Source organism: Accipiter gentilis, chromosome Z, assembly GCF_929443795.1.
Source record: "Accipiter gentilis chromosome Z, bAccGen1.1, whole genome shotgun sequence".
Lineage (NCBI taxonomy): Eukaryota > Metazoa > Chordata > Aves > Accipitriformes > Accipitridae > Astur > Astur gentilis.
In genome coordinates this window covers 59,154,260-59,442,617 of record NC_064919.1, presented here as the reverse complement: position 1 = coordinate 59,442,617, position 288,358 = coordinate 59,154,260, and the positions used below count along the sequence as shown (strand labels likewise).

At 40.9% G+C, this 288,358-nt stretch overlaps 4 protein-coding genes across 9 annotated transcripts; 2 read left to right on the top strand and 2 right to left on the bottom strand.

Moving 5' to 3' along the window:
* Positions 1 to 26,281: 26,281 nt before the first annotated feature.
* TMEM252 (transmembrane protein 252) lies at positions 26,282 to 28,108 on the top strand. Its single transcript, XM_049794529.1, has 2 exons — positions 26,282 to 26,667; positions 27,745 to 28,108. The coding sequence occupies exons 1-2, from the start codon at positions 26,312 to 26,314 to the stop codon at positions 28,106 to 28,108; spliced, it is 720 nt and encodes a 239-aa protein (XP_049650486.1). The 5' UTR covers positions 26,282 to 26,311.
* Positions 28,109 to 35,034: 6,926 nt separating this feature from the next.
* On the bottom strand, positions 35,035 to 112,045 carry PGM5 (phosphoglucomutase 5). Its single transcript, XM_049794523.1, has 11 exons — positions 111,741 to 112,045; positions 103,310 to 103,472; positions 101,363 to 101,509; positions 98,142 to 98,267; positions 95,407 to 95,597; positions 94,364 to 94,518; positions 65,276 to 65,391; positions 56,086 to 56,221; positions 54,917 to 55,100; positions 48,422 to 48,556; positions 35,035 to 36,603 (listed from the first exon to the last, which is right to left on the bottom strand). Exons 1-11 carry the CDS (start codon positions 111,999 to 112,001, stop codon positions 36,514 to 36,516), a joined length of 1,704 nt encoding a protein of 567 aa, XP_049650480.1. The 5' UTR covers positions 112,002 to 112,045; the 3' UTR covers positions 35,035 to 36,513.
* A 22,451-nt stretch (positions 112,046 to 134,496) lies between these two features.
* LOC126035897 (COBW domain-containing protein 1-like) lies at positions 134,497 to 171,222 on the bottom strand. Of its 5 annotated transcripts, XM_049794971.1 has the most exons (16): positions 171,114 to 171,222; positions 170,832 to 170,979; positions 169,583 to 169,669; positions 168,606 to 168,702; positions 167,314 to 167,405; positions 163,843 to 163,902; positions 162,865 to 162,902; positions 152,910 to 152,956; positions 152,096 to 152,182; positions 151,215 to 151,259; positions 147,259 to 147,315; positions 144,429 to 144,480; positions 137,818 to 137,886; positions 137,655 to 137,720; positions 135,703 to 135,832; positions 134,497 to 135,032 (listed from the first exon to the last, which is right to left on the bottom strand). In XM_049794971.1, the coding sequence occupies exons 2-16, from the start codon at positions 170,941 to 170,943 to the stop codon at positions 134,959 to 134,961; spliced, it is 1,113 nt and encodes a 370-aa protein (XP_049650928.1). In that variant the 5' UTR covers positions 170,944 to 170,979; positions 171,114 to 171,222; the 3' UTR covers positions 134,497 to 134,958. The 5 variants fall into 5 exon arrangements, with proteins under 5 accessions (XP_049650928.1, XP_049650930.1, XP_049650929.1 ...); XM_049794973.1 differs by lacking the exons at positions 152,096 to 152,182; positions 171,114 to 171,222 and having other exon boundaries at positions 170,832 to 171,059; XM_049794972.1 differs by lacking the exons at positions 152,910 to 152,956; positions 171,114 to 171,222 and having other exon boundaries at positions 152,096 to 152,178; positions 170,832 to 171,059.
* Positions 171,223 to 179,447: 8,225 nt separating this feature from the next.
* DOCK8 (dedicator of cytokinesis 8) lies at positions 179,448 to 277,491 on the top strand. 2 transcript variants are annotated; one of them, XM_049795313.1, is made up of 48 exons: positions 179,448 to 179,699; positions 198,980 to 199,082; positions 203,252 to 203,427; positions 206,405 to 206,476; positions 209,818 to 209,941; positions 210,161 to 210,373; positions 210,918 to 211,003; positions 211,569 to 211,635; positions 211,888 to 212,037; positions 212,671 to 212,751; positions 213,573 to 213,732; positions 214,341 to 214,480; positions 214,713 to 214,806; positions 216,018 to 216,180; positions 228,951 to 229,068; positions 230,542 to 230,612; positions 231,286 to 231,424; positions 232,886 to 232,987; positions 233,738 to 233,833; positions 234,931 to 235,165; positions 236,110 to 236,274; positions 238,007 to 238,182; positions 239,942 to 240,037; positions 241,341 to 241,436; positions 242,241 to 242,390; positions 244,861 to 244,974; positions 246,000 to 246,155; positions 248,939 to 249,078; positions 249,671 to 249,840; positions 251,476 to 251,621; positions 252,328 to 252,510; positions 253,143 to 253,278; positions 253,868 to 253,955; positions 256,584 to 256,680; positions 257,957 to 258,091; positions 260,502 to 260,654; positions 261,737 to 261,895; positions 262,692 to 262,792; positions 263,250 to 263,442; positions 268,161 to 268,304; positions 269,214 to 269,345; positions 270,132 to 270,266; positions 270,787 to 270,876; positions 271,306 to 271,542; positions 272,167 to 272,310; positions 273,342 to 273,448; positions 274,303 to 274,470; positions 275,125 to 277,491. In XM_049795313.1, exons 1-48 carry the CDS (start codon positions 179,647 to 179,649, stop codon positions 275,186 to 275,188), a joined length of 6,318 nt encoding a protein of 2,105 aa, XP_049651270.1. In that variant the 5' UTR covers positions 179,448 to 179,646; the 3' UTR covers positions 275,189 to 277,491. The 2 variants fall into 2 exon arrangements, with proteins under 2 accessions (XP_049651270.1, XP_049651271.1); XM_049795314.1 differs by lacking the exon at positions 239,942 to 240,037.
* Positions 277,492 to 288,358: the final 10,867 nt, after the last annotated feature.

Here is a 288,358-nt window from a genome sequence, read left to right as displayed (position 1 = left end):
CGCATCACCCTTTTGCTGAAAGTGTCTTGTGGCTATTCCTGGTGAGAAGGCCTTGTCCCTTGCACTGTGCCGAAAGTAAACCCAACCTTGCCTGAAATTCTTCAGAAAGTGAAATTCTTCAGAAAAAGAGCTCTCTAGTGTCATCTCCTGGTCAAGTGCAGGAAGAGCCGCTGAGCACTTCCAGGATTCATTGCACTTTAGTTGAATATACAAGTAGTAAACCGGTACATTTTCATCTGAGGTCACATGTTACCGTGGAGTTACCTAGGAATTCACATGCTGCATACCCCTATAGCGATACAGGTGTAAGGGTATGTTTCCCTTACTTCAGCTCTTCAGAAATACCAAAATACAGCCCACACACCATACGTTGGGCTGGATTTCCCAGTTTGACAGCCAGCTGCGTCACGGCACAGACAAGGCAATGGGCCCTGCCCAGGATGGTGCCGTGCACCAGGATGGAGGTGCCCGGCAGAGCCACTGCTTGGGACAGGACAGCACAGCCCCCCCCCGGGGCTCTGTGTCCCCCAGGAGGCTGTTTGGGCAGGGAGTCCCCTCCCACTTAACTACACCAGGTCCACTACACTGCTTCAGCCACCATTTTATCGCGGGTGACTACTTTTTTTGACCATGTCGTGCCCCGTGTAATTTCATGCTGCCCTGTGACTGCTTGCAGGACCAGCCACCCCACCAGTGTACCCAGAAGCTGGTTGGGAAGGGAAGCCCCCACGCTGCTCCAGGCAACATCATACCCTATGTGCTTTCCCAGCACACTGTCGTCCTACCCAAGGGGAAAAAGAGGTAGGGGATTTTTAAGCCAAATGACAGTGTCAGGTACCCCAAGACCTGTTTCCTCTTATTGCACGATGAACATAATTATGGTGTTAAGGATGTCAGAAAGGTTTTGGGGGCGAGAAATGTCTGTGAGCTTTGTCATACATTGTACAACCACAGCTAGGCTGTACATACTATTGCTGGCTCTGCTTGCCTCGTAACCATGCAGATGACAAGGCTAAGGTGTGACAGCTGCAGGGTCCTGTGCAGGTCTGGGGAAAACTTACAGATTTTACAGAATCTTTATGGTTTTCTGTGAAAAGTGCAAGGCCTGAATAGGAAAACATTACAGTCAAAAAGTCTGGAAGTGTGGACTGCACTGCGAACATATCTGTAACATAAACCAGCACCAATGTTCTGTGTCTGTGATCAAAACTCCAGAGGCAGGGCAGGGCTGTACTATCAATGACTTGGGACATCTGCAGGAAAGCAGGACACATCCCCCAAACTACGCTTTTGCCATGGAGGTAGGACCAGGTGCCCACTGGGATGCAGAAGAAGGGGCAAAGAGGGAAAAATCTGAACGGGAATGGCAGTTTTGAAGAGGAAACACATCTTTTAGATTTAATTCAGCTGTTCGTGGACATAAAGTTTCAGAGGTAGACTTTGGTAGCAGGTAATACCGAAGGCTGTGGTGGCTACTTCCTTGCTAGTCATCTTCTGAAGGAAAAAATGGATGTGCAGTTTATCCCCCAAGGTGGTGAACTCATGTGCCTAGAAGTGACCAGCCTAGTTTTACATTTTACTGACTCTAAATTTTTTAGCCCAGCGTTTCCCAAGCTTTGGGTATCAGGGTCTGCCCAATTTTTCAGCACTGCTCAAAATCAAAGTTATATGGGGCCTCTTTGACCACCAGAACATTATGGGGTGGATGTGCTTCAAGCATGATGCTTGAAGAGAAAAAGCTCTTCTCATCATGGCACACAGCTAGTCAGGAGAAGATTTCTGGCTTGCAAAAACAACTGAGTTATTATTGCCAGCACAATGTACAAAATTTGAGGGAGGCCTGCAGATTGTACAGGAATGAGATTATGGTGATGAGCCATCTCACACTCTGAGAAAGAGGGCAATGGTGGAGGTTTATCACCGTAGAGATCTCTTTCCGTATACCATGCTGCCCTCTGCTATCACATCCATTTACCAGTTTATGTGCCTCAAGCCCAACATTGCAGCAGTCCTCCCTCTAGGTGGCATTTTGTCTGCATTACAAAGCAACACCCAATTAAGAGATAAATTGCTGATTTTCTTAGCCTCTATCCCTTCATCAACAAACCAAACCCATACCCTCTTGTGCACCCCAAAGCTGTTTTTGAGAATTTTGACACCCTGATGGCCTGTTTTGGCATGGTCAGAGCAAAGAACTATTCACTTCATGGGCCCTTTTTCCCCTGCAAGTCAAAGGCAAGCTATCTTTTCCCTCATGCTACTCTTACACTGAAATCTGCTAGGCCCCCTGCACCCACTGATGAAGAAAGAGTTCATGAGGGCACCTGGTGTTCCCGGGAACTGAACAAGGCTCTACAGGAGGACTACAGGCAAGTTTTGGCAAGGTTTTGCATGGAAGGGTAGCAGCGTCTTCTGAAATTGCATAAAACTGCACTTCTGCAAGAAGCAGGAAGGATCAGGCTACCCAGCCTGGTGCACAGATAATAACAAAAAAGCTAAATATGTTGAAGATTACAGGCAGAAAGAATATGTGGGCTGAACATATTAAGAAAAACCCTGCCAAATGCTAAATTGCAAAACTGTTTCTACGTTCTCTGTGGGGGAAATTTGGAGAGATCCAACCTCCCCAACACCACCATCATAGGAAAACCAGATCAGTTGATGTTTACCTCTTTTCTCTGGCTTATGATGTGTGTTCCTGTCATTTTTTTGATGAGGGATTGATCCTTCACATAGCTGCTGATCCTATGAATGAGCTGCATGTAATCTCTCACACAGCATCCATTCTCAAAATTGGGCCACAGCAGTTTTGCTGATGTTTGCTCGTCACCATGTGGCCCACAAAATTTGTATTGTGATGTTGAAAGGGTTCTTAGCATAATTGTGGCTAAAAGTGTCATTATTTACACACTTAATAACAATGAAGTCCAGCACCTGTCCCAGAAACAAATTTTCCTGGTTGCTGACACAATTACTGGATGGTGTGGTGAGCACTTTTCTGCCTACCTGGTCCATACACCGCTGTCAATGGGCAAAGGGAACTCCTCCACAACCACCTGGCTTCTCCATCTGACACTTACCTTGAGATACAGTTTGTAATTCATGGGCCCATTGGCTGGTTCTTCTGGTTCATGTGGTCCTTTTCAAGAATACCTTAGGGTCTTTTCCTTCTTTGAAATAAATAGTTCACTATTGGGTCCACACCCAACCAGGATGGTTAAGTTGTATAACCCAACTCACAGCTCTCTCCAAAATCCCGTCTCATATTCAGTGTCTAAGAAGTGGGTGGGATATAAGCTGATGAGATTCAACTGCAGCATTGGCCAGCTCCAGTCCCAAGGCTCTGTGGGCACACAAGGCCAGCAAATTAATTTTTCATCATTTCTGTTACAAGGATGTAAGTGGAGACTAGAACCTATGTGGACCTTGAGGTTATAATATAGGGAAATTTTTCTAGAGGGCTATTATAAAGGGCCTGAGCCAAAGCCTGCTTAGTTAACAAGAATCTTTCCTTGCATTTCAGAGATTTAAAAAACAGCATCCTCATGCATATCATAATCGACCCTGATACTATGAATCGTACACTTTTAATGTATCACTAACATCTGCCTCATTTCATACTAAGAAACTTGGCCAACAGAGCACAAACAGGATCTTTACTAGCCAAAACATACAGGAAGTCATCCACAGTGTTAAAAAAAATATTGGAAAAAAAATCTACCATGTAGCCCAAAAGCTTGGACATGGACACATTTTGTAGTAGTCATCTGCTAAGATTTCTCAATCACCTATGTATAACTTACATACTGCAAACATCATCTGCCAAATTATTGTGAAGTAAAGGGAAAGCAAAATTCAGACCTTTTGTATCCTAGCTTTGTTCTTTTCCATTTTATGTAAATAGCAGATGGAATTTCACTCTTTGTTCTGTTTTGGGGGCTTCAATATTTCTTGCTTTATAAATCATTATTAAGGCCAACCTCCACCTGGCTTCATCTTCCTTCCTACTGACCTGCTTGCTCTGTGTGACTCAAGTGTCCGTTCTCCTTTGAAGGTAATGAACATGGATATATTTTTGGTGCCAAGTCTACATCATATTGCTACCAATAATCCAGTATCATGGATTCAATCTCAGATTAAAAAAACTCCTCTTGGGCAGTAGAATGTAACAGTGTCAGCTCTGCTTTCTGTGCATGGCATGTGCTTTTCTGCAGTCCCAAACAGTAACAGGGTGGAAGAGAACTCCAACTTAGATAATCTGTTTTTTAGGACTATTGGTTAGAAATACAACTCTCTGACTGTGATCATGTTAGTCTCAGTTATGTACTACATGCAGCTAAGGTCTTTTATCCTGTATTAAATCTGCCATCTCTTCTGCTCAAGGGTATTTTTTTCACCTCATGTTTGTGCAGTGCCTCACACCATTCACATGAGGCCGGAGTTATCAGGCGGAAAACTGCACAGGGTGAAAAGGTGCCAGCACTGTACAGAAATGTGGGTTCAGAAAGGTGTATTTCAGGTTAGTGGGGAAGATAAAGAGACTGAAAAGTTACCAGTAATTTTTACTTTTGTTAAGAATATTATCTTCTTTTCAGGTTGCTATTTAAGAGGTGACAACTAGGAAGGTGAGCTGAAACCCTTAAAATGGACGTACACTTCCATAAACATTATGAAACAATTTAATTCTCAATTTATTTCACTCACTTTAGAAGAGAAAACATTCCCATGATCATGTTTTTTCAAAGCCATGGCTCAAGGCACAGTAAAACAGTCTCCCTTTTTTTGCCTTGACCTGGAGCATTTAGTTTAATTTCCGTCTCATTAAGAACAAAATCTTAATTAAAATGAGATATCGGGGAGCAGGGAAGGGGGCTTGGTTTACAAGGATATACCCTGCATACAGATGAGTAATTAGGCTGCACTAGATATGGTGGTTTGCCTTTACCACTGCAAGATGACTTACTTTCATCAGATAAATATGCAAACAGAGCACAACAGAGTCTTAACATTAAAGTTGTCACTAGCAGTTCAAGATGTTTTGAGTTACATCAAAGGGAATAGCTCCCACAGTGAGATCACAAGTTGCACAGTCCAAAGCCTGGCTTTGTTATTGCACAGTTGGGGGCAGGGGGAATCATTAAAGTTGCATTACAAGAAAGTAACAACAGAAAATTTCATTATTTCTCTTCTAGTCTGACCTTCCCCCAGGAAGAAGAACTGAACAGCCATAAATGCTCTTTGAAAAAAGTATGTTTCATTCAGTGATAATGTGTGAATGACAGGATACAGCAAAATTAAAACTCAGGTGTGAAAATGAAGACTTGTTGGATAGGGGGGACCCATGCTGAGTGTATCCATACTGGTATGACCCTGTCCCTATCACTTGTGGTACATAACCAACTTGGAGGAGCATAGAAATACAACCTCCCTCCTTTTTTCACTGCAGGATTGAGACTTGGAGAAGTAGTAGGCTTGTCCGAGTTGCAAAAAGCTGGACAGTCCCCAGTTCTGGTCTGCGCTCAGAAACACACACTTCAGGTGCATTTGGGCTCTTTTATCATGAGACTCAGGCAGGTCTGGTGTGGCAGCTGCCCCTAAACCCATTGAATCAGTGGAGACAAGGAGGCAGAAACACAGCTGTCTCCATAAGGGATCATTGCTGTGTGAAGAGAGCAGATGAAACTCACAGAAAAGTGAGGGGAAAGAAAAACAAAGGAAGCAACACATGAGCGGGAAGGAGAGGGAGGGAGGTAAGAGACAAAATGCAGGGATAAGGGTCCTGAATCAGCAAAGCAGGTAAGGAGAAAGGCACCTCCTTCTAATGGTAGTAACCCTTGCACCTATCTCACAAAATACATAGTAAACAATCCCAACACATAGAAAGGAATAATTTTTTACAGAAGACATTCACAGCCTTCAACAAAGCATAAGCCAGCTGGCTTGCAATCTACAGCCTCCTCCTTTCAGTAGGATGTGGGATATCTAACCTGCCTGCAGAGCCGTTTGAACTAGAGGCGTAAGGGAGCATCTGGATGCATGTCGGTGTGGACTGCAGCTGTGGATTCCCACAGGTTAGCTCAGGACACCTGGTGCATTTATCTTGCCATCTCTGCACTTTTATTACTCACTAGAAATGCTGCCAAACCCAAGGCAACATGCTGGTAGCACGGTTTGTCTTATTCATATTTAATAATGGACTTACAGAAATGAGTTATTGTGATAAACATAAAAATTTTAAAAAGAGGATGCTATTGGCAGCATATGATACTGTATTCATGGTGAAATGGCAGTCCTCTTAATTTCTGTCTCTTCCCTTCCCACTGATATGGCCCACCTGCTCGCTTCTATGGCTTCTGGGATTTGTCGCAGTTTAACCCCAGCTGGCAACTGAGTACCACACAGCCACTCACTCACTCCCCTCCCGGTGGGATGGGGGAGAGAATTGGAAGGACAAAAGTGAGAAAACTCATGGGTTGAGATAAAGACGGTTTAACAGGTAAAGCAAAAGCCGCATACACAAGCAAAGCAAAACAAGGAATTCATCACCACTTCCCATCGGCAGGCAGGTGTTCGGCCATCTCCAGGAAAGCAGCGCTCCAGCACCTGCAACAGTTAACTGGGAAGACAAACACCATCGCTCCAAATGTCTCCCCTTCCTTCTCCTTCCCCCAGCTGTATACGCTGAGCCTGACGTCATATGGTCTGGGATATCCCTGTGGTCAGTTGGGGTCAGCTGTCCCGGCTGTGTCCCCTCCCAACTTCTTGTGCCCCCCCGGCCTGCTCGCTGGTGGGGTGGGGTGAGGAGCAGAAAAGGCCTTGGCTCCGTGTAAGCACTGCTCAGCAGTAACTGAAACATCCCTGAATTAGCAACACTTTTTCCAGCACAAATCCAAAACCTAGCCCCATACTAGCTACTACAAAGAAAATTGACTCTATCCCAGCCAAAACCAGCACAAATCACACCTGTTTTTTGGATACTTTGATTCAAGAAGTTGTCTTACAAAGACAAGCAACTAGAGAGACTTATCTTAGTGCAAACTTGTACAGCAATTCAAATCATGCTGAGTTCAAGGCTGGTTTTTAATGAATGATGAGTAACATCCATGGATATCTCTATAACAACCAGAGGTTAGTCTATTTTCCTTTTTGGCAAAACCAAATGAGCAAGTAACTTTTGTGAGATGACTTTGAGGATCCAAATCCAGCCCCCATTAGGCAGATATTCAAGAGTTCCTCACTCACTGGTAATCGCCCCATGCTCCTAGCATAACCCTCTCTGTAATTCTGCAGAGAGTAACATAGAAACCAACACACTTTCTCTGTGTTTAAAAAAAATCATTCAAAGTTCTGCTTTTCCAGCAAGTGGACTGTGATGATTTTGGAAGAACCATCTCTTAAACTAGTTTTTCACAGAGATTAGACTATTATTTTGAGAGATGTACCATAACTTCATCTTTTTCTGTTAGGCTACATAATTGCAAAATAGTATCTCCTTTCCTCCAAGAATTGCTAGGTCAGCTTCCTCCATTTTTTGGAGGCTGGACTTAACAGTTGTACCTGTGGGGCTTAAGAACCATGCCACAGACTCACAGAATAACTCGTGTTGGATTGGCCTCCTCAGATATCTTGTCCAATCCTCCTTCTCAGAGCAGCATCAGCTAGAGCAGGTTGTCCAGGACTGTCCAGCTGGCTTTCAAGTATCTCCACAGATGGAGGGTCCACAATGTCTCTGGGCAACTTGTGGCAGTGTTTGATCACCCTCATGGGATTACAGTGTCTTCCTGTATTCAGATGGAATTTCATGTTTCATTCTGTTCCCATTGCCTCTTGTCCTGTCACTGGGCACCACTGAGAAGAGCTGGGCTCTGTCTCTTTCTTTCTCTCCCATCAGTTATTTATACATATTGACAAGACGCCCCTGATCCCTCCCTTGTCTAGGATGAACACTCCCAGCTTTCTCAGCCTCCCCTCAGAAGACAGATGTTGCAATTCCTTGATGATCTTCATGGTCCCTTGTTGGACTGACTCCAGGCATCTGAGAGATTGCTTGTGCCCTGCTCTGTTGCACCCCCAGCACATACCTGGGTGGTTCAAGCCCCTCCAAGAGGACCAGGGCCTGTGATTGTGATGCTTCTTTCATCTGTTTGAAGAAGAATTCATCTACTTGTTCTTCTTGATCAGGAGGTCTGTAGCACACACCCACTGCAACGTCGCCCAGATAGGTCTGCCTGCTTGACCCATACACTCTTTATTGGCTATTGACCCACCCCAAGGCAGAGCTCCATGCGTCCCTGCTCCTCACTCACATAAGGGGCAGCTCCCCTTCCTTGTCTTACCAGCCCCTCTTTCCTCAAGAGCATCTATCTATCGTCAGCTGTCCTTTTTGTTCCCTATGCTGCATGCATTAGTGTAAAGGCATTTCAGAGAGGCACCCAAGTGTGCTGATTCCCCAGAAAGGGCATGAGAATGCTCCCCATAAGGCTGTTCCACAAACACTTCCTTCTTTACATGCCTACACTTGAGGTGATTCCAGTGTCCATTCAGTTTACTCTACAACTCTGTACATCAAGATAGTGTGTGTAGAATAAATTAGATGTAACACGTGTTCTGGGATTTTTGGACTACTTTCAGCTTGTATTCTTACTGTCTGAATATCTGTTTCTGTGGGGCTCATGATAATGTTCTCCACAGCCATCTACTCCTACTATATTTTACAAAAAGGCTTGACCATGATCTAAACAGCAGTCTCATACATGCTAAATCTTGTCTGGGTTCAGTTCATTTGTCTGAAGAGATCCGTCAAAACCTACAAACCACTCAGAACATGCCCCAGCATTAGGTTAGAGCAATGACTGGAGCAATGACTGACTCTCTGACTCTCTTCCCTGTGCTCCAGCCACCATTTCCATCTGCTCCATCAGTATCAGCATGAGCTAGAGCTGGAATGTTACTCAAGGAAAAAGTTTATTTGAGTGGGATCCATTCTCCAGCCTGCCCCAAGGAAGAGTTGCATGAGTGCTGGTGCTGGCACCACTGCAGGCAGCATGGATCAGTGGTGGTGGCAGCTTATACCTATGTTGCCACTGGAAAGCTGTTTGTGAAACCAGGCCATCACACTTGGCAGCAGAGTTCCTTCATTGCTTTCTTTTTCAGCTGGTTTAGTGCATTAATTAGTTCCTTTTTTGCATGAATAGGTGTGCTGGCATGCTGGAGAGGGTGATGGGGGGTGGAAGCAGAAGTTGGCAGTGAGAGACATGGGAAGCAGCAACTCCTCAAGGTTCCTCTGCAACCACAGACATACATTGCCAAAAAAATCTTCCCAAATCTTGTCTGAAGTGCAATTCAATTCCCAAATGCCTAAGCATTTTAAACTCCCAAATGATTATCCATATTTATCTTTTACATCATAGAGATCTGTGTGTTAAAATATTTTTTTGCATCTTTTATTCCTCATGCAAGGGGATTTTTCCTCTACTTGGAATGCAAATGCTATCTGTTACTCCTTCAAAGTTGAAGACTATTTTATCTCTTTTGCTCAGAAGTCTTAAATAGCTCAGAATAGAAAGCTTTCCTTTTTTTTGGCATTTTTTTTTACAAGACCTAGTGCAGTGGTATGGTGTCCAGTTTGCCAAAAATTGATTAGCATGTAATTCTCTAATTTCCTCACATCCTTTGTGTTTCCAGAACCAGGAGAAATAGAAAAGTAATTTTTTAAAACTCCTAAATTTGCCACTTGGTTGTGACTTCAAAATCTGGAGTACTAGGTGGAGCTTTAGTGCTGAGCCTGTATTGAGGGCTTTACCTCTTCACTCTGATTTTGTAATTCACACAATAAATTGAACAGTTGTTTTATGTAATTGACTGTGATGATGGTAAGCTTCTCTGGTGGGAGTAGGTATTTTAAAAATGCTAAATAACTTACTTGTTTTACTGCATTTATGTTAGAGTCAGTTTGATGTGTATTTTTGTATTTAAGTGTCATGGTTTGATCTCCTTCCACTGTGGATGGAGGGCTTGCAAACATGTGTCCATACCCTTGCTCTCAAATTTGGCCTTACATCAAAACAGGATTTTAGAGAACACTGGCTCATGAAACCTAAGCAATTCCTGGATGACAGCAATCTTCTGCAGGTATGCTTTGGATAGTAAAGGTAGATACTGATCCGGTTTTCTGCAGTGAACAAAAGTATTGACCAATGGCATGATTTAGGGGAATGAAATATTATTCCTGAAATTTTTGTACAATCTTATGCCCTTCCCTACCCCCAAATCTAAGATCTATACAGGAGTCCTTCAGTTTATGTTCAGACATTCTGCATTTAAGGATAACAAGTAATTTCAAAGATCTCTCATTTTCCTCTTAAAACACTGGTGCCTGTTTTCAGCAAAACATAATCGTTTGCTGAGCATCATGAGTCTGAAGAATAATAACAGTGTGAAAATGCTGCTCATCAGAAGAGAATTCTTCACATTTTGAGGTGTTTTGTACCTGAGAATTCAAAGAAAAGAGCAAAGTTTTTCCAACAGCCAAATTCTGTAAAGGTCATAGGTGTACTTCCTTGAGAGAACATGTTCTCTGTCATGCTTTTCATTACATTGATAATTTGTAGATCGTCTTCGCTGGCCTCAGCATTTCCAGAGGAAATGATCGAGAAGAAAGTCAGAAAATGAGATTAAATTAAGCTGAAGGCAAAGCAAATTGCAAAGGAAGGAGGTACTGAAGGGTGAGTCAAGAACAGGAGATACCAGCTTTTGGCAATATGCAGAGTCAAGGGATAGGGATAAAGGGAAGCAGCATTCCCTTTTTCAGTAAGCATGAACAGGACCTGTAGAGTCCAGGAAAGTGGATTGCAAGCAGACAGGATAGAGTCAACTAGAAAGGCGGAAAATAGTGGAAAATGTTGAAAAAATACAAGTACTGGATACTCTCTCCTCTAAAATTTAGCCATCTTCATTAAGCAAATAACACACTATAAAGGAGAGATAGCATGCAATGTTTCAAAAGTGAGGTGTCTTATAATAAACTAACTGATCAACTAGCTTAAAAATACTAAACCTACTTACACATACTGCTTGATACTAATGGAAAGGTTACACAACATACAGTAACATGTCTAAGATTTGTTTAAATGATTCAGCTAATGAAGGTGGACACCAGTCTCTTACATTATGTGATTTCAAACAAATAAAAGGTGGCATTCTGTGAGCATCATAAAGTTGGAAAAATATTGCCAGCTACTTTTCTGCACCAATAAGCATCAGTACTCATGACAAAATTCTTATGCTAAACAACAGTGTGCTGTTAGAGAGGAGCTTGCTGCTAGAAAGGAGAATAATATAAGTTAAATATCTTGTTGTATCTCATGGTTGTCTTGATAAATAATGGCAATTGTGTTCAAAGTACTAGGTACTAGATTGCTGCCTTCTAGGTGATGCAAAGAAAGGAAGGACTTAGATCAGAAATCACCTGTGGAAGTCACCTAATCCAGCCTTCTGCTCCAGGCACGGCTAACTGCAAAGCTCGGTCAAGTTGCCAATTTTTGAAAATCTGAAAGGGTGGAGATTGCACAGTCTCTGTCCCAGAGTTACACCATTCCCATGCTTCCTTATTGCAACTTTTACCTATTCACTCCTTTTACTTCTGCTGTTCCACTTCTGAGAAAATTTTGGTGCTCTCTTCTTAATAAGCTCTCTCCAGGTGGTTGAAGCTGCTTTCGTTTCCCCACCTTATCCTGCTCTCCTTGGGCTGAACAAGAACTCCTTCCCTAGCTTTTTCTGATACAACACATGTTCCAGCTACAGCTATTTGATTCATCCTTACCGAGACTCGTTCAACTTTATTGATATCTGTTTTATAATGGGGGCCTAAAATTGGACACTTTATTGCTGTGGAACTTGAAACTTTGCTGGTTTCGAATAACAATGCAGCAGCAATAAAGAAAGAAGTTGGCTTTGCAAAGAGGATTGGGTAAGAGGCAGGAAAAGCTGGAAGAAGATGGTGACAAAGAATGGGGCGGGGCGGGGGGGCGGAGAAGAAAGTGACTGAGAATAAGAGATAGAGAGCAGCACTTCTGTCTGAGAAATAAAAAACCCTACCCAGAATGCAGGTATGAACTATTTCTCCTGCAGGGGTATAATCAACAAGTACGCAGATGCCAAAAGGTAAAGTTCTGCCCTTTTTCCTGCCCCAGCTGACCACCTCTAGCTGCCCCTTCACTTGGGTTTAGGAGCTGAGCAGCTACAAGGTGAACTAGACCAGCAGAAAAAGGAGAAAAAGAAAATAGCTCCTTTATCTGATTCACACTGTGGCCATTTGAACAGGAGTGCTGGATCAAATGGGAAGGGAGGCAAAAGGGGGCTAAGAAGGACACATGGCAGTAACTGTGAGCTGGGAGGTAGGCACACAATCCCTTGGGTAGTGATTTTCACTGACTGAAGAGCTGTAGCGTTATTCCAGAAGCCAGATCATTTCTGCACAATGTTTAATAGGAGCTGAGGAATAAATACACAGGACTTCAATTCTGCTTCTCCTTCAAGGTCAGATTATTGAAGGCTTTGAAAGATACACATCCCTGAAAAATCCAGAGGGTGAGCCTGGACTGGCTACTTGCAGTAAGGAAAATACAAAGACAGTGCTCAACAGCTGCATTTTTAGTGGAGAAACCTCTGAAGTTGTACTTTTAATAGCTTTTGGTGTGCTTCAGACAAATTAATGGATTCAAAGGTTACGTTGTGATAGTAAAGGCAACAGATATCAGGAGCATGGGACATCCTACTTATGACACCTAGCATGCATCAGGCAGCTAGAAAGAGTGATCAGTGACAGACATGGGGGCTAGCTGAGATTGTTATCTGGGAAGAGGGAGCTGGGGACGCAGCTCCTAGCAAGTTAGCTGGGAAAATAAAACATTAGCTGTCAAGCTAGCATGAGGTGTCCTGCAGGTGTATGGTTACAGGCTCACATTTTCTCTTTCTCCAGAGAACAAATGATCAACAACAGAAGTGAATTAAATTGCTGACACAATGAGTTGGAGACCAAGTCACCATAAACTTTGCAGGTAAAATACCTCTGAAAAGCTTTTTTTGCCTTCCTGCTTTGGAGGCAACATCCTGGGAAGGAAAGAGGAAGGTGAATGGTATTTCCCTCAAACATGACATCCTTGTTTTAGTTAAGAGTATGTGATATGTGTTCTCAAGAGAGTAAATTGTGTTTCGGTTCATCTGTTAATATCAGTAAGTGAACTTCATAATACTATATCCTCCTCTTACGGAAGCCTGTTTATACAAAGTGTCTCGGGAATACAGGACAGGGAAGCTAGTCACTACAGATATGCATTCACTGGCATTCAGGCCCTTTCTATTAAGCTATTTTAATAGCTGTTACAGGTTTTTTTTCCCTCCTGATTGTGAAATGAATCAAGAATTTCTCTCTTCTAAGCCTATTCATTTCCAGGCTAAGGTTTTTGCTGCCTATTTTGAATACTTTTTTTTTCCTGTGCTTCCATCACTAATAACTTTAATAGTTCTTTCTTTATCCCCTTGGTGTTCACTTGTTGATGTGTTTGTAGACAATAACCATATTGCCTCTCTGTTTTCATTTTGCCAAGTACAACATGTCCAGCACTTTCTGTTGCTTCCTGTACGACAGGCTGTTGATTCACCTGTTTACTTAACAGTGCTTCTGTGCATCTGGTACAGGTTCAAAGGATCCTCAACCAAGATAATATAAATTGTGCACAGCATCATTGCCTTTGGATATGGATATTAATGCTTCTCTGTCCCTGCAGAAGAGATCTTTCCTGATGCCTCCTACAGTCATATCTGTCTGTATCATGGTTGTGTAATCACACCGAGCCATGATTGTCATCAGCAGTACTGCAGATTTATTCCCTCCTTTCTTGTGAAGCCACAAATGTTCTCTGTGAAGTGTTTATCTTTCTCTGTGTAGTCCTGTCCATTCCTAGGAACTTGAGTCAGACCACTACAACATACATTCCCTGCCTCTTCTGCTCCTTACTAAGAACATATTTGATACTGTTTGCATTTACTCTTCAGATCCCCTTACGTCATAATTTCAAGGTAGAATTGCTGTTTGACTCATCCAGACTTTGTTTTTGGTTGAGCTGTTTTCTGGTTCCTTTTCCTTTTTGCCCCCTTTTTTTCCAATTTTCTGTTACCTTGCTACTTTTTTCCTTTGCCTTCCCTTCCACCTGTTTTCAATCAAAAGTAGTGGCTTTCTTAGCTTCTTTTTGAGTGTCATCATATCATCCACTAGATCAGCATCAAATAGCATAACCATCTGTCCAAAACAAAAGTCTGTGTTACACCCTGTGATCTCAGTAGCACTGGCTCTGCCTCCAGCGTCACCACCAGCTCTGGTTCTACTCAGGGTTTCTAGTACCAGCCCCATCAGCTGTACCATTTAAAATGCCCCTAAACTTTATACCCCAAAGAATAAAGGTGGCCTTTGCTACCTTTTTGCACTGTGGCTATAGATCCCCACAAAGGGTAAGCAGTGGGGTGCTGTATCACGAGCCGTTTCTACCTCCTCTATGAAGCTATCAAGGCCAAACTGATAGCAACTGGAGTTGTTAATACATTTGGACCTCCATGCTGCAGACCAGGTTGTATCTTAGGTATGTATAGATCAATCTGTACCATCTCCTTGACCAGATACAGTGCTCATTCTGGTTCTCCGCACCCGAGGGAAGGGCTAAGCCAATGACTTCAAAAGAGTCCCGCTTCTTTCCTGCAGACTAATGGTGACCATCCTAACAGATCTGAGGTGGGAAGTGCCCATTCGTCTTCTCTAAGTGTAAGGCTGGTGATCTACAAAGGAGGCAGAGTCTGCATGTGCATTCTGTGGAGGTGGAGATGTTCCTCTGTCACATACGGGAGGGGATCATCAAATCATGACAAGCAATGCCAGTACAGTGTTCTGTATCAGCCTGCAAGGAGAACAGAGATCCTTCCCGGAGGCGTGAAGTCAGTCAGCTTTTGCAGTTGGACTATCAACCACTGCATGCACCTTCTGGTGGTGCATTTCAGATCCTGCAGTCCTAACAGATGTTTATCCTTGGATCATCAGGGAGATAGCAGACTTCTGCATTCCATTTTCCCATACAGCAGCCATCTCAGTGTAGGCCTCCTTGCTTTGTGCATTAACGAGCAGCGTTGTGTAGGTACTGCCTGCCAATATCAGCAGTTCTGGATTCTGAACTGAAAATTGAAGAGCACTAGGACTCTGCTGATGCTTTGCTGATGTTCCTAGGACCACTCACCAAAATGCAGACCCTCGTCTCTAACTTCCGCCTGCTCAGACTCGCCATATTACTCTGGCCTCTCTTTATTTTTTGCTGAGTATGGCTGACAAATTCTCCCTTGGGCATGCCTATTCATTTGCACAAAAGTGTGAAAACTTCACACAGTGCAAGCTTTATACACGCAACTGGCTATAACTTTTTTCCACGTGTTTCCCCAGCATAACTGTGCTAACTGCTGCTTAGGCCACTGCACTTATCTCTTTTGTATGTTTGTTTATTTATATTTTCTTTTTTGATTTTGTATTTTCTTGCGACTTCCACCTTCCTCAGTTTCTTTGGCAAATCAGGTATGCTGTAAGTGCTGAAAACCTGCTTCTTTATAAACCTGACTGCATAAATGATGGGCTGTTGAGGCTTCCTTGAGTTCCGAATAACTCCTTTGTATCAAATCAGAGATGGGTATACCATTGCAAACAAAAGCACGTACCAAAGTATGCACTACAGTTACAGAAACAAATACAGATAGTTGTCATTTCTGATACCAGATGCACTCTTGAAAATAATTGCTAAAAATTAATTGAAAGCTTTGCTACCTAGGATCATTTGTTGGTTTTGTGTAAAACTCTTGTCACAGGATATTTCCTCTAAACTATAGCAGGGCTTTTTCATCTTTCCCACTTAAAATTCTGAAAAGTTGCACCCATAACAACTAAACTCTAACTACCTGTTAGTATGTGATATTTGATTGTAAATCTCAGCCAACCTACTGCAGTGATGTCAAATAAGAAGAGTTTCAGGAGGTTCAATCTAATTATGTTATAATAATTAACTGTATTTGAAAGCAAATAGCGACTCTTGTTTTAATATTAAACCTTCCAGCACAGCCAAACAGCTAGTTGTAAGCTTTTTGTGCTTTGTTAGAACAAGACCTATCAGCAGTTCCTTCAAAGTTCGCTTTTAATCTGCTTTTTATAAAACTGACGAAGTCTTACAGCCAAGCCTGAAGACCTGACTTTGCTCCTGCTGCCAACGGCAAATAGGCATCCATGCCAACAGGACTGTGCTTCAGTGCCTTCCTCACCATAAAATTAAAGACAGATTAAACAAGTGCCCAGGGCAGTCCTCACCTTTCCTAGCGGAGGGCAGCATGGTTCATATGGGCAATGTCATATGTTTGCATGCTTATCTGAGCCCTGCTTGGAAGTATCTATAGAAGGTATATGTCTTGCTTTGACTACTTGCACAAAAACAAATTTTAACATTAAATCTCAATTTAAAAAAAAAAAACAAAACAAAGAAAGAAGCTTAATCCTAGGCCAACTGTCTTCTATATTGATTAAGTATGCAGGGGGAGTGAAAGGAAAAAAGAAAAGATTTTTTAAAAAGTAACATATAAGCTTTAAATGAAAAATATTGCTTTCACACTTTCTCCCTAAGCAATTTTTTTCCCAAGAGGTTTTACGCTGTCATTAAACAATATAGTCAGCTAATTGCATACAATAGCATTGCTTTATACCTAACTGGTGATTATATACTAATTTATGATTAGAAGTCTGCCAAAATCCTTATGTGTGTAATGGTGGATTACAAAACTTTCTGTAAGATGAATGCTTTGGTTGGCACACTATCTACTCTTTCAGTGCATGAACAAAAGGGAACTTGTCTCCTGTACAGAAGATCCTTATTCAGCAGGGTCAAAGTTATCCATGTTTGCTAAGCAGTGCTGTACAATTGTTTCCTACTCAGAACGAGATGCAGATACAACTGTTCTTGAGGCACCACTGTGTAGCAAATGGTTGCTAAAGAGCAAAATGGAAATGACAGCCCCAGGTACCCTGTAATTCACACTGCACAGTTGGTCACCCTGTTTTACCTGTGGGTCTAATTCTTATGCCTAGGTAAACAGATAGCAAAGCCTTCTATTTGGTGATTTTTTTTTTTATTTTTTTTTTTTTTGCATTTTAAAAGCTTTCTATTTCCCTGTACACATGACGATTTTTAACCCTTAATTCTACAGAAAGAACCATAATGTCTGGTTGCATAGGAATGCATATGCTGTTCATAGATTTCCCATGCTCTTGGATACCATGTAAGATGTGATATTTTTAAAGGTGTGACTATGAAACAAGTACAGCATGCCTGTATTTTCACTAGTAGAACCTTCCTTTATAACTTCTTGCAGACAGAAGAAGAAGAACAATGTCTACTAATACCTTTTTTGACACAGGGAGTTAGCATTCTGATTTTGACAGAAAGAAATCAAAAGGGAAGCCATCGCATCTGCTGAGAATCCTTCATGTTAATTTCATTTTTTTAAAAAAATATACAAGTTCTGATAGATTTATTGACAGCCTGATCGGCCAAAGATAATTCCACATTCATGACGAAGTTTTCCATTTTGTGCATGATTTTTTCTGAGTAGCTAGTTCACAACATCACTCTAAATTATTGAACTGTTATCGCAATTACTGTATTTAATTCTTTTAATAAATAAATAAAACAATAAAATTTGGGAAAAATACCTGAAAAACATGAATGTGTGAGTTACCAAAAAGCAAATTTAAATATTTGCTAAAATAACTCATAATTTTCTCAGTGATTTTAAAACTTATTATCTAACTTCTCCTTACTTTAAGTATTAGTATTTATTGCTCATTTGTTCAACCCACTTCTGAGGTAGACTATACTCAATGATTTGGGGAAAATTTTCAATAAAAATCATGTAGCTGATGATTTTCAATCAAATTATTTCATCCTTGCTCCTTTCAAGTATTTGTAGAATAAATTGAACTCAGTTTCCTCTATGGAGTTCAATCATTTATTCACAAATAACAGCTAGACCTCATAACACCACCACGTCTTCAAAGACAAAGAGTAGCCCTGGCTGTGTTCACACATTTAGGTTTGCACAGGCAGCATCAAATCACAGGAACTGATCTGTGGAATATGATTTTGATGTTCATATTGCTCCTGCTGTCATTCACTCTTAAAGTCTCCCATGTTTTCAAAACCATTGTAATTAATTCAGGCATGATGTGGAGAAGAGACTACATCTGCAGAGGTTAAAATCATTTCCCGTGCCCTCTAGTGCACATTCTTGATGAATACTAGAATTGCTAAAGAGACGGCCATTGGTAAACCTGCACTGAATTATTGACAACAATGTACAATACCCTTTGAGACATTTATTACCAATAAATCATGTAAGCTAAGGGTGCTGGAAGATAAGAGAAGAGAAAAACAAAACTGGTTTAAATTCTGAGTTTTCATTTCATTAAAAATAATATACTTCAGGCTAAAGAAAAACATGTAATATTGACATTTCTGGTAAAATAACACTTTTTAGTAGAAGCAGCACACATGACCTGTAATATGATATTATCTTGTATCATGTACTACCATATAATATTCAGCTACTACTGCTACATCCCACTTATTTCTGTTAAAATGTCTATTTTTTTATTTTCTGATTTTAAAGTTTTCCACTTTATTAGTTGTTGGGGTTTTTTTTAGTTGTGTTTCACAACTTCCGTAAAAATGTGTATGGTATCACAAATTTCTTTTTGAGTAGCATAATTCTAGCAAGTGGTTTGTGAGAAAATTGCCTTACAGGTTGCAACAGGATACAGGATAAGCAATGACCTTTTCAAGTGAAAGGCAAATTGCAAAACAATTGCAGTGGTCAAATCATCCAGTGGAACATCCACTAAGTTCATCTTCAATCGGGCTTCCTAAGAAGTGGGTTTTGTGCGTCTGGACTGCTACCTTTTGACCTTGGTCTGCAGCCAGTTCTACTCAGCAACCTTTACACCACGTTAGTTATTCCCTTTTCCCACCTGATCCTCATTAGAAGCAACTTTCTTCCTGTTTTGTAAGAGAAATAGGAAGTCTGCTCATCCAGCCTGATGCAGTCCAAGACACCCACTGCCAATAAAACAGTCTAGCTGCAAAACGTTAGGGAAGTTGAAAAAGGCCAAGAACAACATTACAGAAAATTGTAAAATAAGAAAAATAATGGAACCCTGAAAATTGAACTGCATTACAGGGCTATTTCATCTTCTCATCTTTTCTTGTTTTTTTTCTTTGTATACCTACTATGTGACATGCAGTAATTTGAAATCAAGTGCTATTTTCAAGGAAAAGATGCCCTTAGCCAGTTGTCACAGATTTAACTGACCTCTTGCAGAAAGCACCGGACTTCTGCAGCTTGCAAAAATAGGAAGATCTGCAAATGTGAAACAACCAACAGATATATAGCTTCCCCATAAAAAGAGTTCCTTTATTTCTTCTTTTCCCACAGCACCACAAGGGACTAACCCATCATTCCCTGGTGAGCCTTCCATCCACAGCTTTCACGCAATGTTGAGCAGTCCTCTGTTGGCTGCACATTGCAGCCTCCCAGGGGCTGCGGGTTCTGCCTTTGCCATGCTGTGGAGCCAGCAGCTGCCACTGGCAGATCTCACTTGCTTCACTTGAATTTTTTAGAGATGCTAGGGAACTGGCTGTGATGATAGAAAATGAATGTATTTTTCCAAGGCTGAAGTTTATTATGCAAATCAGTTCCCCCCACCATGAGGTGTAACCTGGTCACTGGCTTTTGATTCTTCTGACAGTAATTAAGATGATTTAATCTTTGTAACCTCTTCATTAAAGATTTTTCAGAATACCTTTTTTTATCTCTTTACCTAGTATAGAAAGGGAATGTATCTGAATTCTTAAATTTTTTCACATAGCCAGGATATAGTTTCCTGTCCAGCTCTTCCTGTAACAATTAACTTAGCCTGCGTCACCACAGATACGATGCTGTCATGTTCCAGCTATAAAATTAAAACACACAGATCAATGAATGCAGATCAATAAATAGAAAACACTAAGTAAAAAGTGTTTTCATCGACATAATTATTTCAGTAAATATTGTGTGGTCTCAGAACAACTAGTACTACAGGAGATGTGAATTACAGTAATTACCTGAACTTTAGATAGCAGTCATGAATAACTCAGTGGTTTTGTTTATGTGTGTGGGTAGTCTGAAAGATCTGAAACATCAAAAAAACAGAAGTAAAAAAAAATGACTTCGTAAAGTATGTTTAACAGATAGGGAGAAAGTGCAAATTATACAGGAAAAATTTTACTATAAATTCAGCTGATCTGTTAGCCTATGGGGAAAACCAATTGCAGGAAAAGCATTCATGAATATGTGAAACAACGAAACATGAAGCAAAGGTGCTCTGGGAGACAGTCCTGCACTAGCAGGGAGATGAACTGGTGGATTTCGTACTAGACAAGACAGACGTAACTTACGCACCTATTTAAACAGTTTAATTCAATATGTTTCTGTCACGTGCTTACACTTTTGCCGTTGCTTTTCTGGAGGAGCAGTGGTTGCTGGTGAGCAGGCACCCAGTGGCAGTGACTCTGCTGGGGCTCTGAGGGGTCCTGCTGTGCCTCACCGGCCTCTCGTGCCCCCCGCCTCCACTCTCATCTTCCCTGCACAAACTTACAGCCCCAACATATGGCTTTACCCCTCCTGGACACTGCTTTCCACCATCACAACTGGGTCTCCTTTAAAGACCTGAATTTTGTGAAACCGGTGGCTAAATTAACAGTTTTCTGTGATGCCCTGGTCCCTGACAAACCTGCACCTGCACACATGTGAAGTGGCAGCTCATGGTGGTGGGAATTTGCTCCACTTTATGCCTTCTCCAGTGGAGCAGCTCTTTTAAGGGAAAGGATCTGTTTGTTGTGCTCACCAGCTACTTCTGCAGCTGAATTTTTGCCGTATAGAGAGGTGTGAGCTGCATGTTGTAATACCCATCAGCCCCATGGTAAGCAGCCAGGGAGCAACCTATGAGTGGTATTCAGAGCCCAGCATAGTTTTGGGGTAGCTTCGTGGCTAGGAAACCGGCTTGCTAAGACATGTTTGGCCTCCTGCTACCTCTTCTGGGAGCTCCCAAATACCCCGCAGGGCCACCCTGGGTCCCAGTCTGAGGTGCTTGACTCCTTTAGAGGCTGCACAGGGCATGAAGGTGCCTGATGTCAGCTTCCTAGGTTTGCTGCCCCAGGGTTATGGATGGAAATACCTCATGCTTAGACATGTAGATCCTTCATTGAACCTAGCCTGATATGTGTCAGACACTGATACTCTTCAGTGCTGCCTTATCTTGACAAGACAGAGGGAAAAAGTGGGATATCTCCCCTCAGAGAGCAGCAGTTATTATCTTTGTATGCCCATTTCCCTTCCATGTCAATGTCTGTATGTATGCATATTTAGAGATACGGATCTATCATACATACCTCTGTGTGTCCATCCTGGCTTATCCTCAAGGGCTGCTGGAACACGTCTTCCAGAAAACGTTCCAAGCTCACACTGTGGAGGCGGGTTCATGACTGGTAGGCATCCCTGTGAAAGCAGCCCACAGCCTGCCTGCAGTGCAGGCACATGAACTGAGGGCACAGGGAAAAAGAACTTGTCACACTTACAGCCAGTTTCAGAGCAGTACAGACATCACATGAAGTCGTGCCTTTACTGTGGGATGACAAGAGCAGAATTCGTCTTCTCTATAGGGAGACTTCATTACAAAAGACCTAAACCCCATTAAAAGTACCAATACAGAGCATTCACTCCCATTTGTCTAAGAAGGAAAGACAGTACAGGAGAGCTCACTGTGAACAAGATTGACTGTAAACTTCCGTACCACAAAGATAAAAATTTTGTAGCTCATTACAAAATATACATGTGCAAGATTCAGAAGAACGTACAGAGGAGATTTTTCTTGTAAGGATCAGAAAATTAACTTGGCATTCAGTTAAGGTGCATTGTTAGATCAAATTTCAAGGTAATCGTTTTTTATTATTCCATAAGAAATAGCATAGAGCACACCAGCACACAGTGCCGAACTCCTTAGACAAATAAACAGGTTCAGCTCCTCTGTGCATCTGTACTCTGCTAAAATGCTGAATGATGCAGTGGTCTTACTTGCAGCATTAACGCAAGACGACGTTTCATAGGTTTGTTCCCCCTCAACCTCCTCTGTGAAGGATGCAGTAAAAGCAGTCACAACAAGAAGTAACTCCCCACTGCCTGCACCCACGCCAGACTCGCATGCAGCAGTTCGGCTGCTGGGGAAGCACTGCATGCTGTCAGTGCTGCAGTGGTCTGAGCGTCTCTGAAAACTTCTTCACAGTGAGGTGGAGGACAATCAGTTTTCCCTCTCCCAGGCAAAAATGGTGGTAGCCCAGGAACAAGTTAAACTTTCCTGGCTCCAGCCTGGGGAGAGTACTGCAGCCTTTTTTCTGTGTGGTGACAGGGGCCAGGTCCAGCCTGGAAGTGCGTATTGAGTGTAGGCATCAATCAAACTGTTATTTCGGCAACAGGAGAAGAGGCAGGGCTCAAGACCCAGTGACAGGGGGGTTTTTAGCAGTAGTTCTGTGTGATGGGCTCTCAGCATGTGCTTTGCATGGCTGATGCAGATTTTTAGGGGCAAATGAAACCCCTATTGAGCAGGCCAGCAGTTTTGCACCAGGAGCAGAGGTCCTGACCAGGGCTGTTACACAGTCCTGGATCTGTGACGGCTGGATGAGAAAAAGCGCATTCCTGGAGAGGCAATGGGAGCTTGTTTTGACCTTTCAGGGACATGCAGGTGAGGAGCATGCATCACTGAGAATCAGGTTGCCACCGGTATTCAAAATTTGCTAGCCACATCTGCAGCTGAAATGCACAACTGGAAACCTGTAGCAGTGGTACTGAACAAGACACAAGCTCCCAAGGGGAAGCCTTGCTGAGGGATTTTCATTTCTATTTATCCATAAGCAGGAAAGACAATATATTTCCAAAACTATTAGCAGGTTTTTTGTGAGGAGGTAGCCCAACCATAGAGACAAACACATAATTATTACCTGCTTCCCCAGCTACATCATATGAAAATATGAGGAGAGATTTGCCATTGTACGGGCTGTGATTGAGGGTTAAAGACACCTAAGTGGAACGTGTACAACAGCAGTGTGCACATGGAGATTCGGTGTATTTAAATATGTCTGTGAATTGCTGTTGTGTATAATGGTCCTGAGATACCAGTCTGTGATGTCCTCATGCCAGAGAGTCACAAGAATACTGACAGCATAATGAGTTACTGGTAAGATGATTTCCTTCTTATCATAATTGAGCAGGGTAAATATAGTACAGGAAAGTACACGTGAATGTCAGTTTCAGATAGCCAGATCAGAATAAATAAATAGGTGACTTTGGTAAAGGAACAGGTGGCTTACAGGAATATGACCGAAGGAATTGTGAGAAGGCATTGCAGAGTGGGAAGCACTCGACTGACTTACACCACCTGGTTTATCATATCAGCCACAGATTAGCTGGCACCCACTTGTGCTCTTACCTGCACATGAAGTGGTGCCACACTTCTTCGGTGCTGTGTAGGTGACTGTAGCCGGGGGCTGAGAGAACAGGACTATTTCAACTTTGGCAAGGTTTTGCTCTGAAATGAAGACTATCCCACATCATTCCTTACCTGAATGCCTTCCTTAGGAAGGGCAGCAGCTGGTCTTGCTGTGTTTTCACTTTTGCTATGGCATAAGAGTGACCCACCTTAGAAAAATCCTGTCTAAGGATAATACTGTTTTATGAGATTTGTTCTTCATGTTGGTATTCTGATAGATCCTGAAACCAAAAGTGAGAATGGCTTTGCAGATCCTTTGAGAATAAAGAAGCAGTAATGGTGCTGGGAGCTTGAAATAATTGTACGTGATCAGAATGTGTGGCAGCTTTGTACCAGCTGCTGTTTTCTTATAAATACTCTGATTTGTTGTAAATTAATATCTGCCACATTTGGATAAACACAGGGCAGAAAAATACAGTGCTGGTTGAGCAGACATGAAACACCACATGAGATACCGTAAAGCTTCTGTGAAATATAATGTGACATTGTGTGTCGTGGTGCAGCTCACACACGTACAGCCCAGGACACGGTGAGACAGGAGACCCAGTACTTTCAGGACTCCTGGACAGTAAGAAATCAAAACTCTGTCCTCTAAGTGGAAGATACGAGGCTTGAGCACCCTGTTGAAAGTGTCTGTGAAGAATTTCCCCCTCCAGAGGTGCAGCGAGGGTCTAGAGTAGGAACAGCTGGAGCCTTCCTTATCCCATCAAATGTTACCCTGTCTTTGTCATGGTTTAACCCCAGCCAGTGACTAAGCACCACGCAGCTGCTCACTCACTCCCCTGCACAGTGAGGTGGGGGAGAGAATTGGGAAAAAACAAGTAAAACTCGTGGGTTGAGATAAGAACAGTTTAGCAGAACAGAAAGGAAGAAACTAATAATGATAATAATAACAATAATAAAATGGCAATAATAATAAAAAGGATTGGAATATACAAAACAAGTGATGCATGATGCAATTGCTCACCACTCGCCGGCTGATGCCCAGTTAGTTCCCAAGCAGCGATCCCCCTCATGCCAACTCCCCCCAGTTTATATACTGGGCAGGGGGTCACACGGTATGGAATACCCCTCTGGCCAGTTTGGTCAGCTGTCCTGGCTGTGTCCCCTCCCAACTTCTTGTGCCCCTCCAGCCTTCTTGCTGGCTGGGCATCAGAAGCTGAAAAATCCTTGACTCCAACTAAACATTACTTAGCAACAACTGAAAATATCGACACATTATCAGCATCCTTCTCATACTGAACCCAAAACATAGCACTATACCAGCTACTAGAAAGAAAATTAACCACATCCCAGCTGAAACCAGGACACTCTTTCAGGATTGCATAAATGACTTATAGCATCTAGGCCCAAGCAGTATATTAGAAAGTTTTATTGTGTTGACTACTGAAGTCCTACAGCTCCCCCAGATTGCAGTAGCTAAATAAAGAATCCACCGTAGGTAGGAAGAAACCCTGTTATAGGCCATGGCAGAAAATTCTCATAATCACTTGTTGTTACCCATACATAACCCACCTCACTGAATATCACCCAACAATACCTGCAATAAACTCATTATTGAAATAAAGATTTGAGCCTGAGCCTATTTTTTTAATGGTTCCCTGTTCTGATTTGCACACTGTCCAGTGGAGATTTTACAGCAAACCTAGGCAAGGTCTGGTTAATTACTCCGTTGTTGAAAATATTCAGAAACTTGATTAGTAATGTTCTAAATAAGGTAGCTTGAATAGACAAGTCAAGTTATGATTATGGAGTTTGCTATGCCCTCTCAAAAACTAGTGGGTATACTCTCCAAGAGAAAATCCATAGGCTGTTCTAAAGATTATTTTTTGCAGTGGATGTAGCAATATTTAGGCCTAAATCTGTTGGTAGCAAGCATCTCTGAATTTCAGATGTCTAAGTATATCTGGAGAACTGAGTATAGGTGTCCCTGCATAGCTCTGAGCGCTGACCCTTTTGAAAATCAGTCAATAAAAATTGCCAGAAGAGAGAAGAGAATAACGTTAAAGGAATGAGAGTACAACTGAACCTGCAGACAAAGAAGGAGATTCCTTGTATGCTTATGTCCATTTTTGACATTATGAAATCTTTATTTCTTTCATTTTATATACTAAGTTCATTGATTATATCACATTGCAAGCTAGAAATTTATCCTTTCTCAAAGGACTGTTAAAAATATCAAGGCAGTTGAATAATGTGTTAAAGACAGAAGGAGACAAAAATCCAATGAAAGATGAAAATGCATGATTAAAAAAGAAGTATATTTCCCCTTCAAACTTTTAACAGGAAGTTATGAGCAGTGTTTTTATGGTTTGTTGTTTGTTTTTTAAAACAAAGAAATACAAGTCTCATTCATAAACTAACGAAGTGTGTAAACCATTGCAAAATGCAACAAATGCAGCAGTTCAATACGCACTCCAGAGATTACAGTGGCAAAGGAATGGTGAATGACGTTTCTGTTTCCTTCCTGAAAGTAGGTTGAAGATTACAAATTAATCTCAAAAGATTTGATTATCTCGAAGAGTTAATGAGTATCTTAAAACTGCCTGTTTCTCTTAATTGTCCAAAGGCCAGTTGATTCTGCAGTGTATAAAATACCAATGCATGAAGATGAGAAGCACAGCTGAGACAACCAGCAAACAAACAGCAGGCAGGAACCAAGTGCTGTGTCTGCTGGGAAAGATGCCAAAAGGTGTTTCCACTTTTATTCGACTTTTTGTGCTCTTGCTTAGTTTCTCCACTATTTGTCTGGGAGTTCTTTGCGTTTCCACAAGTTCCTCCACATGCAGATGTGGAAATAATGAGCTGGTGTTTTATTGCCTATTGGCTTTGGGGTTCTTTCTTCTTGTGACTGGCATTTTCTGGAGCACTTTCCATGAAGTCTTGAAATACAGGGGCCTCAGCAGCATCTTCATTCAAAATCCCAGCCGTAGAGACCTATGTGTCAGCACCATAGACAGGTATGTGTTGCAGACTGCTGATGATGAATTGGGAGGGAGGGATGCTGTTTTGTAAACATACTGAGAAAGAAAATACAAGGTTTTTACAAAATAAAAAATATGTAGCCATTTTATTCTATTTCTGTAGAGAAAACTGTAGTCTGAAATCTGATTTGCTAGAGCAAGCAGCAATGTGCAAACAGCAATTTGTGCAAAAAATATGTAAAGTAAGGTATACTCCAGGAAACATGGGAGGTTGCACAGCATGGTCCAAAGGCATGGATGGAGGAAGCAGGTGCAGGTACACTGACTTCATGGAGCTCCTGCAGGAGCATCATTAGTTCTATCTCAACAGACAATTCTAGATGTGCTGCTGTACTCATATTACCTGTTACCAATGAGATCTGCAGGGAGCCTCAGCTCCCAATGTGGTCCCTGCTAAAGTTTTCTTGTGTAATTGTCCCCACTACTTCTGAGCAAAGTCTCATGCTTTGAGAGAATTTCTTAAACTGATTGGCACTAGGCCTGACAAAAGTCTTTAACAGGGTCACTGGATACAAATTACTTCTCCCGGACTGTTGTGGAAACTGCACCAGAAACACTGACAATGGGTCTTCTAAAATCACTATAAAAACAACATTCAGCAAATTCTGTTTAGATAAGCAGAAACATGCAAAATGTATTTTAAAACTGTGGAAAACAATTATTATTGTAATAATAAATAACTCGCTAATTTAACCTACTTCAGACAGTGATTTCTTTCTTCTTCCAAACCAAACTTTTCTCAGGCACTTGTTGAAATACTCAGAAGCATGAGTGTTTGTATGCCATGAGTGGGAACTCTGATGGGGAAGGCTCGTCTTTTTAGAATGCTGTGTTTTAATAAAACATTTTGCAGAAATACACCGGTAATAGTCCCAGCTATGCCAGCTGTTTTATATGAACATATTCCATTGATGTAAGCCTACTTAGGTTTCCATTTACAGTTTAAGCTTCATCCACACTTTGGAAACATAATAGACAATGCGTTTAACCACACTCTTTGAGATAAATCACATTTCACTATGATGTGTTTCTTTTTGGTTTGCCTTTTTTTAGGCCTGACTTCTATCCCCCCTCCTACGAAGACAGCACAGATCCTGAAAAACAGACCTTCCCACTCCCAGTTGCCTCCACACTAAAACAGCAAGAAGTCATCAATATCCCTCCGCCTCCGTATAGCGAAAGCAGCACAGAGTTCATCAGTGAAACTAACGAGGAGGAACAGCCACCACCATATGAATTATCTGTGCAGCAGCTATGGCAGCAGCAAACAGCTGACCAAAACTCAAACCCCAGAGCAGAGTCGAATTCTCATCCATCCACACAAGAAAACAGTTACCAACAGGATACAGACTGCCGGGGGACCTCAGAAAGAGCAGAACGTCTGAGACAGGCAGGGGGAAAAATCCTGTATCTGTGAAGCAGGGAAAATTGGCAGAAGACACCTGTCAGTGATCCCCAATAGTGCACCACTTATGGCGGAACTTCCCAGGAGAAGCATTGGCCATTGTGTGTTTGAATGGCGTTAGAGGGGATATTATAAAGGTGCTCAGTATTTCAAAGCAGAGTGAATCTCATAGAGATAGAAACGATTGGGCTGTATCTTATAAAAGCCAACATCACGGGCAATTAGTGTTTCTTATGCTGCAAGATAAATGAAGCATCATGCTGTTATCAATCTTAATGTCTTGCACCTCATAAGGAGTTCTGGCTGAAAGTCCTCATTGGTGATTTTGTAACATTAGCCGACTTGGGAAACCTATTAACTCAGCCCTTGTTTGAAATCTGTAAATTATTTGTTGTAACTGATTATTTTTGTATCATATGCCTATCAAGTTACCTGTTTTATTCTGGTGCACTAATAGCTGGTATTTTACTACTGAATTAATGAATAAATTTTGTATTTAAAGCAAATACCTTGTATTTGCTTATATGATACAAGGTGTCCATGATTCAGGATAAGCACACAATACAATGCACTTAATACACTTCTTAGCTGCTAAACAGACATCTCTGGTTTTGCCCACAACTCCTCAGAGGGAACAAGCAATTGCATGAGGAAAAACCTCCTCTGACTCCTCTGAGCTGTCTCTAAAACCAGTTGCTTACCCTCCAGCTTACTTGTGACTGTGTAAACTAAAAAAGGGGTCCTGTATCCTGTTTCTGACACAAGTGGCCTTGTGGCTAGGGAATAAGTACCAGAAAGAGGACAGGCTTGGACTCATCCTTCCTCTGTTATATGTTTCCTTCCATCCACAAAATCACTGAGGCAAATTTGCATCCAGGTCCCTGTCATCTGTAGTTCCAGGTGACAAGAAAAATTTCATGGAGGTTCACTCAGATTTGAACCAGCAACACTGAATACAGGTGGAGTTTTGCTTTTTTATAGAATCATAGAATGGTTTGGATTGAAAGGCACATTTAAAGGTCGTCTAGTCCAACCCCCCCCTGTGAAGTGCAGGAACATCTTCAACTAGATCAGGTTGCTCAGAGTCCTGTCCCCAGCCTGACCTTGAAAGTTTCCAGGGATGGGGCATCTACCACCTCTCTGGGCAATCTGTTCCTGTTTTTTTGTTGCAGAACCAGTGAGACAGAAAAGTTGTCACACTTTTCAGATGCCCACATACCCCAGGACAACGGCTTGAGCATTATGGCTGCATATACATTAGAAATGCAAGCCATGATGGTGATGGTAACAATGGCTAAGGCCAGGGAAGTGACAATCACATCAGATTTTTCTTCCAAAGAATTTCACCCTTTATAGGAAGGACCTATAAACGTTCAGTTGGTGTAAGGAGAAAGGAAAGCAGGATAAAATGGGGTGCAGAAACTACAAAGGAAAATCAATTCAAGACAAGTTGAGGAAGAGAAATGTATTGTAAAAATCACAGGCTGAAAAAAAGTCCCTGAAAAAGATAGAGGCTGATAGAAGATGCCATGAGCATATAAAGATTTTTCAAAGTGACTGAGAAGTGACAAAGCACAGAGGAGAACAGTAAAAGTCAGAGGAACACTGCACATTATTGCCAAACCAACTGAAGTGAGGATCTCCTATCCCAAGTGACCTTGTCAATGGTCTTGCCTTTGAGCACTACCATACCTGCACCCTGAAATCCCTTGCTTCTTTACTTCACAGCCACAGAACCTGAAGGCTGTGAGCACTGCACAAGTAATAGTGCAGGGATAAATCACAGAGGATGAGGCTGATTAACTAGGAGATCTCCCATGGAAAAATGCTTGTCCTGTGCACATTCAGATTTTATTATTTTTTTTTACTTTTCCCCTGTAGAAATCTAAATTTTCCACTAGATAACTTTTAAAGCAAGACCACATGAGTGGGAAATGACCGAGGCTACAGGTAGCTCTGAGAGCAAGTACTGCAGGAGTACTGTTGAAGGTTGCTCTTGGACCAGTTTACTATAGGAAATGACATTCAGATTCTTTCCACATAGTTTATGGACAATCAGGAAGAGCTAATCTTCTCTTCCCTTCCCCCAGTCCCCAATGCAGTGCCCCCTTTTAGCTCCAGCCTTCTGCAGATGTTGTGAGGTCTCTCTCAATGGATCCAGAAATGTGAAACCAAAGATGATTGCATCTTCACCCCACAATATGGAAGAAAGTATCTGAGACGTGAAGGTTATTGAGATAAGGAGAAAATTAAGGTTAATACTTAGTATTTTATTTGATTTGATACAATCTGATTTTCCGTTTGTCTTTTCAGCTAATGAACTATTTGGCTATGAGCTTGATGGAAAATGGTGTGGGCAATTAGGTCAAAAACGTCAACAATTTTAAAGCAGCAATAGCTTTTAAATGGTTTGCTTTTGATCAAACCTACTAGCATGAAGTAACCTTTGCCAAGTATAGCAGCTGGAAACTTTAGACTAAAAGGAATTATCTTTGGACTGGAGGATATGAACAGGTCGAACAAAGGGTTCAGAACAGAACAGATTTTTTCAGTGCATTGACAACAACTTCCTGACACTGGTGACTGAGGAGCCAACAGCGTGTGGCTGTCCTGATACTTACAATACCAGAAGGAATGAGTGGGCATGTGAAGGCCTTTGCTGCAGTGATCATGAGATGGTAGAGTTCAGGATCTTGAGAGGAGGGAGAAGGGCAAAAAGTGGGACCAAACTTAGCAGAGCAGACTTCAATCTCATCAAAATTCTGCTTGGAAGAATCTGACGGGTTATGGCCCTGGAGAAAACATGAGTCCAGGACAGCTGTTTGATTTTCAAGGATGACCTCCTTCAAGCTCAGGAATGGTTCATCCTGATACACAGAAATCAAACAAAGGCAGCAGGAGGCCTGCATGCATGACCAGGGAGCTCCTGACTAAACTCAGGTATGATCAGTAAGTGTATGGTAAGTGGAAGCAGGGACAGATGACCCAGGAGGAATATAGAGACATTGTCCAATTATGCAAGGGTGAGATTATGAAAGTCAAAGTCCACCTGAAGTTGAATCTGGTGAGGAATGTGAAGAGCAACATGTAAAGTTTCAGTAGGTACATTGGTGAAAGAGAACATGGAAAGGGCTGAGGTGCTCAATGCTTTCTTTGCCTCCAGCTTTACTGGTAAAACCAGCCTTCAAGAACCCCAGGCCCTCGAGACCAGAGGAAAAGTCTGGAGCAAGGGGGACTTACCCTGAGTGGAGCAGGATCAGGTTAGGGAGCACTTAAACAAACTGGACATACCCAAGTCCATCAAATGACTTGGGATGCATGCACAGTGCTGAAGAAGCTGGGCCATGCCACTGCAACGCCAGCCTCCATGATCTTTGAAAGATTCTGGTGACTGGGAGGGGTTCCTGAGAACTGAAAAAGGGCAAATGCCACTCCTGTCTTTAAGAGAAGAAGGAGGATCTGGGGTGTTACAGGCTGGTCAGCCTCATCTCAGTCCCTGGGGAGGAGATGGAGCAACTAATCCCAGAAACCCTTGCCAAACCCATGAAGGACAAGAAGATGGCTGGGAGTAGTCAGAGGAAATGATGCCTAACCAACTTCATGATGTTCTACTATGAGATGACTGGCTCAGTGGTTGAGGGGAGAGCAGTGGATGTCATTTGCCACAACTTTATTAAGGCTTTTGACACCACCTACCATAACATCCTCATAGACAAGCTGACAAAATACGGTTTAAGTAAGTGGACAGTGAGGTGGACTGAAAAGTGGCTGAACAGGCAGGCCCAGGGGGTTGTGGTCAGTGCCACAAAGTCCAGCCACCACCAGTGTGCCCCAGGGGTCAATAATCAAGCCAATATTGCTTAACATCTTCTTTAACGATTTGGATGATGGGCCAGGTAAGTGCACCCTCAGCAGTTTTGCAGATGATCCAACACTGGAAAGAGCAGCTGATACACCAGAGGGTTTTGCTGACATTCAGAGGGACCTGCATGGGCTGGAGAGATGGGCCGACAGGAACCTCGTGAAGTTTAGCAAAGGGAAATGCAAAGTCCTGCCCTTGGGGAGAACTAAACCCAGGCACCAATACCTGCTGGAGCCAGTGGGCTGGAAAGCAGCTCCACAGAGGACATGGGGGTCACATGCTGGACAAGTTGACCACTCACCAGCAACTCACCTGCACGGCAAAGACGGACAGTGGCATCCTGGGCTGCCTTAGGAAAAGCATCACCAGCAGGTGGAGGGAAGTGATCTTTTCCCTCTGCTCAGCACTTCTGAGATGCACTTGGAGTGCTGGGTCCAGGCCTGTGTTTCCCAGTACAAAAGAGACATGGACATACTGGAGTACCTCCAGCAAAGGGCCACAAAGATCAAGGGACTGGAGCATTTGTCACATGACAAGAGGTTGAGATAGCTGGGAGTGTTTAGCCTGGAGAAGAGAAAGCTCAGGAGGGATCTTACTGATTTCTATAAATACCTGATGGGAGTGAAAGAAGAGGATGGAGCTGGGCTCTTCTCAGTCGTGCCCAGTGACAGGACAAGATGGAATGGGCACAAATGGAAACACATGAAATTCCAGCTGAACCCTCAAAAAAGTTGGGTTTTTTTTTTTTACTATGGGAGTGGTCAAACACTTGAACAATTTGCCCAGCAAGCTTTTGGAGTCTCCACCCTTGGAGATAATCAAAACCCAACTGGACATGGCCCTGGGTGACCTCTTCAACCTGACCCCGCTCTGAACTGGGGGATGGACTGGGCGATTCTAGTCCCAGTGGATTAGATGGTCCCTTCCAACCTCAAGGATTCTGTGATCCTGTAGTTCAGATGAGTACTGCTGCCTTCCAAACTGTCTCTGAACACAATGTGCTTTTCCTCCTGCCACTAACTCTCTTACAGAAGGGCACTTCTCCCTAGTAACCACTTAGCTGTGCTGCCAGGTGGATTTGCTGGTATTTTATGAATTAGCTGAAATCACTTGACGCTGAAGAGCAGACGCTTGAAGCCTGTGTGGTAAAAAGCCACAATCATGCTCCCCCATGAGACTATATTTTATTGCTTCTAGTCACATTGGCACCACACTCTTCTACTGTTTTCAGTAATTCAGTCTCACCTACTGTGTTTTTGTAAACTGTTCAAGCAAGTTACATCAGAGTCACCAATTCATACTGCTCCAAATTTGCCCTTATTTCCCCCTAGTGTAGACTATTATTTATCTTAGGTCATGAAAGCAGTTATTACAAAACACGGTCATTAAACAGATGAGATTACAGTCAGTTTTCATTAATACTGAACACTATTCAATTATTCTTAGACTATGTTCCCTTCCCACCTTTAATTCCTTTTTCTCTCTTTCCCTCTCGAATCCATTGTTGTGTTATTAGTATTCTTTTATCACATCTCTCTCTTTCCATCTGAATCCAGCAATTTGTCTTCTCCTTATCCTCTCTGCCACCTGCTGCCTCTTTCTCTGTTCCTGGGGCCCACCAAGCCCTGTCTTGGTCAGCCCTCTGCTAATGTACCTTGAAATTGTTCTCTGTCTCAGTGGTCTCTCTGAATTTCTCTTTCTCCTTTTCCTCCAGTGTGCTGGGATTATATCTTTGCATTGCTGGATACAGTAAAACCTGAGGTTTTGGGAAATAGAATTACTATCCAAGTAAATATTAGTGCACAGCTGAACAACATGGGAATCTTGCAATTTCCAGACTTGATAAAACTGCTAATCCAACAATAGCCACAGAAGGGTCTGGGTCTCTGTCATAGTGCCTACACACTGTGATAAGACAAACAGTATTAATAATAGTTTTCCCTCTGCTAGATATATGGTCCATTTTTAGAAGCCTTGCATCTTTGTGTAAGTTCATATATGTTGCTCTTTTCCAAGCATTCATCTCTGATGTTAATAAGGAAAAGGCCTCAGAAAAAGGAGTACCCTTTATGAGACTACAGCTACAGTCCTTCCCCAAACACATCAGATATAAAGATATACACTGTACGTCAGCCTGCCAAAGTTTCATTCATCTTCTTGCAGAGAAAAGCAATTAACTGGTGGAAAATACCAGTTGTTACATTGTATCAATCTCACCAGTCATCAAAAATAAGGGATGATGAGTGGATTTGGGGTTAGGCTAGTTCTGGAAGTCTGCTGTTTGACAGCTGTTCAAAACCACACAAAACCAGCCCTTTTCTCCATTTCAGTACACAGGCACAACTATTGTTTCTGAAGCCCAGGACAAAGTCTCAGTACTGAGATTTTAAAATACATCCTTTGTTCACGAAGACTGCCTTCATGAAAGCAGACTGCCATCTACTGCAGCCAGTGCTCTAGTGACCTTCTGATAAAAGCACAGTTATGCTTCTTCACAGTCCTGATTTGCTCATGAGTCTTCCCACCACATCCTGAAAGACACCTGGATTCTGTACCTCTTACTTTTCAAAGTGCAAGTCCTAGAAGTTGGGCAAATGGGATACTTGGTACTATAACTAACTAGTTCACCATGTGATCAAAAATTCTTTCGTTGTTAGAGAACATATAAGAGATTTTAGAAGTTCTTGGACTGCCTTTCAGAATGTTCTTTCATGCAGTCCAGTAATTTGAATTAAGTATCATAATCCAGAGTATGTCTATGCTTGACCATGTGTGATGCATTAGTTGGGAGCTTAATATCCTGCACCTAGAGGAGTTTCATCTATAACAAAAATGATTAGATAAACAAGTTTTCTGTAAAGATGAATATTCTTACATCCAAAAGTATATGTCCAAACTGTGTGAGAATGCCATGGCTGTCTCCAAAAAAAATCTTTATAAAAAGAACTAACGCCTTAAAATCTCTCTTTCAGTTTATGGGAATACTTAATGATAAGGTAGAATACTACATGAAAACATTAGTACCTCATTTGTTTAGAGTCAATTAAGTAGATAATGTAGTTGTATTAAAGGCAGTTTTATTAGGATGCTTGAAAGTGCAGTGTGTCTTGTCCACAATTATGTATTAAGACAGAAATACAGCATTACTCTTTATTGTGTACTAAGTGCCATAGCAAAGTTTTGACAGAAGTGTTGAAAAAAATGAAAACAAATTTCTTTGCTGCAATTTTATATCAATTGCACTAAAATCTGACAACCACAAAGAACTGAAACACACTGCAAAGAGGCAAAGTTGCACAAAGCCACCTTGACAAATTGTACAAGTGAACACACTGTTCCCAAGGAAGCAAAGCTTTCAAACAAGTCACATGCATAAAGTGTTTGTGTTCTTCTTCAGAGCACTGTATTGTAGCTAGAACTGCAGTATCATTTCACAAGCAGAAAAAAGTTGATGTCCATATCCCCAATATCCTTCTCGGATCTATGCCGGTATGTCTGTTCTCCCTTTGCACTCCCCAACTTCTTATTCCATGATCCACTGTTACAAAGAATCTAACAGAAACTGCATCCAGCTGGTGAATCAGACATATATTTCTATTTAATTCATTAGCAGTTGTTTCCATTTCCTCTTCACTACATGCTTCACCTACCACCTTGTGGTAAGTGGAGCATGAGTATTCCAAAGACTTAAAAAACTTCCATAATAATTCCTTCAGGAAAAACTGCTGAACTTGCAGTGATTATCTTTCAAACACAGTAAGCACCAATACCATCTCCTGACATGAGGAATATTGCAAAAGACAGCCAGATTCCACATCCGACATTGCTGGAAGGACACAATCAGCTTCTATAGCACAAATGCCTCCCTTTGGAGGAAAAAAACCAGAAAGAGCCAAAAATCAGGAAAATATAAAGGCACAAGTCACATTAATATGATTTAAAAGCAGGGGTAAAAAAAAAATATGGCATAACCCCTTCTTTGGGAGCATGTGCAGGTGTGTATACAACAGTGCTGCCAGCGTGCATCTGTGAGCAACGGGAGAGACAGGAGAGGAGGGGTGGTGTCAGGTGAGGAAACACACCCTTTGCAAAGCTTAGTATACAGCTCTTATGCCTCAGACATGCTCTGTATACCTCTTCATAAACCAGCAAGAAGGTGACAAGGATCTCATGTCTTTGCTTTGCAACTCCTCCTCCTCCTCTCTCCCTAACTGAAATTTCCCCAACCTTTATCACAGCATTCAAAAACAAGCAGTTTTCCTTTTCTGTCACATTGCTGACAACATTTAAAGGTTAAGGCCTCTTTCTTTGGTTATATTGTTATCTGAAATTAAGATATTGCAGGTAAAACAAAGAAGTCAATACACTATTGTATTTGGAGATCAATGCAAATTAATATGCTTAATATTATATTGAATTTTTCTTCCCACCCTACCTCTATCCCCAAGAAAACTTTTAAAATCATACAAGGCACAAATGGCTAACATGTTCAGCAAGGTCCTGTCTCTTCCTTGCTGTTCCTCTTTTGGCCCTGGTTTAACAATCTTCCGTAGCTTCAGGTGATGACAGTGGGTCCCTTTCGCCCTGTCCTCTCATGAATCTGAGATATTTTCAGTGCGATTGCTATAAGAGGACTCAGGACAGCCTAAAGAGGAATAAATACATTGAATTACATAAAGCACAAATATCAATAGGCATCTTATATTTATAAATCCCCCTTTTAACTGTAGTATTATATAATAATAGTAAATAATTTAATAATAATAAACACTGACACAGTTACAATGTCTATATTGTTATACTTGATATAAAGAAGTATCATGCTGAGCATATGTTTTGTGAACTGTTGCACTGAGTACACCTAAGCTACGCAGAAAAGAGAAACCAGTAAATATACTATACTGATAATGTCTATGTGTGTGGAGCTCTTGTGAAATCTGCTGTACAAAACAACCTAGAAATCACAAAAGTAGAATTATTTCTATTCTGATGAGTGGAAGCCATGCAGATGAGACTTGCTTCCTATATACACTTAAACTGTGAAGCTTAGGGTCAGAAGGTACTGTAACGATTAACTTAACAGAAAACACAGAAGTGTGTTTTGAGTAATAGCACCTGTAATTGTATTAAATAGGATAAATTCCAACAAAAGCAGCATGAACTCTCAAGTTTCAGGCTACAGACCTTATTAAATGGCCATATGTACAAAACTGCCCAAATGAGTGAGTGCATGTAACAACTATGATAGTACCATATGAAAACCAAGTAAGATACAATTTTTCAAATGGCAAGTGAATCTTCTCTCAGTTAATTAAATGTTATGCAAAGACAAACTGGCAGAACTAAGTTTTGTGTGAGAACAATCTTTTCAGAGAATCACATATTTGATTACCAAACTAGTAAGGTAATTTTCTGACCCTCAAAGATTTTCCCCTGCTGCCTCAAATAAACGACATTCTGGTTTTAAACCTGTCAGGTTTAAAAATCAAATCAAACAAAACAGTAATTCTCAGAGCTTAAATTTACAGATATCTTTTTAATAAGCTTAACATAATCAATATTTTGAATCTGTTTCAGTCACCTAACGCTTTCTGACAGTATGGGGTGTTTGCTTTATTTATGCAAATGGTCAGGCTGTTAAATCAAAAGAGTAAGGAGACAAACTAACTGTGCAAGCAGAGTCATGGAATAACACCATGAATGCCAATGGTGTCAAGCAAGTTTATGATCAAACTTAGTTATGCACAAGTGTGAGCAGTCTGCCATGCTATCTTACAAAAGGCTCTGTATTTGTAGATACCTATCTACTGAATAATCATTGAAGCAGAATATAAGTCCATTAAAGTCAAACATGCTTAGAGAAGATTAATATGTGGAACACGAATTTGCATCTGTGGGCAAATGCTGCAAAAGTAAATATTAAAATGTGCCAATTTATAAGGTCTGGACCGTATCACTCCTTCCCTCCAGCAACATGGACTAAGGAGAACTGAAAGAAGATGAAAGCATCTGAAGTCCCTCTGGCACTCCCCTTAACCTCTTCCTTATTTAATCTATAAAGCACAGGAAAATTTAAAAAGCAACCCTACTGACCAGCTTTACTTGACCCTGCTTTTTTAAGCAACAAATGCACTCTGAATTAAAAAAAAAAAACACAAACCACAAAAAACACCCGCTACACAATGCTTTGAACAAAACACAGAATCAAATGAGTTAATGTGACACCCATTTACACAAACAATTTAGCTGCTGCTCTTTTGCCAAGTTGTTCCAATTACTACTAAATATTCTGCTTGTTACAATCATGGTTCTCAACAGAGCAACTCCTATTTTAGTTCTGTCCTCTCTCATTTCAATTTAACTACACATTCTTCATCCTGCAGCCGTAAAAAAACCAAAAGTGCGTTCTCTTTGGAATGGCAAAACCAGGGCATAATAACAAGGAACTAGAGCTGTATATGCCTTTTAAAAAATGCTTTATCTCTGCAATAAATAGTTTACATTTCAGTTGCAAAAGACAAATCGCAGCCAGCAATCATCTATAGTTAATATGGCTCTAGAAGGACTTCTGTATCTTAAAGAGATCTTGATTATAAAATGTTTTTCAAATGATTCTTTCTACTTAAGAAATTGTAAAACTTTACTATTGACATGTCAACTCAGAATGGCAATTGCAATCACTCTGTACATTAATAACATATTTATCTCTTGGAAACTGCTTGAGAGATATGGCATGTTATCCTTTAGATAAAATTTAAGAACTGAAAATTAACAGAACTGACTTAAATCAATCAGAGTTTTGATTTAGTAATAACAGATAGAATTTATACCTCTAAAAAAATAACTGGTAGGAATTATTATTCATACCAGGAAATACATCAAACAAGCAGATATCTAATATAAGGCAAATAAAGATGAAAAGCCCTTTGCTTAGGAATAATCTGTACCAGAGCTGTCAGAGGTATCATGCCTGCTTGGCTCATGTAGCATTTTTCTCTCTGTGATCTTGCAAGGAAATTCCATAAAACTCCCTTTCTTCTAGTCAAGTTCTCAGACAAGATTTGCCCCATGATGCATCCAGTTCACCAAAGGCTCAGGCAGGGCTGAAATGTACCTGCTTGCAGGTTAAAAGCTCAGCATGTGTCTAGAGTTTGGCTTTAGAAAATATTTTTCTCAGAATAGGTGGACAAATGCCATGTATATGTCAAGAAACACCTTGTGAAAAACTACTATGTGTAGCACTCATGCTAAAACTTGCCAACTTTCATCAAAAATTCATGCAGTTCTGATGTAAAACCATCTGCCTAGACTTTGGCTGGAAAGCCTGTGAATCTTTTCTCTTCAGTCTCTCCCCAAGCCTGCGCTGAATTTCAGTCTTGTTAGGAAAACCAAATGTAGGTGAGTTTTACACAGTCTAAGTATGGACATTTTCCATAGGTCTCAAAATCACTTTTCAAAGTCCAATGTAAGTCTCAAAAACAAGTTGCCCCATCAGTCTCATCAGTGAAAAGAATTCTGCAGAATTTATCTGCGGAAAATAAAACAAAAAAACCTCAGAGAATGGTAACGCCCTCGAACAGCATCCAAACATTTTAGTGAACACCAGGTAACTACAATTCTCTTTTACAGTTCTCAAGCTTCTGGTCTGTCTTCTCTTACTGTACTGATCTGTCTGTCTTCTCCTACTGTACTGATCTGCATTTTGCATTCAGCATCATGTCTACCAGTGTTATTCTGGGCTCTCTCAGGTTTACATACACCCAAGTGAATGTACAGGGTGGAACCCTAGGAACACAGGGTCAATTATTTGTACATATGTCAGTATTTGTAAAACATTAAACACTAAACCATTTGCTCCCTGTATTCTGCGATCGCAGGGAGAGGTAATGGAAGGCCACCTCAGTTAGCCAGTCTTAAAAGAATGTCCTACTGGGGACAAAGATCCACCATCAATCGGCTAAATCTTGTGTGACTGTTACATAGGCATTTAGGCACCTGAACTACTAAAAATCAAAATGACACTTCAGACAGTAATTACTTCAGAACAAATGTTCAGACTTTGCAACAGACTTCTAAGCAGAGCTGCCATAATACTACCTGTTCCAGAAGAATTCACTTCCCTGGAACAATTGTTAATGCCTCAAAATTAAAGAGACATAAACAAGTGGGTTAGTACAGCACGAAGTTGTCAAAGAAGGGCTATAGTGTTTTGGAGCTCTGTAAAGACAGATGATGTACCAAGTGTTTTCTACTTCTGCATCTTCCCTCTCTAAAAACTGCTGTCAAACCCCAAATTCTACTCTTCAGCTGCCTTTCTATCAGATTTAGTATCAATTAAAGTAGTTTTCCAGTTCATAAAGGTAGCCTTGAGAAAAACATGCTTGCAGAATGCTTTAAAGTCACCAAAAGCTGTTAAGTGCTAGGTGGTGTTATTGTTATTGTATAAATTAAGATAAGCCTTGACATTTCAGGCATTGGCTAGAAATCCTTTTCTCTCATAACACTTAAATTCATTCTCAGTCCTTCTCTTTTTATCATTTAAACATTACACAGAAGGTTGCTTAGAGAGGTCAGGGTAACTTAGACAGCTCTAAGTCCTTGAAAAAGGACACAGAGGAATTGAGAAGTAACTCCTTCCTTTCTTAACTCTTCCTTCTCCAATGTCATTTTCCCTTGCTTCATGTGACTGCTTAGAGCTGCTGTTAGCCCTTTGTAACCTGGGCAACAGAATCACTGCCACATGAACAAAGGGAAAGAAAAAGAAAGGCAGAAGAGAGGGGCAAATCCCCCAAAACATGTTTTGAAGGCCTTACCTATTAGTAGGAGCTTTTCCTTTGGCTATAATGTACTTTAAAGTCAAACCAATACACTTACAAAGCAACACTAAAGCGATGGAAGAGACACAAAGAATAGAGTCCAACAACTACAAAGCAAGCTCAGCACTAAGATCACACAGTCTGGCATCACAGCTGTACCTCCTGCAGGGCTTCTGCCATAAAAGGCCTCAACACACAGCTCAGCTCAGCATGCCTGCTTGGGTCTTGCATTCCAAAAAACAGAAGTCTTGGTAAAGGTTTATCCTACAACCACCCATCCTAGAATATCTATGCAATGTGTATAGCCTGGTTCATTGTGGAACAAACTGGTCTGGCTCTGTAACATCCACAGCACTGGTAGCATTCACTTTATTACCATGAAGCAGCACACACGGAATGAGAAAAAGGAAAATGACATCTCTACCCTTGTGCATGGTCTGTCTTCAACTCAAACAAAACTACGCTAAAGGTCAGGAGGCCAGCTGTTCTGCCCCAAGCAATAGAGGAGGGCAGGCGTAAGAGGTGAAAAGACAGGAGGAAAATGTAAACTGAGTGGGACATGGAAACATCTACATTTGCAACAGATTAATTCTTTTCTAGTATATCCAAAGAGCTTTGAGTGAAGATTAGGTTTAATGAACTCATTTCCTTGATTCATGAAATATTTTATAATTACTGTCACATGAGTATTTTTCCTATGTTCCTTCCCAGTTTCAGCTTATTTAAAATTTGTTCACTGTATGACTTTGGGCAGAATCAGAAGCTAAATTACTTGAATAGCACAAACATGCTGTGTTACCTAAGAATGTGATCAAACAGATGGAAATCTCCATATCCCATGTCCCTTCAAAGAAAATCTTATGAATTTTAATAGTAAAGGCAAAACCTTATATGATTTCTCTGGACCATACTGTATGTTTTAATAGCCAATCAGAGCCACGCTAAAAGGCACAATCTTTCAGAAGTAAACAAAGAATCAATAATTCTCTAGCAAACTGCACTTGTGCTTAGGGTTCTAAGAATGTCTTGACAGAACCATAGAGAAACCTTTAATTTTATCCCTATTAAGTGATATTGGACACAAGGACTTCTTGGTTATTGATTTCAGTTCCCTGCTCTTGTACAAACTCACATTATAAACAATCACTTTATATAATATATATATCTCATATATAATCATAATCCTTTCATATACCAACCAAAGCATATGAAAATCAGTTTGGTTTTTTCTCTGCTATTTGCTATTCAAAAATTGTTTCAGAAATTCAGTCTTTGATGACCAAGACACTTTTTATCACAATGATTTCTCTTTTAATTGGCATGCCTTTTTTGGACAAAAACACAAAGAAACAACTCCTGCCCCAAAATCTTTGCTTGGCTACTGCTAATCTAATGATTCTGTAGCTAACTAGCGCATAGTTCACTAGTCTTTGGCGCACTTAACTGCAGCATTTGTGATTCACTGCATCCTGTTTAAAGAGTACCTGACACAGACTGCATAGGTCTATGACAACACCTATTTATTGCTGTTGCAATTCACATAATGAACAATAACATACTGTAAACAGAGCTAGTTAGTACATATTCAGAACAATCCAGATGACTCAGTACACTGTTCCCAGGGCACTTATTCTGCAACAGCAGCACAACCATGCTGTTGAAGGACACACTGGATTTACAAATAAAACAAATCAAAACAACTCTGCATAATGAGTCATTTCTTTCTTGGTCTTTGTGTATGAAACTTCCTGTTTGAATCTTATCCAAGTTCAATAATATATCCAGGTGGCTAGTCAAAGGACAAGAAGATATTAACCATGTGTCAGCATGTGCACACAACAATGATTTGATCTATAAAATGAGGTTGTAATTGAGCCTAAAGGTCAATAAACTCTTACTTTAGTACTTCATGCCCATTAACGTATCTCTAGATTTTCCATCTGTGTTAAATTTAGCACAGCTAATAACTCTATTAACTTTAGAAAAAGATACATGCCAATGCATAAAGATTCAAGACTTGGATAAATCTAAGTCTGTAATTTGTTATAATAAACTGAACTTCCTGAAATTGCTAGGTGGATGCCTATTTGAGTGGTTAAAACCAAAGAAATTGTCTTTCTAAGGAAATCTTCCAAGTTAGCTGGAAAGCAATTTTCTCAGTAATGCACAGTGATGAGGGGCATCACCAGTGAAAAGGAGCATCAACACAGTGGTCTTCCATTTGAAGGGGAACATTCCAGTTTTAGAAAAGCATCGGGCATTGTTTTTAAGACTTTGTTTTGGAACTAGATTACATCACCACTATAAATTAAGTAATTTTAAAAAGCTTACATTGAATTGTTTTTAATATACTTTGCACAGAGCATGATGGTCATTTTTCTTTATTGCTCCTGATTTTCATTCCTGTTGATACTGACTTATAAGAAGAACTGAACTACTCACAGAAACAAAGTAGCCACTCCTATCTCCCCAGTGACCATGAAGCTGCTTCTGCCAATTTCCTTCAATGGATCGTTCAACAGCCAGAAGCCACTGCTATTCACATTTGCCTATGACCCTGGACTTCTAATCATTGGCATATTTTACTGCTTTCCCTTGGACTCTTATGTTGTTGATCAGGTTGTTGACTATGCTTAATTTATTCTAGGTGGAAAGTATTACCAATTAATTGTATGAAAGAGGCTACTAAAATAAGATTTGTGTGACCCTTACATTCATTAATAGCTACTGTTTGGCCTACATACAAATTGGAACAGAAGATCCTTACAAGCCTCGGTTCTGTCTGGTTACAAGAATGCTCTTATGAAAGCTCTAATGTTTCTGAAGGCAAATATACACTTAAAGGCAATAAGGCCTCAAAATCAGCTCTTCCCATAAGACTTATGCAGAGTTACAGAGTACTGAATCACAACGAAGTATGAGGAGAGCTTCACCTGAGCACTACTCACTTGAATGGCTCCCTGGGGCCAAAACTAAAAGGCACAGCTTTGAGCAGCCCCAATGGTGCTTCAAAGGATGCCAGCTTTCTGTTAGGTATCAAACCAAAGTAGGACCTACAGCTAGCACTCTCACAGTAGTTGAACCTGGATGATATCGAGCCTTGTTACAGATTGCTGTCCAAATTTTATGCTGGACAAGAGTTCATCACAGAACAGCCCAAGTTGGAAGGGACCTCCAAAAATCATCTGGTCCAACCTTTTGTGGGAAGGGAGTTATGGCCATCCACAGAAGTACAGCACCTCTAATGTGAATGATTAATTCTGTCCAACTCAAGTGAACTGTTGTTTTTAAAAGAAATGTATATATTGTCTTTACAATATGTCTCAGTTAACACTTAATTCAGAAAGTGCCATAATGTCATACTGGTGTTTCAGGACAATATGTATATGTCAGCATGCATATTGGAAGGTTTGGTTTAGACTTCTGTTTATATGCGGAAGATTCAGCAGCAGCAGTTACACTGTCATAGAGAACAGAAGCAAACTAGAAAAACTTGAAAACTGCTGAAAATTTGGCTGATTAATTTTGGAAAAGGCTTTGTCTGAAGGAAAGGGGGAAAAAAAGGATGCTCATATGAGCCAAACTCAAGCTAGTTATCGCAATGATTCCACAAAATGGCACTGTACTTTCCAACACAAATGAGCTGTCTATCAAGACAGGGAGGTTTATTTCTTGTGAAAAAGAGCCAAAAACCTATCTCAAGGTATTTCTGCCTTCCGCTTCAGGTATTGACTGGAACTGTCAACAGGCAAAAACATGGAGCAATGCAAAGCATTCATCTTCCACTTGTCTATGTAAACAATGAAAAGAAGGTACTGGAGGGAGGTGGTGCCATAAGCAGAAGCAACCAAGTACTTACTTAAGCAGCCAACCATCAAATAAATTTATGTCTTGCTTTATGATATAAAAAGTATGGAAGAGAGTTTTTCCTGATCAGCTGATCCAGGCAGAGTGTAATGATACAGAAGCTACATGAAGTCATCTATCCAATTACAAATATCAACTACAGTTAAAGAAAAATAAGCATTTATTCCAAATGCAACAACTCCCTTAAATACTACGTATAAGGTATATACTTTACATACTTCTTTATGTCAGTGCTCTTGGAATAACTGGTCGCTTATGAATATGTTGACTATGCCCCTATTACTGAAACAAAGCACTTAAAACTTCAAATCTGTCACAGCTCGTCTAGGTGTACATGTGTCAGTATGAATCTCAAAGCAAACTAAACAATAAAGGAATTATAGTATCAGGAAATCTATGCTGCCCTTCTACAGCAATGCTGTTTTCTGAAAAAGGCGTTTGCTATTTACTCTCTTCTATATATTCCACTAAAGATTATCAAATGTTCTCCTGAGAAATCTTTAATTATTTTTGTACTAACATGAGGGTCTCCTGAAATCAAATTTATGTACTCCCTTGAAATCCACCATCTGCCTGCAAGATACAATCTATGACCTTGCAGGTCCTAATGCACTCATGTTATTGGCAATGTATCCAGCCAGGGTAAGGAAAGAGGAGCAGTGGGAATTGTGCAATACTATACAATGGGAAACGGGAGAAAGAATTTATTGCATTAATCAAGATGAAACTGCTATTTGTCCCAGATTTTGTGCACATGGCAAGAGAGGAGGAGGGTGTTTACAGCACTATGTATTTCCTGAGGCAGTCTGGATGTTAAAATGTCTGTCTGCACTGCATGAATGCAGGAAAGTCCCTGCAACAAGTTTCAAGGCAATGACATTTCTACCTCTGGGATTATCTGTTCACTAGTGAATATCCTGGATAAACAGCCAAAAGTGTAACAATCTGACAGGCTCTGGGACATGTGTAAAAAAAAACCTTCCAGCCTTTTTTCTGTCCCCAGGAATAACAGACCCTTTTCACGTCTAGAATAAAAGACCAGACTCTGAAAGCCCTGAGCGCAGTGATAAACCCTATTGGCCCTGCCCAGTCTCCCCTGAGGACTCCCCCCTGCACCCTGCCCACAGGCTCACACAGCCCATTTCAGCCTGCCCCAAGGGTGTTAGTCCCTGCCTGGACTAACAGGAGTGCTTGTCTCCAGACTCATCTCTGGCGCTGCCGCCTGGGTGGACTTCAGACTTGTGCTATGGGTAGCTTCCCTCCCTGAAGGACCCCTTGGATGTACATTGTAGCTTGTCTCCAGTTCTGACTCTGACCCTGTATCCTGGATGGACCCACACTGTTGCCTTGTCTCCAGCCCTGTCTCTGGTCCCATCTCCTGCTGCTCCTGAACCTGACCCATTACTTGCCTTGTCTGGGATGGTCGATGGAGCCTGTTAGCTTGTTACCAGAGCCTTGGTCTGCCTGCTCCACTTGGCTGTTGTGGGACCGCTCCCTGGACAACGAGGGCACTGCCTGTGCTGTAGCTGGTCAGGGTGCCTGGTTCCTATCACCTTGTGCAGCAGCCCGAATCGTGCTGCTCCCTGGACATAGTCTGTGTTGCTGGTGAGGCCACTAGACCTTGCAGTGAACTTTATGCACCTCTCTGAAGCAAATCCATGCAGAACAGAGATGAAATGTAACAGTAGGGCAGGACATTCCTCATTTTCTGAGGATAATCTCTGCTCCCTCAGTCTAGTCTCTTCACAACTGGAAAATTCTCTGAGAACATTTGCTATTTTCCACTCATTTGAAAAAACAAGTGTTAAATACTGGGCATTGATTGTAGGTTACTTTAGGAGACACACAAGCCTAAACTCTGCTAGCATGTCACTTCTCTCATACCTTGAAACAAGTAAAGTAGAACAATCTGTGGATGCAAAAAAGGTTCCATTTTAAAAGGGACATAGTCACTTGTAATTAAATGGTCAAAAGTTTAGCTAGATGAATGCTGCAAGTATATGCTTTATTGTTTTCTAGTATGTTTTGTTGGGATTCATTATACAGGAAGCATGTTCAGATCACACTTTTTGTGTCATGTATCCCAAGGTTACCGTAAGCGCACTGCAAACCTCTAAAATGAACTCTTAGCCTGTTACTTATCATAACTTATTTTCATTTCATCTATGCCTTGCCTACATAGCACAAAGAACCATACTTAAAATGGTCAGCTGAATTGAAACTGATAAACAGTTTGTGCTGTAACAAAATTTGACATAGCTGGGGTGCATTAACTTTGGCTGACTGCCAGGTGCCCATCAAGCCGCTCTATCACTCTCCCTTCATTCTCCACTGACCTTGGTGTCTGCAGAATTGTTTCTCCCACATACTCTCAATCCTCCCTCCCTGCTGCTGTTGCACAGTGGTTTTTACTCTTCTTAATTATGTTATCACAGAGGCGCTACCAACATTGCTGTGTGGCTCAGCATTGGCTACGGGTAGCTCCACCTAGGAGGCAGCTGGAACTGGCTCTGTTTGACATGGGGGTAGTTTCTGATGTCTTCTCACAGAAGCCACCCCTGCAGTCCCCCCGCTACCAAAACCTTGCCATGTAAACCCAAAAGAGTATCAAGTGCAAATGGGGTTGTAACAGTGTTCTTCCTTGGTCAAAATCTATTTATGACCCTGCTAGCTGTCTAAACTTCAATGCACAGAAAAACAGTAAAATTGCTTAAAAATGGTCCTTTAGTCTGTTGAAGGCTTAACATTCTAAGTATCCTGGGGATGCAAACTGTTACTTTAAGAAAATGCAAATAAAATTAATAGATCATATCTGCAGGAATGGAGGCTGCAACATTTCTAGAAAAATTGAAGCACTTTTCATGACTGACAGACAATTGTTTAAGAGCATAAGAAAAAACTCGCTGTTTATGGTGGGAATCTGGTGAAAAAATAATGTCAAACATTTACTTAGGGTTCGAATGCATTTGACAGCTTTTATGTTTTGGGAAATTTGTATTTTCATTCCAGTCATGAATACACAACTACACGGGACTTCAAACTACAAGGTGTTGATTTACTACAAGCCAAATGCTTATCCTCTCTTCCATGAAACATCCTTAGCCCTTTCTTGTTGTATATCACAGCATGAAGGTGTTTTACTGGGAAAAATCTGAGAATTTGAAATGTCATTTGTATTATGAATTGTTTTAGGTGACTGCTGGACTGTACTGCAACTTGCTCTCAACCTTCACTCTTCTTAGGAAAGAGTCTGGTTATGATACGAGATAATTCTCAGACAGCTGCAAGCCTTTCCCTTACAAGGAATCCCTACGTTGTTTAGACTCTGTCATCCATATATCCTAACTGTACTCTCATTGTGAGTAACCCCTAGGTTGCCATAACTAAGTGATCCCCATATAACCTGCTTGAAAAATAATTATCTTTTTTAAAATATTGTTCTATAACTCAGATTACAACAGTTGCAAAAAAAAAAACGAGTGAAAAATTAAAACTAGCATGGTTTCTCTTAACAGACTAAAGTCATTGCCCAGCATTTATCACCAGGCATCTCAGCCCTTGACATGCCTGTTGTGTTAGATATTACACAAACATATATTAAAACTGATGGTCCTGCCTCAAAACATGTATAGTCACATGATTAGGAAAATCATCCACAAACACAGTAAACAGGGGTAAAAGTGCTGAGTCTTCCTTTTGATTAAAGATGAAAACCTGTAGTCACTGCTATTACAGAGGAAGCGCATTACTTATTCACTCACTACAATGCTATTGTATTACCTGTGGTTCCTTATTGTGTTGGCTAGGATCCTTTTCGTAACTCTCTGCATAGATCCGGAGAGTAGCTCTCACATGGCTAGAAGCACTCATTCTGAAGATAAGCCTGGAAGCATCTGAAAAAATAATTCGCAGCCCCTAGGGGAGAAGAAGCAGCAGCATATATGTAAGGTGGCAGTACATTTACAAATCACAGTTCACTGCTTTAAATTAAAAAGTGGAGGGAAGAGCCATTTGGATGCATCTCCTCTTTCCCTGTAACTTTGGACAACTCATTTATTACTCTTTTCCCCCCCTCTAAAGACTAGAAATGATCTTGTGTATTCCCTCCCACTCCTCATAACAAGGACTCTCTTACTGCTGTTTTCATTTTTTATTTAGTTGATTTGTTCTTGTTCTGTGTGGCAGAGCACAAAATCAATGGCCTGAGAAGTAGTTATAAGATCAGCAAGGATTAGTGGCCTAAAAAATAGCTCCAGGATCCCAAGATCAAAACCCAGTTGTCAGTAGTGAATACAAAGGACAGGATCAGTTGCTACCCCTCATAGACCATACATCAACATTTGATTAGAAGAATTTCAACAAGAGCCTCCAGTACAACTTGGGAAACTTAACTTAGGGTGTTAATTAATATCCAGTACACTAATTAATGCATTTAACTGTGTGTAGAATAAAAAGGATTTATTATTAATTAACTGTGAACTTGCTCTTTGTTGCTATCTTCACCTCTTTTTTCCTCCTCCCTCACCTCTTTCATACTGTATATATGAACACATTCTCCTACAGACCACAGACCATATACTTGGATCCACAGTTGACAGACTTTCTGTACCGGAAGGCCGTTAAAGCCAAAGGACTAAATTGCACAGTTAAATAGTTGTAGTGTTTCAATACCAATTCTGCACTAACATGCAGTCTAGTTCCCTTTCTGTAAATGCTACCCTTACTCTAAATGTCACCTCTGCTGTGCCACTGAACTTTATTTCCCCTTGTAGTCCTGCTGTTGGCAAATGCCTAGTACATAAACTGAGATCTTTGCTACTTTTGTTTAAGGGGCAGTAAACCATTAAAAAAATGAGAGAGGAGAATTAATAGAGGAGCATTTTATTCTTCCAGTTTTATCAGCAGGTTCAGAAGACACTGATGTTAGCAACACAGTGCTCCAATATTCTGAAGTATAAGTAGAAACATTTGTTCCCTCAGGTATATGCCAAAACATCTTCAGCACTACGTAAAGCATTGTTTGGTTGATAATCACAGAATCATAGAATAGTTTGGGTTGGAAGGGACCTTGAAAGGTGTAGTCCAACCCCCCTGCAATGAGCAGGGACATCTTCAAGTAGGTCAGATTGCTGAGAGCCTCATCCAACCTGACCTTGATTCTGAGCAACCTGTTCCAGTGTCTCACCATGCTCATTGTAAAAAATTTCCTCCTTGTACCTAGTCTGAATCTGCCCTCTTTTAGTTTAAAACCATTACCCCTTGTCCTATCACCATGGGCCCTGCTAAAAAAATTGTCCCCATCTTTCTTACAAGCCCCCTTTAAGTACTGAAAGGCTGCAATAAGGTCTTCCTGGAGCCTTCTCTTCTCCAGGCTGAACAACCTCAACTCTCTCAGCCTGCCCTCATAGGAGAGGTGTTCCATCCCTCTGATCATTTTGGTGGCCCTCCTCTGGACCCACTCCAACAGGTTCATATCTTTCCTGTGTAATGCCCATTAACACTAGAAAATAAACAACAGGAAAATATCCTACATGGAAAAAGGGTTGGATTAGATGGCCTAAGGGATATTTTCCATCTCTAACTTTGGTGATACCATAAAACTTATTTTAGCTGCTAGTATGGTATTATATATTAATTTTAACATGTATCAGCAATCTAAATTTATGTAGTATTCTCAATATGTACAGCAAAAGTGACAAACAGAAATAGTTTACATTCAAAAGATTGAGCTTTAGAGCCTGTTTTTCTAGTATTTGCTGTTAAGCCAACTTTGTAATGAGATGGTTCAATTGATGTTGATGTGAGTTTTGCCATTAATTTCAGTGGAATCAAGATTCCATCTTGGATGCCTAGAATTACACAGGCTGTTTGCTATGATTTGATCCTGTGAGCAAGGGGTTGTCTCTTACTGATTGCTCATTACACTTAATTTTATGACAGTGGAAAGAAACAAGATAAATTGAAGAGTTTCACAGTTCTGGGTACAGTTTGTTTCAAACTGTTGTCAAACTCAGAACCAGCAGCTCAAAGTACAGAACATTAATGTCAATCAGCTTTAAGAGAGAAGGAAGTAAGTCTAACATACCTGCACAAAATGAAAGCATGAATACCACAGCATGTGTCTTCCTCTTCAAAGACTAAAAGGGCATTTTATATGCTCCTGCCAGGCCTAACAACTCCCACAATGACATGACTAGCAAGGCTACTTGAATACTCTTCCACATACTCCATGTTTATCTCGCAATAACAACAATAGCACATTGTTACTTGGTTTAGCACATCTGAAGTCTCACCACTCATTAAATTATGGTCTTCAGAATAAAAAGGATTTATAAACACTCCCAGTAACTCTTCCCATAACTTTATGATGCAAAAACGTTCCACTGAACTATGGCATCTGTAGCCAGTTTGATGTTACAGTTAACGGCACTTGGGATGCTTATATAACATATAGACAGGCAACCAGCATTCAGACAGTTCACTGTACTATTTCTGAGCTTATTATTTTACTCATTTTGCATTTCTCAGGGACACACGACTGACACTATTCATTTTTATACATGCATGATGACAATTAATATTTGTCTGTAAGACTAGGATTCCTGCCATACAGCTGAAAATACTCTGTAAAAGGGAATTACAGAGACACAGTGACTGTAATCCTTAAAAACAATAAACATAAGTGCCAGTGATAAATCATATTCTAGGGAAACAATGGCCTTTAGAGCTGGACTGTCCAAGTCAACTTTTAAAGTTAAGATATTTGCACCTGGAGATTCAGTTTAACTCATTTTTCAGAGAGCCCAGCAGCAAGAAATTTGACTTTTGACTCTCCCTTTGAAACAGTGAGTTAAGCACTAGCAAAGCTTTTCACTCAGGAAAGCCACAGAAATTAATGAGAGCGCTTAAATTTTTATATCCTTCACTGTTTTCTGGAAATTATACCTAAAAGCCATGAGTTACAAACGTTTGTTAAAGCCAAAAAAAGCCAGCCAAAAACACTGTTACCAAATAAATATGGAAAAGCATTGCTTGGAGAATAACCTGTGACTCTCCATGTTGTGTAAAGACAAAACCAAACAGATTTTCCACACTCGTTACAGAATATCCAGTCTAACACATAAAAGTTTTCCTTCCTGACATTTTTGAGCTTTTGTGGTCAGCAAGGTCAAAGCAAGCTTGTGAAATTGCAAGCAGCCTACTTATTGTTTGTCATGATGGTATTTTTTCACCTGACATAAGCTCCATTAATTTAAAGCCACATATTTGCAATTTATTATATAGAAGATGTTGGCTCCATGAAACATAGAATTTTATATGCAGAACTTATAAACCAATGCAAGAGGAAAAGAAAGAAGAATAACACACTGGAAAGCCCATAGGACAAAGTAACTTCCAGTTTTAACAAAATAGGACAGACTATTTGTCGCTAACAAGAATATTGCTTTCTTACGGGAACAGACAATTTTTCTTCTGGGAGGAAGCAGATTAAAAGGTTTATTAAGGCTCCCACACTGAACATCTACAGACACTTGTTTTAGGCAAATTAGGCCTGCTAATGGATATTAATGAGCTGTGTGGAAACTCTGTAACAAAATTATGTTCCCCAGTTAATCCACTGACTTTGAAGCTGATGTGATGGAGATGGACCTTCACTGGGATTTCTCTCTTTTATATTAAAATACAGTTAAACAGCCTACTGATGTATCAGTACCTATGAAGCACTCAGAAAACTAAACCGACTACATATTCTACTATGTAGTTTGGTTTCCAGTGGTTTGGGGTTTTTTTCTGTTACCAGGTTCATAATTAAATAAATAATAATAAAGTAGCATAATAAGTTAGCATGAACAAGACAAAGCAGCAAACTTAAAGCAAAATAGCTTAGGATTTCAAAAAACATTACTAAAGTATAACATCAGGGAGTAACACCAGTAGAAAATCTATCCTACCAGCAATATATTAGACACAGAGACATATACATAAATTAGGAGCATGTAAAATGGCTATACTTTTGCTTCAAGATACTGTGAGTATCACAAATTTTAATTGCTCCTCTATGGAACCCTGAGTGTCCCATAGGCATAGCAGGTCACACTTGCTACTCTGACAGGAAATACCTTATTGCTGATACATGACTGAAATATCATTCTGAACAGAGAAGAATTTTTGCTGTATCTCTGGGGAGTTACCTGAAATAACTTTTTTCCAACTTTTCCAATACCTGTTTCCTGACTCTTGCTCAAACTGTAATACAAAAAAACCAAGACTACATGCAGAGCCCTCTGCATCCCAAATCTAACAAAGGAGCGAGAAAACATTAACAAACTTCTAATAACAAAGGTCCAGAGTTTTACTCTGTGAATCTCAGAATATAAGAACACTTCATTAAAAAGCTCAAAGTTAATCATTATAATGGGCAACTTGTACTTCTCATCCTTCTAATTCAAATTTCACGCAGAAATGCAACTGGTCCCATTTCTGGCTTGCAGGATCCTCAGGAGCAGCACTGTTACGTGCTCATGTGTGCAAAGGCTAGCACAAGAGGACTTTAAAAATGAAAACAGTCTTCAAGAACAGCAGAACATTCAATTTGATTTTATGACTTATTATTGCACTGTGATAAACAATATTCATGGGTTTCAATAGTCAGAGTGAATTAGAAGCTACAGTGTGGGCGTATTGTTTGCTGCCTATTTTGTTGTTGCTGTGTTTGTTTTCTGAACCTGCTGTTTATTAACACTGATTAATTATCATGCAGCCAGCTTCTCATTCATGAGACATAGTACAGTTACACTGAATATAAATGTCTGTCCCCTCCCTCCTTGGGACAAAACTTTTAACAGGTTCCTGAAAACATAGCTGGAAAATCTGCATGAAGCTCATGACAGTCAGAAAAAGGTATCTGCATTTACACGAAGACCAAGCTACCTGAGAAAAACGGCAGCAGTGAACTATTGCTTCATTTGCATGGATCAATGTCCTCTCTTATTTTATTGTGCTTGGAGAATCCCACTGAGGCTGCACACATGGAGCTAGGAATGTGCCCTTGTCAAAAGACAAACTGGTTGAACTGTACTCTCAATAAATACGTGCTTCTCCCTGTGAAAAGACATGCTTTCTGATTTTATGGGCTCACTTTCAGAGTCCATCTGAAAACAGGCCAAGTCATGTTTCTCTGTGTTACATGGTGATATGATTAGCAATTATATTCCAATTTAGGACAAGGGCTTTGGATGAAAATGAAGGGAAAGAAAAGTGCACTGAAAATTCACAAGCTGTTCCTTAAAAGTACAAGGTCCACAAGTCTCATGTGCCTGTAATTTTCCAGTGGACTTGGATATGACAATATCCTCGTATCTTTTTTCAGCAGTAATATGCACAAAGAGAGTAGCTCAGTGGCAGGTGGGCTACTTATATTTTCTGGATGCAATGATGAATGGAAACTATAAAGACTCTGAGCAGAATGGCATGACAATAGTTTTAATGGCTTGTAATATCATCTGCTAGGGTCTGGTCAGGTCAAGTAATTTACAAACCAGAGAAACTAGGACAATAAAAATAAACAGCATAAAATCAGAAGACATTTTAGTATGAGTCATAGCTCATATTCAAGATATTTGAATATATATTTACATGTGGCAAAAGTACATGGGTAGTTTTGAGCACATCATGAATTTCAAAACACTGAAGGCTCAGTTTGAACTGCAGTTCTTGATAGCTAAGGAATCTCGTTATGGACACAGCCCAGAAGGAACACAGAACCGGTCATTTAGGCTAGAGAAGTCAAAACTGCCCTCATATGGTACAATCCACTAACGTCTTGTGCATACTATTGGCTACAACAGATATTGTGTCTTAAGTATGCAAATCCTGTGGGTCACCAAGAGCAAGAAAATTTTAACTTTTTCTGTAACATATAGCAAGTGAAGATTTCAGATAGAAAATAAAGAAGAAAAAACTGTCTTTCTACTTTGCTTTGTTCAGGAAAGGGAACCCTCCCTACATGCATTGCTGTCACCAGGGACTCCATCCCCTCCTACATTCTCTGTGACACTACTGGCTCCAGCTATGCACAGCAAGTGCAAGCTAAACCAGAGGTGGATTATCTTATCCAGACTGAGCTAATCTTAGGTAGGAAATGTGGTATCTACCAGAGCAAAGAAAACACCATCCTATAAATAAATGGAGAGGTTTGGCAGCTGAACGTTAGAAACACTGTTAGAGACAATATGACAGTCGCAAAACTTTGGTACTCCATCACTACAGCCATACCTGTCTTTTGGTCACAGTGCCATCCACAGGATCTATGTATTCAAAGCTGTCTGTTCTCTCCACGCTGTAGATATTGTTACCCACAGCAAACTGCTGATGGCTGAATGATTTGTCAGTGATCAAAGCTTCCAGGTCTCTCATTATGAAATACGCTGTTCTGGGTTCCAGTGCTTCATAATCAAACCTTGCACATATATGTAAAAAGTAGAACCAAGAAGTAAGTCCTCTACAGCTGAGAAAACAGTTCTGCTTACACAGAACTCAGTATACTCACAATTAGCAATTTAGTGCTTCCTTCAAAAATCAGAGGTGGACACTGAAGTACTGATGGCAAATTAAACCAGCACACACATGTAAGTTCTGTGCAATCTGACCATTATCTGTGTGAACCAGAGTTCCACTCTGGCCACCTGACTCTGAGTCAACAGAAATCATTTAGAAAATGCACTGTTTCTGAAGTAGCATAGAAAACGTCACCTATGCACAGCTAGCTTTCCAAGATTAAGGACACAATCAGTGCAGTGCACAACAGCCAAGTGAAATGGAGAAAACTTTGCTACAAGTTTTGAGGAACAGCTGTGTGCAAAAGACCTTACAGATATGTGAACTCCTCTGGATTAAATCTATTCTGAGTGAAAGAGAGAGGCAGAAGCTAAGATATAAATGACAGTTAGAATACACGCTTTTGAGACCTTAGTAAAAATGAGTAAGTGTTCAGATCTTTGGAGGAGTTCTCCTGAATTAAAAGTAGACATAGTCCCAGTTCTCACTAAAACACTGTCACATGGAAACAGATACAGAAACAAATGCAGGAGTAAATCTTGCTGGGATTTTGATTTTTTGTTCAACACCATGTAATGATCTATGCCTACAGATTCTACAAGTAATTCAAATATTTCTGCCATTCAGTATCAGAAAATTCAATTACTCATATACTAAAAGTGACATATAGATGCTGCCCCTTCAGTAAGTAAATAACTTCTGCTGCCAATTACTCATCAGAAAAAACCTGCCTACAGAACTGTGGCAATCTGTGGCAGGTTTTCATTCTGTGGACACAGCAAATGCACACCTAAATGCAGCTGAGCACAGCTGAAGAAGCCATGGTTGTAGCAGAATTGTCCTACTAACTGCGTTAAGTTCCTGTGCCTTTTCCTCATTTTTCTCACCTGCAGTAGTAGTGACGGCCAAATTTTGTCCAGTGATCCCTGACAATCTCCTCCACACTCTGCTTTCGAGCTGCTAGGATTGAAAGCCAAACTAGCACAGCCCAGAGTCCATCTTTCTCTCGAAGGTGATCAGACCCTAAAGAGACATACATAAAGCACATTATTTGGTATCACTGCAAGTCAGAAAAGAAGGTAAAGAGGCTGGGCAAATGTCTCATTTAACTTTGTATGTCACATAACAGTAAACAACAGTACTAACCTCAGCAACTCTGATATCTTCCAGACAGACAGCCAGAACTAATGTTTAAAAAGTGATTTATTTATATATGACAAAGCCTGTACTCCTAAGGTTAAATAAAAAGATGTACAAGCATTTGAATAGAAATGATAGTAGAAGGAGAACATTTTTAGTCATGATTCCTGCTCACTGACATACAGGGTGTTTTCACACCTCTGGTACTGTTTCCCAGAACTGGGCTAAGTATGCACACCCCTGGCGATGAACCAGAATGTTCTGAGTTATGTAAGTCAAGTTCAATAGCATCTCCTTATCTCTGCAGATGTTATTCTGTCAAGCTGCAGAGAAAAAAATTTCCCATTCCATGAAAAATGAAGATTTCCAGAATGTTCATGACCTCCCATGAGGATTAAAAAAAAAAAAGCCCCAAAAAATGTTTTGGGAAAAAACCCCCACCAAACCAACAAAAACCAAACAAACCAGAGAATAGCACTTTTTCCCCTTTCCCTATTTCTCCATTTCTCTCAGTGGTAAAGATGTTTGGATGCTCAGAACTAAATCCCTTCCTAGATTTATATTTATGAAGGGAGACATTGATCCAATAATGGAGACTAAGAACAATTTTGGAATACTCCACAGGATTTAGCACATACTCTCAGATATGGGAGGCACAACTTCAAGTCTATTATCTGAATTCAAAAGAGCACAGACTTGATCTTGCACTTCCCACATACAAAGCCAAAATGCCAACTTGGAGTAATAGGCTGGTCTGCAACAGATGTGTAACATACCTTAACCAGAAATATTTCTATGATGCTAAGCTCTGTGTGTTAAAATCGGAATGTATCAATCAGCAAAAACTTTCAATAAAATCAGTATTTCCTAACAAAAGACTGTTTCACAGGAAGGTTCTTAGTCATCTCAGCAAGTGCCCTCTCCTTTTGGATAACTCAGAAAAAGCTTTTGTGGCCATATGTATCTAACCCAGATTACCAAAAAATCACAAGGAAGCATGCATGAGAATTAACACAAAGTAAGATCTGAGACATCTGACACTCAGTAGATACTGATGACAATTACATAAGCTAATAGACTCAAGAAACTTGAAAAGACATCAAATATGTGGCCATTGGTCTGGCATAATAATACTAGATTTCGTTAAAGTTTGTTAGCTGCGATGTTTTTTTCTGTCTAGTCGCACATTATTGAAACCCTGAGTACAAAGCAAGTGCAGTAATTCACAAGTTTTGTTTCCTCCATGAATTACCTACTGATCAGGGAGGCAACCACTTGGACTATCTGTGCCCTTACAAGATACTTAGCAAAATCGTCCAGAGAGAAATCTTGACAGTCTTAAGTTGAAAACCTGTTTTATGAAATATCCTCCTTCCTCAAACACAAAAATCGTTTGGCAGCAAGAGTGCTTTGTAGTGCTGTGGTTTTACATAACAGCCTGCAAGGTCTACACAGTCATCTGTCAAAATGGCTGTGTTTTGCTACTGGCGGAGGACATGGTTCCCATAATATAAATTGATGCACTGAAGCTGTTAATCCTGTGAAAAACTGTCAACAGAAAATTAAAGACATATAAGGAAAACAGCAAGACGTGCAGAAAGCCACTGCGATTCCTAGGGTTCAGTCCTGATGTCCATCTTCCAGTCACTGCTGCTGCCTTGGACTTGCAATCCATCTTCTTAGGGAAGACCAACAGCCACAGCAGCAGCTGCTACTCATACAGATTTGCTAAGAGCCCATTGTTCTGGGCCTGCCAGCTCTGCCTCCCACTTAGTCTTCTTGTGTTATGTTCAACCCTGGGGGTGTAGACCTCCAACACCCTGAACCTAGCATTAAGCAAGTTAACTACCACAGAGTTAACTAAACGTAAATCACTATTTCAGCACAATATCAGAGTTGTATAGGAATGATTACTGAAGACTTGTGAAGAGGAAAAATACTTACATGAAGAATATGTTTGTGTCTATGAGCTAGGAAATGCATAAAACAAGGACACTGAATACTGTAGATGGATTTAAGAGCTGAGACAGATGGTAACGTTCCTTTGCATTTGCAAAGTAGCCGTCATGATAGTAAGAATACTTCCTTTCTGCCACTTTTTATCTGCCTTGATCTGTAATCCGTGAGCTCTCTGCCACAAGGGCAGTCTCCTACTACAATGGCCAGAGCTACAGGCTGGTCCTCGAGGAGCCACTATAGGAAGGAAGACCAACAGCCCACTCTGTTTCCTGCTCCAGAGTCCTGGGTGCCATGAAAGCATGGAGCGCCAACTAATCAGAAGAAAAAGGGCAGGGTTATTTATGAGCTCTCACACCTTTGCAAATAGCTTCAGATAAGAAAGGAAAACGAATGTCCCTCCACAGGAAGTCAGCCCTTTGGGCGATCGGGTCCTCACCTTGTCTGCTCCCTTGTTGCGATAACGTGCTAGACCAGCTGAAGGATGCCTTCCTTCCACAGAAACACCAGCAACATGGCCTACAGATAATAAAGTCAGCTTACTCGTAGGCAAAGCAGACGGCGTGGTCACGATCATTGTTACTGTAGCCAAGGGTCTGTTCCCAGATAATGGTGCAGGTTTCTGCCACCGCCACCGAAAGAGAGGCCTAAAATAGAGCTGTCACTTCCCACCAGCGTCCATCGTTCCTCTGGTAGCAGCAGGAGAAGGCATCAGGTCACCACAGGGGCTGGGGGCTCCCCAGGGACTGGGAGCACCGGGGGCTCCCCCAGGGTGGCAGGGCAGGGCCTGGCAGCCAGGGCCCCCCCCCCCCCAACCGCCCCAGCCAGGAGCCACCAGGGCAACCCCAGCCCCGGGGAATCGGGCACCTCTGTGGGGACAGGGATGGGCTGAGGCCAGGCCAGGATGTGGGGCCGTGGGTAGGCCTAGCTCAGGGGGCCCATGGCGGGGCAGGGCAGGCCTGTGGGGAGCTGGAGACAGGCCCTGCTGCAGCGTCGCTGGGGCAGGGGCTGACGGCCCCCAGGGCTGACATGGGCAGGGTGGGGGAGCCCCAGGGGGCTGGGTGAGGCCCTGGCAACAGCAAGCTCACCCCAGCATGGCTGTTCTTGTCCTTCTTAACCTGCTTGCCTCTTCTTTCAGCCATGCATCCTTAGCACTGAAAAATCCAATTTCATCTAAGAAGTCATCTCTTCTGCTGATATTATCAGCAACCTAAATGGCTTAAGAGTCTCAACAGACACCAGCAAGAAGTGGAGACATGGTACTGAGCTAAACGCCTCAGCAATTTGTTCAAATGTAAACGATCATTTATTCTCCTGCTGTGTAACACTCTGCAGATTGCAGGCCAACAAATCCTACAGTGAAAGGCACAGCATTCATTCAGCAAAATGATCTATACATCATGACATCTGTGCAACAGTCTGAACACCAAAGAAGAGAGGAGTTTTGATTTAACAAACACTTCGAGTATGTTTCATTGAACCAAAATGGTGCAGTGAAACACGGACAGAAGAATTTCTGGAAAGCTCTCTGTTGTGCTCTAAGCCTTGCTCTGGCATGCCTTAAGCTCATAAATCTATATGAAGAGGGATGAGTGTATACACTTATTCTTCTGATCCATTCAGCAGCTTTGGCATGTGCTGTGTCTTTGTGTGTCCTTCAGGAGGGCATACAGTTTTTTGCTTCCCTGGAAAGAGAAAGCATTGGAAGAAAGTAATCCAGAGGCAAAAGCCTGGATGGAAAAGTTGGAAACAACCCAACTGTTCCAGAATCAAAAGTCACTGATTAAAAACGCTAGCCTGATGGGAGTGCAAGTACAATAACCCTGTGTGCCCAAGAAGTGTCTCACTATGACACTCTTAATAGGTAGAAAACTGACAACTGGGATTTCTCAGAACTTGTTTATTCCACCTATTTCACCAGCATATCCGTCCACTGGGTTACAATATGCACATATGTTGTTCCATTTACTGCCCTTCTTTCTTTTAGCAAACTAAAATTTATTACTGCAACTCTGTTAGTCAACTCTGGTTTTCACCTGCTGTCTCTCTCTCACTTATTCCTACTGCCCAGCTGACATGGTAGAAACTCTAGGGAGGGAGCGCATTCTGCTGCCTCAGTTCAGCTCACACCATTCTTCTTCACTTTATAGATCCAGTATCTGCTGTTGTGGATCCGCAGAGGCAGAGCTGCCCTGTGCAAAGTAAAAGGTGCCTTGCAACTACATATTCCTGAGATTGCAATACTAATAGTCCTCCTGGCTTGCTGAGGGCTCTCAGCAATCTCAGAATAATTCTCAGTGATACTTTTAATTGAAACATCCAAGGCATTAATGAATTCCAGACTAAGGAGCTGAAGCAGAAAGAGTCAACAGAACAGAGGAGTCAACAAATATTTTGCTGATTATCCCATTATATTTAATTTGCCATTAGTAAGGGAAATTATAATAACTGCATCTACTTCGACAATTTATTTTTAAGTTAATTTGTAAGGTATTTCTGCATATAACAGTAGCAAAAGTATTTTTTATTACTGTAACAGTCAATTGCTATGGCCGGACTCAGAGTAAACAATCTGGGAAAAACTCAGAGCATGTTCCCATTCATAAAGAAATACTCCACTTAAACAGGCATAAACTGAAGTAAAGTCTTGAGAGGCAATAGTCTGAGAAAAGTAAGATCATGCAAAAATGTTTATACTATACTTTTTCTGGTATTGGAAATCTGTTGGACATGCATGCTGTCTTTTACATGTCTAACGTATTCTGTATCTGAGATTTCCAATTCTGATAGAGACAGTGAGGCCTGAGAGTCATATGCATGAAGAAAATGTCATTGCTTTTCCTTAAATTAGTCATCTCTGCCTAGGATATTGCATTCTGTAAATGTGATTGTAAAACAAAAATCTGACTAAAGCGAGTATACATTTTGTTTGCACATGCTTTGAATCTTATGAATTTATCATCCAGCAATCTGATACTTGACGATATTTTAGCCAAATGGAGATTTAGGGGCATTCTGATCTGTTCCTTCATTCAAGTTATTGAGATTATTTTAGATTTGTGTTACTGTAACAGATACCACCAAACAGCTCTTTTAAGGCTTTCATTCATTTCAGCAGCAGCACATTTTTACATTCTCCACTAGTTCTTCTTCTACATAGTCTTGCAGGAGAAGGCGGCTGATGTTAATAGCATCTGGAAATTCAGAGATGAAGCATGCAAATTTATGAAAGATGTAGCAATTACTGAAGTGGCTTAAACTGCAGAAAGATAAATCAGCCACACAGCCCTCCTAATCCTGATTAATAGTTCACTGATGAAATTTAGAAACTAATTGCTGCTGCTGACGCCCTTCTCTGAACTGTGTCCTGGGCATTAGTCATAGAACCAGAAAGCTACTAACCTCATCTGACAAGCTCCCCACACTGCTACAAAAATGGAATAAGTTTTTAAAGCACTGGTTGAGCTCCAAGATCAGCTGCCAGAAAACAAGTCTGGGAAACACAGTCCTATGGGATGTTTTCAAAATCTTTTGTCCTTTTATAGCAGAAAATTTGCTTTTATTTACTTGCCAGAGCAAAATGCCTTATGTTATAAAGCCAGGGCTCAGTATTATTCGGAAATTCCAGCTGGGGTGGACTACCTGAGTACATGTGCAACTGGTCTCCAGCGCTGTTTGGCTAGTTTGACAATAGAATGTGGATCTGTGAAACCGCATTCTCTTGCACAGAACAGCAAGTTTCCAACTCTGATCAGCTCTATGGTACATTTCCTTAAATATTCCATGCTGAAAGCTAAAGAGGTGCCAAGTTTCAGTTCCCTAAATAGATATGATTGAGGGGAAAAATTGATTCAAATGCCCAATACTGGCAGAAACTTGTGAGGGTCATGCAGCTTCGGACATTACTAAAAGATTCGCAATAAGGTAAATATTTATTCCTAAAAACAGCTCGCATCGCTGAAGTATTGGTCATCTACAGACAAGACTGCATTTTACAAATAAACCTGCTGGCATATGAGATATTTTCAGACAGCTGCACTGAATTGAAAGATGATAAGTAAACTGAGGCAGGGAGAAAAACAAACTTTAGGCATCGCAGTCATTGCATAATTGCCCCGTAGGAACCGTCATGATTCATTTACACAACAACTACACATGCACTGAGGAATTTAAACCCAGTGCTCAAGTTGTTTGGATGCCCATGGGATTGAATCTTGAGGGTTCAGTTTAGCCTTTAGATGGCATTGACTTAAATGGGAGGTCAGGAGGCTTTCTGCACTGAAGTGTTGCAGGTACAACAAAGCTCTTCTGACCAGAACGTGCTGTGATGCACAGGTTAAATATGGCTGTAGAGCAGCTCCCCATGCTAGACAGGAGTATGTTGTTCAAGCACCTTTAGAATTCACAAGAGACAGAATTTATCAGGAATCTCAAGAAATAATGACAGGATAGGAGACCCAGATTAAGACAGGAACACAGAGAGTGCTAGGAATGCAGACACTCGTCTGAGGTCGGGAGACAGGAGCTGCAAAATTGGCAGAGAGGCTATAGTACAAAATGCAATTGTTTTGGGCCCTACAGAAGGAAACAAGCAAAGGAAAAAAGTAAAGTGTAAGAACAGAGAGAAGTTAGAGGAATTACCTTGCCTACCCAGAAGAACAAACTCCAGAGGCCCTTCCTTGACATCTATGAGACACCTGTTTCTTCTTCCCAAATTCAACAATCATCTGACTCTCAAGGTAATAAAGTTAGGCCAATACAGATCACAGTGCCCTATGTTTCAGTAGATCAAGCCCTGAAACCACCTCTCTTGATTCCTATATAACTGATCTGCAGGGCTAAAGTCCACCAATGCTTGGGACTGCCTTCTCAGCAAGACCTGAACATGCCTTTTCAATGGGCCAGGGAAATTTGATGTTTGGCTTTTTTTATAACTGCACCATAAAATTTTAATGACAACTCTCCTCAAAGGAGACAAGGCTTCTACTAAGCAACCAAAGGTTCTTCCCTTCTCCCTGAGACAGAAAGCATCTGCAAGAGTTGTACTCAGCATCACCAGATGAGGAAGGTCTAGGAGCCTTACTTCCCAAGCAGAAACAGGCCTGAGGAAGCGGTTTCTCATGGCATATGGCACATAGAGGCCACCCCTGTTGGCTTTACATACCTCTACTGATAAAACTGCATGAACCAGGAGATGCTGCACTCTGCAGGCTAAGGTACCCAGATGTACTTCAATCTACAGGAATTTGCCATCAAACTCCTACAAGCTCCTTCCAGTCAAAACCCACACTTCCCTTTCTTCAGCGTGAAGATGAAGGCAGGAGTTTTTTCCAAATTATTTGGGTGCTAATGAGGTCATGCTGATGTCTCAAGACCCAACCAAGTTTCATGGAAATATCTGGGTTTCGATGAGCAGGAGGAATTTCAATATTTAGAGGGAAGGGGTACAGAACTGGCCTGGTGAAAAAGCATCAAAAAGCAGTGAGAGTTGAAAACTCGCCAGTCTAGACCTCTCATGGGCAAATGGAGACACAGTCTAACAACACACCACAACAAATGGCAGTACATTCTGAAAGATACAAGATCTTCCTGCCCCACTGTCCAAGTTAAAACTCACTCAATGACCTTGCAGACCACCCTTCGAAAATATCTATTCAAAAGATACACTGAAGGCAATACAAATCTGTGCCAGTCACAGCAATTAAGCCAAGGCATCCAGGTTGCTAATCATGGGACATTGGTTCCCATTCACAACAGAAAGAAAATAAACATCCATTTAAATTCTCTTAATTCTTACAGATAGACACCCAAAGAAATCTAACACATTTTTGTTTCTTCCATCATAGTCCATTCAGGTACTTAGAGAGTTAATGACAGGCTAACACATAAAGTGGTATGTCTATGGCTTAAAGGTATCCTCATTTTTTAAAAAGCAGCATTTTGCTCTAATTGACTTTAACCAACAGACTTAATACTCTACTTAACTCAATCAAAGCAAAATGAAATTTGTAACCAAGTTATACTGCATGATAAATTATTTTCTATGAAAAGCTGTAGCCAATTAATTATACACCAAAATAAAGAACTCCATGGAACTCACATCAAAATATAGAATAAATTATTAGCCAGGCAAATGGTTAAGTTATTCTGATATGTGCTCATTCAAAAACAGTTTTAACATAAATCTACTAATAAATAAAAAGAAGAAAGAATTTCTGTGCCACAGTGCAGGAAAGAAAAAAAGAATCACTGTGAAATTTATTCAATTTCTCTCATAAACCAAAACCACATTTGTGCAGATTTACAGACTACATATTTTAATTGTTTGCTCTAATGCTTCCTGTTAGTACTGAATTCATGAGGGCTCAAATTTACCTTTCATTCTGCATTCTATTGTGTGACTCGTTCTTGGGACAGATAAGGGAGAAATACTTAGGGAAAACACAGATGCCAACATGTAACTGAGTTTCTTCTAATGATTATTCTATCTGAGTTTTGGTGATTGTCATGTTCCAAAAAAGGACACCTGCAACAGGTTTGATTAGATATACCATTACAGATACCAATCCTCACACTTTGTACACCGAATCACATTAGGAAAAACCATGTGGTTTTTCCACACAGGCAAAATCCCTCCAAATGCTGTTGCAGTTTGTGAAACGAGTATTACAGTAGAACCAGTGAGATCTTTCTGCATTATGTTCAAGTCGGAAGAGAGTGCCAGGCACTTCCAAAAGGTGTCTGGGCAGTGATAAGATTGCCTATGGATTGTGAATGTCCATCTTCCACATTTTTCGTACCTCAGGGTACTGGACACCAGAGTTGCAAGAAGACCCTCGAAGTGTGAATAACTGACAGTTCTCTGTTCCAGCACAAGGCAACATTAATTTGCTGATTCTTTTGGCTTTGACTTGAGGCACCCAAGAAAATTAAAAGTTGTCATTAAAAGTATGTGGAAACTTTTGATTACATATTACTTACCAGTGCCAAAGCTTTCCTCCCCACAAAGTGAGCAACGTCCAGAGTCCATGAGATTGGAAAAATATCTCCATCCTGTTGGTGTCTCATACACAGGAATCTTCATTACTTTTGCCACTCTGGAAAAGACACAATAAAACATCACACAATTAATACATTGCTTTTTTTTACATATGACCTGGGCTGTAAGTAAAACAAAAACAACAGAACAGATCAACAATACCATTCAAAACCAATCCTCTGATTGTCTCTGAACCTGACTTCACAGGTATGTTTATACACCAACGGTATTATTTTGGAAAATGTAGGCCCTCAGCTCAATAGCCTTTACCAGTATCTTTCTGAACAAGAAACAGCTATATCCAGAGATACACTCTTTTGTTATACTAATATTTTAATGAAAGTTAAATCATTATGTTGAAGTATCTTCCTTTACAAAACACAGGTGGCCAACACCAATATGCTTGAAAGACACTTTACTTCTGCTCATGTGTTCAAAGCCAACACAATACAGAAATGTTTCCATGATGCAGCACCTCCTCTAAAAAAGCTTTCCTAGTCTCAGCCTGAGTCTGAACTTACTTTCCTGTCTCTTCTGATGCACCTACAGGAAATAGTCCCACTAGCTGGCTGACCTGCCAGTACTTTCAAAAATGAAAATAAACCACCATATAAGCTAGATGTTCTTTCCCCTTCCCAGGTTGTTAACTGGTAATTATTCCTGTTATGAACTACAATGAAAAAATCCTTTCTTGGACTAAAAAACAAGAAGGAAAAAAAAAAAAATCCTCTAAGGAACCCACTACCAAGCTGGGACTTATGCAGAATGAATATTACCATTCTTCTTGTTTTTAATTATATTTGCTTGTTTTCATTGTGTGCCTAGGATTTTCAGAGCCAACTGTTTTTTAATATGAAAAATAAGTCTTGAGATATAGTTAAGCAATCTGACTGACTACGAAGGACCTTACAATCTCCCCGGGACTGCTACAGCAATAACACCTAACAAATATTTTGTAAATTCCACCCCCACAGAAGAATACTTGACATGAGACAATTTACGTAATTTGAACTGCAGTCAAGCCCACACAAAGCAGATCAATCAAGGCAGGATTCAATGCGCTTAACACAATCCACCTAGAAGTTAGGTGTCAAAGCAAAAGGAGTCATCTCTCTGACCAACAGAGAGACATCTGTTTTCAAACGCTCCATCACTGTGTCTTAAAGGAGACATGTAAGGTAGATGGGATGAACTGTCCAAATGTGCAAATACTGACCCTTTCAAAACGTGGTACATAAATGTACCTAAATAACAGTTCAGCCCTTAAGTATTCTTGCTGAAATCTAAATTGCTAATCAGCACTAGTATTAAGTCTTCAAATCCATTTTTTTGTTTTTCCAATGTAATAAATATCCATTGCTATCTAAGTCTCCTCCTAGTCAGCCTAGGTGTTCATTTTCGTACTTTTACCTGGAGTGGGTTTTTTAATTGAGACAGAGTAAGAATTGCTGATACTTATTTGAAAAGAGCTAAAGAGGTACCTGGGAAAAAAGTATGATCAAAATATTTAATCCTAAACTCAGTTTTCATGTCTCTAGTTTACAGGCAGAGGCAAGCGTATACTTCCTTGTATTTATACAGCACTAGCTATATTATTGGCCCTTAGAAATGCTGCTGTGTAATGGAGGTTATACAGTGCACAGCTGAACAGGTTTCTGGCTGGCTCTGCAAAAAATCGAGAACATAATAGGATTTAACCTCTGTGTGACAATAACTGCAGACTGGGAACAGGACCGTACTGCCAAAAACCAGAAAACAATCAACCAGAAAACAATGGCTAACATGCTAGAAGAGCAAAACCACTTCTCTTGAGGTTGCCTAACAATACAGCAGGAATATTTCTGCTTGCAGAAATGTCCCCATATCCTGGTATGGGGTTTTGGAGAAGGAAATCCGTTCCCTTTCACTTTTCTGTATTCCTCTACTCTGGGGACAAGCAGCCTTGGTTGGACCCATCTTGACCATCACCAAAGGCTTCCAGGGGTTGTAATGGTTTTCAAAGATTTCTATGTACTAGGCTAGTACTGGAAATACAGATGCTGATTCTGTTGGCAATAGGCTTACTTTAAACTAAGCCTTTCAAACAAACAAACAAAACACAATATACATATAAACATATACATACAAAGTTTATAGTGAAATATGACAGATGATTCCTTGCCCTTGTATTTTCTTGTTCTTGATTCTTAAGACTATTTAACAGAACAAATAAGTAGAAGCATACTGAAAATTAAGCATACTCTTTCTCTATTGCCATTTTACTGAACTAAAGAATCGTCACTGGAAATCTCAATAAATGCAGAATGTGCCTTTATACAACCTATAGACATTCAAGGTGAATGCTTGCCCCAGGAAACATGAGAGGGGTTCCCACAGTTAGATGCAAAAAATTCTCGAAGTTTCAGACTCAGAGAAGTAACGTGCTGCATCAGATCAAACAAATAACACCACAACTACAGGAAAATACCTTCAGAGGAAGGAAACTAATATTCTGTAACTGGGAAATTACTAGATCTTCAAAGCCAGGGAAAACAGAGATTAAACATGGGAAGGGATTTTTAATGCTCCTACATTTACATCTTTCTAAACAAGAAATATTACTAGTATGACTTCAGTGCAGAGAAAAAAAAAAAAAAAAAAAAAAAAAAAAGGCACCTTAATTTACCAAAACTTTTTTTTCACTTTATATTCACCAGACTGCTTTCTTGCAGACAAAATGACAAAATCAGAGGTTTTAGTCACTGCTACACCAAGTAGGCAGATTTTTTATAAATTTTTTTTAAAGTACCAGCTCAGACAAAAGGGTAGCATCCCTTTTAGACCAGAATTCAGAAATTAGTTTCTATGTACTGCTAAGGATTCCGAGCATTACGTAGTGCAGCATATGACTTCATGACAAGCTTGAAAGATACTAAGAAAATATTTTATTCTGCTAAGCAAATAAATGCTTAGGATGAGGGTTTCTGGAACTTGTAATTCTGCACGAACAACTGCTGGTGAGTCATGGTAAAGGTTTTTATCTGTAACAAATCACAGATCCATTAATTACAATCTATGATGTTTTTAGCAATGTACCTTTACAGAACAGTTCAAACAAATCTATATATATACACAGCTTTTTAAGTTTCTATTCCTTCTGTACATTTACACCAAAGTCCCTAAATTTGGGGAGTTAGCAATGGAAAGTCAAGTGGTTACCATAAAGATTTTGTTGTCTATATGAGATCTCTTGGTCAGACAGGATACTACTTCTCTCAGAAAGTGAATTTTGGAACCGGTGTTGCAAAATGCTTCTATCTTGCAGAGGTCTCACTCATCAGAGGAAATTTTGTATGTCCTTAAATATATGTATAATGCATCATCATCAGGACACTGATGCAGTAGTGCTCCTGTAAGCGCAATATCTGTCTCTGAGTGAAGGTGTTAGATGTCAAAAGGCCTGACTTGACAGATGGAATATACTACCAAAGCAATTTGAAATAAAAGCTGGAAAAAAATATGCCATATGAATAGGTTTGTTTTCCTAGTCTATTTCAAGTAAAGGCATTCTATTTATGTCTAACCACACAGTTGATATATACCTGTGTTTATACATTCCATGAATATGAACTAGGTAGAAGGAATACAACAAACTGTGGATATTCTGGTCCTTGTCACCTCAGACATTTAATGGGACTGACTTCAAACAGTATTCTTGCTTGCCTTCTTTCAGTGTAACTGCTCACTAAATCAATGAGATTACACAATAAAGTTTCTTCTGTCTGTGTGTAGCACTAATTAGCTCTTGCTAGACTGGGAAATGGGGTATTTACACTAGGACCTAAACTGAAGGGCAGTCACCTTAGTTATTCTGCCCGTATCAGAGCTAAGGGTATTTATGTTCCCAGTATGCTGAAAAACTAATTAAGGAGGGGAAAAAAAATCAGAGTGGACTGCACTTTTTTCAATTACAAACATTATTTAGAATGATATTTTTTTAATTTAAAAAAAGCAGGAGCAGCTGTTTTTAAATGGTGAGATAATAGTTAAAATAAGACTATAAATTATTGCAAGGTTATATATTTAAATTCACCCTCCTACTGTACAACTTCACTCTCATTTTTATGAAGAAGAGCTAGTCCCACACTACCTATACTGACCGCCCACTTTTTACTAAAAGATAAGGAGAACAAATACAACACAACCATGAGAAGCACTCTGAGTTACTTCATCACTAGAAAACTCTAAAATAAGTCTCACCAAAGCAAGAGCTGGCCAGTTCATAATAAAGGTAATAATGAACATAGTAATAATCTTCATAATGAAGAACAGGTTTTATGAAAATTTCCTGTCAGGAAAAAAAAAATTAACAGCTAATTCTAAAATTTCTCCTGAAAGCCTCAACAGACTAATGTAGAAAACTTACCTGTTCTGCACCAGGCAACTGGGCTACTTATTGTACAGCTGCACATCTGAATATCACACATCTTCTTCCTTATGTCACTTAACTAGGAAAACAGAGGGTACAGGAATCTTGACAGCCCAAATTATTTTCCCCGGAATTACAGTGAAAATATTATCCTGCCTAAACTGTGTAAAAAGACAACTTTCCATTGAAGAAAAAGATGTTCTTTTCTTTAAAAGGATTAAAAGAATATCCTTGTCATACCTTTCTTTCAGTTTTCAGTGGAGACAACAGACTATTTTCCACAGATGGGCTAATAAAGCAAAGTGGTCCTTGAGGGTATCTCACAGTCACTGTGGTTTTGCACTAGCAAAACACCACTGACTTCAGCAGAATTACCCTGACTTACATTAATGAAAGTCAGAGGGAAGTTTGCTCCAACCTATTCTCTACAATGCCACAAAATGTCCTGATGAATACATATCATTGGGACACAACAAATGGCCTGCGGCAAGCTGACTTTCTTGTGCCCAGTGAAATTTATAGATCAGTCAATCAAACAAAATTATCCTGCCAAAGTCATGACGCCTGTTCACCACAAAGATAAAGGTCACAACACCGGGGGAAGGGCTTTCTTTGACAGGTCTTGTGAGCTGTTGTAAATGACTGGCTAGAGTTTTGCATTGTAGGTGAAGTGCTGGCTAGGGTAAACTGCAGCATTGCATTCATTCTGGAGCCTTACCTTGGAGGAAGAAAGAGGTACAAATGAAAGAATCACTAAAGAAGCAGCTATTACATGTCCTTGTCACTCTTGTCTTCCACCACCTGTAGGTATCAGCTGCACATGAGAAAGATGCTTACAGACACCTGGGTGAGCAGGCTTCAAAACACAGACTGGTGTTCTATGGACACATTTTTTTTCAATCCTACTCCTCTCTCTGGAGGCAGTGCTGAGGTAGACACAGTGCTGTAATTCAGAGAGCAGCAAGCCTGATTCTGCAGAAGGGTAAGCACTCTTGGACCCTAACAAACAGGAACTGAAGGAATTTGTGGGACAGGCATGTGGGCCACTAAAGGATAGTGTGTGGTAGCAGCATTTCACAAGAGATCAAATCTCTGCAACGGTTTCTTTTGGACTTACGGCTGTAGAAGAAAAAGGTTTCACACTGGATCTTCTAAATCTCTACTTAGCCACTAAAGTAGACTGTGTTATCTAATCTCCAGCTGATAAAAGCCTCATTTGATTTAAGGCCTGAAGCATATTCCGTTTTAAAGACAAGACTATGGTTTGACAGCAACTAAGAAAATCAGTTTTTCCTCCCACTTTTGTAGTCTTCCTTGACACGAAGAATGAAAGATACCTCAAGTAAGGCTCTGCATCTGATTTATCAAGAAAATATTTCTCTAGCTGAAAAGAAGATCTTCACACAGTCTAACCTTGGTATACTAATGTGTTTTATTTGATATTTTACTGCCTGAGATGCTTCAAAATTTTTGTAAGACTCTGGATACTTCTGAGATCAAAACATCTGACTTATGTTTCCCTACATCAATTTTTGCATCCCTTTATTAGACATCCTGCTTTTACTATTCTCTAACCATATAGTACAGTCTTTGCCTTGATGGACTTACTTGCAACAAGACCTAAAATTTCACGGGTTCATTCCTTTGGAGTAGTAAGGTGACATCCAGGATTGAACTCTTATCATGCTGCCACAGTTTCTTTTCCATCCAATCATTTACATTAGTTATCTCATTCCCTCTCCAACATTCACATTTCTTTGGCAAAGAAAACTTTTTTAAAACTTAATTGAAAGTTTAGACACAATATTCATTGCCTTTTTAGTCACCAACTCAGTATCCCATTCTCACTGCATGATACTTCCAATTTTTCCTTTTGTGGTCTCTTCTTGTTGATGTTGAAGAGCTCTTTGCTACTTCATTTCTCAACTTTGTAAGTCTAATTCAGCTCACCTTTGGTCATTTCCCTCTTCATTCTTGTTATTTCTCAAGATGCAGGAGCCACAAACTAAGTGGGTTTAATTTTTTTCTTCAGTCTCATCTGTTAAGTCTCTCCTCTTTTTAACTATGCAACTCCAATAACCTGTGAGAAATTCACAGCAGTAGCAATGACAGCACCATCACTGGCACCAACTATAATGTGAAATGGATATTCTGCTTCTGGATGTTTTCACTCTGTCTGCACTGCCTTCCCTTAAAAGGCTTCAACTTCATATTGTGCAAGGAGCAGAACTAAAACAACGGTCACCTCCCTTATACGGTCAAGTATTACAGTGTTACTCCTTCCCAGTCTTTAATTTATTAAACAAAAAAGCAGTGGAATGCTAAGCCCTTACACAACACAGATAACCAGGACCTATCACTAAGATAAGATGTAAACTGCCATGGCTGCCAGAGAGGCTATCAGGAGCACAAGGCAGAAAAAAAAATAGTAGACAACAAGTTCCTTTTCTTTCTGCCTTCTAGTATGCTACACCTCACAGAGAAAGATCATAGTAACAGAAATCAATTTAAAAAAAGCATGTGAGGACACTTCAGCTACAAAGGATCTAAAAACTTCTGGCTCTTTTGGTTTTGCTTCCTCCACACCCCTGCAAAGTTATAACTCTAAAATGCTTCTGCAGGTGGTCTAAAGGTACACTGAATCAAGGTCTGGTGTTCAGGGGTAGGTTCTGTCTTGAAAACTGATAACTTCAGGTGGATTATTTTGGCGGACATTAGTTTTGAGAATGGTTATGGATTGCTAATAATTGCAGAACTCATCTCCTTGTTAAATTCCATTCAGGACAATTTGAATTCCCTTTCTATCAGTGGAGCCTCCTGGCACTCATGCAACTTAACTGTGGTGCCAACTAACTGTTCCAATATTCTCTCCTGCCTCTCAGTCTCACATTGGCCTTTCCCCATGTTTGAAATCTTTCAACAGCAAAAACTAAAAATTATGCCAGCAGAAAGGCAAAGTCCTACAAACACAACCTACCTTGCTCATGCCTTGTAACACACAGCAACCACACTTACTAAAAACTTATTTGAGCTACATGGAAGACATTCACATACAGCACAATCATCACTATACTCCAAGGACATGAACTACTGTGTGGAAGGTCAGACCCTGGCTTTAAATTCCTAAACCAAACAAATTTAAAACTTAGTATCTCCCTTCGGACTCTTCAAGTTCATTGGACTTCTTCTGTCTCCTGTAGGAGCAGACTTGAAAAGGCTTGCAGCATCACAAGGATAATTAAAACACTCATCAGGGAACTCAGGCTCCCAAACATAAACACAGTGGGGCCCTGCAGTTCCTTACACTTCTTGTTGCCACCTATGGGCCATGGTGTGAACACACAGCTCAATGTTTCATACCATCAAGTTTTCCTGCACACAGACTCTGCAATACCTCAGTCAGATGTTACAAGCACCTTGTGCAACATAGCAAAAAGACATCACTTTTTAAAGTACTTGAGGCACTTTAGAAAATAATGGTAAACTAATTTGTGTCCCAATCCCAACAGGCAACTTTCTGATTCAATCCCAGGGGCAAAAGTAAATTCATGTGCCTAATTTCACAGCCAGCTACAGAGCTAGGGGAGCACTGCAAAACTGAAATGCATTTGTAAGTAAGCCAACAGCTGCAGTACAGCTCTGCTTCAAATCTCTGAGAAAGGGCTGCAGAATGCCTCTGCCTCTTCCCTACTCTTCAGGGAGTAAGTTGTGAAAGCAAAAATAGTCAGCACGGCTTCTTGCTGAGTCTGCCGTTCCTTTCAAAACTAATGTGTTAATCCTATCCACTGTGGGCAGGAGGTGCAAATATACCTTTTATGGACACTGTACTGCCTAGTCTCCCTAATCTGCTGTGGAGCAAACTGCCACCGATGCAGGATTCACTGGTGAACAGGGACAGTAAATGCACCTTTAAGAAATACACGAAGCAGATGGCATGCAACGCTGGAATTTTTCACCCTGTATTTGCAGTGCTGCAAGTAGGTTATTGTCATAGCAATCAAGATATGAAATTACTGTTAAAACTATCAATAGCATGCAAGTTAGACACATTACCACAATGAGACTGTTACTATCCCCAATTTGTGGGCCCTATGAGGCATTAAAGAACCTCTTTCTGAGAAGTTAAATTACTTTTAAGAAGTTGCACTGGAGGAGACCTCATATACAGGCTTAGGTTTTAAGGCCTTAAGTACAGCTTTGGCTTATAAATTCCTCTCTGAAGTCTGGATGATAACAGAATCCTAGCAATAAGATTCCATGGGATAAAAAACTTCTCTGAAGAGCTAAGTGCTTAATTCAATTTAATTGAAGTTTGTGCATACAGAAACTAAGAACTTTCCTTCTTTTCAAGGAAATACAGCATCAAAGAAATCCCACCATGAAAAACTGGACTTTATCAGAAGTCTCTCCTTCAGACAGGAAACTGGCCAATGAGCCTATGACATCTGTTTCTGCTCAGCCAGACTATCAGGGTATGGACAGTGCTGTCAGCATGAAAACACTGTAGCTCAGACTACAAAACACATAATTCTTTGCAGTCTTCAGAAAAAAAAAAAAGGAAAAAAAATACCTTCTGTCATGTTTTAAAAAAATCTCAGCACTTTGACAGATTTTAGCATGGAGCAGATGTTCAGAAAATAATCAGAAAGGGACACGACTGCTAGATGCTAGACTTCCGCACACTCAAAATTAAATTGAATAAATACTGAGTCAGTGGTGTTTGCTATAAGTAGAGCTATTAAGAACACTTTCTTGAAATTGCTGTTAACATTGGAATTCACCTGTAATAAAAACATTAGTAGGACAAGAGAAAAAAAATTGTTCCTTACTTTTTTTAAAAGAAGAATTAATTTAATCATAATGAGAAATGTTTAATTCCAGAAGTATTTGTGCTCTTATTACAGACAGTGGAACCAGGTCTTACATGAATTCACATTAAACTGCTAGAAACAATTCTCAATTACTTTTTACTAGGAATTAGTTGAGCGTAAAATTCTGTTTCCAAACTATTAACAATTTTACCCTTTTGAACTCCTCACATGGTCAACACTTTTCTTTCTCTCCCATTGAGTGACAGAAGTCAGAATGAATCCACTGTGTTTAAAACTAACCCAGATCATCCACCTGAATGCCTGTATCTAGTTTGTTAAGAGGAAGAGTTTAAGTACAGTATTTATACTAGTGTCCTTTTCTGCTGTATGTGAGGGAAAACACAGATATGACGGGATGAGAAGAAACAAGAAAGAAGACCAGGAAAAAGTCTGCAGCATTTCTCAGGTGCAGCTCCACAAAACTCATAGCCCAAATTTTTGTGGGATGAGAGGACTAGAGTGATTTAAGTCCAGCTGGAGACTCACCAACCTTAGGCAGCAGTAAAGGTGCAAATGACAGTAAAACATATGCCATATTTTGGAACTGAGCATGGTTCAGGTATCTATAACGTCACAGCAAAGAAGCTATCTGTTAAGCAGGAAGCAGTCTGGTCCCATCAGTGTGGCACTGTGCCCCCGTTGGTTGGTCTCCACAGGCTGGGTTCGGTACTTCGCTGGCACAAACACGCAGGCAGTGGGAGTCTAGATAGTATCTCTGCACTGCTCTGCATTGTACCATGTAGACATACGGGCTTATTCAGGCTTCCATGAAAACCACTGCACTGTGTGAAGTAGGCATGATTCAGGCTTTCCTGAATTACTGAACTGTATTTTCCCTAGCTGGAGCAGCGTTCAGAATGTTCACAAGCTTTATATGATTTCAAACCACAGTACTGTCTGTGGACATGCAACCTGGTCTTCTGAGTTTTGTTCCTCCTACTTCTTCCACTTCCATGTCTTCCATGTTTTTCAGCCCTGCTCCAGCTGCCACCCACACTGAGATTTACAAAGAGAAGCAACCTAGGAGGTTCTTGCTAGGGGATGCTGACTCAGTCACAGCACTTCAATTGCTCCTTTACAGGACAACAAGTGTTTTATACAAGGGCTCAGTGCCAAAAAGTAATGAGGGTAGTACATAATAAAATGGGGGAAAAGATAAAACATTGAAGTCATGGAAAAACTAGTACTTTTGTGCAAAATTCCTTTTTTCTATACTCTACATTCATTTTTTAACAAAAACTTTTACAAAAGGCTTTCATATTTCCATTCAAATTCCTAGGGGGCTCTCATGAGTCCAAAAGTTAAGCGTGCTTAAGTATTTTGCTGAACTGGTGCCAAGAGGCACAAGTCAACTATTTTGCTTTATTGAGTATTAAACACCCATTATAAAGCAAGACAACTTATGTGTACTCTTAAGACCTATTTCCAAGAAATCTGCTAACAAATCCAGTACCTTGCAGACAGAAATACTGCTCCTTATGAAGAGAAAAAAAAAATTGATGCCAAGGTGGATAGGTCTGTGTAAATAAAGATAAGTTGGAAGGTTTATTGTTTTAAAGGGAGGGGGAAAGTAATTTCGACATGCAAAAATGGATGTGTTCATCCTCTTGCTTCTGATTTCTCTTCATTGTGTACATCTATATAGAAAAACAGGATGCTGCAGACACACCCTATAAAGAAACCCAACAGTTCTTTAGTGCAACTAAAGCTAGCTGAGATGTTTGTATGTGCTAAGACTATAAATTGCATATGTTCCTTCTGCTGAGATGTTTGTATGTGCTAAGACTATAAATTGCATATGTTCCTTCTGCCTAGCCCCTGCAGATCCCTCCTTTATCTTTAACCAGAAGTACCAATAGGAAAATTCTGTCCTTTATGTGACTTTATTTAACCTTGTACTCAAGGCCCATCAAACAGATTAGCTTCACCAGGTATCAGTCATCACTAGCAAACAAACTGTAGCCGAGACAGACTCCAAAGCTCACAGGAGGAAGGCCAGTTTGTCGGATCCACATGGGGGAAGAAAAACTTTCCAGAATAAACAGTTACTGAATGTTCAGAAGTTATTTTTCTTCTCCAAGTCTCTGCTCATATGTATTAAACTCACTTATGGTGACTTTCCAGCAGTCTCCCAAGTCACAGGGTGATGTTTAAAAGATCCTAAAGATAGCTGGTTAAATAAGGAGCATGTAAAACAGCTCTCCTTAAATTGGGGCATGAGCTACAGGCACAGGAGGAACTCGGTAGACTTCTTGACAATTTTATCTCAGGTATGGGAATACTCTTAGGCATGCTAAAGCGTTGCCAAGACTCTTACCCATTCATTACTAACAAACTTTTAATGTGCTGAATGATCCATCTGAAGTACTTCCAAAAAGATATTGCCAGGCTTTCCACAACTCTTTCCAGTGAAACAAAGAATTGACTTATCTGGTACAAATAACGAAGTGCTCTGAAAACGTATGACATATGGAGCTTGATTCATCCTGCATTTGATGGTGTCTGTAAGGATAGAAAAGGAGGGTCTGATGGGTTAGTTTAAGCTGCAGTTAGTTATTACAGTAAACTCAGCAGGACATTCTACCAATACTTCATTCCACTGAGTTACAAGAACCTAAATTCACTCTCTGATTATGCTGGCTGAGTGAGATCCACCACAAAGACAATTTTGCAAAGGAGCAAAGTCAGATTTAAACTGGATGAGGAGCATGCGGCTCACAGACTGGTAACAATGTCAGTAAGATCCTAGAACTGGCAAAAGCAAGCATGAATCAGGCCTTTTAAGCATTTCTAAATGATGGGAGAAAGAGCAAAACAAACCATGTTTGTACTGAGTTTTGACAAAAAGAAGCTAAGAGAGCTTTGGGTGTACCTGATGAGGAGCTGATTCATTTGAATAAGAGGAAGTAATCTTACAGATCTATCAGCTCACATTAAGCCTCCTGAGAACATACAGACCCATCCAATTTTAGACCACAATTTCTTTTGTTTCTGGAGAACAATCTAAGCAAGATTCAGGTAACTAGGAGGGATGTAGAATGAGCTCTTGATTCTGGAAGACTTAAGAACCCAGGGCTGGTTGTGGACCAGTGCACAAGGGCTGACAATCAATGCTCTGTCCCACAAAGGAGCTATCCTTACGATCACATCATGCCCTGTCTTCTCTAAGAAATCAGTCTTCACGTGGGAAGAAAGATACTGAGAAAAATATCACACTGAATTATTGCAGAGGTAAAACAATCCAGCAAACTACCCCAGCAGTGAGTGATCAGCCAGTCAGGAGCAGCTGCTGAAGAACTTAATTCTCCAATTTACAAACAGATCTATGACTAAGCTAATTTCCTAAAACAACCCAGCAATAAGTGTATGGAGACATTTGCTATATCTATATTATTCCTCTCTGGAATCACAGAAAGAGTCTGCAGGCAAGTCAAACCACCTATAATGCCTGCACATTGACATTAAGTAAGGAGACTCTCTAGTACACCACAGGACACTTGGCATGCTGTGAGTCGTCCCAGCAGAGGAACACTACGTGTTACTGTGAAAAAAGAGATAGGGAGTGGCATCTTTAGCACACCACCTGGGAGTCTATCCATAGACAGAGTTCTGTCAATCTTGGGCAGGGGGGAAGTAAATTTTGCCACAATATTGTGGTGTTTGGTGGTAGAAAATACCCAAAGTGTGGCTTGCTCTCTCACTCTTCCTAGATGGAAAGTACACAGTAAAAGTTAAAAAGAAATGTGAAAAACTTGAATAAAATGGAAACCAGGAGCAAACCACAGTCAGGGAACTGAAAATCTCTTAAACAATATGAATTACAGTGATTATGGATGTCTCAACCTAGACTACCCATAATGATTAGTAATGTTTATGACATTTCAATAAAAGGACATACTGAAGTACCAGGAAGATATTGCTGAACTTCAGTAGTTAAGAGAAGGAAATAAATACTTTCTAGAGCACACACAGACAGAGCATAGGTGCTGTAGTGCTACGCATACCACACCTGAGATCCATACTACCAAACAAAATAAACAAAAAATAGCAATCCTTTAAGGAAATTTACAGGCTGTGGCTTAGTCCACACTGTAACATTTTGGCAACCTCATGATGTTGTTTCAGCGGTAATAAATGCTACTTGAACAGCAAAACCCTAATGAGTTTCATCAACAACAAAGCCCGTATTTCTTCTCAGAAATTCAAATGAGTGATATAACTGATATAAGCGAAGAAAACATGAAAATTCTCACTGGTCTCCCAGCCAAATCAGCTAGGGTAAAAAAGTATTTATGCATTACAGATGCAAGCTATATATATGGGAATTTACACTTCTTCTCTTTAATAACACACACACACCCCGCGCGTAATACACAAGTTCATGAAAATGCCATCACTGCCTTTGCATTGTACATTTCCAGGAACCCAAACTTAAAATTTGAGAACTCCTAACAAAATGTATTACAGTGACCAATGTTGTTTTCAACTGTTTCTCTTGGTTACAAATGTATTGGAAAGCTTTGCACAAGATGCAGTCTGTGTAACTCTCTCTTACCCGGGGGTTGTTTTCTTCAGTGTGTGGGATGCAAACAGGTGTACTCATCATGATGTTCCACATCAAATGCTGTTCTCATGTTGCTTTAGTCACCAGTTTGAGATTCAAATCCAAAATGCATAACTTCGCACCCTCTTTTCTAAATGTTTCAAGAGTCAACTCTCAAAGGAAGCATAACCTTCAGGACACAGTGCCTGTGACTCCCTGCCTTGTGAAAACTTCATTGTCCCCTTCACACAAGCTCTAACAGAATGACTAGAAACAGCTGCTGATATATACAGTATCTAGATATGGCTGTGCTAAAAGTAAGGACAAAGCAAGAGACAAAAGCTGCTTTGCTAAAGACAACTAGCACAAGCGTTTCTATGAGTATACAGTGAGGGAGAGATGTGTTTTGGCAGCAACATACCCCAACAGAATTTTGTCTTTCACATAATAAAATCAGCTGGCACAGAGCTCAGAGTCCCTGTGAGGTGAAACCAGAATCACAGAATCACAGAATATCTCAAGTTGGAAGGGACCCATAAGGATCATCGAGTCCAACTCCCTGCTCCTCATAGGACTACCTAAAACTAAACCATATGACTAAAAGCATCATCCAGACACTCCTTGAACTCTGACAAGCTTGGTGCTGTGACCACTTCCATGGAGAGCCTGTTCCAGTGACAAATTGCACACATATGTACAGTAGATCCACACAGAATCTGAGATTTGACTGCAGAGTTCATAGTACTAATGAAGAAAAGTCCAACCATCTGGCAAGCATGTGGCCATGATCTCCAGATGTACTGCAGTAATCCCTAAGGTTATTCATGCCCTTCCTGGCTGAGACACAAGAATCACTCTTCATTACTATTTCAGCACTCATATGCCTACAAAGTTAACTCCTCCTTGTCAGTAAATTAAAGGACAAAGGGAATGGATGGTGATCAGGTACAATGACTTCTAGCATTTTCAGTGAACTTTTACATAACAAATTAATTCCTTTAAAGATTCCAAGCTTATTTTAGCCTCCAAATTCTGCCATGGCTCAGCAGCATAAAGATTATGCCTTCTTCTAGGAATGATACTGTCCACTTTTTTTATGACTGCAGCTGACTGTATTAGACAGTCTGTGTGTGTCCGATTCCCAACAGCATGGCCTGTGACTAGTTAAGCTCTGAGAGCAAAGGAAGGTTTTTTTAGTATACATCCAGAAAAACAGCTGTCACTGCTACACTGTAGTATGCTGTATTAAACAGCTTGCCTTGTTATAGGCTTCCTGAATGGAGTAGGTAGGAGGACAATCTTCTTAATGCAAGGAAAGAACAGAAACAAACAAAAAGACTCAGGTTATTTAAAGCAAGCCTGTCCTTGGAAAAGGAAATTCACCCACCAATATAAGACAGACCTCAGCATAAAATGACACAAATGAATTTCAGTAGTGGACTTTGTCCCATTAAGGATTTGACAAAAACTTCATATTCAGTGCAACAAAGAAATGTCAGAAGGGTCTCTAATGCATGCATACTATGGGGAAAAAACCCCAAAGCTTGAAAAAGGAACAACCAACACTCAAAGGTTCCACACCTCCCCACCCTCAAATAGGGACATTTTCTGTTCTAGCCTTGAGTCCTGCCTGGTCTCTGCTGCATACAAAACCTGTGAGTTTTCCAGCAATAAAAATGGTCTGTGAAGGGAAGAGGGAAATGTTTTCTAAGTTCTCTTACTCTGTAGAAACTGTCAGGGAGATTTGAGGAGAGGAGAGGAGAGGAGAGGAGAGGAGAGGAGAGGAGAGGAGAGATGTAATAAATGGGGAAAATCTACAGGTATTCTTACATCCTTCTGCAGATACTTGCTGAGGTAAGTCTGAGTAATGTCATCACTAATGACCAGCAAGACCTGTCGTCTTTTACAGGAAATGTAATAATCCTATGAACTAAGCACAAGGAAAAGACCCTCTATTAACTCAGAAGTACACATGGCCCATAATCATTAGCCTTTTTTAGGCTTATTACAGGGAGGTCAGCTGGTTCAAAAGGCACTGTGCCTATGCTCATTGACAAAGATGCAAAAGAGATGTGAATATAACCACAACATGTGGTACAACACTCTGTATTGACAGAGATTCAAATTGGGGTTTCAGTACTCTGAATTGTCTGAATAATAGAGAAACAATAGTTTTAGGTACATATCATAAGTTACTGTTTGCTTCTACAGCCTCTTATTCACCTCTCAAGCACTGTAATACTACATCCATCCTCTCATGCAGAGTCAGCAGGATAGCTCAGAAAATGACCAGGAAAAAGCCAGTGCAGTTTCTCCAGCTGGATAATTCCTTGGTTTAGAAGAAAATTAAAAAGTAATTAATTTAAGGCAAGATCAAGGTTTTCTATATATCATCTTGCTGTTAATCACGGTAAATACAAGATTGCAAGAGTGCAGGCAGGCTCATCAGTCTTGGTAGCATGTGGACTTTCCAGCAAAGGTTTCTTTGTAGGGCCACAGGATTATAAAATAATTCAGATTGGAAGTGACCATGGGAGGTCTCTAGTCCAACCTCCTGAGAAAAGCAGGGTCAGCTATGGGATGAGGTTGCTCATAGCTTCATCCAGTTGGACGCTGAATAACTTGTTTCAGTTATTACCATTGCCTCTTGTCCTTCCACCATGCACAGCTGTGAAGTGCCCGACTCCACCTTCTTGACAGCTCTCTGTAGGTACAGGCAGCTGCTGTTAGTTCCCACCAAAGCCATCCTTCTCCAGGCTGAACAAACCCAGTTCCCCAGCCTCTCCTCATAGGGCCTGTGCTCCAGCCCCTATCTGTCTTAGTGATCCTACGCTGAACTCACTCCAGTTTACTGATGTCTTTCCTGTAGTGGGGATCTCCAAACCAGACACAGTATCTGGAAGTGGTTTCACAAGTGCTGAGCAGAGAATAATCACTTCCCTCACTCTCTGGGTCACGCTCTTCTTCATGCAGTCCAAAGTGCTGCTGGCCTTCTGATTCCAGGGCACACAACTGGCCCTTGCCCAGCTCACTGCCCACCAGGGCCCCAGGCTGTCTCTGCAAAGCTGCTCCTCAGCCCTTCTGTCCCCAGCCTGCATCACTGTAGGGGTCTGCCTTTTTAGGGGCAGGATTCACAGCTTGTCCTTGCTGAATTTCATCAGGTCCTTGTCCATCCGTTCATCCCAGCTGTCCAGGTTCCCCTGACCAGCAGCTCTGTCCTCCAGCATACGAACAGGTACCCTCCCAGTTTTGTGTCATCTGCAAACTTGCTTAGAGTGCCCTTCATCCCCTCCTCCAGACCACTGATAAAGATGTTAAACAGGACAGGTCACAGAACAGACCTGTGCAGTACCCCACTTTTTACCAGTTCATTAACCAATGGCCCTTGAGCCTGACCACCAAACAAGACTTTTACCTATCTAGTTGTCCACCCATCCAGAACATAAAGTCCTGAGTTGGATACAAGAATAATACGGGACACAGTGTCAAAAGCCTTGCTGAAATGGAAGTAAATGACATCTGCTGTCCTAACCTCATGAACAGATTCAACCGTTCTATCACCTAGGCAATCAGGTTGGTTAGACATGATTTATTCTAGTGGCTCCCTAACAACGCCATTTAGATTCAGATTTCCTTCCTTACGCTATTTCTGCTTTTTCTCTCTTGCAAACTGTTCCATGGATTTTAGAGAGTGAGAATTAGTAAGTGTTCTGTGTGCTTGTGATACTTGGCTGGGAAGGGAAAGGAAGAAAGCAGTTTCACGACTATATGGTAGTGTTCATAGAAACAGAGAAACTTAAAAAGGAAGAAGAAATTACAATATGCCATAGAAATAGACTGTTACTACAGAATCACAGAATGGTTGAAGTTGGAAAGATCTTAGGCCTCTTTCATTTCCCCACAAAAGGGAACAGAAGACAATGTTTCTTCTCCACCAAAATTAATCTGACAATTCAAGTGACTACAACTTAAAGTAAGATCTGTTCTAACAGGACTCTCAGACTTCTTCAAATAATGTTAAGTACCCTGGCTCTGTCACAGTCTTACGGAGATCTTCTTCAAAACACCCAGAATGTAAAGAACAATTTCCTGTCTTCTTAATTTGTAAACAATCTAAGTAACTTAGCAGAAGATTATACTTTAATACACATAAGAAGTAGAATTTTAAACCCACTGTTTTGAAATTCTGCGCCAGAAAAGTTTTCTTTGAAATCAGCAGGAAGCCTTCTCCATAAGGGTCACCCATTTACAAAAAATCCTTTGATGGGAGAGGTTACTCTTGGGCTGATACCAGCTGTGCTGTCCAGCACAGGCAAAACATGTTCCGACACGCTAATCCATGTGGCAGCCTTTCTATGTTGAAGCATAAAATAAGACTGCGTAAGCCCCTGAAAGAAAAGGGGCCTTTATTTTAAACTTTCTTTTAGTAGTCACAGTCTTATGTAACTGACTCACTCCTCAGATTGTTTCAATTAAAACACTTTTGGACTTTTTTATCAGGACATTTGTAGGAATTCCTGTTGTTTATTCATAGCTGTATACTTTTTGAGATATAAGACAGATGCAGCACTAAGAAAACTGTGGACTTTCTGTTACCCAACATCTGTCTATTGGACAGTGCAAGGCCTGCTCAGAATGTTTTGCAAAAGTTTATTTTTCTCAGGTAGTTTTTCACATGTGGTATATTAAGCCCAGACAAAAGTCTGTTTGTTTGTGAGAATTGCAAATAAACCTATTTCTTAACAAAAGTCGAGTCACCAAGCGCCAGATCTTGTTTTCTCTAACTTTGGTGGACAACTGACCTCATTTGCAACCAAATTTTAAGTCAGAAACAGAGCACTGTGTAGTTTTCAACTCATCTTTTCCTTTAAATGAAGAGAGCTTTCCTTTTTCCTTTTAAATGAAGAGAGGTTTCAATACACCTTTCTGTACTCAGTCCCTGAAAGCTGCACATTGCACAACCAATGAACCTGCTCATTTAAGGCTAAGCAGCTACAGCTGTCCAGTCCAGGCACAGGCCAAAATGCAACTACCGATGAGTGAGAGCAAGAGCTGTATGTTGGGTAAGGCTGCTCTGCAGCCTGCCATTCTTAATAGGGATCAGTTGCCTTCAGGCTCAGAACTGGCCAGTGAATGCCTCTCAGACCCAAAAACTAACTTGTGTGCCAAGTAAAAGGAGGTAAGCCACAGGACTGCCTAGCCTCTCTTGCTATCCATCCATAAAGGACAATACAAGAGTTTTCTACTGATATTTCACAGGACACCGACATGTTTTCTGTCTTTTTCTTCAGAAGCAATGAAATGCAGCCACGGAAGAACACAAGCTGCAGTATCAATCAGTTCTCTGCTGCAAAGTTCAAAAGTATGCAATACACTGAGAGAGGTTCATTCTCATCTTTGGCTGAGAAAGTATCTGAAAGTCTGACTGCTGCTGACCTATGGCCTGCCATGACCACAGTGGGCAGCACGCTTTCATTAGTGCAGGCTAGGATAATGAAACACGGGATAGCCAAGAATATGGTGGACTTGCAACAGCCAAATATACCATACTATACTAAAGCATACCAAATCAAGTATCAAAGAAAATACAAAGAAGACTAAGACAGATCCTTAAAGATATCCTTGAAAATATTTGCAATGATACATCACCTCCACTGCTTAAAAAACATTCAGGGATGAAAGGATAACAGCTAGATTAGAAGCACATTGTAGAAATAAAACTGAAAGGCACAGCTAGCGAAAGGACATCAATGCCTTGTAATGACAGTTGTTGCTTTTTCTCCACAAATCTTTTCAAACATGTCCTATCTGTGTAAGTAAAACATTTAGCAGCATAACACATTTGAAAGCTGATACAGAAAAACTACCATTCTTTACCTGATATACAAGTATACAGAGGACAGATATGGCTATTTTTAATATTGGCAATTTTATTTAAAAAGTTACAAGTCCTGAACAAATTTCCCATCACAGTGCTCAACAAGTTTGTATTATGCTTCAAGGTTTTATGCAGTTGTCCTTCTGCAGCATTCTAGAACAGAACTTGTCCTTCTGCTCCATCTAATTTAAAAACTGCTTGTATGTGACATGGACTCAGTTTGACAGGGGTGTCTTAAAAAATTCACAGCAAGCCTATTCCAGATAAGGGAGAGTGAGACTGACTTATCCTACTGAAGGAAGATAAAAGGAGTGAGGTCACAACTGGCATAACTTGAACAAATCACAGTCACAGAGTGAATGCAGTATCAACCATGCAGAAAGGTGTATTTATAACTTGGAGAAGTCTTTATGTTGGAAGAATCCCTTACAACTCAACAGTAAAGGACGTGCATGTAGAGAAAGAAATGCACAGCGTGTATCCTGCTTCTGGCACAAACTTCTTCACTAAAACAGATGATCAACAATACAGAAGAAAAGCAGATGGTTCTAAAGAAACAATAAGCTACAGATTCACAAGACAAAACAGACAAAAAAATCCATGCAGGATTTGTAAATGAGGAAATAAACACAAAGGCACAAGTGGAATGTGGTGTGCTGTTCTCCATGGCCAGAGGTTTCTTTAACTGCTACTGATTGCTAAACAGCAATAACAGGCCCCGTCCATTAATTGGTCCAAAAACTTTTTCAGTGTTTACAGAGGACAGACTAAGCTTTACAGGAAGACGCAGCAGAAGCACTTACACTGGACAATACACCCCTCAACAAACACATATAGGAAGGATCCAGTGCTTCAAGAGGAAAGAAGGTCTCCTTGGGTCTGCACTCCCTGGTTGAGACCTGGGTTTATACCACTGACTCCCAACAGTGCTGTCCTTGCTGGTACCAGGCCCTAGGAACCACGTGCAGAGGAACGGTCAGCCCTTCTTTCTTCACCTTCCCATCAAAGTATCAATTTTTGTGCACAGTTTGACTTTGACATAACACAGTATGCACTAGCCCATTATTCAAGCTTCATTATGCTCTTGTGGTTTCCTTCTATTGTAACTGTGTTTTAAATGAGTAGAGAGATGGCAAAGAGAAATGTTCATTATTTGTTAGTGGAGATAATTCGCTTCTCTAGTGCTTCCAGGTGGGAGTAAGAGACAAAAGCAAACTGACCAAAGCTGAGAATGAAGAGAGCAGCTCTTCTTGGGCAATTCCTACCAAACAGCCAACTCTTGCTCTGTTTCCTAATTCTCACAATGAGGTAGAAACTCCTGGAGCAGTCCTGCTCCTCTCAAAGCAGTAAGAGAGGCAACCTACCTGATAATAATGAGTAAGCAGAAATCCAGCCTTTGCCTTAACTAGGCAAACTTTGGCAGGTAGCTGGGCAAAGTAATTGTAAGAAAATGGTTATATGAATTAATGCTTTTCATCCTGTCTGTGTTATTCATCGCTGCTTATAATGTTTGAGGCTCCTGAACTAGAGAAACAAGCATACAGAGCCATTTAAGCAAAGCTTCTTGCTGTACTTCAGACAAAATGGACCCCACTCTAAACCAGCAGCACTGTGAATTTAAGAGTTTCTTGTTGCCAGGGTCAGCCTCCTTCCTGCACCCAACACAGCTTGTTTAGAGCTCATCACATCTCTGCCCTTCACTGCACGAAGATGCCTCTTTAAACAAGTCAGAATAGTCACTGTCACTGCAGGCCCCCTTAAAACCTGCCTCTAGCTGACCAGATAGTAAATGGACCATCAGCAAACAGAACACTGATGTGTCAAAGTTGCATTAAAAGATGGGCTACCAGACGTAAAGTGGCAGGGTGCTGTGTGGTACTTCGCTTTGCTAAGGGTAGCACAATCAGAGCACCTACATGCCCTTGAAATGGCCTGGCTGTAGAAACAAGGTATCAGATAATGCTAGCCACAGTAGTATTCTCTCAACAACCCTCTTTCTCCGTACCAACTTGACTGCTATTTTCCACACCCACCCAGCTTCGTAATTCCCACAGAAACAATTTTGACTCACCCTTGTGATTCTCATTTTGTACACCATTAGCTAACATCTCAGTATTTCATTTCCTTTCCTGTTATGCAGACATCAGATAAATCAAAATACAAGGATATGAAAAAAGAATAGTTTGTGGAACAGGTTACACAGCTTTGCATTCCCCACAAGAAAAGGAACACCAACATAAGGGTACATATTGCCAGAGAATTGAAGTCTGAAGACGTACTGCCACAATGCTGTTGATGTTGGAGCATATCAAAGCAGATGTTTCCTGTCAAGTGTTACACTTCCCCTGCAGTACATACTAGTATATTCCAGCAGTCACTTCAGGCAAACACATGTAAATGTTAAACACATTGAGTGAATTCCCTTGTAATCCACTGCTCCATTTCTTAATGCTGTACTCCTAAGCAACATTTAGAGTCCTCTGGATTATTGCTCCTTTCTGTTTAATAATGCACTGTGAAAAACCATTAAACTAAAAAGCATCAGATTTTCTAAATTCTTTCTTTCAAGTACTATGTATGATTATTTTTTTTATACCTAAGGAAAAGCTCTAGTACAATGATTTAGGATAAACTGTGGCCATACAACATGGACGCACTATAAGAAGAGGTGGTTTTCATTTGCTCTCTAGCACAAACTTCAGGAGAGAGGCCCATGACCTCAGAAGACAGCAGCAAAATGGACAGGAGTTGATCCAATTCCCTCACGAGAGCTACTCTTATTACTAAGGTCCAGAAGCAGGCCAGAAGAGACAGTTGGGTACACTACAAGATTCACTTTGTAGACACAAATAGAACTACACCTTTCAGATAATAGCAGGGCTCTGATGACTGAAGAAGTGTTATCCCAGAGACACTGTGTGGACACCATCAAATACAATGAAGTATTACTAGCAGAATTCATCTTTCTCTCATGAAAAAAAATTAAGGGATATTCACATACAGGATTCTTCTGACGATCATTACGTGTTTCCCTGCTCTCCTAACACCCATTGGGAAAAAGATTTCCATGTTTTAATTTTTTACGATAGTAGTGACTGTATTATTAAATCCTAGTTAGATGTGCTTTAAGTTAGCATTTTCTAACTTCTTCAGGAAGACTAACAAGTAGAATATAAGTTTCTTTTCTTTTCCTAGGCCCTATTTCTGTTACCCTACTGCACCTACTACTACCAATGTTGCCATGTCCTTTCCAATCACCTTTATTTTAGCACAATTTCTCTATTTCTAGTGTTGGAACAACAGAAAATAAGGAATATCAGCACTCAACAGCATAGTAGAAATCTTTTTTTAAGCACTTTGTTTATTAAGTGTGTTTTCCATCCCTTGTTAATCAAGTGTTGTTCTTATTCTTGTCCATACTATTACATGATGTTGATAACAGTTGGCCTGAACGTCCTTTTCCTTTATTTATTTCTTCTAACTTGCTAATAAGAAATACTTTTCAAAGTATTTTTAAATAACCATTTCCATTGAACTGAATGGTATTGCACATGCATTAAAGGCCAAATTATAACTAACTCAAGGTGCCATACTTCAAGATTAAATCTAGCAAGGTAGGTGGGACATGTCTAAGAAACCCATGGATGTGGACTGGTTATGAGTAAGAACAAAAAACTTACCACTTAATCTTTGTATATAAGGTCTGCTATGCATCTACTACCTCAAATGGAATAAATCCTAATTTGAATTAATGACAGTCTAGATATGAGAGAATTATTTAAGGGATTTGTTTTAGATGTGGTACTGGGTGAACGAGGCAGGGTTTGCCAGTGGGGGACTGCAGGGTTGCCTCTGTGAGCAGAGGCCAGGGCTGCCCCATGCCAGACACAGCCAGTTCCAGTCAGCTACAACAGGTCCACCACAGGGCACAGCTGAGCCCAGCAGCCACGCTGGTGGCCCGTCTGGAAAAACATACTCAAAAAGAGCAAAAAGCTGCCCAGCAGTGAGGACTGAGGAAGAAACAGCCCATGAACACCAAGGTCAGAGAAGAGGGAGGAGGAAAAAGAGCTGCTCCAGGTGCTGGAGCAGAGATTACCAGGCAGCCCATGGAGAGAACCACAGTGGAAAAGATGGATATTTCCGGGCAGGAAATGCAGCTGGTGGAGAGCCCACACTGGACCAAATTTTTTCCTGAAGTACTGCAGCCCATGAGGAGAGCCCACGCTGGAGCAGGGGAACAGCGTGAGGAAGAGGGAGCAGCAGAGGGGAGCTATTATGAGCTGACCACAACCCCATTCCCCATCTCCCTGCACCGCTTAGGGTGGAGGAGGTAGAATAATGATGGAGTGAAATTAAGTGTTAGGAAAAAGGACTGGGGAAAAGGTGTTGGTTTAATTTGTGCAGGTTTTGTTTCTCATTATCCAAATCTATTTTAATTGGCAATAAATTAAATTAATTTTTCTCAAGTCAAGTCTTTTCCCCATGATAGTAATTGGTAAGTGATCTCCCTGTCCTTACCTCAACCAATGAGCGCTCTCATCCCACTTCCTCCACCTGTCCTGTTGAGGATGGGGAATGAAAGAGTAGCTGGGTGGGCATCTGGCAGCCAGCCAGCCAAGGTCAACCCACCATAAATATTTGGATGCATGTTTTGATGTCCATTTTAGAAGCTTCTAACAAAATCTTTAGCATTGGTATAACTACAGATAGTTAATAGCTGCAAAGAAAGCAAAAGCCAAGCAGTTCTGGAAAGTTAGGCAAACAGGATAGATTATAGCTAACATCAGACAACAATCTGTCACTCAAAACTTTTTACTTATTTCATTAAAATCACTATTTCGAAGTTCATTAGGACTTCATTTAAGTAAATTTTGACCAATACCCACAAGCTTTCACTGTCAGATGTTTCACTCACCTTAACAATTCATATTTTCTGCTATAACTAGTACTATGTAACACAAGGGTCTTCTTCTAAAGATAAGAATGAGGTGAGGTATGAGTGGAAGTCTTAGGCAAGGAAGACCTACCCTCAGTAGAGGGGGAACACATTAGGGAACACTTAAACAAACTAGACATACACAAGTCCATGAGGTCTCAGGTGCTGAGAGTCACTTCGAGGCCACTCTCTCTTATCTTCAAAAGGTTGTGACAATTGAGGGAGCCTTCTGAGGACAGAAAGCAAGTAAATATCACTCCAATCTTAAAGGGTGGCAAGAAAGACTATCTAGAGAACTACAAACCAGTCAGTCTCACGTTAATCCCTGGGACGGTGATGGAGTGATTAATCTGGAAATCATTTCCAAACTCATGGAGCGCAAGAAGGTCCTCCAAGAGTAGTCAGCATGGATTTATGAAGAGGAAATCATGACTGACCAACCTGATAGCCTTCTACAATGAGGTGACTGGCTCAGAGAATAAGAAGAGAGCAGTGGATATTGTCTGTCTTGACTTTAGCAAGGCTTTCAACTCTCTCTCCCATTACATCCTCTCAGACAAAATGACAAAACATAGATAGGTCAACAGTGAGGTAGACTGAAAAGTGGCTGAATTCCAAGGCTCAAATGGTTGTGATCAGCAGCACAAAATCCAGCTGGAGGCCTGTCACCAGGGGTGCCCCCCATAGATCAATACTGTAGCCAATACTGTTTAACATCTTCATTAATGACCTGGACGATAGGGTAGAGTGAACCCTTAGCAAGTTTACAGATGACACAACACTGTAGGAGTAATATACCAAAAGATTGTGCTGCCGTTCAGATGGACCTCAATAGGCTGGAGAAACTGGCACACAGGAACCTCATGAAAGTCAGTACAGGGCAATGCCACCAAGCCCTGCACATAGGGAGGAATAATCCCTGGCACCAGTACATACTGGGGACCAAACAGTGGGATAGCAGCTGTTCAGAAAAGGACCTGAGGTCCTGGTGGACTGCGAGTTTACTATAAGCCAGCAATAAGCCCTTATGGCAAAGCTGGCCAACATCCTGGGTAGCATTAGAAGAGCATTGCCAGCAGGTGGAGGGAATTGACCTTTCCTCACTACTCAGCACTGGCAAGACAAAATCTGGGGTCCTGAGTCCAGTTTTGGACCTACTGGAGAACTTCTGGAAAAGGGCCACAAAGTTCACTAAGGGATTGGAGCATCTGTCATACTAGGAGAGGCTGAGAGAGATGGGATTGCTAAGCCTCAAAGAGAGAAGGTTAAGGGGGGAAATCTTGTCAATGTGCATAAATACCCAACAGGGCGTGGGGGGAGTAATGAAGACAGAGCCAGGCTCTTCTAACGGTGCCCAGTAATAGGACAAGATGCAATAGGCACAAACTGAAATTGAGGAAATTTTGCTTCTAGTTATGAAAAAACTTTTCTACTCTGAGAGTGGTGAAATACCATCACAGGTTGCCCAGAAAGACTGTGGAGTCTCCATCCTTGGAGATACTCAAAACCCAAGTGGACATGGCTCTCAGCAACCCACTCTAGCTGACAGTGCTTTGAACCCAGGTGTTGGACTACATGATGCTCACTATTCCAGCCTCTGCTATTCTGTGATTATTTCCTTCTTTTCTGCCAGTATTAATAGTCACAGTACAGTTTTTAAATTAATTTTTCACGTTTTCTTTCCAGTGCATGAGCTTGAAGCATAAGCTTTACAGGTAGATATACAAAAGGGTTCTGTGACAGTAGCCCCTGGAGCACATAAAACCATCTATCAAAAAGGAATAAAAGGGATCAAGAAACAAAAAAAGAAATAGATGTAAAGCATACACTAGTAAGCAGTAACCTGAAACCCACCACAGGACTTAAGCAAGAAGTGTCATCCATTCCTTTCTGATTGTTCTACTCAGAGCACAAAATATTTTCCTTACTGATTTTATTATATTGGAGGTGAGACATGGAGCAGCAAACACAGAGAGGATGCTGTCCCTTGCACTAAACAGCATGCTGTCTGGTATCAGACATCACATTTTGGAAGACAAAGGATTTCCTTTCCTATTGCAGAAGTACAGATTGAGGTTTTAAAATTTTAACACTAAACATTATACTAGTGTACTAATTTTACACAGAATTGCTCAATCTTTCTTTTTTCTTTTTGCCTCATTGTATTGGGAATATTCGTGTCCTTCCCAAAGACTTTTTTTCTTTTTTGCAAGTTGGCCAGTTAGTCCATGGGAATGGAAATCATGAATGCCTTACACACATTCTTTTACACCCACTGTCCCACTGGGTGAGGATTTCACTGACACTGGTGGAACTGTACCTTACATTTATAGATACATGAAATTGGAATTCAGTTCAACATGAAACCTATACCAAGAATCAACCTCTCTATTAGCCACTCCTTGAAGCAATATATTGGATTTCAGACAATGATGTTCTATGATTTTACTCAAAAATAACTCTTACAGACAACCATCTTTCCTGGTATTCCAGCAGTTCCTTATGGTGGGCTTCACTGGGAATCCTGGAAGACACGATGGCTCAATAATTCATGCAGTGAACCTCTAAGAAAGGTGTTTATGATACTCCTTACTGTGTCCCAATCCATGTAGCCAGCTTTATATAGGAAAAGTGACTTGCTTAAGATGAACTACTGACTGTGATTTCACGTTTAAGCTTGGCTCTTCAATGAGTGAGTTCAGCACTGGCACTCATAAATTAAGCAGTTTATAAAACTTTGGCCACCAAAGCATGAGAATCTCTGGACAACATTATGGCATTTTTACAGGAAACTAAAATTCAGGTATGTTGGACTGTCATGTGTACTAATGAGTCACAAAAAAAAAGTGACCAACTTTAAAAACATTTAACTTTTAAATCTTCAGGAAAACAAAGACAACCACAAAATGAAAGAAAAAAAAAAATTCAAGTGTTCTGGATACAGACTGCAAACTTCTTAATAATAAATATTTGTAAGAATGGGTGGGAAAATATTTATGTCTTTCCATCATTATCAATTGTTTTATTTAATAATCAGACTTTGCTCCGCAGAACTAAATAAGGCAGTAATCACCATGAGACAATCTGTGCTCCAGAAGGTCAAGTAAACATTGTGAAGAACATAATTCAAATAGTCACAGTGTTACTGAAGGGGACTTCAGTACATTCATACTTTCTGACATATTTACCAAACTTTAAAAAGACAGACAAACATATTTAAATGTCACTGTTTCTTCAAGTCTTACAGATGTGCAGATATCCTTGGGTTTATATCCAAAATGAACTTCTATTTATGTTACATAGTATTTCAATATAATGGTAACTTTCACTTAAACAATGAGATTTTTTGATTTCTAAACAGAATAAATAAAATACAGCAAACCCTGACCTAACTATTTCCTTAAACTAGACCATCTACCTACAAGTAAGGAATATTTCCCTGAAGACTCTGTCAAGCATTAGAGGAAGCTGCTAGCTCTGAATTTAGCAACTTCCAGAAATTTCCTGAATAGGGAAGCACCCTAATATCCTTGATTTGCATAGAGCAATCAACCTTTTCATACAAGCTACATTTCACTTCAAAATTACTGTTTCCTGATTAGACACATTTAATGGGGGCAGCAGATCATTCTTGTGTTAGTAAAGCTATGCAACCAGATCAACACTGAGGCACAATTGACTCAGTGAGTGCACTTCCCACATGGAATATATAATGCAATAATATTTATCTTAATCATCTTACACTACTACTTACAGAAAATTTAGGCCTGGATAAGACTTGTTCAAAATTCAGCTGCTGCCACAGCACGCACATCCAGCAAATCTTTTAAGACTTGTCAGAAATAGCTTTAGGTATACTTTTAACCTGCCTTGAAACTGGGCATAGATTTCATGACTGCCTGCATTCCTTCTGGGACATTTTGTATCATAATAGATGATATATTTCAACGGCTTAAAATAAGAGGGTGGTTTTGTTTGTGGTTTTTTAAATGCTTGTTTAGTACTGAATTAGTACTTCATCTGTTTTAAACTTCCATGACTTTCATAAGAAAGGCTGCTAGATTAGGCTGCAAACCATTATTTACTAAGAAAAAGAGCAAAGTTATTTGGAAAAGGGATTACCAGCCAGCTGTTTGTAGTCTCAAAAAGATTTAACCTATTTATTTCTTTTCCAGGCTGAATTAAACTATTTTCATCCACGTAAAGGTGGGTAAAATTTGTCTAGGTAAGATCAAAATATCATCAGAACTAGTTAAAAAAATAAAGCACATAAAGATTGTGAAAATCAGAAGCTCTTATTAGAAGACTTCACAATCTTGGAATTGCTATGTGTACAAAACAGAGAGATAACTAATGTAATGACCAAGGTGATACAAATAAATGTTTCATCTTACTTGTCCAGGGCTGTGCTGGTAGGCATGCTTCTGCCAAATCCTCGGACACCCATCTGACAAAAGTATGGAATGCAAGACAGATTGGCAGCAATTATAGCCAATGAATCTGACGCATTAACAAAGAAACCATTTTGGCCAAGGATCATGTAGCGGTCCTGGAGAAGAAAAGAAATTCAAAAAAGCACCTTGAATTCCATGTTTTGGGGAGTGGCAATTTCTTTTATTAGATCCACTGTAGGTAGGGAAAAAAAGAACACGCTTTGGCTTACTCGCATCCCTCTTTGGGCAGAATAATTTATTGGCATCACCCTGGCAGGTTTATATTCTCGTTATCACAACATTGCTCCCTCCAGCCTTGCAAATCAAAGCTCCAGATAAGTCCCTAGCTTCAGCCTCCTACATGACACTTCAGTAAGTCTGTTCCTGCCAGGGAATGCTTGGGTGGGAGAATCTTTCTGGCAATGGCACACACTATACGGGGAGTAGGAGGGTGTTTTGTGTTTACTGACAACAGAAAACAGCTTCTGTTCTTCAGAACCTTTTCATCTTTCTCCCACCCTGTCAGGACAGAAAGTGTTCTGTAATACTTTGCTGTTTATAATGCTGATAATATGACATAAAAAAATTAAAACAGAGATTGTGATTCAGTGCTTTATTTAGCCAAAATTCCCTCAATTTATGATGTTAACCAAAACAGACTTAACTTAGTTACTACTTATGGTGACAAGTCTGTATTATCTATATATGCTGTCTCCTCCTAACCAGGGAATAAAATTGTTGTGCCAGTACAAGATAAAACCAGCCTAATAAAGAGTCCTCATTCTGCATTCAAATCCTGCTTGATTTCCAGTCACCTGCAGAGACAAATTACAACATATGTGTCTGATTTATGGGTTGCAAATGCTATCATCTGTACCTGAAAGTAATATCACTTTCAGCTTCAAGGGCTTACTGAAAAGCAAATAAATTATACTTACATGTCCCATATCTGACCCCAGACAAAACAACTATGGTGAAACCTCCAGACAGGTCAAAATACTTACTCCGTCAGCATCAAAAGCAGCTCCAAATCCATATTCACCACCTCTCATAGCCTCCAGCAAGGCAGTTGCATACGTTAAATTGGGATCAGGAGGCTGTCCACCAAAATCCTCCAGAGGAATACAGTTTATGGCAGAATTTGCAGGAGCTCCCAATTCATCACACAGGATTCTTCTCACATAAGGTCCCATAACTGCAAAAACAGAAATCTGCCATGCAATCACAAAAGCATATGCTTGATATTCAAATTTTTCACAGCACCATGGAGACTTGATATAAAACATACTTTCAGCAATTCTATACATCTGTCCTAGCAAAAAAACCAAACTATTATTTCACAAAGGAGTATGTGATTTTCCCCACAATCAATTGGCAATTCAGCATTAAAAAAATGATTCCCTATTAGTGGAAGTGAAAAAGTAATCACTGAATGGTGAAAGATGCAAGTTTTATTTACCCATTATTAAGTAAAGAAATTATCATACACATGGGGGGGGGTCACTAGAATAAAAATAAGATGCTATTCTATGTATCTTGGAATGCAAACAACAGTTTAACACATAATAGCAAGGAAAGTAAACAGGAGGGGAATACAAATGGGAAATAACCTCAACATTCCAATTCACGTTAAAATTACAACAGGTTTGTCCACCAAAGAATTTTACCACATTTTAGTTACTACCATGTAGATAATAAATAAAAACCTTCTCAAAACTATTTCCAAAATAACTTCTCTATTTTCTTAAAGATATGGCCAACTAAGACCCCAGCTTATGCTATTATATATAATAATTATTGTTTGCATTCACTGGCTGAACAGACACTAACAACTGACTGAGCTTTCTGCATCCCTGAGGCAGGTGTGAACAGGTCACTTACAGACAAAAAAATTCATGAGTGATTGCTCACTCTCTCATGCTCTCTTTCTCCTACCTTACTCCCAAATCTTGCTAACTGGAGCAATTGTAATCCGAGGTAAAACTATGTGAGAAACTTGTGTTCATGAAAATTTAGATGCTAATTCTGTAAAATATACAGCAAACAATGATTCAGGCTCTTATCAATAGTAGACTCCTGATAAATTACTCTTTTCTATGCTGATGTTGAACTATCAATGTCTACAGACATAAAAGCATATGTCAGAGGTGCAGAGAGAAAACAAACTTTGGAAGACAGTTTGTCCTCATACACATGTGGTCCTCTCTAAAGTTCAGTATATTGTGGCTGATGACTCACTTTTGGCTAATGCATCTCATTCAGAAAGTCTTTTGATCTGATGCCTCCCAGAGAAGGACAAATCCCAACTATCTTTGGTAGATTGCTCCAGTGGTTATTCACTGTTACCCATAAGCATGTGAGTTACATGTCAGTTTGAATTTGTCTGGCCTCAAGTTCTTACTATTGATTCTTCTCGGTATTTTGGGGAATAGAAGACTGAGAAATAATTCTTCGGTAGAAAAAAAAAAACAACCACAGAACAACTTTCTCTTGTACAAACAAATATATACACTTGTATACACTTGCTGTACATGTACCATGTATTATAGTATCGCTATTTCTCCACCAAGATACAAAGTCATAAAGCCAATTCTCTATCACCTTGTAAATAAAGTAAACAAACTCAGTCCTATAAAATTTTTGTGATGCATCCGTTTTTCTAATCCTGAGCCAGACTATGCATCTTTTTGACCACATGTAAGATTTTTCAATACTGGGTTATAGATCTGGACATCAGAGCCCTACAAACTATTTGAGTAACATTCTCTCCAGTATTGTACATAACAGGAGGCAGTGCCATCCTCATTGCTCTCTCTGCATTGTTCAAGGACATCATCTGCCCTTTTGCCATACCTTGGCAAAACTGGGTGTTTACACTGACTGTAAGCCCACTATGATCTTTTGAACAGTGACTATCATGCTGTACTAGAGAAAATGCTTCACAAATGTTTTGTAAGTGTATCCAGCTCCCTTTATCAGTCTGGTTTTGTAATCCTGTTAAAGAATGAAACCTGGTTTGTTTGATAGAATTTGACTTCCATATGATAATGTTGAACAGTATCACTTACATTCCTACCCTTGAAGTCCTTATCTGTAGATATCTTTATTTATTTTTTCATGATGTAGCCTAAGATAAATCTCATAAATATCTATGTTTCCTCAAGTGACACAGGTCATAATTTTTTCATATTGGCACAAAATTGGTCCCCTTGCTGTCTTCTGTGACACTTTCTTCATATTGCCCCCAGTACACTGAAATTTTTTAATAGTCAACGTTAGTGAGACAGAGGTCTCAGCAAACTCTTTAAGGATTCTTGCGTGCAATTTATTGAGACTTAACTAATTTTACACCGTTTAGAATTAACTCTTAGTAGATACTGCCTTGTAACCTGCTTGGTTACTGCACCCTGCAACATACTTCATCACCCTTTCATGGCAGGATTAGCTCATCCCACTTGCTTCCAAATGCAGAAAGAGAACGTTTATTGGACACATGTGCCTTCATTTCTTTAACAAGAAAGATAAACCTCTTTACCTAATAAGGGACCTACCCATTGTTAAGACTGCCTTTGTTACTAGTATAATGTTCAAATCCTTTCTTATTACCCTTAACTTTACTAAAAAGTCTGACTTTTATACGCTGTACCTTTATTGGGAAAGTATTGCAGTGTACCATCTTTACTGGGAAACTATTGCAGTGTACCTACAATTTTGTCCTGATAGCAACTTAAGTTTGTACCTCCATTCATGGCATCAATCCTTATTTTAATCTGGTTGGGTCCGGTCAGCAAATTTCTGATCGCATTGAAGTCAAAGATACTTCGAAGGAGATTGAGGTAGATATCCACAGAATCCACAATTTCCACTAGAAAAAAATAGGTAGAAAAAAACCACTACAGTTCACATATGGGAGAATATTTCTTTCAGTTCACTTCCACCAGCCATGCACCTCAACTAAAATCAGAGCTTGCAACCTCTGTGTAATATGGATTTGCTCTGAAGCCCATAGGGACAAAGTCAAACGCTTCCACTGATTTCACTGTGGCTACCATCAAGCTTTAAGCCTTGCAAAAGTAACAGTTTTGCCTGCTAAATAACTGCAGAGATAAGGTAAGTTGACAGTTCCTATTTCACTGAAAAAATTCATGAGAGTACATTATATCAAAGTAAACTATTTATCATTCACTAAATCACTGAACAACTTTTCAAGCTAAACAGGTTTATTCTCAGAGGATGGAAGTTGTCCATACCAAGTCTCTATTCTTCTATCTTACAGCAGTATCTATCTGCATCATCCCATCAGGAGAGACATGCAGCTTATTCTTCTAGGTTTTGGAACCTAGAATATCTGTCTCCAGTTCGTTGTCAATCTACTGCTATACTTTTTCATTCTGTATCTCACTGATTTAGGAAAGTTAAGCTCAGATACAACTTTTTTTTTTTTTGCTAAGGTCTCACTGATTTGAATTCTAAATTGATAGAAACAGAGTGCTACAATTTTCCTAGTTCTTTTGGATGTAAAACATTGAACTAAAATGAATTAATGAAAGTAAGTCTGTCAAAATGAAAGCAGTTACCAAACAACTGTCAAAACCGATGCTTCTCAGTCATATTGGAACGTATTACTTTTCCTGATTAAATTAAAAAGCATATGTTATACAAATGTCTTTTTATCTGGTTAAATAAGTATCTTGAAATATTTTAGCTACAAGTTAAATTATTACTTGGAATATCAGGTAGTTTTCCTCAGAAACACTGATCTCACCCTAATGCTCTTCTTTAGGATAACATGAAAATGACACAGATATTTTTTGAGCCTGAGAAAAACACTTAGAATAGATTGCAACAATACACTTGAATGGAGAAACAAAAAAAAGGTTCTCAAGGCTGAAAAACAACCTGTAAAAGCTATTTGAAAATGAGTTAATTCTATGGTATATGTTGAAAGTCTCGAGGATTCACTGGAATTACATTACTGCATATCTTCTATGCCCTACTCCTAGCGATGTTTAAGTAGGCTCTAAGCTTTACACATATGAACAAATGCCTCAATTTCACTGGAGCTGCTCACACATGTTAAGATAAAGTGCATGTAGGATTAAAGTCTAAAAGTTATTTTAGCTCCTGCCAAACCCAACTGGTTTACTCTCAGTTGCTTCAACACCTCTGTAGCCTTGATTCACAGGAGTTAGTTCATACAACTGAAAGAGTGGAAGTTTTAAATACATCAGATAGTATCCTAGAATACTTCTAAAATTATGTTCATTCTTTCTGCGCTTTCATTCTGCATTTAGACCTGTGTAAACTATACTTTTTCATGCACTTGTAAGCTAATTACATTGCTTCTTCAGTAGAGATCCCTGGCAGCTCTAGTGTCCCAGGATGAGGGATTCTGGGAAGAGATGATTAGGAAACAATTTTTCCTTAGAAAAACATTCAGACAAATTGCAATTATTTTAAATCTATTTTTATACTACCTGTAGCAGGGAAGGGGGGAGAGGTGTCTCATTTTAATTTAGAAAAACATAATTTGGAGAGAGTAAAAAGTTGAAAAAACAAAATTTAAAACTGTGGCAATCATACGATTCCAGAGTGGTGCTGGAGCTGAATTTTATTTGCTTTTTGTTTGCCTAAAAAGCCAAACATGTTCTTTGCAATCAAACAATTCGTAATTTAAGATTTTTTTTTCATCAAAAACTTTATCAAGCTGGTTTTTGTCTCAAAATATAATGTTTCAGTGGCTTTAAACAGGCTTTTATTCTAGGACATCAGGAATGAGGAAGAGTTCTTGAGGCCACCCAGAGTTTTACAGTATTTGAAATATTGTCTGGACCCTTTCCTTTGCTTTTGACTCCTTCAGGACAAAATGGCTGTGTTAGCTCATTTTAAATGAAGTGTAGGCATAAAAGCATTCACATGCTTAAAATTAAAACATATGCTTAAGCACTCCCTTTACATTTGGAGTGACTGGATGGCCAGTGCCTTATACATCCCACAACTTTTCATAAAGTGTGAGCAAAGAATGAATAAACCAAGAGTCTCACAAACTCTTTTGTCAGTTAGACTTCCATAAGCAAACCATTCCTAGTCCTAAAATCTTTGTGTTTGGTGTTTAACTACTAGCAAGCCTAAGCACATATATTTGGTTAAGTATTTGGCTAAATGATAGGCCGCATGCACTTGAAGTCCGTAACTCAGCTTCCTTATGTGCAAAACAAACACAACACTTACCTATACTGCTGTCCTGGTTTCAGCCGGGATAGAGTTAACTGTCTTCCTAGTAGCTGGTACAGTGCTATGTTTTGAGTCAGTATGTGAAGAATGTTGATAACACTTGATGTTTTCAGTTGTTGCTAAGTAGTGTTTAGACTAAAGTCAAGGATTTTCCAGCTTCTCATGCCCAGCCAGCGAGAAAGCTGGAGGGGCACCCGAAGTTGGCACAGGACACAGCCAGGGCAGCTGACCCAAACTGGCCAACGGTGTTTTCCACACCACGGGATGTCCCATCTAGTATAGGAACTGGGAAGGGGGGGCAGGGAATCGCTGCTCAGGGACTAACTGGGCGTCGATCGGCGGGTGGTGAGCAATTGCGCTGCACATCATTTGTACATGCCAATCCTTTCATTATTGCTGTTGTCATTTTATTAGTGTTATCATTATCATTATTAGTTTCTTCTTTTCTGTTCTATTAAACCGTTCTTATCTCAACCCATGAGTTTTACTTCTTTTCCCGATTTTCTCCCCCATCCCACTGGATGGGGGGGGAGTGAGTGAGCGGCTGCGTGGTGCTTAGTTGCTGGCTGGGGTTAAACCACAACAACTGCCTAATATTTTGAGAACTCGTAGTAAGACATTTTAAAAAATTAAAGTTTTGTTTAAACAATTACCCTTCATCATTTTGCAGCAATTCTAATATTTAGAACCAATGGAAGTAGCATGCATAAAACCACATATTAATACCTCGGAAAGGTTTGAATTTGTTCTCCAGATCAAATTCTTGTCTTCCTAGGCGTGATAAATCAACTCTGAGATCGGGACAAATGGCATACTCTTCCAAGGTTTTGCTGATTTGATAGATTTTATCTGAAACTATATCTGGAGCAGGTCCTATAAGAAAAAAGAATGTGGGTCATTTTTTTTTAATGAAGGTTTTCTACTTAAAAAGTGAGTGCTATAGCAAACATTTTCTGAATATCTTGTGAATTATCAAGGAATAAACCCAAACAAAAAAATATAGTTAATAAGGTCTTTTCTTTCAGTGTAACACAGGTTTAAAACATTTTTGAAATTTTGAAATTTATTCTCAGTGCTAACTTCCCACTCCTCTAGCAATGCTGCTATACTCAGTGCAGCTTTGCCACATAAACTGGTGTGTTTCATCTCAGATGCAGTGTACCAGATGGTCCAAGGCAATACAGTAAGTAACAGTCACTTAACTCTTCATTTGGCTTAGAAAATGACTTCTTACTTATCTAATCCAAACCCATCCAAGGGGTGAGGACAGGTTTCATTAGCTCCAGATCATCCTTGATAAATGGATGTATTGTCTACTGGTATTTCCAGCTAAGGAGATTCCACAGTGTCTCTGCATTCTCTCCTACAGCTACAGAAACAAACTGATTCTGCCTGACCCGGATCTGCAAAATAGACTGAGCCATAATGCAGAGCAACAATAGCTCTCCCCAGAAGCTTGTCGTGGTGCCTAACCATCCTCTTCGTTCAAAAGCCTTGCCTAATACTTAACCCACATTTTCTCAGCTGCAACTTAAACCAACTACTTTTCATTATGTCCCTGCTGATTATCATAAATAATTGAACCTCGTGGCCTGTGCTTGAGAAGTGCTTCATATTTAAAGCTTAACAGCCTGTTTGAATTTTCTTTAAAAAGGCAAAGCACACTAAAAAGAATGCCCCACCAACTGTTACCCATCTACCAAAGAGATTTTAGGTGTATGTGGTGTTTTAAAGTTTACAGAGTGCTAATGTATGTAATGGTTTGGCTCTGCTATGTTTGTGCCGTGACCCTGGCTTTCTCACTGTCTGACCTTACACAGTCCCTTTAATCTCTCCAGGATTCAAGTCTATTCTGTTTATAAAATCACACCGGTTTAACCATGCACATTTTTCAAGTAAACAAGGGACAAGGGCTCAAGGTCTCCCACCTTCAAAATGGGGAAGCAAACATTATTTTAAAAGCAATTCAGTTTTTTCAGATGGAAAGCACTCTACATGTGTGAGGTACACAAGGTGTCAGCAATTGTCACCATGATGTTTTATAGGTGTACACAAATCTATAACATAAAACATACACCATGTATAACATACCTACATGTGTTAGCTTGCCGATTTTGAAAAACAAGACATCAGCTATATACACAACCTCTAGTATTCAACAGTGGAATTGCAGTAGTTAAAATGGTACAACCCTCTCCCTGGGTAAAGGCAGTTATTTCCTGGGTAAACATGAGAAGTGCTTTCTTCCATACAAGACAATAAGTTATACTGCTTACAGCACTTCTGAAATTACACGCTTTAAATAAATGCCAAGACAAGCAACACAGAAATATGAGCAAAACAGAGGTCCCTCACAGGGTTCTTTATAAAAGGATCAGAACTGTTACAATGATCTGGCAGACTACATACAATGCTATAAAAATGAGATAGTAAACCTTTTGTTTATAGAAATCTTACAGCTACCACAAGGACTTCAGTGAACATTTAATGCTTACTGTATGAACCCATGTAAACAAATACACTGCTATTACTGAAAAAAAAAAAAGATATGCATATACTCCTCATAGTTTTAACAGAATAAATGAAAAACACATAGTTAAAGTAAGCTGTTATCCTTGCCAGCATATTTTCATCATATTGAGATGCAATGTTGTGTTATTAAAAAAAACCTACCTCCATTGGCAACCTCAAACTTGACTCCAAACTCTCCTCCAGGTCCCCCAGGACTGTGGCTAGCTGTTAGAATAATTCCACCAGCTGCTTTGATCTTTCGGATGATACATGAAACAGCAGGTGTGGATAAAATACCATTCTGTCCAATAACCAATCTGCCGATCTAGGTGGAAAAGGAAGTCAAGGTACTCTGAATGGTACTAAACTTCTGAAAATTAATAAATAAACCCACACACATACAGGCATACATGTATAGGATAGAAATTATTAAGTCCTAGTATGGAACCTATTCCTTTGTAGAGAAATACATGTACACGAGTTGGTTGCATGCTGATCTGGAACGCTGACAAAAAATATTGTATCCTGGTACATTTAACACCAGTGGCCTGTGTATTGATAGTAGAGCAAAAGCACAGCTATGGCAGTGATTTGCAAAGCTCCCCAGCATAGCACTCGGCTGTGATCCTGCTATCAAACCTTTCCACGTATCCCCACGAACCCCAGCAAATCCCCTCAAATTATCAATACAGTTTACAGCTGACTGTGTGGATGTAGTTTGCAGGGTTGGGGCTTTAACCAGCAAAAAAAGAGAACAGCAAGCGAATTGCCTTTCATGGAGCAGCCTTTCAGTGCAATCACCAGTATCACTACACAGTAGGACTTGCGGACTCTACAGGTCTCATCTCTTCCTAAGACACCCTTGGATGTCCTGCCCTATAGAAAGTACTGCTCCTCCTCCAGCCATCTGTGACTCCTTGGCTATTCCAGACGAAGAGGGTGTTGTTTCCCAGGGCACAGCTGAGCAGGGGAAGTTCCCACCATTCTTAAAGTAAAAAAAGCTTTCAGGTGGTGTTACAAAACACTGGTTCAATGTGTTTAGTGTTATGTGCAGTCCCACTGCAAGGTTCCAATTTCAAAACCTTGCCTTCATCCCTACACAGATACTACAGCTTCAGCTCAACATAAATAATCTAGGACCCAACCAGAAATGGATTTACAAAGAAATATGAAAGAGTTCCAGTTCCTGGGATACAAAAAAAGGAGGGGAGAAGGGGAGGCTTGTGTCACAGATGAGAACTGAGGCAGCTGCATATGGAGCTTAAAGGGATATTGCCCAAGTTTGGGGTTTTTTAATATCCTTACTTAAAATAAAACAAACAAACAAACATAAAATCCCACCACTATTGAGTAGTGGTTTGAGAAGTAGAGGGGTGGGGATGGAGGGAGGGAGGGAAGGGCAGAACACTGAATCCTTCCCACTCCCTATCTAAAAGCAGACTGGGAGTTCAACCTCAGGTTTCCTCTCTAGTTTTGAGGGAGATTTGACAGCTCTACTGTCTGTGCGGCAAAGCAACAGCACAGGAGGTGTCACGACATGCCACCCTTCTATAAAGGACTGTTCCTTCATATCCAGATTACCTTCTTCTGGGTCCAGCACTTGTGTGAGGCCCCTAATGGCTATTTAGAAGTGGGGTTCCAAATAATTTCAGAAAAGCAAAGGATTAATAAATCATTTATTTAGCCTGTTTTTTGAACTAATTTAACTAAAAAAAACCCTCTACATTGAAATGATCAAGTTCTTAAGCAAGTACAAGTTATTTTTTTGCTAACCTACACAAAGCACAAACTACAGTTAACCATTTCTCTTTCACTGAAAATTACAACATCTGCTTTCAAATTTAAAAAAACCCTGCAGAACAACACATTCTGTTAATTGGTATTTCTACCTCAAGATCTGATGATAGGATGATTGTTTGTCTACCTAGTTCTCTTTTCACAGTTTCTGCAGGCAATTTTGAAGCCTATGGATTGTTGCTAGTAAACAGGAAAGCTATCAAAATTCTAAGTACAGTTCACAGAAAAACTTCAAAGGTTCATTTTACTTGCTCTTGCTACTGTTGGGAGAATTTGTTTCACCGTCTTTTTTTTTCCAAGGTTGGAACAATTCTGAAGGAAATGAAAAAAAAGTTAAGATACAAAAAATTTTGGTTTCTGATTTTTCTACTATAATGAAAATGTTTCCCAGGGAAAACAAGTATCCTTTCCAGGAGGAAATGCAAATCAGCAGAATCAACATTTTCTGTTTCAACAGATTATTTTAAAGCAGTGCTTCCACTGAAATGGTCAGTTTGGTGAGGGTGGAGTGTATACACAGTTAACACATATACTACACAGCTGAACCTCATTTCTGCTCACTTCAGTGGTACTGAGCAATTTTATTTCCTATTTAAGCCTAACAATACAGTTTCATTAACCTATGACTGAATGATTAAGAGCAATACCATCTTCCTTATTATAGAACCTAATGCAGACTACAACATAAATACCTTTGATTATTTGTAGAACAAAACATACCAGTGAATACAGTTTTCCTTGAAGAATGTACTAAATGTTATGCTTGTGCACTGTGACAGCATTTACTTGCAAGACTCTGTATCACCTTCTGACTTTACACCCCTCCTGCCTTTCCACTCTTGCTTCTCCTTGAAAGTACACCACATGTATTTGTAAAGCTCTCAGTTTATCATAATTTACAGACCTTAGGAGCAACAATGAAGGTATATTTCCTCCAATCCTAGCTCCAAGCCAAGCGAAGCAGCTGATTAAATGTTATTTCACCGATTACAGAACAAAACTGGTATCTCTCTTACTGGTCAGACTTCTTCACATTTATGTAATGTTCTTCCCATCTTTTAAAACTCTTTTAAATCTCCAAATGCTACATTTACATTTTATTTATTCAACTGTTTTGAATACTAAGCTACTTCCAAACTAATTTCTATACAACCCTTCTTGTTACCACAGAAATGCAATTCCTACATTGGGGAACAAGGAACACTCTTTTTTTCTTTTCTTTTTTTTTTTTTAAAGCAGAAGCATTTCCAGTTGTTGTGGCTGACAACTGACAGACACACTTTTACCCCAGAAAATGCGTATGGTAAAACTCCATCCACCAGGAGAGGCACTTAAGTCACTAGGAGCTCTAGCACATGCTTTGACACACTTTTAGAATCAAGCTCAATAAAGAAAACTTTCCATTAGCCACATATTTTACTGTTTTATTTAAACCAATGCCATGTAAATAATTTGAAAGAGAAATAGAGATTTATTTTTTTTAAATTGTTCTGAATTTGAGTGTGTCCTTTTATGGCTTCTTTTCAGTCCATGGAGCAGCTTTTGGACAACATGCCATGTCTTGCAAGACTGTTGTATTTATGCTGTCGTTTAATCACTATTGCCAATTGTAGTGAAGCATTAGAAAAACAGAAAACATTGGGAAATAGACTCTTAACAAACTTTTTCCAGTCTATACAACAATCTACCCATGTACCTTTATTATGGAAAGAAAAGCATGGTGAAAATAAATACTGAAAATATTTGTTTTGAATATTGTCTCTCCCTTTTTTAAACTATGAAGCATGTAGAAAGCTAGAGCAATGACTCAATCTTCCAAATACAGCTGTCAGAAATGGGTGCCAGCTCTTAAAACAATGTTGTGTATGGGTAAGCAAAAGGAAGATGACAGGAATTACATTTTGCAAAATGCTTGAAAACAACACCACTGAATCTATCTTGAGGTACGCTCAAGTATAAATGCATTTATACTTCTATACAGGCTTATCATGAGCACATGCTCTTTGTACTTCTAAATCTAAACTTCTGAGGTTTAGATTTTTGCCTTCATGCAAACGAAAACTGTTTTTTTAAAGTAAGTAGAATACTTAGTTTATTCAGAATGCACAAATTACCTGGCGCTCTCTATTCACCATACTTTCATTTTTTTCCTGTTCAACTGATGTTGCACAAACCAGTTTTCCCATTTTTCTGGATGTCCAATATTAATATGAACAGGAGTAATTTGCTTTGCCTTCAGCATTTGTCACAAGGCTATTATTTCTATACTACTTAGAAATACTATTTATTATACTAATTTCTATACTATAGAAATACTGCAGTATTTAGTATTCTCAATTAAGGATGTTGAAAGTGAAATTACATGAATGATACACAGATATTTTATTTGCAGTGCCTACTGCAAAGAGCTTCACCTTATGTGAAGGTCTTCAGTGCTTTTACAAAACTGCCTGAGGACAGTGCAGACCTTAGAAGTGTACGCACGCTACCCATCTTCCTCTGCTCTCTTCATTTCAGTGGCAAGAGTGCACAACCTTGTCCCTCTCTTGGCCCAGAAGCTGTTCATTTTGTCGCTGAACCAAATACTAAACTGACTTTTAATTAATTTTAAGTAATGAACACTCAGATTCACAGACTTCTCGCAAGCTGGGCTAAAACAGTAACCAAATAATTTCCATGCACTGGCTCACAATTAAAGTTCCAGTAATATACCTCTGAAAATCTTGGACAGTTTCATAGCATGGGAAGATTATCTTTGGAATTCAAAAACTTGCATGGCTACGAGATCACAGGCATGTAATGTCTCTTCTAATACTGTGCCCGTACGCCACGTTCTATTTTGTCAATCTGCTTTTAGTAGCAACAGCAGAAACAAAGACCATGATCCTCAGCAAACTCTTACAGCTGAAAGAACAGTCATCCTAACAAGTACTTTACAAGAACATTTTTATGCAATATTACCACTTGCAGCTGTGCATTTTCAGATGATTCAGTTGATTATCATGGAGTCACTTAATGCTTTTTTTAATTATTTTTCCCAGTAATCTCTCACATGCCTCAGTCAATTAAACTTGAAAGAACATGAAGCAAGCAGATTATATCCTGGACAGCACAGGGCTGTGCCTTCCTATCTTGTACTACAGTACCATAAAGATGACTGAGCGCCACACTCAACATTCAAGCAAATATATATCAATCATACAGGTCCAGGAAGGGATGGCAAGATTTGCATGGAAGACCATGGAAAATAAAAACACCATGGTATTATAAAGAAGATAATTGGAAAACTCTCTGCCATCTCCAGCTTCTACAGCACTACTAGCAATACTCTTGTGATCTCTCTAGGATGTTGCTATGACTTTCCATATGGAGAGTATGATCACCAGCTTCTGATCTGCCACTGATTCTCACACATGCCAGCTTCTCATTTAAACCTATCCTAAATTTTGCATCAGAAATGAGACAGTGCATCCACCCGATGGGTCTAATGGAATACTTGCATTTAATCTCTAGTGGAACTGTATTACAAACGGTGGAGCCTTTTATCTCAGTTCTTCCACACATCAAGGTACAAGGACACTGCTACTGACAGGACGCAGGTGAAAAGGGAAATACATCCTCAGACACTCTCCTAACACCCCACTTCGCAAAACTCCTTGTTGCAACCCGGAATGGTACGGGTGTCCTCGCACAGCCCCACCTTCTCACAGCATGCAGTCCCTTACCCAAACGCGTCTGCTACAGCCCCAGCTGTGTGACCCGTCGAAGGGTGACCCTGGTTAGCCACCTTCGGCTCTGAACAGAAAGATCTGGTGGAGCGTGTGCTGAGTACAGTTGCACAGCATGCAGCAGCCCGTGGCTGTTGCCACCGGTGGAAGCCTGCGCAGGCTACAGCTGCAGAGTGTGTACCTGCAACCCCAAGCTGGAGGGCATGAGCCAGAGGGACTGAGGATGAGAAGGCGGCAGGGCAAGCACTGGCAGCTGACCGGGCAGGGGGCCTCATCTCATTCCTTCTGCTGGGGCCTATGCCAACTGTGCTAGGCTGTTAACGCAGGGGGAATGCGGGGTGAGTCACCAAATTAGAACAAGGGGAACCTAGCAACTCTAAAGGGCAATGCATTTACAGTTGATAATAGAAAATCCCTTTTATTTTTGTACTCAGCAGGCACAATTAACCATAACACTCGCTACGTGTCTTCCAGGAAGGAGATTCAAGTTCAGTTTATCAGCACTATGTGGCTATCCCTCTCCTGGCACTCTGGGGTGGCTCAGGGTTTTGAATGCAGCTTCAAGGCTTCCACACATTTCATCCGATCCTGCCTACACCAGCTCACTTCTTTCCTTGTGATACTGGCTACATGCCTTCTAATGACATTCACCTTATCCAAAGGGAAAGATCTTTGGCTCAGGAATATTCCCTTCCTCTCCCCCTACTCACACAGCGCAGCACTAAACAATGCCTCCAGGAAGGTTTAGGTATTTTCCCAGAAGATATATTTTAACAGCCAAAAAATAAAACATACAAACAAGTACTCACTAAGTAAATGTGAGGCTTATGCACTTACAGCATGCTTGAGAGAAACGGGGGTGAGAGCAAGCAGGGCGAGGATGGTGATGAGGGGATGGAGCATAGCACATGGAAATGGGAAGCCTTTTCAGTATCAGTAGCACCCCAACAGCTGGCCTGTGGAACTTGTGAGGATTGTGTCATGAGTAAGAGCATCATCCTTGAATTCAGATATTTGTGGGAACTGTGAGCAGAAAAGCTCAGATTTTGGCTTCAGAAAACACTAGGGAGAAACTGTGTTTCCAAGAAACTTGCAGCAACTTAAGAAAGGGGAAGCAATACTACAGCAAGGTGCCAGAAACACATCAAACTGGAAATATCCTGAGGTCAAAAAGACCTGATCTTCAGGGGAAATCGAGCAAAATGGGTAATGTGACAGAAGCAGAGGGAAGGAGGCAAGCTGACAGGAAAAATTAGTCAGGAAGGAGTCCTGAATACAGCATAACCTGGCTGACAAGCCCCTGGTCTTCTAAACTCCAAAGTTCTTGTCTTCCGCAGCACCTCGGTCCTTGTGGTCACCCTATGGCTGTAAATCTGTAGCTCCTACCAGTGTGCAAGGGCAGGCAAGGACCTCAGCCTCGGCAGGGCAGCTCTTGCTGCAGGGCTCTTGCTAAAGCTGTCGCTGTGCTTTGTCCCACCTGGTCAACAGGTACAATTCCAGCGGTGAGGCTTTCTCCACTGAGCTACGTGGGGGAAGAGGGTAGGGAGCAGCACTCCTCCAGGTCCCGTCCTACCTTCCTCGCAACACCCCACACACCAGTCCGCTCCCGCTGCTCTGTGCTCGCTCCCGGCACACTCCCTCCCCGCCACTGCAGACAAAACACCACCGTGCTGCCCTCAACAGCGGCCCCCCTGACAGCCCTCCACGCACCCCCAGCCACATAAGCCCTGGCCCCTACCAAGCCCCTGCGTGAACAGTGAGTTTGCAAAAGCTAGCCAGTGTGTAACACAGCCAGTGTCTCTGAAATCTCAGGTATCACTCAGTGTCTTCTTGATGTTATCAGTGTGGTGACCACATGCCTTAGAAATAAATTTAAAATACTCATTATTTATACCAGGCTGGCTAATCCATATAGCTTGTATAGGACAACAAAACAGCAGGGAAAATTCAGACATGTACAGAGATTTGTTTTAAAGTTGAAAGATCTCCTGGTTATAAAACAGGACTGCATTTAAAGAATGGAGCTTTTGAAAAGAGTTAAGAAAAAGTAAATTCACCACAAAAAAAAAAAAAAAAAACCCAACCTATAAAATTATGTCACTTCTGCCAGATCCAGAGAATCAATTTAGCCATCATAACGAGAGACAGCAGCTTCACCTCTGCATCGAAGCAGAAACTTCAAGCCCACATTAGCTGGTACTTCCAGCTTTCTGTTCATACACACCAACACATGAACGTGCACATATCTCTCAGAAGACGTCGGTTTCCTATTTTCAAGACTGCACAAGACAAGCTGAAACCCATCTGATCTCAGAGGTATTTGCCACTGTTGTCTTCTTGCATTTTGTAATTTGTTTGCAAGTGAGCAATGGAGAACAACAATTATTTTCTTAGGATGCAGCGAAATTGCTGAATTCCTCTTGCTTCAGTAACACCATTTTCCTTGAATATTTTCAAAAGATCCTGAGCAGCAGACAGGTGTCTGACACTCCCCCGTTTCCCACCCACTTATTTTTAATTCTGCTACATTTTCTCCTGCAGAATCAACTTTGCCCCTCAGCTCCCATTCCTGCCCCAGTCTAAAATAAGGTGCGAAACAGCACGGCATGGCCAGCAGCAGTCTCCCGAGGTTATTATCACGACCGCCTCCGTTATACATAGATAAAGCCAGCCACGCCGAAGCCTAGCGGTACGGCCTAAAGGACGTCCCAGCCGGCACTGGGCTGACCCGGGCATCGGAGGCGCAGACCACCGACACACGGCCGGAGGCGAAGCTCGTCTTATTTCGACCGGCACATCCAGCGCTACCCGGCTCACGGCACTCAGACCTTCTCCGCGCTTCCTCCCCGCAGGGGGGGACCCCGCTGCGAGGAGGAGAAGGGGGACGCCCGCCTCAGGCGGGCCGGGGACGGCTGAGGGGGGGCCCGGCTAGCGGCGCTGAGCGGCTGAGGGGGGGGGGGCCCGGCTAGCGGCGCTGAGCGGCTGAGTGGGGGGGCCCGGCTGAGCGGGAAGGCCACCCCGAGGGCACGGCGTGAGGGCGCGGCGGCGAGGGCGAGGGGGCCGCTTACCCCGTTGGCCGCGGCCATCTGGACGACGATCTCGATGGCCGTCTTGCTGAAGTACCTGCCGTCGCTGCCCACCACCATGGTGCAGCCCTGGCGGTCGCGGAGGTCGACGGAGGAGAGGAGGCTCTGCACGAAGTTGGGCAGGTAGTTGCGCTGGCTCTCGAAGAGCCCCGTGGGCCGCCGCAGCCCCCCGCCGCCCGTCGGCCGCTGGTCCTCGTAGGGCGCCGTCTGCACCGTCAGCACCGGGATGGGGGTCCTCTCCATGGCGGCGCCCCGCTGCCGCCTGTGGCTCCGCTGGGGAGCGGCGGCCCCTCGCGCAGGCTGCCGGCGGAGCGGAGAGGCGTTCCGCGGCCGCGGGGCCGGGCTCCCTCACGGCCGGCCCCCCGCGGGGCCGGGGGCGGGCTCGCCCAGCCCTCGGCGGCCCGCCGGCGGGAGCCCGGCGCCGCGGGGGAGCCGGGGCGGGCGCGGGGTGCGCGCCGCCCCTTCCCCCCGCCCGGCGGCGGCACCACCCCCCCACCCCCCCACCCCCGCCGGCGCCTGGGCGCCCGCAGGGACGCCGGGGGCTCGCCGGTCCGCTGCCATCAGCATGCGGCGGCCCCGGCCAAAAATAACCCTGGAAAGCGAAGCCGAGGATCGCGGCCTGCTGCCAGGGATGTAACCGGAGGCAGGGGGGAGAGGGCGAGCCGTCACGGCACACTTGCTCGGGGGGATCACGCTCTGTCAGCGCCGGGGCCGTCGCCGCCGACCCTCCGGCCCGGCCGGCGGGCAGGCAGCCGCCGGCCTCGGGGGCCGCGCACCGCCGCCGGGCGGCGCGGGGAGCAGCCGGGCGGCCGTCCCCCCTCCGGCAGCAGAGGACCAGTCCGCAGGCTGGGGTAGTGATAGCGGGGGGTGGTACCGGTCCCGTTCCGCAGGCGAGAAAACGGAAGAACGAGCGCTTAAAGAATGAACAAGTTCTTTCACTACCGATCCTCCAGCGAGGGCAATCGGCCTGTTTTCCTTTTTCTTTTTCTATTATAGCGCTCTGAAGAAAGTTCTCTGTGTAGTGAGCAAGCCTACAGAGCGGGGGTTGCTTCGTTTTTTCCACGGCAGGAGCCGAGTACTACAGGAGGGGTCTGGTCTGACTGTACGATAACAGATCATGCCGGTTCCTGCCCAGGCTTACCCCCTGTAAGGCCGAGCAACCCTCTGAAAGTGTCTTAGCCTTTGAAAAACTGCAGAGTATTTCATACAGATGTGGGGAGGTCGAGTTCATTGACATACTTGTGCATTCTGCTTAAATTAAATGCAGAGGTGGCGGCACTGGCAATCATGAAGATGCCTGACATTTCCCAGCGCAAAGGCTGTGTTTACAGATGCCTATGACTGTCAAACATCAGCTGAAATTTTCCATCCAAATGCTTGCTTCACACGGGCCCACACTACAGTGTCTTGCCAGGACAGTTCTGTTGGCTGGAGAGTTGGAAAAAATAGTCGTGTAACCTAGATGTCATTCTTGTGCTTAAGAAACCCCTGGTGTAGACCTGCGCCTGAGCAGACAGAAATCATTTTGTAAGGCATTCTTCAGGTCTCTGCGAAGGAGTCTGCTGCTCATAAACTGCTCAGAAGCAAGGTGGAGTGTCACGGCTCAACGAGACAACACGTTAGCTGCATGACAGGAGGTGGCCGGGCAAACACGGGGTAAAATACTTTTGTCTGTTACGTAGACTAGGAGACAGTGAGTGCCACCTGATGAATGGTAACCAGAGGAACTCAGCTGTGGCTTTGAGCCCTGTCTCTGCAGTCTCTTTAGTGGTTCATAGCAGATAGAGTATGAGAGTTTAAGACATGATTGTCTGCTACTCATCCATCCCTTTGGCAGTGACCACTGCCTTCACAGTAGAACACTATACATGCTACGGTGGGCAAGGCCCAGCAGTTTAATTTAAATAAACTAATCCACTAAAACAGACACAGGAATTCTAGCTCTGGTGAAGGAACACCTATATACTGAACCATATACTCTGGCAGAGGGCCAGAGCAGATACAGGGAAGCAGTAGTCTCTTCTTTCTCTTTTGTTAGACCTCCGAGTCCGTAGTCACATTTATGGCTTCCTGTACTGATTCAGAATGCATTTCAAATAGCAGAAGGAAAAATTCTGCAGTATGGCAATGCCTAATGTCAACAAGGCACAGCTATAGATGAGGCTGTTACGCCTTAAGTAATGCTGGGCGCTGCCATTAACGAAACCACGACACATGGTCTGCATCAGTGAAAGCTGAAATGGAATCAGATAACTGGTATCTACCACAGCAAGTATCCAACAAAGAAACAGCAACAGAGGTCAAAAGCAAAGCATTAGGAAGACTGGATGATAAGTTCCAAATGCCAAATAACGGAAAACACATGACCAAAGTAAGAAGCAAAGTAATGGTCTTTGAAATAGAGAATCGACTGTATTTTTCATATGGGTAGGAGAAATGCGTTCAGCATTTGGAAGAAAATATACCAGTTTGAATCGGTTTTAAAAACTCTGTTCCAGAATGTACATTTAAGAGGGACAATCAGTGACAATGTTCCGGAAGCGTTTGTCTTCGCCCATATCATTTACATAAACAGTGCTGAAGAACAAAGAAAAAGTGTGTTTTGCAGTCTTTTCAAGCATCACCTTGAGAATGGCTCTACCAGGAGTGTAATGGGTTGTAAAGAGCACTGTCAATTTTTTAGTTCAAACTCAGGCTCTGCTTGAGATAAGTCCAAGCAAAAGTTTATATGACTCTTCTTTTACTGTGATTCCTGTAATACTTTGCAAAACTCAGGTTCCTAAAATCATGCTGTTTCATGAGAAGCTCAGGTTTTGGTTAAAAAAAAAAAAAAAATTACCAGCTTTCACTGTGGCAGTGCAAAGCATGAAAAAGTTAATGTAGAGAGCCTGAAGATTCTAGTAAAAAAGCTGAAGAAAAGGAACAATTTTTTACTTTTTTTAAGAAGTGCTTCAATTTTCCAGTACCTGGATTACATTATATTGATAGATTTATACATGGAGAAGCACTTCAAATTCTCTTTTAGAGTAACAAAAGTCTGTGGTGGGTTGACCCTGGCCGGACACCAGGTGCCCACAAAGCCGCTCTGTCACTCCCCTCCTCAGCTGGACAGGGGAGAGAAAATATAACAAAGGGCTTGTGGGTCGAGATAAGGACAGGGAGGGGATCATTCAGCAATTACTGTCACAGGCAAAACAGACTCGATTTAGGGAAGAAATTAATTTATTGCCAATCAAACCAGAGTAGGGTAATGAGAAATAAAACCAAATCTTAAAAACCCCTTCTCCACACCCCTCCCTTCTTCCTGGGCTCAACTTTACTCCCGATTTTCTCTACCTCCTCCCCGCCAGTGGCACAGGGGGACAGGGAATGGGGGTTGCGGTCAGTTCATCACACGTTGCCTCTGCCGCTCCTTCCTCCTCATGCTCATCCCCTGCTCCAGCGTGGGGTCCCTCCCAAGGGAGACAGTTCTCCACAAACTTCTCCAGCGTGAGTCCTTCCCACAGGCTGCAGTCCTTCAGGCACAGACTGCTCCAGCGTGGGCTCTCCACGGGGTCACACAGCCTGCTTTGGGTATACACCTGCTCCAGCATGGGGTCCTCCAGGGGCTGCAGGTGGATATCTGCTCCACCGTGGACCTCCCTGGACTGCAGGGGTACAGCCTGCCTCACCATGGTCTTCCCCACGGGCTGCAGGGGAATCTCAGCTCCGGCGCCTGGAGCACCTCCTCCCCCTCCTTCTTCAGGGACCTGGGGGTCTGCAGGGCTGTTTCTCTCACATATTCTCAGTCCTCTCTCCCAGCTGCTGCTGTGCAGCAGTTTTTTCCCCTTCTTAAATATGTGATCCCAGAGGTGCCACAACTGTTACTGATGGGCTCAGCCTTGGGCAGCAGCGGGTCCGTCTTGGAGCCAGCTGGTATGGGCTCTGTCAGACACAGGGGAAGCTTCCAGCAGTTTCTCACAGAAGCCACCCCTGTAGCCCCCCTGTTATCAAAATCTTGCCATGCAAACCAAATACAAAGTTCCACAAGCAGTTCTACTCTCAGCAGATTTCATTGAAAAGTGGAGGTCTCTCTAAATGGCCAATATTGCAGTGCATTAAGTGTTTACTGCTATGTATCTCTAACAAAGGAATAATTATCAATATGGGATGATGTTAAAATCCTGGAACACCTTCTTGGAAAACAACAGCTAAATATATTCTTAGTATTGCCACATTGTGAGTTAGTTTTTGAAAGGTTGTTAAAATAAAAAAAAACCCAATGTAACAGAATGATAGGATACATGTTAAATTTGTTCCATTTCCAAGCAAAACAATTAGCTTTCTGACTGTCAATTTTGCAAGCTTCATTTGACAATATGCTATCTAGTTCAGGAATATTTTCAACCCTTACTTCTATTCTTAAAGCTTTTTAATTCCTGAGCCTTAAGATGTTTACCATAACTCATTTGTCTTGTGCAGCTGACTGAGGCAATGTTAATTACTTTAAGAGCCATAATTTCTGTGTTTCCTCAGCTATTTTTACCAGCATTGTACTGGTGCCTTTCTTTGTCCCTTTAGGTCCAATTATTTCATGCGCTGAGCTGGGCATTGGGTTGTTTTCTGTGTTGACTCAGAGGAAAGAAATCTGTCCCACAGCAACAGAAGCCCTCTATAGCCACACAATTACTTCTAATTCAGTTGACCTGGTGACCAGAAGCGTCCCCTCTGCAAGATGGCAGAAACTACTCATGTATCTTCTTAAAGGTACATTATGGAAGCCCAGTCCAGCTCTGATTTGATGCTAATATACAAGAAATTGCTATGGACCTGAAGCTTACTCTCTGTTAAGGTAAAATCTTTTGTTATCAGCTTGCAAATGTTGTGGCAGAACAGTACCAGCACCATTAACTAAGCAAGTTTCGGTCTTTCAGTTGCACTACTAAGTTCACAATTCAGCGTGAGTGTAATACCTGAGGTTTAGGTGGATACATTATTTTTACAGTTGTTTCATACAATATGTGTTTGCAATAGAAATGTGGATACTTAAAATTAATTCAGCCATTCCCCATGGTGCCGTGTTTTGCAGTTCAAATTCTCATTCTGCCACTGAGTGCAGTTATAATTTGAGGAACGTCATACAGTAATGTTATTGTAAGATGAAGATTGTTAACCTGAGCTATTGGAAAAATCATTTTACAAAAAAGTTCTAAAAATAAAAAGTTGGCTTATGAAAAACACTCAAAGAGAATGGCTAATTTCAATTAATATATTGTTTTACTAATAAAAGCAAACATAGTTTTAAAACCCAGTGCTTCGAATTGAGTCATTTTCTATTTGTGAATACTTTGTTTTCTTTGACTTGCAATGACTTTGGTTCAAAATGTAAATTTACTTAGGAGTTAAAAAAATTAAAAGAGAAAATAGAATTGAAACTTTTTTAGATATTTTGACTGACCTGATCTGTCTTGTCTTTCAGTTCACAGATAAAAGCTTTTCTGTGTAAGCCTTGCTATAATGTTTAGAAAAGGCAGAGAAAGTGTATATTATACTCCTACAGGAAAATTAGTTCCCTTGTAGCAGAGCTTTACTGAGAAGTAGTATTTATGATCTGGTGGATACCACAACTCAGTGATGTTGTTTTCTGGAAATAACACTTAATCACCAAAAAAGGCTATATTTCACTACAGCTGTAAGTCTCTAATTACTGTGAAACAGGATGATTGTTCTAAGGAACATTTTCACACAAACTTATATGCAAATTGATTTACAAAGCTCAAACAGGAAAAAAATCCCTGAAAACATAATTTGCATGATAGACGGCTGATTTACTGCTATGTCAGCAACTCGTGATGTTGTACAAGTCAGGTCTGACTTACAAAATTGCTTGTTACTACCCATCAAACCAGAAGAAACAAGGAAGGAAGGAAGGAAGGAAGGAAGGAAGGAAGGAAGGGACTGAGGAAGGGAGGAAGGAAGATCAGCAATCATTAACGTAACAGAGAAAGCAACTATTGTAAAAAGTGCATCCCCCAAAATGCCCAGAGACTCTGTTGCAGAAAGTTTATTAGTTTTGTGCATAACAGAGAACATCAAGATAAATCTCCATTTCAAAACTCTAACAATATGCCTACTTAAACTAGTGCTTTGGATATCTTTGCTATCTATCTAGCAATTTTTCATTTTCCACTTACTGACAGATCAGTCCCATCATTCTTCTTTTCAACAATTCCATAGAAATATTCAGGCAAGTGCATTGAATGCTAGGCCATGAGGTGTTATGCAAGGGTATGAACAACAGGTACATCGTGCAATGGTTCTTGACAATGTGGGGAAGAAGCAGAATCTGAACATGCACCCAAGCCACTGTCTTTGTTCCTGCTCTAGTGCTGCCACAGTTAGTTCAGCAGCTCCATTGCGGGTCTAGCCTCCGCTGCCAGGACTGGAATGAGCAGGGGAAGCAGCTGACACTTTAATTCTCCTATCGCCTTAACAGCAGCTTGGAATGTGACTCACCAGCATGGGAGAGGAAACAAAATGTAATTCCTGGGAGTCAAAGTAAGCCCTCTCTCCGGTCCTGCAAGGGGCTATGCAATGCTTCTCCTCTGAGTATGTTGCCTCACTAGCAAGAGCACCATTCTACTTATTTACACAGCTTTCTTAGGTCCATCACCTGTTATGCACTCCTTGTAGATTACTTAGGTCCATCACCTGTTATGCACTCCTTGTAGATTAAGGGAAATAATAACAGATCTGTTTAAGTCCTACTCCACATCCTGGGTTTGCTAAGTGGCTGTGTAGACCAAAACAGGCACTGCTGTGCAACAGCTTTTGCTGGAAGTCTGGAATCCAGGTTACAGTGGATATGCTTCTGCACAAATCACAGCTTCTCATTAGGCAGCCTGTCTGGATTGGTGCAAGCGGGGAACAAGGGGTGGAATAAATGCTACTTTGATAAAAAGGCTGTAAGTAACATATGATTCAAGTTTTTCCTGGTACTGTTCAGTAACCCTTGTTTAACAGCTGCTAGATTCAATCATTCAATTAAGCTGTAAAATTTGTACAATTCTTTGGGCACATGCTAGCATCCAATATTAGGAGTTAGGACATCTGCAGAGGGAATCTTCTGGGAAGAAAGTCTGTATTTTTCAGTTGAGTTCATGTTGGGATTTATATATAGATGTGGATTTTTTTTCTGTCTGGCAATTAAAAATAAATTAATACCACAAAGTTCAGGATAGAATGATGAACTGTCAGCACGTGCTATGCTTGTTGCTGTCCTTTAATTAAATACAGATTGGGAAGTAACATGATTCAAGGGCAGAAAGAGCTATGGTGGGGATGAAAAAGGGAAAGGCTAGGAACAGGAAAGAGCTACACAGTCAAGTGGTCTCCTCTCTCATGGGAGGAGAAGGCAGTTTGAGAGGACACTGCATTACAATTCTCTCCTGCTAACCCATAAATATGCTTACATATCGTTAATGCCCAGAAAGAATGTAGCAGAGATGCAATCCCCCAAAAACCACAGATGTCTGACATGGATCCCATGTGAATTCTTCACAAAATCTGGAAATATACTTAAGCCACCTAAAATACTAACATTCTCAAATATTAACATTTTGTAATTAACTAATTAAATTCCTGCTCCGGAAGTGACAGATTCTCTGAGTCCAACACAAGCTGTGTGGAAGTGCTGAATATGGAAGGATGCTTCACGGTCTTAGTTTTGCCCACTGTCAAGAGATTCATTCTCTTTTTCTAACTGCAGATAAGTAAGTTAACTAATCTTTCTATATGTAAAATTAAGTGTGCAGTCACCACAGTCTTGCTAGTCTGTGTGATGGAGATAGATATATTCTGTTTAAAAAGCTGGCTGTACTGCCAAGTAAGGCACCATGTCATCAAGGCCCGATTTAGCAGGAGCTTACTCCATATGCTCTGCGGAAGCCTTACACTTCGATTTATGGCTATTTACCAGTTATGTCACAAGTTAAGAGTGGAAACTTTATCCTTATGATTGGCATTCTAGCACACGATATGCCAAGAATAAAACACAAGCTACAAACAGGTCCTGCTGCCACAGACTTGCAGATTTTCAGGTCTGATTTTCAGAAGTGAAGTACTCTGAAGTACTACCACTGCATCCAATGAGAGTAACACAAGACTAGGCCCTCCAGGCTGTAATGCTCAGATGACATCATGTTCTGTAACTATGAAAAAATATGCCTTACAGATACTGCCAACTGTATGGCAAGAGAATGGCCTCTTCCACGTGATCATCCACTTGTGCACTGCAGAATCCTGGCAGCAAATTTCTTCATGGTCTAAAGTCCACTCCTTACAAGCTAGCATGTTCTCTGTGTGTTCGTTCTTTTCAGTGGTGGAGTTACTGGGTAAAATGAAAATCTCAGCTGAGGCACAATGGTCTGATCCTGGCAGCTGGGCAGTGATAATACAGAAGTGAAACACGCATTCTCAAATATGTCCTGGCTATCTAACTACCAGCCCTGGGGATGCTAGGTAGTAAAGGTAACAGAGAAATATGCTGGTTTTCTTGCTGTACTAACAGATTGGTACATGAAGCAGAGACTGAATTTATAGTACAGATGTACTCTCCATCCGTTTAAAAAGTCAGGGATTTTTAACATTAAGTCAAAGCATATACAAAGTTTAAAAATGCAGAGCAGGAAATGTTCCCCTGATATCTTTTCTGATAATAAACAAATCTGAAGGAAGATACACACTCGACATAATGATTGTTTGGTACAGGGATTCCTTGTCTTATATATACTGGCTTCTACAACAATATATCAAGGTAGGAAAAGCAAACTGTTATAATCCCTGCTCTAAGTCACAGTGTCTCTGACAAGGACTCAAGCTAAAACTGTTAAGGAATACAATAAAAATGGAAGAAGAAATCAGCACGGAAAAACAGCTCCTTGGAATGCAGGGGTGGGGTGGGGTGAGGATTTTAATACCAGTTTTCTTTCTAAGTTTTTTGAGGAAGTCACAATATATTTAAGTCCCTCAGTTCACCAACCAGGTTCGCTGGTTTTTTAGAAAGTGCTTTGAGACCTAGGGATTAAAAACGCGTATTTTAAGAAAGGGTTCGGACAGAATTCCAGTGATTCCTTAGCAGGTGTCAATAACATGGTTTTGATCACTTTGCATAGTTGCTTAAAGGTTTCCTTTGGTTTTGCACCCACTGAAAAAGACATTGTTAACTTCACTCTTCACTGCCTGCTCTTTCGGGCCCTGCCTTTGAGGGAGTGCTGTTGGATAAAGAACTCGGGATTTTTCTCTTTTTAAGAGTTTCTCTCTCTCTCATGTCAAAGGTCAAGTAGTTTTTCAGCATACATACTCTAAATTTTAGCTGACAAACTGATTTTGCAAGGAAACTTATTTTATCTTCTGACCATAGCTGACGAAAAGAAGAAAAATTCCTTATAGCAACACACTGTGTCTGGTAAACAATCTCTCCACATTTGAGTGGCCACCAACAAGGCTAGGCAGACATAAAAGCAGTATTTTAAATTGACAAAAATAATCCAGAAAGAAGATCCAGACTTTAAGATCCAGAAAAAAAAAAAAAAAAAATCAAAGTGAGTCAAAGGAATAATTGCATCGGAGTCCTGATTTGCAGCCGAGACCCCCAAACCGACTGCAGGTGACACCCGCGATGTGGAAAGTGGTCGAGCAGCGCCTCCTCCTGTGGGTATGTCTGGTCTAGCTTAAGTCTGCTCTTGGAGGGCCTGCCCACAGGAAAAGTCCGATTTGTGTTTCCCTTCCATAACCTACCATATCATCTGGCTCCTCCCTGTGGAGTTTGCTCTCAGTTCTCACGACCTGCAAGCCAGGAAGGGTGCCTAATTAGGGATAACCATTTGGATGTATGTCTTTGGGCACTTGTAGTCAGACAAACCAGTCTTTTGGTTTTGGTGTGTCTTCTGCTCCTGGTTTTGACTGACTTTTCATCTGGCCTCAGATAAATCCAGGGCAACTTCAGCTTTTCTTATTTAGATTCTGTGAAAATGTAAATGGACCAAAATTTGACGTACTCTGGAAAATGAGTGTAGCTGTACTTGGCAGTTGCAATAGAATGTTAGCTAAAATAAAATAAAGCATCAATTGCAGGTGTTAAATAGGACATTTCCTTAAGATTGCCAGAGACACTGAGTTAATGTATTTATTTATACCTGCAGTGCACATCTGGGTTGAGGTCTTTGCAGCCTACCGCTGCGGAAATGAACCTGCCATAGAACTAGCTTGAACAAGTCTGTCTTATTTAGACCAAAATGCTTTTAGAGAAGTAACAGGCTGCTTTATTTCTTTACTCTAGAATTACAAGGGGTTTTTCCCCCAGGAGGCTCACCTTGCACAGAAGTGGAAGGCTGTTTCTACCTACCACTTTTACCGAGGGTGCTGCCTTGACTTCTCTTGTAGGTCTTTGCTTGTCTGGTGTTACTTTGAATCAGATTATGTCAACCATGCCACTTCCCTTCCAGCCTGTCCCATGGCCACATGATTAACCAGCAAACACCCTACCAGAGTGGTGGTTTCTTGGGTTTCTGGACCTTTACTTTCTCCAGTAAGTAAGTACTGGAGAAAGTAAGTACTTTCTCCAGCTTTTCTCCAGTGTTGAATCTATCCCTGCCTTAACACAAAATACTTCTGCAGTCATCTTGGTCCAAAGTTTACAAGGTGGTCTTTCAACCTTCGTAAGATCACATTCAAGTGGAAAGGGCCAGAAGCATATGTGAAAACATGCAACAATTTAACTTTCTCCTTTATAATACACATTGTTATAACACAAATAGATAGTTAAGAAGGGGTTCACATAAACTTGGAACTGGGTCTTTGTGGACCCCACATCACTTTTTCAAGTGTTATCTCTTAATAAAGGGTGTATTATGGCATAGCCTTTTTTCTCATCCATCCTACCCTTTCCCAGCAGTGCAGTATGCATCCTTTCCTTGGGCAGAATGCAGCATCCCAGGTTTAACATTCATGGTTTTCTGCTGCATCATTGGACAGTCCTGTCCAGAGCACGTGCCATCTAACAGCTGTCAGTGTAACTGCCTCTAAATAATGCAAAGCAGGAGTGTCTTATTTGACAGTTCTTCAAAGAGTATAAATTCATGCAGCTTTATTGATATCTACAGAGTTAACCAAGCAATAGAAGGTAACTCAGCACACCATGCATGGCATATTATAGATGTGAATGATACCTCAAGAGTCCATGCATCACTGTCCATCCTGTAGCAAGAATATCGGGGGGGGGGGGGGGGTGAACTCTAAAGGTAACGTTGTCTCCATTGTGTCTCCCCCGCAAGAATATCGGGGGGGGTGGGGGGATGAAGTCTAAAGGTAATGTTGTCTCCACTGTGTTTGAAGAAGATGATTAAAGTTATCCCTCTTCCTATGGTGGGAAGCTAAAGCTTATCTTCTCAGGCACCTTTGACATCATCATTCAATCTTGTAATGATGTCAGCAAAGTTCTTTAGCACAAAAAATGGTCAGAATTCTCTTAGTTTTAGGAGAAAGAGGAAAGCATTTGGCAGGAAAAAAATCTCACTATGGTTTTTAGACTGAACCATCAGTAAAAGTATACAAGCTTTTTATTCTCCATAAATCCTCTCCTTTACTGCCTGGAAAAGAGCATAAAACCAAAATCAGGTGCGGAATTTCCTAGGAAAAACTAAAACTACATTGTTGCAGAGCCGAGGACAAACCGTTGCTAAAATAAATATTACCACTAGATGACAGCAAATACTCGGTTTTCTGTGACTTTTTCTGTCCTGCGAGCAGCTCAATTATTAGAAGGCAAAAATAGGCAAAGAAATACTGTGTTAAGGGAGGAGCTGGGATAAATTCCCATTTGGAAACAAATTCTGTTCCCCCTGGAGGCAACAGCAGAGTTTTTCATTGAGTAAAATTCACTTACTGGGCTGTAAATTCTTTGTTTCAGCCCAAGCAGGGTGCTGCTTTGTAGTCCTAACTTTGAGGAGTTGTCCTCTGAGATATTAGGCTTTCTGGTGTTCTTGTTTGCAAACCAAAACTCCAGAAACTTTCAGTTTTGATTTTTACTCACCTTCCTTCAATTCCTCTAAGGCAGATGCTGATCCCACAGGGATGTTTTCAGGAATAAGCAGCAGAATTTTTACAAAGAAGCAGTTTATTATCCAGTAAAACTGGGTGTTAGTAACACTGAACATTACTGTAACAGGTGCTGCCCCCCCTGGACTGCTGGAGAAATAATTTTTTGTGGTATTTAATGATGATGTAAGTCAAAGAGAATAAATGCAAAAACCATGGTTTTACAACTTGATTTTTAATTCTCTGCTGCTTCTCTTGCCCTTGAGGTTCCTAAACTGGTTTACACGATGAGTAATCCAACGACGACAAGAAGCAATTCCTAACTGATGGGCGGTTCACTTAGACTCAGGACTTGAAATGTCTCCTTGGGAAACACTCAGCCTCACAGCACACAGCAGCACAATCTCTTCCTCTGCCGAAGGACCTGAGATGCCAGGAACGGCTCTTGCAACAACAAACTCCCTGTTCCCAAGCCACACAGCTGCATTCTGGCCTTCACCGAAAAATATCTGACTGCCACTACTGCACAGCAATTGGCACATCACCTGAATGATAAGCACTAATTTGTAATGGACAAAGATTTATCTGACCCGTCAGCTGATGGTGGGTGTAATACAGGGACAGTGTCCTTCCTCTTCTGGCGAAGGAACAAGTTGCTTTACTGGAAAATGTAGTGCAACTACAAGACTTAAGGACGTAATGACACTGTCACACACTTATGTTCAGAAAGTCTGAGAGTCCATTTTAAGTAAGTACAGAAAAAGTGCAAGTGCTTTCTTTTCCCTGCCATGTGCCATCCCTTGTGTACCCACAAGTCTTACAGCTTAGTTAAAGGTTTGCATATGGAAAAGGCTTAGATCCTGGGAGACAGCATAAGGTACAGACAGAAATTTGTTAGGTATCTGTCTTATCCAGACCTGGGATCTTGGAGCAAGTGTGCGGTATGTGTGGGGCATCCATCTCACATATGAAACAGGAGATGGGAGAGGGAGATGTGCCTGTGGGAGAGTGCTGTGTGCTCTGGAAGGAGAGAAAGAAGCAGATATGGAAGGTAAGACAGCATGTAAAATGCAGTGCACCCAGGTGTAGAAGAGAGCAGGTGCTTACAACCAGCATTGCATCCTGGTGTCACAGCCGATGCCTGGCCATGGGGGGATGGATCACTGTTACCATCTACTCCAACAGGGCCCAGGTACACGGCTGAGGGGAAGGCTCCGCACTTGCAGATGGACCCCTTGCTCACATCTGCCACCACAGACATCCCGGGATGGGCAGACCCCAAGTGCTAACCCGTGGCAATGCCGTGTGCCCCAGACCCGGAGTAAGAGCAGTGTTCTGCTTGCTTCACTGTTACATGAAATGGCAGGCTCTGAGGTAAAGTTTGGGACTGTGCTGCTGCAGTGCCCCCCACACTCTGCTCTGGTTAACTTGCCCTGTGGGCAAAAAAAACCTCCAGGCAAAAAGCCTGACCAACACAGCCAGGTTAGGTGGAAATACTGGGATACCAGGTTAGCAAGGAGGTAATGCATGGTCTGCCAGCTGAATGCTGAGAGAGCCCCAGGAGAAACCAGGGAATTGGAGAGGAGGAGAGGAGGACCCACCATCTCCCTCCACATCCCACAATTAGGGGGTATCAGCCCTGGCAGCTGAACACCCCAGAGGTTGAAGCACAGGGGGGAGCCAGCACCACCCGCAGCCAGAGCAGGGTACGGGCCAAATTAATGTGCTGCAGTGGGTGGACCTTACACCCCTTGTTATTGGACAAAATTAGTATTCGCAGAATGGGTACTCTGAAAGGACAATCTTGGGTAGCTAGCTGGGGTAAATAGGAAATCGGTAGTCTTCCCGTTACAGTAAAGACAATTTGCCACATGATTAAGCCTACAAATATACTACAGATAGCCCCACCCCTGTCTAATAGTTAATATTATCCATTATTATTCATCAGTATAAGCTACTTGCTCCTGCTGTAAAACGTGTGAGAGAATTAATCAAACAAACCCAGCAACAGGGTATTATAGAAAAAAAAAGAAATATTCACCATATAACAGCCTAGGATGGCCTGTTAAAAAGCCTTCTTATTATCAGGGTTGATATACCTATCTACAGGGCCCGTCCTTTCTACCCGCTCCTTTACACTACGGGAGATCAACAGAGCTGATGGCAACAAGAAGGGCAAGGTAAAAAGGTTTGCCATACTACTGCTGGCTGTAAATCCTGGCCAGGCTCCCTCTGGGAAAGTACTGCTGGTGGTGTGGGCAGGGCTGCTGCGCTGGGCCGCTCACTGGAGGAAGGAGAATCAAGGTCTGTGCACCCACTGCTGAAAATTTTAACTGGTTTCCCCTGGGGCAGCACAGAAAACTACTGTGCATCTGTATGGGGGAAACACTGGGAAAGGATTTGTGCTATAGTGCAATCTGGGAACATATCCATAGGACATGTACATACCCACAGGTGGAAAAAAAAACCCTAAAACCAACTAAAAACCCACCTTGGCAGAAAGTGATATCAGATGATCAATGGTTTGGCTAAAACAAATGGTGGGGCAGCATGGCTAGGAAGGGGCTGTCTGGTTGCCAGTCTGCTGCTTCTCCCCCACTCCAAGAAACACCCTCTGTCAACAGGGCACAGTTTAAGAATAAAGAAGTGCAACCCTGGTGTGGCTGGGACAGAGTGCATGGATTTTCCACCTGTGGTGTAAAGGGGACAGCAGTGGGAGGGACTCTAGTCCCACCTCCCAGTGTGGATGGCACCATGGGGAGTCGTATGCCAGCTAAACCTGTGGCAAACCCCTGTGAGAAGTCCCATACAAAGGGTTCATGTCCAAAGCCGTAGAAAATCCTGTTAAAGCTGAGGTAAACCCCCCCTGAAGCTCTAGAGCTGAAGTTGCGGTTAAACATTCAACTTGGAGTCGGTCCACCAGGTGACCCTTGTTTCACAACAGGAATGTGCGAGGTGCTGCTGATGTTACACCCTGAGACCTCCAAGTCTTATGTCCAAGCTTTATTGTCTTGCAGGAAAATGTGGAGATACCTGACCCCTGTGGGAACATTGGCGGTTGGGGTATAGCCCTGCAACCAGGCTCCTGTGGGTTCACCTTGCCCTTGGAGCAGCTTGGGTGTTGAAAATTAACCGCTACCCAACTTCACAGCCACAGTTAGACTCTGATCTGCTACCAGTGTCTGGCAACATGTCTGTGGTAATGAGACGTGAGTATATGACAATGGTTTGGTGGCAGAGTATCCACTTGCAATACTATTTGCTTCAAAGGCAATATAAATTTTGGACCTGCCAGCATTTGCCATTGGAACGTGCTGTGGTTTTGACCAAACTACCAAAAGAGTTGTTAGTTAACCTCTCACATGACTGAGCAGGAGGTGTCTTATTTTGCACCATTTAAAACCTCAGTAGTGATTGGAGTAATCTTCAACATCATACAATCACAGAATCATAGAATAGTTTGGGTTGGAAGGGACCTTCAAAGGTCATCTAGTCCAAACCCTCAATATGCTATGTGTATATATATATATATATACACACCATATATGCTATATAACTCTCTCAAACTAAGTAACAAGGTTACTCAACATCTGTCTGAAATTAGAGAATGCTTAGGGGATGAGAAATAAAAATGGTATATGGTAGTATTACACTGATTCAGTTAGCGAGGTGGAAACCACCCTTATTCAGCATCATCTGTACGATGGCTGGTCACCAAAAGCTACCAATGTACTGCAATGGATGTTATACATACGTTAATAATCATTGTATTGTTATCTGTAGTAAGTTTATTATTGATTTGTTATGTTAAAACTCAAATAGTACATATGAATGAAAAATTAATTCAAGTAAAATCACACACTAAACTATTGTAAATTGCCACGTTTTCCACTATACACATGCTTACTCTCACAGTGCACAGTCAAGAGGGCTGGTCATTCACACGATGAATTAACGAATGAAGCTCACAGTGCAAACATGGTTAACAATGGTTAAATGTTGATCTGAGTCAAGGGACCGATCGAGGGATCAGTGAGCTCCTGCAAAGGCAGAAGGGCCAGGTAAGGGGCACTCAGGGGCTGGACAGGGGCTCCATGTTCATGAAGCCTGGGGAAGAGCAGGCAAGTGACCAGCCATGGCTGTTGCAAAGGAAGCTGAACTTAGCTCTACGTAACAGACCTGTAGCATCATCTTGGGTCTTGATCAACAGCTGGTCAGAGACTACTGGACTTACACTCATAGTTTGCTTTATTTTTAAGTCTACCTCTTCTAAAAAGTATGTTGTCAAAGTACGTGGAAAGTCTCACCCGCCGAGGAGGTATGTTTCATGCGCAAGCATGCATCAGCACGGGACCTCCCTTAACCTGCCAGGCAACTAGTTGAAAGTCAGCTTCCAAGGCAGTACGAAGCACTAATTATCCAGGGACTGCCATGAGTGTTGTTTGGTGTCTACCCCGGTAACCTGAACCAGTCCTTTCACTTTGACAAACTCCATACCACAGATACTCTTAAACCATGCAACCAGATTTAAAAGATTTTGAATTTTGCAATGCTTATCCTGAATTGGATACTGTGAATATAATGGGGGGGGGTTGTATGATAAAATCAGTCATGGAACTTGTATCTAAAAAAATTGTCTTGCTGCAACAGAATGGATGACCATAGGCACAGTGCAGAACAATACTGTGAATACATGCTCCATGAACATGACAAAATTTCTCTTTCAGATTTATTTTACCTTATTTATAGTAAAAAATATAGAATCAGTACTATGAATTCATTTTAAAAATTACTGAATTGATAGGCAAAAAACTTGACAGGGAAAAGAAAGAAAAATCAGTTTCTCAGGTCAAAAAACCACAGATATATGATACCTGATCTGACTTTCCTGCACCTCTCATATGTTATCCAGTAGCTTCAGGAATATGATACCAAGGGATATGAACCACAAAGTATATTCGACAAGGATATCTTACTTTGATTTAAATTAAGGATCTCAGGTAACTGGGACTCCAGGTTGCTTCAAACAGTTAAATACCTGAAAAAAATCTTCAGCTTTCCTCTGCTCTGAATGTATCTAGATCCAGCTGTAGTCTTCAGTTCTGGTCATGACTTCTCCTACTGGACTAGGAACACTTTAATCTGTGAAAAGGCTTTCACAGTGGTGATTAAAATAACTGACAAATGATGCGGGGCGGTTGCGGGGCGGGGGGAAGCATAGCATTAGAAGGGAAAAGCAAACTAAACATAGAAAGCACGAGCCTTCAGGTGATTCTGATAGTTAAAGGTTATTTCTAGAGCTGTGAATTCATCTTAGTTCCTAGCAGAAAAAATAGAGACCAGCAATCTCCACTTCTCAAGGGGTGAAAAATTCTCATTTCTTCAGCAAATTGAAGTTTTCCAAGCATATTTTAGCACAGAGAGGAAGAATTTTAATCTACTTTCACATGTTCCTTTTGAGAAGTTTAATTTTTTTTGCTCTCTTCTTACAAACAGGGGTTCCAGAAGACAAGATAGTTTTAAAAAATGGCACCTGCTAACAATGCCACTACAAGAATGATGCAGTTGCAGTGAATTAAGCTATTGTAATGTAGACCACCCCTTTCAGCTAGCATGGTTGAAAATATTATCTTTTCCAGCCATGTGTTACAGTTCATCAGCTGAGGTTAATGCTCTTATCAGTCAATGCAAACATGATCTTCAGTGCAGTGTCAGACCAGTCTGATGTTCAGGTCAAGCTGACCTAACTGGTTTGACCAGGACTGACAGGGTTTAGGCAGCGCTGCCTGGAGCCCTTCTGCAGAGAAGGTGGGCATCTCCGGGAGAGGAGCAGTGACTGCTCACACTTTTGACAGTTCGGGGGTTTTTTCCCCTAAGTGACTACATCAGTGCATCCTAAGAAAATGTGCTGAAAGAAAGGGGGAAGAAGGGTCAGCTGGGATAAAAGGGGGAGGAAGGACCAGCTGGGAGACCCAATGGTGCAGGAGGCCAGCCCTTCCACCCGCAGGCTGCTCTGCTCTGCCTTGCCGCTACTCACAGGGTTTAGCTGTACAACAACCAGGCCCCTTCACCCTGTTACAATGGTGTTATGTTGTTATACATTGTTAGCAGCTAGTTGTAGTGTTGGGTTTTTTGAAAAAACTTTCTCCATAAGGAAAGATTGGATGCTGTGATTCTGAGCAACCTGTTATGAATTAAAACAAACTTCTGCACTGGACAAAGCATAGAGAACTGTAGTCTTTCCTGTTGCATTTAACTAAAAATGAAATTATAAAAATACCAATATCTTAGTAAATTTAAGAGTATAAAAATCATTATTAGCTGCTCATTCCTATTGAAAAGAAGTTTCAAACAAGAACAGTACAGAGAAAGTAATAAAGAAACCAATTAACAAACTCACTGTGCTTGTAGATGAACAGATTGAAATGATTAAATTGAAACAGATGCAATGGATAGATATCCTGTTAAGACAGCAATGTGTGACCGGTAGATATTTCAGACTACATGAGTGAGGACAGTAAGATCACTCGGAATTGCCATTATGCTCGAAGACTGGAAACGGTGCAATAAAACTACACTTCAGACCAATAATTATAAGTAAACAGAAGTGTCAAGCGTTTTACTCCACTCTTAAAATGCAATACTTGTCCTAGACTGCTTGATGCTTGATCTGTTACAGCTCAGTTCTTTTCCCAGAATTTCCATGGATGTCTGTGGATGCAGGACTGAGACGAAGCTGCACTGGAGCCCTGACAGCTGCCTCCGTGAGGCTGCTGGCCCTAACCAGACTTGGAATTCCTCTTTGCTCTGTTTGCCCACATGTCCATGCCCGGACGAACAGAAGGACCGTATGCAGGGCACTGGGATGGGAACATAATCATGTCATCTTCCAGTATGGCACTGCCACTGCCAGTAACAGGCCATAAGCTTCGTATTGAGTGTGCAGGGCCTCAGGGCTGAGGTTTGTCACACCTGGTCTGGCTGGTCTTTTCTTGACCTACCCACAGCTTCGTGTTATTTGGTTTACGTACGACAGCAGTTTCTCTAACTGACCAGGTGTCTATTGCTAATTTGGTTTCCTTTTTTGTCCTTGCATATTACAACCGTAGGTTTTTACAGCTAGCAGTAACAAGCCGCCATTCTGTGTAGAATGAGATACCCCTGGCTGTAAAATAATAACACAGCACAGAGAAACACATGCCTGATACTACAATGTCAGCGGCCTTGGTAAGTGGAGACAAGGATGTGGTGTAGAGGAGAACAGGCATGGGGTGGTAAAACACGGGGCACAGGCTTAGCACTGGGACCCCACTGCTATAATCAATTCGCCCATGCTCAGTTAAAACAATGCAGACTCAGACCTGGATAAAACTGCATTTCAGTGTAAAAAAAGAGAACAAATGCATGGTGCCCAGGGTTTCTAAATGTATATAGTAAATTGGGATGCAATGCGGAGCTGCAGAACTGTGAAGGAAGAGAAAAGCGTGGTAGCAAACATAAAAAAATGATGCTCAAGCGGGTCCGAAAGGGAGGAAGAAGAATGAACGGACACTGCTCGGGCTGGCACTCGCGGTAGCAGGGGAAGTGGCCCGGGTGGAGGTGCAGATACCGCCGCCGTGGTCTCTGCATGGTGGCCTGGCTGATGAGGACAGTGGAGGAGCAGGGTGGCTCATGGGGACAGCGGGCCGCTGGGACCCCAGCCCGACCCGACCTGTCCCCTCCAGCCACATCTTGCCCATGGGGGACGGGACAGGGATGACAGACTGCCCTGGTGCGGTGCGAGGGTGAGGATGGAGGTCGTTATACTTGAGGATTAGAAAGTAAGAATCTAGTGAAAATCTAGCAAATTCAGAACTGCTTACATTTTAAAGGGCATAATAAAACAGAAAAATCAAACCTCATTCACCTCCCTAGGTAATCCCTGAAGATCAAACATGAGTGATGATACAAACAAATGGTATGATGGGTTAGTGCAAGGAGATCATTTCTGTTATTTCCAAGTTTAACAGAGCCTATAAAAACATGTGGAAAGTGGAATACAGTGGAAAAAATGCTGTTTTGGGAAGGTGATTTCTGTAGACGCTTGATGGTCACGAGGGCGCAGAGGTGATCAAATCATTGCAATATGCCTCTAGGAAAGAAACTCCTCTGCCTCTGCTAGGGAAGAAAATGCTTGGGTTTTGTTGACGAGATTGATCCCGAGTGTGTGCCTACGGCTTAGTGTGTCTTGGAGGTGGGGAGTGAAGCATTGTTATCCTGGGAGTTATTTTGGCTTTGAAGCAGGCCCAGACGCGGACGGCTGCCCCACAGCCATGACAGCCACCACTTCCTCACAAGAAGGTGCGGCTCGCTCCCCACTGTGCCCCTCTTGGGACCTATATGGGGAGAAACGCTAATGGTTTTCCTGGCCAGACCACTCCTCGCCCCACCCTGAGCATCCCTCAGCCACCCCACCACCCACCCCAGGACAGGGCTGAGTGGTGTCCACCTGCTCCCTACAGCCTCCAGCCCCACCTCACTTTAGCCCAGTTCCAGTTCTTTGGAGAAAGCCATCCTTGATGTAACTGCCAGTAACAAGAATACTGAAAGCAGCCAGCAATCAGTTCGCTAAGAGCAGGTTTTACTGCAGCTCTGTCATGTACCTTTCCTCCTCTTTGCATTTTGGCATGATATCCCCAGGCTGGGTGTATAACAGACCAGGAAGAGACAAATAAATATCCAAGGAAAAAACCCAGCAATCTTCTTGGGAGAAGAGGATGAAGAGCTGGCCCTTGGCTGGCTGCGTTACCAGTGTCATTATGCATGAAGAGAACAGAGAAAGACAACGGAGTCGGCACCCTGACAGCCAGCAAGGATGGAGACGTGCACGTTCTCACCCTGCCCAGGAGCTGCTTCGTCTCCAACCCAGGGGCTCCCTGGAAATACACAGCCAGTTTACAGGAGACAAGGAGAGACAAAGCTGTGCACACTGACTAAAGCTCCTCTGACACTACCACTGCAAGCAGTGCAGGGAAAGTCCTACAAAGCAAGAATGAGTAACAGCAAGATGAGCTATACAGAAGATTCCCAGCTGCAGAGAAGCCCCATTACAGCAACAAAAAACACCCCAGTATATTGACAGTCATCGTGGGGAATTTCGGAGCATGTGGTTGGTCAGCAAATATAAACACCTAAAATATGACATTGTTAAGCCATCCATGGCTTGTTCCCTTGTGACTCATGGTTGAAGGTCTTATTAAATGCCTGAACTTTTTTTTGAAATGGAAAATGAATGATCAGTTGGGCACTTCATGCTTCTAAAGATAACAGAGTTCTTCAATTACCTGAGGCATTTATAAGCCAGAAGGTATTTGATCACTTTCTCTATGATGAATGGAAGTAATAAGCAGCAACAAATATAAATAATCCACAATTTTGCATTTACATGATGTTTGTAACTCAATCCATAAAACACTGATGGCAATCACTTTCATGCAGGACTAAGTGTCATTTATGCAATCCAAAACATGTATCAGTGAGAGAATAGGTATTAGTCTTCAAAATGAAGAGATGCAATTGCTAAGGGAAACTGCCACAGTGTTGCTCAACAATATACCCACCTCACTCAAATGCCACCAATGCTCGGCTAAACAGAAAGCAACATTTTTAAGTAGATTGCTCCTTCTTTTTACCTTGCTTTAGTTTACAGAAACAGTTAATTTCTGGAAACTTCTTCAAGCTATCTAAAACGACTTATGATGTGAGGAATGAAGTCATGTCTGCTAATGTATCCACTGGGAGACTGAAGAGCTCTATCTTATTGGACGAGTGACTTCACATATTAATCAAATAAGACACCAGCTCCTGGCAGTGAAAGATGAACAATGCCTCCTTCCTCAGCTCTTTGGAAACAAACTCCAAAGTCATTTATTTTAGTAGAAGCAAAGAGAAATTTTTTAAGACAACTGATAAGGGAATGGACTTATTTCTTTGTTTGGTTTGGGTTTTTTTTTTAAGTTTGATGCACCTTTTATCCTAAAGCAAATGTTAGCTATGTGACAAGTAACACACCACTGACACTGAAAACAAATGTCTACTTATCCAGACACATCAGCAAGCATCCACGTAGCACTGTAGCCAAAATTCCATTCTTCAGAATATCTGCTGCATGTCCTAGAATTATGTTTTGAAACATTTTTAATTCCACCTTATCTTCTTGCATTCACTCATTTCGCATTCACCCAGTCGTAGTCAACACATCCCTCTAAAGCTAAGAGTGAACCGGAGAAGGTACAGGGCAAGAAGTTCAACTCTAAAGTGTAAAAGTAATGAGCACAGAGATAAAAGCTTCAAACTAAGTTTTCAAAACAGCACCCAAAAGCAGTGTCAGAGAAGCCCATAACAAACCACACACGGCAGTCTAGACAACACAGTGAAAATGTGCTGCCCTTGGTTCGCCAAATCCTGAACTGGCAGGGTCAAGGCCTAGCAGATCTGTGAGGCCAGCTACATCTTCCAACACTTTGGCTACGTGACTCAACGTTGCATTCATAGCTATTATGCAGATAGTATATATTCCATGCAGTCTCGAGCCTCTGCCATCTATGTATTTTTAGTTTCATTTATACAACACGTTTAGCAGTACCTGGGATGGATGTATATATTAAAAAAATCACAAAACAAGTGGAAAGAGATGGAAGACATTTTAATAGTAAACACTAAATACTTTTTACCGTGATTACATCTCTGGCAATAATCAGTGTTGCTTCATTTCCAGCAGTAAAAGAGAGTTAACCAGAGAAAGCACTAGGCTTCAAACCCGTTTACCACATGCCTACTGTAATACTTCACGTACAGCATGAACAACAGCTTTTTGCCTATCTGCGCTTCTACACAGGTAAATGGTGTCACTGAGATAACTTAAGCTAAATCCAAAAGGGCAGAATTGTTTGTGTTTGATTCTAGACATAAAAGCTAATCTTTAAGCAGTACATCAGCTGGGATTCTTAGGAGGATTTCAGGGATTAACTGTTGTGTAAACTGCAAGAGGAAAAAGAAACTACTATACTGCATGTCATTCAGTCTTTCTGTCATAAAAAGTTTGCAGGGTTAAGCACAGACATTTAATCTTTTTTGTAGTTTGATGTCAACTGATTCCTTGTTTCTCTCTCACAGTAGCTATGAATACTTCTTTGATGGTCTCCTTATCCAAGTTCCTGCCTGTAAAGAGAACATATTTTACAGCATATCACAAAAAATGCATGCAAGTAGCAACCTGCCAATCTTCTCAGCAAAGAAAATATTTACTATACCAATGAGTGAAATCAGCAATATTAAACTGCAGGTAACAAGATAACTTTAGATTTTACAGGCAACAACAGACTTCAAGCTGTACAAGTAGGGGAAAGGAGGAAAAATTATGGGGTTTTGTCTCAAAAACACTTTGCAAAGCAGAGAGTAACAAGTAGGAAATAGAAATGCACAACCTGAGCATTACAAGCTTTTCAGAAACAAATTTTATACATTTTAATAGCTATAATCACCCTCCTTACAGTTACTGAATATTTGATCAAACATTTAAATCATTCCCATCACCATATTTATTATGGATTTTAAAAATAACATTAAATATGCCAACATAATTTATTAATACTTAGTATTTTATTTTAATGTCACAAAAAGGGATAGTATAGATTCCCCTGCACTGGAATATAAAACCACAGGAGGTCTTGATGGATAAACCTTTGACTGAAGGTTATGCTGAACACAGTCACTGCTATTACTCTGGCCAGTTTAGGCTGGTTGCTTCTCACTGGGCAAGTCACAGGACTGCCTGCTGAAAGAACAGCTTCTTAGAAGTCAAACAGGGAGATACATGATTTCCTCTTACCAATTAGGACCAATCTATTTGTTCTCTTTTCGTTTTCTTTCCAGGCTACTGCAGTCTCTTCCAGATCATAGAGCTCATGGACACCTTGCACTATCACCTGATGAGATTTGCCTTGAATAGATACCAGTCCCTTATCAGAAAAATAATTGTTAGGATATATAACAAACCAACAAACCTTTAGAAAGAAAATATGCAAGAGAGGGAAAAAGCTTTGAAACTAGGCCAAGCAGGGGAAAATATTTCTGGCAAGTCTGCACCAGTTAGTCAAGATAACCATATGGTATGTCAGTTCTACTTGTAACACCATTCTCACATGGCCTTATTTTGTTAAACAATAATAATTACACTTCACCATACCCTGACTTCTGTTCCTCATTTGTTCAGTATCTAGTGTGTTCAAGCAACAATAAAATGTCATCAGGAACTACGCCACTTTGAATATATATATGGTGTATCATGCCTGAGTCCATGAAAGACTGACTGCCAGCAAAGATAGTGTAAAATGAGCGAAAACGTTTGATTTCAGATTATTCTGATTAAGTTCTCATGCTCAGCTTATTCACTATTCTGAAACAGAATCTTTGAATATTGGAGAAAGAACAAACATTTGTGAAGTGAAATGACTAGCAATGGAATTAGAAGGTATTAATGTCAGAGTGAGCCCATTAACCCACTACCAAAAGTTGTATTAAAAAAGTTTTATTAAAAAAGTTTTCATCACTTCATGTAAAACTTTATAAAATATTTTAGTGAAACACATTCTGTAAAACATGTCTTATACTTCCCGAAAGAAAAAAAAAAAAAAGAGTTAAAATTATTTCTTGCGTTTGACATACTAGTAGGCATTCTATGACTATTACTGCCAATAGGATTATGAGAGCCAGTAAGATACAAGTACAGAAGTGACAGACTTTAGAACCCATTATATTATTACTTGGGGTTCATTTGCTTTGGTGCATTTGTCTGTGACTGAGCGCCGGCACACAGCTTATCACAGGCCTCAGATCACCTAAAGAATTACTTTGATTCCAATGCTCCATACAAAAATGTACTTGTGCACAGCAGTACTGTTTTCAGACAGCTTAAGATGCATCAGTGGCTATTTTCTTCTGTTTGTCAGGAAGGGGAAGACAAGGATATTCTCATTTTGTAGCTGGAAGAGCAAGAATACTGCCTTTCTTCCAATGAAATGAAAATAATTATGTCGCTATCCACGATGCACAAGTGTTCTCAGAAAACAAACCAGAGCATATTTTCTTGTATTTCTTACAGCCTACCAAATTACAGACTTGATTCTCATTTTTTAATTATTTACTTGGCTGCTCTGTATAAGAAAAATGAAAATATATCCTAAGTTGTCATATATACTCCTCTCAAACCCATGCAACTGAAAAACATATGAAGTGCCCATGAAGATGAGCATTTATGGGCTGCATCTTTAAAACTACCATCTGGTAATACCATAAAAAGTTTTAAGTGTAGACCACAATACGTATTGCACTGTTATGCTATGCCAAATTCAACTTCTGCATATTATGCCAACGATTATAATTATGGATAGCAATCTATGTATCCAATCCATAGTATCCACTCTATAGTATCCAATCCCTAGGTAAGGAGACTTTCATGTGAGATGGATGGAACTTTTCAAAGCAATGGAGGTGAAAAATGAAAAAAGTGATTTAACTATGTCCTGATTATTAACTCTTCCACTGATGTTTAGGACTGTTTGCTTCTTTGTCAGCTATGTCCTTTTGAGTTGTTCCACCAGCCAGCAGATAACAAACTGTCTCTATGCAGAACAATAACAAATTGCTATTCTCCATTTTGTCTGCTCTGCTACAGTGATCCAGTAGCACCTTTGATAGGTCTGTAACTGACAGCACATGGCAATTTTTTAGGTGTAAAAGAGGAAAAGCACGAAACAAATAAGTTGGTCATTTCTGACTAACCTTCAGTCTTATGACATCCATGGTGTGCCCAGTCTTATCTTTCACATTCTTCTCCCACAGAAGATTCTATAAAAAGGAAAAGTTTTCATAAACAGAATGGCATGTGATGGTTTTCTATAAAAAGCCACAATGACTCTTCAGTTGACAGTGGTGTATTACATACCTGAATAAAGAGATTTAAGTTTTCTTCTTTTATATTTCCTGGAACTTCAAATGTTACTGTAATTATGCCCTGCAAATAGAAAGACTCACATATTATTACCAAACGGAGTAAACATTTCATTACATTAATTTCAAAAAGTGTTATTTGTAACTTGACCTCATAAAAAAGCAATTATATACCCATGACACATTAAAAAAAAAAAAAATTCTCCATTTCTGTTCTGCTCTAATTTGCTGTATTATGCTATACTTTTTGGTTCTGTTTGGATGTGCACGTAAGGGGCATACACGATACTTTGGATAGTTTAATGCCATCAGCTTCTACCATGTAATTCTTTGCTGTAGCTGATGCTTGTGCTCAAAGAAAGCCTAAGAATTTCAATTCTTATAGGCTAGTAAACTCAATCTTTCAAATACGTTTAAGAATGCTATTTTCTTGGCATACTGATCTTTGCCACAATTTCTGATCTTCATCACAACTCTATCAGACAAAAATTAATCAACACATTTTTCACCTATCCATACTCATCTGTTACGAAAAGCTTTTTATAGACAGACTATGTAGGAATAGATTCAAAAAAACAAAGATGCCCAAAGTAATGTTTTATTCCAAAGCAACCACTGGCTTACTGCGGAACCAATTATTATCAAGGCAGAAGGTGAAAATAAATGTGCAGTTTAATATTAACAATTTATTAAAAAATAAAGGAAATTATGTCTTAAGTTTATTTTTGTCACCATAACCTCTCAATGGCATAGAAGAACAGAGAATGACTTTTTGTACAACCTATAATTCTTTCAAATGATTACTGCTTTCAGATGACTAGTCTAACTTAAGGGAAAAAAAAAAAAAAGCAACAAGCAGCAAATCTAAATGCTTATCTAATGACCAAGTAAACTCACCAGAACAACCAAGAGAGACCACTTTGAGCAGCTTCCAAACAAAACAGACAAAAGTTCACTGTGCTCCACGCATAGCACAGTATTGCTTCTGTTTATCTTCCACACGAAGGTAATAAGTACACTTTATCATCCAACAAGGACTTGCAGCCTACTGCGAGAGGTGTTCTGCTCTCATTTATGCCTCATCTGTGTCAACAACCATCTTAATGTGGGTGTTGAATTAAACAAGGATAGTAACAATGAAATCTCACTGTTTCCTGCTGGTCGAACAGCTACAAAAGGAACAATACTTTCCTTAATACAAGCATGCTGTAACTCTCGTAACATTCAGGAAGGCTTCTACTTAACTTTTTTCCTATTTTAGGGATCTGTTCAGACTTTTATTACTATACGTGAACATATTTAAGATGAACACAAATTTTAATTAAAAAAAACCCTACAAACTTTCTGATCACGATTACAGTTAAGCATGAAACTGATTTTCTACTTAATCTTTAGTTCCAGAAGACATTAATTGCCTTCTGCTGTTTTCAGGACTAGCAACTTCACAGTCAAAATTTGCAGTTCAAAAAGAAAAATACAGGCATTGTATGCATCACATTTTAACCTGAAAATTAAATTTCATCACAGCAACTTTCTAAAGGAAAACACACTATTCTAAGCTACTATATAACACCACAGGTTCTTCTTTTTTTGCAGTCCAAGTGGACTGTTGCCCATGGGTGAACTGCCCCAGAGAGGACTGCGACCCACAATTCATCCACAGAGCAGGGTACTTGTATATGGACTGCGGCTCATGGGTGACCTATGGAGCAGGAACACCAAGGAACACAGCAGTGACAAAACCACTAAGAAGCAAAAAGGAGCAGAAAGCTACTAGACAAAACTACGGGCCCCGGTAAAAAGTCTCTCTTATACGCCCCTTTTAAGTTCTCAAAGGCTGCAATAAAGTGTCCTCAGTCTTCACTTCTCCAGACTCCAGAACAACACCAACTCTCTCAGCCTGTCCTCATAGGTGAGGTGTTCTGTCCCTCTTTATCATTTGGTGGCCCTCCTCTGGACCCACTCCAACAGGTCCCTGTCTTTCTTGTGCTGGAGGCCCCAGAGATGGATACCATACTTTCATGAGGACTGATAAGAGGAGAGTACATTACTGCAATGACTTGAGGAATCCAGATGGAGCCTTGGTTCTTGTACCAGGAATCTGTGATTGTATATTCTGGTGTCAGTGGTGTACCCACTACTTGTTTGGGGATGTGTGCAGACAATGTATAAACTGTTGGAAAAGGTAGGGACCTGTGAAAGCCCTAGTGGGACAGGAAGATGACTGCAAAGACACAGGATGGTGCCAGCTTCAAGCCCATGTGCCTGTGGTATGGAGCCTTAACAGTCGCCTAGGACAGCATACAAGGAAATTAGCCCAGAGTTGCAAAAGGGATACAACTACCACCTGTAAAACAGCAGGAGGTGTGCTGCTTTGCTGTAGGGGTATGCCAGTTTATCACATGCTTCAACTGAAACCTCAGAAAGATAAGGACTGCTTAAAATTCATCACCATCAGACTGACAGCCACTGTTAGACTAATGGTCTGCTAAAAGATGTACTAGCAAGTGTTCAGCAAGAATGACAAAACCTGGATCAAAACTTCGCAGCTGGTAACACTGAACTGGCCAAACGGAAAGCTATGTGACAAGCTGTATTGGCTTTGTGTGGCAAGGTTTTGGTAGTGGCAGGGGGTTACAGGGGTGGCTCCTGTGAGAAACTGCTGGAAGCTTCTCCTGTGCCCAACAAAGCCAATACAAGCCACCTCTAAGACTGACCCACTGCTGGCCAAGGCCAAGCTAATCAGCGATAGTGGTAGCACCTCTGTGATAACGTGTTTAAGAAGGAAAAAAAAATTGCTGGGGCAGACAGAAATGGCAGCCGGAGAGAGGAATGAGAACACGCAAGAGAAACAGCCCTGCAGACACCCAGGTCATTGCAAAAGGAGGGGGAGGAGATGCTCTAGGCGCTGGAGCAGAGATTCCCCTGCAGCCCGTGGTGAAGACCATGGTGAGGCAGGCTGTACCCCCACAGTCCATGGAGGTCGACAGTGAAGCAGATCTCCACCTGCAGCCTGTGGAGGACCACACACCAGAGCAGGTGGGTTCCCAAAGGAGGCTGTGACCCGTGGGAAGCCCGTGCTGGAGCAGGTTCCTGGCAGGACCTGCAGATCTGTGGAGAGAAGAGCCCACGGAGCAGGTTTTCTGGCAGGACTTGTAACCCCTTGGGGGACCCACGCTGGAACAGTGTGCTCCTGGAATGACTGCATGTGGTGGAAGGGATCCATACTGGAGCAGTCTGTGAAGAATTGCAGCCCGTGGGAAGGACCCACACTGGAGAAGTTCATGTAGGACTGTCTCCTGTGGGAGGCACCCCACGGTGGAGCAGGGGAAGAGTGTGATGAGTCCTGCCCCTGAAGAGGATGAAGTGGCAGAAATAATGTGTGATGAACTGACTGTAAACCCCATTCCCCATCCCCCTGCACCGCTGGGGTGGGGGTAGCTAGAGAATCTGGGAGTGAAGTTGTGCCCAGGAAGAAGGGAGGGGTGGAGGGAAGGTGTTCTGAGATTTGGTTTTATTTTTATTTCTCATTGCACTACTCTGGTTGATTGGTAATAAATTGAGTTAATTTTCCCCAAGTTGAGTCTGTTTTGCCCACGACAGTAATTCGTGAGTGATCTCTCCTGTCCTTCTCTCAAGCCACGAGCCCTTTGTTATATTTTCTCTCCCTTGCCTGCTGAGGAAGGGGGAGTGATAGAATGGCTTTGGTGGGCACCTGGCGTTCAGCCAGGGTCAACCCACCACATAAGCCACCCAATCTACTATGGAAACTGTAAGCCAGTTTAAAACTTGAGAGGCCTGTCAGGCAGCCCATGTTACAGTACTCGAGAAATGCAAAACAGCTCCCCACAGTGCAACCACTCTGCAACCTTTTACTTGAAGTAATTAAACCAGTGCAGGAAACCTACAGCTGCTGTCCCCAAAAGCTGCTTCTGCAGTGGCTGTGGTGGTACTGGGAAGCTAGAGGAGGGCACTTGCAAAAGTAGGAAACTCTGGGATTCACTGATGGCATGGTATGCTGAGATCAATCCTTCCAATCCCACAAACAAGACCCCTGTGGAGGGACTGGGAAGAAGGGGCAATCAACTGCAGTCACTTCAACTCCTGCTGTTTTTACAGGCAAAGAGTAAGGGACCCCAAAAAGGCTGAGGCCACAGACCAAAAGCTCTGACAGCTAGGCACTATCACTGTTGCCCCTCTGGTATCACCTGATAACCTGGTGGGACAGCCTATTATCGAGGAGTTACCTAAAGTATCATGCTGGAGGGAACATGCCAGAGGCAGGTGTGACATCAGCCTCATGGCAATGCATGACAAAATTGTAGCTGTGAAAGTGTCAGGAGGGTATAAAAAAATCTCAGTGCTCCCACCCTATAAACTGGGACTTGGAAAGGGGAAAAGAAGTGCTTTGAAGATCTACACCTGGGATATAAGGAGTAACAAGCTCAGGAGAAATGTCAGAGCTCAGTAATATGGTCACAGGATGTGTAGCAAGCTCTCAGAAATCTAAGTCGGCTGATGGATCATCTTACATCCCAACTGGGGAAGTGCCCATGTTATATCAGATCAACACTGGTCACCACACATCTCAGTTCTGAATGAAACTACAGCTGCTGGACTCAGAAACCAAGTGGATATTCAAAAGTGATGTTACACTGTGGTTGTACTGTTTATTTGCTTGTATGCTAAGACATGATGAGTAAATTAAACAGCCAAGTGTCTTGGTTTGGTGTATTGCAGGAACAAGACCTGAACTTTGCAGTATGCAATGCTAACCTTGCTAGTCTACACCAAAGGGTGGAGTCTACAATGGAAATATGTAAATTCAAACCCTTACAATACTAACCTCCATCATCTGCTTGGCAGGAGATGGAGGTTAAATACAACAACTTTTAACATGTATATTCTGACTGCTACAACATTAACCCCTACAGTTTAACTCTCAGTGGCAAGGAGTAGAATATGTACTAGGTATACATTCAGTTTCTGATGATACAAAGGGTGGACTCTATAACAGATATACATTCATACAGCTCTAAGTATATGTAAGCTTACAAGGCTTATGTAGCAGGGGGCTGCAGTGCCGAGGGGTGTGGGAAAAGACCATCAGCTGCCTCGTGTGTCTCACAGCCTGTTCCAGTCAGCTCTGAAACCATACAACAGTAAAAAAAACCAAACATGCCACACATCTTCAGGAATAGAGAAACACATGGCACCCTGTTAGACAGACAAGACACCTCCAGTGACTTGGGACTGAAGACTCTTCAGAGGAGGTGTGCCATGCTAAAAGGGGTACACAGACTCCTGAGAGATTGCAGCTTGTTGTTTACCCAAGAGCAGGGGCACTCCGCAGGTACTAAGGGTCCTGCATGAACCACAGGCCAGGAACCCTAAGGAACAGAGCAGTGATGAGGAAGGAAAATTATTACACAAACACCCCAACTTCCTATGCCACATGTGGCCTTGCTGGGAGAACTTTGATGGACTAAGTGTAATGCATTGAAAAAAATAGAGGAAGTTGGGGGAGAGAGAAGAACTGTTCGTGTAAGCGTTTGTATAATTGTTTTGCATTTCTTTTTTTCAGAACTCAAATCAGTAATCAGAAGTTTTCATTGCCTGGCAATAAATTCAGTAATTCCCTGACTTAGGACTATTCTGCTTTTGAGAAGGGTCTAAGCAGAAAAAGATAGTGTGATCATAATATTTGGAAAGCAAACAAAGAAAAAAAAAAGAAAAAGAAAATGAAAAGGAAGCTTTTCCAGTAAATCCCATACATCATGGATAAGACAGGTGCGTAAAAGTAGCAATTAGCATAGAACTGTTTATATTCTGTAGGGATGACGGACAAGACCTTTTTTCCTTAAATTCATCTTTGAAATTAGACATGCTGATCACAAAAAATACTGTATTTGCTCAAATAAATGCCACAAAGGCAGAAATGCTATTTGCAGTAACACACAGGGAGAGAAAAGATTCTGCCCCAATATAAACACATATTGGGTTGCATATTGGGGTGGGGGGGGAAATATGTTCTAGAGTTTAATTTGACATACTAAAAATAACATTCATACTTCACTGTTACAAGTTAAATTGTTACTATTTCTTGTGAAAACAATGGGAAGCACTCACAGAACAGAAATATACACAAACTCAGTGAAGTTTTATTACAGCTTTAAAGAATGCAAAGTCACGAATAACATCTCCCCAATATCTACATACACAGACAACATTTGGACAGAAAACCTACAGGGTAAAGACCGGCTACATATTTAGGACTTGATGCTGCAAATATTAAAAAGTGTAGTATTCTTTGTCTGTTTCAGTAACACTCTCCATGTGAATCAATGAATGATGTGACTGTCTGGAGCACTGGAAGCCTATAAGCTATTTTTGAAAGTAAAACTTACTGTACCCATTTAGAATCTGTCTATCTACAACGATGCACATTCCTATATGTATTCTATGTAATCTTCCAAAGATCTTAAAACTTATTACTCCCTAATCGAAACCTTCTGAAAAGGTAACATGATTAGTATGCAACGACTGGAATTACCCTGAACAACCTTGTTGTTACAAAAAGACTGAAGGAATATTTTTGGTAATTACCTTATCTAGATGTGCATGTGTTGTCTTTACATGCTCAAGCTTTTTCTGCAAACTAAAAATAAGTAAAGTTAAATGTCAATTTGAGTAGGGTGGAAAAAATGTCATTATTTCAAAATTTAAACAAACTCTTCAGTATTGCAGAGCAAAACTAAAATATCAAAGATAGACTATACACTTAGAATAAGCTTTAACTGTTAGTTCAATTTTAATCTCAAAATAGAGTAGTTTAATTATATTGGTTTGATCTAGTTAATGCTTTGTGTTAGAATGTCAGGGTTTTTTAATATAAACACAATTAGACTATAGTAATGATTTGGAATTATTTTTGGAATTTTAAATATTTATACTTCAATAAGTACAATGCCCTTGATACTCCTTTATGTAGGAACAAGAGGCAAACTATATCATTAAAGCAAGAAGGGAAAAATAATCACTAGAATTTGTCAATTTATTAGAGGTTGATTTTTTAAAAAAATTTAGAAGAATTATTTGAAAAGCAAGAAGAAAAAAAAAATGTACAAAGCTGTTGCTTGTGAGAATGAAATCTATAATGCCAAGTGAAATACTATATACCAGCTTCCATTTCAACTATGCTGTACAGCTCACTCCTACTGTGCAGTGTGCCTGCTAATTTAGAACTGGTCCTCTCTACTTCATAGAGGAAACTGGGGACTTGTTTCGTAAACTAAGATTCAGGGTCTTGCTGTATCATTTTGTATGACAACATAAAATTTTACTGCAACTTTAGATTACACACCCACATCTGTCTTTAATCAAGACAGTGCAAGATTTCTTCAAATACTGTTTCTGTACCAGAGAACATTCTGTCTTATGTCCAACATGCAGAAAAAAGAATACCATGGCAAAAGTCACTATGATGACAGCTCTCTGCTACTTCAGACAAGATTGCCCATAAAAATCTCTCCTCCTAGTTTGACAACTAAGTTTTAAGAAGCCTTCAATGGTGGGAAAAAAGGTAGTGACTGCTACTGAAGTAATATTTCACACTCCTCACATCTTTGCTTTGTTGTCTTCTCAGACTGCATACCACAAGAATCCAGAACTCTCAATGTGTTTCCTGTCACTTCAGGGCATATATAGACTACAAGGTTCTACCAGTGCAGTTATTCCGATCAGATATTTTATCTGTCTGCTATTCTGGCAGAAATCCTTAATGTAGTATGCAGTTAAAAGAACAATTTTCTTAGTGTGCTGGCGTGTATTTGTGCTCAAATGGTGCTGGATGCAAAGACTTTTTCTGCTACAGATGATAGGGCAGAAGCCACCACTAATATTCTATGCAGGGATTTCTGTATCTATGAACTGATAGCAGGGTAAGCAATTCTGCTGTACAGAGCTCCAATAAAAACAAAAGAAATGGAACTTCACTTAAGCAGTCTACAACCTTCTTGGTGCTTTTAGAATTTGTTTTCAAATGCTGCAATTTTAGAGTATTTCACCTGTTCTAATAACAAATACTGAGAACTTCTAAAGGAACTATGAGTGAGATAAGCAAGAAGACTAGACTGAGTAAAGCAAGAAAGATTTTTTTTCATCAGCTCCTTAAGAACTTTCTCAGATTTGTAGAGCACAGCCCGTCCTAATAAACCTAGCATAATGCCATCTAATATTACAGCTAATCAGATCTAACTGTGAACTGCCACTATCAATAATGACCCTTTTCTGGTTCACATATCCCGCTTTCCCTCTATCCTGTGCCTCCAGGATGAGTCAGTTTAGCTAGCTGATCCATCATAAGAATGCAGGACATGGGTTTATGATGTGGTTTACAATGTAATAGTTACCTATTGCCCATAAAGGATATATTGGCCTTCCTCCTCCCTTAACTTTCTTTTGAATGCCTATTCTGATACCTCCCCGACACTGCCATTGGTACAGATCTGACTGGTACATTCAAGGACCACAAAAGAAACAAACACTACTTTTCGCAGATCAGACAAAAGCCAGTGCCAGCAAAAACGAAGGGCAGCAGAGAGTCAGGAAAAGCAGGCTATCCTTTGGATAGTACTGCACCAGTTCACTGGGAAATCTTATGAGCACATCTCATCTACTAGAGATTAGTAGCTTGCATCTTCCGCAATTTCTCCCTTCTATGAATAAGTAAGTGGCTATGTTCCTTTACCTGAATTGAACAGCACGTGTCTAGGAAGAAAAATGAAGCTGATACCGCCCCTAGTTGAATATTCCCTCCCTTCCTTTATGATTGTTCCAGTACTCCTTGCTCTCTCTTTGTTGAACTTCAGCACACAAAGCGAACAGAAGTCCTTCTCCCCTCATCTCCAATTTTACTGTTCCACCCACCTAGCATGCTGAAGCACATATATGGCGTTAAAAAAACAAGAATGTGGGACACAGTAATCAGAATTTGTAGTTGCTTTGTTTGTTGTGGAACCTCAGTCCCTCATTGTTTTCTGTGAAAACTAAGGAAGCCTCCAGTTCATCATGATGTGAAGTGAGAAAAATTTTGAAACCCTTTAAGAGAACCAGAAAAGAGTGTACAAATCTACTATACCACTAGTATTAGAGCAAAACTTGTATTTTGGGGAAAAGCACCAACCAACCATGCACACTCTGGCTCATTTAACTTTACAAGGTCAAAAAGCTTTTGTTGCATGTATTTCAAGTGGAAAAAATCATCAGTCTCAGACTACCACTTATGAAGTGAGAACTTTAAAGACGTGACTGAACTAGGATTTCTAACAGAAACTCAGATGCAAATTTGAGGCAGGATTTCAGTGTGCCTATTTCAGGCATGTATTTATACAATGAACATTATTTCTAATAAAAGACAGTGAAATTATCACCATACCTTATTCCAGATAAGCTGTCAAAAGCATGCAGGTCCAAGACATTGGAGAGATCAACTCTAAACAGAGGGAAGAAAGCAAGCTTTGTATTTTTGCTATATTTAAATATTGTGTATACTTAAATAATTATTTTTAAAATGGTTCACTGAAGCTTATATTTGTTTTTCTGTCTATCATACTAATGCCATCAATCCTTAGCTTTATTGAATATTAGTGGTTGGTATTGTCTCCTACAAGGAGATGCAGTGTTTATTTACAGAGTAATATGCAAGCACAGAAACATAGTTTTAAAAATATAGTAGAATACATGGTATTTCCAAGTAAGATGACAAAATCCCTCATACTGCGTGCCCAAATAAACCTGATTTTCCCTAAATGGGAAAAGGAACCCTGAAGTTCTTCCCAGCAATCATTCTGCACCCTTAATATAGACACACACCCCCAACGCACACCCAAACCGCTGGAATATACATAGCTTACACTGACACACTGTTAGCAAACAAAACTGAAATATACTATGAGGCAAGTGCTACTATGAAAAATCTCAGCTCTAACATCGGAACAAGACAAATGAAAAATGTAATATGGAACAGAGAGCACTGATCATATTTACTTGTAAGAACAGCTACCTATAAACTTGTATAAGAAACTTTTTTTATAAAAGCAATATAGACTATAGGCTTCACTGCTAATAGCAATTGATAGCTTTCTAAATGCAATTAATGATATGTGGCTAAAACCAAGGAACATATAAGACATTGGAAAAAAAAAAGATCTCTGGAGTGTAGCCAGTATTATTAAACTTCTGCACCCAACAGTAGCTTTGCAAAGCAGTTTCTAAGATGAAAGGTTTATAATGTAAAATATGTAAATAATCCCTCTCTGAAGTCATGGCCAGCTCACTGCCAGTTGTTTGTTCTCAGCAGCGTTCTGAAAAATCATACAGAAACACTCAAGAAAGTGCTATATTGGTCCCTTTTAAATGTGGGCTTTTGAGGGACAAAAGCCCCTAATTAAAGAAGATGTATTCTCAAATAACATACTAATAAATTAGTTTTGTGCTTATTTCACTTTTGGAATGTTTAAGCATGGGAAAACAGTATGTGTCATTCACTAAAGAATATTTATTAGTAACACAATAGCTGCCATTGAGGACTGAATCTGAGGTCCACTTAATCTAATATCCAAAATTTAATGCATCACATACGAGAGAATGATGCAGATGTGGATACTACACTTCACATACTGGATCTCTTCCTAATGGACATGGAAAGATACTGATTTAAGACACAAAGCATGAAGTTTAATATCCTCTTCAAAATTGTTAGCCATGTTGGATACCATTATAACATTTACAGAAACTTTTTTTTTTCCTTCCTCATATTAGAAAAATCTTGGCCTCAGACTTGCACTAATCTCCTAGGGCAGTCAGACCCATGCATATGCAATTTATGAGTGATTTAATTTTACCCATAAAGAGTTTGGTTCTTTTCCCCCTCGAAAGCATTTCATTGACCATTTCTGTACTATGCCTTGCAACTAAAGAACAAGGAACTCATCTGCATTCTCAAAACCACTGTTTTTTCTCAGTAAAATCATCCTGCTGCCACTTCTTTGATTTCAGCTGGAGCAATCAGCTGCAAATCTGTTCCGTTTAAGTATCTTCCTAAGCCCTGATCATCCTTCATGATTTTCTCCCCCATTCTGTGGCAAAGTAAAATTTCCCATTCTTCATAATATAAATTCCAGAACTTAAAAACTAATATCATGTTTCCAAAAGTTTACTAAATAGGAGGAAAGGGAAATGCTACAATTGTATCTCTGCAACTCCATTCCTTTGCAGTATTTGTTCTTTTGTCTTTCATTCAACCATTCATGCTGCAGTACATACATTAGATGAAAAAATACCACACTGCATAGATGTCAGGAAAATCGTAAGTAATACAGAGGTCTCAAAAATAAAAGACAGCCAGATTTGATAATGTAAAGTTAGCTATGAGTAAATATCCAAGGTTTACCATCAGAATAAAATCCTGATTAAATTTAACCTGGAATCATCAGAGCATTCTCACCTCCATTTACAGACAGAGAAAAATACCAGTAACATTATTCTAATTCAACTTTACAAAATACTAACTTAATAATACTGAATTTACAGAATAAGACAAATTCACAAAAGTCTAAATTTTGCAGGAGAATCTAGAGTGACTATTTACACATTAAAACTTAACATATCAAAAAGCTGGTGAACATTAAAAGCTTGATGATAAGAATTGCTCACAAGTTTATATACACTTGCTGTTTTGAACTTAAGTCCCTAAATGACAACAAATCCATTGAAGAAAATAACTTTTTATGTAATAGACACACATGCTGACATAAGAGAAATGATTTACTGATGATCACTAGAAGAGCAATAAATGAATGCGTGTGAAACACCGCCCAGTAACTGAATCTATGATCCCTTCTATAATACTGCTTATTCTTGTTCTAAGCATTCTTCAACAGAATTTGCAAGTTAACAAGAATGGAGTGTGAAGTTGTCAAAACTACTTAAACATTTCACCTTGCTCCTTGAACAAAGTAATTAAAACAGTATGAGAATAATCCTTATAAACTAAAAGGATAGTCACTAAAGAGAATGTTTTTCATAGTGCAACTGCTCAACAATAGAGCATAAAACTTCCAGTGATCAGACTGCAGACAGAATTTCAAGTAAGTTAAAGCCAACAGAAATGTTAACAAGATTAACGTTTTTGGAAATGTAAACTGAGCTGATCTTCAGATTGAAGTCAGACAAGCACCTGTCTTCAAAACCCTGCGTAACCAAACAAAATACATACTCTACAGTCACTTGCTGGTCCTACCTGATCAGCCAACAAGAGCAAATATTCTTCACTACACTTTCCAACTCCATTTGACAATAACTTTAAAAAAAACAAGTATACTTACTAAGATTTTCTACTATTTTCCCTTTAAAAATTGCTCAAAACAGGAACCTGTATTATAGGAACATTTATCACAATATAGCAAATAATTGATGTCCTAGCAGTCTGAAAGATACACTGCTCTCCTAATGACCCAAAGAACACCATATCCATTTAATTCCTTATTAAAGAAGAAATCCGAGTCAGAATTTCAAGGAAAAAATAGCAAAACCAATGTAATTACTTTTCCTTTTTATAAGCTTCCTTGCACTGCTTTCAAAGTAATTTTGTAGTAACAACTTATTTTCAGCAGCCATCATAAGTGAGAAAAATGTTTAAGCTGACACAACAGAAAGAAAACATTATAGTGCATACGATCAGTGATTAGCTCAGAGACAACTTGGCCTTGCAAGTTGCTCTTTAGTTACAAGATCTGGTTACCAAGTTATAAGAAATTTTGAATTTTTGCCTAACACTCCCTTAAAAATCTGCTACATTTTTGGAATATGCTGAAGCCAATTAAATTACATCCGTATTAGCATTTTTCAGGAACTTTCCAAATGCTATTACTCCATAAATGGCAACATGAGTAAAAGGCAATTTTAGTAATTAAAAGCCATATTCGTATTAAACTTATAACAAAATACAGGTTTTGAGGGGAAAAAAAATGCCCTAGCTTTTGTAAAATCCCCTTCTCATGTAAATAAAAAATATTTATGGTTATATCGCAAAGTCCAGTAAAACCCACTAGTGACAACCTCTCCAAACTAAGACACATCTTAATAGTGATATTTTTTTTAAATAGTTATACAGTAGAGTGTAAGAAGTGAACAGTAACAAAGAAAAAAGAAAAATACATTTTTACTTCATTAAAAAAAATCCTTTATCTAGATGCTTATTCATAAAATAAATATTGAGTTAAATATTTCTAATTCAATAGTTCTTCTTTACGCAAGCTGATCTAATAGCATACTTAAATTTGTCACAAAAGAAGCAGGATCTGGTACCTAGTAATAGTGGCCATTTAATACCTTGATCTTTGTGTCTCTAGAATTTTAACAAGTCCATTTATTGACCTAAAATAAAACATAAAAGTCAGAAGTTATATGAAAACACTGGAACAAGTTAACCATGGAAAGCAGCAATAGAAATAGCACCACAACAATAACCCCAACTCTGTTATCAACTTGTTGAATAAAGCAACAGACAACCCAACAGACTTTGTTTTTGTGACTTTTTCATCTCCTAAGTAAGGGTTGGGGAACTTTGGAAGTTCTGACAACAAAATACTACCAGTGAGAATAGTGTTTTCCTATCGAAGGCTCTTCATGATACACCCTGCTGAGTCTAAGCATTTTTACTTTTAGAATTCAAACCACTAATGAAGTTTTAAAGTATTTAGAATTTTGATGTTTCATTTTGGTTATCATGGTATTGACAGAAAAAGATGGGGCACGTCTTTGATTGCTAATTTGATTCAGACTATAGGTTCTTCTGCACCCATGACAATTATTTGGGACTTCCTCCACATATCTTTCTTTGTGTTTCCTAGTGAACTCATATCTACTAGTAGATTCCCCCCGCCCCCCCCCCGATGCTGATTCTGAAAAATGAGAACAGCTGCCCAGAAATGTAAGAGCATTGACACTTAAGACAAAGGCCTGTCCTCCGTAAGTCACATCAGATCTTACCTAGATAGGCAAGCTGCTAAGCCCCTGTGTGTGTAAGCACCTAAAAGTACTGAAACACCTTTAGAAAGGGGCAGTCTCTTTTCCCTTCTGAGCTAATGATTTGTGTCAACATAATCGTGAGATCTAATTTCTGTATTAACAGCATGAAGGAAGGAACTGTGTTTAATTAAAAATAACGTTTGAGCCAGTACAGTGTTACAGTTATGCCAAAAGTTTCATACCTGACAGATGTTCTGACTTTATTCAGTTCTTCCCCTGAAACCAAATCTGTTTTATTGATGATTATAAGATCAGCTAATGCAACCTGCCTATGCATTAAGGGTGGGGGTAGGGGGGAACAAAAAAAAAACAAAAAAAACAAAATAAGCAAACAAATACTTTTTCTGTAAGGCAGAAACACCATCTCTCCCATAGTACCAAAAAAACAGTATGAGCATTGTTAATACAGAAAGCCAAGCACTTATCAAACATCATGGAGTATGACTAAAGTACTACTGGCTTCTCCTTGTGGTGCTCTTCTATGCCGTAAGAGAATTCTAGCAACCTACAAAGGCTTGCTAGTTTTTCGTTTGTTTTTTTTTGAACGTCATCTAATCCAAAGTGCTTGGTGATTTATGAACTTCACAAGCCCCTATTTCTCTTGCATGTAGTCTTCATAAAGTCATACTTGGAAGTCTCGTTACTTTATGAAGACTTTTATTGTCTTATAATCCTCTATCTCCAGTTCTACTTCGAGCATCTGACAGATCGTAGCATGCAATTCTTCCTTCCTCTCAACACAGGTGGTTCCCCTTCACTGACGTAAAATCCAGTCCCTTTTAAAGTATGTATTAGAAGATTCAGATCTTGGTAAAGAGACCAAAATGGAGCATGAAGTCACTTTTCTATTTTCTACCTCATTACACCAATCTTTCTTGGTTTAAAAGCAAAGGAGGAGCAAAAAGCCTTACAAAAGAAAAAGAAGCCATTTCTAACTAACTTCTATACAGTGCAGTTCCTAACTGTGATATATAAAATTAATTTACACATCCATACCGAGATGCTTCATTGACAAGGCCTTCTGGCTTTTCCTCTGTCAAGTGCTAGACAAAAGTTAAAACAATTGGATTAAGCATATTCAAATGACATCTAAATTCATTTGCCCTTAAAGGAAGTCAAAACCAATTCAGCTGAGGTATGTTTTTCAACAAGGTATTGAGGAAAATGGCATCTAGAATTTTTCTGTAAAATGATGGTGAAAAAGTGTATTTATAAGTTTGCCATTACAAAAGCTTATAATTTCTTTTACGAAAACTCTTCTCTTTTAATGACTTTTATGATTAGAACTCTAAAGAATTGGAAAACTGTATTATATTTATTTTAATTACTTTTCAGATTTACGATGAAGTAAAAAGAGTCACCGTGACATACAGTAATCATGGAAAAACATATCTGAAAAAATGAAAGTACAGTAACTTGACTAATGAGTGTGATGTCAACTAACTGTTAAAGAAAGGTTAGGCTTACAGTACAGAACTTCATATACAAAATTGCATATTCCTTTTTTCTGAAAGATTTGACAAGTTGTACTTCTACAGTAAAAATCCCCAACTCTGCTTCTGGGTTTGTACAAATAAACCACTACGCCTTGGCAAGTCTGCCCAACATTAGTGCTTGTGGCCTATTCAAGCTGTAACTGGGCAGAAGAGTCAGTCAGCACTGAAAAAAGCAGAAGCTTCTTGTCATGCTGCTGGAGTTTAATTTCAACTGCATCTTTGTGCTCCACCTGTCTGCCCAAGCTAACATCCTCACAGAAGAATTAGTGAAACGGAGAAAAATGCCTGCATCTCCAGCAGCAGCGTGAAATTTAACAACATAAAGCCTTACTTATTTTAGACTGAGCAACGGACTACACTGAAGCAGCAAAGGTTCAGCTACAAGTTATTTACTGCCCACTCTACTACGCAGGCAGCAATCTCCAGGAGAGAAGCATCACAGACACCTGGAAGCAGTAAAACTTTAAACTGATGCTGTAATACTAGTAAGACCTCACCACTTAAACCGTACATCTCTGGGAAGACTAGAGTCCTGTGCATTCCTTCATCAGCTCTAAATGTACCAGGAATATTATTTTAAAATTTGGTTTGAAAGACACAGAAATACCAAATGAAAGTGGAATTGTCATGGGAAATACATAAATTAAAAACTCTAGAAAACTATTTTTCCTTCAAGTGGAATTATCAGGCATCTAACATTATTTGACTAGAAAAAATAGATCATGAAATACTGTCAGTCTGTCACCTTAAAAAAAAAAAAGAAAAAACAAACCAAAACTATTTCCTGATTGTGCACAACCTAAGCAGAGCATAACAACAGGATGACTGGGAGAGAACCTCTCTTCTGACCTTTTCTTTGTAATCCTCTGTGTATTGATTCTATTGAATTAAATGTTGTCAGATTTGTTGCCCTGAAAAGAACAATGTCAGTAGTCCAGATGTCAAGTCCTGAAAGTAGAGAACTGTCACTTCAAGTTGTCCAACTGTTTGCCCTCGATTAAAAAAATGAGTATTTTAGATTGCTGGGTGACAAATCCATTAGTGATAACCCATGATATCAATTACCACTGCAGTTTCAATTTGGCTGACTGGTCACAGGGTACTACTGTTTGTCAGCTCTTCTTGTGATGGGTTGGTTCTTTGAAGCATGACACCCTTAAATTGCTGCCTATTATCTCAATGTCATTACCTGTACGGCTTTCAAAATTCTTTGAATCACAAGCAGCTGTTGAGGTCAAGCTTTGCAACCAGAGGAATCATACAACTCAGCAAGTCCTTTATACAAAACAAAGGTTGTTTACTTGGTATATAACTGAGAAAGTCTGAAGTTTCTATTATTCTGAGTGGATGTCAGTGATGTACAGGCTTACTGATTAAATAATGAAAGAGTTTCCAGTGAACTGTCAAAGATAATAATGGATAGAAAAGCTGAATGTTTCAAAACATTTCTGTGTTGTTTCTGACATATTACTTGTAAGTTTAAATACTAAAAATTTTATTTTTTAAACAATAATAATTTAGTGTTGCTGTGAGCAACACAGTTATAGTTGATTCAAGCCAATATATCAGCATTGCATGAAGAGAAAGCTAAACAGAACATTTTTGCAAGTAATAAAACATATCTGAATTAGTATGAGGGCACTCAGCTGAAAAGGAGTCTGACTTAAGACATGTTGTGGTTTTTTTGTGATAGCTGAGCTGACTTAAAAGTCAGTTCCTGCTTAAAAGGGCAAACCACCTCTCAGTCCCTTCCCCTCATTCTTCTACCAACTCCTCTGCAAAAGTCCTTGCAAAACGCGATGGCTTAACTCACCAAACTGGCTTGCTATGGGGTTAGATTAGTTCTGCCCTGGTGCAAAACAAATTGACAGGAGAACAGGACTGCCCCCTTCCTGTAAATCTGCTATTAGATCAGCTCAACTGAAATGAGAAACCCACACGGTCCAAAGAAAATAAAATCTTACAAAGGAGGGATCACTTCCTTATTTTTTAACCATCATTCTTCAGTTCTCTCAGCTTCTTGCAGCCATTGTAAAATAAAGAGATATTAAAAACACTTCCACAGCATGACAGGATTTTTATACCATGGAAGCATCCCTTCTTATGGTCGCTTTTGTTTTGAATCCTGCAAAATCAGTACCTAATCAAAGTAGTCACTTCCTAAGTTATCAAGTTGCAAATAATTATACTTATGTCTAGCTATTACAAAAAAAGTTGAACTACTTGATCTAATCACAATTTCTTCTGTTATCCAAACTCACTGTTCTATAGGTCTGTTCTTACATTACACTTTCTATAGATTACTCTAATACCTGCTCTTTTTGTCTGCTTCCATATAATGAAGTAATCTTTTAATCTGAAATGGTACCTAGACACCTGGCTCTCTCATCTCCCCTCACCACAATTGCCATTACATTAGCACCTTGTCCTGGGTTCAGCTGGGATAGAGTTAATTTTTACAGGAACCTGGGAGGTGGGGGCATAGCCGGGGCAGCTGACCTGAACTAGCCAAGGAGCTATTCCATACCATGTGACATCCTGCCCAGTATATAAATGGGGAGCGGGCCAGGGGGTGGCCTCTGTTTTTCGGTGGGGGAAGTGGCGGAGCGTCGGGTCCCGGGTGGTGAGCAGTTGCACTGTGCATCACTCTTTTTTGTATACTTTTTTTTTTCATTAGTGCCGTTGTTGTTGTTGTAATCTCTTTTGTGTTTGTCCCAGTAAACTGCCTTTATCTCAGCCCTCGAGGTTCCAGTTTCTTTTCCTTTTCTCTCCTCCGTCTCCTCCCCATCCCACCGGAGGGGGGCGGAGGAGTGAGCGAGCGGCTGCGTGGTCCTTTGTTACCGGCCGGGCTGAAACCACGACAGTCCTTTTGTGGCGCCCAACGTGGGGCACGAAGGGTTGAGATAACGACAGATCTGGCCAGAGCGTGTTGAAACAAATTTGCCAAACGCATTTCTTAGATATATAGATGTTAGCCACAATGTTGTTTCATTTGTTTACATGGTGGCGTTTTGTAAGCTCTTATATGCTCTATGTATTGCCTGTAGTTGTGTATCTCATTTCTGGGAGAGTGATTGGGATTATCATTTTGCTGTACTGGGCAATGTCGACTTATGAAATGATTACATCACTGGTCATGAGGTTAAGCTGGTATCTGTATGAGGCAGTGATATCATTTCCATACTTTGGGCGCCTTCTGTCGGATTTTATTGGTAATTACACCCAATCCATGGGGAAATTAGGGGGGGATACCTCCCCCCGTCCGTTCACCTCCCTATTCTCCTTCCGACTAATTACAACAGCTTTTGAGAATTTTGAATATCCTTGGGATGCGCAAGCCAGTGTGCTGTTAGTGCTATGCCTCCTGAATATGTTTCAGGTCTTCTTTAGGGCTACAAAAACGCTCTTTAAGAGTACCACTCAGAGATCTCCCCCAAAGCTGGATACTCATGGGTGGCACGGCATGTGGGAGCATATGGGCAAGTATCTAGAGAACTTCTCACCGCCAGTGACTTGGAAGTTCACTCCCGAACAACTACAGAACCCTTATAAAGTGACAGAATATTTGAAAGAAAAATGCTGTGGCTATTCCAAAGACATACAACTCGCTGCACTGTGCTGGGCTCTGGCCAATATCTACCAAACACTGCTTGATATTATGCAGCACCCTCGGGGGGAAAAGGGGGAAAAGATGGAAAACAGGACAACATGTACCGTGGCTACCCAAACCCTGACAACAGACACCGTGGCTGCCCCTACCCCAACAACAAGCACCGTGGCTGCCCCTACCACGACAACAGGTACCATGACTAGCCCTACCCCGGTGACAGACACTGCAGCTGAACCAGAGAACCAGCCTGTGCCAGTATCAGTCGCCCCTGTACAGAAAAAGAAACACACAAAGAAATCAGTTCGCTTAGCGAGAGATGAAGATGAACCAGGGTCATCGCGAGAACAGGAGGTAGAGGCAGAACCTGAAATAATTACCCGATCTCTATCCATGAGTGAGTTGCGTGACATGCGAAAAGATTTTAGCCGCCACCCAGGTGAGCACATTGTTACCTGGCTGCTCCGATGCTGGGATAGCGGGGCTAGTAGTGTGGAATTAGAGGGTAAGGAAGCCAAGCAGCTGGGATCTCTGTCTAGGGAAGGGGGCATCGACAAGGCGATTGGGAGAAAAACACAAGTCCTCAGCCTCTGGAGGCGACTTTTGTTAGGTGTAAAGGAAAGATACCCCTTCAGGGATGAAGTTACATGTCACCAAGGCAAGTGGACCACCATGGAGAGAGGTATTCAGTACCTGAGAGAATTAGCCGTGCTGGAGGTGATTTACAATGATCCAGAAAATGCGCAGTCACCCACAGATCCAGATGAAGTCCAATGCACACAACCCATGTGGCGGAAGTTTCTACGAAGTACACCACCAACCTATGCCAACTCATTGGCAGTAATGTCCTGGAGAGAAGGCTATGGACAAACGGTGGATGAATTGGCTGTCCAACTCCGGCAATACGAAGGGAGTCTCTCTTCCTCCCTACGGGCCTGTGTCTCAGCTGTGGAGGAGTTGTCCCGAGAGTTCCAGCAATTCAAAGTGGATCTGTCCTCCTCCTCACCTGTACAGGCCCGCATCGCAGTTATTGGGAGTAAGCGTTCCTCTGCCCAAGAGAGAGGAGAGAGAAAGTACACTCGACGGGCTAACCTGTGGTTTTACCTGCGTGACCATGGAGAAGACATGAGGAAGTGGGATGGAAAACCCACTTCAGTCTTGGATGCATGGGTACAGGAGTTGCGAGAAAAAGCAACCAGAAAAGAGAATTCTTGGAAAACTGCTGCTCCAGTTTCCCGTGAGCAGTCCCCCAGACGCAGTAGATGGGCTGATCTCATTTCTGATCCCCTTGAAGGGACTTCCGATTTACGTGTGCAGAAAGTGAGTAACGGATGTTCTAACCAGGATTAGAGGGGCCCTGCCTCCAGCCAGGTGGAGGAGAGGGACAACCGAGTCTACTGGACAGTGTGGATTCAATGGCCTGGCACATCAGACCCACAGGAATATAAGGCTCTAGTGGACACTGGTGCACAATGTACCCTAATGCCATCTAGTTATAAAGGGGCAGAACCCATCTGTATCTCTGGTGTGACAGGGGGATCCCAAGAGCTAACCGTATTGGAAGCTGAAATGAGTCTAACCGGGAATGAGTGGCATAAACACCCCATTGCGACTGGCCCAGAGGCCCCGTGCATCCTTGGTATAGATTATCTCAGGAGGGGGTATTTCAAGGACCCAAAAGGGTACCGTTGGGCCTTTGGTATAGCTGCATTGGAGACGGAGGAGATTGAACAGCTGTCTACCCTGCCGGGTCTCTCCCAAGACCCTTCGGTTGTGGGGTTGCTGAAGGTTGAAGAACAACAGGTGCCAATTGCTACCACGACGGTGCACCGGCGACAATATCGCACCAACCGAGACTCCCTGATCCCAATCCATAAGCTGATTTGCCAACTGGAGAGCCAAGGAGTGATCAGCAAGACTCACTCACCCTTTAATAGTCCCATATGGCCCGTGCAGAAATCCAATGGGGAATGGCGACTAACAGTAGATTATCGTGGGCTGAATGAAGTCACGCCACCGCTAAGCGCTGCTGTGCCAGATATGTTAGAGCTTCAATATGAACTGGAATCAAAGGCAGCTAAGTAGTATGCCACAATTGACATTGCTAATGCATTTTTCTCCATTCCCTTGGCAGCGGAGTGCAGGCCTCAGTTTGCTTTCACTTGGAGGGGCGTCCAGTACACCTAGAATCGACTGCCCCAGGGGTGGAAACACAGCCCCACCATTTGTCATGGACTGATCCAGGCTGCACTAGAAAAAGGTGAAGCTCCAGAGCACCTGCAATATATTGATGACATCATCGTATGGGGCAACACGGCAGAAGAAGTTTTTGAGAAAGGGAAGAAAATAATCCAAATCCTTTTGAAGGCTGGTTTTGCCATAAAAGAAAGTAAGGTCAAGGGACCTGCGCAGGAGATCCAGTTCTTAGGAGTAAAATGGCAAGATGGGTGTCGTCAGATCCCTGTGGACGTCATCAACAAAATAGCAGCTATGTCCTCACCGACTAATAAAAAGGAAACACAGGCTTTCTTAGGTGTTGTGGGTTTTTGGAGAATGCATATTCCAAATTACAGTCAAATTGTAAGCCCTCTCTACCAAGTTACTTGGAAGAAGAACGATTTTAAATGGGGGCCTGAGCAACGACAAGCCTTTGAACAGATTAAGCAGGAGATTGTTCACGCAGTAGCTCTTGGGCCAGTCCGGACAGGACAAGATATTAAAAATATGCTCTACACTGCAGCTGGGGAGAATGGCCCTACCTGGAGCCTTTGGCAGAAAGCACCTGGGGAGACCCGTGGCCGACCTCTGGGGTTTTGGAGTCGGGGATATCGAGGATCCGAGGCTCGCTATACTCCAACTGAAAAAGAGATCTTGGCAGCATATGAAGGAGTTCGAGCCGCCTCAGAAGTGGTTGGTACTGAAACACAGCTCTTCTTAGCACCTCGACTGCCAGTGCTGGGCTGGATATTCAAAGGGAAAGTTTCCTCTACGCATCACGCGACTGACGCCACGTGGAGTAAGTGGATCGCACTGATCACACAGCGAGCTCGCATAGGAAACCCCAGTCGCCCAGGAATGTTAGAAGTGATCACGGACTGGCCAGAAGGCAAAGATTTTGGAATGTCGCCAGAGAAAGAGGTGACACGGGCCGAAGAAGCCCCGCTGTATAATAAACTGCCAGAAAATGAGAGGCAATATGCCCTGTTCACTGATGGGTCCTGTCGCATTGTGAGAAAACATCGAAGGTGGAAGGCTGCTGTATGGAGTCCTACACGACTAGTCGCAGAAACTGCTGAAGGAGAGGGTGAATCGAGTCAGTTTGCAGAGGTGAAAGCCATCCAGCTAGCGTTAGACATTGCTGAAAGAGAAAAGTGGCCAGTGCTCTATCTCTATACTGACTCGTGGATGGTGGCAAATGCCCTATGGGGGTGGCTACAGCAATGGAAGAAAGGCAATTGGCAGCGCAGAGGTAAACCCATCTGGGCTGCCGCACTGTGGCAAGATATCACTGTTCGGATAGAGAAGCTAGTGGTAAAAGTACGTCACGTAGATGCTCATGTACCCAAGAGTCGAGCCACTGAAGAACATCAAAACAACCACCAGGCAGATCAGGCCGCCAAGATTGAAGTGTCTCAGGTGGACCTGGACTGGCAACGTAGAGGTGAGCTATTTATGGCTCAGTGGGCCCACGATACCTCAGGCCATCAGGGAAGAGATGCAACATATAGATGGGCTCGAGATCGAGGGGTGGACTTGACCATGGACACTATCTCACAGGTCATCCATGAATGTGAAACATGTGCTGCAATTAAGCAAGCCAAGCGGCAAAAACCCCTGTCGCATGGAGGACGATGGCTGAAATATAAACAGTGGGAGGCCTGGCAGATTGACTATATCACACTCCCACGAACACGCCAAGGCAAGTGCCATGTGCTTACAATGGTGGAAGCAACCACTGGGTGGCTGGAAACATACCCTGTGTCCCATGCCACTGCCCAGAACACTATCCTGGGCCTTGAAGAGAAAATTTTATGGCAACACGGCACCCCAGAAAGAATCGAGTCGGACAACGGGACTCACTTCCGAAACAACCTCGTAGACACCTGGGCCAAAGAACATGGCATTGAGTGGGTGTATCACATCCCTTATCACGCACCGGCCTCCGGAAAAATTGAACGGTACAATGGACTGCTGAAAACTACATTGAGAGCGATGGGGGGTGGAACTTTCAAGCATTGGGATACACATTTAACAAAAGCCACCTGGTTAGTTAATACTAGAGGATCCGCCAATCGGGCTGACCCCGCCCAACCAAGAGATCCACATACTGTAGAAGGGGATAAAGTCCCTGTAGTGCGCATGAGGAGTATGTTAGGAAAGACAGTCTGGGTTAGTCCTCCCTCAAGCAGAAGCAAACCCATTCAAGGGGTTGTTTTTGCTCAAGGACCTGGGTACACCTGGTGGGTGATGCAGAAGGATGGGGAAGTTCGATGTGTACCTCAGGGAGATTTGATTTTGGGAGAGAATAGCCAGTGAATTAGGCTGTATGATATTTAACTGCTAAATAACCTGCCAATGCATGTCATTGTATCTATAGTGTCTATATGCCATATCAAGGGTATTATTGTGAGAATTATCCAAATGACTACAGGATGGACTTTTGAAACTGAGCCAAGTACAACAGCGATAGAACTTGAACTGGCACCCACCAATTTCCTCAAGATCAACATCTTTGACCTGCAGACCAGGGGCATGAGTTGCACCAAATGTACTAGCCACAAGTTCCAGAGGCAGCGTACAACAACCCAACATCTCACACCATCTCTCTCTTATCCTGAAGAACTGTTACAACAGATAGAGCCCCAAAATTGATGGACACATTAGAGAGATAGCCCATAGGCTAAAGGAACACCGTATGTGTGTGTGCGAGGTCAGGGGGTGGAGTCCATATACTTATATATAAGACAAGGAAAGTTGTAGTGGTTGATTGGAAAAAAATAAAAAAAAGTAAGATCTGGGCATGATGTAGATGGTATAGAATAAGGGGTGGATAATGTCCTGGGTTCAGCTGGGATAGAGTTAATTTTTACAGGAACCTGGGAGGTGGGGGCATAGCCGGGGCAGCTGACCTGAACTAGCCAAGGAGCTATTCCATACCATGTGACATCCTGCCCAGTATATAAATGGGGAGCGGGCCAGGGGGTGGCCTCTGTTTTTCGGTGGGGGAAGTGGCGGAGCGTCGGGTCCCGGGTGGTGAGCAGTTGCACTGTGCATCACTCTTTTTTGTATACTTTTTTTTTTCATTAGTACCGTTGTTGTTGTTGTAATCTCTTTTGTGTTTGTCCCAGTAAACTGCCTTTATCTCAACCCTCGAGGTTCCAGTTTCTTTTCCTTTTCTCTCCTCCGTCTCCTCCCCATCCCACCGGAGGGGGGCGGAGGAGTGAGCGAGCGGCTGCGTGGTCCTTTGTTACCGGCTGGGCTGAAACCACGACACACCTTTTGCAATTTGAGCCCTAACTTGCTTGTTACCACACTGGTACCAGAGGTCTGTCCTTACTCCTCTCCTTTCAAGTAACACGGACCAATGACACTCTGTAACACAAACTTCTCCACTGTTTTTACAGTAATCCAAATGCCTATTTGGCATAAGACCAAGATTCCCAAATGAAGTCATAGAACTAGGAGGGATCAAGTATCTAGCAACCTGACAACTCTTAGTAGACGTGCTGCTGTGCTGGTAAGAATCTGAATTCCTATGAATATCAGTACTTTGTTGTTCCCATCCAAAACATAGTACTAATCCATTGTAAGAATTAAAGCTATCATAAAAACAAATCCAGTAACTTACCTGCAATCCATGCTTTGCATCGACAACAGATACAATACCTAAAAAAGAACGTTAAAAAAAGCACAGAAATGTGCTGAAAGCAGCTGACAATTTAACAACTTGTAAACTTCCTGTACAACTACCAAAGTAACTATCATACCATTCAGACCTGGTTATAATACTTCTAATGCCTCCAGCGTATCTGAACATTAGACTTGTCACCTCATTATTTTCTCAGTTGTTACTTGTATCTGTGGTAAAAAAAAAAAGTCTACCAAACCAGGTGAGAGAAATTCTCGGAAGGTGGATGTCTCTCCTCCTTCTTCCACAACAGCAAATTGGCAGAGGTATGCTTTTACAAGTTACTGAAACAAATTAAGGGGATGGACTGACTGAGGTATACAGTTATTCTGATTGTAAGTGACCAGGAATCTGCAATTCTCTGGCAGAAACTTAGGAAGCTATTTCCTATTTAATCGAACGTTTCCTTGGCTAGACGGGTATTTCACAGACCAACCAAACTGTTAGCAGGATTATTTTTTTTTAAGCCAACAAGTAAAGTTTTTTTCCTACATTAAAAAAAAATAAATCAACACTCAACATACTCTTTTAACTACATATAGTGATGATTTGTATTAAACTCAGATTTTTATTGGAACACAGCAAATACTAGAGATAACAAGAGTACAATAGGCAAAGAAGGCAGAAAACAAAAGGCAGGAGAATCCTGATGTTGACAAATTAAGAGTTCAGAAAAAGATCCCTTCGCAAAGTATTACACAACTTTTGTTGGATTTAGCAAATTGAAACAGCTCACCAAGTAGATAAAAAAGCATCAGAATAAGCAAGTGGATCTCCGTAGTCAAATTTGGGGATGTGAGAACCAAGATCATGCGTTTCAAACATTCTCTGAAACCTTGCCTTAAATGATAAGAGTACATTACACTAAATCCAGGTATGGAATGCCAATACATTGGAAAACAAGCTTGCACTTCTTACCATCAAGATAGATGTCACTTCCCAGCTCAGAATCAACCCAGAACATGGAGGCCACAGCTCCTAAGAAGTACAGTACATTCAGTTGCAAAACTGATGTTTTCCAGTAAACTATCAATATTCAGACATTTCAAAGAAAAACTCAATTTTTAGTGCTGTACTTGAATCTCCTCTCCTCCAAACTCGGAAAGCATCATAGATGTTGAATACTCAACCACACATTTGACCTAACAACAGCTACCAAAGCACTATACCTGTGTGCACATCAACAGCTATGACTACAAAAAGTTTTAAAAATCTCACAGTTCCAGGTGCGTGTAAGTTGTCTAAATTACCTTTACTCAGTAAGACCAACTATCTGTCATTATCACACTCCAAGGCTGCTTCATTTCTAAAAAATTCTGTACTCCCCCTCTTCACCTTTCAGCCACTGTTTCTAGGTCATGGCATGCACACACACACACAAAAAAGAGATAAAAAGGAGATAAAACAGTTAAAGAAAAATGGATTTGGGACATTTGAGACAAATCAGCTCTCTCCTAGGGACCTCCTCTTCTTCACTGGTTTCTATACTCTCATCTGCAGTCTCTTACATCACAAATCAACTGGATGAATAAAGTCAAGAATAACTGGATATAGAAAATAATGTGTTCCTTATCTCAGGTCTGCACAGGGAAGCTTCTGGCTTTAGACAATTTTAAGATAGATTGAGTTAAGAAATATCTAAGGCAGGTTCAATTTGCAAACAGATATTGTACTGGAAGGGAGGTTTACAAGGGTAAATCATGCCTGATCAATCTAGAAAAGACATACCTGGCCTTCTGTGGAAAAAATGATTGTATTTGTGGACAAGGGGAGAGCACTGCATGGAGTTTACATCACCTCTAGCAAATTTTGTCTTAGAAGATATTCTAGTAACCAAGCTGGGACATTACCAGCCTGAATGGAAAGACAATTAAGTAAAACTGGTTGGATAGTTAAGCTCTAAAGGTTGCAGTTAACAGGGCATACCCTACCTGGAAGCCAGTACTAAGCAGGATACTTCAGGGGTCTATCCTTGGACCTGTCCTGTTCAACACCTCCACCAGGAAGCCAGGAGGGGATGGAAGACATGCCTGTCACATTTGCAGAGAATACCAAATTCGGAAACGAACAGTTGATACCTAACGGAAGAGCCATCTTTCAGAGGGACCTGGCCAGGCAGGAAGGAATGGCCAAAAAGAACCTGATAAAATTCAGCAAGGAAAACTGCTAAGAACAAAGAACTGGACTTAAGAACAAAGAGTCCCTGGCAATGATACAGGCTAGGGACAGACTGGCTGGGGAGCAGGTCTACAGAGATGGCCCTGGGGGTCCTGGTGGGCAGCAAGCTGAGCAAGCAGTGTGCCCCAGGATCAGAGAAGGCCAAAAGCACCCCAGACTGTTGCAACAGAAGCATGGCTGAGGGAGGTTATTTTCCTCTACTTGGCACTTTCAAGCCCACACGTGGCTAGTGCTTCCAGTGTGGGTATCCCTCATACAGGAAAGACATCAGCATAGGATCACCAAGACAGCTGAGTCCAGAGCACAGGCCCTACAAGGAGAGGTGAGGGAACTGCATTTGTTCAGCCCAGAGAAGGGACAGCTTCTGTAGAACCTAACAGCAGCCTTCCTGGTACCTACAGGTGAGTCACTGAGAAGGTTGAGCCAGGCTGCAGCAGAAGGATGGGAGACAACTGTAGTTAGTTGAAGCAAGCAAGGTTCGAACCACATATATCAGAAAAATGTTTTTTCACCATGAAAAGGCAGGCACAGAACAGGTTGCCTGGAGAGGTTGTGTCACATTTATCCTCAGAGGACAGAGATATATGACTGGATATCCCAAAGAACCTGGTCTTATAGCTGACCCTGCTTTGGGCAGGAGGTTGGGCTGAAGACCTCCTAACAACCCTTCCAAACTGAACTATTCTCTGATTATATGATTCTAGTATTTTTCACATGCTTGGCCTCCTTATCCACCAAATTTCCACTCAGATGAGATACTTCTGGAATAATGAAACACATAATACTCTCTCTTCTTTGTATAATCATTTTTATCTCTTCAGGATGTAAAATGGGACATAGTAAACTGACAAGTCTGGAGCAAAAAGAATCAGCAAGTATTTGGACAACTGGGACCACGTTCTATCAAGGACTTGGAATCTATAACCTGATACCTGTGTACTACATGTGGCCTAGGAGTATGCTACTCCTGTTTTCTGATAAAAAGGCCCTGTAAAACGTATTCTAGCAACTGTAGGATGTGCTGTGTATTTTTTAAAAAATATCATAATTTGTTATGAAATAAACCAATTTAACATATATCAGTGCCACAATATGAAGGACAGGAGGAGCTGACAGCAACAACAATACTTGCTTTTTCAATTATCAGATACTTAGTTACTGGCAGCCTGTCTAAGACTATTGGGCATATCAGAAGAAAAAAAAATAAATCAGTAACTAAACTTATTCTAACACCTCAAACTGTCCACCTGAAGTGACAAGATGCAGTTCTCCAAACATCACTCTGTATCAGCACCAAATACCTGTCAGTTGTTCACAGTGTTGTTCACAGTGCTTACTCATGCAAGATACAGCAAGGGCCACAACATCTAATGGTTTTCTGGTAACTATTGATTTTTTTTCCAAAACGCTTAATAGTTTTCCAATTTGACTCAAATAGAATTTGTGTGTAACAGAGGCCAAATCAATGTCCTTTGTTTTGAAGAAGATTACTTTACCATGACAACTATTTAGCTTTGAGCTGGGAAGTGTTAATCTCCTAAATTGGAAACAACTGAATTTCTGAAAAGAATTTCCTTCACTCTCAATCAACAGCACATTTTTAATTGAGATGGTTCAGAAAAAATTGTTTTAAATAGCTATTACTAACAGGACATCAAGTTTAAACACGTTTTTATATAAAATATCACTAAAGAGCACACAGGGAATTTTTAAGATCTATTAGTGTTCTGTACCTACCAGAAGAATGTATTAGTTTGTTCTGCAGCGTATCTTATGACTTCACAAAACATAAGAACTATCACAACCAACGTAACAATACATCAGATGATAATAATTTATACTTTAGAAGAAGCAATGTAGAACAGCAAAAGCCTACTGAAAACTACTAGTTTCAGCGTGTGCTTCTCTTGTCTAAGCTCAGTGTGTCTTCTTGGTAGAAATATATTTTAACTGGATTTCTGTTAAGCTTTAGAGTGAATTTACAGCAAGTTCAAAAAAAGCAAAAACCAAACACCCAACCAAACAACCCCACCCACAAGCCTGCTTTTGCACTTTATCCAGTCAGTTTTAGTCTATATAGCAATCAAAACATATGCCTGAGAACTCACCACTTTATATTACATTTTGCACAGTGAACTGACAGGTGAGCAAATAAGCATTTCATAAAAACAGTATAATTATCATGGTTATGAAAACCATAAAGTGAACTACCTGGATCTGCCAAACCAGTTGTTTCTAACAATATATAGTCAAATTTTCCTCTCCTTTGCATCAGGTTCTCAATAGCCTTCACACCATTGTCCCTGTAAGAAGAAACAATTAAACCGAAAAACAGACAAAACAAGCTAAAACATGTATAAACGTGTATCTTCTGATGCAGAACACAGTGTCAGTACCATCAAAGCAAAGGCCTGAGTCAGGACTTAGTCTACAGTGAAAATCCAGTCATCAAGCTGCTGCTCTAATATTAGGCAAATCGTAGTTTTCTGTTACATTTTAGTCTGAAAATAGTATTTGCCTACTCCCAACAGGTATATAAAGGTAATTTAAATGAAGATTTGTTTTCAAACACTGAAAACCCTGTAAAGGACAGTAGGACTGTGTAAACTATTTGGTTTGGCATCTGAGACTACGAAAAGAAAGGGGTGCATGGAGGGAGGTGGGAGAACGGAACCATGTTCTCCTGCCTTTCCACCTCACCTACAAGAAAATTAAGATGTGTCATTTACTCAAATCTCAACTGATGAAGGCAGCCTGAAGGAGAAATGTATGGCATTTTACATAAGAAACCAATGCATATAAAGCACAGCAGCAATGGCAGCATTCCTTACATCCCAGAACACAACGCAGAAGAGCCTTCTGTTTTCCACTTACTATCCCAATTTAAGGCATAGGACCAGTTCTTCCAAATTTTCAGGACAAACAGGCCATCACCTTTATTACGAACTCAGCAAAAACAATCCAGCATTCAAACAAACAGGGTAAAAACATGTCCAGGAAACAAATACACTCTGGCTTTTTCATGTGACCACCAGCTTATAATTTGGAATATTGTGTTTCATTAGGTCACCAAAAGGTTTCCCTCCACCCTTTCTGTGTTACACAATATTCAAGTATTAACCAACATACAGAGAAAGAAACAGAGTAAGTATTCAATGTGGAAATTAGGAAACTTGAGTCCTAGTTCCAGCCTCCCTGAGTCTTTAGCTCTCTACATAAAAGCATGAAATACTAACAGAAGAGGGAGAGCTCCCTACCCTGTGATACCCCAATGGCATATAAGTTGGTGTTTAGATCATTTTTCTGAAAGACATTAAGTCCAAATCCAGTAAGGCAACAAAAGGAAATAAGATTTCTGTCTCCCAAATTCCAATTCTTGTTTTACTTGACAAAAGAAGTCTCAATCAATACTACCATCAGTTTTAGGAATCAAATCCTGGATGTCGTCTTTCCTCAATTCCCCCAAAACCCACTGTAAGAACTTGTACAAAGTCCTTCCTTACTTTACTGAACAGCACAGGCAGCCATTTCTGAGCTCCAGCCATTCTTCATAGAGTTCTCCCCCTTGACTGATTGCCAGGGATTTCTCCAAGGCACTTCCTGGAAATACAAGTAGTACTATAATTTTAATCTACAAATTTGCATGACAATGCCTATAAAAGAGGTATGAAAGATTCAAGCTGGTATACATTTTTTAATTGTATTTTTCTCTTCTGAGACCATGTTTCTGACATGTTCTTCAGAAATTAGTATTTTCCATTTTATGGGAAATTTAAGAGCCAAAGTTAAGTTGGTTCTACAAAGACAAAAATCCAGAGGATGAAAGTACAGCATAAGTGCCACCAACTTTGCTAAAAGAAAGGGAAGTCAGGCTCTACCTCCATATCAAATAAAGGCTCTGTCTACACATTTTATTTTAGGCTCCACGACCAGAAAAGTGACATGCATCTTTGTTGATGAAAGCAAACAAACAAACCATCACCAACACAGTGCAAACTGTAAGCAACACTGCCTATGGTATGGATATTAAGTTATAGCCCTAACAATTAAAAATACTGAGAAGGAAAGCAAAGAGTTTAAAGAATCATAGACACCAAGCATGCACCTCCCCATTTTCTTGGTCTAGGATAATCTGTGATCTGCAAGTGGCTGAGGGGAAAGGAAAGAAAATATTAACTACCAACATGTTATTTTAATTTCCATTTGCTTGAAACCGAGTAGAACAAATGGAGGTATAGCACTTTCAACAGGGTGATATATTAATTTACTGAGGGACTGAATTTATGTACAAAACAGATTAATGCATAGCATTATTTTACGAACACCAGTCAAAGTCAAAAGACTTTTTGCCCTTCTGAAGGCTATGAGGTATGTCAATAATCTCAGTAACGGATTTAAAACCACAATGTTCTTGACTTCCAGAAATTGTATATATTTGTCATTTTATGGCTAAAAACCCTGTTTCTGCAGGTTTACATACCTTCACCAAACTCATTCAGAATAACTGCTATTCTTTTGTTATGCTGTTCCGTCAGTATGTAATTTAGAAGAGTTGTTTTCCCAGCTCCTAGAACACAGACCACATTTCTATTAAAATGTTAAGAAAAACTTAGATTTTCAAATAAGAAGCAAATACTGTTGTGCACACGCACACTTCAGACAAATCTGGTCTCTTCTGAAACATAACTTTTCATTCTTGTATCCTGCATTCTATTATAACACTGTAAAAATTAATTTGTAGAAATATTTGACCCCATCAAACTATCTGCACATTAAATCTCCGCTTTAGAAGACCCACAGTTTTCCATTCACTAAGTGTCAGTGCTTGATAAACTTGTAAGTCCTCACCAGCTAGGCAGCTTTTTCCTAGAAAACTCATTTTTATGTTTCTCTCAACAAAAGGCGCACTTATTCTTCTCCCTCCCGCTGACTTTTCTGACTAGCTCTTTTAGCATCAGTAATCGCTGATGTGCTACTGCCATTACATGAGGCCTTGTTAAGCGAGGTGTTCACAACTGCTGTAACACCACATTACTAACAGTTCCATCCCATGCACAAGGTCATAACTAGGGGAATTTGGTAAAACAATCTTCCTTCTCTGCCCTTACATTTTTGCGAGAGCATGATGCAAAACAAAGCTGAACAGGGCCGACGATCCTAAATTTAACCTGATCTTTACTACACGTTACTACATTTGAAGCTCCCGACAACTGTGCTGGTTTAAGAGCGGGGGGCTGAACCTCACCGTCGTTAAGACTGCAATTCAGTCTGCGTTTAACTGAGGCAAATACGTTACACTGTTCTGATGTTAAGGGGCAAAAAGCGATTCGTCAAGCATGACCAGAGCAAACCGGACCCCGAAAACAGGCTGGTAAAAGCAGCAACAGGAGCTTGCACACCTGCTGAACACTGCTCTGCAAATCTAACTGGACCCGCGCTCCCCAGGAGCGGCGTGAGGACACGCCGCAGAACACGCGGGACGAGCGGCGCTAAGGGCTCCTTCCCGCCACGCCCTCAGGGTCTCGCTTACCCACCCAACTCGCGGGCACGGCAGCTGCCGTCAGACCCGCCGGGGCACCTTCTCCGCCCGCCGGCCGGCGTGCGGGCCGCCCCGCAGCCCAGCGCCCCAGCCTCTCCCTTAGGGGCTTCCCGACGCCAACAAAGCGGAGCCCGCAGGCCTGCCGTACAGCTCTTCCCGGCGCCGGCAAGCGCGGCAGGCCGCTCCTCACCCAAGTACCCCGTGATGATCGTCACGGGGATCTTGCTGCTGGGGCTGGACTGGGTCTCCTCCGCGCCGCCGGCGTCTATCGGGACCAGGTCGGGGCAGTCTTCGTCCTCCATGAGAGCTCGGGCCCCCGCAGCCCGGCGCAGCCCCAGCTAGGGAAGAGGGAGAGGCAGAAGCCGGCGATGCGGCGGGGCCAGCCGGGGCAAGGCGCCGCTCTCCCCTCAGCCGCATGCCCGCCCGCCCGCCCGCCCTCTCCCCCGCAGCCCCGGCGCCAGCCGCCACTCACCCGCGCCCGCCCGACGTCACGCGGCCCACGCCACAGGCCCGGCCCGGGCGACAACAGCGCGGTCACGCGCCTCCCCTCAGCGCCTGCGCCTTGGCTCTCAGGGCGGCCTCCCGCCGAGTTCTGCGGCGCAGGCGCAGCAGGAGGGACGGCGGGGCGGGGCGGGGGACTGGCCGTTAGCTGTCCGTTAACGGCCGGCGGCTGGGCGGCCTGAAGGGGGGGGGGTATTGCGGTGGCCTGCCTCCCGTCAGGCGGCCCCTCCGCCCGCTACTCCTCCTCCTCCGCCCGGTCTCGGGAAGAGGAGTGTCGGTTCTGACCCAGGGGGAACGCTGAAGACGTCCCGCTGTGGTTAGCGGACCTTGTGCGGCGTGGATGTGCTGTCTTTCGTTTACAGCCAAGTCAGGCTACAAATCGCATGCCAGCGCTCTCTGTTTTCCATTAGATACGGTGGGGAGGCATGGACCCTTACAGGACCTGTCTACGGTTAGCAACAGTGTTGTAAACTCCATAGTTTTTTGTGGACCATAGGTTTAGCGAATCGGTAATATACCTTCCATTTCTAAACACCAAAAGGTGTAAATGTAATAGTATTGGGGGAGGCACGGAGCAGCGGTTTGCCTGATGCATACTTACGTGTGCATACTGCTCAAAACCCAGGTGTGGTCCTCTGCTCTCGATATAAGTTCCAGTAGCAGCGGTTTGACAACAGGCTGATAAAGTATGTTGGGCTTCATCTTGTTTGTATGTTTGTTGGCTTGTATGGCAGTACATATACTTAGTATTTGTCCTTGAATCTTCTTGTGTAGGTTAAAACATTCCTTTTAACACCAGTGATACCTGATAATCCACTCTAAATAGTTCGCATTTACTTCAGTCATTCTAGGAAGCATGTAAAAGTCTGGTCTAAAAAAATGATCAAATACTTACATAATCCATTAATTCAGCTTGTCCTTGGGAGATAAAACTGTGTTTATTCCAACAGAAATACCTATCATTACGTGATTGTCCAGATAGTAAGTTCAAAAGAAAATTATTAAAATCTTGATTTGTGAGAAAAATGTGGGGTTTTGCTTAGGTTGTAGTTAAAATAACTCATGTTGTCCTACCCTATAAATCTTCCACCAGCTCTGTGGAATGTCAGCAGCAGCACAAGTGTGAAACTTTTGAGTTTAGCAAGGTGGCAGGCTTAGGGATCTCTAGTAAATAAGAGTGGGTGACAATCAGTTGTGGAGTTCCTGTTTCCTTAACTGTGGAAAGCAGTAAATCTCATCCATTCATGAGAGGGTATAAGTTTATAGTCTGTTGATTTGTATAACTGCAGGACTAATACATGGTAAAATGCATTTTTTTGCATTCTTCTTTCAGCCACACAGGTCATTGCTTTGTATGACGCTTCCTGTTTTAAAGGAGAAACCTGATCAGGTTCACAAAGCTGTATCTGTTAGAACCCTAACCTATGGTATATGTTTTTGCTGTCCTGAGACTGCTCAACTTTACATAGTTCTGTTATTAAGGGATTGATTAAGAAAAATATTTAAGATTTTCACTGCAAGAAAGCTGTGGGGTGAATGAAGAAAAAAGCAGAAAGGTGTTGGGAACTAGCAGGCTAGAGTCACAGAGCATATAAAAGGCTGTAAGCTGTCTTTCAAAAATGACACTATTTGTAATGCTGAAATTTCACTTACATGTCAGTGAGACACCTGGTATTGGGGAAGAAAAAGGTGATGAAACCAGTGTCCTGGTGTTCTGCTTTTCATCAGTTCACATGACACTGCTCTTTTTTTTTTTCTATTTTTTTTTAAACAAAATTATCTAAAATAAATACTGTGGTTTCTGGGTTTCCTTTTGCTTTCTTTATATATTCAAACATTAGAATTTTGCTGTTAAGTATTAACTGTCTTTGTGTTTCTACTGAACTGTGTAATAAAGCCTACTTTGTAAAGATAAATGCAGAAACTGCATATTTTATTATGGTGGCAGCTAAAATGAGCGCAGCAAACCTAAATCTGGGTGGCACAGTTGGAGTGTTTTATTCTAGGGTATCTGTAGACCAGACATAAAACATCAGAAAGCAGTAAAGTGTTGGTGGGTACCAGGAGGTCATATTTAATAATTACTTCAGGTGTCTGCAAGTGAAATAAGCTAGTCCCTTCCCAAATACTGAAGAACTCAGTGCAAGCAAAGCCATTTGCTTCAGACTGATTTCGATGATGGACAAAAGTGTTTAAGGCTCTTTGAGGAGAATTGGGGAAGAAGACTGTAAGAGCCATGTAAATAAGGAAGAGGATGCACTGAAGAGCATTGCAACTTACTGATTCCTGATGCAGTAGCAAGGGGAGCATGGTCTGACTGAAACAACAGGAAAAGAAAACCGTTGGCATTTCAGTATAATGTGGAATATAACAGTCTTAAAGCATCATGGCTGCTGGAGAAGGAGGTTCTGTTACAGTACTAGTCTGTATAGTACAACGTAGTTCAGCATCACAGAGAAAGGAGTTGCTGCAATTTCATATGATGCCAGATTTTTTGAATGATAGTTAACCTGCAAAACAATGCGGAAACAGGGATTATATTCAGTTTTGTGATTGGCTCAGTAGCTGCTAAGCAGGCCCAGGTATATCTCAAAATATAAGCTGGTAAGCAGAGGCATAACTTTAGTATGATTTGCGTACTCCCCTGGGTACATTTACTTCTTTCTTGCCTAACTATTCCTATATTAAACTATCTCTATTTTCTTACCTGTACTTGGATTGACAGCTTCTCCTGACATCTGGACTTTATTTTTCTTTGAAGAATGCAGATTATTCACATGTCATGTAAGAGAAGGAAGATCCTACTTCAGTCAGCGCACCTGCTTTTTTAACACTGACGCTTTTTATGACCTATGTGCTCAATATGCTCTTACAATGTGAAACTTAGTGAAACTGAGAACATTTGAATAAAGTTATGGCTTATAGTCAGGATTTAAATATCAGCATACATCATCTAGCGAGTTGCCTAAATATATGTAGGAAGACAGTGACAGTAAGAGAAAATTTTGTCAGTGTTGTCTCCGCTTAAGCTCTGTTTACTGCAGAGGTGAGCAAAAGAAACATTTCTCTTTGAGACACTCTCTGTTGAGGATCTGGCCAGTAACATTTTTAACTCTCCAGAAGAATTCGCACAGACAAATGGAAAAAGAATATATGCTTTCACATATAGTTTGGGGGTTTTTTTTTAGAGTCATGTGTTTTACAAAAAAAACAGAAGGCTGCAAAGTGATCTAAGTTCCCTTTCTCCTGTCACTAACGCAGAAATGAAACTTAAACCTAGGAATGACTTTTTTAACTTTTTTTTTTTTTTTTAAGGAAGGTTCAGTCTTTCATTGCCAGTCTATTTAATACAGTAGGAGTAATGGAAAATTACACTTCTTCTTCTGAGATTTAGCCTACTAAATTTCATATTACAATTTTGTTTAAAACAATCCCGAGTAACTCAGATTTTTAGGTACAGTCGAGACGGATGCCAGCGAAAGCACTGAACTTGACAGCATGTCAGCTTCCTTTAAGGAGAGAGTGTCTGGTTGCACCGGCTGCATTATACTCCCCAAGTCAGTGATGTTGTACAAAGGTGGAATATGAGCATACATCAACAGGCATTGTGTGTTACTGGCAGGTACTGAGATCATCACAGTTTTCCTGTTGGTGTGAACCTCCAGGCATTCTTACAAGGTAATCAGATAACTGTTATTCATTACTGAAGTTATGTACTGCTGGTGTATTTTTGCCAAGGATGCAAACTTACCATTATAAAAGATATTGAGAAAACTCCCCAACTCAGTTGCTGGTTGAGCATCAAAGGTACATCTTCTACAAATAAGCAGGTGACACTTCAAGCTTCAGCAGGGCTTTGTCATCCATCACTATCCTGGGATACAAAGTTGTGTTTAGTGATAAGCGTGATGCTGCAATACTCTATCATGCAACAGCATTCTTTGCAGGGATACCACTGCCAGTGAAGAAGTAACTGCTTAGTTACTCTTTCAAGAAAAAACATGTTTGGAAGTGTGTGGCTTAACAGAAAAAATAATCCCCTGGTAGGTGGCGTTATAGACACACCAATTATTGTCTCTTCCTGCGTTTCCCTCACTCCAGCTTGCAGACTCCCTCAAAACAATACGCAGCAGTAGCCATTTGGCCCAGATGCTCATACCCAGCCTGTGCTGTCTGTACCACCACCCAGTTGCTCTTTGTGGCTGGGCCTGCAGCTCCTCAGCCTGCCCAGGTACAGCAACCAACCGGCCGTGGACCCACCACCTCCAGGTCAGGTTGCAGGAGGAAGACCAAAGCATGGTGAGAGCATTTCAAGCCCAAGAACGAGAAGGAAGCGTGGCTTTATGACTGATTGTAGGGATGCAGGGATGCAGCAATGATTAGGACCCCCATTTGGGATGCATGCATGTGCAACAGGAGGATGGGGATGAGGAAATGGTGAATCTAAGCATGCTTTCTACCGTATCGTATACAAGACCCACCAACACCTGCTGCCATCCAAGCAAGCTAGGTTTGGAAAACCACAGTCTGTTCTGAGTTGCATTGTTTTCTTCACTTTTGATTTTTGTGCTGCCTCCACTGGCACCTGGTTTGATATCATTTTTTTAATCTCCTGACTGGAAAGATCTTGTTCTTTAAGACTTATTGTCCTAAAGGCATGATTAGACTTCATGACCTTGTGTATAGTAGGTTGGTTTGTTGCAGGAATTCAAACAGTAGTGTTTAACAATAAGCTGGAGCAGTACTATTGACAATACTTAATTGGATAAGATAGCTTAAAAAAATCAGTTTACTAATATCTCATCTGGTAGTACTCCAATGAGTTAAAACCATGTAAGCTTTCTTGATAAAATTCCTTTTTTTTCTTTTCTTCATTTTTTCCCCCAAAACAGGCAATGGAATTGCTGACATAATAGATGAAAGGGAACATTTGATGAGTATTGCTGCTCATACGCTGAATTAGGCTGCCGATGTGCATGTGACAAAATATTTTTGAGTAATCCTTTTGTCCATGCTTACCAAGAATGTATGAAGCTGCAAAATAAATAGTTGTATCATTCATAAATGGGTATTTTTGTGCAAGTTGGGATGTTATCTGCATTGCTGCTAGCTCGATTTGTGTGGACAGATTCAGGAATCAAGGAAGGTCCTAATTCATGCCATATGAGCTGTTATGATGAAGCCTGGACTCTCTTTTATAGCTTCAGTAAAAAATAAGGTCGTGGTTTCTTCTTGAGTAGTTAGCAGTTCTGGAGATACAGCTAGAAGAAGAAACATCTTCCTCTCTTAAACAAGCAAACAAAAAACAAGACCCCAAACCCAGTTAACCACAGACTTCAGCAAAGCAAGAACGTCCAGTTCCTTTCATGTGACCTGCCGTGAACAGAAAGATGGGTGTGAAATCTATACAATACTAAAACTGTTGTCTTACTGTCTCTACAACCAGACAATGCACACAATGGTTAATGGAGGTACCTGCTTTTTTTTCATTGCTTACATTTCTCCTCCTTAGCTTGTAAGTTGCTAGGATCAGAGGCATAGCACTTCATGGAAGCTTTTGAAATTAAACAATGAAAAGGATGGTTGTGGTTTTCAAAAGCAGTACTTTGAGAAACAGGAAAGACCTGGCTTCCTACTGTGGATGAGCAGCTCTTCTAGTGACAGGTTATCTATAATGCACGGTTAAGCTACCAGAAAGCAATTTCATGTGATAGCAAGGACCTACTGTACTAGTGGAGAACTGCATAACATTTTTCTCTGATTTCCCTTCTTTTATACAGGAGATAGAATGCAGTGGAACTGAGAGAGCCCACCTCAACGTGTGTAAAGAGTACATAAGAATTGTTTCTTGCCCATCCTGCAGTGGTCTAGACAGCATAGAAAATTGGCAAACTGGTGTTTATTTCATGGCTATTTCATGGCATCTTAAGGAGAGCATGGTTTACATTAATCTCTAAGCTAAAATTCTGAGAAGCAAATAGGAGAGAAGCTTCTCTGTCCACCAATTTTCTGTAGAAGCAAAGAGATTAAGTATACTAGAAAGGCCAAGATGTTAAATATTTCAGATGGATTTTGGATGCGTAGCGTTCAGCAGTGCTGAGGCCCGTAACTCCAAGTAAAGTAGGTAAGAAATGCATACCATTGATCCAGGAAAAAATCAAACATTGGGTATCTCAAATTAGGCTCTCAAAAATTGCTGTGTCCATTTGAATTATATGGGTCTATTAAAATTTTTAAAAAGGTTACATTTTTCTTGTTTCTTTCCACTTCTGAAGCAATGTGATCACAGCCACCTGTCAAAAGGCAGGTTGCACACTTTGAGGTTCTTGTAGAGCAGGAACACATCTATTAAAACCGCAGCCAGTTCATGCACTGAAGAGAGTTTTGAAGGCAGTGACAAACTTTCAACAGACACATGCAAGTGCAGACAAGAAGAAAGGTGGTGTGAAGCACGGTCAACATCTCTGACACTCAAGAGTGTTCTTGTCACCAACACACATGCCAGATCATAGCCATGTATCAGTGATTTTGTAACTAAGTGATATTTAAGTTCAAATTACAGGTAGGTAAGTGACCTTAGCTTTATCTCGGCAATGTAAAGAAAGGATAGGTGTGGTGAGTAAGTTCCGTGCAATAAAGTGTCCAATTTATTTTTCCCAAAGCAAATGTTTGTTAGTTAATACTGTTCTGTTAGTGGTAGATTTTAATGTTCTCTTTCCGAAGTTTCAGACTCATATCTGAGATCTTATTCTGCTGTAGAGCCTTGTGGGTTTTCTCCCCCTAAAATATTTGTATTTGTTTCCTTATTCAACTCTTTTTATTTACTTATGATTTTTGTTAAATCTTTTGCTTCTTCAGCCTTTCTGCACCTCCCCAAGGGCACACAGCCAGCGCTCTTCAAAAACTGTAGGGGTTAACATCCATATTTGAGACCACCCATACTTAACAGCACTCTAAAGAATGGTGAATCCTGCAGAGTAAACGGTAATTATTAGTAGCACAATTTTAGGCCTTCAGTGTTTGACAATCTTCCATTCCTTGCCTCAGACCATGCTGTTTTCCTCTAGGTACCCTCCAGCTCACTGGGAATGGAGAGTTAAGCTATGACTGCCTTTCGGCAGGTGAATCCTAATGTTGTTGCCACCAAGGCATGGATTTAGTAAAACCAGGACAACCTAAAACTGAATTGCCTCTGCTACCCCAGAATTCATCTGTGGAAACCATGTTTGGCTTTCGTTTCCCCTTTCAAATGAAGCCCGAGTTCTGCTTATCTGCAGAAGCCGTGAAATCTGCACCAAGGCTGAGAGAAAAATACCCGTCAGGAAACATCACTTTGTCACACAACCACAAGATACTTAATAAAAATGCCCTTTTGATAAAGCTGAGCTGTAAGCGCTGGTGAAGAGAACAGCAGCTGGCCTGCTCTGTGCCAAGCTGAGCTGGTATCTGGTGTTGGTACGTACCGATCCGGTGTTGGTACGTGTGAGTTTTCCTGACACACTCAAGTTGTTCAGGGGCAAGAGAAACGTCTATCCTGGGTGCAGGTGTGTGTTAGCAAAATGTCACGCCGGGTAAAGCACCGGCATCTATTTACGTCTCACACCTCACCGTCTCTGCCTGCCCCAACAGCTCCAGCCGTGTGCCGGCGAGGCCGAAGGAAGGACCCTGGCTATCTCCTCCGCCTGAGGGGCGGTGGGCGCTGCGCAGCCCTGCCCTGCGCAGCCCGGCCCGGGCTTGCCCTGCCCTGCCCTGCCCTACCCGGCCCTGCCCGCCGGCCGCGTCTTCTCCGCCGGGGGAGGCCGGGCTGCACCGGCGGCGCCCGGGGGCGGCCCGGGGCCCGTCTGGCGCCCCGCGGCGTCCGCCGCTTCCTCGTCCGCCCCCGCCGAGCAGCGCTCGCCCCCACCCCCACCCCCCCCGCCCCTGGCGGGGGTGGTGGGGGTGTCCGACACCCGCAGCGCGGCTTCCAAAAGAAAAAAGCGTTGGGGGGGGGGGATGCGCAAGGAGTTGCGGAGCTCTGCGCGTTCACACAGGTACAAGGCGCCTCGCCTCCTCCTTCCCTTCGTGCACTTGCTTAAATGCTTGCCTTCCCCGCTGCTTCCCTCCACAATACCCACGGGCGGCTCGGGGGTCGCCTGTGTTAAGCGGGGAGGGGCAATCCCTCCCACGCCGCGGCGCGCTGCCGCCGCGGCGGGCAGCCCGGGGGAGCCAGCGGGGAGAGGCGCAGCGCGCCCGGGTGGCGGGGCTGGGCGCTGCCGTCGGCGGGGCAGACGCCGGCAGCGGTGGGGAGCCAGCTGTGCACCGGGGCGGATCCCTCCCACTCCGGCCGATTTCGGTGAGGAAGGTGCGGTGCGGAAGTTGCCACCCAGAACTGTCAGAAGACCGTCGGGTTTTTTAGCCCGGAGCATGCAGTTAAGAAAAATAAAGAAATAAACCAAAGCCGCCCTTCGTGCGTACAGCCGGCGTCGGTCCTCCTCGGCCCCCGACACCCGCGGCTGCTCTCCCGCATGGCGACTTTACCCGCCGCAGACAGGAGGGCGTTCGCCCTGAAAATCAACAGGTAAGGGGCTTTCCTCGTCCCTCGCAACTCTTCCCCGCCAGCCTTAGTGGGAGACCCGGCCGAGGCGGGCGATCGGGCTGCGGGAGCGGGGGCGGGACGGCTCCTCCCCGGCAGACCGCCGTGGCGTGGAGCCGTCTGCCAGCTCCAGATAGCTGGGCTAGCCCTGCCGCCGCCGCCGCCGCCCGCTGCCGGCCAGCCCTCGGGCGGGTACCCGCCGCCCGGCTGCTCCGGCGAGCGGCGACCCTGGGGGCATCCCGCCGGTCCTCTGCTGGCCCCGGAGCTGCCGCTCCAGGGTGCGCTTCTGCCACGGAGGTCGCTCCGACGCCGCGCGGGCAGGCGAAGCCGGCTGGGTGTCCGTGTCCTCTGGCGGAGAGGAAACGTCCGGTCTCAGCCCAGGCGCTTGTTCCCCATCAGCGCTGTCCGAGCAAGCCCCGAGCCTGCTGGAGGGGCCGCTGGTTGGCGGCGGGGCGGAGGGTTGGGGTCCCTCCGCCGCACCAAGCGGCAAAACGGCGACGCTCCTAGGAAATGGAGGGGGTTTATGTAGGGCATCGATACCGCAATGACATACATCCCTGGCTTTTTTTTTTTTTCCTTTTCGCCTTTTCATCTATGAAAAGAAAAAAATCCTCCTGATGATTGAAAATAAATCTACCTTCCCCCTTCCCTCCCTAAACCAAATAAATGAGAGTTCTGCTGTTGGAATACCATACTTTTGCGACTGAGCTCACTGTCTGCTAGACTTCGGTGTCTTTTCCCAGGGAAGTGCTGACTCTCAGCTGGTCTGCACTCTGTGGTGGCAGTAAGAAACCAAGACAATTATTTGTGTATTGTTAGGTTAAAGGAAAACACAGGCCTCCTTTGCAAGTGTCTCATCATCTGAGACAGAAACTGGGTTTCCAGGGTGTTAATCTCAGTACAAGGCAACTGAATTTGCTGACAAACGGAAGAACAGATAGCGTAATGGTAATATAAACTGAGGATACGTCTCTGTGCCAGAGAGAAAAGTATGCAGAGAAACTCCACCTCCTCAGCAATTTATTGGAAGACATGGGGTTTGCAGTCACAGAGGATAAAATTAGCTCTGCCGTGATGTGCCTTTCCCATGGCAGAATACGCATCAGCGTACCTTTCTGTATGCTTTGGAAATTAATTTTAAATGTACAGTGGGATATTCACAAGAGTGAGACAACATATTGAGAAGCCATCAGATGAGCAGTTCGCTACAGGATCCTGCCACAATTCCGGATCATTTGGAGACTTTCTTGAATAAAGAGCATAACTGGCTGATATTTAGAGAGTTTGGATTATTTTCTTTCTTCCTATTTTTAGGGTCAGCCTTCTGGCAGCTTTTCCCAGCAGTGGTGATGGTCACTGTTCATCTGACTAAAACATTACAAAGTAGTGGACTCATAACGATTAATCTGGCTTCATTTCACAAAGGCTTGCAAAAGTTTTGCTAGTAAGAATGGTTGTGAAATTAATTTGTTGTTATAATTTTTTATATTTCTTCTTCTTTTGATTCAATAGTGAAATATTCAATATTTTTGTAGCAAATTAAATGTTCAAATATTTTAATCATCATGTTCTGAATATGATTCCGGTTTAACAATCTGCATGCTTATTTTACGAGTAGGAATATTCACTTTTACACAGTATAGTAGACATAGCATATATTTGCTAGCAGAACATTGTGTTTCCCTTTCTTCAAAAGGAGCAGGTCATTCTTACATGACTAAAGTACAGTTTGTTCTACTGACAGTAGTCATGTATCTTCACAAGCAGTGTTTTTAATGTGGTGTGTGTTTTGGGTTTTTTAAAAGGATTTTTCAAAATAAGAGGAATAATAGGTCAGTGTGTTAGCCTCCTTGCCTGTACATAAAAGGCTAATTTACAGCTATAAAATTTTGTTCCTCTTTCTTCAGAGTTCCTGAGTTTACTTCTTCAAAATGCAACTCTTAGTGAAAGTTGGACGTTACTGGCAAGGCATCATTTACAGGAGTTATTACACTGCCTGCATAATTACTTTCCTTTCACTACAAATTCGCATGCAAGCTCTTCTCTTTCTCACTCTTTCTCTTGCCAGTGGCTTGACTAAGCTATATACTGTTTTTATGAGGACCAGCAGAATTTTAGGCTCTGCACTGGTTCCTCAGTACAATGACATCAGCTTGTCTCCCTCCTAGTTACATAAGGTTTATCCTGGATGTTTGGTGAAGCGTGACCACCCGATGAACTATGCTAAACACTTTTCTGTAAAAAAATTAACAATGGTGTGATCTGAAATGTTGTGTTTGTGGTCTTGTCACGTTTTAAAGTTAGTGTGAGTTATCGATCATGAGCACTGGAACTGGATGCAGATGCTTCTGGAACACCTGTTACATGACAAGCATCACATTTGTTTAAAACAAGGTCAAACTTTAAAAAACAGGCCTTCAAATGCCTTCAAACCTGTAAGCTGTGTATGCAACCTGCCCGCGTAACCATGTCTTCCTACCTCTTTATTCTTCTTTCTACCCATCTGGTGTCTATTGCCCCAACCTGTTGCTTCCTGCCTTTTTTTTAATCCTGCAAAGACTTGCACATATGTTTTTAATGCATGTATGTGAGTAGTTCCTTCTGTTTTAATGGGATAACTTTTATGTATAATGATATTCATCTCATATGTAAAAGTGAAGGAGCAAGCCTTTAGCGTCCCTAACATTAGGCAGCTTTCCTCCTACTTACTTGTGTATTACCCAGAGCTCAGTTGCTGAAAACTGAGCTGGACCTCAGAAAATATCCTCTTGAAATAACTTTTTTTTATTACATGAGAATTTAAATTTCTGTCCAACTTTATACGTTCTTCAAAATGAAGCCTATACTATCACTTAAAAGTAAGTTGTAACTGTCTTTCCAAATGGCCTCCTGCACTGGACAAAGGAAGGGGAAGAAAACCCTCATTAATGTGCAACACTAAGACACCTTTAAGGTGCCCTCCGACAGTGTTAGGTGTCTGTGGTGGTTGGAAGCCAGCACAGGACATGAAAAACCAGATCATCCTTTTTGAGTTGAGTCCTAGATAGTAATTAGAAGGTATCTGGATTGTGTGTTGTAAATGTGTCTACTTTCCAATCGCAGTATTTATACCAGAAACAAAGAAAATTGAAAAATAATTTTGCAAACTGCTGAGAGAAAACAACTCATCATTGCTAAAAGTGTGGGCTCTAACATGTACCAGCTGAGCAGTGTACGTCTGAGAGACCACAAAAGTTGAATTTTAATCAGTTTGCCTCAGTAGTGTGTTAGGATGAACACAGAATTCATGGAAGATATCTTCTATTTTTATTACTTTTATTTAGCTAGTGTTGTGTACTATTTTACCTTCTACATAGATCTTTCAGTAGTAAGTACTTGTTTTGATTTCAACTGAAGAAAACTGTGCTTTAGGCACCTACCTAGGGCCCTGGCCACCAGTGCTATACATTGAAAACATTTCAACACATAAATTACAAAACAGAAAACTATCAAGAGCAGCAATACAGCTCCCTAACACATCACTTAAATTTCAGTCATGTGACTCATGCAATTAAAACCACTCCCAATAGACATACTCAACTGTTTCTACAGACAACCAATGTTTGCATTTTACAACTGTTATAAAACACGTTTTTAGCATTTACTTCTATCATTTCATTTCCTTGAAATTGTCCAGTCGCAAACAAAATTTTCTTTTCCTCTTCCAGTTTTAATAAGTATACATAAGAATGAATTGACTTGCATAGATTTATATGTAAAAAAACAAGCAACCCACACTACCAATATTAAAGCAAACATTTAGCTAAAGATTGCAAATTTCAAAAAGCCTATGATAAAAGTCAAACCCCTACCTCATTCTCAAATTGTACCATGAATTCTAGGTTACATTAATGATGACATTTAAATTATTTCTACCTGAAATGAAAAGGTAATCTTCAGCCTAATATTGTACAAATCTCAGCCCTGAAAGTTGACAAGAAATTACCCTAAATGGCAAAGGCTGTTACAGAGGGGTCAGGCACAGTGCAAAATAGTTTCAGTGGCAGAACAGGCCATTTCCTATGTGCTCTGATAGCAGATTTCTGTTCAATGCAACCCCTTTATGGGGTTGAGGCCAGCATCTTTTGACTGAATTTCAATAAAACCCTTGTTATATGGATATAATAAAGTGTTAATTACTTAAAAGCATTGTTGAGACTCCATTATATAGACCAAGCTATTTCTTTTAATTAATTTTTCTTTTTAATCTTTAAATATATTAAGTAAGCTGCAGGGAGTACCTCAGTCCTTTGTATGTACAATAGATTTATGTAGTAAGTATAAAGGTCTAGGGCGTTTTTAAAAAGATGTGGTAAATTCTCACAGTAAGTTTCTTAACATAAAGTAATACATTATAAAAGCCTTAATAAAAGTACCAGTCTGCTAATAGCGAAGGCATTTTCCATGTGTTTGCTGCATACCTAAAATGCACGTTCATACTTTATCAACTTTTAAAAGCTGCTTGTAGATACGTCCTTCTTATCAAGTACGACCATTGTGCCATAGCCTTATAATATGTAATGTCAGGACAATGGCAGTACTAAAAATCCTGTGTTTGTTTTTACTGAGTCAGCCTAATTCAAGAGAGTCACAAAGCAGAGCATACTTGATGAAAGGGTTGAATCCTGCTTTAATGAGTTGCACCCTGGGAATCTATCTAAGTGAGGATAACTCAAGTTAATAAGCCTTTGCAGGTTTATATTCAAGATGGTTTTTTTGAACAATCGAATAATAACCCATTTGAAGTAATCTAAAATCCATGCCATAAATATACAGTGTACAATGGCTTTTAAGAGAGGTTAAAAAATTCCTATTTGTAATTGCTATGGGAAAAGACTACTTCTTACATACTACATGTGTGAAATAGTAGTGTTTTTTTATTTGGTACAGAGAATATTAAACAATAATAACAGATTAAAGATAAAAAAGTAGGATGTATAGAAGTTTCATATGTTACATATAACAGTAACAGTTTATATAGTAAATGGCCAGTTTTCTTAGACTTCCATAAAAATAAATGAGAAGCTCATTTTTTCAATCCTTTGGAGAAAATTACTTGGAGTTGCATGTGCAGGGAGTATAAAGATTGGGTTTACATCTTAGAACCATAGAAAGGTTTGTGTTGGAAGGCACCTTAAGATCACCTAGTTCCAACTCCCCTGCCATGGGCAGGGACACGTTCCACTAGATAGGTTGCTCAAAGCCCCATCCAGCTAGACCTTGAACATTTCCGTTGATGGACCATCCACAACTTCTCTGGCCAGCCTGTTCCAGTGGTTTACCACCTTGATTGTACAAAATTTCTTCCTTATATCTAGCCTGAATCTGTGCTCTTTTAGCTTGAGACATTACCCCTTGTCCTATCGCTACAGGCCCTATTAAAAAGTCTCTCTCTGTCTTTCTTAAAAGGCCCCTTTAAGTATTGAAAGGCCACAGTAAGGTCTTACCAAAGCCTTCTCTTCTCCCGGCTAAACAACCCCAACTCTCTCAGGCTTTCTTCACGGAAGTGGTGCTCTAGCCATCTGATCATCTTCATGGCCTTCCTCTGGACCTGCTCTAAGAGGTCCATGTCCTTGTTGTACTGGAGGCCCCAGAGCTGGATACAGTACTCTAGGTGGGGTCTCACCAGAGCAGAGTAGAGGGGCAGAATCATCTCCCTTGACCTGCTGGCCACGCTTCTTTTGATGCAGCTCAGGATACGGTTGGCTTTCTGGGCTCCAAACACACATTGCTAGCTCATGTCCAATTTTTCATCCAAGATCCCCAAGTCGTTCTCCGCAGGACTGCTCTCAATTCCTTCATCCCCCAGTCTGTACTGATCTTGGGGATTGCCCTGACCCAGATGTGGGACCTTGAACTTGGCCTTGTTGAACCTCATGAGGTTCACATGGGCCACCCCTTAAGCCTGTCAGGGTCCCACTGGATGGCATCCCTTCCCTCAGGTGAAACAACTGCAGAACTCAGCTTGATGTTGTCTGCAAACTAGCTGAGGGTGCACTCAGTCCCGCTATCGATGTCATTAATGAAGGTATTAAATAGTATTGGTCCCTGTACTTACCCTTGAGGAAGACCAGTTGTTACTGGTTTCCATTTGGATATTGAGCTGTTCACTGTAACTCTTTAGATGTGGCCATCCCACTAGTTCCTTAACCACCTAACAGTCTGTCCATCAAGTCCGTGTATGTCTCTCTAATTTAGAGGTAAGAAAGTTGTGGAGGACCATACAGAAGTCCAGGAAGATGACATCAGTTGCTCTTCGCTTGTCCACTCATGCAGTCACTCCATTGTAGAAGGCCACTGGATTAGTCAGGCACATCCTGCCCTAGATGAAGCCATGTTGGCTGTCTTTAATCACCTCCCTGTATTCCATATGCTTTAACAGAACTTCCAGGAGAATCTGTTCCATTATCTTGCTGGGCTCTGAGGTAAGGCTCACTAGTCTTCTTCCTGCATACTAGTTTTCTTGGAGAGCCTTTTAATTTGGCTATAGGAAATACTGGGGTGGTTGTCCTTCAGGAAAATCATTTTCCTTTTTCACCTTTCATTAACTTTTATATTCATTTTTTTCCAGTTTTTCAGCTGAGTTCAACATGTGTTTTCTCCCAATTGCCATTTCCGGTTTACAGGGATAGATTATAAAGTGACGAAACTATCTGCTCCTTTCTTTCACAGAGTCACAGAATGGTTGAGGTTGGAAGAGACCTCTGGAGGTCATCTTGTCCAGCCCATCTGCTTAAGCAGGGACACTTAGACCTGGCTGCCCAGTTCAGATGGCTTTTGAAGACTTCCAAAGAGGCAGACTCTGCAACTTCTCTGAGCAACCTGTGCTGGGGCTTAGTCACTCTCATAATAAAAAAGTGTTTCAGGTGGAAACTCCTGTGTTTCAGGTTGTGCCCACTGCCTCTGGTCCTGTCACTGTGGACCACTGAAAGGAGCCTGACTCCGTCTTCTTTATGTTCTCCCTTCAGGTATTTGCATACATTGATAAGATGCCTCCTGAGCCTTCCCTTCTCCAGGCTGAACAGTCCCAGCTCTCTCAGCCTTTCCTCTTAGGAGAGATGCTCTGATCCCTTCATCACCTTTGTGGCCCCTGGCTGGTCTCTCCTCAATATGTCCATGTCTCTCTTGTACTGGGAAGCCCAGACTTGCACACAGAACCCACGCATGTCTCACCAGTACTGAGCAGAGGGGAAGGATCATTGGCAATATTCTGCCTAGTGCACCTCAGGATAACATCAGCCTTCTTTGCCACCAGGGCACATTGCTGGCTTACATTCAACTTCGTTGAAGTCATGGTCTCCTAGGACCAACGTGGTCCTCTAGGACCTCCAGGTCCTTTTCTGCAAAGCTGCTTTCTGGCTGGGTGGCCCCCTGGCATATATTGGTGCATGGGGATGTTCCAAGTGCAGGGCTTTGCACTTCTCCCTGCTGAACTTCATGAGGTTCCTGCCAGTCAATTTCTCCAGCCCGTTTTGGTCCCTCTGAAGGGCAGCATGACCCTCTGGTACATCAGCCACTGCTACCAGTTCTGTGTCATCACCAAACTTGCTGAGGGCACACTCTGCCCCATCATCCAGATCATTAATAAAGATGTTAAACAGGACTGGACCCAGTATTGACCTGGGGTATTCTGCTAGTTAATGGCCTCCAGCTAGACTTCATGCCACGGATCACCACCCTGTGGGCCTGTTCAGCCAGTTTTCAGTCCAACTCGCTGTCCACTCATCCAGCTAGTACTTCACCAGCTTTAGACATCAGTTCCCTTTGGACATAATGAAGAACACAATCTGCTTAGTGTTACTTCTTCCCAGAAAAAGTCACTCCTGTCTTCCTGACTTAATGCAAGCCGATTTCTAATAGCTTTTTATGGCATCATTGTCTTGGTGTCTTCTGGATTTGTGTTCAGCATAGGAAATAGGTTGTACATGGCTCCAAAGCAGGTGCAGAAGAGGGAGAGAAGACAGGGAGCTGTGTTCCTTCATACGGTATTCATAAAAGCTGATCCCTGCTTCAGCCTCTGCACATAGGTGCTTTACCTCCCATCCCACCACTGTTTAGATGCAAGGCAATCTGAGTGTGCAGAAAAGATAAGGAGGAATTGAGACCATGGTTTCATCCCTGTTGTATCAGTTATGAGTGCTCACTGCATGTGAATGACTAAACAGCCATTTAATACCTCAGATGGCTCCTTTCTTACATATATTAATTAACCTGTCTCTTCTTTTGGGACATTTTTACAGGTGGTATTCCACTCCAAGGGAGGGATGTATCCTGTGGGAATAACAACCTTCTAAATCTACCACAAAGTCAAGAATATTAAAGCAGGCTACGGATGGATCCTATCTATTGTAAATAGCTCTAAAGCTAATAGAGGGAACTTCCTAATGCCTGTTACATTATCTTTTCATCAGCCCTAAGGATAATTCATTTGCCTTTGCTAGGGAGTTTCCAGTGAGCAGTCAAATTAGACTAAATCTATGTCAGTGCAGTGCTTCTAAACATGTTTTACAACCACACTTGAGCAAATGACAAACTCAAGTGGTATACAGTTTGATTGGTCACTATGTATAACTGAAACCAGTATCAGCTGATTTGCACCTCACATTCTGGCATTGATAATTGTTGCTTTTAAGCCCAACTATATCAAAGCCTGTCTGCATCCACACAGCCTGCTGAATTATACCTGGGAGCAAGCTGTGCTGTAGACCATGTGGGCTAGAACATAGCTGGAGGCTGTAAGAGAGACAACTGCATGACAAGAGGAACACTGCTATAGTATTTGCTATGGACTAGGCTTAGATTGCAAGCTGTCACATTTTATATACGTACAAAATTAATAAAAGCAAACAATGCACAAAGCCATGTTTTATCTGTGCAAAACTCTGTGTGTGTCCTTAAGGTGTTTCTAATTCTGTTGGGGAGTGGTGTGAACATCGCTTCCTTGTCTAGCAGAGGTGGATTGTAAATCAGTTACAGGAGTAAGTTGAGGAAGAAAGCAATATTTTTTTATATATATATATATAAAAATATAAAATATATATCAAGATTATGCCATAGGGTATTAATTCATAGTGCTAATAGAGATTCCTGTATCTGCTCATTTTTCAAAGATAAGATTATTCAGGATGCTCTTAGTAGATTTCATATCCTATTGTCTGTCACATAGATTACAACATTTCCTGCCTAAAATACATCTAACTTTTAGGAAGTAGAAAAGAAAGAGTAAGAAAATGCCCTCTTAACTTTCAGAGGATACTAATGCCTTTGGTTATTCACAGTGATTTACTTCTGGTTTCTATTGTTTACCTCGAACTTTATGATTACCTCTTCTGGAGTGGACTGCCTGCTGTACAATCAAGGGGAGAGTAGCTACTCAAATAGGGGGTTGATGACAAACACAGGCCCATCCATCCAAATCTCTGTGAAAAATTACAAGTGCAGGAAAGATAGGCTCCATAAACAAGTGTACTCTTTATCAGCAAGTAGGCACCTTTAGTCACAAAGCCTTTAGAGAACAGATGGTCAAGCAAGCAGAATATTGTTGTTACTGTTGGGACAACTGTGATTGTTGTAACATTCCCAGATGTTATTGACAACTGGTTTTAGCAGGAAGCTGATCTTTTCATCTGACTACATACTCAAATAGTATTTAAAATATAACCATCTATTTCCAATTACAGTTGTTGAAGACTGGTATTATGCTGTACTTACATACCTGTGCAATCACTGGAATCACGCATAACAATCCTTGCTACATGATTAGAGTACTGAGGTTTTTGCTTTGTCTCTGGAAGATGGCTGAGCATGAAATGTACTTTAGGCTCTGGGCAGAAAACCGGCATTTTAAAAACCTTTTTTAAGATCTTATGTACCTCTTAGACTTAAGACATCTACGTGCATTGCGAAGTCTAGGCTGCAATTCATGATGAGGTTCTTTTTTCATAGTACAGGAAATCCTAAGCTTACCCAAGAAAAATGTAGCTGCAAATGAGAAACTTCTTTATGTCCACCAGGTCCCACATATGAATATCCCTTATTTATCTTTCCAAACAGTTTTCATTTTCAGGCATGAAGTGAAAACCAGCAAGGAAGAAATTTTTAGTGTTGTATTTTATACCCTCTACCACTTTTAGGTTTTATGGTCATTAAAAATCATGGTTCATGAGCACACTTCAGCGTAGTCATCCTTTCTTCTATTCTAACTTGCCCTTTTTTTTTTAAACTTGATTTGAAAAACACACACCAAACTATACTGTTGTCTGTTAGCAGTAGGAAAAAAGGCTGTGAAAAGTGCTTACCTGATAACATACTAATACTAAATGCTTGCCATCATGAATGCAGTTACAGAAAAATAGGTCCAGGCCTAGATCAGCTTTTGGGCCAAGTTCATACAAAAAGTCCACAATATTTTTCCTTGCAACCTTTGTAGAATAATACTTGTACATGATGAATCTCACAGTTTCCTGAGCTTCAGTAATAATGACCTGGAGACTTTTTATAAAGGAGTCAGCACACCTGGACTCGGTATTAGTATTTTTCCCTAAACTCAAGCAAACTTGATTAGATAAGAGTGTGTTTTATTTCAGTTGTCACATGATCTGAGCTTTACAATCATTATAATAAGAAAACCTCACGTTTAGAACATAGTTAGAGTAAAAGTTAACCTTTCCCCAAGCTTGAAATTTTCCAGATGAATCGCAAAGTGAAATTCAGTTTCTGACTTAGATATAAAATGTCTTGCAAATTTGTTTCTGAGGGTGTGTAATATAACTTCTGTGGAATTTGTACCTGTAGTGTAGCCAGCGTATAAAAAAATATATTCTTTTTAACAACACGGTTGTTAACATATGCCAATTTCTGTGGATATTCTTACTTTTAAAAGTGTGAGTGGGATATCCAGGTTTCAATTGTGTTTTAGTTACTGCTCTGGCTCCCACTGAAGTTGAATCAGAATTCTCTGTTCTAAAAATGGCAGTACCTCTTCATGTACTTGAAATTGGGCCTTTTTTTTTTTTTTTTAGGTATAATGCCCTAATAAAAGATCCTGCTTTTTCTAGTTAAACTTACAGTTCCAAAGAAAAAAATGTTATTTGAAGAAGTAACGGGAGAAAACCCAACTCATGGTTTTGCTGTCGCAGAAAGGTCACACTGAAGCTCCACAAATCTGTGGTCTTAGGAAATGAGGGGCCAAAATATTAACACAAATTATTTTTCCGGTTCTGTGCCATCTGCATTTTCTCCTCTTCTGGCTTTTGAAGTACTCACAGTATTAAAGACCCATCTGTGAATATATTGTGAATTTCTTTGAAGTGGTCAGTCATGAAAGAGACTAAATACACATTTTTTTCCTTGTTGATAAAAATACCAACCCTGACCCTGATAAAAATTAAAAAAAAAACCTGGAGAAGCAAAAAAGAAAAAATTCCCTAGAATAACATTTACATGCTCTTTATTATTATTCTTAATGTCAGACTTTTTCACTTATTATAAATAATTGTTTATTAGGAAGAAAGTGAAAATAAAGTACATGCATTATTAAACCTGGTACGGGTTTTACAAAATTGTTAGGACTATGGTAGTATTTTCTTAGTGTAAGTCCTTGTGAAGCTCAGATAATATGTGTGAGCTGGAAGATAAAACCTTGCATTTGTTTCATAATTACCCTATTGTGAATTGGTAGGATAGTGCAGGCAAAACAACAATCTAAAAGCACAAATTGGTATCTTTCTATTACATTTCAAGTCAAAGTATAAAAGGAAAATGGCATGTATGATCACTAATGCTTTTGAAATCGCACTTCTTGTAGAGAATCTAAGACTTTGGAAGACATTTAAACGTTTTAGCAAGCAACAAGGGGGGGGGGGGGGGGCGGGAAAGAGGTAGGCCCTAACTATAAAGTTCTGCCCTGGAATATAGACCTGTAGAGTCTTCTGGAGACTTGGCACACTTGTTAGAAAGCTTTTCTTCAGCCATCTCAGCTGCAGTGAACATTTAATGAAGCACCAGTGCGAGCTTTAGCACTTCAAGCAGAGAGAGCTCTGCGCCAACCACAGAAAATTATCCTTAGATAAATTGAGGTTAATCCCTTCAGTATGAAAGAATTGTGGATATATTTCTGTATGCTGATGCATTTTAAGCTAATGGGGACAACAAAAGAATTGTGTTGTTTTCACACAAATTTATCTTCTATTAGCATCATTAATTAGCATCATGTGAAATATTAATGTGTATTGCATATATAAACTATCATGATTAGTTTAAGTCCATAATGGGATGACAGATAAGATTGATTTATACTCTGCTCTCTAGGAGGTACCACTAAACTATCATATGAAACATTACACCTAAAACCACTTTCATTGCAAGAGCCAACTAGTCAACAATGGATGCACAATGTCTTTTCAAATGTTATATCGTAGCTTTTCCATATTAGTCGTAGAGCGCAGTGATTAAAAAGCACATAAAAGCAGACTCATCAGGACCAAATCCTAAGTCTTCATTTTCTTTGCGTGGCATGAAAATCTGTTTGTCCTTTTCCTCTGCTGCCAGGATTAGAAAATTAATTTTTATGTTTGCTTTTATCTCTTCCTGAGGTAGAAACAGCAAAACTGAGTGGTAGTGAAAAACCTTCACTGAATGAATGGCATACATGACCTGGGGCAAAAATAAAAATTGACCTCTTGCTTGTTTTATTTTGTAACAAGATGCCAGCATAATGAAGTCGACAATTTCCTCTCCTAGACTTCTTCCTTTGTTCCTGCACCATCCCCTTTGAGAAGACTGTGGTTAAATTTCAATGGTCTCAGATAGGATCTTTATTGCCTTAGCTGATACAGATTCTTAATGTGGTGGACCCCCAAGTAAGGGTGTACAGCCTACCTGAGCCATCAAGGAAATAGCAGCCAGTTCAGATTGACCATGGCTGTAAACAGTGACTAACAAAGTAGAGCTCTGGTGCCTAAAGGACTAATTAGAAACTTAGAAGAAAAACAGGTAGTTCCGCTGGCAGTAAGAAAAGGACTTCTAAGCAAGATTCCCATATTTGCTAGTTAAAGATGTGGATTGTTGCACAAAACTTTGTAAACTTTGTGTGTCTTTGTGTGGAGGAGTGAAGGAGAGGGCTAGGTAATTATTACCTTTTTCTCTTCCATAGTTTTTTTGTTGCTTGGTTTTAGTTGTAGGGAAGTTTCACATTAGGATCAGAAAAAGAACAAAAGCTACTTGAGAATTTTCTATGTCAGTGTCAGATGAAAGGGATTACTCCTCAGGGTAGTCAAGACTGAGTATTTTACCTGTTAAGCACAAGTTTTGACTATTTTACCTTATGATTCTGCCATCTGTATACATTTAAATGCGAAGGTTTCTCTGTCCTTGGGGATAGTTCTTATAGCCTCTTTTTATTTCATTTTTTCATCTTTCATTGCTATCTAATTGTGTATGCAGCTCTTGCAGATGACAACTCGCTGTTCCTCAGAGCCTGCTGGAAGGGATTCTAAGGGAGGATTACTCTTCCTGACTCTGTCTAGAAGGTAACTTCTAATAGTAGGTAACTTCGGACAACTTGATCTGTTAGGCGTGTGAAGCATATTTTTAAAATCAGTTTTTTCTTATGAAGTTTCTGATTTCCAATTCATAGGTGATCTTTAAAGCTGTTGTCTTTGTGTTTTCTTTTATTTCTAAATTGTTGCTCTGTTTTTAAGTTTTCTTATTATCTACATACTACCAAAATACTCATTGTGCCTGCTTTTAAAGTACATATTTCAAAGAACTATATTATTGAGCATAATTTACAGTGAAACTACAGTGAACCAGCTTTATGCGTTATGAGCATTCATATAATTTTAATTATAGAACCCAACAGTGTTCAGGCACAGATCTAACATATTTTAGAGAAAGAAAATAAATGGCTATTTATCTTCCTTTCATGATACCTCATCTAGGCCCAACCAGTAACACAAATCTCCAAGTTCCCAGTCCAGCAATGAGCTCTGTCCTGAGGAACATCTCAGAATTTGACCTACAAGTTAAATTAAATGTTAAGAACCTCCAGGTATACTCTGTTACTTTGGCTACACTGTTGTTTTAATATATTATGCAAACTGTACGCTTTGCATTGGAAAGTATTTGTGAAATACAGACTGTGTCTCAACTTTTTGTTAGCAATTCAGGAGAATTGCTGGAGGATTGCCAGTGGGACAGACACTGGTGAAATTCTGATTAAGCAGCACCAATTTGGGGGGGGGTGGGGGGTGGGGAGGCTACTCTCTGGTCCCATCTGGGTAGATCAGGAAGTCTGATGCTTTCCAGCTTTTTCAAGATTTACAGCAGAGGAGTATGGCATTGTCATTCAGGTAGGGCCAAGGCAACACAAGAGTGGAGCAATGAATTCCAATTGATGTTATTTTGCTCTAACACCGTGGAGCCACCAAGGATCTGAAAAGTCCAGAAAAGCCTCAGGCTGCCATCATCTCCCATCTTTCCACAGGTTTACACTGTCTTGCAACATGCCATGTGAAGGCTGACTAACTGTGGGTTCAGCAGTAACTGTTGTGGAAAAAACCTCCCTCAAATCTACACCTTTGCAGCTAGTGTTTTGTCTTTATCGTAAACAAAGGGACAGGTACAAACATGAGAGATCTGTAAAGCTATTAACACTGCTGAGTCCCATTGCTGGTCTCTGAAAGGCTTGCAGTTGCCCAGATGCTGTTCACGAGGTTATTTCAGAGACATGATGTACATTGCCAGTGTGCTCTTGTGACTGTGGCATCACCAGATGGTTACTTCCAGTGTCCTGCTACTGTTGCAATGGGAACTTTTTTCCTAATACATTATTAAATCTTTCTTGCTTCAGTTTAAGCAGATTTCTTCTTATTATTATGGACATGAATTTCTCACTGGTTTCTTTACAGATTGCTACCTTTTAAATAGTTGAGGACAACTGCTGTCTCCCCTCAGTCATCTCTTTTGTAACACATCTATGTTTTTTCAATCTTTCCTCATGGGTCATCCTTCCCCAAATTCTTAGGATTCTGACTGCTCTCTTCTGAAGCATTTTAAATTTGATTGTATCTTACTCTGAGGTGTTCTAATTGCGTACATCAGCCTAAGCACTGTCTCATTGGCTTAAATAAACAGAAATAACTTCTCTTTTTCCTCACTTATGATACTTTGTTAGTAAGTGTCCCAGTATACTCTCTCAGAGCCTCTTCAGTGGCATTGCAATTTCTTTAGACGGTTGATTTCCCTTTTTGTATTTCTGCATTTGAATTTTTTTTCTTCATAAGTTTAGGGGTTTAAATTTATTGAATCCAAATGTGCTGATTTCAGACAGTTTCTAAAATACGAGGTCATTTTGAATGCTAGTCCTGCCTTTCAGAGCATTCACAATTCCTTCCAGTCTGATGTGATCCACGAATGTTATTAGTATGTTACCTATACTATTATCAGTGTTGTAAAATAAATATGGACTGGAGCTAGACTGAGGAAAAATTAACTTGCTTCTTACTTACAGTAGTACATTGTTCGAAATCTCTTCACAGTCTTCTTTTGAACTATTCATGACTTCACCTTGTATATGTTTTTTTAACCGGTTTTGGAACCAGCTGTGATGATTCCATCTAGCCACTATCTCTTTACTTTGCTTATAGGAGTGTCATGAGGGATGTCCTGGTTTCGGCTGGGATAGAGTTAATTTTCATTCTAGTAGCTGGTGTAGTGTTATGTTTTGGATTGAGTTTGAGAAGAATCTTGATAACACACTGACATTTTCAGTTGTTGCTAAGAAATGTTTATGCTAAGTCAAGGAGTCCTCAGCTTCTCATGCCCAGCCAGCAAGAAGGCTGGAGAGGCACAACAAGTTGCGGGGGGGACACAGCTAGGGCAGCTGACCCAAACTGGCCAAAGGGGTATCCTATACCATGTGACATCATGTCCAGTATATAAACGGGGGGCAGTTGGCGTGGGGGGGATCACTGCTTGGGAACTAACTGGACATTGGTTGGTGAGTGGTGAGCAACTGCGTTGTGCATCACTTGTTTTGTATATTCCAATCCTTTTAGTAGTATTCTAATTTTATTATTATTATTATCATTATTAGTTTCTTCCTTTCTGTTCCATTAACTGTTCTTAACCCACAGGTTTTACCTTTTTCTTTCCAATTCTCTCCGCCATCCCACGGGGGGGGGGGGGAGTGAGTGAGCGGCTGCATGGTGCTTAGTTGCTGGCTGGGGTTAAACCACTATCAAGAGCCTTACTGAAGCCAGTTAACTATCACAGAAAAGTATGAGATTGCTTTTACATGACTGCCCGTTGATAAATCCATACTGGCTGTTCATCATTACCTAATAATCGCCAGTAATATACCAATAATTTCCAAACTTTTTGGACCATAGCTTACTACAGTCCACAGTTTCTAGTTGCCCACCATACATTTAATCATAAGACTATTAATAAACAGGCATTACTAAGGTGATGTACATTTTAATGTTAAGTACGATTTTATGGTCCTGTTACTTCAACTGGAGACAACAGTTTGGGACCTGATGTTCAGCTACTGGTAAGTTGATTGTCCAGCAGGTTGCTTTACTACCTTTTTGAGTGTCAGAGATTGCTCAGATTTGCAGTGACTGCTTTGCATTCATCCTTAATCACTTGCCTTCTTTCCTTATTGTTTTTTAGCACATAGCTAGACTATCCTTGCCCCTAAGGGTGACTATAAAGCTCTCCTCAGAATCAGACAGGTCTGCTGTACAGGCAGGTGTGGTAAAAGTATGGCCATGGTATAGATGGACTGCAACCTCCATAAAAGCTGAGACACCACATGCACTAGGTTAACGTGGACCACCATTTTCCGGCAGGTACCCAGACAGTGTCTGAGGTAGCTGTTTGATCAGAAAACAGGCATCTCGCAGAGCACAGCCATTCTGGCATTATCAAAGAGCTGTCTAGAAGGACCTCTGTTTCTACCTTGGTTCTCAGGTTTTCAAAACTTTACCTCCTGATCTCTGACTGTAATGCCCACCTTTTGTCTGTGTTGGGGTAGCTAACTTGTGTTTTTTTGTTTGGTGTCTTTTAGCAGCTGTGTCTTTCCATTACCTATTCCTAGTAGATCCTGCCAATCATTTCTGAGTTGGTTGAAACCATCTTTGCCTTTCTTCCTTCAGTGATATGAAAAATGTGAAATCAAGCAATTGAACTACTCTTAAACTATTTGAAATTCACCTTCATAGACTACAGGATTCTTCCATTGGACTGGTGTATTTTGCAGGTTCTTTCTTGGAATATTGGGGAGACTCTGGAACTAATGTTGGCACTCTTGAGAAACGTAGTTCCTCTCAGCTGGGCTTGCATAGGGTCTTTGACCAGAGAGCCCTTCATCCACATGCATGCTTCATCTTTTGTAGATGAAAATTCATACCATTCCCTCTTCAAAGAGTCTGATGACCACGTATCTAGTGTAATTCAGAGATGTGTTAACCATTGTTTACAGAAGCAACTTCTGCAATACACAGTAACACTGTTTTTTACATACATTAAGCCAACATCTGCTGGTACATCTATTATTTACGTCCATAACAGATAGTTCTGCACAGGGTAGACACTGACTCAGTTTGAAAGGAAATAAAAATTTTGAGTAATTCGAGTTTTGTGTTATACCTTGCTACATACATTCATGATCAGAGATTATTTGCAGTGGGAAGATGAATAACAATAACTTTGATATACAAGCAGCTTTTCTTTTTCAAACAGGGCAAAAATAATCCAAGGAACACACAGACTCCCTCACTCTCCCTATGTGGCTTCTTGCTTATATAATTATTGAATAACCTTTAAAAAAAATCCCATTTCATCGGGTCTGATTTTTGGAATACTACTTATGAGTAGCAATTTCTCTTCCAAATGGATCTCTTTTCTTTCTCTGTAACCCTGGCTTTGCTCTGTCTGCAGTTGCTGCTGCCTTCATATTGGAGCAATGTCCCACTCACAACTAGTGTGGCCTTTTGACCTACAAGGAACTACTTCTATTTATGCGTCTTTTATTTTAGAAGTCAAGCCTAATACTTCTAATAACTTTAATACTTTCTGGGAGATGCCTGTCTCTTAATACAAGCAGAATTGCATTGAGCGGAGTCCAGGTGTTTGTCATGTGTGTTACAAAAGCAGTAGAAAGAGATTTAGGGTCACAGAATAGGTATAGTAGTCACAGAAATCAAGAGGCAAGAGAGGAGAGATGGTGCAGACCAAATAGGCAAACTGTCCTGTGGCAGCTGGTAATTCTAAGATGCCTATTGATGCTTGCTGGAGTTGGAAGAGAGTCTCATATGGAAGGGAAAGTCGTCTTACCTCTGTATTTTCCTGTCTCCCAGTTGGCTGCCCTGGTGGGCTGTAAGGTTGTTTTTTTTTAAATTTGGAATCTGCTTAAGTGCATCTTGTTCTTTTAAAAATCTTGTCCTGAACATTCATGGTGAAATATATTGTAGATGTTTTGTTACAATTGTTACCATGGCAAATTATTCTTAAATCATATAAAATATTAATTGATTTGTTTCCATGAATAATGACCAAGCTACTCTGATTACTGAATTTTCAGACTGGATACATGTAACTGTACTATCGCTCTGGGATTTCTGAAGAATTCAGTACTGGCCTCTTTCTGCTCCCAGTCTTTTTTCCTTGAACGTTCAGCTGATACAGTATAGGCTGTTTTTTTACTTCATGCTTTGGTTTCTCTTGTGCTTTTCACAGCAGACTGCATTATTAACAGAAGTCTGGGCTTACACTGTTCAGTGAATGGTCCTGTCTTGTTTTTATCCCTTGGTCAATTACTAGATCATTAAAATACTTGCCTGTGTGACGTTCATTTTTCTTTCTCTGCACTGTTATCCTGTATCTTTGCTTTGCAGAAATGAATCTGTGAGTATTGCTGTGCAGGTTGTAGTCACACTTCCCTTAAGGGCAAAGTTATTCTTTCTTGCATAACCTTTTCCAGTTGCAACGACTGCAATATAATGGTAGAAATCTGTTGGAAGAGTGTCAGAATCTTAATTATATAGGACTGCAAATGATTTTTGAGGTTTGCATCAACTACAAAACAAGAAGAGTCTAGAACATCATCAAAATACATTTCTAAACACTGGGACAAGAGTCTAAATTGGCTAAAGTCTGGCATTTTGAATTTGTATGGGGATAATTGTAATTATAAGGGTTTTTCTCTGCTCTAATTAAAGGCACTCCTCTGCAGAAATAAGAAAGCAATTTACTCTCCAACCAGGCTTTGCACAGTTCTGTCAACGAAGCTTAAGTACCCCTGGCTTTTCTACTCTTCATCTGGTAAGTTTTGGGTTTACCTTCTTTACACAGGTTTGGCATCTGCATTGCTTAATGTTTTTAGGTTAAATTATGTGATCTTCTTAAGTTTTCTTGCTTTCCCCTGGCTTCTGCCCAAAGCTGTTAAAAAATACTCCCTGGTGGGCTGAGGAAATTATGCATTTGAAAAAACTGAGAATGGTCCTTGGAGCCCGAAACAGACAGTCCTTCTGCATACTACTATAAATCAAAGTTAATTAGTAAGTGTTGAAGTAAATTACATCTTTCCTTGCTGGAACATGCGACTCCATCAAGTAAATGCATTGTGTGGTGATCACAGATGATTTGCAAAGGAGGTCATTGGATAAAGAGAAAAAAAAAGAAGGCTAGAGCTAGCTCAGCTGGCTTGGCTTAATATGCAGTTTCCAGATCTAACAGCAGAGACAGCAAACTGACCTGTTTTTCAGGGCTTTAGAATAAGCACATTAAGTGAGAAATGCTGAAGTATGCCCTGATTGGCATAGATAGAGTCAACTGTAATATGTCTCCGAATCATCTGAAGATCTTTCACGTGTAATCCTCCTCTAAATAAGTCAGACCATATGACACTACCCTTATGACAAAGGGAAAAAATGCCACATCTTTTTAATGGCCTTTCTTGGTATTCTGCAAACACACTATGCCATAAATAAAACCGACTAAGATTTTGATACTCCCCTTCTTCCTGCCCTTTTAATTTTTTCTTATTTTTGTGCGACCCCGTAAGTAGAAGCAGGAAAAGTCTTTGTGCACCAGTGGTTGTGAAAAAATGTAAACCACTGGATGGTAAGCAGTTACTTCCTGTGTCAGGGCCTCCCGCCACTACTCACTTCCTTAATCCGAAATGCTCTTGTGTTTTAACTTGTTGCGTGCGGTTATTCAGCATGGTGCTAGGTCCCTTCTACATACAGACAGTTGCTTTTGCTCTTGAGAAACTTGATAACATTTCATTTACGGAGTATTACGCCGTAGCTGCCATTTTGTGTGGTGTCACAATCTACATGCCTCTAATCCATCATCCTTAAAAAGGTATGTTTGCAGCAATGATTTGTGGCATTTTCTGTAGAGTAATTGTTTTGCATACTTGTATGATGTGTGAAAAGTAGTGTTGGCTTCTCAGTTGAAGCAGTATCTGGTAACTTGCACCAGTCGTTAGGGAGACCATTACCCTCCATCTGCATTTACGTTTTTCACCATCTTCTTTGCATTTGTGTCTAATTTACAATAGTCAGAAGCACAAATTTCTAGAGGTTAAAGATTATTATTAACAATTAAACTAGAAGAAGTTAGAAGACATGATGAAATGCAATGAATTGGACTTGTCAGAATAGCATCATTTCTGAAAGGAAGTACAATGCTTAATCAAAAATTAGATTGTATTAAGCAAAAATATTTTGCGTGTAAAACATTACGTTTTCAGCAACTGAAAAGATGTAATGCGCTTTTGTATATTTTAAGCTGTGTTTTACTTTAAATTTCGTGATTTTTTTTTGTTTTAGTAGATCTTCATATGTAAACACTAAACTGCCAGTTTTGCCCACTGGCAGTACAGTAAGTGAACTTCAAGGATATTATGCTGACAATTAATAAAAAATCAACAGCTAATAAAGATCACTATTTACTCCTAACTGTTGATCCAGTACACTCCTACACTAGATACAAACCAGAGACAGTGCTTAACCTAAAAATTTATTCACAGCACAGTGTATTTCTTCAGCTGGCTGCCTCATGATTTGCTGGACTTACTGTCAGTTTTAGGTTTTCACTTTGGATAAAAAGAGCAAAGAAAGAGAGAGATTTTTCCCAAAGCTGTTTTCAGAGAATTCAATCAATCCTTTAAATGAACAGGCAGAGGGGTGAGCTCAGAGTCTTTATTTATGCAGAGACATGTACAGTTTCCCTATAAAAGGGGAACCTGGGGTGGGGGATGGTGGTTGGTTGTGTTCAAAGGTCTCTACTACATCATTTGGAGGAGCATTTACCACATTTTTTTTTTAAAGTTTAAATTGGTTTGCTTCTCCTAGATGTTTTTTAGCACATTTCTTCTAAATACACTTCACTTTCTGCAAGATGTTTCTGGATTTTTATTAGCTGAATAACTTCCTTACTTACATTTCCAGAACACTAAAAAGGCTCCAAACTCGTATTTGCCACTAATCAGCTTTAACTCATCTTCCTATCTACAGTGACTGACGTGGCATATTATGTGTGAGCCATTTTAGTTCAGAGGTACCCTGAGCTTTGCCACTGCTAAGCATGTTCTCATGTTTAATAAATTGTGGAATTCTTCATTGTGCTATTAAGCCAAAATTCTGATGTTGTGGGTGTTAACACTGTTATGTGCAGGGGTCACTTCATGCTCAGGCAAAAATCCTGTCAACTTCCATGAGAGCCTTGCGAGAGTAGGACTTGGTAATAATGATTGAGGACTTAATGATTTTGGCCCACAGATTTTATTTGTGGAGAACAACACTGGGGTGTAAGGAGGATAGCTCCAGAACACATTGGATGTAGCCACAGTAACATTGAATATAAAGGCAGTGTTGATATCAGGGACATCGGGTGCCTTATTTTCCCCACACCCCATCAACAGCACTGTAGAGGTAGATTATCTGATCTATGTTCAGACTGTTTACTGCTGGCGGCTTCAGAAGGCAGTTGTGTGAAAGTATTTGGGCGAATCAGTGCAATGTAATCCTTACTCTTTACAGACAAGGATGATTTGATAGCTATTTTTTTGCTAGAATTCTTCCTCCAAGTAAATAAGTTATTCCAGTGCTCTTCTTCTAATGCTCTAACTATTTTTCTGTGCTCTTACCTGCGCTGAGGTGTCCTTGGGCTTTCTGGAACCCACAGAATATAAACTGTAGGGTTTCTAAAGCTGTAGCTTTCAGATCTATTTGTTACTTGCCTAGCAAATTAACATCATGAGGTGCTGGTCTCTGCAGCCAACTGGACAGATGTTTTACTTTCTAAACATATACAGGCAATTTTTATTGGCTATATAGCAAGTAAAATAATTTTCAGTTTTTTCTATACATAGAATAACATACACTTTTATCATACAAAGTCACATTTCTCGGTACCATATCAAACAAGATTTTCTGCCTGTTTTTGAGACTAAACAGATAAAAAGACCCAGACGGCTTCATACCATGTATGAGTGGCAGAGCTTGTACTTGTTTAACTTTGTTCTCATCGGACATTCTCTGTAAGAATGGCTGATTAAATGTAATAAGATACAACTGCTCTCTATCAAGGTGCAATGCCATGTGCTGTAGAAATGGTGGATATCTAAGGTTTGCAAAAATAATTTTAGTAGTTCCATGTAATCTTGTGTGTAGTTACTGTACTGACCCTTGAAAAATCCATTAAATTTAGAACTCCAATACTATGCAAACCAGTAACATTCAGAAATGGAAAATAATAATTTCTTCTGGTTTTAGGTATATCTTGCCTTCAAATTTGTTTGGAATTGAAAGCACACAGCATTTCTAAGAGTGTCTTTCAGGCACAGCACCTCAAATGAGTGGCATTTTCGTGATAGCAGCCATGGTGCTTATAGTTGGTCCTTAGCTCAGTATATCCTCCAAGACTTAGTGCCTTGGCCTCATTATTGCTAGTGCCTTTCTTCACATGTGCTGTGGAGTCCATTGGTAGCTCCCTGCCAGCTCTGGCACTGCCTGCCACTATCATTTTGTTCACCTGCCCTTATCCTCTGTTGTTCCTGCTCACTACTGCCTTTTTCATAGCTTGGATTGGACAAGGGGGACTGAGTGCACTTCATGGGAATCCCAGAGAACACATCTTAGGGCATCCAGGATGCACCTCAGTCAGCCCTCCTTCTACCAGCATCTAGAAAAGCTCAACAGAGAAAATAGGTGCAAATTTGGATTTAGGTGTGGTATCTTCTATTTCTTCTTTGTGTTTTAATACTTTTCTCCTTTGTTCCCTTCCTTTTTTTCAGCTGAATGTTTTGTTAGCAACTTTTCCTTGCATTAAATGCAGTGGCACTATATATAAGGTTAGAAGTCTGTTTCCAATGTTTAATAAATAATGGGACAATGACAAGACTTAAGTAAATAAGCCTAAATTACACTATTAAGAAGAACCTTCTGTTGTTAAAATAAACACCTCTTTATTTCTTCCATTAGCCTGCCTTTTATGACGCAGTAGACCCAGTAGATTTTGAAGGCTTCCTAATGACGCGGTTGAACAACTTGGACTCAGAACTAGCACAAGAACTTGGTGACTTTCCTGAAGATGACTTGGACATTATCTTTACACCCAAAGAGTGCAGGACTTTGCAACCTGCTATGCCAGAAGATGGGTAAGGAGACTTTCTCTCCCTCTGAAACACTGCAAGTTTAAAATTAGTTTTGAAGATGTTGATCCAGACACCTCACTCTGCCATCCATTCAGTCATTATGCACTTGCTGAACTTTAAACATTTGAACTTTGCCATTGATTCTGTTAGGCCTGTTTGCACATTTAAAATTATGCAAGCACTTGCATGACTTCCTGAGCTAGCTGGTAGCAGCAGAAGTGAGGTAGATAGATTTAAACCAGGAAGAAAAGTAAAGAAAGGCAGGACAGTAGTAAGAAAAATAATTTTGTAGCTGTGATCCCAGAGGTGGAAGTTGATTCTGGTCATACAGTAAGCATAGGATTGAGGGGTTTTTCATTTTTTCTTCCCCCCGCTATGTGTTACATGGCATTGATCAGATTACTCACCATCTCTTTCTCAGTACCTTTCTTGCTTAAATGGGGGGAAATAGTTCATACTTCACAAGGTTTGGGAAAAAAGTGTTTATTTCTAGTGTTGGAGCCACTTATGGTTTCAGGCTGACATTAATGAAATAATTCCACTGTGTTCAACAGCTTTTAAATTAAAATAGGTAGCATGTGTTGATGCTGGTGCTCAGCCATCTGGGAAATAGTTAAGCTGATTTGATAAACAGGCAACTGAATTTTTCAGAATGAGAGAAAGGGATGCATTGGAGAGTTTTCTGATGTGGTTTAGGAGAGCCCTATGAATTGTATACAAAATACTCTTCAAGGATTATTTTGCTGTAGGTGGTACCTTCAAGCAGAACCACAAAGGCCTACTGAGTTTTGCAAGCCAGATAAACACCAACTCAGCGCCATTGTAGCCCCAAACTGCTGTGGCTGCAAAGACAGCTAACTGTGCGACTTGTTTGGGATGGGGACCTGGCTCCTTCCAGTATATTCAGGAAGTGCATGGCACAGTCTATATTCTCTGCTGTGGTGCACCTGGATGCTGAAGGGACAAATAGGCTTATCTTACGATGTCCTGGCTCACAGGGAAGACCTGCATTCCCCTCTGTTCCTGCAAAAGTTGTTGCAGCCTGCTCTAATTTATACTAGCCAGCTCTATAAACTAGAGCCCTATACAACAGTGGTATTGGTTCAGTGTTTTCTGCCCAACATACCAAATGCAATGAGGCTAAGCAGGAACCACAGTTTATATGGTTTTTTTTCCAGTTGTGGACTAGCTGAGAACCCCTATTTCTAAGCAAGATCTCAGCCTGCAAGTTCCTTCTTGGCCCAGTGCATCTCTCGGGAAGTTCAGGAGATCAAAGGCAGTAGAGATGAGGTGCCATGCTAGGTCACCTGAGAACTCTTTGAATCACACAGCTCCTAAGAAATTTTGTGACATTTGCACAAAATGTGATTTTCAGTCGAAGTTACTCATAGAAAATATTCCAATCTTTATCATGAATTCTTGTTTTCCTGTGGATTGGGGAGAGAGAATGGATGTGGGAAACAGTGAATACTTTGGTGCCTGAAGTTCCCATTTATTTAAATGATGGACAAAAATAGTAAAAAATTATCCAACTTTGAAGTTAGATTTAAAAGATGACCATTTATCTCCTATTTCCAAGGCTATTTCCCAGCATGCCTGCTATTTAAAACAGCAGTTACGTATTTGTTTTTGCAGTAGGAGAATGTGTAGACTCACACTGTACAATCAGTTTTAGGCCTGATTTGTACCACAGCGACATTAAGGGTTTTGTAAGGAGTCTGTGGCAAAACTCAAATAGTCAATACCAACAAGTATGCTTTCAGCAGATTTTTTTACACAGCAGCTTCCCATTTAGCTGTTCACATTGCCGTCATCGATACAAGTGCTTTCACAGAAAATCCTGGTGAAGCATGCCAGGGTATGTTAGGGAAGATGAGAGCACAGGAGGGGCATGCACCAAAGATTCACCTGCAGGCGATGCAGTCTGTGGTGTCTTCCTGCACTGAGAGCAGGAAGCAGATACCACCGACCAAAGCAGGTTAACGTGCTGCCTGCTTGCAGACATACATCCCACCTGAACCAGATGCATCAAGTGACCACGTGCTGCGTCGGTCCACTGGTGGCAGGGCACGCAGCAGTCCGCTGTTGGCCGAGGCTCTGTCCTGCGGTGCACGCATGAACCCAAATCAGTTGTTACCCGGTCTTGGTAATTGGTTGTAAATCTGTTAAGAGTTCTGGGTGGAAAGTGCTAAAAAGTGTCATACCTTTTATCCGTTCCTGCATTGCATGTGTATCGTACTCTTTTACTCACTTGGATTGGAGGACGTACAAGTGATTTTGGTACAGGTCACTAAAATTTTTTAGAAGAGGGGTAGGGGAATTATGCTACAACATCATGGCAGCAAATTCACGGACATCGACTTTAGCTTTTAATATTTCCGTTCCAATCAGTATCCAGTCTATCAGACAACACTGACAACCCCCTACATTAAATGAAACTTATTTGAAAATAGTAAAATTAATATTCTTAGATCTTAAAGTTTTATTATGCTATCTGATTAAAAGCTTAAGGTCCCTTTTTAGAATTTTCTTCATTTCTATGAGGAAGAAAAAATTACACTGAAAACATACAAGAGACTATGTATTTGCAAGAGTCTGGGAGCTGAGGCGTCTGGAAAAATATCTCTATGTCTTAAGACTTGTTACCAAGTTTTGAAAATCACGAAGATGGGTACCTGGTATAATTTTTTGTATGTTGCTCTATTTTATAGCAACATCGGTCTTACATTCATGAAATGCATAGTGTGGCAAATGGATACCTCTGTTAATTTATAAACACAGTAACAAAAACCTGCATCAGGGAATTCATGCAGTACACAGAGTTCTTTAAATCTCAAACAATAGTTTAACAGTAAAATAAATATACAGGAGAGGACTAATAGAGAGGCCTTTATCTGAACACCATGTTTAGATAAACTTCTTTGTCCTTAAGGTATGACCTAGGTACTAAAATATTTACAATACGTTGCTTTTTCTCCAGGGTCGAACTGGACTCACATGTCAGAGACTGTGTTCAGACGTATATCCGGGAGTGGCTGATTGTAAATCGAAAGTAAGCTACATACAAGTAAATAAGATAGAAAATACCTTGCATCTTATTTGTCAGAGAGGAGATGTGTGCTGTTATAAGTAATCCTAAAGAATAATGATTTGAATCAGTGACTGAAGACAACAACTGACTTTTCAGTAGTATATATAACTATATTGGGTTTTTTGAGCTGGTGGGCTGTAGCTAAATATTGTTGCATCTGCTTCTTAATTATTAGGCACTCTGGGAATTAATTGGGAAGAAATTCACATCAACTGTAATGATGATTTATCTAAATCAGGAATACTTCTACTATTTGATCACACTAAAAGGGAAGATAACAGCGATAAAGATTACATTTGTATGCTCTTCATTTTCCCCTCCATGCCCTGAAAATCCAGTATGATCTGATTTCTCATGGTGTCAAAACGGAGTGCTAGTAGCAAAAAAACGATGATTATGGGCTTTCCCAGCAGTGATTGATTATATTCGTGGGATTATTAGCATAACATCCAACTTCACTATTTTACATCAGTAAGTGATTTCTGCATTTGGGGTCAGTGTAATTCAACAGACAGAAATGGACCTGTAGTCATTACAAGTGACTTAATTTCCTTTTTTTTTTTTTTTTTTTTTTTTTTTTTTTTAAATTTAATTTAATTTTGTTTCATTTCATTTCATGTATTAAATGTGAAGGCAACTCTCAGTCAGTGCTTTCTGTGCGGGGATGTCTGTCCCCAGACTCTCAGCAATGCCCTGTGCCAGTGGAGCTCGCCTCCTTCCCCATCACCCTCCTGTTCTTCAGAAAGAGGTTTCTGGAGCCCTGTTTTTCAGCAGCACTTCCTGTTCATCCCCACCTGCGCTTGTGCCCTGTTCTTGAGAAGCAGTAGTAGCAGCCGATTGTAGAGTGCTGGCACATTTACTGCCATTTTGTTGTGCCCCTTTGCTCGCCCCTGCTACTTTCTGTTTTTCTGACCTGATGTACATCAGCAGTTAGTGTGTTATGGGTTGACTCCTGGTGATTGTAAAGGACTTGCGTTGTTTAATTGTGCAGCTTGTGCAGGGATGGAGCAGCCGCTGAGGGTTATTAAGAGACTTCCTCCAGGGGTGCTGATGAAATTGAGTTCTCAGAACTGTTCCACAGTGAGTCACTAAAAATAAGCTAGCGGGTTTTGCACACTCTCCACCTGCACTGCTCAGAGCACAGGCACTAGCTCTTTCACACAGTGTTGTTCTGAGCACACTGTAAAGAGCCAGCTTGCAGCTTTGTCTGTGCACAGGAGCAGAGAGTGAGCAGTAAAGTAGGTGAGGTGAAAAATAGAACATAGCTATTTTTGCACTTATGTGTGCTTGTAGAAAAGTGAATGGAGCAGTAGAAATACATGCATGAAAAGATTTGTCGTGTGTTTTACTATTTCATTCATTCAGGTAAGGCAAATTTGCATTCAAGAACTTTATTGAGCAGTTGAGTCTGTGGTAAACATGATGAAGGGCCTTGCCAGAGAGCTGAGCTTTGATGGCTGTGCCTAACAAAGCAAGCAAGTTATTAAAAATTGCAAAGAACAAGACAGAGTAAAATATGCTGCAGTGTCACATAAACCAGTGATAGATTGTTATTGGGAGTCTCATGTTACACTTGGACACCATTCTCGAAACAGATATGAGAGGAAGACAAGACATCAAGAGTGAAGTTGTAGAAAAAATAGTTGTAGAAGGCTTTCCATTGTTTTGAGAAAGGCTGGAAAAACTGTAGTTGCCTACTTGGGAGACAAAGGACAGGTTGCTGGACATATGGTCTGGTGAACTATGGATGAGAGGAGTGTGTATGTGATTTTAATCCTTTCGTGGACATGAAGGTTCAGAACAGGAGATTGAAGAGTCTTCAGTGGGTGGCATGAGCAGAGGTGGTCCTCGTGCCCAAAGGCAGAGAGGTATATGACAGAGGGGCTGGACACAGCTGAGGGGTCCATGTGTTTTTGCCAGAAGCTGAATGGGAGGCTTGGTCCTGTGCCTGTCAGTTTCTCCTTTCAGTTGTCCTTTGCTCCTTTTTCTTGTCCCATTTTCTTAATTCAGTCTGTGGCCATTAAATTGACATGTGCACTAAAAGCAGGGTTTGCCAGAGTTTTAATTGCTACCATGCTTTTCAAAATAAAGAAACAATATAAATAAATTTTCCAGGAATACCTTAGGGGAAAGGCATCTCTAGTGTATCTTGTACACCACAGGGCAAGTGTGGTCTCAGGTGCATAAATCTCTCTATTAATCATTTGTTTGCCACCAAAGGTACTGAAAAAATTATCAACAAAACCTCTTTTGAATGCTGAAATGTCTTAAACTTGTGCAGAATTTCTGTCTTTCATCTTCTGGATGATTAAGGCAGTTCCAAAACAAGGTCACATCCAAGGAGAGCTGGGATTGTCTCTTTTATGACTTCAGTTTTCATTTGCAGTGAACTGGTAAATTATTAAAATGCAAACAATTAAAATTAGAACACATCGGAGCATATAATTCAGTTACTCCCAAAATGTAATAAAAAGATGTCTCCCTGATCAATAATTGCTTATCGTGGCATCTTTATGAAAGTACTTAGAGGTTTAGACGTTGCTTTGGGAGTGTTACAGAAGGGAAAATGAACGAAGCAGGATACTGTAACTAAGAAGGCTGATTGCAAAAAGGCCATCACAGGATTTTGCAAATTGCATGCTAAAGTGGAAGAAAAAGAGCTCTTGATGCATCTGGTATCTTTTTCAAGGTACCTGCTGGTTTCTTCATCTGCCACAAAAATGTAACTTGACATTGGTACCTCACTGCAAAATCTTGGGAAGTTGCCAGCACAGAGGCTTACATTGTGCCATCGCAATAGCCCTCTTCAAAAACAGGCACTGTTTGAAAGGCCTAGATAGTTATATGTCATTACCTTGGGATACCAGCTAGGTCCAGGAGAAGAGCGGTAAGCTCCTTGATATATAATTGCAGGAGCAAAGAGCCAGCCAAGAGATAAGCAATCCGGATCCATGTTCTTAAGGTGACTGAAATAATTGCTGTGTCTGAGGAGCTCAGAGCTGAATTTGTACCTAGGTCAGGTTTTGCTGCTGCCTCAGGCTCACAGTCTGTGCAAAAGTGATCTGAATGAATTTTCTTCCTTTTAAAACCATTCTTAATATACATGATAGAGCTGCAGTGGTGTGATAAAACAATTAAATGTTGTGAAATGCCTCTTTTTTTCATAAAAGCTGTGCTATGCTGCTCCTTTGCCCAATAATGTTTCCAGTTGCTTAACATCTTTTTAAAGTTGTCTTTTCTGTTTTATTTTCCCTTAACTCCTCCTGATGCTGTCCCGACTTGCGTGGGCTTCTCTGCAAAAGGAACCAAGGGAATTCAGATACTTGTAGCCTGAAAAACAAGGGATCCCGAAAAGATTTTCACAAGACACTTCAAAAACAAACATTTGAATCGGAAACACTGGATTCTGGTGATGGAAATTTCCAGGTACATTTTCTTCACTTTGGGAAAAGCGATCAAATGTAGCAGCTTTCCTCAAAGGAAGCATCCTAGGATCTCTGTAATGGCGTCAAGCGGAGAGCCGTGCTTGCCATTAGGCCTCATGGCAGAGGTGGCCTTAAGGCCCGCTGTGCCAGACAAGCAAGAGGTGTTTCGTGATCCCTGAGTGTCCAAGCCACAGCTCGCCTTTTTGTCGTTTTCCAACAGGCGGGGCCCCGACCCGTCCCCGCGCTCCCCGAGGAGGCCTCGAGGACGACCCTCGCCTCCTCCGACTTCGACCTGCGCAGCCTGCAGCCGGACCCCCGCCTGGAAAACCTGCTGCGGCACGTCAGCGCCGAGGAGTTTGAGAGGCAGAACGAGGAGGCGCGGCGCACCAACCGGCACGCCGAGCTCCTCGCCCTCTACCCCTCCGTGGATGAGGTGAGCTTGGAGGCTGACTGGCCCACAAGCCTTCCTCAGCTGGCTGTCCCGGCATGTTTAAGGTGGTTAAAGCTGCACCCCAGTCAAAAAACAGGCTTTGTGGCCTGGATATGTGTCTCCCTTGGATAATAACACGGTGAAGGCATGTCACCATGGGCTCCTGTCAGCTATCTGGAACGCGCATTCAGGGGGCTGTACTGGGACTGGTGGTGGTGCCTGGGGCTCTGTTATACCCCTCTCAGTGTGTGTCAAGCCACGTGGTGGTGATGCGGTTGTGTCAGGGTGTTAGCCTTCACTGTAACGCTTGCTTGGGGGCCACAAGCGTAAATATTCAGTGTAAATGCCAGGTGGGGGTCAGAGGCGTAAATATTCAGAAATATAAATCAATTTTCTTTCATCTCTGAAGAGACGGAATGCCTGCTGAGTGGGGGAAGGTGCTAGTCTGTAGCAGCGGCCCAGTTAACATCACGTAAAGGTCTTATGTATGTATGCAAATTTACAGTTGCTTTAATTGAGTATGACTACAATAGCTGTTTAATGATAGGAGGATGCAGTGGAGATACGGCCAGTGCCAGATCGCCCAAATGAACATCTGGGCAACAGGATTTTGGTGAAGCTGCAGACTCTAAAGTAAGTATCCTTCACAGGCCTCACTCACCATTTCTCAGTTCATACCAGTGTACTGCTGCCGATCCTGCTACACCACTACAGCTGTCCTGTTCAGCAAGTGTTTACATGCGTGCTTGTTCTTTTGTAGTGTAGCAGAGGACTATTTCTATCCATCATTACAGAAGTCTCTAACTTGATAGGTTGAAAAGGAGTTGGGAATGAGCCCAAATTATGTATTTCCAGCAAACTAGATTAGTCTCTGTACACGCTACTGGACTTGACAAACAGAAAAAAAATTCAAGAAAGATACGATCGTTTTTAACTGATATCTGAGACCACCTTTCTGACAAATTCAGAAAATGCATTGCGTGCAGTTTACTTCCCTTCTTTTCCTCTTGGAATCATCTAATAAAAGGCACTAATAAAAAAATCCTCCAGATTTTGAGAGAGCTGAGGTCTGGAACTAAATATTTCTCCTTATTTTCTAATGGAAGTGCCAGTAGAAATACCACCCTTTCAGGTTTTTATTATACAGAGTCATAAGAGTGCAGTATTAATCAGTGTCCTGTGTGTCTTTCCTTAACAGGTTTGATATAGAGATTGAACCTTTGTTTGCATGCATAGCTCTCTATGATATAAAAGAAAGAAAAAAGGTAAGTGTGCAAACAGTATTTTTGTTCATTTGGCTTGGGGTTTTATCTCTGGAGTAATAAGTTAGGAAAACTTACAAAAAACATGCAACTTTTTCACACGTGTGGTCTCATCCAGGATTCTTTTTATTCAGTCAAAGTCACATGCTTGCAATTGTTTATTTTGTAGTTCTAGTTACTACTTTTGACTTACTTTAAAATAAAATTTGATGCATTTTTGCGTTGCAGTACATTTTAATTCCTTTTCTTTTCAAGATCTCAGAAAATTTTCATTGTGACCTCAACCCTGATTCATTAAGAGGATTCTTGCGTTCTCATACACCCTCCATTGACTTGTCTACTCAGGCAAGATCGGCAGTATTTTCTGTCACTTATCCCTCGTCAGATATATACCTAGTAATAAAGGTATGTTACAGTGCAACTTCAACGCTGCTCTTCCTGTTCCCAGCTGTGCCTGTTGTCTGAGTTCATGGAGCTGACAAACATGAGTTTCCTGTAGCTGAGATGAATTCTTACAGTTTTTAATAGTACATGTGCTGGTGTGCACTGGTATATCTCACTCCCAAGCTAAGAAGTTCTGTTGATACCCTGTGTTCTAGTTCTACTAAGTATTTAGAATTTCCTATCTCTGCCTAAGGGAAATCTAAACTAAAGTGAAATAAGCCATTTTTTAAAATTTTAATTACATTCTGTGGAGGTTTTGGGGGTTTGGTTTAGTGTCCTTTGCATAATTTTGTTTATTTAATTCTAACACTGAGTTAGCCTGAACCACTTCATTTGGAATGTGTTAATTTTCCTGATTTTAGTGAAAATGCAGCAGTACCTGATTGACAGTGTTGTGACATACGTCTTTTCTGCTTTGTAACAAACCAGATGGAAAACTAGGAGAAGGTTTAGATTTGGTTACTCCATAAAGACATTTTTTAGAATTCTATATTGCAGATTTAGGCAGGCTCTTTTGTATTGCTAGAGAAGCAACATGTTACTGTTTGGGTGATATTTTTTTTTTTTAGTGTCTTATTTTACTGCTTTTTGTAGATAGAAAAAGTGCTTCAGCAAGGAGAAATCGGAGACTGTGCAGAGCCCTACATGGTTCTTAAAGAAAGCGAGGCTGGCAAGGTAAGTAAATAACTATAAAGAGTGATTAGATCAAAATATGCATGCACAAGAAAAAAAAACAGAGAAGGAGCAGACCCTTTGGAATAGGACAAAATCCCAAGTACACTGGGGAGGAAGCCAGTTGGTGCATCCATGGTGCAAGCAGTCTGGCGTCTGTAGCCAACAGGAAGAAGTTGTGAGAAGGCAAGGTGCGCTTTCATTGCTGACCCTTTTGGAAATCAATACTGACAGAGTCTTCAGTCACAAAGCAGACAGGGGTGAGCAAAGGAGATGGCAATGCAATGTGGAGTTAGCAGAAATAGTTGTACCTCAGAGACATGTTATTGATTTGGATGGGCAAACAACCTGTTGTAGCATGTATGTGGCCAGCTCAGTGCTGTCATCCACAGATAACATGAGCTCTGTTCAAGGAATTCAGGATCACTTACCCCCCCTGGAACAGACTTAACAATGATTGCTGGACTTTCACACTTCTCTTACTTTTAGGATACTGCTTTCAGCAGAACACTGTTTCTGTATCTGATGAAGGAACTAAAAGCTGCTAACATTTCGTGGTGATTGTTCATGCTGGGCTTGAGGGCCACTGCGAAAAGATCTGCGTTCTCCTTTTCTATAATGAAAATGAACTCATTGAAAAGAGCTGAGAAGTGAATGTACAAATCAAAACAGCTATGACCCTGACAGTAATGTAGCAAGAAAACCAGAGAGATAAGAATGCAAATTACTTACTGAACTGTAAATATGTAATTTCCATTTTTTATCTATAGTAGCATTAAAATAACTTACTGCCTTTTAAACAGTCATTATTTTCTTTGTCTTAGACAAAAGAGAAGATTGAAAAACTGAAAGCCCAAGCTGAATCCTTTTGTCAGCGGCTGGGGAAATACAGAATGCCATTTGCCTGGATTCCCATAGGCCTAGCTAATTTCTTCAACCTTTCAACACTTGAACGAGAAATACCTGAGGCTGAAGGTTTAAATGGTAGCTGTCTAACTTTTTCAACTAATGTAAAGTGACTTTTCAGTAGGACAGTGCATAGGAAAGAATGTTATTTACTCTGGCATCAAGAGTGAACAACAGATTCAAAGTCACGTCTTAGCCTGCCTTTTCAGTGCTACAGACACTGCTTAATATGCTCACTGTTTCATCTCTGCATATTTATTTTTATGTATGCTAAATATTATTTTGTGGTTTAGGCCTAATTTTCATTGAACACTGGCTTTGTAGAAGAAAAACTGCCTTTGCCATATGGAGTTCATTTGCAATACAGGGCGATCAAAATACCTATCATCTTGGTTTCTAGAGTACATAGGACCATTGGTCAACAGCATTGACCAATGTGCTTTATAACCCATGAACTAAAAATTTGAATGAACTTCTGCTCTGCAGCAGAAATAATGTCACTTAACTAGGTGTGTTCAGGCATTCCGCTGTTTCACATAATCTGAAATAAAAGTAGTGGAAAGTTTTAGGTACTCTCTCTGTCCTCTGATGTTGCTGGGAAGTTGTGGATTTCTAGTGTATTCTGATAGTCCTTGTACTGAAGCAACACAAAGCAAGCTGATGTTTCATTTAATTCCCCTTCGAAGGGAAAGGATCCACTAGTGACAAGAGGGCAACACTGCTACAGGCAAGAAGACTTTCTGAGAGAAGTCTCAGCTCAGAAGACAGCTATCCAGCGTCAAACTTCAAAAGAATCTCTCTAACCCTCAACACCTTCTTTAAACAGGTACTGGATGCTCTTTATTTCTAATTGCCTAAGATATTTTTCATCTATGTAATGTGAACTGTGTTGGGGAAGGTTACCAGTGATGTTCGTGTGGGGACGAAGGATAACTGCTGTCAGGTAGTCAGTAACCCACTTGCTTTGCATGCCTCAAGGACATGGTTCACTCAGAAGCTTTTCTTGGTGTTATGGAGTATTGTTATGAAGGTACTGATTTTTGTCTTTCTCCTGGTAGGAAGGAGACAGGCTCAGTGACGAAGATCTCTTCAAATTTTTAGCTGATTTCAAAAGATCATCTTCCTTGCAGAGAAGAATTAAGACTTTACCAGGTATGTAATTAATTTTGGATGGAAAAAGATATATGTGTTTTTGTCCTCTGGATTGTCTAGTAAATTCCAACCCCAAAATAGAATTACCTTGGGTTTTAAGTCTATAGTATGTCCTGTTGTGGAACTTCCTGCGTTCCCAGTGTCCACCTGAGCACAAATGCTTTTGAGGTTTTTTTTCTGTATGAGTGAGTATGGAGATCTATATTTAACTTGATATCTTAAAATTATTTGCTTTCCTGCATAACTTACAGTGTATCTACTGGATGTCTTTTGTTCTTATTCAAACTGTTTGAAGACAGTGCTTTAAAGCAACTTTGTAAGTTCCTTGCTGCTTCCCTGCAGTGTTTTTAAATGGATCATATTTTACAGAGGGAAATTAAAATTTGTACACATTTAATCTTATTTGGGTATTTGGGTCAGTGCTAGTTGACAAAGTAGAGAAGCAGAGATAGTGTTTAGCTACTGTCAAAAACCTGACCAGCTTATTTTTTCTTGTTACATGAATTACAGCTCAAGCTCTTCTGGGTTGTAGAGGAACTTTAAAAAACATGAACCCACTGCAAAGCTGTTTTGCCTTTTTAGCTGATTGCCAGAAATGACAAGTTTGAGTTCCCCGAATGGTTTTCACTTATCAAAAGAGAGAATTTAAATTGAAAGTCTAGTTATACTTGGGTAAATGTTATCAGTATTAACTGTTTAACTGCTCACCACAGCAAGCCTGGCTTTCCTGGTGGGTGGTGTCTACTTAAACAGAGATTAATCAGAGCAGAATCTCAGGCGGAGGGGGGGGGGGGGGGGGGGGGGGGGGGATGACAGGGGGACGGGACGGGACATGACAGAACTGTATTAGACAGCAGCCCTTTTAACTTTTATTTGTCTCCCAGACAAATTTTATGTTATTCGTGTGTGAAAAATACTAGAACATCAGCACAGCATATAGTATTCTTTCCTTCTTTCCTGTTTCTTTGAAATCGTATAGGGTAGACATAAACAGTTATATATATTGGCCTGATGTGTAGGGATGTGTGTAGGTTACTTCCTGTGTATTTTTATACACCTGTGTTTTCATTCTCATGCAGCCTTCAAGCCGAAGGTCTAGTTCTTATTTTTGCACTGCTGCTATCTAATCTCACATATTTTTTTCATTTTTGTTTTATTATACTTTGGCTCTTTTTTATACTTTTGCTGAGATTTTGTAATTTTTTCTAAAGGAACACTTAAACTGGAGATTTCCCCAGCTCCAGAAAACCTTGGTTATTGTCTGACACCAGAATTACTACCAGTGAAGCCATTTCCAGAAAACCGTAATCGTCCTCACAAAGAGATTTTGGAATTCCCAATTAGAGAAGTGTATGTTCCCCATACCATTTATAGGTAAGAAATAACATATAATTTTTAATTTTGTAAGATTCATTTTCAAAAATAGTGATTTAGATTTTATTGTTTCAGAAATAGAAACTAAAAATATTTTGAAAAAATATTAAAGGCTGATGATTTAATCTTACTAGCCATTACAAGATAAAACACCTGCAGGATGTTCTACAGTGTATTTACTAATCTAATTAAGTTGTCCTTCGAAAATTTTTCTAAAACGTCCAAAAAACTCCCTAACAGCTCTCGTTGACTTGGCATACATATATATCTCTTTCCTTTTCTGGTTTTTTTTTGCCAGTAGATCTTATTATCATTTTTAACAGTTTTGGTAGATGTTCGTGCTGGGTGATTTCTGCTGTTAATTTGAGGCATCTGAGCATCTGAGCAAGTAATGTGTTGCCTCATGTCCTTTTTCACCATGAACAAGGACTCTAGGCTATGTCATTTCTTTTCTTAAGTCTGTTCTATTCTGGTTGTTCCGAGGACACCACAGTGTTCAGTAGCATGCAACTGAGCAATTCTCGTAATTTCTTAGTGGTCTGGCACATCTGAGTCTCCAAGAAGAAAAGAATATCAAAAGAATGTGCTTCAACATGTTTGTGCAGCATGGTAGTGCTAATGAGCAGTGATATCAGTAATAGCTAACTAGCAATAATTCAAAAAGAGTGTTTCACAGTATTATAGATACAGAAATACTAGCTTTCATGTGACCATTGTGTTAGTAGAGGCATGAAAGTGAAGCATAGTACTTCTTAACAACAGTAGTTGGCGCTATTCTAAGGGACTTTTCTGATCCCTAAAACAGTAGCTAGGTACTGAATTGCATTAGTGGCAAAGATGTGACTATCAGTAAGGAATCACAGAATGCAGAAGCTGAATAAAGGGATATAAATCTTATTCACTTCTTGCAGCAGAGATTAGCAAAGAGCCAGCTCTCCCACCCACTCACCTGACTCCACCCAGGAGGGGATAAGGAAAGGGCAAGACTTGTGGTTCATACAACTCAGAACTACAAGGCTAGGGAGGTGCTCCACACCTTCATGGGAAAGTGGAGAGCCAGTGGGGCTGTTGGTGACACCTGAATTTGGGTCTCAGCTTTTAGGGATAGCAAAAAGAGGAAGTGGCATCTTACCTTACAATAATAACTTGCAATGTGGTGTCAGCAGGGAAATGAGTAAGTAAGCCAGTTTGGATAGAGCCTCATTATAAGTTTTGGAGGAGTTATTCCTTGGCTGTGCCATGAATCTGTGATATTAAAACTTCTGAGGGCAGTTTCTTTGCACTCTTGGCACCAGAATGCTAAAATGCAGTGTTATGGTACTTTGTCTTCTTTGTGTATCAAAGATAGAAGTGAATGTCTTCCCCACCCCCAACTTTTTAGGGGTTTTATGCAGGCATTTCTATAGGGGAAGTAGTTTTTACACAGTTGAAAGTACAAATATAAATGAACTTGAGTAATGATGCCTTTTCTTTTTAAATGAAGAACTAAGACAGAATTTTAACTTTCCTGTTCATTTTCTGGCCCCAGTAAGGAGTAGCATGTGTCAACTCCAGTGTGCAGCCTCATAGTGTCTAAAGGTCTGCTTTTGAAAATGAAAAGCATTAGCAACTGCTGTGTTGCTGAGCTAGAAATAGAGTGGAGTCTGCACAGAATATTCTCTCTTTAGTTCTCACCAAGGTAAACTTCTGCAGCCAGACATCATAAATATCAAAGCCACCATGCTGAAAATTAATTTGTGCATCTCCTGAAGCAAGTTTGGGAGTCTCCACACTATCCTTCAGCTGCTAGTGTGTCTCTATTGAATACATACACCCACATTAGAAGAAACGCTTGCTGTAAGTCAACAGTTACACTCTTTGAGCGAGAGTTAATACCCAGCATGCTTAAGCTCTTCAGGCTTTTTAGGCTCTGTTTTGATTTTCACCTTAAGTAAAAGTCATTGTAACAAAACAAAGCAGGATCTGTCCAGCCTAATTGGTAATAATGAAGAGAATATCTATAAAGAATAGCTGCCTTCATTAATCTTTACCTTAATTAGGGAATCGATGGTGATGACACCACTGACGTGCCGTAAGTGGCGTTATGCTGTAAACTGTAAACTCTATCAGTTAATACGCAAATAAAACCCTAAAGACACTTAGTTAGATACACTGGGGAAATGGTAAAAAAAATGCAGAAGTGCTAGGTCATGTTTCAACTGCCTTGTGACAACAAACATGTTTGGAGCAAGAAGGGAGAGTTGCTAACTGAAACTGTTTATGAACTCCAGCAGTAGCTCCCCAGAAACTCAGACGAGACAGCTTTGCAAACATGAAACAGCAGACTCTGGAACTTGGGGGAGGTCCAGGAAATAACCCTTGTGTTTGCGCAGTGCCATTGAAAGCACTTCCTTTTTCCACAAGCCAGAATTGCCTAACCACATCTGAGACACTTTTGCCACATAATCATGTCAGTGCTCTGTTTGGTGAGCAAAAGCATACTTAAGGAATGTAGGCCAATGTATTTAGAATCAGAATCATAAAATCATTTAGGTTAGAAAAGACGTTTAACATCATTGAGTCCAACCATGAACCTAGCACTGCCAAGTCTACCATTAAACCATGTTCCTAAGCTCAACGTCTACACAGTTTTTTAAATACCTCCAGGGATGGTGACACAACCACTTCCCTGGGCAGCCTGTTCCAATGCTTGATAACCCTTTTGGTAAAAAAAATTTTCCTAATATCCAGTCTGAACCTCCGCTGCTGCACCTTCAGGTTCTTTCCTCTTGTCCTATCACTTGTTACTTGGGAGAAGACACCAACACCCACCATGCTACAACCTCCTTTCAGGTGGTTGTACAGAGCCATAAGGTCTCCCCTGAGTCTCCTTTTCTCCAGGTTAAACAACCCCCATTCCCTCAGCTGCTCCTCATGTAAGACTTGTGCTCTAGACCCTTCACCAGGTTTGTTGCCCTTCTCTGGACACACTCCAGCACCTCAAAGTCTTTCTTGTAGTGAGGGGCCCAAAACTGGACACAGTACTCGAGGTGTGGCCTCACCAGCGCTGAGTACAGGGGAACGATCACTTCCCTAGTCCTGTGTGCTGGCCACACTATTTCTGATGCAGGCCAGGATGCTGTTGGCCTTCTTGGCCACCTGGGCACACTGCTGGCTCCTATTCAGCTGGCTGTCAACCAACATCCCCAGGTCCTTTTCCACCCAGCAGCTTTTCAGCCACTCTTCCCCAAGCCTGTAGCATTGCATGGGGTTGTTGTGACCCAAGTGCAGGATGCGGCCCTTGGCCTTGTTGAACCTCATACAATTGGCCTTGGCCCATTGACCCAGCCTGTCCAGATCCCTCTGTAGAGCCTCCCTACCCTTTGCTTAATTTAACCATCATGCAATTTTCCTTGCTTAGTTCTTTGTATAGTGAATACTGTTTTGGGCCAGAGAGTAAACTAACCTATGCAAAGTAATTCTGAATTTGAACAGAGCCAGATACCAAGTGTTTCATGCTATTTTATTCCTTTTCTTCTAATCTGAAAAGTGGAACCATCCTAATTATGCAATGAACTAGCATTTATCATAGCTGAGTGTCATGGCCTTCTAGTGTGTTACAGGTGATTTAATGTTTCCTAATTTTTGACTGTAAGTCTGCAAACCCTTTTTTTTACCAGTGCTATAGATTTAGATATTAAAAGAATGAAAAATGTATAAAATAATTACCTGTTTTCTATTAACATTACCATGAATGTAGGAGGGGTAGAGAAGTACTTGAATAACAAATAAATGGAAACATAAAAATACAGGCTGGTAAACTCTTACTGGCATAGTTAATACCTCTACACATGTCCAAATGCTAATGAAACATCTAGCTCCAGTTCTTCTCCTGAATGTTTAAAAGAAATATACAGATTTTGTTTACTTGGGTGTTTTTTCCCCAATGTAAGATATTTCAGAGGAAAATTTATTTTTTTTTAAATAATAGCTTTTTCCTTTGTGATAGGAGCAGCAGAGTCTTCTGTTACAGTCTTCGAACTTAACTCTTGCTAGTTTTTATACTGGTGTAATGCCATTATTTTAAATTATGATATTTCTGATTTATGCCAGAGAGATCAGCCAGCCCACTTTCTTTGTGCACTGTGAAATTGAGCACTTCTTTTTGTTGTGTACCTACATTTCTTTAATAAAAATAGTTCCCTGAAAATGTCAAAACATTCCAAGATTTATTTCTTTCAATACCTTTCTATATTTAATAGGAAAAATCATATAATTTAAGGTTTGTTTATCATTTTAATAGAAATGAAAATGATGCCACTTACTGCCACTGTGAAATGTTGGTGCTGAGGAAGAGGGATTTGTCCTATCGCTCAGGGCAATGCCTTTTAACCAGGCACAGAAAGTCATGTCTTAGATAGGGGAAGTGCCTAACACTTAGGGGATTTTCAAAGGGTGGGGAGGGGGTGGAAACTTTCCTTTGCTGTTTTGCTTCATTTAATTGCAAATGACTTGGCACTGTGCTCAGACTTGCTTTAGTCTGGAATGTGAGCTGGAGGCCTTCTGCTTTGGTGGTAATCATTCTGTTGTCCGAAAAGTGGATTCATTTCCTTGTGTGCAGCGAGCCAATAATCACACACTCAGGAGAGATGTTATTTATTTCATATTTGCACAAAGATGGGTGCTAGGTGGTAATTCCACAAAGGTAGCACACCACACCAAAGGAAAACAATGTATTCATTCTGTTACATGATCAGTAAAAACCCGCCTAAATTTACATTCATTGGTTAGTAGTCACCATCTCTTCTACTATTGGCTAGCTATATTTAAATTAGCCTCACTTGCTATGTAAATTAGCATGCATGCTCCTTGCAGGTGGGTGTGGAGGGCAAGTTTTTTCAGCCTGGAATTGAGTTGGAGGTCATGATCTCCCCCTGCCACCTTTACCTTTCCCTTAGTTCATGCTGCTTTGGCAATCATCCGGCTTTCCATGCTTTCTGGAGCAGAATATTTCTTTTTATCAGTCACATCCTACATTTCTTAGGTCCAGTTATCCTTAGTGTTTCTTTTCTCTCTGATGGACCTTGACTATTCTTGCCAAGCTGGCAATGCACACAAAGCATCCTCAAAATGTAAAGGCCTAATTGTTCCAGGGTGTCATTACTCTATGAATGCCAACTGTGTGCCTTTCTGATTACAGCCTTACTTGTTAATTTGATATATACAAAATACATCTTGCACAAAATAGTCAGACTATTCTAAATCTCTGAGTTATTCTTCAATGATTCTACCCCATCCTTTACTAGTTTTGAGTGAGCAAAGGCTATTGGTGTATAATGGTCTGTTACTGCCGTCACAGCATTATCTACTCCTTTCTGCCTCTTTGCCCGTGGGATCTGGAGAGAGCACATAGTCCTGTGCATTTTCTACAGGGCCATTGCTCTAGTTTTGTGCTGGTTGGAGATGCTAGCACTTCTAACTTCTTTTTCAGAGTAAACAAAGTAGAGATTAGGATTGCACTGTTGTGCACAGGTGAAGGAAACAGCTTAAGCTAGCTGCTGCAGTTTCAGACAGAGATGTGAGTGTGTCCTGATTTATTCTGCTCCTCAGTACACATGATTTCATCCTAACACAAATAGCTGCCTGCTCTTTTCCAAGCTCCATAATCTTTCCTGGGCATCTACTATACTATCTCAGCAGTAAGAGGTTTCATGGAAGGTTTCCTAATTTTTCTTTGCTTTTTACTCAGATAAAAACAAAAGCCACACAAACAGGATTCTGGGAGTACATGCCCCTCTCCCATGGGCAGCTTCTTTGTCACAGTGCTTTCAGGTGAGATTACACCTGACTGCTCATAACAAACTTCATTAATTATGTAATACAGGCAGAAAGGAAAACATGCCACCATGGAATGGTGATTTCTGTGTAGTCACTGAGCAGAGACTCTGAATAAAATATGGATTTGTCTAAACTTCCAGGTGAAAGCAAAGTTTTAAAGAAATGTGTTATTATGCTTTAAAAACATAAACAAATGCAAGTGGTTTAATTAGAGGGGGTCTTTTGGTACTTGTCCTGGTTTCAGCTGGGATAGAGTTAACTGTCTTCCTAGTAGCCGGTACAGTGCTATGTTTTGAGTTCAGTATGCGAAGAATGTTGATAACACTGACGTTTTCAGTTGGTGCTCAGTATTGTTCAGGCTATAGTCAAGGATTTTCCAGCTTCTCATGCCCAGCCAGGGCACAAAAAGTTGGCACAGGACACAGCCAGGGCAGCTGACCCAAACTGGCCAACGGTGTATTCCATACCATGGGATGTCCCATCTAGTATAGGAACTGGGGGCAGTGGGGGTGCGGAATCGCCGCTGGGGGACTAGCTGGGTGTCAGTCGGCGGGTGGTGAGCTATTGCCCTGCACATCATTTGTACATTCCAATCCTTTTATTACTACTGTTGTCATTTTATTAGTGTTATCATTATCATTATTAGTTTCTTCTTTTCTGTTCTATTAAACCGTTCTTATCTCAACCCAGGAGTTTTACTTTTTTTCCTGATTTTCTCCCCCATCCCACTGGATAAGGGGGGGAGTGAGTGAGCGGCTGCGTGGTGCTTAGTTGCTGGCTGGGGTTAAACCACGACAGTACTTCAAAATATTTTGTTTAATTGTAATTTGACATCATAAATCAGATCCTTGAAAACTCTATTTTCAGCAGACTTTTAAGGAAGTATAATTCAAAATGCAACAACAGCATCTCAAAAATATCTTGACAATTTGGTGTCTTGAATAGCTGCTAGCTCTCTGTATGAGAATCATTAGTATAATATCTGCTTTCACATTCATGCAGCATTTTTATAATATTTAAAATTTATTGTATACTGATAAATATTGTGGTTTACCTCCCAGACAAATCTGATGTTATATTTTTGATGGCATTGTTCTTCAGCTTCAGTGTTAGTTTGTTCTTTGGTCTACTGTGTGGAAACAAAAGAGCACTATTCGCAAGAAAATTGTCTTAAGGAAAGCTTTTAAAACAACAGAAAGTAAATGTAAAGTATTCCCATTGTATACCAAGGAAGCTACTGCTCTTTTCTTTCACAAGAAGCTAAATTGAATCTTCCAGAGACCTGTAGGAATTAAAGATTGAAATTAACATCTAGGTATCTCAATTCAAGCAACTTCCCTAAAGCATAAGGAATGTGGGACATAAATCCAGTTCTTAAATCCAGTTCCAGATCTGCTACTGACTTTCTGCAAAGCCTTGACTTATTGATTTTGTCTCCTGCTCTCCAACTGCACATTCACATCCACAGCAAGATACCTACAGTCCAGGAATGATAGAAAGTTTACACTAATGTTTATATACTATGTTCAAACAATGCTGGGCATTTTTGTTGTGGTTTAATTCCCCAAACTTGAGGCCTGTTTTTCCCCCCTTCTTTTTCCCTGTCTTGTAAAGAGTATTACTATTGCTTCTCCTCTAGGTTGTAGAGATAAAAGCATTTCATTATCTAGTACAATGGCTTCCCAGAAAAAATGGATTGCTCATTAATTATTATCATTAGCAGTCAGTGCAGCAATGAATGCTCACCTTCTTCTCAAGAAAGAAACCATAACTGAAAACACAAAAGATGAAGTAGTGTGAGGGGCTTACTTTTCCAGATGGTTTTGAATTAAAGCATCTTCTTCACTGGTTTGGTTTTGCTGCAGCTCCACTTCAGCAGGCAGTGGCTTCTGCTTTGGTCTTGCATAAATACCTTAAGAAAAATGAAGCTACTCTGATCGCTGATACTGACCCTGTTTAGGTAGTAGGGTGCTGAATATTGTCCTTTTGTAAAGCGCTCCCATCCAGGACTCTTGGAATTAAAACATTCCTTCCCAAGTCTGCAGATAATTTTGCTAACCTCAGAGCACTGTGCTTTCTCCTTCAAACCATTTGTCTGCTTTTCACTGTAATGAAAATGCCCCAATGACTTCATCCAAGATTTGTTAATAGTGCTGCATTACTGGTAGTAGTAGGTGGCTTCCCTTTTGGTAAGAACAGGTGACTTCTTTAGGTTAAGTCTGCAGGGCACTTAGAAAGAACATCAGTATTCTTACTGGATTTTTTTTTCCCCTCATGCTTGATAAATGGTTACTTGGAGGTGTACAGTTTAGAGAAGAGGCAACACTCAAGAGCTCTATAGTTTGTCAGTATAGCTTCCAGTCTTCCAGGTCAGGATGGGAGAGTGTGTAAATGCATCAGTGAGACAATTAAAACAAATCCAGGTTCCACCTATTGACTTCTAGCTGCACAGATAGTGCATGCTGTTGAATCCTGTGTCATTCACTAAGGTTTTAAAGCATTTTCAACTGAAATTTTAGAAGTACATAGTGACCATGACAACAAAAAGATGCTGGTAAATATGAAATATTGCCTCACATTACCTAACACATGTAATTTCAGGGGGGCATGTTACCAGTACTTTGGGAAGATGCAGTATGCTATTGTATTTACTAGCACTCATTCATGGTGTCATTTATGAATTAAATATATCAGGACAAAATTATCTCACCGCAATTCTCAGCTATATTGTAATATTTCAAATAGGTTCACTATTATGTGTAAAAATCTGGTATGCCAGAAATTTCACTCTTTGATTACTGGGCTTCAATGAGAATTTTGGGATAGAGCTTTACCTCTATTTACACAGCTAGAGGAATCACAGGTCCTGGGATGGCAAATGGATGTATAAAATACAGCTCTGTGGTGGTATAGTTACTATCTTCCTTTTTTCAGCTCTTCATACTTCATTCAGGCAACTGGGCAATGCCTTATGTGTGACCTACTGTCTTGTTATTACAGTGTCTTGACATTGCAATAGTTGATACCTAGTGGATATCTACTCATTTTATCCACCTTAAAAACACTGCCACTCGGGATTTAGTAATAATGGAACCAGCAGAGGAAGTGAGGGTATTATCAATGGAACAGTGGGTTTAGTTTGGTAGAGGACTGCAAAGCATGGAGGACAGAGACATCAGAAGGTGGTATAATCTCTTTGATTCTCATATTTGAAAAGTTTAAAACTGTTTTAAGAGTGACTTCTGAAAAGATGATGTAAATTGTGGGTCAAAAAGTTCCCTACATTTGCACACCAGAAGATCAATATGATAGGTAAGAAGTTATTTTGAAGGTGATTTTTATGATCCACAAAGTCTCAGTTATTTGCCTTTGGTCTTGGTTTTCAAACACATTATGTCATTGATTACTTGTTTGCAATATTTGCTATTTGAAGTAATGGTAGATCAGTTCAATGATGTATAATGAATAAATATGAGTACTGGAGAGAGAGCTATTAAAATTAGTCTGACTTGACTCTAAGCTCTGGGTCACATTTAAATTTAGAAATATCTATTTTCTTGTCATAATTTTGTGATTTGAATCTGCAGAAATCTGATGTTTTGAGTCAGCCTTCCACTCAGTTCCTCTGGCAACATTTTTTTGTGCTGACTAAAACTGTAATAGAAAATTTATTACGGTTTTCACACCAATGCTAACAGACAGAATAAAGTGACAATCACTCTCAGCCTAAATTTAATGAGGATCTGACAAATGACTCTTTAGATGATGTCTAATTTTAGCATCATGAGAAAAATCATTCAAACTATTACCTGAATTATCCATACTAAGAAACAGAATATATATTCATATACATCCTCTTGAACATGACCTGTTGAAGTTCTGTCATTGTGCCATTTCGTCTAGTCAGTGGCTGACTAGAACAGATTTCCATATTTGGTAAAGTGTTTGTGATTTGCATTATAATTTTCAACCATTTTTTGTGAAGATTCCCCGCCTACCCTGACAAAATTGTAGAGGAATCAACAAAGATTGAAAACAGTAACTAATAGGTGTATCAGTTTTTGTTTCCAGTACCCTAAGTGTTAAATGGCAATGTTAACCCATCCCTGACTGTGCACCTATAGAACATTTGTATCGAGAGTGACTATTTGCACATACATTTGCTATTGCTGTGTATGGGTTCTTGTCACAGTCATCAATGAACATGCCCAATATTCATTAGCAGTTTGAGATGCACTTCTTGACACCTTACATATTGTATAATTTAGCAAGGAGAAGGATTCATGCATACGCACAACCAATATTTACAAACAGGAATATTCAATGAGAAGGCTCACAGACTTGAAACTCTTCACAGATTTTATTTTGGCAGAAGATAGGTCTGCATTGCTTTGGCCATGGGAAGTGATCAAATCACCACTGCTAAGTCCCATGAAAGTGTAGGAAGGTCAGCAAATTCGAATGAGAATTGCTGCATGGTGTCCTGTGTCAAGCTAGGTGGACCTTTAGCTTTCCCAGCAAGTAACTGATTCTGAAATAGCCTTTTATCTTACCGTCCCTCTGCTGGGTCAGACTCCAACCCAGAGAAGCTATCTAGATCCATGCCTCACCAAGGACTCTGCTGTCCTGTGGGAGTCTGAGCTCAGTGAAGTTGGGTGCTCTGGCATGGCTTTTGTAGACACATACTGACTCCTGAATAGCTCTCTTGCTTTTTGTAAGCACATCTGACTATATCTGGAGTGCACTTTCTGTAGTGGGATCAAGGGGAGAAGTTTAGTCACACTGACCAAAAGTACTTGCTGTAGCATGTTGTTTATTTCTGCTCAGCACAGAGCCACAAAGGAGACACAATGCCTCCTGGAGCTCACCACGTCCTTATGGGCATGCTAGCTGTCCTGTTATTTAAAAGACATCAGTATGTGCTGCCCTGACACCCCTGCTAACTGCCAGGTGGAAATGCTCCTTGTCATTGCTTTCTCTAAGACTTTTGGAGGGTACAGATGCTGGCAGGCAGTAGCACTTACACAGTGGTCAGCAATGGGTCTACAATTCATGCCTGCATGAAGAAACCTCTTTTGATTCTCTCCCCACCTTCCTGCTTTAAAAAAATCAGTCATCACTTTCCTCTCTGCAGGATATCCAGAGTCAGCATTTGCCTCTTTTCTTCCTCAGTGCTGATGGGTTTAATACACATGTAAGCAAGATCCTTAAAACTGCCTGAGCACAAATGGCACAACTTTAGCTCTTCGGTACAGTACTTGCTGGAGTAATGCTTCCTTGGTTGTTTAGTCAGCAGAGAGCTCTCTGTTTGTGCTTTTACATATCTTTCATCTCAAGTCACATCTAAATGTAAAATCCAGTGCTCAGGGACATTTTATGGATTTGTGACATCTTCTGCTGGGCTGCAGATTAATGAAGCAATGACTGGATTATGCAGCCTCCCTACATGTATTTCTTCACCTCTGGCAGATGTAATATTGATAATATCCTTCATTTAATATGTCATTCCCCCAAGCATAATTCAGTGGAGGTTACCAATATATTTCTCTCTTTCACTTAGCTTTTCCTAATATCTTCTTGGAGAGAATTTGGTAGAGCAGAAATTGCATTTAAGAAGGTATGGAAGAAAGCACATTAGTGTGGCAGGCAGGACTACTATTCTGAACAAAGGGAAAGGCATAAGGCATACCACGGCCCATGCAGCATGTATTGGTTAGCAAAGTAGCTTGGACTGTGTAGTTGAAAATTATTGTCACATTGTGACATAAGGCAATAAGGGGGATCAACCACAGTTTTCCAGATCTTGGGTTACGACAAATGGAAGATGGACTGTGTGACTTAATGACAGCATTCTTCAAAGCTGCTCCACATTTTCAGCTGACAATGGTGCTGAGGAGATATCTGTGATAAGGACAGGGTGATTCTGTGTGTAGCTTCTGACTGTCACAGTCAAAAAGAAAGCATGAAAGCCCATGACTAGTTCTCAGTGTTTCTCATTGGAAGCCAGCACATTTCCACCAACACCAGTCTTATTCCTTACACTCAGAGGACAAACAGTGAGAATCCTATACCAGATTGGGAAATGACACATTAAATAGACATAATTGTGATGCCAGTATGTGTGTAATCCAGGTCTTGCTGAAATCTCGGAGTTGCCGTAGACTTCACTGGAGAAAAAGCTTTCTATTAGCATTTTGACTCTTCTACCAGAATTGTTGGATTTTGAACTTGGAAGACCATCTATGCTGCCAAATTCCCCACAGAAATTAAAGGTGCTTTTTAAGTTTAGTGATCTGCCCATGTTCTTTTGCTAGTAAACAGCAAAGTATGCTGTGCTGTATTTTAATGCACTGATCATATTAATTACTAAATGTGTCAGTTTCTAGAATAATAGTTCAAAATTTCTTCCTTGTATTTACTCAGGTTCATTGATACTGCTTTTTGCTTTGCATAATCTAGAAACATGTGCCATTTTGTTGCTGCAAGCTAGGAATGTATGAACTTCAGTTGTTCATTTTATTTGCTGTTTTACTTCTTTTTATCACCTCTGAGTGATTCCTTACCCCTTCCAAAATCTGATTTTTCAAAGCTGAGAAGGGAGCTGCTTTCTTGAGAGATTCCTGCTTTTCATTACATCAAGCAAAGATACTCATTCATGTGTAACTTGGAATTACATATTTTAAAAAAAAAAGAAAGGAGAGCTAGGAAGACTGCCTTCTTAAAGACATAGCTTACTGTATAAGAAACCTTAAACATAGGATGTTCTGTGTGTCACAACAAGAACTTACCTTTTCCTTGTCAACTTTTGAAATGGAGTTCTGGCAAAGCTTTCACTGTCTAGGTGGAATTGAAGGACAGGGAGACAAATTGGCAAAATGCTAGTTTGTGCACTTCAGTTTCAAAAGCAAATGCCTGCCATTTGCCCATTTCATTCCTTCTTTTCTTTCTTCCAGAAATCTCCTCTATGTTTACCCTCAGAGGCTGAATTTTGCTAACAGACCAGCTTCTGCAAGAAACATTACCATCAAGATCCAGTTTATGTGTGGCGAAGATCCATCCTGTGCAATGCCGGTAATAAATGCTGAGATTTCTTAGCAGACTTTTGCATACATGCATTCCTGAGGAACCTCTGAAGAGATAAGTCATTGTTTACTTCCCATCACCACAATTTCTAGTGGAGCCTTAGGAAGCCTAACATCAGAGCATTTGTGAAGCTTGTCATTCTCATCAGAAAGCAGGGCTGTAGTTCTTACCCACAACAGGAAAGCCTTGTCACTCAAGTGGAACAGAGGCATATTACTCTCTCTTATCTAAGTCTTCATACCTTCTTTTCAGAAGAATGACATCGTATTAAATGAATGCTGTGTTGGAAACTAATGCTAAAATTCACAGAGTTTCTGAGACATTTTAAGAATTCTATAGTCTGTCTTCCAGTGTAACTCCTCTGTATGCACTCTGTGTACACAAATACTCAGGTCTAACACTGGAAGGTAGAAGTTGGGATCTTCATTGCCTGAATCTGAACAGGTGCACAGCCGTGCAGTGCAGGAATAGTTTTCCATTTTTGAAACACACTGTATATTAGGGCATATGTGTGCACTACTAGCAAAGCAGGCAGCACTGTCTGTGTTCAGGTTGTTCAACACTTCTCATTATAAGATCATACACCTCACTGACACCTGACCAGCCTTTATCAGCATGCTGATGCTGCACAGTAAGTATGCAGCCTTACTCCACCTGACCTCTGGAACTGAAATCAGAGCATCAGCACAGCATTTTCCCAAGCCATGTTTCTTCCAGAGCTGGAGCTGTGCCATGTGAATGTAACATCATCTTTTACACAATACTGCATCGTTGGTTTCCTTAAACTCTGCCTATATTATGATTAGGTTTTGACAAATGCTTAGGACAGACACAGTTCATCTGGCATCCCTCTCCACTGTGAGCGAGCGTCATCTCAATACATATGGAGTTGTGCTGTACAGATATCCTCGTCTAAGCTCATCTCCCAGGGCTCCCTTTAAGTTACTGGATTCCAGGACCTTACCGTAAGCCCGTGTCTGAAATGAGGGAAGCAAATCAAGCACCAAAAATTCCTATTTCTCGTCATTGATTATAAAGGAACTTTGAAACTCTAAGGTAGAGTGAGGTGGATCTCACCCTAAATGAGCAGGCTACAATTGAAAAACAAACTTCTAAAAATACTTTTAACTTTTTAGCATTTAGTTAAAGGCAATGTGACCGCGTGTAAGAGGCTTACCATAACTTTATTCCTGCAATTCGTAACTTTTTAGTGCATGACCGGGGAATGTGATGTAAGGTAGTCAGTGGCTCTGGAAATTAACTCTGCTGCATTTTCCTTGTATTTTACCTTGAATGTTGTGTGGAGAAGATGCTTGGTAATAAGACATTTGTGTCAACAGGCTAAGATAAAATTGAAGAGTCATTTTCAGCCTTCAGATACTGTCTTAAAATTTATACAAGATTATGACAATTAAATGCTTTAGACCTGACTGCTGTTACTTTCTTTCCTTCTTAATGTAGGTAATTTTTGGGAAATCTTCAGGTCCAGAATTTGTGCAAGAAATATACACAGCTATCACGTACCATAATAAGTGAGTATTGTTACTATTTGTATGACTTGAGAAGTATTAATCATGACCTGTTTACATAATTCTTAGCCTACATAGTTCATGAAGGAATGCTGATTAATCCATTTTAAACATTTACATTTTATGTGGATTTGTCATATCTAATTTGAATTGCTACATGCATTTGCATAAGTGACCATTGTGTAAGTGACCATTGCTTTTCTTGTTTGGAGTTTTTTAGAGATTAGTTGAGAATATTCCTAATCTGAAGGTTAAGGAGCAGGAAACAGCAACACAACTTTGTACCAGAATTCACTTTGTTTATTTCACAGATCCAAAAGAGCTGAAGGGACATTCTTATTCTCATGAATGTGGACTCGGGATTTAGGATTTACACAGTAAATATGATGGAACCCAAAATTAAGATTGAATGGTTTTGAAAGAATAGAGATGGGTGAAAGCTGAAGCATTTTAGCTGATATTGTCTGTGCTTTTCCTGATTCAAAGCTGTAGATAGTTCATAAATACAGCTGTATATATATATGTATTTTGGTATTTTGTTTAACTAGACTCTGAGGCTGTTTTCAGTATTTGTACAGTTTTTATAACTATAGCATCTAAGAGCCTACTGGCAGATTTTCCTTCTGCTCAGTCTCATATTTACATTGGAAATGTGCTTGGCATTTTTTTTAAACAGGTCCCCTGACTTCTATGAAGAAGTGAAAATTAAGCTGCCAGCAAAACTCACAGAGAAGCACCATCTATTGTTCACATTCTATCACATCAGCTGCCAGCCAAAGCAAGGAGCATCTGTGGAAACCCTCCTTGGGTATTCAGTAAGTTCCATGTGATATGTAAGTGTGCGTGTGTATATAAATCTGTATCGCCATCCCATGCACACAGACTCTTCTTGTCAAGAATTTTGTCATATATTCCCTTTCTATTTATGGTAGTACATGAAAACCAGTAGAAGGTCTTAGTGTTAATTCACAGAAACCAGATGCAACCTGCACTATGTTAGATCCTCGTCCTATAATTTTACATTGTTAAGTGTCTTTGAAGTTGATGAATTCACCTGATGCAACTGAAGTTAAGTATGCACCTAAATATTTGCAACAGCATTGCCTTATATCATATTGCCTAATTCTGTTATATTCTATTTATTGCAAAACAAACCCTAAAACATAAGCAGTTACAATTATTTACTGTTATCTAACATGTTCGTACCTGAGGTAACAACTAATATAATATTTTCAATTAGGTTTTGTATGACATGTTGTTTATGTTCTAAAGTGTCTTTTACCCACATCAAAATTAAAAAACAGAAAGAATCTAGAAGGTAAAATTTAATACTCTTGCATTCATTAGCTTCATGTTTAGAGTAGCATGTTTTAGCTTAAGAAATATATATTGTAGCATAGTGTCTTTGATATTTTTCTTTATCAATCAGTATTTTTAACTGGATAGATTTTAAAATAAAAGGAAAGCATAGTTCGTGATGATAATACTTCAGCTTTGAAAACGTCATAGTGCTATGGTCAGCAATTGAGCTCTGGGGCCAGACAAATTTTTTCCATGTGTTCCTGCTATGAAGTTTGTATTTGTTCTTGATCCCAGACAATCTTTTCAAATGGGCTTTTCTTTATGGACAGATACAGTCCCAGCAATGTCAATGGGATTGGTAAGAAGTAAATTAGTTTGTAGTTCAGGAGCAAGACTTGACATAGGTGAGAACTTAATTTTCAAGCTTCTGTTCACCTAAATACAAAGTTTCTGCCCTGAGATAATCAAGTGCACAGCCTCTTTCAGACTTGAATAGGAGAAAAATGAAGTGTGTCCAACTACCAATACAGAGTTATGATGAGTCATTCTGGCCTTAATCCTCATGGTGACCACGACCAAGATGTTCAATTTATCCTTAGCAAAACTTTAACTCTGTTGATTTGCTTCGAAGCCAAGGACCAGTCTATTCGAGATATGTGATTTTTTAAATAAAAACATGGGCTCTACTAAATCCTTCTGCTAGGATTTATTAGAAAGATATGTGTCACACATGAAAAGCTCTGTATTTGTTTTCTTCAAAAAGGATGGTTTGTAAAGCAGTCTTGTACGTTTTTCTACAGTAGCTATCAGTGAATTTAAAATGCAAAGAAATTACTGTTGAATTGGGTTAGAGCAGAGAAGCTTGGGTCAATATCTCATTTGTTGTTTTGTTGACTGTACATAACAAATTAGATAAATAGCCCTAATCATATATAGTCATGAATATTGCTGTGTTTTCTCTTCATTTGTTTCAGTGGCTGCCAATTCTATTAAATGATCGTCTTCAAACTGGACATTATTGTCTTCCTGTTGCATTGGATAAGCTGCCTGTCCACTATTCACTTCACTCTCCCGAGGTAACAAAGAAAATTATGAAAAGATAATATTTTCCTAATGTAGGAGAACAGCGTAAGTGTTTTACGAACTAACGTTCCTGTCTGCTTGTAGACAATGCCTCCTTTTTGTACTTTGAAAGGGGCAAGCTTGGAGAAAAATGTTGTTGTTATTATTGTCACTGGTGTTATTATTACTGTTCTATATTGTTATATTGTGTTTTTTAAAGTTAGTTATCCAAGCAAATCCTTGTATAATCAGGAATACATTTATTCTGAGGGTGTCAAGTCAATAATTTGCTTTCTTCCATAGGATGATTTGTTCATTTTTTTGTGGCTGTGTGGGAGAGGGAGGAGAAAAGGAATTAGGTGCTGCTACTAGAGCAGAAAACTGTGTCCTCTGAGTAAATATGGCAAGTACGAAACTGTCCAGAGGCTTAAAACTGCACTGTATCACCATGGAGTGCCTTTGGCAGTGCTTTAACTGGAAACTTCCAACCTTAAAAATATCCCATCAGAAGATGTATATTCCCACTGACTGTGCTAGGCATCCAGCTGAAGTGCTCCACATTTCCCTGTTCAGTGCCTCAGGTTCTCTCCATCTAGTGTATGAGAACAAGAAGATGCCTAGCTGTGGTCCTCTGTATGGCACTGAATTTGAATATATAAAATTAAATGAATAGTGCAAATACCCTATAGACCACTGTGTAAACAGACTTTCTGTTTGATTGTTAAAAAGAAGATGATGATGCCCATATTTCTTTTCCATCACAGAAAGTTCCATCTCAGACACCACCTATTAAGTGGGTTGAAGGACACAAGGGTGTTTTCAATGTTGAAGTGCAAGCTGTTTCATCTGTTCACACTCAGGTAATGCATCAGAAGCAGTACACCACTGTAGTTTCAGTTCAAAGAGAATTCAGATGCCCAGGCTGACTTAGGAGGTTTATGAAGTGGAGATGTTTAAGCCCACACAGGTTTAAAAACAGCTAACAGCTATGGAAATAACCTGATAGGCTCCATGAATCAAATCCTTTGGTGAAATGAAATCTATTGGTACAAGTGAATAAATGAGCACTCTCAGCAGCAAGTCACATCAAACATTAAGGAGCCTGATGTCCTCTCAGCTCAGCAAGGATCTGCTTAGGCTGTGTTTGAAAGACACTGGCAGGGCACAGTGCAAGTTTCTGCAGTCTACATCTTCTGCAAGGCTAGTTCAGACAATGTGTCCCCATCTGCGGAGACACAGCACGTCCCTGCCTCTAGGGACAGGTTATACTGCCAGAATGCTATAGGCAGCTCAGCTGTCAATGCCTTGTAGTATAAGGACACAAGCTTAGTGCTGAATGAGAACTGTATGATTCTGGTCATTTAAATGTGATAGGAAATTGGACCTTTGCCCGCCTTATTGGGATACTGGTTTGAGGCAGAGCAGCTTTATCTTGTTTCTGCTGCTTTATGGTGTCTCCTACCCATCATCCCATTCTAGTTAACGCTGGTAACTATGTCCTAACAACTGGAGACCCTGTGTCTGAAGCAGGTCCATCACCACTGGTAGCATGCTTTCTAAATACAAGTAGGGCATACCCATTAGGCACATAACTTGTATATAGCTGGAACTTAGGTGTGGGTGGCAGAGGGACTATAGACTTGTGGAGTGACAGACTTTTATCAGAGAGAAGGAAGAGTATTTTCATGAAATGAAGCAATCACTTTAGTGAGGGCTTTAACTTTTCTGCTTTTAATCTGATCTGACTAGAGTCTGAATTTAAGCCAGATGAAAAGGAACAAACAAAAGGCTGTGACAGCTGGTTTACAAATTGTTTTCTAGGGCTAGCTACCACTGCCAGCCAGAAGGGTGAATATATTTTCTCCGATCCCATCAGGTGGGACAATCAGGCTTTGCTTAGCTCGCAGCAGCCTGAACTAGAAAAACTTTGTTAACTATGAGTGCACTGTATTTGCAGGACAATCACCTGGAGAAGTTCTTCACTCTGTGCCATTCTCTAGAAAGTCAAGTGACATTCCCCATTCGACTGATGGACCAGAAGATAACAGAGGCTACACTGGAACATGAATTGAAACTCAGCATTATCTGTTTGAATTCTTCACGCCTTGAACCTCTTGTCTTGTTTTTACATTTGGTACTCGATAAACTTTTCCAGCTCGCTGTACAGCCCATGGTCATAGCTGGCCAGACAGGTATTTACTGGTGCATGGCCTTGGAGTGGTCGTGCAAGCAACCTAGAAATATAGGGGAAATGATTGCTAAATATCCAGGCTCAGATTTAGTATTTGGGGTAGTCCACTTCAAAAGAGTTGTGCTTCTCAAGACACAGTTTCACTGCACAATTTAATCAGGTTTAACTTGAGTTCCTGCCCTCTCTCCTTTTCCCCCTACATATAAGACTCTCAGGCTCTGGTTGGGAGGTACCTGAAATTGTAGTAGTTTACTTATCTGGAAATAGAGGTCAGAAAGTGGGTTGTGGTTTAACTTTGTTTGGAATTCAATTATTTTGCAAGGAAAACACCAGAAAGTCACTTATCCTACAGCTGACATTGCTGACTGCACCATATCTGCTGCTCAAATATCTTTAGACAGAATTGAGTGAGCACAAAACAGAAAGGGTATAGTAATGCACACAGATTTTTCTGTTACTGAGGCTGTCCGTTGCCCACCACATATGTTAACTCTGGAGGGAAGGCATACTTGGAAACAGTGGTGTAGTTTCTTTCCTATCTCATTTTGGTAATCAACACTTGTCATCCACTATAATATTTGTGGAAAAGCCTGCTAGCTTGTATTTGTCAGCTGGAGAGTAACGGGTCTTAGTGTTCTTCAAGTAGGTATTTTATAGGAAATTGTGTGAAGGCTGCTAGAAATTGTTATTAACAGTTATGGTCTGCTTTTATGTAGCATGAAGTGATGAAGTAGCAGTGATTGGGTTGAAACTCAGTGGATCTACTGAAGAGTGGTTATTGGCCTATGTAGACTTTGGGTCTGGTCAGGTATAACAATTGCTGTCTAGAGCTCTGAATTTGTTAAGGACTGAATTAAAGCATGTAGGATTAGTTGGTGGTGGTACAAAGAATGCCCTTACCTAAACCCTTCAGTGCTGAGACTATTTCTTGCCTTTGTTTCACAGCCAACTTCTCACAGTTTGCCTTTGAATCTGTGGTTGCAATAGTGAACAGTCTTCACAACAGCAAAGACCTGAGCAAAGACCAACATGGGAGGAACTGCCTCCTGGCGTCTTATGTCTACTATGTATTTCGTCTGCCAGATCCTCAAAGAGAAGTAGTCAAAGCAGGTAATATTGGTGCAAGGGTTGCAAAAGTATTCTTTTTTCTTGGTACATGCCATGCAGCATGGTGCTTTTGCGAGGAGGACTCAGGGCACTGGCCTATAAAATAGCAAACACAACTTCTCAGACCCAGACTGCGTACCATTTAAGCACAGCACTGTTCAGATATTTTGTTTTTCACAGAGGAAGGTCAGGGATCTCGGAGCTGCACAGAGAAACATGGACTTGCCCTACATAATCTCTTATCTCCCATTCATTTATGATGCATGGTTGATGAAGATGAAAGTGAGAGACATCTCCTAAACTGAGGCTTTCTTTAGACGATTTTCCTGCAGAAATTAAAATGGCCTTAAGATGCCAATTTCTTACTGGCCTGTACATCAGTAAACTACTTCCCATGCAAACTCACTTGCTGCCAAGTGACATAGGGCCAAGCTCTGCAAATTTCTGCATCTCATAAGGCATGTCATCAGAGGATAAAACCTTGTAAATTGACCAGCAGGTTGAGTCTCCTCTACTCAGCACTGGTGAGGCTGCACCTCGAGTGCTGTGTCCAGTTCTGGGCTCGCCAGTACAAGAGAGATGTAAACGTACTGGAGAGAGACCAGCCAAGGGCAACGAAGGTGATGACGGGACTGGAGCATCTCTCCAGTGAGGAAAGGCTGAGAGAGCTGGGACTGTTCAGCCTGGAGAAGAGAAGGCTCAAGGAGGATCTTCAGCATATACAAAGACCTGAAGGGAGGGTACAAAGAACACAGAGCCAGACTGTTTCCAGTGGTGCCCAGAGGCAGCAGGCACAACATGAAACACAGGAGGTTCCCTCAGAACATCAAGAAACACTTTTTTCTGTGAGGGTGACTGAGCACTGGCACAGGTTGCCCAAAGAGGTGGTAGAGCCTCTCACCCTGGAGATATTAGGAATCTGTCTGGACATGGTCCTGGGCAGCTGGCTCTAGGTGGCCCTGCTTGAGCAGGAGGATGGACCAGATGACCTCCAGAGGTCCCTGCCAACCTCAACCATTCTGTTACTCTGCTGCAGTCCATTGTCCTAAAGCCTATAGAATTCATTTGATCAATTGCTATATATTAACTGGCTGACCACCAAACAGCTGTGATGTGGGAACTAAAGATATGTACGCCCTTTTCTCTTTCAAATATTCATTTCAATCCCCCTTGAGGGACATTTAAACTGATGTTGGTATGTGCTAAAATCTCGGAGCTCGCCTATGCTTGGAAATTCTTTATCCTGAAAAAATAAGGTCCATGGGGAAGCTGAAAACATTAGGTAATCATTTAGTGAAGTTCCTGCTGGCCACTCTCTGCTTCCTTGGGTACTTTGAACCTGGTGGTAAATGTTACGTGTTGAAGGCGATATTTTGTGTTTAGGCCTGTGAATCTTGTCTTAATCTACAGCAAATTAAAAAGAGCTGAGGGAACAAAGAGCGAGCTATTGTAATACTGCTGCTGCTCAGGTAGCCATGTTAAATCTGTTGTTACTGCTTGTGCAATCACCTGTAGCTGTTGACTCGGAAAACATCTGCACCTTGTCATTCAATGCCTATGTAATTTGTTAATTAAGCTGGTGAGCTTAATTATGGTGAGATGGTGAGATTTTTAGGAGCTTTATGGTATTCAAAATGCTGATGCTGTAACAGCACTGCGAAAAGCTGGCTTGAATCTCAGGTTTGTCTCATACATGTGTACTTCAGTCTTAGTTCAGACATCTCCCTATGGGCAGGTGCAGGCAGCAGTACCATTTTGACAGAGTCTCGTTATTACACATTTGGACGCACTTCCGCAGTGTCTGTTGGGAGTAAACTCCTGCAGAGCCGAGTGATAAGCTGCAGCAATCCTGACATCGCTGTTACACCAACTGCTACTGATGAGGAGGTCAAAAACATCATGTCATCCAAGGTAAGAAAACAAAGTCAAATACCTGGAGAATTGTATGGGCCAAAACCTAGTAATCTAGGTTTTTTCTAAAAGGTTTGGATTTACTTCTTGTAAATGCGCTGTATATATCACCAGAAGCATTTGTTGTTTATCTGATTTGGTATAGGCATACATTAATTCTGATGTCTCTTATCAGTGAAGAGGGCAAGAGGTAAGAAATCTGTCTCTTGTGTGAGGCTTAGACACTCCATAGAGGGATTTGCTTTTTTGACATGCCTCACTCTCCTGTTCTTGACATTTAAGTACTGTTCATGTCTGGTGACGTGGGCTGGTCCAGGTTACACAGAGTCAGTGTGAGAAAAGACCACTATTGATTACACTGGGAACAGATTCACTTTCTGAAAGGGGTGAAAGATTCCTCAGAATGGAAATAGTTTTCCTAAGATGCACTGATTTATTCTTACTCCTTTTAACTCTTTTTCCTTTTTTTTCTTTTTTTTTTTTAAATCACAGAGCCTGTTCGGTGCTAGATAGTTTCCTGTTAAAAAAAAAAGTAGGCAATTTATATGACAGCAGCCCCATGATTTTGTACTGGCTATAGTACAGATGCCATGTGCATATTTTGTAACTGGGTCTTTCCAAATACTTAATTCAACCACAGAGTGAAACACAAACTTCCTCTGTCTTTCCCATCCACAACTACATATGCCACCAACAGCTTGCAGAACAGACAGCAGAGGAGCAGGATTTTTCTTCCCTGATTGGCATCTAGTGCTTGCTGGTCTAACAGCATCCCAGGCCCATCTCAGAGCTTTATGAGAATGACTGTGCTTGGCTCTCTGGGAACCCAAAATCTAGAGTTCCCCTTTCAGCAGGAGCGGGGAAGCTGTGCTTCTGACAAAAGCAGGATTTTTCGCCTGGTCACGGAGCCTGCTCCTAGCTGCAGCCCTAGCAGAGCTCCACAGCAGCATGTCTGCTGAGCTCTGAACTATATCCTCCCCTCTCTTTTCCTTGAGCGTTACATATGTAAAATACTGCTTCTCAAGCAGGTTATTTTCAGAAACATTTTGAGTCTTTTCTCCATTGACTGACCACATGCTTTTCCAGTTAAAGTGAACAGGTGCTTGTCTTCAGCAAATTAAACCGAACTAGTAAGATGCGCAGGCGTTGCCAATCTATTCGATTTGTTTATATGGGCATATGTATTCATCCATAGCAATTTTTATAATGTAGATTTGAACTTAATAGCTTTATGAATTTTACTGTAACGTACTGTGTCCTAAAAAAACCTAGAGCTCAAGGCATTTTTTTCCACCCAAATTAATACAGAAGTAAAATGTTTGATATTACAGCTTCATCACATTGATAAATGTAGCAGTTGACACTTGACTGCTGCCATTTCACTGCCTTTTAAATTGGCATTATTTCTAGTGGAAGAAAGACTGCCATATGCTCGTTAATTTCGGATGTAGAGCCACTGGATAAACAGTTACCGTTGAAAGGGTGAATTGCATCGCTTCCAAAAGACAGCTGCAGTGCTGAAATTGGGCACCTGATGGCAGTGTTGGCATTTGCACGCTTCTGCGGCTGCTGCATTCAGGCGGTCCTTGGCCTCCACTGGGAAGGGAGGGGCATGGGGAGAAGGAAAGTGAAGAGCTATTTAGGTGAGCATCTGTGCATACCTTCCAAAAAACCCACCGGTGCTGATTTCTTCTCTGTTAATTAGCTTAAGTTATGTGTTAACTTACTAGTATGTATTTCTTCCGGCTATGCCCCCCAGCCTATGGATCACAGCTCCAGTCGGATGTCTTTCTACGTTGAAGGAACAAATGACATGCCAAGCATTTGTGCAAGCCCAAGACCATCCAATAAAAAGGTAGCCTACCACTAAGTGTGAGGGAGCACAGTAACCGAGCCTGGAGCCTTGTGAGGCAATGCTGGTAGTTAGTGCTACTAAATGAGGAGAGGGAAGAGAGAGAATAAAGTAACAACCAGTTTTATTGAACAAGGAGTTAGTGACAGAATATTAGATCAGTGGGTGACTATTACCCAAACTTTTCTGGCTGTGCTCTAGAGTCTTTAGATTCTTTTTCCAAGACAGATTTAGACAAGTAGCAGCGTGTCTGGATCCTCCCTTTGTTCTCTTTCTCAAGGTGTTAGGGCCTCTCTCTTTTTCCACTTCTGTTTACCCTTGGATACCTGCCTTTACATGTTACAGTAAACTGCATTCAGAAATGTTTGCCATTTCTTTCTTCTGTAAGGAATATTTTTCTTTTCCCCCTTTTGTAGCTTTTGGAACCAAGAAATTCCTTCCTATCTTGAGTATGTATTCCTAAGTAGCTTTTTAACAACATAGAAGACACCATATCACTTGGATAATTTTTCCAGAGCTGGGTCTTGTGTTTAGCATTGATCAGCAGCAGTGGCTTTGGATGAAGAAGCAGGGGAAAAGCCCTGCAATGAGCAGTTCAGAACCTGAGTTACAGTTAAGAAACTGTCCTTTCTTACTCGTGTTTATTGGTCTGATTTCTGCCGAAAAGCATAGAGATTTATACCCAGTCTGAATATTGGATGGATTTATATGTCCTATTCAATGTAAATATGCTTAGGAGTCTCATTAGCTTTGTTGTTTGAGTCAGGAATAGAAAATAGACATTGCAATAAATTTTTAGTCCAGATTTGAGTGTCCTTAAAGTTCAGGTTATTGGGATTGGGTGTCTTATGGTCAGATCTCACTGCAAAGAGTATTGTCTCCAATTACAAACCTGTGTACAAGCTTTGCTGTGGTTATTGCTGTGTCCTTCCCTCCCACCACAGAGACAATCTTACTTCTACCTTCTCTCAAAAACATGGATGTGCTAAATGGAAACAATTAGTGGGGAGTGGGGAACATGACTGCTCCCTGTCATGCACAGAGCCAAAGGCATTTCCCTAGTTTAGTTATCTGGGGTTCTGGATCCACAGAAAAATGGATTCCAAAGTCTGTTTGCCATCAACATTCCTCATACATCATTTTGGTCAAATCTGCCTTTTGATCCTACAGGGGTGTCCATGCATTCCTATCCAGCTGCTGACTCTCCAGTATGTGGGAGTTTCCCACAGGGAAGAGGGGGGATGTTCAACCTGGGAGATGAGTTGGTTGAAGAGTTATTTCCCAACACTCTGTGTTTATTATTTAGCATTTCCACGAGGAGCTGGCACTGCAGATGGTCGTCAGCACGGGTATGGTGAGAGAATCTGTCTTCAAGTATGCCTGGTTCTTCTTTGAGCTCTTGGTAAGATTTGATAGTGCCATTTCATAAGTTAATGGTGAAATGTAGCAGGTACTCCAGGCACAGATTTAGATCTGTGGTGATATCTTCAGTTATTCAGCCCCAGTGTGAAAAGGAAAGGTCCCAAATAATGGAAGTACAACTAAAGAATTCTCCATATTCGTACCTGTTTCCCACTGACAGCCTGTGGTGGGAAAGTCCTGCATGAAGGACATGCACAGTGGTCCACAGCTTGCAGAAGGCTGAAGGATAGACATCAAACTGAGCCCACCCTTTCCTGTGAATACCTGTTCCTGTCTTTTCCACTTTGTTGACAACATGGGAGCAGTGACAAGGCTCCCCAAATTCAGTTTCACAGAGCCCTGAGGTGATGGATGTCAGTGGCAAAAACATACTGATTTCCACTGGCAGCATATAAGCAACCCAACATCAGATCAAGAAATAAGAAGAATTAATTCCAGAAGTGTCACTCCCGTGTGTCATCATGATGGGGAAAAGTTGCAAATAGCATTTCAGAGCTGCAGAGGCAAGGGACTGGGGAGGGTGGTTCTGATTGCAGGTGCTGAGAGTAGCCAACTGCGTGGACATACACAGGAATCAATGTCTGTCAGTGTTCAAGTCTCAGGCTCTCTGTTGTTCTTGCCAGTACATGTAGGATTTATCACAGCAGCTCTGAGAAGATGAGAGTGATTACATTCAAGGAAAAACAAGTAGGAAATCTTATTCCCATGACTAACAAAGCATTAGTTTTACCTCCAGTTTTGGCTGCTTTTTTTTTTTTTTTTTTTTTTTTTTTTTGCTTTGCAGATAAAGAGTATGGCTCAGTATGTTCACAACATAGAGAAGCAAGATAACCCACGAAGAAGCCGGTTCTCCGATCGCTTCAAAGATGATATTACCACCATAGTTAGTGTGGTTACTTCAGAGATTGCTGCACTTTTAGTCAAACCACAGAAGGTAAATGCATGAAATAAGCACCATGGATCCTTGCTACTCCGCCTGTGTTACACTGAGAAGTGTTTAATCCCATTTCACCTTCAGCAGTGTCACTAGAATTAGACCAAAACTGTGGCAGTATTCTCACATGGACCTTAAGCAAGAGTGAGGGGTGTTGCAAGGGCCAGCCTTGTGCTCCCCTCTCTGTTTTTATTCAGCTCAGCTCCCCAGCCTGCTTCTCACTGTGGCTGCAGGGTACAGGGAAGGAACCCCTTTTCCCATCAACAGGAAAGACTGGACACCCCTTTTCAGTGGCAGTGATGCTCTATGCCAGGTTAGCCAGGGCATCAAACTGCAGCCAAAGCAGGCCTTATTCCTTTTATCCCCCTTTCCTGTTACCCTTGTTTCTACTGCACAGTGTTTTATTCCACATTTGCCTTCTTTGACAGCAGTGGTCTATGCAATATGAAGGCAATATTCCTCCTGACTGTTGCAAAATCTAGCCATGAGTGATCTAACCCCAGATCTCTTCAAAGAGGCACTGGCCACTTGAAAATGAAAGACAGGAAATAAGCCCTAAGTCTCATGAAATTCTTTATCCTGATATGTTTTAACAAGTTGCACTGATATAATGGATTATAAAGTTGAAAGGAGCACAAAATGTAATCTATATTTTAACATTGATAGTCAGTTTACATCACTGATGTCACTCTGCACTAGCCAGTAGACAAAGTTAAGGCCACATCTGTGTATCTACATACTGGGTGACTGTTGTTTGTTCAGTTGTTGCAACCAGCATGTTTTCATGCCCCAAAGCTGCCAAATGCATTGTGCTAGCCCAGCAGTGTGCTCTGCCACAGGGCAGACCAGGCTGGAGAGCTGGCCTGCCACATTGCTTTTCAGCCAGCTCAGTTTCCTGATCCACTTCATGTGTCCTCCACTGTGCTGTTGAGGAGCAGAAACTGGGAAAGGGCTGAGACCAGACAACTGAGGGCAGAGAATGGCAGAAGTGATTGTCACTGTCCATCAAAAAGTTTTTCCTGAAGCTTTACCCTTTGCTTCATCTTTGGTGTACTTCCATGATAGCCATGTGCAGAGAAATTGTTTCCATGGAAATGTTTACTTAAGGTGTCAGTGATTTCTTTTTTTTTAAAATACATGTGTAATAAAATTTTGTTACATTAAAAATGTTTTAACAAAACTGTAGGTTTTGCCAAGACATTAGTATTTTATGGCTTCCTCATGAGAAATACACAAGTTTTTATGGGCTGTTAATTCAATTCAGTTTTGGTAGAGTGAGTGTGTAGAACCTGATTATGTGTGAAAAACCCATTGCAGTGTTTGCAGAATTAGGGCCATTGGTTAGTTGTACAGAGCAGCAGTAGGTAATGTGTGTCTGATTTTTAAATCCAAGCAGTAATAATCTATGTTTCAATACATGGTTGAGCATGTCAGATTGCCCTGAATTTCTACAGTGATGTGCGGCATATTTTAGCCTACTAAGGTAGTGGAAAACTAATTTATTCTTCACAGCAGAAAATTTTTTGCTGTGTAAATTCTACATTGCAGAAAATATATGTATATATATTCCTGAATGGCGTCAAAAAGGTTGAAAAATTAAAAATTGTAACCACCCTGAGGTGCTGCACACCTGTTCTCACTAGTCAGAGACAGGAGTAGGGGCAACATTTTTCTGTCATCTCCTCTGTCAGTCTTGAGTGAATCCACCTGAGGACTCTGAGAATTACATGTGTGCAGATCCCTCAGGCACCTCCACAAATTCCTCTTGGTGAACTACATATGCTACTGAGATTTTATGATTTAAATTGGCATGTTTGAAGTAACTGTAGCCTTAGTTTAGAAGGCATGTGGAGTTCTTTGTGATTTTTACTTGAGGGCTGTGTATCTCTGTTAATCAGGCCAATTGTAAGCATGCAAGAGCTTAGCTGCTGAATGGTAAAACACACAGATTTATCTTACCAGTATTTTTTTACTATCAGTTTTACACTTAAAATTTCTAAACAAAATACTTGGCATTCCGTCAGCAGAGCCAGTGCAGATTTTTATTAATATTTTAAAACAATATTTTATGGTTTAAGTACCTAAACCAGCATTCTCTAATGTTAAAGGTTCCATTTTTTTAAAAATGGCATATGCAGGATTGTACCCCATAGGAAACTCAGAACAGGTCTCAAATTCCATTTCATTGCTGTCAGCCCAAAGATTTGCGTAGATGAACTTGCTCATTCATTCTGTGATATTCTTCTGTGAAAACCACAACAGTTGAAATAATTTACAGCAGTGATTCTGTATAATTTTAACAAGTTTACATAAATTGGAGAACTGAAACGATCTTGTTCAGTATGTTCCATGCCATGGTTTTGGGAGCTGTTCCCTACACTATTTTTTAATGATTCTGAAAAGTCTTCCACCATATATAAGTTTCATACATTGTAACTGCAGTTCTTCTTTTCATCCCTTTTTTCAAAAGGAAAATGAACAAGCAGAAAAGATTAATATCAGCCTGGCGTTTTTCTTGTATGATCTTCTTTCTTTAATGGACCGAGGATTTGTGTTTAATCTCATCAAACATTACTGCAATCAGGTAGGCATCATGCATGATTGGTATTGCATTTGCCTTATGGCCAGTCCACTGTTCTGTTCTGTTTGATTCATTTATCTGTTAAGATCCTTTGAACTGTGTTAAAGGGCCAGGTAAATTTCCTGTTTCCTCTTGCCTATGCAGAGACTTTAAACCTTTCTGATCTGTGGTCTGCAGAAAAAAATTGAGTGCAGGTTAAGACTCTTTTAGAAATGTCATACCTTGCACTACTGCAGAGCATCCATGGAGCCACTTTTCTTCCCTTACTTTTTAACATCCCTTAGCAGCAGGGTCTGCAGACCATACAGAGCAGCTTTTGGTCTCTGACTCTTCCAGTGCTGTGAGGATGTATTTAGATTTGGGGGATTCAGTCAAAATGAACCATGTCTGTCTTCTTGCTTTACAAGCCTCCCAAAATTAAAAATAAATGATGATGCAGGATGTTGTTATGGAATTATTTGTTGCATTTGAAGGGGAAAGTTTTCCTTCTGTTTTGTGACCTGATATACCTGCTGTAGTTTTTCTGCCAAAGGAAGGCCCTCTGTCAGCTGATGGTACGTAAGAGAGCACAAGATGGCTACCACCCTGGTTTCTTATAATATGTACAATACTTCACTGATGTCATTGTTGATATGAAGAGAAATTACAAGACCACTGATGCTCTGTGTTGCCTAGGAGGACTTTTTCTGAGTTTGCCACAGACTCAGCAGAGTTTTGTTTGGTTTTAATCTTTGTGTTATGCAAAAGGGAAAGAATACTGTGTTTTTCTTTGGGGAGGAAAAAAAAACCAATTTATTGTCTCTTGGGAAGTTGGTAGCTCAGCCAGAGAGGGGGCAGAGAGACACCATCACTGTGAAACAAAGAGCAGCTAATGGATGGAAACTAGTTAGGTACAGGGAACCAGTGAACATTTTAATGCATGCTGGGCTATTTGTCTATTCCTGTTTCAGGAAGCAGGATATTTCACTGCATGGTAATTTAAATAGTGCATGCCCATCACATGACACTTCTTTGGTTTGCTTTTCTAGCTCTCAAACAAGCTGAGTTCACTCTCCACCCTGATTTCCATGAGACTGGAGTTCCTGAGAATTCTTTGCAGCCATGAGCATTACCTCAATCTGAACCTCTTCTTCATGACCTCCGTGTCTGCTCCAGCATCCCCCTCCCCCTCTTTATCCTCCCAGGTAGGCATCCATTAGATGATATTGCATGAGCATCACATGAAGCACACATGTAGAGAAAGACTTACATTGCTCTGTATTCAGACACTTAGGTTAGAATTAGCCACGGTTGGATCAGGGAGAATAACTTCCCTCTTGAAAGAGAAGGGGCAGAAGAATAAAGACTAAGGGAGTGCTACTGCAAAATTGCATCTACATAAGTTTAAACTTAACATGACACAGATATGTGCCCCTCTAGAAAAATGAAAACAGAAAATTACTGTTAAGGTAGACATACAAGGTCTAAAAGGAACATGGCTCTGAAGGTAACTTACAGGCACACCTATATCCCATCCATACACAACCACAAATATGTATTTCAGTATCTGTTTTGGAGAATTATGGCATGCAGCAGTGCACAGCAAACTTTCTGTGTGTTTGCATTCTAGCTGACCTTCTTGGTCTCCAAGTGGATGTAGATGCTACCACTTTGTAAACTAGTGACTAAATCACTGCAATTTTCAATATTCTGGAATGATGGATTTCTGTTGAGCCTTAGTGTTTTTCAGAGCAGGATTGTCATGCTTTCCTTTTCAAATAGCATTCTTTGTTCTGGGTTCCTCCCCACCCCAGGGGTGCAGATGATGCTATGACTATGCCAATGATTTATCTGTATTTTCTGGACAGTGTTTTCCCTTTTATTTGAACTTTATGATTTTTCTGTGTGGAAACACTCAGGTATCCTGAGTAGACCTCTCCACACAATTTTTGTGAATGCCCATCCTTATCACTTCTCATTTCTCCCCGGATGTCATTCCCAGTACATGCACATTTTTCCCAGATACTGATACTGACACTGACACAGCTCTAGACTTCCTGAATGTCAGGACCTCCCATGCATCATCCTGGGTATGGAGTTCACAAATGCATTCAGTAAAGAAATTTTTGGCTGGCATGCCACACACTATTTTGCCAGTCTTGTGCTCTTGTCCTCTACATTCTACTTAGATGGTATCTTGCATGTACCATGGGGTAGACCCCCTGACAAAGGGTGCTGGCCTGCCTGTTTTCCAACTCAGTGATGTTGCAGAGGTCAGAACTGGGATGAAGCATTTCAGTGCAGTGCCCCATAATTGCCACAGCCCTTGAATGCAGGGGGATGGAATTGAAGCCAAGAATGGTGGGAGGTATAAAAACACTCTGAGTAACAGAACAGTTCAAATTCATGGTAACTTTTTCAAGTGTCATTGCCAAGGAATTGGTTGGATGCTAAGATGTGCTGCATCTCATACCTTAAGGGTTCTGACAGGTCAATGATAGCAAATAATATTTCCTTGAAGTTTTTCCTGGTCCTAAAATCAAAACATGAAGGTCTTAGAGTCAGGATTTCCCAGTAGTTTTGCTTAATGCTAATTCTGAATGTCAAAGAACTAGAAATGGGACTCTTCTGATTATGGGGAAAAAAAGAAGGCAGCATAGCTCTTGCAACTAGTTCTAGCAAGTCAGAGCTGGGCAGACACCAGTTTAATCATTCTTTCCTTCAAGCAACATCATCAACCCTTTTTCTTCTTTAGGAGTAACCTATGAAGTGCAACCTGTGCAAATCAATAAGGCTTTTGTGGCCCTTGGATGATTTAATACATTAGCTGACCACGCTTGCAGTAATTTTGATCTGTCTGCAGGAGGGCTGCCCAGCTAGAGTTAGATTTTCAGTAAGAAATGTGGCCTTGTGAATAAATCTTTTGGAATTCTTGGAGAGAAGCCAAATTCACTTAACTGGGTGCTCTGCACTTTAACATTATTCCACACAAACATAGTAGAACCAGTGCCTGTCTGCTTGAGGCCAAAATGGGAGTGGGCTTAAGTACGTGGATCCAAAATATGGGGCTGCTCAGAGACATGAGTTTCATTTGACCCAATATGCTGGAAGACAGCTGCCACAGTGTGGTATACTGCTGCTTCATGTGTTTGTTTTCTGGGACTATTCCCAGGTGACTGATAGAAATATTGGGAGAGAATATTGAAGAATATAAATTAAAAGCAAAATTTGGACTCATAAACCCCAGTAGCTGCACTAGGGAGTAGAGTCTAAGACTTATGCTCACCCGATCAGGGGACGAAAACATTCCAGATGACCTGTGCAACAGACCTGTGATTGGAGAATCTAAGAAGTTCACAACACATATATAGCAGCAACTTTCCATTCCTGAGCTGGCTGTATATCTGTCATAGCCATAAGTTACAGCAGTTTGAAGGCTGCTCTAAATTATGCCAGCTGCCAGCAAGCTCAGCCAAGGATTTCCAGGGTGAAAGGAAACACTGTTCACACACCTTTCCTGACCTTACATCCATGCTAGACATCATGGATGCTGAAGAAGGCACAGTGCAGAGCTTCTGACACCAAGGTCCCTCTTAATGTAGGGGCAGCTTGTTGGTGTATGATGCCCAGTGGCTACTCTGCAATAGTAAGAGCGATGCGAAGTTATAAACATGGAGAAAATTCTGACTTGGTGTCCTGTCCAAACTAACGAATACAGGGTAGAATTATACATCTCAAAAAATGTCAAACGAGTTGCTCACACAGAATGGAAAGGATGAGATTGCATCCTAGCAAACAACTCATTTGAAACTAGATGCTTTTTATTTCACACATAGGTGTTTTTCTCTAAAATGTCTGACCTTCTTTCAAAGTCTGTGCTTTTCCTCTGGTAGAGATTTTCCAATTGCTACATGGACTGTACTACAGCCTCTTTAAGAAGCTTTTATTTCAGTGATCATTCTTTAATACTTCTAATATACTTCTGCAGAACTCTAGCTCCTGCTCTAGTTTCCAGGACCAGAAAATTGCTGGTATGTTTGACCTCTCAGCTGAATACCGTCAGCAGCACTTTCTGACCGGCTTACTTTTCACTGAATTGGCAGCAGCGCTGGATGCAGACAGCGAGGGGTGGGTATCCCAATTTGTAGATTTTAGAATGGGATCGAGTCACATTATTACTCTTGGCAAGGTCATAGTTCTATTCCAGGTCAGTCTTGTTTCCCCCACTCTTTTCAGTGAGTCACTCTAACATAGCAATAACCCAGTCATTGTTTTATCTGCAGTATGTTGGTCCCAATGAATAAAAATATACTATTAGTTGCAGTAGTGTGGGCTAGATACATGAATTAAGAACACAACATTTCGGTTGCTCTTCTCTAAAACACGTCTTCCTTTGTCTGAACTTAAGCATTTAGCTAAACTTTGGCGAGAGTCTGATGCTTTTCTTTAAGCACCTCTCTTCAGCATACTGAATTTTTATGGGAAGTTTGAAAAATGTGGGTGCTCTTTGATTCTGGTGAAGTGGCTTGGAGTTGTAAGATAGCTATCTCTTGCAGGCAACATGAATCTCTGCTCAGAATGGAAGAGATTATCTAATTAATATTGGTGTATTAACTTGTTTCTTGTACTTGTTTGTTTACTTGTTTCTTTCCACTCTGTTTCTTAAATCTTTGATTTATAAATAATTTGTGGAGCTCATGGATGGGTTTTGTGTTAACAGGATTAGCAAGGTGCAAAAAAAGGCTGTCAGTGCTATCCTTAGCCTGCTGAGTTCCCATGACCTAGACCCACGTTGCTCCAAAAAAGAGGTGAAGATTAAAATTGCAGCTCTCTACCTCCCTTTGGTTGGTATCATTTTGGATTCACTGCCGCAACTCCATGATTTTACAAGTAAGATCTTTCTCCCTTTGTATTTTTCAGCTTCTCAGAGTGACTTGTCTAAACAATCTATCAAACATAAAAGAGATTGTGCTAAGTGCAGAAATTCTACACAGTCTAGTAAGGTTGAATATTTCTTTTACTTAGAAGTAAACTGGACTGTTAAAGATAGGAAAAACATCAGTGTCCTCACTTCATGAGCAAATGATAGACCAGAGATGTATCTGTAAGTACTCCTGCCTATCTCTTTAGTGTAAATATTATGATCCTGCAAATAAAGCCTGCAAGATCTGCGAGAAATATTGACATATAGATAGGTTTAACAGCCAGTAGAGAAGAAAACAAGAATGATACTAACATCATGTTGCATCACAATTAAAGAAATTGGATTGTATTCTTTCTATCTTTTTCTATTGCTCTGTAGTGCTGTTAACAGGCTACCAAAATTAATCTCAGGCAGATGTAGTCATCACATAGGAGAAATATTTTTGTCATCTGTTTTAAGTATAAACTTTGCTCTACATTATCAAGCCTTTTAAAACAACATTACATAGGCTGTTTTCTTGCATTTTGCTACATGTGTGTTCATATAATACTGCTAAAAGCAGCTATTTCACATCTTTTTGTAGGATAGTAGATCTTTGCTACTTGGCAAACTACATTTCACTTCCATAAATAAAATAAAGGCTATAAAGAAAAAAAGGTATAATCTTCAAATAATATACTTTTGTCACTGGTTCTGAAAATATTTTGCATTTAGAAGTCTGGACAAAAAACTTAATACTATAAAGGTATTATTAAGCACTTTCAGTCTAATAGGATGACAGCATTTATTATACATTGGCTAATCAGATCTCACCCCATTGTTGTAATCTAAGTGTTATCCTTATGCCACAGATGAAGAAGAGACATTATGAGGAAGCCCAGGTGTCCCAGTATGGCTTCGTTTTAGAGTGTCTTTCTTTCTGAGTATCTGTCCCAAGAGGCTGTTGACCTCGTTCTGAGCACACTGGGACGGGCTGGTCACTCAGCTTCTCTGAAAAACATGACCTGCAAAACACAAAATGGACACTCAGAATCAGAGGAGTTTTTTACAAAACTTAGGTATAAACAACTTTATTTGCTGAAAGTGATGTCAAGAACTAGCAGGAAATAGAAGCAGCCTGAAATTAAACTTGTTCTTTAGTCAGCAGGCAATACTGGCTCTGTCAGGTGTTAGCAGACTTACATACTTGTTGAATATCACCAAATCTGTGTATGGCTTTTGCATTGATCGTCTCACCTGAAATGGACTGTAACTGGGTGGTTCCAAGTCTTACGAAGCACTGCTTAGCTTTGGACTTCAGAGACAACCTCATGTTTGCTACTGCCTTTGCTTTTAATTTAGCTTTTCTGAACACCTGGAGCTTATTGGACACATCTCCTTTCTCTGTGTTAATTTGAACAATTTGGCAGCCTTTGCAATTGGCTGCAATCTGTCTTGCTAATGCTGCACCTCTTTCACTGCTTGGTACATCAGCCAGACCAACAGGCTCGGGGTGGAGGTGCTAGTTGTTTTGTTACATTACAGCCCTATGGAAGACTGTGACAAGTGAGCGACAACAACTGGATTGCTCCTGAAGTTCTAATAGGATATTTCAAATCTAGTTTCAGATGCCCGCAGCGGAAAGGGACGCACAGGAAACCCAGAAGAAGAACAAGAGTCTGCAGGTGCAATCAATCAAAACGTGGCCCTTGCGATTGCAGGGAATCAGTTCAACCTCAGGAGCTCTGGATTATCTCTGCTGTCCCTGGTATGTCCAGTGGTCTGCCAGTGTCCTTTCTGGTATCTGTTTTCCTCTACTTTGTTTTCTCCTTTTATCCTTTCTTGCCACTAATAACTGCAGTAATGAAAAACTGCATTCTTGTTTCCTCCAGCCCCAAAGAATGCCTCATATTCCTCCTGTCATCTCCTCCTCTTCTCTTCTAGTCATTTAATTACTCCTTTACCATAGGTAGTTCCACTTTTTCTCCCACATGCCTATTTCCATTGCCACACCCAACTTAGTCTCATTTCCAGATCAGCAAATGCCACTATGATTCCCTCACTGCCTCCCAGTCTCACCTGAATCCAAGAGCCTTCTTTTTTTCTCCCTTTCTCTTCCTTCATGATTGTTTTTATCTACTATACAATTTGGCTGACACAACTGCATGGCAAGAGGGGACTGAAGAGTTATAGAATCTTCTTCTGCATTACTCTAAGGAAATTAAAATACAAGCATCTAGCAAAAAATGCTCTTGTGCCTCTTCCTGTCTTTCACATGCATACAACTGGTCCTGTCACTATTTACACACACATACATTCAAAAAATACAATCAGTATAACCTGGAAGAGGTTAAACTTACTGAAGTCCTGTCCTGAAATTTGATTTCACTGAAATTTAAATAACATTACTTCACCTGAATGACCTCCCTCTTCTTTTTATTCTTTCAACTGGCATTTACTTTATCTGCTCCTAGCCCTACAGACAGAGTGCCACCTTAGGTCCTGATACTACTCGCAACCTTTTGATCTGTTTCCTCTGGATCATGAAAAATGCTGATCAGAATCTAATACAGAAATGGATTGCAGACCTTCCATCCATGCAGTTGAACAGGATTTTAGACCTCCTCTTCATTTGTGTCTCATGCTTTGAGTACAAGGTAAGTGAAACATGGCCTGATTTTGTTGTCCTGTTTTGGTTTATATTTTTTTTTCCTTACCTTCCGGCTGTCCAGGGGAAATTTGTTACTGAAAGTTATTAAATTAGCTCTTGTCTAATCTATGCTACAAATGGACAAATTAATTCAGATAAAATAACTGACACTAGCCTTCAAGCAAAATGCAGCCAAAACCTTTGAGGAAGTCCTATGAAGTTGGCTTAAGTTGTTTTGTTATTTTCCTTTTTCTGGGGATTTGAGGGCTATTTTTGGCAGGCAATATATTGACAGCTCCTGTAAGTACTGGAGAGGACACTAAGGATGACCCTTTAGTTAAGCACTGGGACTGAACATCAGGACTCCCCTCTCTGACAGGGTCTGTCTGAAATGGATCAAAGAACCTTCTCTCTGAACTTTAATTTCTCTCTCTGTAGCACTGAGCTATATATCTGTGTTTATCAGCAGTACATATACTACCGCTTTCCTCATCTGCAACATTTAATTAGCCTTTATATATTAGTGAACCATATTCATTGCTTTCTGCCCCCCCTGCAGATCTCTACTATTGTGTCTGGTTCTGAAGATGTAATTTGGACTCATGTCCATTGATGCTGATTGCTTTGACTTTCTTTCAGGGCAAACAAAGCTTAGATAAAGTTAGCACCCAAGTACTCCAGAAGTCACGAGACGTTAAGGCCCGATTAGAAGAGGCTTTACTGAGAGGTGAAGGAGCCAGAGGAGAAATGATGAAGCGCTGCAGAATACCAGCTGGTACTTCACACCCCTCTCCCCCCATATCTTTTGAGAAGATCTCAAGAGGTTGTGGACATAAATGAGTTTGTTGGTTTTTATGCACTCTCCCCATTTTCATCCTTATATTTTTCACCCACAGTCCTTTCCCTTGCAGACCTTTCTTGGTTTTGCTGTGGATAAAAATATTACTAGTTTTCAACTATCCAAGGTGTGGCTGGGACTCAGCTCTTCTCAGGTGAAGACTGTGAGGCCAGCTAAGTTTTAAGACATTCTGAAAAATTGTGTTAGTGTCTAATCAAGAGCCAAGAAATGGTGTCAAAACTATCAGTAAGAACAAATTATTCATAGCAAAAAAGGTTGTTTCATTTAATAAATGGAATAATTTGTGTTTTCATCTTTGAAGACATTAAGCAAGCTAATGTTCTAAAAAGCCTAGATGAAAAAAATTATGGGGTCCTGTCCTTTTACTAGAGCCCTGAGGCTATAAAGTTAAATGGTTTTAGTTCTGACAGGCTGCTACAGACATGTATGTCCTTCTTTCGGTGAGCTATCAAACTTCAGGTGTCCCCTTTTGCTTTAATCTCACTGATATATGTTGCACTTTTAGGGAATGACAGATCAGCGGGACTAAATGAAAACCTGCGCTGGAGAAAGGAGCAGACTCACTGGCGGCAGGCAAATGAGAGACAAGATAAGTAAGTCATGTAATAAATATATATTGCTTTTATTAAAACCAAGATCTTTGGGGTTTTTACATTTTGTTCTTTCCCCTGGGATGTTTTAATACAAAGTCAGCAGTTTCAATCCTTTCTCTCTTCTGTCAAAGAGAAAAATAGAAAATGTTTACGTAGCAAAAGTATCCAACTGTTGGTATGACACAACAAAGAGATCACTTGAATGAGAAGTTTAAATAGTTATTTACACATTTTTTTCTTCTTATTAGTAATGAAGTAAACACTAGTTATTGATAAAGGTTGTATCAAATACTCCACAGACGCTTGCTACGACATTTATTTTGGTGTTGCTATGGCTCTTCACTGTATACAGTACTGTGGTATAAGTTTTGCCATATGAAATCAGTTGAGCTGGGTTTGATGTGCTGTGTTAAAATTGAGAAGTGTTATTTGCAGGAGTAGGGAAACATGACTCTGTAGTGAATATTTTTCTTGTTGCAGGTTTTAAGTTATGATGTCTTGGTACATTTCACCTTAGCAGCACTGTATGGTAGTAGACAAGTCAATGTCTAGGTTTATGGAAAACTGTATTTTCAGGAATGATTTGTGTTACTAACAGCATTTTCATATGATATGTGCTTAGTTTCTTTAAGCGTGGAGCTTGTTTTTCCCTAAAGGAGATGTGTCCTTTGTTCATAGATACTTGCTTGAATTTAACTATCTAAACAGGCCATTGTGTGTCAAGTAGAGACAGTGGACTCTCACCAGTCCAGCTGCTGTGAGCTACCACTATATCCTTCAACATGTGTGAATTTGAACTGAGAACACTTGTGGTATGCAGCAACTACATTGATGTAGCCTACCAGCACTCATCTATGATTATCACATATCTTTTTGAACACAAGACTTTTAATCTGGAATTTATCCAAACTTTAAAAAAAGAATCTTTCCACCTTTTGTGCTAGTTTGGAAGAGGTGCAGATCCTGTGTGGATATTTTTATTTTTCCCTGAAAGCAGGTTGCTTTCTCCCAGCCAGTTTCATTGAAATCAGAATAAAAGAGTCCTCAAGTAGCAGCTCTACAATACCTCTTTGCAGCAGTTCAGTTAAACCACTTAAAATAAAAATTATGGTTACATAAGTAAAACTCTGCATGCTGTCCAGGCCTTTCTGTTTTACCCAGCTTTCATTGCTGTGGTATGCAAGATCTTTGCTCTCATCCTTTTCGGATCCCTTTAGTGTATATGTCTGGTAAGTAAGGTGTTTGCAGGTAGTACGTGGCACAGCAGGTTTGCACAGGTTGCCACTCAGCCTCACTCAGCCTGCTTCTTCTTGAGTCCAGCATGCTTTGGTATTGTAGTTGCAGCTATAAGCTACACGTGGTTACACGTCAGAGGAGATCCAGTCAGCATGGTTAATGTGCAAGGCTGAGTGGTTGCTGGAAATGGTTCAAACAGCTATGCTGTTTGCTTAATTTGGTCAGTTCTTACTCATATTTAGTGACCCTTGGCTTGATTATAGCACCAGCCTTTTGGCAGGGCCTTCTAGTCTTCGTTGCTTTTAGTCATTGTAATTAATAACCATACAACTGCCCTGACTTCCTTTCCTAGCCCTCCCCAGAATTATCTCATTGTGCCCAAAAGGATGGTTCTTTACTTTTCTGATTGTCTTTTTTGTCTAAGAGTCCAATGGGCAGAAAAAGTAAGTGAATGTAGCAGAAAAGCCACAAATTTTGAAGTCACTCGGAAGTGTGGTTGTAAGAGTGTTGCTCCAGCCACAGAAATGCACCTTAGGAACTTTGGCCCAAGTCAAAGCAGCTCTAATCTCAAGCTCTAGAGAGCAGCTTCTGGCCATGCAGCAGCCCTTTTCTGAGCAGTTTGGGAAAAAGAACAAAGCCTTCTCTTTGTGTTTCTGGCATGAAGGGATCTCTGAAAATAGAGTTTTGTTAGGAGCTGCACCTATGCTTAGAGCATTCAGCTGCAGAGGAGCGGTGTTGCAGACCTCGCCCTTGTGTCTCAACTAAGAGGGCATCATGCATTGCCTTACCACCATGTTCTGTCTTTTATAAATGTTTCAGTCCTCTCTTAAATGGCCTGGGATGCTGCTGTATTGACCCTGCAGCAGTTGGACCTGCTGTCCTATGTTGTCAACAGTCTCAAGAATCAAGTTTTAAATTGCCTACATGAAACACTGCTGCTATGGCACTGAAGCAGTTTCCTCTTTGCCCAAGCCTGCTATTTTTACTTCTTTTCTGGAAGTGTTAGATCAGATGCCTTTTATTCCATTTTGGGTTTTGGTGTCCTGCTACAGGTAATGCATTCAGAAATTATTGCATAGCTTATTGAACAACTGAACATGATATTGAGGGCAGAGTAGCCATTACGCAGATTGCTATTAAGGAAGCAGAAGCATCTGTTTGAACTATACAGAGGCCTAGTTTTCAGGTGTCCCCTTTGGGACTTCTGTCCTACAATATCAGCCCTCCTCATTTGACTCTGTAGTTCTTAAGAAACACCTCTGAACATTATTTTCTTTATTTGCTCTTATGGGTTTTTCCAGAATGGTATCATTTTTATCTTGGCTTTGTTTAAGCAGCAGGCCATCTGTTGGGATACTCTCTGCGTGCTTTAATTAGAACTCCTTTTTGCAGGACAAAAGCTGAGCTAGATCAAGAAGCTCTGATCAGTGGAAACCTGGCAACTGAAGCTAACCTGATCATTCTTGATATGCAGGAGAACATCATCCAGGTGGGAAATGGCAGAGTTGGCTTGGTATCAATCCCTGCTCCCTCAGAAGCGAGTGGAAGCAAGATTCATTTCTCCTTTTGTTTCTTAGGCAGTGCAAAATGTTTTAATTAAAGATGTTCTGTAAACTTGTATAATCTTGAAGGGGAAAAAAAAAGATTAAGAAGAATGAATCCAAAGATGAAATTTCTGCCTGCTTTACACTGTTGCCACAAGCCCCTTCTACTGTAGGGCATTGCACTACTGTGAATGAAAGGGAAATCTACCACCTTGTTGTCTTCAGTAGATGTTGTTGAAAGCTGTTTCCACTGTCTTACTGTGATCCTGGAGTTGAGAGGATGAGGGAAGAAAAAACTTCATTTATGCTAGGAATGTATCTAAAGATATTAGTAATTTGGAACTGGACTGCTGGGTGGCCTTTGCTCATACTTGCATGTATGATCCTGTGAGACAAAATGATTTAACCTTGATTCCCACAGAGTGCTCAGTGTGGGAAAGTATCTTCCACCTGCATGGAGGCCTTCTGAAAGAGATATGCCACCTAGAGCAATGTAATGTGCAGAACTTACTTAATTTCTAGGAATCAGATGCAGTAAAATTTCACAGGTCCTTTGACAGCAGTGGAACCATGATAGTTGACTCTGCTTAGACATGGTCTCCTGGTTTAGGAGAGATACTCCAAATTCATGGCTATGGGAATACTACTGTTAGAGCAACATTCATATTCATAGATAGTGAGGAGAAACCTTCGTTCTTGAAAACCTGTTAGTGGAAAAGCATTTTGGTACCAGACTCTTGTCTTTGGACATCAATTTTGCATGACATCACTCATAGCACCTAGTCTCCCCCCCCTGTTTGGGTTGTGGGTTTGATCAGAGCATACCAGTATGCCTGTTTAGCCTATATGCCCAGGAAATGAGAGCATGAGGAGGCAAGGGGAAGGACAGTGCTTGCCCACCACAGGATCACTTCCTGATCCAAGGTACATGAAAGATTGGACAGAAGGTCAGCAGAGCTTCAAGAGTCACTGCAGAAGCTGGTTGAGCTTGAAAATGCATTGGAGGGTCCATGGATATTGAGAAATGTTTGGGATATTTTCCCCTCTGTCTTCTTAATCACTACAAAAGTGTTTTGAAATTCCTGTGAAGCAGATGTTAACAAATGAAAAAACTCCATTGTCTAAACTCCTGGATGTGTCTCATGGACAAAGGTTCTTATGTGCCAGTTCATTGCTGAATTACTTCATGCAGTTATTGTTGTTTATCTCCTCCATGTGTAGGCAAGCTTTGCAGCAGAGTGCAGAGACAATCTTTTGGGAGGAGTTTTGAAGGTCCTGGTAAATTCTCTTGGCTGTGATCAGAGCACCACTTACCTGACTCATTGCTTTGCTACACTCAGAGCACTCATTGCTAAGGTATGCTCTTGACAGACTTCTGTTTTCATGCTTCCAATCAAGTTATTTTATCAGAGCAGCATTTCTAGAGCAGAGCGGTGTGCATTCACTTACCACTTTCCCTTTGGCATTTGTTAAATATGTTTTGTGTATGTAAATATAAATGCCTATCTATAGGGATGTTAAGGGACTTCCGTCTGTTCGTTGTAAGGTTATTTCATTGACCACACAAGATGGAATAACTGAATCTGAATCATCTTGCGGTTTTAGCAGTATACTCTTAAATATGGAAGTTTACTAATAAAAAGGTAAAAAGTCCACCCATTATATTTCAAATACATTCTAATTTTAAATAGGAATCTTAATGCCAGGGATTGCACAGATTCCATAAAGTCAAATTTAAATTATTATATCATCAGGACTAGTTTCCAAGCAGTTGCACAACAGAGAAATCAAAGCTAACCCATCAGAGATCAGGGGGATCGTTCTAGGTTTCTGCTTCTAAGAGAAGTTCCAAAATTCTAAGTAGATTCTAAGATGTTGACAGATTTCATCTTCATTCTGCCTGAAAACTCAGCCTAATCTCTCTTTCATTTCTGTACCTCTGATTAAAAAACAAAATTCAAAATTGTCATGGTTTAACCCCAGCCAGCAACTAAGGACCATGCAGCTGCTCACTCACTCCCCTGCCATCCAGTGGGATGGGGGAGAAAATCGGGAAATAAGAAGTAAAACTCATGGGTTGAGATAAGAACGGTTTAATAGAACAGAAAAGAAGAAACTAATAATGATAATGATAACACTAATAAAATGACAACAGTAGTAATAAAAGGATTGGAATGTACAAATGATGCGCAGGGCAATTGCTCACCACCCGCTGACCAACACCCAGCTAGTCCCCCAGCGGCGATTCCGCACCCCCACTGCCCCCAGTTCCTATACTAGATGGGACATCCCATGGTATGGAATGCACCGTTGGCCAGTTTGGGTCAGCTGCCCTGGCTGTGTCCCGTGCCAACTTCTTGTGCCCCTCCAGCCTTCTTGCTGGCTGGGCATGAGAAGCTGAAAAATCCTTGACTACAGTCTAAACACTACTGAGCAACAACTGAAAACATCAGTGTTATCAACATTCTTCGCATACTGAACTCAAAACATAGCACTGTACCAGCTACTAGGAAGACAGTTAACTATCCCAGCTGAAACCAGGATAAAAATGTATATGAGGACAGAATTTGACCTAACATTTTTATAAAATGGGTCATAATTGTTTAGGTGCTTCATGAGGACTCTCTAAAATCTGTTTAAGATTCATTCTCCTACAATGAAAAGCAGTTCCACAAAGGAAAAATCTATTAAATGTTTGTTTTGGGGTTTTTTTCCCCTAAACTATTCTAAAATGCAGATAACGAACAGGATACTCCCGTCCAATTAATGCCTGTCTGCTGTTAAATGCAGATTGGCTGACAAAGCCTAATTACCGGGTAGATTTCTGAGTAGTTATGAAACTCATAATTACGTTTTCATTGTACTTTATCTTTGAAAGCTAACTTCCAATTACAATAATGAATTTTGTGAAGCAACTGTTGTTCTTAATTGAAATAGATCTTCTAGTTAAGCTGACTCAGTTCTGTATTTTATGAAGCAATCGTTCCAATTATTTCTATTACACTGTAGGAATATACATGTTATTTTACAAATAAAAATGATAGAACCCTGTGCCAGCAGACTTGTAATATAAATTAGACATAAAACAGTGAGATAATGGAGTGAAGAAAGGTTGAGAACTGGCAAATGGGCCTGCAAATGAGAAATAACATCCTGTGTTCTGCCCACACGCCTTTATCAGCCAGTCCTATGTAAGTACATACAGTACTGGTGCATCTGTGCTGTCTATGGTGAGAGTTTCTTAGCACAGAAACCCTGGGTTTATTGTCTGCTGGGTGCATTGTGGAGATACTGTAAAGGAGGGTCTGGCATGAAAGCTGGGCAATGGAAGTTTTGTGGAAGGGTTGGGCATTGATGCAAAAAGCTACTAATTGCTCCTTATGCTTAAGGAAGTATTTGCATGTTTCATCAACCATGATATATTCTGAAATTAGCAGCTGTCCATGATTCTAAGAATTTTGCAATAATTGAGGTTTTCAAAAGCTCCTGGAGCCATGGGACTCCGAGAATTTTTTTTATTCTTTCTCTTTCTGCCACTCTTTTCAAAACACAAAGACTATTTTCAAACCCTTCTTCCTGTAGGAAGACTTGGAAATGGAACCTATTGTGTCACAGGAATCAGAAGTCCAAATAAAAAGACGTATAAAATGTGCTTTCTGCAAACTTTGGTCTTTGTATGAATCGTGTGATTTTTGTGCACTAAGCTAATGATATTTTAATGGCCAGAAACAAGAGCAATGAATGTTTTCTTCTCTATCTCCCTTAGTTTGGAGATTTCCTGTTTGAAGAGGAGGTCGAACAGTGTGCTGACCTGTGTCAAAGAGTTCTCCATCACTGCAGCAGCAGCATAGATATTACACGGACTCAAGCCTGTGCCACTCTTTATCTCCTCATGAGATACAGCTTCAGCTCTACCAGTGTAAGATTTTGAGAACAGCACTAGGTTTTGTGATCAATTGAAACTGAAACTGAAGTTGTAATAGCAAATGCAACGCATCTGCAGATAATCATATGTTATGCTGTTCCACACATTTGAGCCAGAACTGCTAGAAGTGTAGAGGGAAAGTAGTTTTAATTATTGTTCGTTATTTTGTTGAGGAAAATGTGACCTTTTTCTGCAACATCTGTAAATGGATCTTCAAATGGAACACCATTAGACCTCTGACGGCAAGGACTATACAATGCATAAGCAATACTCCTTCGTTTTGTCATGTTTTGGATTTTTTTTTCCCCTCCTGTGTCAGAACTACTTAAACTTAGACTAGTTCTATTCTAATGCCATTACAACCTCAGTAGAACTACTGTATGCTTGTATTAATGGGAATTCTTCGCTGGCCCCTTGGTCTCAGGACTAGGCTCTGATTGTTACCACACATATGAAGCAAAACACATATGTTATGCATGTAGGTTCACAATGTCCTAGCACAAAAGGACATGCATTTGCATTTTGAATGGCGTCTGATCTTGCACAGCATTTTCTTCCCTAGTTGTTACTTTAAAAGTCTTGAAGAGGTAAAAAGCATTGGCTCTGGAGCGTGAAAATGTGCCTCTGATACACCATGATCAGCAAGGCATAGTGCATCACCAGGTGAAACCCTCAGAGGGCTTCTGCTTCCCAGACTTGTTTCCAGAATGTTTTCCCAGTCCTGCTTCCTCTCCTTCTTCTCTCTGGGTGGCCTGATCCACATACCCACTGGCCTGTGCAGAGGGGGAAAGAGGTGCTTCTGACTTCCCCTTGTCTCAAGCAACCATATGTATTCCAAGGAATATTCTCGCCCCAAAGTACAGACATATCAGGATTAGGGAACTTTGGCTTAACCAGGTAAAACAGGACTGGCTTTGATACACCAGAGGCCACTTGTGTGAGCACTGAGTTTAATTCACTCAGTGTGGGCAGGAAAAAGAGGGTTTGGTTTACACAGTAGACAGAGATACATGAACTGAAATGCATGATGCAATGCAGCCATCATTCTTTCATGGTTTTGTTTTTTCTTCTGAAAGAATTTTGCAAGAGTGAAGATGCAGGTGACCATGTCACTAGCCTCTCTGGTTGGAAAATCACCTGAGTTTAATGAAGAATTCCTTCGACGGTCCTTACGAACCATCCTAGCCTATGCAGAGGAAGATGCGGATATGCAGGCAACTCCATTTCCCCTTCAGGTCAAATCTTTTATGACATCTGTGGCTTTTATCAGGAGCTTACACATAGGAATGTGCTTGAAGCAAGTCCTAGATCTTGGTCTTCCAAAGCAATGAAAATAAGGATGCAGGTGTTATTGCATGAGTTTATTTCTAACACAACAATAAGCAGGGAAGAAGCAGAGGACATAATTCCATAGAATAAACTCTTACGAAGTTCCAGTGAAATCATATTACAGGAGAATCATCTCTTATCTTTGTGTACAACTTTCTTCTAGACCCCAGCAGGAGCTGTACCCTGTAAGAGTTTCCCAAGATGGAATTTGATTCATTATGTTTTCAGAAAAGTAGCATCATTCAAACTTCTCTCCCTTTGTCAATTCATAAGGTGGCAGCAGCAATAACAAAAAACATTTCAGACAACTGTCAGATGCTTTGCGAAAATTCTTACAGTAACTCAGCTTGTGCTGAAGACTTATAAAAACATCTGCTTTGTTATCAGATGATATATTAACTATAGCTGAATTCCACTAGGACATAGGTTTGATTTTTTTTTTTTCATTTGGAAATAAACAGATCAAAGGATTCCAGCTCCTTTCAATTAATTAAAATATGTGTATAAGATTTGCTATGTCAGCAGTCTTCTCTGCAGTGAATAGGGTTGGAAAAACATATCTTGTAGCAATTCAGCATCCTGACATTTCCTTGGGTAAGAGGGAGGGACTAAAAGACATCATCTGCTGCAGATGCTGTTATTTTTCTAGAAGGGGGGAAATAAACACCTGAGAAATGCATGTTGATCTTTGTATTACTGCAGGTAGAGGAGCTGCTGTGTAATCTGAACAGCATCCTGTCAGATACAGTGAAAATGAGGGAATTTCAGGAAGATCCAGAGATGCTCATGGATCTCATGTACAGGTGAATCCATTTAGAATTGCTACTGAGGAGATTCTACAGTGAGGTGAGCACAAGAACTGTGCATTTTAGGGACAAGCTGTGGACAAACCCTATAGCTGTTCTGTTTATGTAAATTCCAGCTTTAGTACAGCTGAGATCTGTCACAGGGGCCACAGGCTGCAGGAGTGAGCATGTTGCAATAGAGCCTTTGGAAGGTGGGCATAGACTTGGGCAAGGGTGGGGGTCAGGGACCGATGAACACTGAAGAGTCTTGGGTTCAGCAGTTTTACTCTCCTCATAGCCCCTGTGTGTCCTGCCTACCCCTGCCTAACCATTTCTTTTGCCCTGTGCTTAGTGAATCATACGGAATAAAGATAGAGATGTCTCCTTCCATTTAACCCAGGTGGAGAATTATAAATGATCTTTATGTTATTTTAGAGGAAGTGATCATTCACTCCTTTCTGCCCTGTGTTGTTAGAATTGCCAAAGGATACCAGACATCGCCTGACTTGAGGCTGACTTGGCTACAGAACATGGCAGAGAAGCACACCAAGAGGAAGTGCTACACAGAAGCAGCCATGTGTCTGGTCCATGCTGCAGCACTTGTGGCAGAGTACCTCAGCATGCTTGAAGATCGAAACTATCTCCCAGTGGGCAGTGTCAGCTTTCAGGTAAGAAAAGGCTCCCAAGCTCTGACAGCATAAGGCTAGGATGGCCTGTTCTGGTGTGTGAATTCCTTCTTGTGTTAAGCAGAGTAGAAATGCATGTATGGGAAGGAAAAGTTTTGATGGCAGAGTATCCATCACCACTCTTGGTAGGTTGTTCTGATGATTTATGCTTACTGATGAAAACTGGTACTTTAGTATCTGGCTGTCTCAAGCTTCTATTTCCAGCAGTTGGATACTGTAATCTCTTGTTTGCTAAGTAGAACCCCTGTATTATCACATGCTAGGGCTGTTACTTATCAACTGTGACAGATAATCTAGGTAATTGGAGCTACTTAGTTGTTTTAGACATGTTCTCCAGTCCTTTGACTGTTCTCCAGTTACTAACCAACACCCTTTTGATTGATGAATGACACAATCACCATAGTCTATACCCAGTCACATCAAAGTCAAGTAAGAATGACCATTAAGTTCTTTAAGCCTGGAAAGTGTCTCTCAGTTTCTGTCTCCAAAGGCTCCACTTGTTCATTTGATGTTGAGCTCTTTAACTCCATAACACATTAATCTTTTCCAGAGAGTTTTCTTAGATTTTGTTTTTCACCCTTCTTTTCTACATCACCTAAATGAAAGCATAACTCTTTGTTGTTAGAGTTAGACATTTTGAAATGCAGATATTCATAGGTAGTTTACCAGATTATGTAGTTTTGGTTACCCATACCTGAACTGACTTCATATGCAAATTCAGTGATGTTACTACTTTTTTTCACACATTATTAAAAATAGAAATGGCTGAACCCTTAAAATATTCCCATGTGTTGATGATGCCCCCTTTATCATTATTCTCTAAGACCAGTGAAGACCAGTGTTCATTTACAAAGTGTTTGCTGCAATGATTATGAATCATTCCAACTGATTAGTGGAAATGTGTTGGAGAATCAACTCAGATGTTTTATAAACATCTACTGTTTGGGCATTATTACCCTTATGAGATTGTAATCTCTTTAAAAGTTTCAGGTTTCTGTAGTCTGGTGTGGATTCAGTTTAATTACAATACCTTTTTTTTTTTTCTTTAGTAACATTTTGTATCAGTATTTCCACCACTTTGTCCTGGATGCAGACTGATAAACCTACCACTATCTGCTCATCTTGTTTACTTTTAAAAAATGTGGTCCCCAAAGCATATTTCCTCCTCTGGAACTTCCCCAGTTTTTTAAAACTATACGGCAACTCAGTATTCACTGCCTGAATAACCTTCCGCTTAGCTCTTTTAAACTGTTGAGGAGCACATTCTACAGTCCAGGTGATTTTGAAATGGTTAACACTAGTAGTTGGTACATTCATCATCCCTTGATATAACCATACCACCTGTGGGTTTTTTCCCTTCAGAATAGTAAATAACCATGCCACCTGGGGGGGTTCCCTTCAGAATAGTATATGGGACCATGATTGAACCACTTGGCATTTTGCATTGAATTTAGTATGTTGGGTGTTAGTATTTGCAATTCCACCTTAGCAGTCAGGTGACGGACTAGTGTTATTCTTAAATTCCTTTACTCTTAAGATAGCTGTATATACTCTTTTTACTGGCTACACTTCTGGCCAGAGATTTATACTTCTGACATTTTGCATGCCTTACCAGCTTTGTGTACTTCCTAATTTCTAACTTCCATTCATTACTTCTATTTTCTTCTTTTCTCCCTACTTGTTACATACTATCATCGTTTAGATATAGGTGAAATCTGCATTTCCTTCCCAATGTCATCCTGCTCCCAGGCTGCCTTGAATGCTTGTAATCTCACGTGCTTGACCCTAATGGAATTCCTCCTTTCATTTTCCCCAGATTATGCACATTGCCATGAATGGGTATGTTTTCAGTTATTTTAGAGAACTGAAGTCTATTCTACAAGGCGCTAGGCAAGCAAAAACTTAGAAGTTTAAAAGCAACAAATTAATCATTTTCATCAAAATGCTTGTGTAAATACATGTTTGCCAAAGAAACAGTTGCTCCAAAGGAAGAGAGGTAATAAAATGCCTTAATGACCAGAAACCCAATTACACAATTCTTTATCTGACAGCATAATTCTGAATTTCAGTTTGCTCAATAACAATAATTAACTATAATAACACTTTGCATTTTTGCAAAGCCTTTCCAGAGAAGAGCTCGCATTCTTTACTAACAGGTTTGTGTTTTGTAGAACCTGTGAAGATCTTGTTCACATGACCTTGTTAAAAGAGAGATACACTACTCAGACTGTCTCAGCTTTACCTGGAGTTCCAGATCTCATTCAGTGACTCTTTCTGTGTGCATTTCTTCATTTAGCTCAGATACGAAATTAACTAGTATTGGTGATACACGTTTAGTTGCGGAATTGAGGGTAGTGATAACATGTATCAAAAAGATTATTCTGGATGTGCAGAAGTGTTATCTCCTTTTTACAGATGAGTAAAATGAGGCAGCAAAGGATTAAATCAATTGACCTAGGTCTTCTGCAGTGACTCTGTTAGCATCCAGAAAACTGATTCTCAGTAGAGAAACACTTTTCCTTATACTGTGCCAGACAAAACTGCGTATACTTCCCTCTGTGCAATCAAAACTATCCCTTGGAATCAGAATGGGATCACTTTCAGTGAAATTCCCTTTGAGCTTAATTTGTGTTTAGACTAAATCCCCTTTGCAAGTGTAAGGGAGACTTAGAGAGAATATGAATTGCATATGGACTGACTTTAAAGCCACTTTGTATTACCACAGACAAGGACTTAGTGTGTATGTTGTCTACCTGCTGAGGCACAGGACTAATTAGCCTGGGTTCAGCAGTAGCCTCATTCAACTGTGCTGTTTTGGGGTTTTAGGTTGCAGGGTACCCTAGCCATATCTAACATGGTGATAAAAGCTGGGGATCACACTAAAGTTCCTTGAGTTTACACAAGTGTTTCTTTTCCTTAAAGAAAACTAGGCTTGTGAGGTCCAAATAATTGCTGATGATATATGTGGTAACTTACTTATTGTCCTTATTATACAAGGGACATATTAAATTCTGCAATATGAAAGGTAGATCAAGACAAAAGGTGGGTAAGGCATGTCCACTTTGCAAAAGATCATGCAAGCACCAGGAGTACATCATGAGGGCTCTCTCCTACTAGAGTGCCTGGACTATAAAACATGCAAATATATGCCTGACATTAGTTATTACAGGTTTAAAGGCAAAGAAGAGGTAATTGGTGTCTGTGACTTTCTTGGTTACTTTCATAAATAAATCACTCCTCTGCAGTCTTTTCCCTTTACTACAGAAAAAAAAAGAAAAAGCCACCAAAGGCCACGTGCCATTTTGTAAACAGTCCTTAATGGCTACTGTTACAGAAAGGGAAAAACCCCTGCAGCATGGGTTGTATGAGTTGCCCTAGCTATATGTCAGACAGGCTAAGTCTGGTTGAATTCACTATCTTCAATGAGACTGGTAAGTGGAAAGTGGCACGGGTGTGCTAAAACGTGCTGCAGTTTTCCCTCTGGCTGAAATACAGGCATATTCTTAACTCCTGCAAACGCTGTCCTGAGCTTTGTGCTGACCTTGCCAGTGAGCTGATGTGATGTGCAGACAAGGTACTGTGATGGCAGCATGGCTGGAGTAAACTTCACCTATGGAGAAATAAATACATCTACAAAACCCAGTGGGGAAAGTCCCACGTTGCTAGTGATGTGTGGTGCCAATTCTTTATCTGAAATCTGATCAATAGTAACAGCCCTCAGTGTCTCTGCCATTTTATAAAGATGTCTTTAAGGACTTGGCTAGCTAGACAGCTGGCATCTATCCTGTGCTCAGACAGATTGTCATTCCCAGTTTCTGCGGAAGTGAGACACTATGACACTAATTTAACTCCTTTTAATTACTAACAAATCGAAGCTTAGCATTTCTACTGCTGTTGAAAGTTACATATGATAGTTCCATACTGTAGGTACACATATTTTAATGTTCATTTACATGTATTTCTATGTATTACAAAATTTTTTATGTTGACTCTACCCAGTATCATTTATTCAAAGGGATCCTGTAGACATGTTATTTCATGGTCTAGAATCTCAAAGAGTGACTGACATTGTGTACTTTATCTAGTTTTATTTAAACACACAGTAAGATCGGTAAGTTTAACAAGAAACCAAGTAAATTCCGCAGGATCAAGGTGTAATACGGCAGAGGCTGAAACAAGAAGCAGAATTCGATTATTGCAGTTTTTCTAGCAATATTGTCTATGTCCTACTTCTCCTCTGCTTGCAGAAGTCAAATCAACAACTTGAAAGTTCAGCTTCTTCAAGCAGGTGGCAGGAGGTCTGGGGTGCAGCTTGGAATTTCCCATCCCCAGGCACCAGCAGCGGGAAGGGCACATTGGTTTTAGCCCCTGTGGCCTGGGAGATTGAGCTCACTGCAGCACCATAGAAATGCAGCCAGCGGGGCAGGGGACAGTTTGTGACCTACAGGAGTCTGCCTTTTAAACCTGAGGCGAGAAAGAAAGTTTAGGATTCTTGTAGTGAAAATCCTGGCCTGCCATCTGCAGAGATTTATGATGTTACGTTCGCTTCTAAATGGAATTTAACTGTGTATCCCCTGGCTGCACTTCTATAATTTCATTCTTCCTCCCGTCATGTAAATACGTTGAAACTGTTTCTGCCTCGATCTTTATGATAGACTATTGATCTAGGTTTCTGATTTCTCTGCTCTGATGTATTTTAGAACATTTCGTCCAATGTGCTGGAGGAATCTGCTGTTTCAGATGATGTTTTGTCTCCAGATGAAGATGGTATATGTTCTGGGAGGTATTTCTCAGAAAGTGGCCTGGTAGGGCTGCTGGAACAAGCAGCAGAGCTCTTCAGCACGGTGAGCCAGGGCCAAAAAATGTGGGGACATGAAGTGGGGCTATCATATGGGACAGATCCATAGCTTATTTTCCTGCACGTGAGGAAACGAAGCCTTACTGCTAAACCAGGCTCCACAGATCTGCCCCACTGCAAAAAACAAGACGCAGAAACACATCTTATGTCTGACCCAGCCCTGCCTCAGCCAGGTTGGCTAAACTAGGCTTTTCAGGTAGCCTAGCTCAGCTATATATCTACCTCTACTGTGCAGGCTACAGGCAGCATCAGCAGAAAATGATTGTCCCAAGCATAAACCAAGCCTTTTGGTTGGTGTTTTCATGGAATAGTACATTTAAGAAAAAGGTCTTGCTTAAACTGTAGATTTTAGAAAGCATGTGAGAGTTACTCCTGTGCTTTTACACAGCATACAACCACCAGCATCATAATCTACACTTACCATGTAAAGAGTCACAATGTTAATACTCAAGTAGCTCATGATATTGCTGTAGTGCTAAAGAGGATATATGATTTAGCATCTCTGAAGATGTAATTTGGGTTCCTTTTGTCCAGATGCAGCTCTGATTGCCCTGAGCTATACAGGCTAAACAAATCAATTTCTTTCTGCTGACCTGCATTTCTAACTCTTCTAGCCCCCAGGCAGAAACCGTGTGCTTTACACAGGAATTTGGGCTTGAGAGCCCAACAGATCAGAGATCCAAATTAGATCCAGTTTGTTGTTTGCAGCTTAGAACTACCCATTTACTATTACTAGTTTTCAGAAAGCTAAAACTAGCAATGTAGCAGATTAAGATAAGTCTCATAAATCCCCCCTCCAGCCAGACCATTAATGGAGATTTAGTTTCTTTTCAGAGTGCATAAGGACTCATTTCTTTTCTTCTTTTTTCTTTCTTTTTTTTTTTTTTCTCCCAAGGGGGGATTGTATGAAACTGTGAACGAGGTGTACAAAATTGTCATTCCCATACTGGAAGCGCATAGAGACTTCCGGAAGCTTACCTTGACACACAGCAAGCTACAGAAGGCCTTTGACAGCATTATTAATAAGGTACTTGTGAGGCAAGGCACCACCAGCAAGACACATTGCTGGGTTGCACTGTTTGTTTAGGACTGGTGATAATAAAACTGTTCATGTGAAATAGATCCATTTCCTTTTTCTAACAAAAGCTTCCATCTGCTTTGGCCTACCTACAAAGGGTAGTCTACAGTGAAAAAAGGCTCTGTCCTCTTCTGTAGGAAAAAGCAGAGATGAATATAAAACTGGTTTAGAGTTACAGAAAAATAGCTGAACAGGTCAAACTTAGAATAAGAACATGCGTGACTCCACTTGGCCACATCTATTTAAGAAAAATAACTTTATTGTCAATTAACTAGTGTTTTCAGTTATAAAACAGAAGAAATACAAAAGCCTGCCTAAATTCTCAGCAGTAATACTGCCCCTTTCCTTATCTTTCTTCAGAAGAATCTTATTGCTGAGTCTAGTCAGTTTCAAATTTTTATCAATTTTCATTGCAAATTTTTTATTTTGTTAATGTGTATCCAGTGGAATTAAAAAATAATGTTATTATGTTTTGCAAAAGTCACTTCATGATTAGCCTAAATTTTAAGTTAGATTTCAGTCAAATATCCCCTTAAATTGTATGCTTTCCTTCATGAACATGTGCTTCTAATCCATCAGCACTGATGTTGCATAGAATTGGCTCTAAAATCAAGAACATGTAGGATTAGTGGGTTTTCTTATATGTCAATTTGGAAAAAAAGGCATCCAAATACTACAATGTTGACATAAAAAAAAAAAGTAATTGTAAATTTCCTCTTTCTTTTTATCAATTAGGGTCAAAAGCGAATGTTTGGAACTTACTTCCGTGTTGGTTTCTATGGATCCAAATTTGGGGACTTGGATGAACAGGAATTTGTTTATAAGGAGCCTACAATTACCAAACTGCCTGAGATTTCTCACAGATTAGAGGTAAAGAAAAAAACATTGTGTTAATATGATCTCCAATGTTATGTTATACTTTCTCATGAGCCTACACAGTTCTAATAGTACTATTGTTATATGAAAATCAGTAACAAACTGATTTGTACCGTGGATTATTTCCTTGGTATATATCCCTTCCATTGTAGCCCTTTTTACAGCATAATGATGAAAGCGATGCATTCTCTTCAGGCCATGTCTCTTATGGGCAGGCTTGTAATATATCAAATGATTTGATTTGAGCATGCCAGATATTTGCTTTGTATCTTTTCAGCTTTTTCATGGAACTGCAATGTTCCCTTCTGATCACTTTACCTTAAGTTCTGCTTTTTTGTGAGCAGCTCACACTGATCTTCGTTGAAGATGCCTTGCCCTGGCCAGCTGCGGTTCATGAAGCAGTATACTGACTGTACAGAGCCCAGAAATTGTCACGGTTACTTCTTTCTCCTAGAAGCATACAGATCATTAGCAGTGTAACAAACACTCTGGGATAATTGTGTTTCCTTTCCAGGGATTTTATGGCCAGTGTTTTGGGGAGGATGCTGTGGAAGTGATTAAGGACTCTGCTCCTGTTGACAAAAGAAAGCTGGATCCCAATAAGGTAGGGAAACACTACTGAGAGTGTTGAGTGCTTTGTCACAGAAAAGGAAGGAAGAGGAAACAGAAAAGGAACTTCCGTGCTCAAACATTAAGGCACCCAAAAAAACCCCAGCTTGGCTGTATCTCTGTGCCCAGGGATGTCCTTAAAGCCTCTGTGAAGGGCTCCGTTTGGTAGCTTGTCACAGAGTGTGAAAATTAGAAGTTCTGACCTCTGGTCCCTGCTTTGGTTCTGATCCCCAGGGTTAAGCTGTGCCTTCCCCAGAGGCAAGTTTTGTCAGCTCTGAAGAAAAGGAGCCCTGAAGGATCTGCAGCTTTGTGCTCTTCCAGACCATGCTTAGCCAATGTGAACTATGGGATATTTCACATATGCCATTCCTTTTACACTTCTTGGATTGTAAAGTACTGTAATGGTTCTTCCCTCTTTTCTCAGGCATACATACAAATTACTTTTGTGGAGCCATATTTTGATGAGTATGAGATGAAAGACAGGGTAACCTATTTTGAGAAGAACTTCAACCTCTGTCGGTTCATGTACACCACACCGTTCACCATGGATGGGCGCCCCAGAGGAGAGCTTAGCGAGCAATACAAGAGGAACACCATCCTAACCACAATGCATGCCTTCCCCTACATCAAAACTAGAATCAATGTCATCCAAAAAGAAGAGGTAATTGGGTTTTGAGGACAGATGTAATTTCTTAGGGGCTGAAGAAGTCTCTAGCTGGGAAGATTTTCAAATTCTATGATTGGTAGAAGAAAAGAAAGCTGAATTTCTCAGACATGTTATGCTCATAAATAGGAGTGGCATAGAATGGGTAGACAAATGCAAGATGGGTATTTACTATGGACAAGAGAAGCTAGTGAGGGTATATTCTTCTTTTGACCTCCCAGTTGTAATGCTGTGTAGGAGGATGTGTGGAGCTCTGACTGTACTTCTAGCTGATAAAGTACAGTCAAAGAACTGGCTCAGAGCTGGTTTGGAGACAGGGAAGTTTTATAAAGGTAGAAAGTGCAAAACCATTTCAGACATGAAGTCCATAACTTAGAATAATAATGAATTTATACAAACAAGGAGTCAGATCCACATGCTATTCTTGCAAATGGTAAGATGTCAGAGAGCTTTACATCAGATGCAGTATCTACCAAGGTGACATTTAGATTGAACAGTCTTCCTTGGTTTCACAACTACTGCTTTTGGCATGGGCAAATGACAGTGGTATTGCCAGGTTAGAACAGGTCAACTGCATGCATGATTCATGTAATGAATCAGCTTTTCTTCCATCTCTGTTAGTTTATTTTAACCCCAATTGAAGTCGCTATTGAAGATATGCGGAAAAAAACACAGGAACTAACTGCAGCCACCAACCAAGAACCACCAGATGCCAAAATGCTCCAGATGGTTTTGCAGGGCTCAGTTGGAGCCACTGTAAATCAGGTAAGGGAACCAAATAAGCCGGGTGAAGAATTGCTGCATACTTCTCTCAATGTGCTTTCTTTTTCACTCTGAGCTATTGCAGTGAAAGAAGTACATCTAGTCAGACACTTTTAGTCACAATGTGCATTTAAACTTCATCCCTTGATATTTAGTCATTGTATACTGTTCATTAGGTATGCTTTTGATGAAGGTGCTTTTGGAAGAGCTTTCTTGGTTGTAGGTGCAGAAACTCACAGAAGCCTTGTGAATGCATCCAAGGTTTTTCCATTTCTAGCACACTAGTCATCTCAGCCATTTTGTTCAGTCAAGGTGTATCCTTGGGGAATGGCTATAAAAATAACAATTCTGCTGTGGCACCACCGCAAACTCACAATTTCACAGAAAATACATGAGGTCAAGACCTGAGTGCCCCAAAAGAAAGTTGAGATGCAATAATTATGTCTGCTAATAAAAAAAGGCAAATAAAAAAAAAAACTAAAATGAAAGAATAAAGACACAACTGAGAGAAAACTTGTTATTATCCACAGTTTCACAGAGCTTTGTTTCTTTGCTGAAAGTTACTTTTACTTTCTCCAGATTCTTCATCAACCAAAGCTTCTAGTCTGAAGTAACACGTTGTAAGCTTTGAAAAGAGTGGTCCTTTTCTGCGCTGGGCTTATTTAACTCCCTTGGGGTCTTGTAATGCCACACATAGAAGCTGTGTTTATCTCATGTAACCAGGTTTGGCAGCAGGGCTATCCCACCTCTTCTCTGCTAAGTAGAATTTGTCAGTTCCCTTTTTTGTGGGGCTGAAGGTGAAATAAATACAGGAGAGGATAAAATATGATGGGCAAAAACTCTGCTTGCCAAAGGAAAAATCGCGGCGGGGGGGTGGGAGAGGAGCAAAAAACCATCCTCTTATGGTGACTACACATAGTTTTGTTTTGTTTTGTGATTCCGTTCATGAAAGAACAAACAGCTTAACCAAACGTGTGGTCTGTTTTCAGTCTAAGCAGGTGGTTTTTGACATTTTCATGTGTTATTTCTGTAAGGGACCGCTAGAGGTAGCACAAGTGTTCCTGGCTGAAATTCCAGCAGATCCCAAACTTTATCGACATCACAACAAGCTGAGGTTGTGCTTCAAAGAGTTTATAATGAGGTCAGTAAAACAAAACTGAAGTGCTGAATTGCATCAATAAAGCCAATAATCGCAATAATGCAACAATAATATGACTGTGTGATTAATTATGCAAGTTAGCATCATGAATCCTGGCATCTCACACTTTAGACTCTTGGTCCAGACTTGTTATCTCTGCTTCATGGTCAGTGCTTTGGTAGGCTTTGCATCCCAAATGGGAGCAAATTTTAACACTTCAAACTAATTATGTAGAAATTAAGATCTTCCATTTGTTTTATCCCCTGATATTTTATAGAAATCAAGCATTTCAGACTATTGCCTTGATTTTATTTTTAATAAAATGACATTTTTATGTAGGAAGCTGTTCATAAGAAAACATTTGACCCTATCTGTCAAGCAGACACATCAGTACTGGTAAACACATATGGCCTTTGCTTTAGATATGCTTGTAAATCTGAACAAGCATACCCACATAGCAAGATATTCATCTCCTTAGTCCAAAGAAAGCGTAATTGCTGAAGACTAAGTTTGAGTTAAATAAAAATGAGACTTATGCAGAAGATACAGCCTCTACTCTCTGCTATTGTCACTTGCATCTGTTTACAGTAAGTAGGCAGGTAGCTTAGTATTCTCCAGTCATTAAATTTGTTATTAGCTCCCTCATGCATTTCTAATGTCTTAAAAATACACCTCAATTTGTGTACTTGGGAAAGACAGAGGTATCTTATTAGTTCGTTATCATTTTGGACTTGACAAGTTATCAGAGGAATGCCTAGCCTGGATCCTTGGCCATTCATATTACCTAACACAAAGTTAATGACTTTAATGGAAGTAGGTGACACGTCATACCTTTTTTTTTCTTTCCTTTTGTCTAGGTGTGGTGAAGCAGTGGAGAAGAACAAGCGCCTTATTACTGCTGACCAGCGGGAGTATCAGCTAGAGCTCAGAAAGAACTACGGGAAGCTGAAAGAGAACCTTAGGCCCATGATTGAGAGGAAGATCCCAGAGCTGTATAAACCTGTAGTGAAAGTCCATAGCACAAGGTACAGTTAGGGCAGGGTTATCTGTTGTAGCTATACAAAAAGATGCCATTTTTTTCAGGGAGCAAAGGCAGTTTTACTGGCAGCTAAAAACAGGCCATGATATAGACTGCCAACTTCAGCCTTCTTGGTTAATGAAGTCTGCTGACTTCCACTGGAGCTGAATGTAGTACTAATTGTGTTTCTCAAGCTGCTTATATTCCTGGGGTAGAGGTTTTATGTCATTTTAATGCATTATTAGAGAAGTCTTCCCCCCTCGCCCTAATGAAAAGGTATTGGAAACATCTTGCCATTTCTTCACCATTTGAAGCCAGGAAGGAGATAGAACAGGTATGTATTTTGAACACATGGCACCATGTGGTGTTAGCCAGCATGAAGTAAGAGTGATCCTTTCACTCACAGATAACATAATCAGGTTTAGTCCCATGACTGAGACAGAAGACTCTTAACTTATGTTGTTTACTTACGAATGTACACTTCTTCACAAAGCCACTCTGTCCAGTGTGGGGTGGGAGTGGAAGAAGTAATATACCTCTGACCTGCCAACATATAACATGCTTCAGGTGATGATTTGTCAGCTGCTCCTTTTCACAAGACAGATATTTCTCGGCTTCTTTTTCATTTGCCCACTTTATTTATGGATTCATTTCATTGCAGGGAATCTTTTCGTAACCACAGTTTTAGGAAATACGATGCCCAGACTTCTTCACAAAGCACCTAAGGACTAGCTGCTTTGGCCAAGAAAGAGCTTCATGCTGCATGCCAGAAGTCATGGAGTATTCAACATCTATGAAACCAGAAACGTCTCACAAGACAGCATGTGCACTTTCTGGACAGCTTGCAGAAAAAAGCATTTACACAAGATCACTGAATGAACGCTGCGGGGGTGACTCTTCATCAACCACATCTCATGAAGGCTTGGGAAGGAAGGGGATGCTTTTTAGATACTTTTTGTATATTGTAAAATAATCACATAATGTGGAGGAGTGGACCATTAGAGCGGTCAGTGGCATGAGGTCAGTCACCACTAGCTAACAGACACAGAACTGCATGATTTGGTTGAGGTGTTACGTGAGTCCAAATAACGTGTCTATGGGACACTGACAAATTATGTCTATTTATGGTCCTTTTCCAAGACAGCATTTAGCCATGTGCTTTTGGCAATGGAGCACATTCTGCAAGTTAATCACATGCTTAAATGCTGTCTTCATGAGGAGGGACATGGCTCCCTGCTCGGTGTTTGCTGAGCTGGAGCTGTAGGAAAGAATAACTTCCTCAACCGGTTTCTGTCACCAGTTTCTATCATGGTCTTCACTGCAGGGAGAGTTCTGCACAAGTTTTCTCAACCAAAGCTTGGGAAGCAAGAAGTAGCAAGAAATAACTCTTATAGATCTTCTACATTTTTTTTGTAAGTATGGGGACTACTACTTGACTTGCCATTGGATTTCTTAATAATCAGTGTCATGTTTAGCAGAGCTAACAAGTAATAGCTTAAAAAGAAGACGCTAAGCTATGAGTTATTCTTTTACTACACAATGCTGTTATGTAGATAACTTTATCTAAAATTAACTACAGAAGCGCAGAGTGAGGATTTCCTACAAGGCACTTCACTCAGGCTTTACTGCAGCATAAGAGAAATTAGCATGTAATTTATAACACGTAATGCTTAGTATTTTCTGAACCCTGAGCAAACATTTTACTAAATAATCTTTACAGCACTTCTCTGAAGTAAGGAAATATTATTACAGTTTTGCAGATGAGGATGGGGAGAGAGAGAGAGAGAGAGAGAGAGATTAGGACTTTGGAACTCATTTAGTAAGGCAATGGCAGAGCCATCATTTGTATTGTGACCATGCTTACCATGTAATGTTTGTATTTTGAAACAAAGATCTATGAAAGCGTCCCTCGATATTACTTTCTTCCCTCTACCTTTTCAGAGTTTCGGAAATTATGGTTTAATGCTGTTTAAAGTAACCAATGCCATTTGCCCAAACACATAATTTAATGTTAAAATTAAATTAAACAGTGGAATTAAGTTTTTCTTTTGTACTTCATTTTAGAAAATTACAGTGAACTTTCTCAGAGCTGATGCCATGTGTTTCTAAATGCAAAGCCTCTTTGCTCCAAAAGTATAAAGGAGATTGAGGCTGCTGCTTATAGTGGAAACATTTTGACTTTTTATGGTCAGCTGTAGCCTTGCTGTTTGATAAGAGGAATTTTCCCAGCACTTCGTTGACATCTGAGCAAGTCAGATTTTGAATGTGCTATGTAGAAGATTCACAGGGATCATCAAACAAGATGAAATGTGGAAAGAGGTGAAATAAACGCTGTACTTACATAGCACTTGGAGTGTAAGAAAGCATTTCTCTCCTCCTGCATAGTATTGTTAAATGCAATAATCAGGAATAAGTACTCCATGATTTTGAAGTGAATGCATCCAAAGTACATAAACAAATGGTATTAAGAGCTCAAAGCAAAATATGCCTCCGTGGAGTGGCTTCTCTGTATACAAGTTGCTTTGAAACAGTTCTAAGTTGAAAAGATAATTAATTTCCCAAAGCTTGGAAGCTATGAGATCTCTGCCTATCACAAACTAGACCCTTATCTATTGTCTTTAACAGCCTGTTCAGGAGGAAGGTCAGAATACTGTCATCTGTCAATCCCATAATCCAAACTCATTGTTTACAAGATGCTTATCCTTTACAGCCTTAAATAACAGAAACCTCAGGGAAACGAAAAACCCCTACAGGTGTACGATATACTAGGTAAAAGTAAGGTAGTGTTTCGTGTTGTGTGGTCCTTGAGCTGAAACAATACTCAGGATAATATGAATACTGAAGGACTCTTCACTCACATTTTACAAGCTGAGCACCCCTCAACCAGCTGGCCAGTCTTGCCCTCAGTTTGTAGCTCATGTTGTCCCTTCTACAAATAAAACATGGTTTGTACATTTCTTTCACGAGTTGAATTGTGTGAAATGTAAATTTTTTACCTTATGTTACTAATTTTGCAATAAAGTGACTGTTTCACAGGATGTTCAGAAGTGCCTTTGTGTTGCACCTTATACCTCTACAGAATCCAGCTGGAAAGAAAATTTCAGTAGGAACAACCTTTCCTTGTAGAAGCATTGTTCAGCAGAAAATTTAAAGATTTGGGCAGGGGAGGTGTTGGTCTGTCTCAGGGTAAATTTTATCTGTTGCAGGGGTAACAGGCAACAACTTGCTTCTTAACTTCCTTTTTCATTCAGTGTCTGTGAAAAATGACAGTGGGAAGCTTAGTGCCCTTCTTTCCTTCTCCACTGTGTAGGTGTAGAGCAGAAACACGGAATGACACACCATCTGGGTGATTCAAGACTAAGGAGAGCTCTGTGTGTCCACACGAGTTAGGTCCAGGGCTAAGCTACTGAGGCTGTCACGGGGCAACCAGCAAGTGAGGCATAGCACTATACTCATCCTGCTCCAGAGACTCCCACATGTGTCTTGGCTGGGAGTTCTCCACGGCTTACTCCTTGCCTTTACCATGAGCTAGCACCAGCTTTAAAGAGCATGGTGCTTGTTTTGGGGCTGGAATCCATCAGCTCACCAGCCCAGCCGTGCCCCGTCCCGCTGCACCACGCAGCAGCAGCCTGTGACCAGCAGCGTCAAGTCTGTACGCGGCCCCATCGCCCAGCAGAGCACAGCTGATCCACATCAGCTGCAAGCACACACTTGCACATCTGACAGCATGCAGACAACATGCATATATATATATAAGGAGACCATGCCAGCTGTGAGAAGACTAGCAGAAGTATAAATTAACCTGTCAGCATGTTTTGAACGGTCAAGGTGGGTGCTTAAGGTCAGCACCCCTGATCCTACATGACCAGCCCTAACACTAGATTTCCTGGTTTGCAGAACAGCAGCTGTAAAGGGAGCACGCCTTTCATGCTGCATGAAAAAATCACACGTTCAAGGCTTCAGCAGGTGATGGACTGAACAGGCACGACTGTGAGTAGCTGTAGCCACACTTGTGCTGGGTGAAGAGAACTGCAGTGTTGTCACAACTGGCAGGTCTGGGTTACACAACCTCTTTCTGGAAGCTGAACGCTTCCTCTCATTAGGTTTCCCGCCAATCTGAAGACATGGAAAAACACAGGTGAACATTTTAATTCCTTTTTTTGTTTTTTCCTTTTTGTCTGCTTGAAGTATCATCATCTCAAGTGTTTCAGAAAGGGGAATTAAAGCTTAGCAGACAGCCTGACATAGAGCCAGCTAGGACTCTTTAAGGCGTGACAATCTCTCAAAGCAATGCTTGTTATGAAAATGAAGCACATGATAACAGTGTTTTACTGTATTACACTGCACTACAGGGCTGCTGCCTTCTGGTAGACAGGAACATGTACAAAGAATGTTCATAGTGTGTTGCCACTAGTGCTGAATTTGGGAGTGGGGCAATTTGGGGAGTAGCTCAGCTGACTACGTTTTGACCATCTTTTAAACTGGTTAAACAGAGTGATTAAAAAATAATGAACAGGTCCTGATATGTCATCTCAGGTTGGGTAATACTCCAGTCTAATCAGTGCACTGAAAGGAGAAAGAGCCCCTGTGGAAAAAGTCCTTTTGGATTACATTAATAAAGTCAATGCACATTCATAATAGAGCTCAGTTAGTGTTTGGGAAGGTAACAGTAAAATCTGGCATTGATTGAGTGCTTGACATAGTGAATTGAATACGTCTTCTGTGACTCCCTATGTTCTCAGTGAGGGATTGGTTTAAATGAAGTATTTTTATTCAAAAATTGTTTTCCAAGTGTTCAAGAATTAAAAAAACTAATCTGGATGAAGTTTTTTTGCAATGTAGTTACTCAATATTGCTCAGTAACAGATCCTGAAAACATCAAATTAAATGTTGATCAAAACAAACTAAAACCGAAGACCCTCAACAGTAGTTTTCTAGGATTAGTCTAGAAGGCCTTGAAAGTTGTGACATTTTGTTCTGCTTGTCTGTTCTAAGAAATCTGCTGCTTTGCATCCTTCAAAACAAAATTTTCCCCTTAGGAAAAGAAATGCAAAGTTGAATTCTACTTCTTTTTTTTTTTTTTTTTTTTTTAAAATTTCCCTGTATGAATTTTTACAGCATATGTTGGGGTGTCCAGAGCTAAGCATGCGTTTAGTCCCATTTACAACACAGATGCACTATTTATAAGCTATATACCTTCTCAATGGAAGCAGTTGTGAGAGGAAAAATTGGTATGTACCTGTTTAAATACATGTGCAGAATTAAAAGATACCTAAATGCAAATGTAAATGCTTTAAAGCATTACACACTTTTTTTCCCTATGCTATAAAATTGATTTTATATTTCTGTCTGTGGATCTAATACTTCTTTTAGAACTATTTATTTTTACAGGAATCAGGTTTTTCCCTATCTGCCTCTGTTCAAGGAATATTTCTAAACATGTATTGGATGCCTGCTAGGACTTGTGAAATTCAAATAACAAAGTTAAACGGTAATAACCAAAGGGACAAGGTATTTCAGCTTCATGGCAGGAAGACTATGTTTTGTGCTATTTAACAAACACCTGTAAAACAATTGGAAGGGAAAATTTCCTACCACACATTTCCAGCTTTCCCAGATATGAATGTCTGTACAAATGTCTGTTGCCCAAGGAGAGCTCCATGAAAAAGCACACTTAGCATTACTGATGTATCTGTAACTTGGAAGTGCCAGAAAGCTGTCTTAAAACCTCAAGCAAACAAGTGTTTCTGGCCTTAAACAGTGAAGAAAGGAAGTACGTACAAAACCATAAACTTTCCTTCATTTGCAGCTCAACTTTAAGAGAAATGAAGAATCCCATCTCAGGTATCAAAGAAAGGTTGGAAGTGTTCCCAAAGGTGCGTGTTTCTTCTCGAATTAAGGCATAGACTCCTGGGCTCAAACCTAAACCCTTGGGGTGGCATTTTTCCCAGTGGGGGGAGGGGAAGGGGAAAGGGAAAGGGAAGGGGAAAGGTAAGGGCTGCCAGAAAGACCAGCTTTACAAAAATTAAGCTGATAGTGCTTGTCTCGGAGGTTGGAGAATTCTTGGCAGCCTAGAAAAACAGCATTTTTGCTGTAACTTTATGCTGCCAGCTTTTTACATTGGGAGAATAATATTGAATCATTGGGGTCCAAAAGATTTCAGAGAGGTTGGCTTATGTAACAGACTTCAACCAACGATTAAATTAGGAAGAACAAAAACTCCTGTAATCTGTGGCAGGCTGAAGAGAATACAACCAGTCCTCTGTGACTGTGTAGAAAGGATTGCTCAGCTCAGGTTGTAGAGAAACCCAGTTGCCCCCAAGGCCTGCTGCAGCCTAGGACAAAGGCTGCAACTAAGTGAAAGAAATCCATCCATAAAGAAATAAATAAGCAATCAGGGAGCAAAAGATTAAAAACCCAACACACTGTGGGGAACAAAGGGAGCAGTACCATGGAAAGGGAATTAAGGGCAGGTTAAAGTGCTGAATGTATCTCACTTTCTACACCGTGTGGGGCACTCAGCACCAAACTGAGCACTGCTGTGCTTTAATGGAAGCTGTCAGGCAAAAAGTAATCACAAAAGCTTAAAAAATAATAATCATAAAATAGGGAAAACTCTAATTCTTCTGATAAAGATATTCTTAGGTTTTAGGGGGATTTTGTGGATTTTGGTGCTGGGTTTTTTTTGCTTTTTAATGTTGGCTGCCTGGATTTTGCTAGTTTACATCGAGAACTGGGGAACTGCAAAAGCGACAAACAAAAGGCACACTGTGCTTTCCTATCACGCCTTTGAAGGAGGCAGACCAAGTGTCGGGATCGTTACTTCCAGTGCGGGATTCAGGGTGGCTGGGAGCAGCAGCACAGCCCCGCACACCTCCTGCGGTAACAGGTGCCAAGAGTGACCACTGGTTCCGTGGGCTATGCACAAAAGGGATCCTGTGGACGGACATTATTCAGCTTGGAAATACAGTCACAGACAGGCATAGTTTGAGGAAACAGAGGGCAAAGGCAGAATGTCCTGTTATTTATGCTAGGTTTGGTTCACTGCTAGTCTCTTCTATTACTAACCGATGGAGGATGCACCCACCAGTGGCTTCGCAGTTACAGGGATCCTGCTCACAAGCCAGGCAACGTCACGGGTGCGCTGACCCTGCAGCACCAGCTGCCATCCCGGCACTCGGAGTGTTCTGCTGACGGAGGCAATCTTCCTAGAAAGACCAGCTAAGCCTTCCTTCACTGCTGATCATTCCCACAGCCTGGTAAGGAAAAGCATTTAACACACGGTATTCATGGCTGCAAACCCAGAGTTTGCTCAATTCTCTGTTTAACTTCGGCAGTTCACTTTCAGACAGTTCCCATCTCTGCTCTCCGTGATGCTGGTGTAACTCACCCCCTGCCCAAGATCCCTATACCCGACCGCTGCGAACCTACCTACACGTGGGCTGTGCAGGACAGTGCAGCGTAGGAGGGAGCGGCCATGGAGGCGTCGGTGAAGGTTGCCCACAGCTCTGCAGGCAGGGCTGCAGGAGAGCACTGCAGGGACTGCGCAGAAGAGCTCGGACAGGCCAGCCCGTGCCACCGAGGGAGCTGCTCAAATGCCACTGCTGGAAAGAGGGCGGAAAACTGCCCAAACCCAAGAAATGCTTCGGGGATTAATGCATTTTTTTCAATCCTCAGCAGCACTCTGCATCAGGAAAATACCAAAGTGCACTCACTGCATCCAGAGAGGAGAATTGCACACCGTGTGTTAAAAACAGGGACTCTTCCTTCATATGTTCCAGGATGGTCTGAAACGGGGAGAGGGTACCTGTGTCTACACAACAACTGCCAGATCCCAGGTGAAGACTGGCCGGCAAAACCAGAGTGATAGGTCAGCTTAGTTTACGGAGGAATCCGTATTTACTGTCTGTGCCACGTTGCATTGGCAGGAGGTACATTTGAAGGCTGGAAACTTCCACTGGTAGCCATGAGTTTGTTGAAACATAAATATAGCATTATTAGACCTGGCATGCCATTCAGCTTATCCCATTTCCTACCCATGCAGCAGCCAGTACCAGATGCTTCAGGATGAAGAATCTCTGTGAGTTACGAGAGAGGATCCACACCCACCTCCAGCGCTATAAATCACAGATTAATCAGCAAGGCATGCGTTTCAAGAACAGCTAAAACCTTCCCCAGTCTCTGCCAAAGCAGCTTCACACTGATGTCTGTGAAACAGGAACAAAGAACCTGTTCTCTTCTTCGGATTGATGTCTGGTCAGAGTTGTCATTAAATAACCAATCAGGTGGGCCCTTATTTGTTAAGTCAGTCAGCAGGTGAGAATAACAGGAGAAGATACCTTGACCACCCTTCTCAACAAGATGCCCAAGCGCATCAAGGTTTTTTGGTTGCACTTTTACAGCCAAGGCCCTCCATATCCCAATCACATTTTTTTAAAAAAAGGTACCATGCCTCTATGTTAAAATCCTCTTGTGAATTTGAAACTAGGATGAAGGTTGAGAAACCCCATTCTAAGAGGACAATCGATTAATGAATTTGATGAAATCAAATCATCATCGTGGAAATCAAATAACCATTTATACAAAGTAAATAAATCTGTCTGTGCATAAGAGCAGTCCTTGCTAGCCCAATTCTGGCACAAGGCACATTTTAATTTGAGAATTTTCGGTGTACAAAGATAAAAGGAAAATTCCAAATGTCTTGTATGTAACATGCAGGAGTCCTTCAAAGTGTCCCTCAGGTCCTATGTATCTCCTGCTGTGGAACCAAAATCAACAATGAGGGACGAACTCCTCCAAGGATCCATGGCATCAGGGAAGTGAGTACTGGGGTTATTAATTTCCTGATTCTGCCATTTCCTTGGATGAACATGCACAAATTTAGGATTGCGCCAACTGAGTCTAACTTTGGGAGGTCATTTAACAAATTCCTTGCTCCAGCAAGAAATTGCCAAAGCATTTTATCTCCTGCTTTCTTCTTACAGTTGTTGCTTTTGTATCTACTATGGGTCTGAAGTTTGCTGTCGGGGTGCTGTGACATATTTTCTGCCTGCCCTGGCGTGTGAGACAGGTATCCTGTGAACTTGTCCAAGCCAACTCTCCCTCTCATGAGCTGGCATGTGGACATGCTCATCTCCCCCAGCACGGGTGTCCTAACAGATCTTTGGTGATAATTTTAAATTTTAGCATGATTCCCCAATGTAGTTCTAGACCACAGTTGCTGTATGCACATACCCACTAAGGAAATTATTACATTAATCTCTCAGAAAACTGATGAGAGACATCAAGCCCAAGTAAAGCTTTTTGTGGAGACTAAGCTTGGTAATACAACTGCATGATGGCGTTGATTCAACTTAAACTGCAGTGGCCTCTTCACCCAGCTCAGAGGTAAAATAAAGGTCTGGGAGCTCTGAAGCATCAAGCATTTTTTAAAATATTTCAGTGATAAGAGGTGGATAAAATCTAGAAGGCAAATTTATGGCAACTTTTCCTCTTTTTTATTAGAGCTCATTGAACCTTGGGCAGTATAGTATTTTGACACTGCTCCTTTAAAGATAAGGGGAAAGGCAAGTGCTACATTTCATCTAGTAAATGATTTCTGGAGTTGCATTCCTGTGCATTCATGCACAAATCAAGAACACTGTTTTGCCTCAAATATCCGTAGGCCTAATGGTGACATCCAAGACAATGCATGGCAAACAGCAACACGTACCCTCCAGCACTGAAAACAAAGATGATGGAAACTCACCCGCATGCTTCATCATTTCATATCACTTTAGACTGACAGGCAAGCATGTGGTACTATTTCCAGGCTGCCACTGATGTGAGTCCTGAACCAGGGCAGAAAAAATGCTCTGCCTTCTTTTGTGTTTGTGTAACATCCCTCCTTTACAGATGGTGCTCAGAAACAATCCATGTGGTGGGATTTGCTAGCGGTGTGTGGCACTGAGAGAAGAACGACAGTGCATACACCTACTGAAACCACTGCTTCCCTAAAAGCAAGTCAGAACAGTAGATGCATAGAGAGAAAAAGCTGGGTTTTTACAGGCTTGCCAGTAGAGAGGATTAATCTGACTCTCATCTGCCATGCCCACTGTGTGGGGTCATTCACACTGGTGCAACGTGTTACCCCTGCTTTTCACAATAGTTTGCAGAATATTCAGGGCAGCAAAGGTCCAGCGCTTTTAAAACTGGGTTTTACTTAATTCCTTAGGTTGCTACTCAGTTTTGGCAATGGCAGCTGCTTGGCAGCGATCAGCACTTCAAAGTGTCCTTCACAAGCAGAAGAGCAGCCCCTGAAGGGAGATATTCCCAGCAGCACAGCCCTGCCCCCTCTCAGCCCCTCTCTGTGCGAGACCCCACAAAGGCAGGGAGGAATTAGGCAGGGGCGGGGGGTGGGGTGGGGTGTGTGGTTGTAGTGCTCTGGTCAGACTTAGGCAGGTGCTATGAACACCGCTTCCTACAAGCCAAAGCTTATTTTCAGTAACAATATGGGTTTTTTTTTTCAAGTAAGTGGTATTTCTAGAATGGACAAAATAAGGCACAGGAAAGCATTGCCATTTCCTATGGAAAGAACATTTCAACTTTTTTGTTTTGTTTTGGCAAAACCAGAATTATTCTGTTTATAGAATTTTAGTAGGATTGTTTTGTTAACAGGGCAGGGCTGTTTCCACCACCCCAACAAATCGGGTGAAGTTTGCTGTGGCTTCAGGGCCTTCCCTGGAGCTGTGAGCCTTGTGGGACTGGCAGCATCTCAGATTTTGGGGGTTCTGGAGGAAGGCAGGAGGGGGGGGGAGGGGGCATCGTGCAAAAAGTGAGTTAGCCTCAGCCTTTTCCACCCACTGTCCTGCTGAGGAGCTGCTTGCTGTGGAGCCATAGATGCCTCCTGTATGACTGCTGTTAAGCAAAGAATTGCTGCCAAATACAGCAGCAGAGGGGATTTCTGATCCCCCTTCTTACCACACTTCCAAACAGGGCATGGGCCACAGCTGGGAGTAGGGTTGGTGCAACCTGCCTCCAAGTTTGGCCCCCAGACCACCTGCACTCAGGTGCACTTCCAGCCTCCGAGGCTGTTGATGTGACTCTCCTGCTCTAGCAGCCCCATGACTCCAGAGCAACCTGTGGGGGATATACAACACAAAACAGGTTTCAGGCATGGTGAGTGTTAAAACCCAGAGGGATAGGGCCTGAGAGTCCATGGGAACTCATGCTGCCAGAGTCCCTGCTCAATGCACTGAAAATGACATTGGGCGGGATGATTTGTCTTAAGTCCTTCTTGTTTTTAACACACACACTATGTGTGCATAGGCTTTATCTGTATTGTGTGCAACTTAAAACCTCACAGAAAGCTCTGCCAAAGCATACACAATGTTTATTTGGACCAGATCCAGATCATGGAAAAATACAATGTGTCCTGCCTCTTCAGGTATTACCCTTACTTACTTCTCCACATGCCGCTTTTGATTGCCTGCTCACGGGCATGGGACATCTGGCTTTTTAAAGGAAAGAGGTGGGTTTGGATTTTTTGGGGGGACTGGGAGGCTTTTTTGCTAAACGTGAATGGTGTGTCCGGCCTTCCTACCTGCCAGAGCAGGTCCCGAATGAAAAACACCCCAGGGAGCTGGAAAAGTCCTGCAAAAGCACCTGTTCCCTGCTCTGTGCTTCTCGCTGGTGCTTGGTCCGAGCGAGGCAAACTCACTCACACCCACAGCCCTGGTGGGGGCTGCGCAGGCACCTGCAGGAGTGACACGGCCGGTGGCAGTGCCCCAGCCAGGGCATGCCCAGCTGGGGAGCAGCACCCCGCTCCTCGCTGCTCACACCTGAGGAGCGGTAGGAGCACACTGACACCCTCGTTCCCCTCTCACCTCGCAGCTTTGCCTGGGTTAGTTTAGGCTGAAGCCAGTTTCTCTTTTCGGTGCGTTACAGGGAGTCCGTGGAGGGAGGGCCTGTGTCCCCTCTCCCAATCTCTCCCAGGTGCATGTATGTGGCCCGGAGGCCAGGGTAGACAGGGTAGAGCAGCAGGTGCTTACTGGCCCGCCTCACTTTCTGCTCCCTCATATCACCCCTCTGCCCCATTTGGCAGATCCCCAGGCTCCCAGTTAGTGCACTTTGCAAGCTCTTTGTGGTGCTAGACAAGCCCCAGGGAGCTGAGGGGTGAACCGAGTCCTGGTGGTTTTAACTGCACCATCAAAGAAAAAAAGCCCCATCTACTGCATGACCACACCGAGAGTTTTCATGTCACTCTTATACAGGTAACGCAACAATTTACTTCTTTATTTAATTTCGTTGTTTAAACTGTCAAAAGCTGGCAACTCCTGAAAGGAAGGATTAAGTGGGAGAAGCGGAAAGAGCCCTATCTGCTTGCTCTGTTCATTGCTGTAGTCTGGAGTGCTTTCATTCTGTGTTTGTACAGTTTCTGGTACAACATGGTCCTGACCCAACTATTCAGATGAATAAGCTGATGCTAAGGACTTGCTTGCTGGCCTGAGTATACTTTCTTTTTGGTTGTTAATACAAATAATGGTAAGTGGTGCTCACTGTTGTCTCAGCCATTTCTTTCATCAGTCCCCCATTTTTTCCAGGGTTGGTAACTCAGCCATAAAAAACAGCCTGTTGATGGAAAGTTAGCACAGCCAGGATTAATAATTATAAGTGTCTTAAAGAGCTGCAGGGTCTGGTTGCAGATTCAGTCTGCAAATATTTCTAAAAAATACGTGCTCTTGAATTAAAATGTATAAAAGCTTTCTTTTTTTTTAATAAAAGCTTAGTGGTTTGAGAGATGGTTTATATCAACATCATGGCAGCTTCACTTACGAAAATACTCAATGTGATTTAATCTCTAAAATGTTTTAATGGCTTCAGAGTTTTCAGAAGAAATACTGGAAATTATTTGCGAGGAAATATCACCAAGCCTGTTAGCTTTTTATAGAAGAAGAAAACCCTACCATTTGTTGCCTACCATTACTTGAGTGTGGTCCACGGGGAAAAACAGAGATTTTCAAATTTCCTTCATATCCTTCTTGCTCTATTCTGGAATCAATATTCATTAAGACAATCTTTGCTGGTGTCCATTCATGAGCTTAAGGTATCGTGTTTGCAAAAAACCCATCTGGAAATACGCAGAGTTCGTGAGAATTACCCAGGGAAAGGCAGAAGAAAAGCAGAGGAATGACACAGAAAGAAGGAAATGGGAAGGTAGCGTGAGGAGGTGCCAGCGTTTGATGGCACACTACAGGGAAAATCAGAAAAAGCAAGGAGTGATGCAGCCCAGTTGCATCCTTTTGTGCTGTGAATCAACTCACAATAATCACCTCGCAGGGGCCCATGTCCAGATCTGGGAAAGAAAACCGAATGTTGTCACACTCCTGACTTTGCTGAGCCTCCTGCATCTTGCTTACTCCTGGCCTGTGGTTTCACTTGCTGACCTCTCTGTGTTCGGGAGGGACTACCTGACACCAAGCTGTGAAACCCTTCCTGGCATCGCCACAAAGCCTCCGAAGCATTGGCTCCTGGGGATCTGGGAGCCCCGGGGCAATGAGGATAGCACCTGAGATAAGAGCGGGAGGGGTGAGAGAAACCACGCCTCAATCCATACTGAATATTCCAACTGCTAAGCAAAAAAACTCAAGGCTCACAAAATGGGGACTACTGTATCCTTTCACTGTTGAAAAGGCTTTAGAGACCGCCTGTTCTGACCCGTGAGGATCAAGGCACAAGTTTGAAAACATTGCTTCTAAGCTGAGATTCGCAAAGCAATGCAGAGGGAGCTGATGCGCATTTTGCTCTCCTTTGAAACCCTCGGCCAAGGACCCCATCCACCCCCGTGCAGCAGAGTAGCTGGCAGTGGGTGGGCATATTCTGCTGAGGCTCTGGCACCGAAAAAACCATTTCACATG

Excerpts from the sequence above, each read along its gene's own strand:
- TMEM252 (XM_049794529.1), top strand. The coding sequence starts at position 26,312 with ATGAAGATGAGAAGCACAGCTGAGACAACCAGCAAACAAACAGCAGGC. Across the intron at positions 26,668-27,744 it reads TGTGTCAGCACCATAGACAG|GCCTGACTTCTATCCCCCCT; the intron begins GTATGTGTTGCA and ends GCCTTTTTTTAG.
- PGM5 (XM_049794523.1), bottom strand. The coding sequence starts at position 112,001 with ATGGAGAGGACCCCCATCCCGGTGCTGACGGTGCAGACGGCGCCCTAC. Across the intron at positions 98,268-101,362 it reads CAAATTCAAACCTTTCCGAG|TGGAAATTGTGGATTCTGTG; the intron begins GTATTAATATGT and ends ATTTTTTTCTAG. Across the intron at positions 65,392-94,363 it reads ACCAGCACAGCCCTGGACAA|AGTGGCAAAAGTAATGAAGA; the intron begins GTAAGATGAAAC and ends TGTCTTTTCCAG.
- LOC126035897 (XM_049794971.1), bottom strand. The coding sequence starts at position 170,943 with ATGGAGGACGAAGACTGCCCCGACCTGGTCCCGATAGACGCCGGCGGC. Across the intron at positions 163,903-167,313 it reads AACTGGTTTGGCAGATCCAG|GAGCTGTGGCCTCCATGTTC; the intron begins GTAGTTCACTTT and ends TGTACTTCTTAG. Across the intron at positions 144,481-147,258 it reads GACAGCTTATCTGGAATAAG|TTTGCAGAAAAAGCTTGAGC; the intron begins GTATGGTGATAA and ends ACTTATTTTTAG.
- DOCK8 (XM_049795313.1), top strand. The coding sequence starts at position 179,647 with ATGGCGACTTTACCCGCCGCAGACAGGAGGGCGTTCGCCCTGAAAATC. Across the intron at positions 269,346-270,131 it reads TTGACAGCATTATTAATAAG|GGTCAAAAGCGAATGTTTGG; the intron begins GTACTTGTGAGG and ends TTTATCAATTAG. Across the intron at positions 270,267-270,786 it reads AGATTTCTCACAGATTAGAG|GGATTTTATGGCCAGTGTTT; the intron begins GTAAAGAAAAAA and ends TTTCCTTTCCAG.